Source organism: Marmota monax, unplaced genomic scaffold, assembly GCF_021218885.2.
Source record: "Marmota monax isolate L192 unplaced genomic scaffold, Marmota_monax_Labrador192_F-V1.1 WCK01_AAM20220418_F8-fsc00145, whole genome shotgun sequence".
NCBI classification, from domain to species: Eukaryota; Metazoa; Chordata; class Mammalia; order Rodentia; family Sciuridae; genus Marmota; species Marmota monax.
In genome coordinates, this window is record NW_026695201.1 from 2,602,976 (window position 1) to 2,871,767 (window position 268,792).

Here is a 268,792-nt window from a genome sequence, read left to right on the forward strand (position 1 = left end):
AATTTATTTGCCTCCCTCCCATGAATGTCATTGGCTTCTCATCATCCCAGAATAAAGCCAAGAACTACCATGGTAACCAAGGTCCACCCTACCTTTCCTAAACCTTCCTTCCCAGTCTTGTCAATCATGCTAAGTTCCAGACATGAGTAGCAGATACTCCCTCCAAACCTTCTCTGGGGTTTCCCTGTTTTTGCATAAGGATTCTCTTAAAAGCTCTCTACAATTCCCCCTTTGTGTGGTCAATGCCTACTTGTTTTTCAAGACTAAGTTTTGGTGTCCATTGACCTACAACCACCATCTATGAGGCTGGTTTGTTGACTTAGGAGTGCCTACTCTGTGCTCCAAAAGCATCTTGAGCATCAATATGTAACCTCGACCCTTGTATTTTGTTCTCCTGAGACTAAATTTCTTAAGGGCAGAGTTTATGGCTTTCTTACCTTTGGATTTCTAGAAATTAGTTCAGTGCTGGATGCATAGTAGGTTTTTAAATATCAATTATGACTATTAATGCATAAATCAAGGATAAAGGATGGGCCTTTGCAGACTAATGTGTTGTTCTTACTGAAGAGAAAAATGGGGCCCTCCAATCAGAAGTTATGCAACTTTTCCTAGGAACCATAAAAAGCTGAGATCTGAACCCAGGTCTGTGTTTCAGAAACACTTCAAAGCCCTTGCTCTTTCTTTTTCCTATTTCCAGCTGGTGGTGAGTCATAATAGCACATGTTGCTGTATTTCACATCATAAATTCAAGACATTCAGATCTGACCTTCTAGGAGGAACCTTAAAGTCAGTCAAGTACAGCCATCTTGTCTTATGGAAGATGGCTAAGGCTCCAGGAAGTGGAAGGCAATCCTAGACATCTTGGTGTAGGCCAGGATGAGATAGCAGCCATTGAAAATCGAAAAGAAAAAAGGATCAGACAACTTAATTTTCTACATTAGAAAAAAAAAATGGAATCAAACCAGAGCTAACCTAGGTGCCTTAGGCCCCTCAGAGTTATGGGAGGAGAATGGCCAGGAGAACAAAAGGAATATTTCTCTACCTAAACATTGGGCCTAAAAGGAGAACTTGAACAGAATCCATCATTTCCTTCTGGCCTCACCACAAGGGGCCACATCCAGATGGAGAAAATGGTTAAGAGGGTCTCACATTTACATACATTTGCATATGTTTGCATATCCACACAGGAACATGTAGTTCATTCTCAGGCAATTTTCAAGTAAATGTGATTATTGCCACCTTCGGGTTGTCATGGATAGATTTTGCTCTTCTCACTTTCCCTTCTCACCTGCCCACAGTGCCTGAGCCCTGGTTCTGGATGCAGGAGTGTGTGTGAACGTTGTAGGGAGGGCTCTGCGGGAAGGAACCGGGAACGTGAGCGCCTCCAAGAGGTGACGTGGGCAGCTGCAGCCAGGGCAGCTCCTGCAGCCAAGCTGGAGTCCAAACCTTTGTGGCTGCTGCTCAGTCACATCTGTCCTGTCTGTGCTAAGGAACAACTATGCCAACTGGGTGTCCTCAGCAGACCACCGTGCCTTTTCCTGCGAAGGTGGCAGAGCAACACCAAACACTCTTCTGGCACACTGGACCATGGGTGGACCATGGGCATTATATGAATGTAAGTCAAGGAGTCAAACCTCAGGCTTCTAATCTCTTTGGAATCTTTTCCTTATAACTATATTATCCCAAATCTGCTCACCTTGGAAAATCAGCCCCCCCCCCATTATTCAGCTCCAAATGGGTTCTTCCCAACAGGTTTGTTCCCCACCCCCTCTTTGTTATTGGGGGTTGAACCCAGGGTGCTGTATCTCAGAGCTACATCCGCAGCCCTTCCTCAGCCTCTCCAGTGGGTAGGATCACAGGGGTACACCACTGCACCTAACCCCAACAGCCTTTTAATGATGCAGGGTGTCAAAGTAACCCAAAGGGGAGCTTGAACCATGAAAAGTCAAGGCTGAGTTAGATCAAGTACCAGAATTCGATGAGGTAAGCACTGATTTCCTGGTTCATAAACACTGTTGTCTTGTTGCATCCTCATGTAGCATCCCTAGCCAAAGGCTCTAGATCTTTGGTGTCTCTTTTATAAGGGAACTAAACCCAAGCCCTCATGACCTCATTACCTCCCAAGGGCCCCTCCTCCTAACCCTCATATCGGGAGCTGGAATTTCAACATATAAATTTAGTTGGGACACAGACATCCAGTCTGTAGCAGTCATTGAGAGCAAAGGCGCTGAAGTCTGAGCTCAATTTGCAGCTATATGACTTGGGACAAGTCACAGAATCTCTCTGAGGCTCAGTTTCTACTGAAAGTGGACCAGCAAGTGCCTATTATTTGGAGGATTAAATTGACTCACATGTAAAAACTTTAACACAGTACTTGGCACCAAGTAAGTTTTCAAGGTGTGAGATACAATATAAGAAAGGCATAATTAAGTACCAAAATATGTGATTTAGAGTTGTCCAATTTTAAAAATTAGGGTAAAAATAAAAACCTGGAAAACTCTCTAATCCAATATTTCTCAAAATAATGGTCTGTGGATTGTTGCCAATTTGTGACTTTTTTTTTTAACCAGTCTGCTGTAGCATGTAAAAACAGAAAGCATAAAGGCAGTATACTGGTAGACAATTCTTCTCTGATGTTCAGTTTCCCTTTTTTAAAGAGCTGATGAAAAGCAGGTGGTAAAATTGTTAATCCTACATGAGTCCTCCATTTATTAGAGTTGTTGTTTTGTTCATGAAATTTAAAAATGAGAGTACCACTGCTTTAACAAATTAATGCTCCCTTATACCGCCATTCTCTTGACTCTGTTTGAACTGGGATGCTGGAAATTCTGTGCACTTGAGAACTCAGAGCTAAGCAAACCACTCTAACCCCTCTTTTTTTTTTTTAAAGAGAGAGGGAGAGAGAGAGAATTTTAATATTTATTTTTTCAGTTTTCGGCGGACACAACATCTACTTTTGTATGTGGTGCTGAGGATCGAACCCGGGCCTCACGCATGCCAGGCGATCGCGCTACCACTTGAGCCACATCCCCAGCCCCACTCTAACCCCTCTTGTGCATGACTGTCCTTCAGGTCTTTGAAGAGGGCAACCACGAAGGAGCTTGGTACAGAGGGCACAGCCTTTGGTTTAGAATCGGTTCTGGTTCTGCTAGCATGTTTCTTTCTTCTGCTAAACTTCTGCTAAATTGGCCAGGAACATGTACCGCTGAAAAATGCGTTGGGACCAAGGATCATAATACAAGTGATCTTAATGCATTTTGCCACCTTCTTTTTACTTCACTCTGTGCATGGTAAAGTCACCTGAAAACGTTACACCTATCTAAGCGAGACTGCCTATGTCCTCTAAGACATCTTTACACAGCATGATGTCTCTTCTGTGCCATCAGTTTTTACTCCTCTGAACATGGATGGAGTATGATTAGTCAACACTCCCCACAGAATATTTCACCCAGAATTGAACACAATCTTCAGATCTAGTTGATTATATAAATAAAATGGGATGCAGAACTGGATTGGATGGTTTTTTCAGTCTTGGGTTCAATGACACCCTCTGACTCAGACCACTACTCTATGCATGAATTTCAGTACAAATGGATCTCATTTTCTTTCTGGCTGGCTAACAACCTCCAACCCCACCTCCCCAAATTCCAGGACAGCTAATGTTTTGGAGCAATGAGAAGCTTTGATCTTTTTTAAAATTGGTCTCAAGACTACAGCTATGTTTAATCTACTTTTCCAACTTTAAAACTTTCTCTCTGGAAAAAGTAACAACAAAACAATTTTAACAGGGCTTCCTTTTCTTTGACATCTGTTTCCATATTACTATCTTCATTTTTACTCATTATTTCTTCTTCTTCATTTTACATAGAATAGTCCAATAAAAGCTTTTTGAAACTATCATTCTATCAAAAACCTATGTATTCTGCTCTAACCTGCCACACACTGTCCTGAGAAACATCGAGAAGTAAAAAAGAAACTGAATAGAGGGATTAAGAGTATCAGTTTATTAAGAGAACAGTTTATTTGGATTCAAATTTCAACTCTTGCTACTTACTGGTTTTTTGATCTTGGGCCAGTAACTTACCCACTTTATTTCTTAGAACCTTCATTTGTAAAAAGAAGATAAATATTACACTTACTTTATCATGTTCTTCTGAGGAATCAATGAGTTAATATATGCCAAAGTGTTGAGAACAGCACCTGGTAAAACCCTCAGTAAAAATCAAACATTAATATTAATATTATCATTGTCCTTATAGGGCCGTGTGGACTGCCAAATTTGTTCTGAGTTACGCTCTCCTCTTTATCTTTTGTGCAAGTCTTTATTCAATCTGAGCTCATTGAAGAGCTCTTTATGAATCCCCATGGGTTTTGTTAGCTGCCTTTTTCTTTTTTTTTTATCAGAATAACTCATGATTATTTTATTTGAATTTCATTTCTTAGACGTACCCGTCCCATTATTATTTTGCATCACAGGTCACAAGACCGTAATCCTCTAATCTGAACTTTTATGAATATAATCCCCCAGTGTCTGGGGTACACTGATCTGAATATTTTACTTAATTTATTCATATATTACCTATTTACCAAAAGATATTAAGATGGTTGCTATATTTTATTATCATCAGGGGATATCCTGTCATTTATTATTAGTTTTTTTTTTTTAAACAATAGGGGCACTTTTCTCCCAGTTTCCTAACACATGCACATCTTATCTAGGTCTTCTTTACTGGTCATAATTAAGTCTTAAGAATCAGTTCTCCCTCATTGCTTTTTCTACCTACAGAGAGATAAAGTTGTCAGCAAGACCAGGCAAGAATTCATCAGATGTTCTGCATGAGACTTCCAGCAGATGTCCTGCTAGTTGAAGTCCCTCATCACCACTAGATCTTGCCTCTCTGCCAATTTTTGCAATTCAGAGAAAAGAGATTAGAGAGATATCTGTGTGCCAATTGCACATGAGCATGCCTCATCTCCTCGGTAAGAATGAACTTTCCTATAAGGACATCCTCTTCTAAATACCCTTCGTATATGCCTCAGACTCCATGAGATTATTATTATTATTATTTAAATCAACTGTTATCCAGACTGTAGGATTTTTTGTTGTTGTTGTTTAACATTAAACTGCTTTGAAAGAAGTGTCTGTTAAAGACCTCTTTGGCCTCTGACTCTGTGCATGGTGGGTCAGAGTAGCTGCCACACCCCGACAAAGTGTATTTCTCATTCAGAACCCTGGGGAGAATGTAAAATCCCTGGGCTCCTGGTGGGCTTTTTATTACAAGACTCTGATTGAAGCTAAATCATCACACCTCTGGCTGGCCACTCAACCTCATCTGAGCTGTTGGTTGTTGGTTTGCTAGAGCTATTTTTATGTATTTTCCATTCTGTAGAATGATTCCTGGTGCCTCATCTTTCTTCACATTAGAAAAAGATGGCTATTTGCAGTCCTAATAATAGAGGTTACATTGGATGTAACTTCCCTGAGGGCAAAGGTCTGCCTTCTGATTTACTCCAAACATCAAAGGGGGTTAGTGAAATATAGTAAAGCAATAATTTATTGAGCATCTATTCTGTGTCAGAGAGTAGTGTTAGGATAAAAAAGTACAAAGATGTATAGGACAGTGTAGGTTCTCAAAAAAATTATAGATATGGTGAAAATAGGCAGAAAACAGGTCATTGCAACACAGTGTGGTGAGGTTGGTTTTGCAGATACTGTCTTGCCTATCACAGAACCCAGAGGGGAGGCACCGAGCTCATCCGGAAGGGAGTGGAGGAAATATTGCTTGTCAGGGTAGCTTCTTTCAGTGGTGATGCTGAACTAAATCTTAAAGTTCACTAAGAATGCCCTCTTCTAAATAAATACCATCCCATTTCCCTTTTCTTAGAGTAATAACATTGGGATGCAAAATGAAGCCTTACTTCCCCTCATCAGGAAAATGATCAGTCTTTGGGTTTAAATGGAGAGAGAAAATTGCTTCATTGTCTGTAATCGCTGAATGGCCCAGACAATAACCTGTAAATAGGCTTTTGGGCCAACATCTGGCCAACACTCTTAACACATAAGAGCAGTGGAATCACTTTGTTGGGAAAGGTCTGAGGGAAGAAGAGGGAGGATTTCATGAAGACACGGGAGGGGAAAATCTCAGGGTCCTGTCTGAGTCCCAGAGGCAGCTATTTAGAGAGCTAGGCAGGAGACTGGGACTGGTGGATAAGAGAGCAGGATGCCTGGAAGCATTGGCTGTGGTAAAGGATCACTCCAGTAGAGCCTTCTGGGGATGATCTTCTGAGTGACAGCTAGCCAGTCCACATGTGAACCCCTGACCACTCTTATTCTCTGGCACCTTAGTCATTGTATGCAGTCTGGTTTCTGCCTCACAGATGTTATCAATCATGATTCTCCCCACCCTCTCTCCAGGTGCTGAGGATCAAACCAGGATCTTGCACAAGCTAAGCAAGTTGCTAAACCACTGAGCTACATGCTCACACTTCTTATCAGCAATGCTTAAGTGAATTTTTCTTCTCTCACCATCCAGAGGGTAAAGAGTTCAAAAATCAATTTTCAGGGGGATGGACTGAAGCAACCTGGAGACAGAGGGAAAGGGATATCTCTGTTACCAATCTTTAATAAAAGAGACCAGGGAGAGAGTGTAGAATAAGTTAGGGAGCATGCATTTTTTTTATCTGGTAGGCTGTATGGACGTATCATTAGGATTTTAGCAGAGAAATGAGATGATCAGAGTTTAACTTAATTTACTTTTTTTTTAAAAAAATAAAGGTATTTTAGATAAATCAATTTGGAGATTTTAGAGATAACAGGTTTGAGGGAGCAAATTAGGAAGCTGCTGTATTGAGCCGAATAAGAGGTGAAATGGGTTGAACTAGGAAAGTGATGGGAGGGATGGGGGAAGGGATGGGTCAGAGGAGTACCTAGGTAGTAATATCAGCAGGACGGAATCAGGAGATGGGCAGAGGAAGGAGGTGTAGCAAGCAAGAAGAATGATACTTTAGTTTGTAGCCTGAGTGAAAAGGCATTTTTACAGTACTGGGCATGGGTGGTGCACACCTGTAATCCCAGCTACTGTTGAAGCTAAGGAAGGAAGATCACAAGTTCAAAGCCAGGCTGGGCAACTTAATGAGACCCTCTCTCAAAATTAGAATAAAATGAAATAAAAAGGGTTGAAGATATATCTCAGTGGTGGAACACCCCGAGTTCAATCACCAGGACCCCCCTCCACCCATACACACACAAATGCATTTATTTGCACAGTCATTGCCACACATGGGCATTTGATGAGTACCTAAGAACATGTCACTGTCATGACGATTTTTTTTTTAATGTGGTGCTGGGGATTAAACCCAGGGCTTTGTGCATGTAAGGCAGGCGCTCCAAGAACTGAGCTATATCTCCAGCCCAATTTTTTAATTATTATTATCACTGAGGGTTTTTAAAATGAGAAGTCTAGTCCCAGCTCACTCACAGCGTGATCTTGAGAAAGTCACACCATCTCTTCTACAAAATAAGAGTTTGACCGTATAAACCCTAAAGCTGTTTCTATCTTTGACTTTTCTGGCAAAATATTATAGACCAATACTAGGAACAGAGCATAAAATTTATGACAATGTTTCCACAGGTAGATGCTCTTCAAACTTCAAACAACTAACTTAAAATGAATTTTCGGAGAAGCATCCTAATTTGAGGATTGCCGTTACTCTCTTATATCATTTCCTTATTTTCCCCTCAGGTATAATTTCTGAATATAAGTTTTGCTTGTCCAAAAATTTTTAAGAGAGTATGACATATAATTTGAATTCTCTATAATATCTAGTAAAGTGCTAGGTACATCTTTTTTGCCTCTCAAAGTTTACTTGAGCCATATTATATTCTGTCTTTCTGCAGAGGCTTAATTTTGATCCCCAAACTTCAAGTATGCATTCATTCATTCATTCATTCACTCATGTATTCTTCCCTTCTGCTAACAGAAGTTTATAGCATACATAACAAGTGCAAAATGAACAGACATCAAAAGTTCACTAAGAACTGAACAGTGTAGCAGAGTAGATGGTAATTTTGCAGAGTAGATGGTAAGTTTTTTCAACATTGCCAGGAAGTGAATAATACTCTAAAAGATATAGAGAAAGTGACGTGGCTGTCAAAAGAAGAGATTAATTACTTCCAGTGAAAAGACAGTAGTAAAGACAGATGTCTTTGGGAGATATGATACTAGCTTGTGCTCCACACAGAAACTTGGGTAGCTCTTAGCCCTGTTTGTAGGTCCTCAAGCAGAAAACTTGGAGATGGTTAGCTAGCTGCTGGGGTGAGGTCTAACCTAGCAGGCAGAGTTCTGCTGGAGTGAAGTTCATCAGACCAATCCATGGTCAAACCCAGCTCTTGGCTTCCACAGGGGAAGCACAGTGTGTGGAGAGATCACTAGAATTGAAATTAAAAAGCCTGGAGTCCACTTTCAGCACTGGATTCTTCTTAACTAGGTGACCTTTGCCAATCAATTCAACTCATCCTCCAGTTGCTTCATTGGAAGAGTTTTGGAAATACCTGTTTATCCTTGTGAAAATCAATAGACATGATTTGGCTGTGCAATTTTCTGAAACACCTCAATGTATTAATTCATTTAATTCTCACAGTAACCCCATAAATTAGGTACATGTTTATCTCCTTTCTATAGCAAACTAGACCAGAGTACCAATAACCATCCCAAGTCATGCAGCTTTAAGTAGTGGAGAAAGGATCAAATCCGGGCTTTATGATGCCTGAGGCTGTGCTCTCTGCTTTTTGGCCTCTCTTTCAGCATAACAGCACTTTTAAAACATAACATGGTATTTACTGTGAATAACAATATTGCCCCAGTGAAATACACCATTTGGTTCAGACTCAGGTAAATAGAGGCAGGAACAGTTAAGTAGTAAAAGGTGCACGTTACATAAACCTTAAGAATTGGAACCAGTTCTTTTACAGTGACTTGTTGGTGGGTTGTCCTGCACAGGTGCTATGATTGCAAATTATATAGTTTACATGAACTTTTAGCACTTCAAAGAAACTTGGTGATTCTCTAACTCAGATTTTTCATTGTACTATTAAAGATATACCCCAGAAGCTTAAGTGACTTGACTAAGTTAAACAATTGGCCAAAGTAGGGAACTGAAAACTATTAAATGTTTTTTTTTTTTTATTGTTGTTGTTTGTAGAACTTGGAATTAAAAGGGAGAGGGATGCTTTGAAAAGGTAACACTATAAAGTTTCTGTTGATGGATGAATTGACCTTTTCCTGTCAAGATATATTTCTCAATAATGGAACGACTTCTCTAAGTCAGTGTTAGACACATGCACTCTTGATTTGTAATGCTTCTTGGAGAATAGAACAGAAAACAGAAACTCATCGCTCTATTTGTGTTATGTTACTTGCTCTGTGACATAGGATGTCTAAGAACATATCTTCTCACATTCACAAATTTCTCCAAGAATATAAGGAGAAACTTCCCTGAGTGGATTGTTGATTTTCTGTGTAGTCCTTCAAAGGATACACCTGTTTTTAGATTAGGAAATTTGAGCCACTTACACCCCTTTGAATGCACTTCACCTTGGAGTGTAAGACACTTTTAAAACTTCTACTTATGACTGTGTTCCAAGGTTCTGTTACTTTGGTCTCTGTTAAGTAGTAGAAGCCAATCTGATAAACTAATTTAAGCCGAGTCCCCAGCTGATAATGGCTTTCTGTGTGATTCAGATAAGATGTGTACTTGGGCTTTTGTGAAAAGAATTTAGGGTACTGGGACAGAGCCCCTTTGGAGGTAGAAATTTTTGGAGGGAGCATTAAAATAAAGCAATAATAAGTGGAAAATACTAATGGCATTAGAAAATTATTATTTATGGAATGTTAAATCTGAGTCAGAAATATGGATTTTGAATGGGAATTCTCATAAATGTTCCTTGAGAGAACCAATAAAAATGATCACACTATTTTCTCCTGGTTTTAGATAAGTGCCTTTAAATGCAGGCTGGTCCCACAGGGCTCCAGGATTTATTGTATTATATTTTCCCAAGGCCTCTTGACTTTGGGAGAAAAAAAAAAGAAACAGTGACAGGGCCCGGGCCCACGGCGATGATTTAGTCAGGACACAAGCCTTTGGCTACCGTTCAGTGCCCAAAAGTTCAGGATGTTGGCACAGACACAAGCAGTGTCCATCTGGGCTGGTAAAAGCACCTGATTTCCATGAACATGTGATGAAGCAGGCGCCCGGAGCATCTTCCGACAGCAGGCTGTTGACCACTTCTGCCACGGAGCACATTTCCACTAGCATCCCATAAGCAGAGGGGGAGTCTCTCCTCCCCAGATCACGCCCTGGGACCCACTTGCTTTCCCCTTTCTTCTTTAGCGCTACCCCTCCCCCACAGCTGTTTCAGAGGACACAGTCACTTTACTGTAACATGCAAAGCTCTCCGGATACAGACTATCTCTGGGTGAATAGTTTTAAGTACAGTTTTATTTCTTTAGCTTGGCATTTGCTGACACATAAAGCACATCTTTATCATCATCTCCATCCTGCTTCCCAGTTTTAGCTTTTGTTCTCTGCCCACCCAGACCTGTTTGCAGAGCTTTTTGCTTCCCTGGGTCATTGGGGGAGACAATGTCCTATCTGTTTGTCCTCAGGTCTACACCTCATGGTGAGGCCAAAACCATCCCCCTAATTGCTAGGTTCTAATCTGGTGAGTTCTTGATTTCTACCCCAGGATTTCCCGGAGCAAGTTGATAAGGGACACACATTTGAGAAAGCCTGAGAGGTCTTAATAGGACTTAACTCCCAATTAGACGGGAAAGCTGACCTTGCAAAAGGGAGGGGGCTTGTCTTTGTGACATCCCATTGATCACATCCCATTTATATATTGTTCGAATGAGCAGAATATTATCAAACGGGATTGGAGGGAGAGTTTCAGGACAGGAATACTAAAGATCTGGAACCTATAAGTAATTCACTAATAAATATTCATTGAGGATTTAATAATAGTTTTGAGTGCTAAATGTGTGCCAGTCATCTTGTTGAACACTTGGTGGACTATCTAATGTTCACAATGACTATTTAAGACAGGAATGACAGTTATCCCCATTTAAAGAGAAGGAAATCAAATTTTATGAAAATTTTGTAGCTTACTGAGGTCATCCTGGATTTGAACCCAACTATAAAGCCTAAGTGTTTCACACCAGGTGTGAAGTCAAGAGCTTTGTACTGGGTATTGAAAAAATAAGACAAATAGTGTCTCCACTCTCATGGAGATGATAGTCTAATAGTAGTGATAGACAAATGAATAATTATCATGCATTAATAAAGGCTGTGATAAACTCATTGATTGTTCCTATAGTGGACTATGACTGGTCTTTTTGCTTCTTGACATTTGTAAGCACTGAATCAATTTTCTTAAGGAACTGTATCTTCATACCCAGAAAGACTATAATAACTGAAACCCTCCTCAGTTGGAACATGTTTATGTGCAGAAGAATTGAAAGGACTAAAGAGGTTTACTATAGAAAAGAGTCAAGGCAAATACAGTTGTTATTTTTGAGTAGTGAAGTGGCAAATAATCAGTGACTCAAATGATTCCCCAACATGTGGCCATAGGCCTGCCACCTAGCACACATCAGGGTCTGTACTTGGTGCTGGGAATACTGAATAACCTTAAAAACTCTAAAAAGAAATCTGAAAGGCAAATCTGAGTTTCACTAATTGATTTTCAGACCCTAGGGAAAGATCAATGATCTCTTGGAAAGGAATAAATGGGAAGATGTGGTGGACAAAGAGAAAAGCAACTGAAAGAGAACTTAAATCGAGGGCATATAAAGCAAACAACAAATCAACCAACAAACAGGGCTATTTCTTCTTTAAACTGGTGATTCAGCGAGAGAGGGTTAGAAAGTCTAGGTTTTGGAGATAGTCGGTCCAGGCTCTGACTCCTGCCTCAGTGGCTTTCTACCTGTTGATATTGGGCAAGGCAATTGAACTTTATGAGCAAATATTTCCTCCTTTGTAACCATGCAGATAATAATATACACATCAAAGAAACAAATGCCAGAGGATGTAGTGAATGCTTCCATATGTGGGAAAACGGTAAGTCATTGTGAACTTCATTCACTCTTATTTAGTGTCACAGGGACTTGAATGGAGAAGTCATGTTGAAAATGCCGAGGTACATGAAATAACAGGACCAAAAGGCAGGTGGGAGGAAGGTTATGTATTATTTGGAACATTTTGATTATAAGTGACACAAATATAACTGAATTAGATAAGAAAGAGAGGGGAGAATGAAAGAATGTAATTAATGTAATTACTTGTTATGGTTTAGGTCTGAGGTGTCCCCCATAATGAGACAGTGCAAGATTATTCAGAGGTGAAATGATTAGATGATGAGTGTTATCAACACATCAGTGGATGCGTCCACCCACAGGGATTAACTGGGTGGTGACTGTAGGCAGGTAGAGTGCGGCTGGAGGTGGTGGGTCACTGGGGACTTGACTTCAGGGTCTATATCTTGTCCCTGGTGAATAGTCTCTGCTTCCTCGTTGCTGATTTTTCTCCACCATACCCTCCTATCATGATGTTCTGCCTTACTTTGGGCCCAGAGAAATGGAGTTGGGCATCTAGAGATTGAGACCTCTGAAACTGTGAGCACCAAATACTTTTCCTGTCTATGTTGTTCTTGTCAGGACATTTGGTCACATCAGTGAAAAAGCTGGTGAAAACATTATTCATATAACTTAGTGAGGTAAGGTTGGATCCAGGGGTTCACTTTCTCTTAAATTTTTTCCTTCCTCAGGTAGGCATTCTCTAAGTTTGTGGCAAATATAGTCTGTGGTATCTCTAGGCCTACATGGTTTTTAGTGCAGGACCATTTTGAGTAAAGAAATCTCAAAGATCATATAATCCCCAGAAAACTGTGTCTTTGTTGGGGCTGTCTTCCCACCTCTGAGCTAATCATCCCATCTAGGGTGAGGAAGGCATCTCTGAAGGACCATCATGTATCACATGACCAGCAGGGACCCCATTTCTCCCAAGACTGACTTAAGTAGATAATCTAGTTTAAGCAATCACAAAATTCCTTTCCCTTGAACACAGCTCAGAATTGGGGAGGCACAATTATTAGAAAAAAAAAATATTTTTTTTGCTTTTTCTTTTCTTTTAATTTTCTTTTTTTTTTTTTTTTTTTTTTTTTTAAAGAGAGAGTGAGAGAGATAGAGGTAGAGAGAGAGAGAATTTTTTAATATTTATTTTTTAGTATTTGGCGGACACAACATCTTTGTTTGTATGTGGTGCTGAGGATCGAACCCGGGCCGCACGCATGCCAGGCGAGCACGCTACCGCTTGAGCCACATCCCCAGCCCCTAATTTTCTTTTTTTTAACTAAAAGAGAAATGGATGAAAAATAAAAATGTAGCCACTGATGTCTACAACTGGAAAGGAGGTTGAAATTCGAGATATAGAATGAGTCTTGTTGATACATGTTAGAGGTACCAGTAGAGATAAAGACAAAATTTGTCATGGCTTCTCATCACAAATACATATGCTAATAAACTAAACTTTTGAGATTTTTATTACCATGAAAATGTTTTAGACAATTGTTAGTGTCAGTAACACTTTTTAATTTGGGCCAAGGGACTTTTGCTATAGGTCCCACCAAACAGCCAAAAATCAATTTTTTAAAAAACGCAGAGATGCTTCTATCCTTGGGATCCAGTATCCAGTGCTGACACAAAACACTAACATCTGCTCCAATAACAACTTCCACTCCCCCCGGAGAAATATGTTTTCCCTGTCTCTTGCCCTTTGTCCTCAAAATTAAAAGCATTTATGTCCAAATACAATCAAGTTGGTGGATTGTGGCATTATAAGATGGATATTCCCTACCAGGAGGAGAGGTTTGAACGACAGAAGCTCTAACAGGAAAAAAAACAAATTAATTAACTTGTCAAATTTGTCCTCTCAGATAACATGAATGCAGTGAGCTCTTGTATAAAGGATTATCATTTCCCAGCAGTGTAGACTGTCCATTTTCCGGCTTCTCTTTGCATTCCAATTAGTGGTTCCACAGAGACTCACCAACTAGCACAGGTTGCACATGGCAGATGAGAAATGTTTTACAAAGTTAAACATTCACATTACTCTTAAGCTTAGATATTTGTAGTCAGCATAATATACAAAATTTTCAAAACACATAGCCCTGATACTGTCTATTGACAAATACATAGACATTGACATGTATACCTGTGAATAATTTGATTTTTTTAAAGGTATTTGAGATAGTGTGGGTAAAAATTTAAATATTATATAAAATTTCAACTCAAATTTTGAATTAAAATTTTGATATTTACTAAATATAACTCCTATTTGCCTTTTAATTTGAATAGTTAAGCATTATAAAAGAAAGCTTTCTTAAAAACATAAAAATTATTTTATTCATAAAATATTTTATATTTAAACTGAATTTTTAATAAAAGCATATTCAAATTTTGTACTCTTTGAAAGAAGAAAATTTTAAAATCCCTTAGGCCAATGAGAATGAATATAAGTAAGAATGTAATAGGAAAATTAAAACCCTTGAGCTCCTAAAAAAGCTGTAAAAAATGATAAAGAGAATGAACTATTTAGGACTGTACACAATGAAAATAACAACTTCTGACTAAAAGACCTACATAAAATTTTTAATTAAAACATAAATGATTAATTTCATAACAATTTATGCAGATGATGCATATAACAAGAAAATTAAAACCTGCAATCTAAACAGATAAAAGGAAATGTCTATAACTTCCTATCCTTTACTAAATAAGAATTTACTTATTAATAAAAACAATGAGAATAAAAAAGAGAATTATTCAAATCAAACTTACAATTTGGAAATATGAACTGCAATTTCTTTTGGGCGGTGGGTATCCGGGGTTGAATTCAGGGACACTCGACCACTGAGCCACAACCCCAGCCCTATTTTGTATTTTGTTTAGAGACAGGGTTCTCATTGAGTTGCCTAGTGCTTCACCATTGCTGAGGATAGCTTTGAACTCGAGATCTTCCTGCCTCAGCCTCCTGAGCCACTAGGATCACAGGTGTGTGCCACTGTGCCTGGCTTGAACTGCAATTTTGAACTGCCTGTTTTGTTTTTTTTATTGGTTGTTCAAAAAATTACAAAGCTCATGACATATCATCTTTCATACATTTGATTCAAGTGGGTTATGAACTCCCATTTTTGCCCCCAATACAAGTTGCAGAATCACATCGGTTACACATCCACATGTTTTAAGAGGAAGAAAGCCACATTCCTCAAATGGGCAAATTTTGTGACTTCTTGAGTGTTATTAGATGAAGATATGAGACTATTGTGTTTTTTGGACATTTATATGAATATTTTGAGCAAAACAGCATTAATCCAAATGAATGTATATTTGTCAAAAATTGTTTTGTTTTTTTGCTATATGCATTTAAATTTTTTTTTAGTTGTTGATGGACCTTTATTTTATTGCTTTATTTATATTTGGTGCTGAGACTCAAACCCAGTGCCTCACACTTGCAAGGCAAGTGCTCTACCACTGAGCCACAATCCCCAGCCCCTGCTATATACATTTGCCTAGTTTGAATTGGTCACTTGAAGACATGGCCAGGTGTGTCAGTACATATCACATTCTCTGAAATAATTCAAAGATTATGTACAGTATATCCCGGATCTATTGAAGTTGGAATATTTTGATTAAGGCATATTTAATTTGATCTTTCAACCATAGTTAGGCATCTAGTGGAAATGCCAACCAAATGCTCTTAAAAACAATTAATTTAATTTAAACATGGTAAGAGAAACAAGAGCATATCCTTACATAAACAGTGAATCATAGTTGGTTTCTGAAAATAGAACTAAGTTTAATTTGTATTATTCACAGTCATCTCAAGAAATGTTGGCTTGTGTTACTAACATTAAAAACAACTTGTGAACAACATCACCAACACCATACAAATAGTTCTTTAAAAAATAGTGCTCAAATTTTGAGAGAAATTGTTTTTTTCTAAGTTAAGGAAATTTGCAGGTTAAACATGTAACAAAAATGATACTTCAATAACATAAAAAGTATTTAAGAAAGGACTAAAGAGTTTCCATAACTCCAAAGGCCGAGATTCATATATAAAAATTCGGGTATTAATTTCTTGCTTTTTTGGGGGGGAGGGGAGTACTGGGGATTGAACTCAGGGGTACTCAATCATTGAGCCACATCCCCATTCCTATTTTGTATTTTATTTATAAACAGCATCTCACTGAGTTGCTTAGCACTTCGCTTTTGCTGAGGCTGGCTTTGAACTGGTGATCCTCCAGTCTCAGCCTCCTGAGCTGCTGGGATTATAGGTATGCGACACCACACATACCTATATTAATTTCCATCCAAACTTTTTGTAAGTCCTCTAGAGATAACAATATGTTGTTCAGAGAGAAAGACAACCAGATATTGCCATTCTTCTTTTTTTAAAAAAATAATGTTCTAGCATCGAAGTTTTGAAAGAACTTCAATAATATTATGTAGATCTAAATATTGCTTCTAGAGATAGTAAAGAATTGATATAAGTGATAGCAATTTATATGATAAAATTTTGAAATTTTATAGCATATTCTGTGATTAAAATAATTCATTATAGTGACTCTATTACAACGTTTGAACATGATAAATAGAATTTATGGCTCACTCCCAACTTTAAATATTGCTTTAAACATCTTCTTCTCAGCTTCAGTTGGTTTTGCCTCAGAAAAGCAAATTTTCTACAAATTGAAATTAACAAAAAATATGGGAAGACCACAATCATTCAAGAAAAATAGTCTAATTTGGTATTGCTCCCATTAAGACAAATATTATGTGAAAATATTGACTAAAAGAACATAATTAGCGATTTGTCTGGAATGAAGGCAAGAAAAATAAATTTCTTGGAATAAACACATATTTTAAGAATTATATATCTATTTTATCCTAATCCAAACATAGCCAGTCCATAAAAAGAATACTCAGACATATGAAACAGTAATTTCAGGCATCTTTGGTGTTTTGCCAACTTTTGGTCATATTAAAACCATATCGTTATACATAATTTTTAGTTTTGATCTTATGAAGATATATTTGGCTAGGTAAGATTTTAGAACATATTTTATTTACCATTTTTTCACGTGATTTACAACTTTCACATATTTATACAAATATATTCTGGTTTGTGTTTTTCCCATAGCTCACACGTGTTAGGGTCAATCATGGTTGACACAATCAAGTGTTTATTTGGGGTAACGATTCTTCCAAAAAAATCCTCATCCTATTTCAGAACATGTTGAAAGTCCAAAGCCTGCTCCATGATCTTTGAAATCCTTAGAGGTTTATATTCTCATAGCTGGTTCAGTTTATAGACTGCTTCATAGGCAAGCATACTTCCACATTTATGTGTTCACCTTGGTGTGGAATCCACATTTCTTCTGCTTAAAATTTTCCACATATTATATAAATGTGACTTTATTAAAAGTTTTACAAGGTGCTGGTGTGGGACATGGGATACAGAAGTCATTGCAGAAACAAACGAACATTCGTTACAACTGAGTAAATGTGGTTCTCCTTGCCCTAAATTATTGTAGCTACACTCCCATGAAAAGTGTTTCGAATTTCTAGCTCCTATGTGGAATGTGCAGGTTTCTGACTGTCTTATTGTGTCCGTCTCTCTCCCATCTTTCTGCCCATATTTATTTACCCCTCTCTCTCCCATATTCACGGCTCCCACAAACACAAAAACAAAGCTGTCTCTAGTCCTTACCCCCAAACTTAGGTCCAGGCTCACTTTGGCTGCTCCAAAATTCCATTAAGGTGTTTGACAAAGGAGCAAGTTACTAATTCATGGTACCAAAGACTAGCAGAATTATGAGATTATTTTTTACAAGATTTATCCTCTGCCACTCCTTAGAATTCGGCTAATGTTCTAATTAACTGTATTATTCAATTTGTGCTCTTTTTTTTCACCAGAAATAGTTTCATTATAGTACAAAGAATATAGGCCTGAGACCCATTGGGGCCTAACCATAACAGCATGGCTGCTGGTGGTGGGTGTTGTATCCACTCAGAATCACACAATAACCAGACGAACGACAAGGCTGTGTTTAGCAGGAAATCTCCTTGCACAGAAGATTGACCAAAGATAAAATGGAAGCATGATTGTGGATTTGAAAAACAGTTTTCGTGGACCCGTACATGGGGATTAACCAAACAGGAGGAAGAGTGTTTCCTCAAGTCTTAGGATATCCTTGTCTTGGAGAGCAGTGTCACTTCTTCCCAGGGAACGGCTAGAGATTAGAATTCTGATGAAGAGGGGGGTAGAGTTAATTGACTTAGTTTACCAACTGACTCTCAATGAAGGAACAACTGCCCTCTGCAGATAGTCCCTTTGGGGAACATAGGTCTCCCCCACCCATTCCTACTATCTGCAGGAAAGCTAAAATTTAACTGTGTTCTGTTACGCTTTCCACCTGCAGAAAGACACTTATTTGTCCATGTATTAAAGTGCTTGCTTGTTCTTGCTGCAGAGAAATCTCTGCAGAATTCTTTCTGAAATCTTCTAGTTTCTTCTCACCCTCACGTGCCAGGAGTCAGGGCCTGTTCAGAAGTTCCTGTGGAGCCTCAGCATGACGTAAGTGCAGCTTCCTTCTGAGAAGTTTCTTACTCATTGCTGCTGTTTCAGACCTCAGGGCCCTACAGTCCTGAGAACAACTCATTGGGAAAGAGCATCATCCAAAGGTTAACCAGTCCCTTTCACTTTTCACTATACACACAGCCCTGACCCCTGAGCAACACCTTGTCCTAAGTATTTCCCCCTCCTTTCTTTTTCCTCCTCCTTATCACCTCATCATCTCTAACTTGGATTACTGGCACAGCTCAATAACCAGTCACCATGTGTCCAGGGTTAATCCTCTTCTTCCAGCTGTTAACAGTGCGATATTTCCAAAATGTCAATGGCATCATGTCATTTCCATGGTTGAAAGCCTCCAGTGTCTTCCCTCCACAGGCATCTAGGATAAAGTTCACCCTTACTGACATGATTAAAATGTCTTAATAAGTTGGACCCTGCTTACCTTGAAGACATTATATTTCTATATTTCCAGTGATCATTCCCCCTGGTCACCGCCCTGTGCTCTACACACTTTCTGCTACTCCTACTGTTATGACACAAACGACTTTCTGTTTTCCAGACACCACGGTATCTTTTTAGGATTTTATTTGTATTATCCCTTTGGTAACAAAGACTCATCATGCTTGCTCTGCTGGTAATTTCTTCTTTGACTTAACTTCTCATTTGGTGTATTACTTCCTACCAGAAGCCTTTCTTGATCCCTTAGACTGGATTAAGTTCTTCTGTGTGTATCCATATTACCTCTTAACTTGTCCCTCTTTCTGGGCTGTAAATATGGTGCATTGGGAACTGTATTATTTGCTCCCATTATTCTAAAGCCTTGCCAAATGCCTAGCCAACAGGGAGTCCTCATCAAATCTTTGTTTACTAATTTTTATTGGATATTGACAAATTATAATTACATATGTATATATATTTATGAGACACAAAGTGATGCTATGATAGATGTATACAATACAGAACAATTGAATCAATCTAATTAAAATATCCATCACCTAGAATTTATTGTTCCAACATCTTTCCATTTCCTCTGGTAATCACTATTCAGCTCTCTGTTTGCTACTTTTTTTAACTCCCATATTTAAGTGACATGGGTAGTATTTCTCTGTGTTTGCCCTATTTCATTTAGCATATTGTCTTCTAGGTTATTGATGTTGCTGCCAATGACAATTTCCTTATTTTAAAAGGTTCAGCTGGGCCTGGTGGTTCATGCCTATAATCTCTGGCTCAGGAGGCTGAGGCAGGAGGATCACAAGTTCAAAGCCCGTCTGAGCAATTTAGCAAAGCCCTAAGCAATTTAGGAATACACTGTCTCAAAAAAGTGGGCGGGGCTTGGGATGTAGCTCAGTGGTTAAGCACCCTGGAATCAATTCCTGATACAATAAACAAATAAATTCAGTAGTATTCCATACATCACATTTTCTTTATCCATTCATTGGTTGATTTCATGATGTGGCTATTGTGAATAGTGCTATAATAAACATTGGACGGCAGTGAAACTGTATTTAGAGACAAACCAGATTCTCCACTGGCAGGGCTACAGCCCTCTGCAACAGAGTGTGTTCTCTATGGATAGTAGCTATTCACAGCAGGTGCTGCCCGTTAGCATTAGGGGCTGGTCTTAGCAGACAGGACCTAATTCTTCAGAGATGGTGGAGAGGATATATCCGTGTTGCACCTCTGTGTAGCTGGCTATGCCTGCTAGTATTGCAACGGACCAACGGTTGGCCAGCAACTTCCTTCCAGGTTCTTTTCGCGTGAATTAAATACATGGACAGCAGAGAGTGAGTCTGAAGGGGTAGGATTTATTCAAGTGAGCAGAGAAGCAGAGCTCTTACAAAGTGGGAGGGGACCTGACAGTGGATTGCCAATTAAGTGTACTTGTCCAGAACTTAAATAACTACTGGGAAGAGACATTTATCAGTATCTGTGCTAATCAGGTTTTGGAACAATGCCAAGGCTATTGGTTAGGCCCATGACATTCTGATTGGCTGTGCCCTTTCAGCCCTTAAATTTGAAATTTTCTGTAGCCTTCACTCAAGTCTGTCCTGCTTTCCTTTTCCCATCTCTCTGGGACAAAGGAATTGGCTGGAATGTGTGGAAGATTAATTTTTATGGGGTATACTGTACATTTAGAGAAGCCCCTTTTGGGGACCCCATTGCTATAACTGCCTACCTCTCTTTTACTATCTGTCTACACTATCTATTCAGTATATATATCTCTTCAATATGCCACTTTCAAATTCTCTAGATATATACATGGACTGTGGATTATATGGTAACTATAGTTTTTTGAGGTCATGTTATACTGTTTTCCACAACAGTTGTATTGGTTGACATTCCCACCAACAGTGTACAGGGCCCTTTTCCCCACTTCTTTGCCAACACTTATCTTTCATTATTTTGATAACAGTCATTTCAACAGATGTGAAGTGATATCTTATTGTGGTTTTAATTTGAATTTCCCTAATGATTGGCGAAGTTGAGCAATTTTCTTGTCTCTGTTGACTGTTGTTATGTCTTCTTTTGAGAAATATCTATTAAAGACCTTTGCCCATCTTTAAAACATAGCTATTTGTTTTGTTTTTTTATTTTAGTTCCTTTTATATTTTTGGATATTATTTGGATACTTGCAAATAACAACTCCAATTCTGTAAATTGCCTATTCACCTGTTAATTTGTTTCTTTTTCTGTGCAGTTGAGTTTTGGTTTGATGTAATACCATTTCTCAATTTTTGTTTCTTTGCCTAAGCTTTTGGAAAATTTCTTATCTCTTTTGTTTATTTTTTCTTTCTTTCTTAATCTAACTAATGGTTTGTCAATTTTATATTTTCAAAAAACCAACTCTTGCTGGCTGTGGTGGTACATACCTGTAATCCCAGCTACCAGGGAGGCTAAGCAGGAGGATCTCAAGTTCAAGGCCAGAGTTAACAACTTAGTGAGGCCCTGTCTCAAAATATAAAATAAAAAGGTGTGGATATGTAGCTAAGTGGTAGAATGCTGCTAGACATAATCTCCAGCACCAAGAAAACAAAAACAAATAAACAAAACAACCCTTTGTTTTATTGATTTTTTCCCTATTTTTCTAACTCCATTTCATTGATTTTTGCTCTGGTCTCTGTTATTCCCTTCCCTCTGATAATTTGAAGTTGATTTGTTCTTTTTTCTTCTAGCTTCTTAAAGTATAAATTAAGTTATAGGAGATCTTTCTTCGTTTTTGGTGTAAGCATTTATTGCTATAAATTTTCCTCTCGGAAATGATTTTAATGCATCCTAGAAATTTTGGTATGTTGTTTTTGTTATCATTTAACTCAAGATTTTTTTTTTTAATACCAGGGATTGAACTCAGGGACACTTAACTACTGAACCACATCCCCAGCCTCTTGTTGTATTTTTTTCAGAGACAGGGTCTTGCTGAGTTGCTGAGGGCCTTGCTAAATTGCTGAGGCTGGCTTAGAACTTGTGATCCTCCTGCCTCATGCTCCCAAGTCACTGAGATTAGAGCTGTGTGCCACCATGTCTGATACTCAAGACACTTTTAAAATTTCTTCTTGGACTAATTGGTTGCATGTTGTTTAACTTCCTCATATTTGTCAATTTGTTATTGATTTCTAGTTTCATTCCATTCAAATAAGAAAAGATCATCTATGTAATTTCAATTCATTTAAAGTTGTTCAGACTTGTTTCATTGCCTAATATATGATGCAGCCTGGAGAATGTGCTGTGTGCACTTGAGAAGAAAATGTATGATTTACTTTGTTGTTCGTTTGTTTGCTTTTGGATGGAATATTTGTATATGTCTGTTAAGACAATTTTGTCTCAGGTGCAGTTCAAATCCAGTGTTTTGAAAATTAACTTTCTGTATGGATGATTTGTCCATTAATGAACGTAGATATTGAAATCCTCTTCTATTATTATATTGCAATCTATCTCTCCCTTTAGATCCTTAATTATTTCCCTTATATTTATGTGTTCCAATGTTCAGTGCATACATTTTTTTTCAATTGTTATATCCTCTTCACAAATTGACCCCTTAATATGATATAATGACACTTTGTCTCTTTTTACAGTTTTTTGGCATTAAATCACTTTTGTCTGAATATAGATTTCTTTTGATTTGCATTTGCATGGAATATCATTTTCCATCTTTGTTTTCAGTCTATGCATGTCCTTAAAAGTGAGGTGAGTCTCTTTTAGGCAGCATATAGTTGTGTCTTCTTTTAAATAATGCATTCTGCCACTCTATACCTTTTTGTTAGAGAATTTAATCCAATTACATATGAAGTAAATATTGATAGGTTAGGACTTACTACAAATTTTTGTATTTTTTTTCCTGATTATTTTGCATTTACTTTGTTTCTTCCTTTGTTCTCTTCCTTTGTAATGTGATGTTTTTCATAATGGCATGTCTTGAATCTTTTTTTTTTTACATAAACTATAGAATTTTGCTTTGTGGTTACCATAAGGCATATGTAAAATAGAGTACAAACAATCTGTTTAAATCAGATAACAACTTAACTCTGATTTGACACAATTCTATAATGTCTACTAATACCATCCCTAACATTTTGTTTTTGATGTCAAAATTTACATTATTTTTTGATTTATACCTCTTGACTACTAATTTTAATAGTAGTCACATTACAGATTTGTCTACTAGACATTGTAATAGAGGTAAAGTACATACCACAATTTCAGTCCAGAGTATCCTGGCACATCTCTATATTACTTATATCATTAAGTTTTGAGCTTTTATATGTTTTATGTTACTAATTAATAACTACTATGTTTTAGATATGAGGTGTCCCTCAAAAGCTTATGTGTGAGACAATGCAAGAAAGTCTAGAAGTGAAATGATTGGGTTGAGAATATTAACCTAATCCCTGCATTAATCCACTGGTACAGATTAACCGGGCAGTAACCCAGTTAATGTCTGTACATTTGTGGCCACCACTACTTCTGACTATTTTAGGTATTCTTTGATAGGGGCAAACATTCCCTATTTAGTCTAATCTGTGATTCTAGATGGTCCAGGTGGAATTGACCCTAAGAAGGCAGATATATTGCTTTTGAGTTCTCTAGATAGCTAGGCTGCCTTCTTTTATCTGATTTTAGGTAGGGTTGCTGTCTGGGCTCCACTATAAGGTAAGACCACCGACTGAGCTTTGTTATCAGTCATATCTGCTAAATAGGCACCACAGTTAACCTAGAGTTGAGCCAGCCACAGGATGTATTCCTTGGCCAGGTGGTATTAAGATCTTCAGTTTAACAGGGTTACAGGCTGGAACCTGACGTTAGGCAGAGTTATTGCTTAGAATGGAGAGAACTTGAGTATGGAAAAAATATCTCCTGTTCTTTGCTGAAGTGTGCTGTGATGATTAGCTCTCTCACTAAATGGGGTCTTGAGTAGGCTTTGGGACTGTGTGGAGTACTACCTAAGTTCTCAGGTGTAACAGTACAAGTCTTTACTCTTTGCCAAATTACGCTGTGACAAGCATCTCTCCCCTTTGATAGTGCCTTGGGTTAGGGTCTGAGATTGATCCTGAAAGTTGGCCATCTAGGATGTGAAACCAAGTAGAACTAACCTTTCCTTGTGGGAGTGAGCAGCTCAGTTGTGCACATGGGCTATGCTGTTCACTTGTCCCTCCGATTGGATACCATTACTGGCAGGTACACAGAGCTGCCACAAAGACTTATTCACAATGTGACCACCACCCCCTCGTTTTATTTCTACTCGACTCCGACATCATGTAAAGTGCATGTTAGAAGTCATTACTCCCACTGTGTCAACAACAAAAGAGGTAAACAGAGTGAATGACTTTTTCTGGATTCATAAGTGAACTGAGATTGCTTGACAATCTGCTGTCCCCAAATCTGGAGGGACAGGTAAATCCTGATAAAGACAGATGGACTCATTGCTGGAGGAGCCCTAGAATCATACACTGGAATACTTCAAAGGTGATTCTGAGGAATTGCAGGAAGTTGAGTGAAGACTGTACTGAGAGAAAGAAAGTCCTAGGGGCTGCAGCCTCAGGCAGTGCCTAGGGTTTGTGGGTCTTACCTCCAGGCACCATGCAGGGTTCTTATGGTAAAGGGCTGGGACACTAATTCTCTTGGCTCTGGCAGAAGGAGAAAAGAGTAACTGTTGTGAAATCCAACCTGAGTCTTTTTCCACAGCAAAGTCCTACTCTCCAAAATTAAAAATTTACTTGAACCTCATTCTACCTGGAAGAAGAGCATTTCTTTCACTTTAGACAGCTCTAGTTTTTCTATCTCACCCTGTAATGGGGAGAGAGGATAAAACACACTTGCGAAGGTCAGATCCCAGGAACATAGGGTCACTAAAAGTAAGAAATTTAAGCCAGATTCACCAACACTGACTGTGTGAGACCAGGCTCACAGTTGGCCCAGGTCTGTCCTACCACCAGAAGACACCCACCATTCCAACCAGCAGACCACTGCGGGAACTCAGGCTTGACCCAGATTCACCCACACTGACATACACAGGACCCACCCCAGGGTAGGTCTGAGTTTGCCACCCACCCCCACCTGGGAGCCCAAGCCTAACCCATTCCCTTCTTGGGACACTGCAGACATTACTATATCCTTCCCCAGGCAGTAGCCCCTACATTTTGGACAACAGACAGGGCCTGTTGCAGCTGCACCCCAGAGCAGGCATCCCAAAGACAGTACGAGGCCCACTCTTCCAGCCACATCTCAGTAAGACATTGCATTCATCTTGGGGCACCTCCACTATTATCTTGAGTTACCTCTGCTATTGCCACCACCACCATTAGATGCAGTAGCATACACTGAGGGACACCAGATCTGGAAGCCCAACATCAAGGTGAGATATAGACAATCTGATGGGTACTACAAGAATATAGGGTAGAAACTGTAATATCAGATCCACACAGCAAGAAAGGAAGACACATAGACAACATGAAAAAAACAAGGGAGGAAAGTGCCCCAAACAAACCAGGACACTATAATAACAGAACCCACGGACAGCAAGGTTGATGAAATGTGAGAGAAGGAGTTCAGAAGGTTCATAATTAAAGTGATCTGTGAATTAAAGCATGAAATAAATGAACAAATACAGGCAAAAACAGATCACTCCAACAAAGAGATAAGAGAGCAAATACAAGTAGCGAAAGATTACTTCAAGAAAGAGATAGAGACTCTGAAAAAAAAACAACAGTCAGAAATCCTTGAAATGAAGGAAATAATAAACAAAATAAAAAACTCAATAGAAAGCATAACCAAAAGACTAGATCACTTGGAAGAAAGAACCTCAGATAATGAAGACAAAGTATACAATCTGAAAAATAAAGTGGACCACACAGTGAGGACAGTAAGAAACCATGAACAGAACATCCAAGAATTATGGAATAACTTCAAAAGACCAAATCTAAGCATTATTGGGCTAGAGGAAGCTACAGAGATTCAAACCAAAGCAATGCACAATCTCTTTGATGAAATAATATCAGATAATTTCCCAAGCATGAAGAATGAATTGGAAAACCAAATACAAGAGGCTTACAGGACACCAAATGTACAAAATTACAACCGATCTACACCAAGGCACATTATAATGAAAATTCCTAGCATTCAGAACAAGGATAGAATCTTAAAAGCTGCAGGAGAGAGGAATCAGATCACATAAGGGGGAGACCAGTTTGTGTCTCAGCAGATTTGTCAACCCAGACCCTCAAAGCCAGGAGATCATGGGATAACATGTACCATGCTCTGAAAGAAAATGGATGCCAACCAAGAATCTTATATCCAGCAAAACTAAGCTTTAGATTTGATGATGAAATAAAAACCTTCTTTGATAAACAAAAGTTAAAAGAATTCACAACTAGAAAGCCTACACTACAGAATATCTTCAGCAAAATATTCCATGAAGAGGAAATGAAAATGATGAAAATCAGCAGATGGAGGTATTACACTAAAGGAAAATCTAATCAGAGAGGAAACCAAGTCAAGTTAAATACCAAAAATTAACAAAAGTGGCTGGAAATACAAATTATGTCTCAATAATAACCCTGAATGTTAATGGCCTAAACTCACCAATCAAAAGACATAGACTAGCAGATTGAATTAAAAAAATAAAAAGACCCAACAATATGCTGCCTCCAACAGACTCATCTCATTGGAAAAGACATCCACAGACTGAGGGTGAAAGGTTGGGAAAAATCAGACTACTCACATGGACTGCAGAAGCAAGCAGGGGTTTCCATCCACATATCAAATAAAATAGACTTCAAGCTAAAATTAATCAAAATGGATAAAGAAGGACACTACATACTGCTCAAGGGAACCATACACCAACAAGACTTGACAATTATAATATATAGGCCTCAAACAATGGTGCAGCTATGTTCATCAAACAAACTCTTCTCAAGTTCAAGAGTCAAATAGACCACAACACAATAATTTTAGGTGACTGTAACACACCTCTTTCCCCACTGGATAGATCTTACAAACAAAAGCTGAACAAAGAAACTATAGAACTCAATTATACCATCAATAACTTAATAATACAGTCAATAACTTAGATTTAACTGACATGTATAGAATATTTCATCCTTCAACAAGGGAATATACTTTCTTCTCAGCAGAACATGGATCCTTCTCTAAAATAGACCATATATTATGCCACAAAACAAGCATTAGAAAATATAAAAAAGTAGAGATACTACCCTGCATTCTATCAGAACATAATAGAATGAAACTAGAAATCAATGATAAAATAAGAAATAAAAGGTACTCCAACACCTGGAGTCTAAATAATATGCTACCGAATAAACAATGAGTCGCAGAAGACATCAAGGAGAAGATTGAAACATTTCAGAGGTGAATGAGAAAATGGATACATGTACTGATATCTCTGGGACACTATGAAGGTAGTTCTAAGAGGAAAGTTCATTGTATGGAGTTCATTCCTTTAAAGAAGTAAAGTCAACAAACAAATGACTTAACATTACATCTCAAAGCCCTAGAATAAGAACAAATCAACACCAAAATCAGAAGACAGAAAATAATTAAAATCAGAGCAGAAATCAATGAAATTGAAAGAAAAGAAACAATTGAAAAAATTGACAAAACAAAGAGTTGGTTCTTTGAAAAAATAAACAAAATTGACAGATCCTTAGCCATGTTAATAAAGAGAAAACACAAATCAGTAACATATGTGATAAAAAAAGAAATATCACAACAGACACTACAAAAATGCAGAAGATAATTAGAAATTATTTTGAAAACTTGTACTCCAATAAAATAGAATATATTGAAGGCATTGACAAGTTTCTGGAGTCATATTGAATCAGGATGATATACACAATTTAAACAGATCAATTTCAAGCAATGAAATAGAAGACACTATGAGAAGCCTATCAACCAAGAAAAGCCCAGGGCTGGATGGATACACAGCTGAGATCTACAAGACCTTTAAAGAAGAACTAATATAAATACTCTTCAATTTATTTCAGGAATAGAAAAAAAGGAGCACTTCCAAACTCATTCTATGAGGCCAATATCACCGTGATTCTAAAACCAGACAAAGACACATCAAAGAAAGAAAACTTCAGACCAATATCTCTAATGAATATAGATGCAAAAATTTTCAATAAAATTCTGGCAAATCAAATACAAAAACATATCAAAAAGATAGTACACCAGGATCAAGTGGGGTTCATTCTAGGGATGCAAGGTTGGTTCAACATACAGAAATAATAGATGTAATTCATCACATTAATAGATTTAAAGATGAGAACCATATGATCATCTCAATAGATGTAGAAAAAGCACTCAAGAAAATACAGTACCCTTCATGTTCAAAACACTAGAGAAACTAGGGATAACAGGAACATATCTCAACATCGTAAAAGCTATCTATGCTAAGCCCAAGGCCAACATCATTCTAAATGGAGAAAAATTGAAAGCATTTCCTCTAAAAACTGGAACAAGACAGGGATGACCTCTTTCACCACTTCTATTTAACATAGTTCTTGAAACACTGGCCAGAGCAATTATGCAGGTGAAAGAAGTTAGAGGGATAAGGATAGGAAAGAAGAACTCAAATTAAAACTATTTGCCAACAATATGATTCTATACCTAGAAGACCTAAAAAATTCCACCAGAAAACTTCTAGAACTAGTAAATGAATTCAGCAAAGTAGCAGGATACAAAATCAACACCCATAAATCAAAGGCATTTCTGTATATCAGTGACAAATCATCTGAAATTGAAATGAGGAAAACTACCCCATTCACAATAGCATCAAAAAAATAAAATAAAATACTTGGGAATCAACCTAACAAAAGAGTCGAAAGACCTCTACAGTGAAAACTACAGAATGCAAAAGAAAGAAATTAAAGAAGACCTTAGATAAGATAACACCATACAGTTATCTTATATTTGACAAAGGCGCCAAAAACATACATTGAAAAAAAGAGCCTCTCCAACACTAATCTCAAGAATACATAAAGAAATCAAAAGTCTTCACACCGAAAAAAACAAATAACCCAATCAATAAATGGGCCAAGGAACTGAACAGACATACAAGCAATCAACAAATATATAAAAAATGTTCAACATCTCTAGCAATTAGAGAAATGCAAATCAAAACTGCTCTAAGATTTCATCTCTCCCCAGTCAGAATGGTACTATTATGAAGACAAACAACAATAAGTGTTGGTGAGGATGTGGGGGAAAAGGTACACTCATACATTGCTGATGGGACTGAAAATTGGTGCAGCCAATCTGGAAAGTAGTATGGAGAATCCTTGGAAAACTGGGAATGGAACTACCATTTGACCCAGCTATCCCTCTCCTCTATCTATACCCAAAGGACTTAAAAACAGCATACTACAGGGACACAGCCACATCAATGTTTATAGCAGCACAATTCACAATAGCTAAACTGTGGAGCCAACCTAGATGCCCTTCAGTAGATGAATGGATAAAGAAAATGTGGTATATATACACAATGGAATATTATTCAGCAATAAAAGAGAATAAAGTCATTGCATTTGCAGGTAAATGGATGGAGCTGGAGAAGATAACGCTAAGTGAAGTTAGCCAATCCCCAAAAAACCAAATGCCAAATGATTTCTCTGATTTAATGATGCTGATCCATAATATGCTTCAGGAGAATGGGTAGTGATGGGAGGATTAAATGAACTCTAGATAGGACAAAGGGGAAAAGGGGAGGGAGGGAAAGGGAGGGGACATAGGGATAGGAAAGATGATGAAATGAGATGGTGGTCATTACCCTAAGTATATGTATGAAGACACAAAGGATGTGACTGTACTTTGTGTACAACCAGAGATATGAAAAATTGTGCTCTATTGTGTGATTCATTCTATTGTCAATATAACAAGTTAAAGTTTAAAAACAGAATTAAAAAAAGAAAGAAATTTAATAATAAAATTAGATAATGTTCCCTACCTCCACACCTTTTCACCATATCAACAAAGCTCCTGTATAATAGTGGGTCACACTTGAAAGAATTTTTAAGATGTAAACTGTCTTTGAGGAAAAGTACTTAATAGATGAGACTAAAATAAGGACACTAGAGGAATTTGATATCTCTGGTCCCTGTAGATAGAGAAAATATCAAACACAATACAATTCCTAGCCAGAGCATCATAAAATCTCACATTAAATGCCTATTTACCTGAATTACTCAATACATTGTGTTAAGCTTTTTACAAAAAAACAGACAAACAAACAGAACTACAAAGTATGCCAACAGATAAGAAAACATCCACACTCTGAGAAGACAATGCAAGAATCGGAGAAAGATTCAGATGTAAGACAGGTTTGGGCATTAATAGAAAGAATTCAAAGAATTATGATCAGTGTGTTTAAGCACTCTAAACAGAAAATATAGACAATATTCAAATAAATGGATAATGTAATTGCAGATGGAAACTCTAAGAAGCAACAAGAAACCCTAGAAATAAAAACAAAACAAGACAACAACCAACACACACTGTAACCAAGATGAAGAATATCCTTGATGGTCTCATCAGTAGACTGGACTTGAAAAAAAACAGTGAGGTTGGGTAGTACCTGGTATTGGTTATCAATATGGGTTACCAAAAGCACAAAAATCTTAAAAAAGATTTTAAAAAGTAAAAACAGAACAGAATGTCTAAGAACTATGTGACAGTTTAAAAACATATAATATATGTATAATTGGAGAAGAAAGAGGCAGGTCAGAAAAAAAAATATTTGAAATAATAATAGAGACAATTTTTCAAAAGTAATGTCACCCTCCTAAATAGTGATTTAGTGAGCTCAGAGAACACCGAGAAGGATAAACCAAAAGTCTATTCCCAGATATCATTAAAATTGAGGAAAACCAAAGACAAAGAAAAAAATATTGGAAAAAAATCTGTGAGTTGTGGGGCAACGTGATATGAATCGCACAGACTTCTTATCAGAAAGCAAGAAGAGAGGGAAGGGACATTTCAGGTTTTGAAAGGAAAAAGTCACCTCTCTACAATTCCGAATCCAGGGAAAAATATGCTTTAAAGATGAAGGGGAAATAAAGACTCTTTCAAACAAAAGAAACTGGGGGAATTCATCGCCAAGAGATTAGCCTTGAAAATAATTTTAGACAGAGTTCTTTTAGTACAGAGGAAATTACGGGATTTACATAAAGAAGGGAAGAATGACCCAAGGGAATAATAACCAAAGATAAAATAAAATCTTTTATTTTCCCTTATTTAAAAAATTATCTAAAAGATTACTTTTTAAATAATAATAGTGATAATGTATTTGGGTGACAATAGTATATTACTGAAATAAAGGACAGTAATATCTAAGATGTGGAAAAAAGAAATTGAACATAAGTTACCAAACTACATGTGAAGTGGTATAGCGTTATTTTTCAGGTACAATTAGATTAGTAAAAGTGTAAATTAAAAACTATTGGCAACCATTAAGATTTTTTAAGGAAGATTGAAGCTAGGGCTTAATGGTAGAACACTTACTTAGCATGCATGAGGCCCTGGGTTTGATCCCCAGCACTGCAAAAAGGAAAAAAAATACATTTTTAGAAGAAGCATAATTGATACTCTAAAAGAGGAGATATAATGGGATTTTATATGACTAAAATGCTCAGTTAAAACCAGACAAGGTTGAAAAAATGGGATGACTTTAGATATGGTTCTCACTAGGAAGTTTCTGGTTGTCATCAGGATTCTTGCTGGGAGAGCTGGTGTTCTTGTTAAGGGAGGACCATCAGGAGTGTAAGCAGCTGAATCTGGGTAAGATCAAGCTATGTGAGGCACACACAGATTCTCTAGACACATTTGTCTTATGCAAAACCCCATAATTGCTAATACTATGAGTTCGATTTTTTTTTTCAGAAGTCTCTGTGTGGAACCTTCTAACTTTGACTGATATCGCTCACTTGTTCCGAGAGAGTTATGGAAAGAGTCATGACACAGGAAACATGATCTGAGTCCACTTGGCTCCCCTGTGCATTTTACAGGAAGAAGAAACGCACCTGGGGGGAATTTCACACATACAGGTATGTGTGAAATTCCCCCCAGCCAATCTAAAATCATCAGTTGAATTCTGGATCTTTCATTTGGTGTGTTCCATTCTTTAACCAGTAAAGTTGTTGCTAGAATATTCCAGAAAGGAAATTCTATTAGTTTTCTAAATTTGTCATAACAAATTATTGCAGTACAGAGGCTTAAGACAGTAGAAATTTATTTGCTAATACTTGTGGAGGCTTGAAGGTGCCTATAATATCTTGCTTCTGTGGAAGGCACCAAAGGAGGCTTTTTTTGATGACGACTGGCATCACAACATCAATCTCTACTTTTGCCTTCATACAGCCTTCTCTTTTGGGCCTTCTTTTCTGTTTCTTATATGGACACTTGCCATTAGATTAGGTGCTCATCTAAATTCAGGATATAGCTCATTCTGAGATCCTTGCCTTAATTATACCTGCAAAGAACTACATGCCAAAGAATGCCTATTCTGAAGTTCTGGATGGACCCATCTTTTAGCCAAGCACCATTTAGACCACCATAGTAATCATTCTAAGTTATGGCTCTGACCTAGTACCCAGAGGATTTTTCCTAGTGAAGACTACTGCATTATTTATTATGTATCATATGTCCTAAAAGGAATCATATTTTTACATTCTGGAAGATTCATAGGCTAACCAGATGTCAAATTTCTTTGCTTTTGCTTAGAATTACTTCAATTAAGTTTGATAGCCCTTGTTCAGAAGCCTCTGATTTCTTTCTTAAAAAATGAAAACCGGAGTTGTTTAAGAGAATAATTCATTTGGAATCTCTTTAGCAGGCTCTCAGTAACAAATAGATTTGACAATGTCTGAAGTTTCATAGCTATTTTTTCGTTAAAGTTTGCTGTTATTTGTTTATATTTATAGTATGTAGGGATAATCATATTATCTTTATAATTAATTTTTAAGGAAAAGGTAAAAAAAAGAATTCTTTTGGAAACAAAATCAAAACCTTTAAAGACATGTGATTCTAAGAGGAAATAATAAAAAGAACTCTTTTCTAAAGGTGATAAACTTAAGATCTCAGTCTGATAAGCATGTCATCTATGTTTTACAACCAGTTCTTAATTCCTAACTCTTATCAACATAAACAAACAGAAGGAAATTCCCACTTAAATAAAACCAGCCACCCCAAACAATGGGAGCCACTTTATCTTAACTGTAAACTGGAATGGGAAATGTTTGTCTGATCAGAAATTTCTGTAAGTTTTGTTCTTGCAGATGGGAAGATGTCAGGAGTGGCTAGCCTATATTTACCTCATTTTGATGCTTACTACTACCTCTTTACCCCACAAAACCTAATGAACTCATTTGAAACAAAAAATGGGGTAGGAGTTTCTGGATATTTCAGAGAAACGATCATCTCCAAAAGTTAGTATGCCTCTCTGCCAATGGAAGTTGGTGGCCACAGGAATTTTTGCTTAAGACTTAATTAGGATGAAGAATCAGGAAGACCCTGAAGAATGAATACTCAGTCTAGATAGAGTAAAAAGTCATACTGAGGGTAATCAGTATGACTAAAAAATATTCTTCTAGTTGTAGGTGGACACAATATCTTTATTTATTTGTTTTTACTTGGTGCTAAGGGTCGAACTCAGTCTCTTACACATGCAAGGTAAGCACTCTACCACTGATCTATAGCCCCAGCCCTCAAAGAACATTTTTTATGGGAAGAAAAAAAATTGTAAGCAAAAATAACCAAAATGATTTCTGCACCATAATGAAAGCACAAATAACTGGGATGGGAGCAGACATCATGGACCAGCAATGCCTTCTATTCTGCAGTGAAGTCAGGCATTGGAGGGTCTCAATTTCTGGGTAGAAAATGGCCACAGGTTATAGGAGGGGTCTGGGTTTTTACAGGTCTTAATGAGAGTTAATCATGTAGCAGAAAGTTTAGTGTGACTTAATCACTGGAGACTTGGGCACTCAGTTGTGCAGGTTAAAAATCTAACCCAGGAAAACAGCTACAAAAGCTTGAAATTTATTGTTACTGGGATAAAAAATGTAGATCCCAGAGTTAATTTGTCTGCTTTTCCCTTCAGGACGCAGTGTTACTGAAGAAGGATAAAAGTCCAGAGCTTGGTGCTCACTGCTCATCTTCTTCCACCAGGATTCATTGTTACCAGAGCTTCACTATTTGCTTTTCTCCTTCCGGGACTCAATGGCAATGGGAAAGGGTGAAAATTCAGGGCCCAGAATTGCCTCCTCCCTTCAGGACCCATTGTTACTGGGAAGGGATGAATGTTTTCCTTTGTCCTCTTCCCCTCCCCCCCCCACTGTCCTCCTGTCTCCCTGGGGGCTGTGTGTGTGGGGGGGGATGTTATTTTTCACATCCTTCAACAATATTTTGTGAATGACAGTGGAATAGAAGGTATTATATACAGTCGATAATCCATAGCTATGATCAAAACCACTTAATGATTGAGAAATAATAGACCACCCATCCAAAGTCAAACTAAATGAAACAAAAAGAAAAGAGAAATGGAGGGCCCAGTCCCAAGAGGCCCGTCAGCATTTGAGAGACAGTGGTTTGAAAGCGTGGCGTGTAAAGAATTTTTAAAAGGTATTGCTTGCTAGAAATTGCTTAGAATGGTTGCAGAGGTGGCACCTGAACCAAAGGTCCCCAGCTTTAGCATCGAGGGAGATGTAGAAGAGTGTAGACAGCCAGGGCAAGATGGCGAGTGAAGAGGTCTGGGGCAGCTCACCTTCCATTACCCCTTGTGTTTCTCCACTCTGAGGGTCCCTTTCTGTCTTTCCCAAGGGGAACAAGTGTGGGCACACATGGTTTGAGGATCATTGGCTTCTCCCTCTAATGGTCTTTGACTTTCCCTCCAGAGCTCAGGGAAAATCATCTCAACATTTAGTAAACATTCTGGTTGCCAAATGTCTGCTGATTCTTTCACATACGTAGTGAGGCCAGATGCCAGTTGGGATCTACCTGTCCTTTGATATGTATATAATTACTGAAAATTGGTTTAATCCTACTATTCCTTGTCTAACGGGGGAGTTCAAACCCCCCTATAACTTTTGTAAATTATCTAGAATTTTTATTTTTATGCTTCCTTCTAATTTCAATTTCTTGATTCCACTTCATCTTCATGGCCGTGCTTCCCGGCATATAAAAGGATCCCAGCCCAGTTCCTCTGTTTGCCGCATAGCAGCAGTCAGCCAGATACTTGTTTTAATCACAGACTTCAAGCATGAGGAAAAGATTAACATTAAACAGAGACGAGTGGGGGGAGAGAAAGGGAGAGAGAAGGGAAACTGTATGGAAATGGAAGGAGACCCTCATTGTTACACAAAATTACATATAAGAGTTTGTGAGGGGAAAGGGGGAAAAAAAACAAGGGAGAGAATTAAACAACAGCAGATGGGGTAGAGAGGGAAGATGAGAGGGAAGGGGAGGGGGGATAGTAGGGGATAGGAAAGGTAGCAGAATACAACAGTCATTAATATGGTATTATGTAAAAATGTGGATGTGTAACCGATGTGATTCTGCAACTTGTATTTGGGGCAAAAATGGGAGTTCATAACCCACTTGAATCAAATGTATGAAAGAGGATATGTCATGAGCTTTGTAATGTTTTGAACAACCAATAAAAAAAATGAAAAAAAAATTAATAACAGACTTAGTAGTAGGAGGAGGGGATGAGAAACCTTATTACAGCCCACAATGCAAACCATTTCAACAATTATATCTGATAATTCTTAAAAATCCTTCCATCATCTCCCTTCATTACAATTATCCATTGTCCTACATTTCTCTCTAGGTCAACACCGATGCCTTGTCACCCAGCCTCTCTGTACACGTTCTCCTCTCTTCTCTGTTTGCAGAGGAACACCATCATCCAGGTCATTGTTTTATGTACAGGAGTTTCAAATGTCTTTGCTTATTTATCCTTTTACAAACAATGAACGACCTGGGGTATGCCAACATTGTGATTTTGTTACAGGAAATCCTATTGCTCCAGAAAGAACAAGTGGATGGAGAAATTGCTTTAAAAGGCATTGTTTTCAGGCCATTATGCTTTATTTGCTCTATGTCACACCATAAAATTCTGAGACAAGAGCCTGAGATGAGATCCTAAAGCCAGAATTTTTTCTCATCAGGTAAAATAGGCAGACCAAAATTTGACTTCAGTTCTCTGTACAGGTACCTAACAAAGAGTATATTCAGGTTTTGAATACACGAAAATGACTGCTTAGAATGAGAAAAAAAAAAAAAGGTTTTGCACCAAAGATCTGTTCAAATGAGAGAAGCTATAAGCTCTTCCAGGTTCATCTAAGCCAGGTACACAAACTTGATTATAATAGAGAGAAGCCATCTTCTAAGCTGGACTATCCCCAAGTTCTCAGATGCTCTATTATAGTTATCATGACTGGAGACAGGAACTTTTGAGTTAGTATTGATAAAAACAAATTCCAAGTCAAGTGAGCACAAATATACAGGCAAAGTTTTAATGGGTACAGGAAGTAGGGAGAATAATGTGAAGGGGACAGTCATAACAGAAAAAGTGGTTTAAAAAAAAAGTGCCAGGAACAAATAATGGCCCAGCCTTTTATTGGGCAGCTGGGACAGGAAGGGTGTATAATCCTATGATAATTTATTTAATGAGTTTCATTCTTGTGGAAGATACTCTTGGTATCTCTTGGCATGTCCTTGACCTGGTGTTTGTGGTTGATATGATTGAGAATAGGACGGTAAGAAAAGGCACATTTTATACTTCTTAAGAGTCAGGGTGTAGAAGCACTTTTAACAGAGTTGAGAGTTAAGATTTTCCAGTTAACAGATTATGAATTAAGGCTGGAGAGTTTATCTGCCATTTTGTCCCTTGTTCTGGTTTCTGTCCATCTCACAGAAAACTACCATGTAACTTTGATATGCACTAATTTCAAAAAGATGATAGATTGGAATAGAGGTAACACCAGTGCAAGCTTTCTTCTCATTCTGGTTTTTGCTTCTTATCATTTATTTATTTAGTGCGGTGTTGGGATTGAACTCAGAAATTTACACAGGTGAAGCAAGAACTCAACCATGGGCTAAACTCCCATCCCACAACTGCCCTTACTTTTAAAAACATTGCTTAGTAGAAAATATTCTTGAAAAAATAATAAATAAAGTCTTATTTTTTCTTTTTAAAAATTATAACGAAAATTCAAGATTTATTAAATTCTTAGTAAATGCTAGGCGCTGAGTTAAGAACATTGCCACATTGAGTACTTACAATAACTCTGCTAAAAAAATTCTGGATTTAGGATCTCATCTCAGGATCTTGTGGTATACTCCCTTTATTCTCCATTTTACAGAGAAGGACATGGCAGCTTACAAAGTTTATTTTCCCAAGGGCATAGAGACTGGATTAGCTCCCAACCAAAGCGATGTGTAATGACAGAGGTCAAATGCCGGCCATTATACAATACTGGTTTTTGACTAGCAAGAAACTCGTCATCTCCCTGGGAAACCTATTTTATCTCCAGTTCTCTGCAAGGGAGAGACTTCTTTACATTGATATTAAATTTGTTTATCATTAGACTTGGCTCAATCTATCGGGGCTATAAAGAATAAGGCTATCTCTCTTTCAGTACTACCCCTAAATTTTTTCTTCTATGACCAGTTATTTATTTATTTATTTTTTGATCCCTTACACGCTCCGATCTAGAATGTTAGCTCCACATGGGCAGAGACTTTACGTTTTCTGCTGATTTTCAGTACCTGGTGAGGTGTTTCACTCTGAGAGAAGGAGGATGAAAAAAACTGCACTGCCCAAAACATAATTCCTGCCTGAAGATGATCAGGACACATCAGATAAATTTAAGATAACACATATGCTAAAAAACTGGCCTGTGTATATAAAGGAAGACCAAAGAACTGTTCTGGATGAAAAATGATTAGAGAACCATGGTGATGGCATGTGGTGGAAAAACTGGGAATTTTTGTATTTCTTTCTTTCAAATAACTGGTAAAATGTAAGGGGAAAAAAAGTCTGTACATTGTATTAGACTATTATTTCAATGTTGATTTCCTGATTTTGATAATTGTTGCATAATTATATAAGATAGTGCTTCCCAATTATTTTTTTATATTATCATCTTTCCAAGGAAATAAATTAAATTAGTTAATTACATTCTTTTTTCCATGGAATTAATTTCTCCCTAATAAGAGAAATTAAATACTGAGAAATAAGATTTTATTGGGTAGGGTTGAGCTTTGGAGGGTCATAATAGGCCATTGTGATATTTGAAATTTTCTTGTTCTTAGAACCAGTTTTTATATTCCCTCAAGGTTAGTATTATCCCTATTAAAAATATATGATATAAGAGAATACCTATCCCTGTTCTTAAGAAAGCATGCTGAAGTACATAGGATAGGGATAGACGACCATCATGTCTGCAACTACCTCTAGTGGTGCAAAAAAAATGTATAGAAATTGTGTGTGTGTGTGTGTATGTGTGTGTATGTGTGTGTGTGTGTGTGTATGGGGGTAGAGGGGGAAAAGGAAATGGTCACAGAGAGCTAGAATAAAAGAGAGGAGAGATATAAAGCAAACATGGTAAAATATTAACGTCTGGGAATTCTAGGTGAAAAGTTTATGAGGTATAAGGACACACACATACACCAATGAAAAGAAGAAAGAGCCCAGAAATAAACTCTTGCATATCTGGCTAATTCATTTTCTTGTTAACAAGGGTGCCAAGAGAACGGGGAAAGGAAAATGTCTTCAACAAAAGGAGAAGGGATTACTGGATGTCTACGTAGAAAACATTAAGTTGGATCCTTACATTGGCCATAGTTTGAAAGTCTCCTCTGAAATTCATGGTTGAACCTCCATCCCCAAAGGTATATGTTAGTGGTATATGAGAGGTGGGGTCTTTGAGATCACCCCATAGATTTGTTAGGTAGGAGTTCAGGGACACCAAGAATGGCAGAGCCAAGGTACAAGAAAAATGCAGCTGGAGGAGAAGACAGCAAGATGAGTCATCGTGTCCCCATTTATAAGTCTCCTTGTTACAGAGGTGGAGTCTTCCAAGAAACTGAGGCAGCTCTTGGGAAGACCCACCCTTCAAACCCTAATTCTTGTGATCAGGTCAGAAAGAGTCAGACATGTTGCTCAGAGTGACAGAAACGGGTTTATTGAAGGGACAGGGAAAAGGAAAGGGGATACTCTCAAGGGACAGAGTGGGTCCTCTCAGAGAGGAGAGGGACAATGTGCCTCTCCTATGCTCCAGTTTACTGAGAGTCCTGTCCAGGTCCACCTTTTGACTTTTGACTAACAGCAGGTGACATCAAACTTTCAAGTAACCAATGCCCTGGCCCATGCTGACCAGTTCTAACTGGATTCTTAACCCTGCATTCTTACAGATTTTATTCTTAGGAGGAATTATCCTTATCTCCCTGCATTTCAGGATAAGAGGATCAAAGTCTCCTGGGTTCCTCCCATTGACATTATCTGGGACCTGTATTTTTCCTGCAGATAACAGGTAGTTTTTTGAGGAAGGTGACATCCTGTCCACCTAGGTCTGGCAGAGGTGCAAGTAAATTGCTTCTTAGAAAAGAAAGCATGTGGGGGTTCAGCACAGTGGGCCCATTTTATAGAACTATTGTTTTAACCTCGGGTCTGTCCTCTTACACCATTACTATGACAACTCCCATTGCTGAGAACTTATCACCCATGACCACTCCCGTCACAGGTTCAGTGTTCTAAAATGACAAGTGAGGAGTAAAGTGGACAATATTTTAATCAGGTTTTCTAAAGTAACCAATTTGGGGGAAATTGGACACTATAAGGTACTATACCTTAAGATACTATATAAGGTAACCAATGGGAGCAATTGAGATAGGTCTTCAATTCGGTTCATATAAGGAAGAAAATATCTCACAGTGCAGCATATAAGACATTAATTCCCAGACTTGGGAGCCTCGAGCCTCTCTCCCTCACTCAGTTCACTCAGCTCTACCTGACAGAGTGCTACTTTCACCTTCACCTTCAATAAATCTGTACTTTGCTTGTTACTTCTGTGTGTCTTGCTCAATTTTTGTTTGGGATACTAAGGACCTGGACCCCAGCAGCACTCCCCAGTGATAACAGATTGATGGATTCATGGTTTTAGAGAGAATGACTTTGAATAAAAATGAGCTCTCTAGGACATGCTTGTTCTGTCTTCCCATAGGATGCTGTCTGCCATGCTTGACCCAGTAAGAAGGTCCTTACCAGATGCTGGTGGATGCCTGGATCATGCTCTTGGACTTCCCAGCCTCCAGCTACAAGTTAAACAAATCTCTATTCTTATAAATTACTCAGTCTGTGGTATTCAATTATAGCAATAGAAAACAGACTAAGACAACCATATCCAAAACTTAACTCATAATGGATTAAGAACTCAACTTTAATGGTTAAAAATGTGCAATTATTATTTTTTTTAAAAAAACCTTTATTTATTTATTTTTTTATGTGGTGCTAAAGATTGAACCCAGCGTCTTGCACATGCTAGGTGAGTGCTATACCTCTGAGCCATAACCCCTGCCCCTAAAAATGTACAATTCTTAAAAGACAACATAGGAGAAAATTTTCATGACCTTGGATTTGGCAATCATTTCTTGGTATGCACCCAAAGGACAGGCAACATTATACATTAATTAGACTTCATCAAGATTAAAATCTTTTGTGCATCAAAAGTGAGTGAAAAGAGAGTATACAGAATGGGAAAATATTTTTAAATCATATATCTTAATATTTGGTAGGGATTAAATATATATATATATATATATATATATATATATATATATATATATATATTCTTACAATTAAAAACAAAAGCAATTGGAAGCTGACCTAGGAATTTGAATAGATGATACTCAAAACAAAATACACAAATAACCAATATAAACACACAAGAAGATGTTTAACTTCACTAATCATCAGGGATATGCAAATCAAAACCAAGAATTGAATAACACTTCACACCCATTTAAGAGTAGTTATTATATTAACAACAACAAATAAATGTTGATGAGAATGTGGAAGAACCCTTGTGAATTAGTTGTAGGTAAAATGGTGCAGAGACTGTGAAAAATTGTTTGGTGATTCTTCAAAACAGTAAACAGAAGCCAGGCACCATGGTGTGTACCTGGAGTCCCAGAAACTCAGGAGGCTGAGGGAAGAGGATTTAAGTTCAAGGACTCCTGTTCTATACAGCAACCCTTTTTTCATATGGAGTTTCTCTTCTTCCTAAGGGTCTGCACACATGGACTAAGGCAAGGGTATATTAGAGTGGCTTGAGAGTGCCCTCTCTATACCCAATAGATAGGCTACTGCTCAATATTATGCAGATATAAAAGAGTTTATAGCATTGGTCTGGGTGCTGTAGAATGAGAGGCATAAGATTTCCCTAGAATCAAGACACATAATTTGTTTAGAGAAAAATTATCCTAATAAGTTTATACTGACCATATGTTAATGTCAGATTATCTCTGTGTAGACCTTACTGTATATTGGATTTTACACAGAATTTACAATTACATGTTATCTTATTTCCATGTGATAGAGGAATTAAAGGTCTTACATGGTAAATTCTTCTCCTTAACTTACTTGTCTGGTTCTATTGGTTCTATCAACTCAATTCCAGGAACATAAAGAAAAGGTTCATTTGTTGAGTACAATGAACAAAGCATGTGGAGCGCCATCTATTTTTCTCTCGTGCTTGGTCACTGGGTAATTCACCCTCAAGTCCGGAAAATCCCCATGGAGAGTTGAATGCAGCTAAGGACGAATGAATTTGTGCTAATTATTTCAGTTCAGGTATGAGTTGGTTCTTATTCATTCCTCTCCAGGTAAGAAGTAGAAAACTTGAATGGACTGATATAAATACTACTTTTGTGCATGCCATACCCTCTCCAGTCCCCCCTAGTGGTCAGCTATTCATAAAATCCTAACTCCATTAACTCCATTGACTCAGTGTCCCTAAAGCTGTCTCATATGCTGACACTCAGTTCTCAACAACTTACTCCCATTCAGGGCAGAGATAGGGATTAATTATTATGCCCTCATTGCTGAATTTTGTTTAGGAGGTAAGTAGCCAGGATGTCCAACAGTTCACATTGATTTATAATTTACTAAACCCAAACATTACCTTCTGAATGACGTGTATCCAGTGAGATCAGCTTTTCCTAAAATGATATAATCACAGTAATGATTTTTGAGGGGCATGGGGTGCCAAGAAAAGAGAGAGAGAGAGAGAGAGAGAGAGAGAGAGAGAGACCACAAAGCAGTATTTATTCTCCTATTTTACAAAGGTAACACACAGATATGAAATAAATCACTCAAAGTCACAGTGTCAGTCAGTGTCAGGGTTGGACATAAAATGCAAGTAATAAAAGGATCTGCAATTATCGTCTCTACTTGAGAAATTTAAAGTGTACAAATGATGTTTTGATAAACGTGTACAAGTTATGGGCTGAGAAGCCAGAAAGCCTACAGGATCCCAGTTGTGGGATTTGGTGGCCTGCCCACTTAAGAAAGAGACAAATGATGAAAAAAAAAAAAAAAACCAACCAAGTTTTGTGAGGGTCCTAAAGTAGTGGTTAAAATTGATAGAAACAAAAGCCAGGTCATGTACGTATGTAGATTCTAGCTAGGATGGTAAGCTGGAGAATATTTAAAATTTTCTTGGCATCTTTCCTCAGCATGAAGTAGTTTTTATTCTCAGCATGAGGAAATAAGGGATGCAAAAATGCAGTTATCAGGAAGACACTTTTAATGTTAAAGGGGCTCTGTTTCATATATAGTGAATTAATTTCTGTAGGTAAACAATTTAACATATTCATGATCTTCCACGTTTTCCCTTTTTGTATGTGTTATGTAAGAGCACATAAAATCTATTCTCTTTGCAAATTTTCAGTAAACATCATACTAATTATAGTCCTTCTGTTGCATGTCAGATCTCTAGACTTAATTTATCCTATATAACTGCAATTTGAAACTCTTTTGACTTACATATCATCATTCCCTTCCCTTCTTCCTTCCCCAGTAACCACCATTCTTCTTTCTTTGTATGTATTAAACTTTGTCTTAAGATTACAAATGAGATCATGCAGTATTTTTCTTTCTGTATCAATTTTATTTTACTTTGCATAATGTGTCACAAGTTAATCTATACTGCCAGATATGGTAGTATCTCCTTGTTTTAAGGCTGAGTAATATATATATATATATATATATATATATATATATATTATATAACAATTATATAATATATATATATATATATATAAAAATATATATATTTATATATATATTTATATAATTATATATATATATAATTTATATATATATTTATATATATATTTATATAATTTATATATATATATATAAATATATATATATATATATATATATAACAATTTATTTATTTATTTATCTGTTAACAGATCATCTAGACTTTTTGCATATCTCGACAATTGTGAATAATGTTGCATTGAACATGAGATGCAGAAATTTCTCTCAGGTATTGATTTCATTTCCCTTGGGTGTATATCCAGAAAAGGGATTGCTAGATGATAGATAGTTCTATTTTCTTTCTTTCTTCTTTTTTTTTAGTACTTAGGATTGAACTCAGGGACACTCAACCACTGAGCCATGTCCCCAGCCCTATTTTGTGTTTTATTTAGAGACAGGGTATCACTGAATTGCTTAGCACCTTGCTAAGTTGTTGATGCTGACTTTGAACTCATGATCCTCCTGCCTTAGCCTCCTGAGCCACTGGGATTACAGGTGTAGGTCAGTGAGCCCGGCCAGATAGTTAATTGTTTTAGGAAATTCCACCATTTCCCGTAATGTATATCTAATTTGTAGTCCACCAACTGTGCACAAGGGCTCCCTTTTCTTTACAACTTCACCATACTTGTTCTCCTTTTTGTTGTTAACAGTCATCTTAATAGGTGAAAAGTCATGTCTCCTTGTGTAGTCATCTCTGATGATTAGTGATCTTGAGCACATTTTTATATACCAGTTTTTATGTCATCTTTGGAAACAATGTCTATTCAAATCCTTTGCACAGTTTTTAATGAGGTTGCTTGTTTTCTTACTATCAAGTTTCATGTATATTTTGGATATTAGACTTTTGTCAGATATATGGTTTGCAAATATTTTCTTTTAGCTGATAGTCTACTTTTTTTATTTTGCTGATTTTATTCTTTGCTGGCAGAAGCTTTTTATCTTTTTAGTTTGTTGTAAGCCCACTTGCTTAGTTTTGCTTTTATTGCCTGTCAGGGCAATATCCAAAAAGAAAAAGAGAAAAAATAATTGCTTAGGCCAATATTAAAGGGCTTTCCCCTGATGCCTCCCCTGCCCCCATCTAGGAGTTCAGTGGTGTCGAGTCTGGCTCTGACCTTCAGATCTTTAATCAACTTCGAGTTTATTTTTGTGTATGGTGTAAGATAAGGGTCTAGTTTATCCTTCTGCATGTGGTTTTCCAGTATTCCAAACATCAATCAGAAGATTCTTAAGAACCTTCCTCACCTGAAGATGAAGCCAGGTCTTGTTGTTTATCTCCCTAAGTCATAAATGGAATTTTAAAAATTATTTTTCTATGTTACTAATTGTTCCTCTGTAGAGTTTGTCCTTTGATCAGGACTCACATTTCAAAGAAAGCCAGAAAATGTGTGGTTTTTTTTTTCTGAGAACTCTACAATGAGAGGGGAAAGGAGCTTATTTCTGAACAAGTTTAAAGTTTTTATTTTTTTAATTATTAACGTTTTTATAACAGTTTAAATATTTAGCCTCATCATTGATCTCATACAATATTTATGGCAACTCTATGAGGTAGCTGGGTTTTGTCTTGTTTTGAGAAAAAAGGATAAAGAAGGTTTATTGCTTTGCTAGCGAGGGAGAAACAGAAGGGACTCTTGTCCCAGAGGCTGGATTGTGCCCATCTGCAGGAGCAGGGGGCTTTTAAGGAGGTAACTCAAAGGCTACATTCCACATGTTCTCTGCCTGGAATTGAAATGCACTTGTAAATTCAGGAGATAGTCAGTTCTGAGATCTTCTGGTACCATCCCCAAAGTCTGGATCACTTTGTTCCTTTGGTGGGTGTGTGCGTATGGACAGCTAAATCTGTCTAAAATGGGGAAGAAAGGGAATCCTGTTTCCCCTGAAATTAGGAAAGGTTAGAGGGAAACAACTATTATTTTTTAGGTTATAACAACATAGTTGGCACCCTAAGTATATGTGACTAGATATAAGTACACACCTGAGAACTATATCTGAGTCTGGCTAAGTGTTAGGTAAAAAAAAAAAGGTTATAAAATGAAAGTTTATCTAGGTTTACTGGCAAGTTAACCAGTAACTGCTCTCTTTTATACATGGTATCGGCCACACTGTCATTGGAAGACCTGTCATACCTGTTGTTTTTGACTAAGTCTACTTCTGATCATGAGCACTGTTTCCTAAATGTGTAAGAGATTGAAGGTAGCCAGGGTTTTATAATTCTCATTTTACAAACGAGGAAACAGGTTCATGGAAGTGTGTAACTTCCTGAAGGTCACGTATTTAGAAAGGGCCTAACCAAGGCTGTGTCCCCTGCAGTATCCTCCCCCACCCCCGTCCGTCTCTCTGTCTCTCTCTTTTTTGCTGAACTAAGGTTGGAACCCAGGGACATTCTACCACGGAGCTACATCCTCAGTTGTGTTAGTTAGCTTTTCATCCCTGTGACCAAGATATCTGACAAGAACAACTTTGAGAAGGACAAGTTTATGTTGGGCTCATGGTTTCAGAGGTTTAGTCTGTGGTCAGCCAATACCACTGCTCTGGCCTGCAGTGAACAGAGAATCATGGTGGAGGGTCACGGCAGAGAAGAGCAACTCAGTTCATGGCAGCCAAGAATCAGAGAGCACCCTCAGTGCCAGGGACAATATAGAAACCCCAATGGCTTACCTCCAGTGGCTCTTATTTTTCCACTGCCCTTCTCCATCCCCACTGTGTGCCTCTCTCTCCATAAATAATCTACAGTGTACCTCCACCCTGGTTTTCAGGGTTGGGAGCCTTCCCTTGATTAAACTGAGTCCCCCCTGAGCTTCCAAATGAAAATTGAGAGATGAGGGGACTCAGGCCCTAGAGCAGTCCTAGTGGTGAGGCATACTCACCATCTGGCTCTTACACTCTTCTTTGAAGGACGAAGTCTTGGTCCTGGTGACAAGGGTCAAGTTCAGATGATTTGTTCAGATGAAATGAATAATTTTTTTTTCTCTTTTTCTTCCCATTTTTATTGGTGTATTGTAATATTGTGTAATGGTGGGATTTGTTGTTATGTTTCAGCACACACATATAACAATATGACTTGGCCGACGACATTCTCAGCCATCCCCACCAGCACCTGACCCTTTCCTCTACTCTGTTGACCTCCCTGCGGTTTCCACGAGGGTTTTTTTCTCCCTGGGCACTTGTTTCAGGATGTGTGACTGCTCCATTTCCCATCTCCCAGTTTTTCTTGAGGGAGCAGCCTTCCATGTCCAGCCAGGAAATGGATTCTGTGTCTTTATCAAGGTTCAGCCTCTCTCATACTTCTGGTCTGTGTTTCCAGTTCTTGGGACAAAGTGAATATGAGAAGAACTGGGCTCTCACCAGAAAACTGCCATCCGTCACTGTGTAGATGGGCTATGGGCCTTGAAGTGGAGGCAAGCAGTAGGCTGTTTCTTTTTGTTTGGTTTTCTTTCTTTCTTTTCTCTTGTTTTATATTTATTTTTTTATTCAATACTGGAGATTGAACCCAGGGGTGCTTAACCACTACCCAGCTACATCTCCTGCCCTTTTTGTTTGTTTGTTTGTTTGTTGTTGTTGTTTTGAGACAGGGTCTTGCTAAATTTCATAACACCATACTGAGGCTAGCCTTGAACTTGAGATCCTCCTGCCTTGGCCTCCCAAGCCACTAGGATTACAAGCCTGTGCCACCATGCCCAGCCAGAAGGTTGTTTGCTGACCTTATTTATTCCTTTACAATGGATCCTTCTGGAGGCCTCTAAGTGGGTGTCAGTTGAGCAGGTCTGTTAGTGGAGATCAGAAGCGCTTATTCAGGATTCAACCACTCGGGGAGTTTATTATCGCAAAATGAGGTGCTGCTTTTAACCATTTTTTACAAGGCTTTTATTCTAAGTCATATTATTTGTTTCATATATATCCATAACAAGTTGTTGGTTAAACTTATGGAACAGAAGAGGCACTCATATCGAAATGTGATAAGGAACAAAAAATGATCATTCAGAAACTCGCATGAAGATGACCTTTAAAATTAAAGGTAATGCTTATGAAGTTTAAATCTACAAAACTGTAGAGAAAGTTACAAAATTAGAAATTAGATGCCATGTATTTATCACATCACTTTTCTCATAACTTTTTCTTATCTCTTGTTTATAGATAGTAACCTTTGTGGATATCTTAGAAATTCACTCCTTTCTCTTTCCTTATTTCCTGCTTCCTCTGGGTTCCATATATTGAGTGTATGTGGATTTTTTAAAATTTGAATATCTGTAATTTAATATATACATATACATACACATATATGTTAAATACATACACACATACATATATATATAAAGAGAAAGTATTATTTTAGGTTTTTACATGCTTCCTATTTTTGGAAACTTATTCATATTTATTTCAGAAATATTCTAATATAGTAAATATTCTATAGTACATCAAAATGTCTTTAAGACTTAAACCCTTCAAAAGTAAACACTTGGAAACTAACTATATTATTTAAGAATTATTTTTAGTCTCTAAATATCAGAAACAAAAATCAAAACGATGAAAGAAATGTTTGTATGTTTCTGATGCAGCAAAAAGTAGTGAAATTTCAATTTTTAATTTAATGCATTTTTATACCCAAGCTAAATGTGATATATAAAACATCATTTTTAATCTGTCCATAGTTATGTTTTCTTTCATAATTAATTTAAAGTTAGTTTAGTAATATGAAACACTATATTTGTCTTTTTAGATTTATTATCATTAGGTGCTAGGGATTGAACCCTGGGGTTCTTTCCCACTGAGCTAAATCCTAAGAACTTCGTTATCTTTCATTTTGAGACAAGTAACCCCATTTCTGACTCATATGCTAAATTGCGCAGGCTGGCCTTGAACTTGTAAACCTCTTTCCTCAGCCTCCCAAATTGCTAGGATTACAGGTGCCCACCACTATGCCTGGCGTTAAATATGTAATATGAATATTATTAAGATCCATAAAACTAAGTTACAAAGTAACATTTAATTGTATATACTGGCACAGTAACATATTTGATGGCAATAACTTATTTATTTTGTATTGTGCAAAAATATGCTGTAAAAAGTTATTTTCAGAATTCTGGGGAGTCTTGTTATATGGTGCAATGGGCGTGATTTCAGAGTTACAAGAGAGAAAAATGGAAGATTGATTAGATCAATCTAAAATTATATAAACAAGACACGGATCTTAACATGTTTGAATTCCAGTAACCCCATTTCTGACTCATGCTATTATTGTCCAACAACTAGCTCACTTGCTGCTAATCATCTAGTTGGAGACCAAAAGAATCACTAAGCTCAAATCTCCAACCCACAGACTCATCAACTAAATAAATGTTTGTTGTTTTAAAAGCTGAGTTTAAATGTGGTTTGTTACAGAGCATAATTAAGTAAAAATAGACTGCCACAACTATAGTGGCTTTTGTTGTTTGCAACTGAGAGCCTTAATTCATACAATTTACTTTACTTTTCATTAACCTGGGAACTATGGAGCAATTAGTTCCATAGACAGCTTTAAACTTCTTATATATAAGTTTAATCACAGTGATAGGTGCAGGAGATTTATCTGTGGGGAAAAAAAACACACCTGACCTATATGTTCTTGGATTTTAAAGTCATAATGTGTGGTGAAAAAAGGCAAAATCAATAAAGCAACTTTCAACAGATTTTTATTGAAGACAAAGAAACAAATGGTAAGATAAAACATAATTAGATTTATAAATCATGGATTTAGGTCATACAAATTAGATTATTCCTAGAATCTAAACATTAATCCATGCCCTCTTGAGATGAACTCAATATATCCAAATTCGTGGATACCTTACTTGAGCCCCCAGTTTCCTGATGGTGTCCTGAATCCAGATAAAGGGCATAATCTTAAAGCCTAACATCCATAGAGAACTTGGCAACATTATTGTTGTGACTACAATAATTAGATCTCTACTCTGCCACAAACAAAGGGGTTTCCATCCCACAACCCTGTTGAATTCCATTGCCACCTGAATCAGTGAATGTCTTCTCCTGGTTATAAACCAGCCCTTAATCAAAGGGTGGAAAGTGGTCTCTCCATCAGGTCCACAAGTATGCTCACTTCAGTCTTCACACTTATAATGAGTATAAGTCAGTTTTTTCGTTCCTACAACAAAATACCTGAGATAATAAAGCTAAAAAAGAGGACAGGTTTAATTTGGCTCATAGTTTCAGTTTATGACCAGAGACTCCATTACTTTTCAATACCTCATGGCAGAGAGCACATGGTGGGGTAAACTGCTTTATTCATGTTTGTTGGGAAGAATGAAGAGAGAGGAAGTGACTGACATCCTGCAGTTCCCTTCAAGGGCATACCGCAATAACAAAACTTCCTCCTAGACCCCACCTCTTAAAGATTTCCACCACCACCTTCCAAGGATGCTAAGCTGGGGGACAAGACATGATGGACATTTAAGATCTGGACTATGGGAGGCTGATGTGACGTTCTTAACACATAAGAACATCAAGAGGACATAGAGCCTCATGGGGTCAGGGGTGGGTAGTGGAGAGATGAACAGGACAGTTCAGAAGGAAATAGGATAATGCAAAAAGAAAGCAAAATCACAACAGCTCTAAAGAGAAACAGACAAGTTTTAGCCATTATCTTTGTTCAGTTGATGTTGACCATTTATAACTTTGCTTTTTGTTGCTGGGCACAATAGGAACAGCCAAATCATGAGAATGCTGTGCTATTCTTCCCACTACCCCTGGAGCCCAAGGAAGGCATGATGGAGAAACTCCTTCCAGGGGCCCTGCTTCTATCCGTTCTCTCAGGAGATGCGACACAGTCAGGTCCTCCGCCTGACTCAGAAGTGCCTCCGAGGCCCAGGGTATTCAGGGTACAAGATGTTTTTCTGTTGTTGCTGCTGTTGTCAGGGGGGTGTGAAAGAAAGATGGTGTGTAAGTTACCTTTTGCTGCCTGTGAATTTACCTTTAGACCCAGCAGCTTGAGACAGAAAGCACTTATTATCTCATGTTTTTTTTCTGTGGAGCAGAAAACGGAGAGTGGATTAGTGGTGATCCTGATGAGAGGTCTCTGGTGAGTTTGCAGTCCATCGGTCAGGGCTTGAGCCTCCTCTGAAGGCTTCACTAGGGGAGGATCTTGCAGGGTGCAGTCCGGGTTCAGATCTTTTCAGGAGGTGGAGTTGAGGGTCTCAGTTCCTCCTTGTCTATTGGTCCAAGGCCCCCTTTTCATTCCTTGCGCCCCCTGGGCGATCCTTTAGAGCAGCCCACATGATGGATGCCCAGGTCTACTCCAATAGTGAGTGATCTGACACGTGGAGAGAAAGTGCCTAAATGCAAAAGCGCCAGCCTTTTCATAACCTAATCTTAGAAATCACGTACCTCACTCCTGCTGTTCCTTATTCATTACAGTGAGTCAGCCCATACCTGATGAGAGGAGAATTATTTTAGGACATATTTTTAAAACCTCCACTGATGCTAATGAAACAGGATATGCATGGCAAAAGGAGAGTCCCTGGGTTGGAGAAAGGAGAACCAGCCCAGCCTGTTACATGGGAGTACCACTGCCCCTCACCCAAGAGAATAAGAAGGAGCGTGTGATTCCTGCTAGAAAAAGGAGAAGTAGGTACAGGGGTGGGTTTTGACGCTCGGATCCTTTTCAATGATTGCTATGGTTTGAATATATGCAGCCCCCTCCACAAGGCACACATAGGAGATAATGCAAGATGATCAAATCAGGAAAGCTATACTCCAATTGGTGAATGAACTCACTTGAAAGGATTAATGGGTGGTGACTATAGAATGTAGCATGTGGCTAGAGGAAGTTCATCCTTGGGGGCATCCCTTTGTGGTTGATATTTTGTCCCTGGTAAATGGACCTCTTTCTGCTTCCTGGAAGCCATGTGCTGAGCTGATTTCCTCCACCACGCCCTTCTGCCGTGTGATGTTTGGCCTCCCCCCGGGCCTACGGTTATGGAGTCAGCCAGCCATGCACTGAATCTCTGAAACCAGGAGCCAAAATAAACTTTTCTTCCCCTAAGTTGTTCTTGTCAGGTCTTTTGATCAAAGCAATGCAAAGCAAAAATAAGCATTTAGCCTGAGTAATGTGAGAGGAAACAGGAACTCTTAGAAGTAGCTTAGACTTTAAATCAGAGAACCCGTTCCTCCCTCACGCCTGAATGGCCTTTGTGAAATTATTGAACTCTGAGTCTCAGTGTCTTCATCTCTACAATGGCAAATAGAAATGATATCTACGCAATAAAGAATTGTTACGAAGGGTGGGTGAGAGCATTTAAAGGCAACATATACTTTGGGATGTGTAGGTATTATAAAAATATTAGTTTTGTATTAGCTGTAATAAAGCTTTAGTATTTCAACACCTTTTTTTTTTTACCCCTTTCTATTACTGCCTCTATGTATAACCTTATCTTCTCAAGTTTGAGACATTCGTTTCTCTATGGTATTACCATCAGTCATAAGTTATTCAAAATCTCATTCTCTGGCTAACCAGGCTATTTTTTTTTCTCCAGGTTTATATACTGATGATAAGTAAGAAACAGATATGAGTGGTGGGAACATGAGGTTAAAGGGATGATTCTATAATCTGGGCCAACTGCCTCCCACACGCTTTCTTTTAAGAAGCAATTTACCTGGCAGCCCTGCCTAGCTTGAGTCAATAGGATATGTAACATTCCTCAGCAAACAACCTGTTAGCTGTAAAAGAAATGCAGGCCTGAAAGGGTTATCCCTCCCTGCCTGTAAGAATATAAGTTACCCTGAAGGGGAAGGGGTTTTGTGGCCTTTACACAGATCAGATTTGAGAACTCAGGAAGATAGGATCATTAGAAGCAAACCCCCTAACAATCTGTAAGAGCAAATTTCAATTGTAACAGGTCATCATGAGCCAAAGTGACCCAGAGTGAGTGTGGATCTTTAGCATGTCATTGTAATAGTAAATGTCCCCTCCATGGGGCAAGAGCATGCACACTAGGGACTTGAAAGTCTGAAGCAATCCTGCTGTCAGTCAAAAATCAAGAGGTGGACCTGGGCAAGACTGAGACCCCAATAAAACTGGAAGGCAGGAGTGGTGAGCCACCCTTCTCTCTAAGATGCCCTACTCTCCGCTTCCATTTCCCTATCTCCTCTAATAAACTCAGGCCTCCTGTTTTAGCAACGTGTCAGAAGTCTTTCCGGTGTGATCACAGGAACCAGTGACCAAGGACTGTTACAGATGCCTTGGGTCTGCAGTGGGCCCTTGCTCTGTAGCACTGACAAAGCTGCATATCACAAACAGGGAAAGAATTAAATCAAGGGTATAAATGCATGATTTCCTCTCCTCTTCTCCCGGTTCCCACTGGACCGACAGAAATTGGGAATTTTCATTCTTTCTGTGTCCTTCTGTGTCACTCTCTTTCTTTCTCTTATCTATGATCTCTTCATAGCTTCCTAAGTGTTCTGTTCCGATTGTTTGTCTAACGTTACCGTTACCATTCCTTAAAAATCTTCAGTATCTAAGGAAATAGGAATTCAAGACTTTTTTTCCATTTCCTCTTATGAAGCAAAACTAACTCGATTCAAGATTTCCTATTACTTCTAGGCTCTTTGTCCCTTGATTCAGTTAGTCACTATTTTCTAATTTATTTTCCAGACCATAGTCTTTGTTAAATTTATTTTTCCAAGAAAGAAAAGAATAATCATTTTTATGATAATTATACTCTTTTGATGAGTCAATGATAAGTAATTCCATGATCCTGGTGTTGCAGCTATGAGAAATTGTGGAAAACTGACCCTGAACTGACCCACAAGAATTGCCCAGGGAAATGGACAGGGTGTCAAGGGCATCACTAAGGTTGGGCCACATGGTTTGCATGCTATCGTATTCCTCAGACTTTGTCCTAACCGCAAATGTTGGTCCATCACAGCCAAATGAAGTTTCGCGATGAGCCACCACAGTTATATGTAACCCCAACCACACGTGTCCCTTGGGAGAAATCTCAGAGCCTCATCAGTGGTAAAAGAATATGGAGTGTGGCATGCTTTATCCATTATGCTCAGTGAGTCAGCAAGTCATCGGCGGGTCCTTTTCTGTGACTAGTGTTTTCACTGTTATCCAGATGAAATCCGTAACAAAGAAGGGTAGGCTTGATATAGGATATCTTTAATCTCCTTTTCTGACAGCCCAGCTGAACCAAAAACCCGCCTTTTAACACTGACAGTTTGCTTACACTAACAGAAACAATGCACTTGCAGGAACTCCATAAACTTCAGCATGCCACATCAAGACTGTCAGGAGGCCGCCCAGGGCTCACAATGAGAGCAAATCACACAAGTGAGTCGACAGAGTTTTGCTTCATTGTGTTTTCTCCACAGATATGAGAGGAAAGGTGTTTGTTTTCCCTCAAGAATCAGCTACTGCCTCTGTGTCCCTGATCCCCCAGGTGAAGAAGCCCTGCGGGGACTTCACTCTGTGTCTGAAATCCTTCAGCGCCTTCACCTGTCCTTATAGTCTCTTCTCCTTCAACACTGGGGACCAGGACCATGAGCTTCTTCTCTTTGTTGACAGAATAGAAGAGTTCACACTGTCTGTTGGGAATGCGGAGGCCACTCTCCAGGCCCACCAAAGTCCCCTATTCCCCAATCCATTTGCGCATGAGCTGGGAGCTCGCCTCTGGGATTGGCTGAGCTCTGGGTGGACAGAAAGCCCACGGGTAGGAAAGGTTTGAGAAAGGGGTATTCTCTGGGGGCTGAGGCAAAGATTATCCTGGGACAAGAGCAGGATTCCTTTGGGGGACATTTTGATGCAAAACAATCCTTTGTTGGAGAGATATGGGAGGTGTCTTTGGGGGACCCTATACTCCCCCTCAATGGGATGTGTGACTGGTGTCACCAGGGCAATATCCTGAACTGCCAGGCCCTGATTCATGAAGATAGTGAGGATGTGGTGACTAAGCCTAAGGTGTGGCCCATAAGCCTCATTCTTTCCAGTATGATTTGTGTCACATCTCTTTGAAATTAAATCTATTGATTTTTTTTTTCCTGGGGTAAACTACATTAAAAAAAAAAAAACCACGAAGTCTAGCTAGGCCTTCAATATATATTATTTATTGTTGCAAAAATTACTTTGGATGGTGCTGTAATTTTCTGCAGCATCATATCATAGGAACTCAGGGGAACCAACTGCTTTCAGTACCAGGTACCAATCTCATAGAATCCTCTATAGCTACAGGAGGTCCCATGGGGGCTCTGTGCTCTCCAATTCAGCAACCTAATAATATAATGTCTCACGCCAAGTGTCGTGGAGCACACCTGTAATCCCAGCCGCTTGGGAGTCTGAGGAGGGAGAATTGTAAGTTCAAGACCACCCTGGCGACTTAGCAAGACCCTGTTTCATAATAAAAAAAAATTTTAAAAAGACCAGGGCTATAGTTTTTGGTAGAGTGCCACTGGGTTTGATGCCCAGTACTGCCCAAAATAAAAATAAAACATGAATTTTAAAAACGTGATGCATCTACTAGGCAAAACTTTTAGGAATTGGCTAGTTTAGTGAGCAGAACCTCCAAAGAGAGGTTCTCAAAAGGGGCTTTCTGAAAGCAAGATGTTGAAAGTGTCTTCCTGGTACATACCCCAGAAAAGACTTCGGGATGTCCTTAGGGAAACCCAGGGAAAAGCAAAGATAAACCACCCTGGGGGGATCTCGCTTCACACTCACTCTCAAGTTGCTCTCTTGGAAGTAGCTGTTCTGAGGAAGCAAATATTCTATTCTCTTAGGTTCTATAAACATGCAGATTTCCCTTCTTTGCACTCCTACCATAGAGACTCCCAGGCCTTTTGTTTGACAAGCAGTGTCAAACACATTTTCTATGGGGACACTAAGAAAGTCATGCAGGTGACAGATACAGACTGATTTTTTTTCCCCCTACATATGCTCTTTATAAAGTAGAAGACATTTGTAAAATTCTGGGGTTGTTTTTTTTTTTAATTCAGATCAAATAATTCTAAAATTGTAAAACTTTCTCACAAATCAAGATGACCTTCCCCTTTAGGAGATGATGACCAGAGGAGCTTAGAAATTTAAGAAATTAGAATTTCTTGTTTAGAAAAGTCTTTAAATTTAGACTTTAAACTAGACACTCAATGATTCTCAGAAGAGATCATCAAGGAAAAGGATGACCAGGGAGAAGGTAAAGGTGAGACATGGACCCCAGGTCATGTTCTACCTAGATAAGAATAAAAATCATGGGCTGATTTCCAGATCTGCAGTAACAACAGTTAGTTGAAAGGGGGCATTAATAAGTTCAACTTCAAAAAAGATCTCTAGATATCCCTATAGTTGTGAATACAGTGTAATATATTTGTTAACCCACAGAAAGCACATCGTGGGGTGAAATTCAGAGGCCAGATGTGACCAAGTTGTTTCCTAACATGGAACATACTGGTGATCCAGACTCATTGAGAGAATTGTTCTAATGTGAGTCTCAACAAAATTGGGGGGAAAAAATGCTATGGGTCTTCAAGGCAAGTGAGAATGTTTTGAGCTGACAGTGTTTCTTCTGGAATGTCAGAATCTGTTACTCCTGTCACTGCCCAAAGGAAAAAGTGATAAGTAGGAAAGGCAGTTTTGACTGTCTCCAATGCGTTCTGTAGGCCAACTACATCTTCTTTGAAGATTTTTGAGCTCAGTGTTTATCTGACATTAAGGTTGATCTTTCCACCCCTCACTTCAAATAGGCATTATGTGGACCACTTTTATGTCATCAACAAACTTTCAATAATCAGCTTCCCATCTCCTGAGCAATATCTGACCATGCTGGTAACCCATAAGATTAATACAGGGTATAGGGTGATAAGCAGTTTGGTGGTAGAGCATTTGCCTAGCATGCACAAGGCACTGGGTTCAATCACCAGCACAACTAAAATAATAAAAATTTTTTAAAAATTTATAAAATCAAGACTCAGGTTAGGGGAACTTTTGATTCTTTAAAAAAAAATTTTTTTTAGTTGTAGATGGGAACAATACCTTTATTTTATTTATTTATTTATTTTTATGTGGTGCCGAGGATCAAACCCAGGGCCTCACACGTGCTAGGCAAGTGCTCCACCACTGAACTACAGCCTCAGCCCTAAACTTTTGATTCTTTAAAGCACCCTTAACCACAAAATTTTGCAACTTTTTCTGGGTAAAAGATGAATGATAGAATCAAATTACAGGGGCGTTACAAAATGTCCAAGCCAGGCACCGTGGTGCATACCTATAATCCCAGCAGTTTAGGAGGCTGAGGCAGGCGGATCACAAATTCAAAGCCAGGAGGATCACAAATTCAAAGCCAGGCTCAGCAAAAGTGAGGTGCTAAGCAATTCAGTGAGATCCTGGCTCTAAGTAAAATACAAAATAGGGCTGGGGATGTGGCTCAAAGGCCAAGCACCTCTGAGTTCAATCCCCAGTACCCATTTCCCCCCCAAAATGCCCAGACTATGATAGATTATACCATAGTCCTCTCTTATTGTGGGAAATACATTCCAAGACCCCAAGTGGATACCTAAGATTGAGGGTAGTACTGAACCCCACATATACAGTTTTTCCTGTTTATACATCTCTATGATAAAGTTTAATTTATAGATTAGGCAAAATAAGAGATTAACAATAATAACTAATGATAGAATAATAATAACAATATATTATAATAAATGTTGTGCAACTATGGTCTTATTCTCTCTCTCAAGATATTACATTATATTATTATTTTATTACATTGTATTATTATATTAATGTGTGGGTAACATGTACAACATAGATACAGTGAACAAATATTTGATCCATGTCTCAAGTGGGATGGAGCAGGATTGTACTAGATCTCATCACCATTCCGAGCATAGAATGATGCAGTGCAGAGTTTAAAACTTATGAATTCTTCATTTCTTGAATTTTCCATTTAATATCTTGAGACCACAGTTTACCGTGAGTAACTGAAACTACAGATAAGGGGGTACGTCAAACTGCCAAAGAGCCTAGGCAGGAGGTTTTTTGCCAATAGCCCGGCGAAGGGCATCCTTGACCTCTTTATTCCTTAAAGTATACACCACCGGATTGAGGAGTGGAGTAAAAACGGTGTAGGTCACAGAGATCAGCTGGTCCTGATCCCTGGTGTTCTCTGACTTGGGCTTGAGGTAGGCGATGGAGGCACAGCCGTAGTGGATGATGACCACCGTGAGGTGGGAGGCACATGTTGCAAAAGCTTTCTTCCGTCCTTCAGCAGAGGCCATCTTGAGGATAGCAGAAATGATGAGAATGTAAGAGATGAAGACCAAACCCATGGGCACCACAATAACCAGTGAACTGATGATAAAATTAAGTATGTCATGTAGGGTGGTGGCAGCACAGGAGAGTTTCATAACCGGGCGGATGTCACAGAAATAATGGGCCACCTCTCTATCACAAAAAGGCAGCCTGAATACAGATGAAATCTGAACTACAGCCACAAGCAGCCCTATGCTGCAGGCTCCCCATACCAGCTGGGCACATACTCTCTTGTTCATGATGACCGTGTACCTCAAGGGATTGCAGATGGCTACATAGCGGTCATACCCCATGGCTGTGAGCAGAAAGCAGTTGTTGATGGCCAAAGTGATAAAAAAGAACATCTGGGTGGCACAGCCAGCCAAGGAGATGGGCTGGTTTAGACCTCTGAGGCTGGAGAGCATGCGTGGTATGATGACCAATGTGTACACAGTCTCCGAAGTGGAAAGCATACTAAGAAAGAAGTACATAGGTGTGTGAAGGTGACGATCGATGCTGATAATTGTCACAATGATGACATTTCCAGCCAAGGTTAAGAGGTACAAACTAAGAAACACCACAAAGAGGGTAAGCTGGTGTTCATGGAAGCTGGAGAAACCCTGGAAAACAAACTCACTCACCACTGTGCAGTTTTCCTTCTTCATTGAACCAATCCCAGATCCAAAAGATGGAGACTTAGGTCCATCAGCCCTAATTCCTCAGCGCCCACTGCTTTGAACTGGAGAACCCGAGGAGGAGGAGGTGTTAGGGATTCAAGTTAGTGGGGACAACTGTTCATCCGGGAAACTGTTCCAGTAAAGAATAGAAAACACAATCAGGAAACAATTTCATGTGTGATGATTTATGCACAAAGTTGTGGAAAAATAAATAGGGATGCGACAGAGCGGAAGGAAAGGTACCTGGGGCCAATTTGGTAAAGATCTCCTGGTGAGTAGGAACACAAGTGTTAGGAGAAAACCACGTTAATGAAATAGAAAAATGCATAATTAGACTTGAAAAATAATTTTCTTATAACTTCAGATTTTGTTATTAAAGTTTGTTTAAACTAGAGCTTTGATCATCTTCTCAAAGAACTTTCCTCGGGGCTGTCTAATGCTCTCTGTTCCAGCGTAACACCTGTGTGTGCCTTCTGCCTGTTCCTCTTCTCTGTATTTTTTGTGAACCCTTTTTACAAGTCATTCAACTTCTTCAAATCTGACTGTTCTCCACACTTTTTTAGGACAAGAAGTGTCCCCCTCTTGATTCAATATTTCATCCCTTCCTCAGAAAGTCTCCTCAGTATTAAATAGAACTAAATAGAATAGATTTTCTTTTTTTTTTTAAATCATTTTTCTTTCTTTTTTTAATTACTTGGGCCATCAATAAGCTCCTTATAGTGTTTCTAAGTATTGCCCCCAAACTTGGGCATTTCCACACTTTTTCAAGCCTATGTTTACATGCAAACTTTTACACATTGACTGCCTTGTTACTAGACTAGATTATCTTTTCTAATTTCTTCAAAATTATAAATGGGGTAACTTTGGGGAAAACCAAACATTTCCACCTTTATTCTCCTAGAGGTTATTGGGGATCAAAGACATTTTATTTCCAAAAGAGTTTAACAAAAGTAATAAGTAGTTCCCTATGACACTTCTTAGTTTTTTATGAATTATTTTTCCATATAATATGCAACAGCCTAACAACCTATATATTAGGTAATTATTATTCCCATATTATAGACAGGAAAATTTTAACATCTAGAATCAGGTCCTTTTCCAAAATAACTCAATATTTTAATTCTAAGGTGAGGGTGATTTCTCGTACAGAAAAACTACCACAGAAGCATCATAAAACAGATGTGAGAGAAGATGCTTTTTTTTTTCTTTTTGGTGGGGGGAGAACTAAGACATCTTTTCTACTCTGGGGATAAAAATTACATTGAAAATTTGGGAAAACTGGAAATTTGTAGAATGTATTATCTAGATAACTTGATATTAGTATATTAATGGCAATATATGCCCATTTTCTTTGGTTTAATATTTCCATTTCACATTATTTATTTTAAGGAAGTGCTCAAAGGTATGTATCATTATGTGTATATGAAGAAATTTTCATGATATTATTTATAGTAGCAAAGACCAGAAACAATGTAAATCAATAAGGGAATGATTAAATTCATTATGACATATTCATCTGGTGGGAATTATGCAGCTATTATAAATCTTAGAAGTGCTGACATGAAAAGATATGGTTGATAGACAGATGATAAGCTACAGTTTTGTGAAAATAAAAAGAAAAGCAACCAAGAAAGGAAGGAAAGAACAATGAAAGGAAACACATTCAATGACACAAATGCCATTAAAAACATAAAAATAACAAAAAGCTAAAAATAGGGTTTTTTTCTGGATAATTTATAGAGAATCTGAAATTATTTTCCCCATACTTTCTATATAATCCAGATTTTTGTACTTAGTTATTCTCTTATAAAAACAAGATCACTAAATGCCTTTCCAAAATGGAAATACATCACGAGGTTTCATGGAGAATTAAAGAGAAAAAGTGAAAATAGTGGACTAATTTACCTTGAAGAAGAGAAGATTGACAATACAATGCATGGCCAATTTAAAGTCCCTAACCAGGCATTTGATAAAAACTTGAGTATCCAAGGGCTGAATCCAGAGGAAATTAACTTCAATTTTTAAAGTTTGTAGTTATTTAAAAAAAAACACACACAACAACAATTTTGTGAACAGCACTGGGATTAGAAAGTGGTAAACTATTTATCATGGGTACAAAATTTAAAGAAACACCAAAAAAACGAAACAAACAAACAAACAAACAAAAACCTCAGCAATCCAAATGAATAGCATTTTAAGGTTTTAAGGCAGTATTTAAAAACCAAAAATTAATGCAAAAATTTATGATTAACTAAATGTCATAAGACAGGATCAATTCTATTACCACCAAAGAGAGGAATGAAGGCAGACTTTGGGATTTTCTCACTAAAGGTTTTGAAGAAGAGATAAATCTAAAATTGTTTCAAAATATCAAGGAAAGTATAAAGCCAAATATGTGGTTAGCTTTCCCTGGAGATGCGGGGACAGGAGAGCACTTAACCATTCCTGTGGAACTGGAATTGCTCATGTATTATGCAATAAGGTGGAACAAACGTTTATGAACTGGAAAGTCAGTCCTACCCATACTGAGAACAGTGAAGAAATATATTAGGCTGTCGAAGAGAAGAGATCAAATTGAGCTGTGCTTTCCTGCACTTCACCGTTTCTCTCACCATTCCTCAGGAACAGAACTCAAGATGAAGAGACCCTTGGAGGGATGGAAAGACCATGGTAGCCAAACAGGATGTGCTGGCTTCCTTCTGAGGAACCCGAGTCAAGCAACATTGTACTCCAATGCCTGTTCCCTTAGATTCCGGTTATTTGGGCAAAACTATTTCTCCACCTTTGAAAGAATTAAAAAAATTTTCCTTCTAGAGAATTTTTTTTTTTTTACTGGATCTCACAACCAATTCTGAGAAAGAGGTTAATCTTATTCATTTCGTTGAGTCTTTCCAATTGGAAGCTGAAAAAACTCATGGGCTCTGCTGGCTACTTTTGAGTCCATCAAATACAACTGAATCATAGGGCCCCAGAGTGGGGAGGCAACTTAAAAGGCACAGCACCCCCCACATTCTGCTTTAGCATCTCCAGTTATTGGAAATTTATTATCTTATAAGTTAGCATCCATTTTTTGTCAGAAACTAAGTTTACTTTAAAAAATAAAACTAGTTTTTTAAAAAATATAAAAATATTCATGATAAGGGCTCTTTGTACAGGAAGCTGTAAACAGAAAGGTTAGTTTTTGTCTCCATATATCCTGGTCTACAGGTAACCATGATGGGTCAAACTATTCTACATATAACCATGCACATTTTCGTATCATTTTAATTTTACACAGATGGGATTAGGTGGCACATACCAACTCATATCTACTTTTTTCATTGAAGATTACATCCTAAGGACTTTACATTACAATATTGCAGATCTATCTCACTCTTCTCATTTCCAGTCATGCAGACTATTCCATTATATAGACTCACATAGATCTATTGTCATTAATTCTATTCCTTATTAATTCTTAGAAATGTTTACTTTCTATTGATTCAACCCCTGCATCTTGCAACCTACCACCTCCCACATCACCCCACATACCATTTCCTCTTCACATGATATTATTTCATATATAGAAGACTATTTTCACGTCACTGTTAAATTTCACGTCCTTGAATCCATGACTACAGCAAGATGAACATGACAGAACATTAACGGGCATGAGAGTCAATATAACCAACTAAAGACTGAAAACCATAGAGGGAAAAGAGTAAAAATTTGAAAAATGCCCATGATATTCAATTTTCATTTACTCCTGCCAATAACCACTCATTACTTCTGACCTTGGTAATAGGAAGAAGAAGACACTTTCCAGACTGTGATCTTTAAATGGCATTAAAGGGGCTGAGTTATTCACAAGGCACTGGTAAAAAAAAAAAAAAAAAAAAAACACAACCTTGTGTTCAAGAGGTGTTTACAATGGAAGTGAAACCCCACAAAGTGAGGACAAGTCAGCTCTGCCCAGTATCAAAAGAACCTCAAAACATTCCCATGTTCATTGAGACTCCGGGCATTGGTTTTGCCTGGGAAGTGGCCCAGGGAGAACAACGAAGTCTCTCAAACTACAGATTTCAGGAGATTTTAATGTTTATTTTCTCCAAAAAGGAGCAAATCCCTCTGTGCAAATTTCCCAGGACCATCCATTGGAGAATTCCTCTGGGTTACCGAGAGTTAAGGGTGTGGATCCTGAGAGCTATCTCGAGGGCTTCATTAGGAAGTTGGTAGCTGACTGAGGAGATGCTTTCATTTGTTTACTGATCTGGGGTATGGTTTGGGTTTCAGATACTAACACTGCACTGTATTCTAGTTAGGTAAACCACAAGAATACTGGGTAAACTTATGGAGGGAAGACCCTAAAGTTGAGATTCTCAACATTAACAAGCACCCTGCTTTTTGAAATTTATTCAAATAAATAGATCAGGGCAAGAAGAGGATTATAGTCAATTTCCTCATCTCATTGATAAACACCTGAGCTTGACTGTCCCCTTTATAGACATCTATCACCCACACTTGGACAGGGCAGAAGACACTGACAATATTATTGCCTTGTTGCTCCCTTTGGTTACTCTCTGATCTTACTGGAGAGAGAGAGAGAATGAAACAGCAGTGGATCTCCAAGAATTCAGTTTCTGTGTCAGCCTGACCATCCCCACCAGGATGCTCTCTGTACCTTTGGGAGGAGTGTGAGGAGCCATTTCAACTCTGTCTTGTAAAGGGGGATTTGCCATGAAGACCTTTGGTCCAGACTAAGAGCTTTACTTCTGAAATAACCCTATTCCTACTCTGATTTCCACAATAATGAACATTCATCATAGAAAATACAGGAAAGGTTATATAGGACCATATACTTCACCTATAACCCCTAACTCAGAAATCAGCAGCGCTAGCATTTTGGTGAATAGTTTAAAAATCTTTTTTTCTATGCATTCATCTATGTGTATCTGCTTATAAGCACATAAATTTATGTTTATGGAAAACCTGGGCTGGTTATTATTTTTGTAGCTGCTTTGGTTTGAAGGTATCCCTCAAAGCACATGTGTTGAAAACTTAATCTCCATATTTATATTTAGAGGTGAGACTTTTGAGAATTAATGTTAGATTAGATCATGGTGAAATCAGTCCTTTGTAAAAAAAGGAAAGGAGATCTGGGATAGCATGTCAGTTCTCTCTCCATCTGTCTCTGCCATGTTACTAAGTAAGAAGGTCTTCGCCAAGTATTGGCAATGCTCTGGGGGTCAGCCTCCAGAGCCATGAACTAAATAAATCTTTATTCTTTCTAGATTATCTGTAATAGTTTGGTAGTTTGTTATAGCAATAAAAAAATGAGCTTAAAACAGTAATCCCCCTTCTTTACAAGATTATGCTATACAAAATTCTTTATGTTCAGTTTAGTTTTTCTCTTAATATATTGTGAGCCATTCCCATATCAAGAAGCTTTTTTTTCTACATTATAATTTTAAATAACTGCCTTGCCTTCTATTATAAGAATGCTCTTTCTTGTTTGAGTAAAGATTCAATTGAGCACCACTCACTACAATAAATTATTAAGTCTTTAAAGTCTCTTTTCCTTTAGACCAGGGTGTGTCAACAGTGATACTGTTGACACATTCTGGGGCTGATACTTCTTTGTTGTGTGTATAGGTGGATGAGGATAGACACCATCAGTGGGTGGAGACTGTCTTGTGTATTGCAAGGTGTTCAGTAAGATATGTGACGATACTCAATAGGTTTTGAATGCCAGTAGCATCCTTCCTCCTTTCCCCACTGCCTTAGAGGAAATAGAAAATGTCTTTAAATATTACCAAATTCCCCTGAAGAGTATTCCACCACTACCACCACCACCCCTTTTTAAAAATTTCATTGACCTGTTAAAAACCAAATCAAAGCCTCATTTTTGGTTGTCATTTTGCCTTGTATCATTACATTTGCTCTATCCCTATATTTCTTATAAATTACAAATTAATCCCAAAGGCTTAATTAGATTTAGGTTAAACTTATTAAAATATATCAAAGTACATATACTATCAACTATATTGTAATATATTAAACCATTAGCTATGTTAACTGTGCATAAAATACACACAGTCACATGTTGTATGATAATGTTTTGGCCCCAGACAAAATGTTGGTCCCATAAGATTGTGTTGCCTAGGATCTCTCAGCCATCTTAATTTGTATGAGTATTCGATGATGTTTGCACAATGACAAAAATCATCTAATGACACATCTTTCAGAATGTATTCCTGTCATTAGGCAATGTATAACTGTAAATAAAATTTGACATATATATCAATTATAAATATTAAAACCAAGCATGTGGGGCTGGGGCTGTAGCTCAGTGGTAGAGTGCCTGGGTTCAATCCTCAGTACCACATAAAAACCAATAAATAGGGCTGGGGACGTGGCTTAAGCGGTAGCGCGCTCGCCTGGCATGCGTGCGGCCCGGGTTCGATCCTCAGCACCACATACAAACAAAGATGTTGTGTCCGCCGATAACTAAAAAATAAATATTAAAAAAATTCTCTCTCTCTCTCTCTCTTCCTCTCTCACTCTCTTTTAAAAAAAATCAATAAATAACTACAACCAAAAAATATTTTTTAAAAAATTAAAAAACAATAAAACCAAGCATGTTGGCAGATTTAACAAATAAAAGTACAGAATGCCTAGTTAATTTGAATTTTTGAATGTTAATAAATGATAATTGATAAGTGTATCCCAAATATTGAATGATATACTTATCAAATATTATGAATTATTTATCTGAACTTCAAATTTAATCAGACATCCTGTATTTTATCTGGCAGCCTTAATTAGGAGGTACACATTATCTGATTGTCCTACTCTAAGCAAAGCTAATTTAAAAACATTACCTTGTACCCCATAAATACAACAATTATTGTTTGTTAATTTCAAAAATAAAATTTAAGTATTCACATAAAAGCTTATCCGTGTTTCAGCTAGATCCTTATTCAAATTGATCTCATCAAATATTTATTATTTAATCTATTTGATAACCTTTGTCAAAATCAATTTTTGTTAGGGGGTTCCAAAATAGTGCTTCTATAATTATTTAATGGAATTCTTTGGTACAGAAGATTCATCAATTAGGTCTCAGGGCCATAAGCTAGGAATGAGTAGAAGTGGAATTCAAAGCTTAGTCTTTTAATTCTGAATCTAGTCAGAATAGACTAATGAATCTAGTCCCACACTATTATACTCAGTGAAATAAAATTGTTCACCTTTGATATATTAATGATACATGACTACAAGTCATCATAATCCCAGCAAGTGGATGTTAGCAGGAATATCCTTTGGAGAGTAGGAGGACCTGCAAACTGCAGCTAATTTATAAGTATTCCCTAAGCAGAAAAAATAAAGACTCTATAAATAAGGGTTATTTCTAGATGGTACCCAGAATAGAAAAAAAATGATGCCCAATTAAAGAATCTATGATTTCCTTTCATTCTGGCCACAAATTCCAAGTAAAACATTTCCAGATAACCTTTATAGCCAAGTTCATAGTCATGGGTGTGCCCTATAGAATGAAATTGCTTGGAGTTTCTAGAAGGATTTGAGTTTTTATTCACAAAAACATTGGGAAGGGTAGAGCAAATAAATGTCCTCTTTTGTCACACAACTAGGCGGAAGAGCACCTACAGATTGGAATTTGAGAGCACAAGGAAGTTCATCTTCCTTTTTATTTATTGACTTTTTTGTGCAATTATTTAAGTTTATAGTGAAATATCCTGTGGTTAGAAGAGTGGAAAGTGGATCACAAAGTCATATCTTTCACATATTTTACCTACTCTGAAGAGGAATGGCAGGTCATCAGTCATAAAGGAAGTATTCTATGTTATTAATTACCATTGCCATTAACTAAATAATATGTCCTGGGGGCTGTTTTTCCTAAGCACAGAGGCAAAGACAAGATTGGTGATTCTCACAAAGGATAAACAATTGACGGTAAAGAGCTGTCCAGCATTCCCTAGAGCGTGTGTGTGTGTGTGTGTGTGTGTGTGTGTGTGTGTGCAGGTAAGAAAGGGAAGAATCATTGGTTAGATTATAATATCTTGATAGAATACTCAACAAGTTAATTGCTCATTTACCCCTCTAATGAGTATCTATTGAAAGTCTAAACATGACATTCACTGTTCTAAGCACAAAGTAAAGAACAATGAATCAAACATACATAGTCACTGACTTTATGAGTTGGTCATGAGAGGCCAGATAGCAAAAGATGGCATTTTCCCAAAGTGCCATGGTGCACACCTGTAACCCAAGCCACTCAGGAGGCTGAGGTGGGAGGACTGAAAATTTGAAGGCAGCCTGAGAAACTTAGTGAGACCCTGTCTCAAAATAAAAATATTCATAGAACTGGGGATGTACCTCAGTGATAAAGTGCCCCTGGCTCAATCCCCAGCACTAAAAAAAAAAAAAAAAAGAGGAAGAAGAAAAAGAGATACAATTTTTATATATGGTGATACATGCTATTATAAGATAAGAATGAAGTAATCTGGGGGATAACTAACCTTCTGGTATGAATTTTGATCTATTAATTGCTTATTCAGCAGTAAGTAAAAGTCATATAGAGATGACTGGTCTGGTATATTCACCACTAAAAATGAATGTATCAGCATCCTGAGTTATTCTGAGTGTGGTTAATGCCTCAGACACTGGTCAGCTCCAGTCAGTTGACCATTGAGATCTGGGGCTTGCATGGCAGATACAGACAGACCCTGATCAGAGAGTTCACACCAAAACTTTTCTAACGACCAAGTTCATTGGCTGTTCTTGTTTCTTTTCCTACTACTGATAACTGATGCATTCAAAGCAACGATATCACTTTCCATCTTGAAACTCTCCTTAGTCTTGATTGTATGGCAATGCCATTTCCTAATGTTTTTTCTAGGGAAGAGCTTACCAAGGGTGGTCATTTAGCAAATAGTGTGATTTGCAGTGGGAACAGTGGCTGTCATTTAACCTGATGATTCAATGCATTTGGGATTGTCAAGAGAGCTTTCTTCGTGCTATCATTTCAGTACATAATTAGCCTAAACATGTAAATTAGCCACCACTCACTCTGGAACATGAGTCTGATTTAATTCCCTCCTGTTACTATCTGGTATAGTTTGCTCATTGATTTTTCCACATTTTTTTGTCCTTCTTCCCACATCGGACTATATAGTTCTTAAGAGCACTTGGTCCTTTGTCCTTTCCTCAGTCCTAAATCTTCAACCAAAGTGGCAGCAAAAACAACCAATACCACTACCATGACAATGGGAACCTCATAATTTAGTTCTGCATTTGCCACTGAAAAATCGCTTAGATATATGACTCACACAGACCACACTGTGGGGTTCAGGTTTCTCAGTCCCCCAAAGGAAGGGATTTAAATTGATCGTATCCAAGGGCCCTTTCTGTTTTAACATTTTATGGTATTTTTCTACACTTGAGGACTAAAGACAGAAAGTTATGATTAGGAAAATGGAAATAACACCTCCCCTCCCCCCCCACACACGTCATTTCTAATCAATGTCCCATCATTGCCTCAATTCTGCCACCTTGCCACTATTCTGCTTTCAATCTTCAACTTCCATTTTTTTCAAATCTATCAGTGCCTCCTGCTGCTTTTTCTTCTTACCTCTGCCAGCTACGAGACACAGGCACAGGAGGCAAGGTTTCTATACATCCTGAACTGTCAACCGGGCAAGCCAGATGGGAGAAGGAGGGAGTCATCGACCAGGCTGCAGGGGCCACTGCTCTTTGGGAATCACCACAGGATCATACTGTTCAGGTAACTAGCTTCTGTCCTCCTGAACCTGACTCCTAATTGCCAGACAACGCTGAGAGGCCTAGGTCTGCCGTGGACCTAAGGCACGTGCAGCCCAAACTTCTCATTTCATAGACACAACTGTTCTGAAGGGAATATCCACTTATAAGATATAAACATTAAATCATTAACACTTTCATTTCATAAAACACATTTTAACCATGCCCCCAATATCTTCTCAAAAAAATCTCTATCCCACATGACTATAGATACATGTATATCCATGCCTGTCTATATGCATGTGCATGTGTGTGAGTATACACATAATGCTCATATCTATGAAAAGCTCTCTGTTTCAAACAAATTGTGTTTCTAGTTTCATTTGATTGCCTATATATTATATATACATATATACACACATACATATATATTATTATGTATATTATATATATTAATACATATATATTATTAGATATATATTATTATGTATATATTATATATATGTATTATTTTGTGTGTGTGTGTGTGTGTGTATATGTATGTATGTTTCCTAGCCAAAATAGTTTGCTAACTATGCATCACCTTTCAAATACAAGCTTGATACTTGATACTTTGTCAAGTTCTACCATACCCTTACTATCTGGCTCCTATATACCTTCTCAATCTCAACTTTCCAATTTATGTACCCTGTGTTCACTATGCTTTAGTTTCACTAGTGTTCTCTCGATTTCTAGAATTTTCCAAAGACTCTCTTGTTATGGGGACTACCCAGATTTTGTCTTTACCCATCCTCATGCTTTAACTTCCTCTTTAAGTGTCATTTTCATCAAAAGACCACCCTGTCTAAAATATATTACCCTTCCACTTCTGTATGGAAACATTATTTACTTTTTTACAAACTTTAGTTACAAGCTGTTATTATTTGCTTCCTTATTTATTGTCTATCTTCTTCAACAGAAGGCTCACACAAAGGAAAATATTTTGTCTATTTTTTTTTGATCATTAATAAATAGCAAATATCAAAGAGCCTGGCACATATACACCATATATATATATTTCTTGTGCTGATATTAAACTTATGTTAGGTTTAATGGTAGCAAGGGTCTCGGGTCTGTATCTATATTTAAGCCATTTTATCACTGGCCATGATAATTCAACTTCAAAACTGTTTGAAAAATATGTTGTAAAAATGGCACTAATGAAATTCAAGGCTTAGTTTGTTCATTTTGGGAAGTCAGTATATACTTTTAGCCAAAACTTTATCAACAGTGCTAACTTTAATAAGGCAGTGCTTCATAATTCTGTATAGTTCTCTTTTTCTCTTAAGATTAGCATCCTGACACTATTGAACTACATAGCAAATTAGTACAAATCCAGTTTAGGAATTGAGGCTATCAAAATTATTTATTTCATATTTACTATTATACATTCCTTCTAATTAACTGTTGCCCCTTGAGTCATATGAAGAGAGGATTTTCTTCCTGGATCTTTCTGTAGCATGACTCTGGTATTTGCTGTAATAAAGAAGCCTGTTTTCTCTAGGCAGCCTATTCTATGATGGGCTTTGTGTTGGTTTATTCTCCAATTTTATTGACTTGAACAACCTGAAATTCACATTCACAGTGCAACAAGATTCTTTGACAGCTACTGGATGTAGTTGTGAATTGTAAACAAAAAAATGCAAATGTAGGCACTGAAATCAAGTAGCAGTTTTTGATTGTGAAGTGGTCATCTGAATAATCTATAATATTTATGCTAATTAATTTATTTTATCACAATAAAATTACATATTTTCTCATTAAAATGTTTGCAACTCTTTGTGAGAAACACTGGCTTATAGGAATGGCCATCAAAATGTCCTAAATTTTTTGGTATTGCACCATGTTAGACCATGAGTTCTAATTTTTGATTAGACCCTCGATATTCATTTGTTTTTTTTAAACCTCTAATAATCTGCAGATATTGCCTGTTTTGCAGGAGGGAAAGAAAACTTTGATGAATAAAACTGGGAACTAGGTTCAGGGCCTCATCCTTCCCTTCTCTGGCCCTTTTTTCTATTTTCAAAATCTAGACCAAAGGGTTTTAATCCTATCATAATCCGTTTGATGTCCTACATTTTATAGAGCTTTCTTTGTTACCCTGATAGATTATGAACTGACCTAGCCGAGACGAAATTATGGTAAAGATAAGGTTAATGAAATTTAGACTTCATGTCTCCTCTATTGCAAGGGCCCCTCCAAGATCCCGGGTGAGCCCAGTATATTTGTAAAATTTACGAAAGTAAGATATTTGTCTTAGTCAAATTTCTGTAACTGTAAAAAAAAAAAAATGCCTGAGATAATCAGCTTTGGAAAGATTTATTTGGCTCACAGTTTTGGGGATTGTAGTTCATAATTGTAGTCCTGTTGCCTCCTGGCCTAGGATGGGGCAACAAATCATGATAGAAGTGTGTGGCAGAGGAAGCTGCTTACCTCATGGTGGTTAGAACATAAAAAAAAAAGAAAAGGAAGAGGAAGGGCAGGATCCCAACATCCCCTCCAATGGCACAGTGCCAATGACATGAGACCTCTCAGGGCCCCACCTCTTGAAGTCTCTACTACCTCCTAGTAGCCCCAAAGGCTGCGGAAACAAGCCTTTAACATAAGGGTCTTTAGGGGATACTCACCCAAACTGTAGCAGTATTTTAGTCACATTTGGGTAAAAACACTAGTTTTTCCTACTAAGACTTTTCTCCATTACATTTCCTTTATTGATGGCCTGAGAACAGCTGTAGGCAGCTTTGGGCTCTAGCTAAGGAGGATTTAAGTTTAGTTCAACTCCTATTCAGTGCAATAGATGCATGTGGTTCTCAGTCACTTCCAGGTATATTAATATACCACAAGCCATTCTAGTGTAGGCATGGGTTTCAGGAAAGCTCCTTCATCAAAGAGCCAGTGCCTGGTTCACAACACAAAGGTGGACAATGCAAGGTCGTGTTGTAATGTGAACACTCTCTCCATTGCCCGGCACTGGGGATCCGTGGGCAGAGAAGGAGAACCAAGGCTGAAATATCTGGAGCCAGAGCTCATCTTATCAAAAAATTTTCCAATTACCAGATGTGTGTGAAGTTGTTAGCAGAATATTTGGTGTGTTTCCATGTCTAATGAAAATGAAAATTTTCTTCTATTAGAAATCTACCCAATAAGGCAGAATACAAAATTAGACACACACTGGAATGGTTTTGCCTTTTGTGATGAGGATTAAGCACTGTAGAATTCATCAGAATGCCTGCATTTGTGAGGCACAGACCTTTAGCACTACTACAGTGACACTATTGTATATGAAACCGCATTTTCTATTTGCTCTAGCTACCAATAGTAGAAAATGCTGATTGATGATGCTAGAAAAATGAATTATTTTGTAGTTTGTCTATAAAAATGGTAATACAATATTTCTGTCTGATAAAAGGAGACCAAATAGTATGTAGCAAAGATATGTAGAAAAATAAAAATATTATAGTGGGATGTCTAAGCAGAAAATTGTCATTTTTTTCTAGATTTTATAATTTTCATGATTTTTTTTTTTTGCCAGCTTTTATACCTTGTAACTTGTTGGGATTTATTTTCTTTTTCTAAATATTCATTCTAGTACCTAAGATTGTATCCATAATTTTTCTATATGATTTCTTAAGAAGTGTCCACTAAGTTTGTATAAGTTTCAGATCCCTGAAACTGGCTCCATCTCCACGTTACCTACACACGAATGTGTTTTTAAAATAAGCACAATTCCCCCATTCTACTATAAAGGAGTAGTAAAATAAGAAAACTTTATAATAAGAAAAACTGTCCAGGATGAATAAGTGCCACCAAAGCAGCCTGATGTGGGGGTGACGGGAACATCATGAGCTGGATAGATATTATTTATCTGATCTTCTGAAACAGTGAACAATTCAAGGATTTTGTTGCAGGAAAAGCAAAGAATAATCTTCCCTCGATGTACGTGATAGTTTATTTCCTGCGAAACCTGGTATATATGAAAATCATTTGTCAAAGTCAGGTACAAGGCTCAAATAATTATAAGACATCCAAGTGGACATTCAAAAGATGTGCAGAAGCAGGGGGGTTCGTGAATAAGCAAGGCTGCCCGGCTACTTCAGGGCTTTGGGATTGCTTACTATTGCTAAAAATGTCTCCCGCGTACCTATCATTGAGACAAACAACCCCCCAACACACACACACACACACACACACACAAAAGACTACGTGCAGGCAATAACACTCTCAGGAAATATGAAGATCAGAAAGATTCAGAACAACTCCCCACTTCTCCCCATTTCCTCAGCCCCAACTCTGACCCTTTTTTCTCCCCCCAAAAACATACCAGTCATGGTCCTGTCTAGCCAGGGTCCTGAAAAATAAGGGCTTCACCAGTTACCTATTAAAATGCAAATGTTCCAGGCTGGGCTAAGACCTCTTGTCCTTATCTGCTAATGGCCTAAAGGGATTCCTTTAAAAGAAAGTTGTTTCCATTTTTCAACTGTGTAATTCTGTAAGGAAGCATAAAATAAACCTAGCCTACACTACATTTGCCCGAGGACTGACTGCAAAAGTAGAATTTTCTGTCTAGAACCATGCCTGGAAATGATCTTCCAGCTCTCTACCTACACCTTGAAGGCCTATGTTTGTGAGGAGGGCTCTGTCTCCATCCCTGGCAGGAGGATCCGGAAGGAGTCTCTTTGTCTGCTATTCCCAAGTCTAACCAAAGCCCTTACATAATACTCACTGTATCAGTAATGTATACAGGATGGCCCATCTGTCCTGTTCTAAGCACTTCACTATGTTAACTTAACACTCACAAGCATCCTTAAGACAGGTACTAGTAATACCTCCATTTTATGACCTGGAATCTTTGTAAATTTTGCATTTAATGTCTTTGAAATATGCATGACTAATACTTTACTTATTTCTTTTAACTTAAAAAAAACAATATGATATTCTGGCATTAAAAAAATAAAAACTTGATTATCCCCTATGGCCTAGACCTTTCAAAAACAAAAACAAAAAAACTTTCCTTACCATCAGGTCCCTTGAGAATATTCCTCCGCAGGCTTATCCTGATGGAAAGATTAGCTCACTTACTGTCTGTATCTATTCGAAGACAAAGGAAAGTATGAAGTGCTTTGGGTCTTGGATGGAACATGGTGTGTATAGGTATAAGGCAAAAATCACAGTCAATTTGCTTGATCTCACTTTATGGTTGATACTACTCCCTTAATTACAAGATAGCGCAAAGAGGTCTCATTTGCAAAGTCTGAGTGGCTTATTATATAGCCCAAAGAAAGCAGCTTGATTTCACAGATGGTCACACTTACATCACACCTACATACAGTAAAATAGATTATGATATAAAATAGATTATGCTCAGACAGTGGTCAGTGCTGAGAAATTTCAGGGAACCTACAGATGGACTTTTTTTTTCTGTATTTTGTAGTTTAGTCGGGGGTACCCAAGAAGTATGACACTAGATAGAAAACATTTTCCTAATCTATTGAGTTTTCACGTCCATTCAGAAAAGGACCACGTATCTGACCCTTTTTAATCTCTTGGCCTCCTATGACAGGTTCCAATTGGCATATCTGGTAGGACTTCCCTATAAACAGTCCATAGTATTGTAGCTTCAGTTATATCAATCTGTAATCTCAAAATAGTAAGGCCACCTTTAGATTTGAAGGATACAGCATTATTTTGTTACAAAAAATCAAGTGCTTGAAATATATCTTATAGTTACTCTCCATGCAAATACTGAATGTGTGTAAAATTCCACCTGGTTCTCCCTTCCACGTGAGAGAGAACTTAGTCTCTAAAAATGGAAGGGAAAGGATCATTGCTGGCATTATTTCTTGAAGTCTCATTTTTTCTTTTTCTGGAGGAAGAATGTCTATCTGTACCCAAGGATGCAGCTTGTATAATCCCTGTCTTCATCTCTGTCTGAGTGACATTTACTTTGGGAGTCCCAGGAGTTTCCATTTATTTCTTTCAGATTTATTTCTTTTGGACCCAAAGTGAGTAACCATTCAGGTCAAGACAAGAAGTAAAAAGTATTAAGCCACTGACTTTAATGTGAAAATCCACCAGGCCGTTAGCACCTGCTATTGAGCGCTCTCTCCTGGCAGACTCCTGTTCAAGGTGATGGAAAGAAGAGGACCAAGCTCACACCCTCCTGGCCCTAAAATTCCAGAGGAAAAAGGCAAAGATTTTTCTCTCTTCTCTCTTATTTCTAGAAATATTTGTGAAAAGAAAACAATTAATGTGCCACTAGCACCAACAATACTGTGTGGCTGAGGGTTGAGAAGTCATCCCCTGAATTGAGGAAAGGAATTCATAGAACAGGACGATAGACTGATTAGATCAATGATTTCCTACGTGGATTACGGACTCCTGAGAATCCAACGTGTTTTTGAGTATTATGAATTCACATGCACTTCAATCACGATGTATAGATTAAATTAATAAAATCTCCTCCCCCCTCCTTTCTTTATCTCATTTATCTGTCTCTCTGGTCATGAGTTTGAGCTCTTTTAACCAGACTGCCTGATTTCAACTCCTAACTCTTCACTTCACTACATATCTTTTAATAAGGTACTTAATTTCTTTATGATTTAGTTTTTCTCCTTCCTAACCACAGAGTTGGTAGAAGGAACAAAGGAGAGAAGAGATATTACATACTTAGCCTTGTTCTTGGTCTTTAGAAAGAGATCAATATCTATTAGGTACACATACACTATGAGTAGACATCTTTCACTTTTCATATCCAATATTAATGGACTTTGGTTTTATAGAAAATAGGAAAAAAACAGCAGATGGACCCTTCTTCTTTCTAATTTTGGAGGGCACAAAGGCCAACCCACTTGTATAGGCTGATCCCTGATCCCTCCTCTGACAGCCATGTTCCAAAACACAAAAGTCCCTGTCAAAAGCCTCTCACTTAGAAAGCAGCTATGAGGACGTCTCACAGTCCACAGGCCCTGGAGTTCCCATGTGGCCATTTTAATTTTATTTCTCCATTGTTATAAACTGAAATATAGATAAAGACTTCTGAGAATCAGTAACTGGTCAAAATTGGGGCACAATGATGTTGTTCTGTATTGAGTACATGTGTACCCTCATTCAAAAGCCTGTAGCAAGAAACGAGATTAAGAGATGCTCTGCTGATTTCATGGAGCACATGTTCTTGATGTAGACAAGAAGTCAGAAGCTCACTCCCCTCAGTGAAAATAAAATTTGGAGGACATTTTTTTTAATGCATATATAGGATAAAAAAACAGCAGGTGCATCAACTGGTTCTGCCAAGGTACTATGGAACTCCTGTTTAGTCTTAGTGTTCATGTGTTCCTTCTGAATTCTTGTTTTGTTCCTTTGGCTTGAGAAATAAGTTTGAAACCAAATAGGAGAAGGGGACATTCTGTATATGGCAGGAGTTTATACTTTGGGAAACAGAGTAGGGCTTATTCTTTCTCAGGTTCACGTTGTGGATCTTTCTTTAGGGTTGGGCAGGTGAGTGTTTTTAAAGCTTTAATGAACTGCTTTTGCTGAGCCTGTTAAGATCTTGCTGTTACTGCTTCCAAAACACTTCAGGGCTGATACTCTTCAAACTAGAACTAGTACCTCTAACTGAGCTCAATCCAGCACCAACTAGGGAGGAGATTCCTGGACAATGTGCAGACTTCAGAGAGAGCCTTTAAATAGGCTGAGTCGCAGAACAGTAACTCTCTCGGAAGGACATTTTTATTGTAAGTCCACTGTACTAAGAAAAAGGAAACCTAAAATCCCTGGAAAAATTCTTATCAAAGTGGTAATGCAGGACCTGTCCAAAACAAATATCACCCTTTGAGGACACCCCAAACCTCTATCTTTCTCAGTTCCCCTTCGTCTCTTTCCATCAAACTTTCCATTTTGTATTCTTTCCTGATCCTGCTCTTTTCTTTTTTTCAGTTGTGGATGGACACAATAATTTTATTTTATTTGTTTTTATTTTTATGTGGTGCCAGGGATCAAACACATGCTAGGCAAGCGCTCTACCATTGAGCCACAACCCCAGCCCCTTATTTTATATTTTGAGGTAGAGTCTGGCTAAGTTGCCCACGCTGGCTTCACACTCATCAAGACTAGCCTCAAACTTGTGATTCTCCTGCCTCAGTCTCTTGAGTTTGAGTCTCCAGGTATGTACCACTGCACCAGGCTCTTGTTCTTTTTTTTTTTTTTTAGCCTTTTATTTTTTATTTTTTTTAAATATTTTTTCTTTAGTTGTAAATGAACACAATGATTTTATTTTATTTGTTTATTTATATGCGGTGCTGAAGATCGAACCCAGTGCCTCACATGTGCAAGGCAGGCGCTCTACCACTGAGCCCCAGCCCCAGCCCCCTGCTCTGTTCTTCATAACTACAGAGAGGACTGAGATTACTTAGATAAATTCAATGGGCATAAGATACTGATTATCAACAAGGTATCAAAAAAGGTTTCTGATTGTCCTTAACCCAGTCAAAATTTGTATTTGTCCTGAGTCCCAGTCAAAATTTGTATCTATCCTGAGTCCTTACTAAGTAATAATAAGAAAGATGTATTTATTAAACATCTTTTTCATGCCCGAAGCTATGCAACATATTTTATATCCTTATTATCTCATTAAATCTCATAATAAAGCCATAATCTAGATACCAGTGTTGTCCCTATTTTACAATTAAATGTCAGTTACGTAAACGCCAGGAGCATTTGAATTCGGCTCTCGAAACACCCACCACTTGTACTTTTCAAAATAACTTTCTGCTCTGTTTCAGATCTTGTCACTAAAACACTGCAAGTCCTGCACCAGGGACACCAATCTTTCTTATCTGACACTTTCTATTTATGAATATTTTTAGCCCCGTTTTCTCTCATTTCACAGAAAGCTGAAAGTTTTGCATAGATCTCTATGCGACTAAAGTGACTTTGCATTTAATTCAAAGACTTAATTCTACACTCTCTCAGGCAGCTCAGGTCATGAGAGAATGGTGCCTCATTGACTTCAGCTGTGGATACTATTTCTCTTCAGAATTTTGGCAAATATCAAATTAATATTATATGCAAAAAAACTCCTTTGTAAATGGCAATTCACTGTAGATATTTATGGCATTATCTCCAATATTATCAATCCCAAATCCAAGAAGAAATTGACCAGCAATGACCTGAAGCTGAAATGCCAAAAAATTGGTCAGAGGTGTCATGAAAAGGAAAAGAACTGATGTATATTTAAAGGAAAAATGGTGTGCATGCTGGATGATGATAAAATTAAAAATTGACCAAGCCTAGGAAAGAAAAGAAAATGCTCACATCCCTATAAGAGATGGTTAACATCTTCTTCCCTGTGTTATAGGCTACATCAGGAACTCAGTAGAGAATTCTATGAAAATATCTCTAGTTTGACTTGTCAGTTAGTAGATCATCAGTGAATCAGATGAAAATTTGTGGATTAGTAGACAAAAGATCATCAGGAAATTAAGTAACAAGATGAACCCCAAAAGAATTTCAGCAATTACTGGCCAAACTCTGGAACATGCTCAAGCAGTATATTCTAATGATTTAGAGTTTGACTCTGGGGTTAGATTTTTATGTGTTTGAACCCCAAATTAGTCATTTCCTGAGTGATGGCCTAAAACAAGTTGCTAAAGCTTTCTAAGAGCCACTTTTCCTATCTATACAATGTAGAGAGCAGAAGTTCCTAACTCATAGATTTTTGTGAGAAATAGATGAAATCTCAGATGTGTTTAGATAGTGCCTGGCATATATTAAGTATGCAGTAATTGTTGTTTGATTCTGTTCTCCCCTGCACCTCACTTACCTAAGTTGCAAACTAGTTATGTATTGATTGAGAGTTTCAGGAAGCCCAGTGACCCTATCTATGGCCCTCTCCCACCAGATTCTAAGTGTGCTTATGGAGACTTGATGGGGAGCAGAATAAAGGGGTGAGTATAAAATCGCCCAGTTCAGAACAACCCTGAATATTATCTCTGGAGAAAGAGACCAGCCCAGGCATCATTGATGAGTTAACTAGATATGATACAGAAAACATTTCCTTCTCCTTTTTAGTTTCAAGCCTATTTCTGAGCACATAGTTCTTACCAGCCCAGCCGGCACCTGGGGGCACAGAGGAGATGCCTGCTGCCATGGGAGGGTGTGCCCCACTATGCATAGGGTTGCTGCTTTTCTGTAAGTAGAGGTTCAGTTACCCCACCTGGAGGGGCCCAAATGGATCTAGGAGGTAGTGGGGTGGCGGTGGGGGGGATTTTGATTAGTTTGGTGGTGACTTGTTCAAGGACATGTATAAACCATGAGACATTTCCCAGGACTCTGTAGTGGAGTCGAACTGGAAAGGATGGGAAACTGGGCTGAGTAACACCTGAGGGGAAACCAAATTAAGAGTCGAGTTCCTTGCAATTGCTCTAGCATCTCCCAGACAACAAGATTCCTAGCAAAGGAAGAGAAAAATTCCTTCTCCATCCACATGGCTCAGATTCCTGAGCTGTTTAGCTCTCCATGGATATAGATCTCATCCCCACACCCAGATCCCTGTACTGTGGAGTCCCAGAAGACTGGAGAGAGATGCTAACTTCTCCTTTTCTGGACTTTTGCAGCTCTGGCCGGCACGCTAACAGGTGAGTCCTCTGTCCTGTCCCTCAGCATTCCAGTGTGTCTGGTACCACTCTCCCCTCAGCCTTTGCCTTCATCCCTTCACTTTGGCTAATGCATGGGAACCTGCCACTCTTTGGCCCACCAACTTCCCATTTCTACATTGTATTTTCCTTCTTCTCCCTCCCGTAAAATAAAATTCCTTATTTTCTCAAGTCATCTTCTCTGTTTAAGCCAAAATCCATATCAGCTGCACATCGACGTGTCTCAGCCTCTTTTTTAATCCTTTTGACATACACGCATTCAATTTTACATGATTATTATTATTGTTACTTTTTTTTAATAATTGAGAATGCTGAAAATCAGAGAAGGTGACTTTCCAGAGGTTACACAGCCAACGGAGGAATGGATTCCAAGTCTTCTGGGTCCATGTCCACTTCTTTGACTGTGTCACTCTTTTGTCAATACCATTTAGCCAATTCCTTAGCCTCTGTTCAAATTTGTACCACACCCCTTTGCTCCTAGAAGCGAAGAATGTCTGTCTTGGAGACTCTCACTATCTTCCAGAATTGACCTATTTTTTGTACTCTATATATACTAGCAATTAAATAGCCATAAAAAGTTAGAGCTTAGAAGGACCCTATATTTCATCTACTCTAATATATTTATATATACATGTATGTGAGTGTGTGTGTGTGCGTGTGTACCATATATATATATATTTGATACTGGGGATTGAACCCAGGGGTGCTCAACCACTGAGGCACATCCCCAGCCCATTTTGTTTTTATTTTGAAACAGAGTCTCACTTAGTTGCTTAGGGCCTCGTTAGGTTGCTGAGGCTGGCTTTCAACTTGTGATCCTCCCGCCTCAGCCTCCTGAACCACTGGGATTATAGGTGTGCACCACCATGCCTGACTCTAATGTTTATCCATCCATTATTCCTGCATTCATTCACTCAATAAATATCTAATGAACACTGACTATGTAGCAACCATTGTGCTGAGCAATGGTTGAGTATGAAAGATATTATCTCTCCCTGAAAAGAGATTGCAATTTTCATTTGTAGATACTGAAATTCAATTTAAGAGAATTAGAGTGAGTTATCCCAAGTCATATAGTAAATTAGCTTGTTTGCTTGTTGTTTTTAAATCTCTTGTGTCCTGTCTCCCTGGGATCTCTATACTGTTTCCTCCATTTTTTAAGCACTTCTCCTAGAAATCAGGACAGAGTCTTACCACCAATAATACAAGGATATACTGACAATTGATTGACTATTGACATGTGTGTGTTTTGAGCCTGGATAGTTTTCAATTTTTTTTCTTTCTGTATTTCTTTCCATAATTTTATCTTCTTGAAGGCAATCGAAAATCTATTCTGACCTTGAACCCCCCATGGAATAGAATTTTTAGAGGAGAGAATGTGACTCTCGAATGTAAAGAGAATAATTCCACTGAAAATAGCCACACTGTGTGGACCCATAATGGCACCATTTCGGAAGTGACAGCTTCAAAATGGAGCATCGTGGATGCCACCTATCAACACAGTGGGATATACACATGTCATGGCCGAAATTTTTACAAGAGTAAACCTGTGTACTTGGAAGTGATCAGTGGTAAGTTCTGGGGTTTTGGGAATAGATATCTCTCACGTGAAGAATGAAGTTGTGGAGAAGGGACCCATGGCTTCTCCTTCAATAGTGCTCCATTTCTCTTCTTCTACTCCCATTCCTTCCACCCACCCTTCTGCCCTCTTTCAATATTCTGATCACCTCACAATATTATTCTTCTACTTTATTTTCCACTGTCTTTAGTTCTTAGACACAGAAAAATTATAATTGGTCAAATGGTGTGATGGATATATGAACATTGCAAAGAACTATGCATGTGGAATAGGATCAAAAAGTCTGATTTAAAGATTTTCCCTGAATAATGCATGTGCCATTATTTGAATATCAGATTCATTATGAACGGTATCTGGGTATGTTCCTCATGTCTTCAATTGTTACTCAAAAATAACTCTTAGGTTTGCTTCATCTTTGTCTCTACTGCCAAAAATTAGCACAACATATGTAGATATATGGGGGCTAATTAGTAAATGTTTAATGAATAAACTAATTATTTCATTTGGATAGATAAGTTATTGTTACACTTTTTTATTTTTCTCTGAAGTGAAAATTTCTAACATACATATACAAATTCCAAATACAAACTAAAACAGTGTGGAATAGCTATTTCCTTGTAGTTGGTTGTAGAGAAGTGGGCTGTGGATGTAGGTCAGTGGTAGAGTACTTGCCTAACATGTGTAAGGTCCTGGATTCAATCCTCAGATCTTAAGAAAAAAAAAAGATTCTAAATAAGTCCTCAAAGATTTATCCTAAATAAAATATGCTTGTACAGGTTAGCCATATTCCCATTTCAAATTCTTTCGCTTTTAAATTCTTACCATGACATTAGTCATCGAACCTGATTCTTGTCTTTTACTGACTCATTGTTGACAAATATTTTTGGTCAAGAAGTGCCCACTAACTTCTAGGCACTGTCAGGCACTGGGGATAGAAAATTAACCAGAAATGGTGCCTGACCTTCCAAAACAGAGCCAAATGGGGGAAGGGACGTTAAATATAGAATTATGTAAATAATTAATTAAAATTGTTATATATGGTTTAAGGAAGTTTTGAGGCCAACTCTGTTAGCAACAGAACTGGGAAGCCTCTGTGAGTTCAGAGAGAACAAAATAGAGTCTCCTAAGCTGCAAATGTCCTGGGAAGAGTATGTTTAATTTCCCTTTTCTGTCTGAAATTGCCTATAATAGATCTGAAGGGATTCTGGGTTTCAGTCCTTCCATGTATGGGCTCAGCAGGAAGGTATGACACTTTACAGCTCCAGTCTGACTTTTCAGGAGGAAAATGTTGAGAAAACAGTCTGTAAGCATTATTTTGTGATTACTTTTATTGATCTTACAAACCAAGAAATGGGTTAATGATAATCCATGGTTTCTGACACACACTCTACGCAGGACCCCTATTCTCTCTCTCCTTCTCTCTAAATCTCTTCCCCGCATCCTAATTCCCTTTCTTCCTTCCCTCTATTCACTGTTAAATAAATGAGATAATGAATGCTTTTCAGACTGGATGCTCCTTCAGGCCTCTGCTGAGGAGGTGTTGGAAGGGGAGTCGCTCTTCCTCAGGTGCCATGGTTGGAGAAACTGGAAGATCAAAAAGGTGATCTACTACAAGGACGACATGGCTCTCAAGTACTCCTACGAGAACCAAGTGTTCTCCATTACAAATGCCTCACTTAACGACAGTGGCAGCTATTTCTGTAAGGGCCTACTTCAGAAGCAGCCCTGTGTCTCTGAGCCCCTTCGAATTACAGTAATAAAAGGTGAGTTGGTAAGGGAAAAAGAAATAGTCCACAGCAGGGAAAGAAGAGAAGACATCTGAGCCTAAAGTCTTTGCAGCTTTTAGAATGGGATCAGCTGTGGTAGGTAAGAAAGGCTCCTAGATTTACCATGAGGAGACGTAAGACATAGCACGCATCGAAGTCATAGATTCCTTAGTTGTTAAATGATAGTAACTGCCCGCACTATGGGATTCGAAAGAATAATACGATAATGTTTGTTTAAAAGATTTCATAAAAAAAGTCTTTGTAACTTGGAATTTGATGTTTATGCTTTTTTTTCTTGGAATAATCATAATTATGTCTAAAAAATGCATGATGCCAAAAGTTGGAGTTAAACTCTGATGGCAGTTCCCTGTTTAAAAGAGAGCTATCTAATGGCCATGCAACTACTCCAAATCTTTATTTTATCCAGAGGTCGTGCAAGAAATGATGGGTTATTGATTCAGAAATAAGGTGGACTTAACAGGTTATGAAGATTATTCTGATCTCAAATTCATTTGTTGCTCCTGAGGAAAGAACTTATGTTTAAGATTGAGATTTTTAAATATTTCAAATTTCAAAGAGAGCTCTAGGTTGAAGGAACAAACAAAAGATGTGAAGACATGGAAGAGTTGATCCTAGCTTACAAGGTCTAGGAAATGAAGCCAACCAGTTAGTAAGCTGTGTGCCTGTATTCTGGGGATGAGGGACTGGGCTGGATGGACACAGAGCTGGCAGGTGGGCTACCTCCATGGCCTGTAAGAGAAACAGCCCTTTCCAGACTTCATATACCAGGAAGGAACTGAAATATTCTCCTTGCAAGGTGGAAATTAGATTTTTTTCTCCTTGGCATGTTCATAATTATGTCTGTAAAACATGAGGCTAAAGGTCAGGTTAAGCCCTTATGGCAGTTCTCTGCTAACTTGAGAGCAAAGTGTTGTCCAATTGTCCCAGGACTTCCAAGATCTTCATGTGTAAGTTGAGGGGTGGGTCTAGACTCCACTAGAATCACTTGAGGAATTTCAAGAGAGATTGTTGTCCCTGTCTTATCTTTTAACATTCTGGTAGAATTGATTTTGGATGGGGTCTGGTCATCAGTATTTTTAAAAGTTCTTTCAGGTGTTGATAATGTCTAGCTAGCATTGAGAAACACTGGTCTAGGTGACCTCCAAATCATTTCTAGCTATAATATTTTGCAGCTTTCAAATTCTAGAATAATCACAAAATCAGTGTTGTGTAAATAAAATCACAGAGTTCTGAAATAGTAGAGTTGGAAGGCAGTATGACTACTCCAATAGCTCAATTTTACCCAGTAATCATGCAAGAAACAATAGTCTATTGATTAAGAAACAAGGCACCAGTGAAACCTGGTTTTGATTTGTCTACTTTCTGCTTTCAAATCATATATGGATGCTGGTCATGTCAGATCCAGGAAAGAGGCCATTTTTCCTATGACTTTCCCATTAGTCACACTGGCTAGAAGAACGGTGAGATGGGGATTATTAGCAAATACTTAGCCCTCCTTAATGTTCCAGGGAGTATATCCTGTGGAACTCAATCCCCCAAGTGTTTTCTCTCTGTTCCTTATTATCATATCACACTAAAGATGGGGGGCCATGGTTGACCCTTCTCTTAAGGAAGTGAAGCTCTGGCACAAATTTTGCCAAGTTCTAACACAAATTTTGTCTCTTGTTGCATCTCTGTTCTACGCTAGCATACCGAACCAAGTACATGTGGCTGCAAATTATTGTCCCCTTGTTGGTGGCGACTCTGTTTGCTGTGGACACAGGACTGTTTTTCTTGACGGAGCAGCAGTTTAAATCTCTCTTGAAGATTAAGGAAACTGAAAAAGTCAACAAACCTAGGAAGTCGCTTCCTAAGCCAGATCCTGAAAAGAGCTGATGTCATTTCTTAAGGGAGAATTGGCAACAGCAATATTTTACTGCAACAGCAATTGCTTCTCCATTGTCAGACACAACTCAGGATGTACATAGAAGCCTATGTTTGAGGATTTGCAGAATTATTTCATTAAACCGACTGTACCTGGTTAAGTGGCATGTAATAGTTAAGTGCTCAATAAATATTATTTGAATAATTGAATAATGGGTATACTCATTTTTAGCATTTGTGAAAGAGAAGCACAATTTGAATAAAATAACTATGAAGCTAGGTAACATGAGGCTTCTAGGGATCCTTGTTCATTTGCTCATTTATTTTCATCTAGAAGCAAGAACCATGAAAATATAGATTTAAAAAAGTTCTCTCTTGACCATTGTAAGTATGAGCAAGGATTTAGAATATGCTGCTGTGATTGACGCTCCTCCCCTCCGTCGATTCTTTCACGGGCTCTTCCATGTATCTAAATTCTTGTTTCAGACCTGTTTCTATCCCCTCTTTCTTCCCATTTTCTTTTTCATGTTAACACTTATTATTTTTCCAAAAGGAATGTGAAACAGAATTAGGACTTGAACATTATGTGGATTTACAAAATAGGCCATTTGCAAGGAGGTCTTCTTACTTTAATGCATAAAATATTTTCTCGCAATGCCAGAGGAGTATGTTAGACAGATGACTAGAAGAATTCATCCCAAATTCTCCCTTGCACTGTCCTCTGTCACCTCTGATCTTTTACCAAATGGGTCTAGGAAAAAGCATGGAACAACATTTGTTCTCTCACAGGAGGCCACCACACATCATCATGAGCTCCCAGTTAGGAGTTGGTTTTCTGAAAATCATGGCAGCCATTCTTCTGCTTGTGGCCAATGAAAGATAAATTCTATGGGCTGCCTCCAGGATGGAGATTCAGGTGAAAGATCCCCCAAGTCAGTGTGTTGGAGAACTGAGGCCTTGAACAAAAACTGTGTCCTTCCCTCTCCTCATTAAGTGGGAAATGAAGGGAGCAGGTGCCTCTCTTTGAACCTATAGGTGAAGCTTCCTGTTGTGGTAGGCAGAGGCACCTGATAGCCCAGGTTCCAGTGTCACCTCAGAAATTGAAGATATTCTCCAGCCTTGGTTTATCAGACTAGCTCTGTGCAGTTACTTACCAAGTTCATGTCCCCATTGGTACTTCTTCAACCTCCACAATAGTCACACCCCAAACCCTTAACCCTACAAATGCACCCAGGATCTCTTCAGCTTCACTTCAGTTACATCCCCTACAGAACCCACAACCTTCTCTTTTTCAAATTGGAGAGACATAGGCCCACTTTTAGTCTTTCCCATTGTTGATTTTCAGCACAGTCCTCAAAGCAGCAGAGGTCTCACTGGGAAGTAGAGGCCCTGGGCTGCAAAGAAAATGAAATTGCTCATGAAGAATTTTGGAGAGACAAAAATAAAATGACTCCTTGTGGATTCTGAGAAAAAATCAGATTTTTATTTTTAACCAGTTTCCAAGAACATAATACTGCACTGCTGACAACTAAATTGAGTCCCTATAAATATAGCTCAATAAACATGATGCAATCATTTTATAAATATCCAAATACAGGAGCCACTGACCTCTGCCTTCACTAGGATATAGAATGGCTAAAAATCTGAGCTCTCACCTTATGTCAGTGGCTGATTCAGAAATGAGATCCTAAAATGTTGCAAATTGGCAACCCCAGGAAACAGACTCTGAGACACAGATTTAAATGCAGCAAGTTTATTAGACTATGCTCTTAGCAGCTATACCTTTGTGGGAATGAAGGAAGCAGGATGCAAAAATAGGAGAAGTTGAGATGTCAGGTGAGCACAGCAAAACTCTCAGACAATTTTGTGGATAAGAACCCCTTGGAGTTAGGAGAGCTCTTCTTAATTGTCTCAGGAAATGCAATAGTTTGAACCAGGCAAATTACTGGTGGCAATATACCCCAAAAGGTTAGTGTGAATTTGTAGGAGAGAGCTCCTTTGCAAAGATAGTTCCTGAGGAGGGACTCACCAAGATCCCTCAATCCATGGTTCTCTCATCACCTGGAGGGACAAGGCATGTGTGGGATGTGTCGGTCCTGAGGGGTGTGTGTGATCCAGGCGGCATGCCACATTATCCACCAAATTCAACTTCAGAAAGAAGACAGACTCAATAGGTTTGACCAGATTAAACAGAATTACTAAGCAACATTTTTGAATTCTGTTTTGATTAACCTCACAGGAATGAGTTACTCTATCATTTCTGGAAATCTGGACACAAAAGCAAAGATTATCTTTTATCCTCAGTCAGATTTCACATGCTAGTGTTTTTGTGCAGAGAGACATATGTTCATTTGAGTTAAAGGATGGGTTCATCTCCATCGACTTGCCCCATTCTCAGCTCTCAGAAGATCTGAAAACACTTTCACAAGTGATAGGTAGCCTCTGCAGGGTCATGCTACAAGATCAGGTGGATTCTGGATGCTACAGGAAGAGTGCTTTAAACTCAGGGTATGTTTCCTTGCCATTAGCACTTATACTGTGCTAGCCTGCAAACATTCAGTGCACTGTGAAGCCCAGAATGGAGAGGAAAGACCAGACACAGGATACTTTCTTGCACCAGTGCATCTCACTTTCACCTTCTGTGACACAGGATACTTTCTTGCACCAGTGCATCTCACTTTCACCGTCTGTGACTTGAAATGCTGTTTCGAACTTGGGTTTAAAGTTCAGAGTATTCAAGAAGAGACTCCTGAAAAATTAACTGCATCAGGTTTAAGAGATTCCTGTAAAAATTTTTTAAGCCAATGTTAAGATTTCGGTCCATTAATAAATATTTTCCATCGTTGTAGTTAAAGTGCTTGTGTTTTTAATACTGTTTCAGAGAGCTTAGTTCTACCCTGCAAAAGGAACACTACCTTTGCTTGGCTTCTTCTGACCTCTATCCTCTTTATTCCTGTGTTGAAAGGAAGAAAAATGTTAAGATTTTCAGCATGGCCTTTTTTTTTTTTTTTTTTTTTTACTGCAAGCTTTCTCATCCGGGCACCTCAGGACTAGGAATAACCGCCATCTATGTCATCTGTAGCGGACAGTTTTATCACTCCTTATTCCCAGGTCAGATAAGGCAGATGTGTCTGCAGCCTTTGAAGACTTCCTAGGTTGTGATGGAATGTTAGCAAGCAGCAAAAAGAGAAGAAAGTCTTCAACAATGTATGTGCATGTGTGTTTCCTCATTTACTTTTTAGGATGACTGCCCAGGTTACTCTGACACCCTTAACAACATGCAAAAACAACAAAGAATTCTTTCTTGACGTGGTTTGCAAACCTTTTATTCATCAGCTTTTTAGGACCCTGCAGGACTAACTGGAATTGTGTAAGTAACTGAAACTATTCTCAGGATGTGTGTTGCTATGTGCAAGTGTGCATGGGCACACCTGGGTATGAGTGACATGGGTATGTAAATCCTCCTACTCTATTTTTTATAGATATGCCAAGTCATTTTCTCATTCCTATAAAGCAGGATGTGGAAAAGCAAGACTACCCCAAGAGGAAGCCCCCAATTTTAGCACCCACTTCAACTTAGTTCACTCTTTTTGATCCCATATGTATGGATATTTATGAAATAGAATAAAAATTAATACATTATACACTAAAAAGACAAAAAAAAAGTCTTCACAATCTGTCCTGATTAAGGAGAGAGGGGCTTTCTCCCCAAGGCTCTTCGCAAAGCATCTTTGACTTCCTTGTTCCTCAGGCTGTACACCACAGGGTTCAGCAGAGGCGTGATGACGGTGTATGTCACTGAGATGAGTCTGTCCTGCCCCAGGGAACTCTGGGACTTGGGCTTGAGGTAGACGACGGAGGCACAGCCATAGTGGATGATGACCACTGTAAGGTGGGAGGCACAGGTGGCGAAGGCCTTCTTCCTACCATCTGCAGAAGCAATCTTGAGAATGGTGGAGATGATGAGGACGTAGGAGATGAAGACCAGGCCCATGGGTAGGACAAGGACACAGACACTGACAGCCAAGTTGACAATCTCATTGAGAGTGGTATCTGCACAGGCCAGCTTCAGGAGGGGTCTCACGTCACAGAAGAAGTGGGAAATAACAAAGCCATCACAGAAGGGCAGGCCAAACACAGACATCACCTGGACAATGGCCATGCCCAGACCAATTCCCAGTGACCCAGATGACAACCGGACACAGGCCCTCTTACCCATGATGACTGAATACCTCAGGGGGTTGCAGATGGCCACGTATCGGTCATACCCCATGGCCGTGAGGAGGAAGCAATTGTTGATGCCAAAGGTGAGATAGAAGAAGAGCTGGGTGGCACAGCCTTGGATGTCTATGGTCTGGTGAGGATTCAGGAGGCCAGAAAGCATACGGGGAATGATGGCCACCGTGTAGCAGGTCTCAGAGACAGACAGCATGCTCAGGAAGAAGTACATGGGCGTGTGGAGGTGACGGTCCAGCCGAATAATGGTCACGATAATCACGTTGCCAGACAAAGTCAGCAGGTACAAGGTTAGAAAAACAACGAAGAAGACAAGCCTGTGCCTCCACCCAAAGCTGGAGAAGCCTTCAAAGACAAATTCAGTCACAAAAGTGGAGTTTGGCTTTGGCATTGGGAAAAGCCTAAGAAAGAGCTAGGTAAAGGAAATAAAGATGTGATAAGTGAACCTCGAAAGAGAGTTGGCTGGGCCCAGGACAAAAGTGTGTTCAGCCTCCGAGCAAAGCCTCAAACCCCAGGGGCCATCAGTGTTCACCTACTGGCCAACTGCTCAGTGTACCTCATTGCCCACTTTCTTCTTTGTTACTCTAGAGGGTTTTCCCCTAGTTCCTTGGGATTAAGGGCAGAGATGGAGGCGAGAGGGAAAGTAGATAAATTAAATACAATTGAATCAAATTAAAAAGGGATTTGTAGCAATAGCTACCTTATTTCAATTTCTTGACTATACATCCAGAAGCTGGATTGCTGGGTTATATGACAGTCCTATTTTTAAGTATTCGAGGAACTTCCCTACTGCGTTCCACAGTGGCTGCATCATTTTACATTCCCACCAATGTTGTAAAAGGATTCCAGTATATACACATCTTTTCTAACATTTGTTTTCTATTGAGAATAGTCTTAGGGAGTTTTTAAAAAATATTATCCATGCTAATTGTTGGGAGGTGATATTGTGGTTTCAGTTAGCAATTCCCAGAGATTAGTGGTGTTAATCAGCTTTTCAAATACCCAAGTTGCAATCCGAACATCAAAGAGATATTTGTATGCCCATGTTGATTGCTACTCTGTGTGCACAATAGTCAACTTACAGAAACAAGTTGTCCAGAGACAAATTAATGAATTGTGAATGAATTAGCTAATGAATAAAAATGTTGTGTCTTTTCAACAGCATCCACTGCAACATTCACTGCCATGTGCCCTGCAAGGTCCCCACAATGACATCACTTTCCGAGAGCCCAAATCTAGTCCTGGCTTTCACCTTCCTAAGCCCTGTACCTACATCCCCTGTGATCCTGGAAGATTAGGAAAGGGAGCATTTTGACTGGCTAGTCTTCCCAGAGACCCTGCAACAAATATCCTCTAAGACCATGAAAAATCATTTCATAAGGCACTGTAGAAATGTAACTTATCTCCTTGAATTCTAAACCAAAGAGGGAAAGGGAATGGAATGAACCCGAGGATGACTCTTCAAATAGGAAACAGACTTTCCTAGTGTGACAGCAAAGATAAATTCATTTAACCAGACAAAGTCCAGAGGCCCACGGTTTTACTCCAATTCTCCATATTCCAAGCTATGTTGGGGACAGAAATGAATTGGCCCATCTGCATTTTGCCTTACCCCAAGCGAATCTAGCACAGGAGAATGTAGTTGGGCAGCTTTCACCCTGATCCTCAACCAGGTTTAACCATTCAGAAGGCTGAGAATGACTTCCCTTCCCTTTTCCGACCCCCAATGGGAGTCCCTCCTGAAACTCTGCTCTCTGTCCCCTTCTCTCTATACTGTTACCAACACCCAACTTTTGATGACCATCATCAAACCCTCTGATAATGTGATGGTCCCCTAACTCACACTTCTCACTTCAGGTACCTTGCTACTGAAGTACTCTTGTCATTGTAATCTTTCAAAAAAAAAAAAAATCTATTCATGCAGCAACCCTGAGTAAGTTTCTTCAATAGCTCTTCAAAATTTTAAGCACAATATTAAACTCATTTCTAAATTGATTATAGTAATAAAACACTGAGTTGCCAAGAGAATTAAATTGGTTAATGTATTTAAAGAATTTGACCTGGTGCTTGACATGTTGGAAATCCTTATAAAATAATAAATTTTATGAGTGGTTATTCCTTTTTATTTTTCATAAATGAGCCAGTTTAAATTTGTAATAGGAGCAGAATAGGAGTGGAGTGAGGGGATTCATTTTAACACTCCTAGATTGTAAACAATCCTTTGATTACCTGAGCCTTGGTTTTTTTTAAATTTCATCATTTACCTTCCACTCTCGCATAGGGATTTTTTTCATGCCTTTTAAAAAACCTCTCTGAAGTGCATTGATTGGATTCATATACTGTTGCTCACACTTTCTTTGTAACACAGCTATGGATTAGGAAGAATGCAATTTTCAGTTTTGTCTCTAATCCCCTTCTGGATAACAGCCAATATTTTTACTTCTCCGGTGGATCAGAATAGCCCATCCAACTAATATACATAGGAAGGACCTAAAGCGATATCCAGATCACTTGCTATCTTGTAATTCAGAGTATATTAATGGTAAGTCACAGTTTCCATTACATTTGTATACTTTTAAATTCATGCACAGAATTCTTATAACATGATTTCTCTTCACTAGAAGACTGGTGAATCTTCGCTAGAAGATTCCTTGTGGCTAGAAGACCTCACACCTACTTGTGGCCTGGAGTATTTCTGACTCCCTCTACTGCCAGACCATTAGTCATCTCTAAGTTCCCAATATCTCTGAAACTCCAGCAGCACCAATATCTGAGAATCCAGTAAACAGATTAGTCAATAAAGGGGTGCAAAGTGAGGGTGCTACAATCCAAGCATTAGAAAGAGAAGGATTACTCATCTGGGATCTAGGAAATATAGGTGAGAAGTAAAAGATAAGAGGAAGAAAATGTAGGGAATATACAAATGGACAGAAATCACACCTTTCAGATACTATCTTTGATTTTGGCGATTTTATTGCCTTTCCTATCTTTCAAATAAAAGTGACACAAGGCTGATCCTTGACCCAATCCTCAATGAATATACTGTTTATTATTTTCCCCAGAGAATAAAACTTATCCTGTTGTTTTTCTGAATGTTTAAAATCCACTGTGCAGTGAGCACAGTGGTACATACCTGTAATCTTAGTGACTTGGGAGACTGAGGCAGAAAGATCGCAAGTTCAAGGTCAGTCTTCAGGAAGTTAGTGAGAATCTGTCTCAAATTAAAAATAAAAAGGACTGGGAATCTAATTCAGTGGAAGAATACCCTTGGTCAATCCCTAGGACTGCAAACAAAGAACTCCCCGCCCTCCACCAAAAACATTTTAAAAAAATACACAGAACTTGCGATGTAGTTTTTATTTGCTTAAACCAATATTTGGCTTGATTTTACTAATCAAAATCATTTCTTCCAGTGTGTCACTGTGTTCCCTAGTCACAAAGTACTGTGCTAGTTGTAAGAAAAGAAAGACTGCCAAGATGGTGCTTGGTCTCATGGGGCTTAGACTCTTGAACAATTTTTAGTGTAAGACCCAATTTAAGGCCTTTCAAGTGTTTCATGTTCCTCTTCTCTACATTACACTATTCACCACATTTCCAAACTCTTCCCCAGGAGACATCATGTTTTCCTTCTATAAATTGTCACTGCTCTGTGACAACTGAGTTTATACTTTAGTAAACATTCCCCATCCTGGTACATAAGGAAGTGATACTCACCAGGGAGCCTGCTTTTGGGGTCTTGTAGAGAGTTGTGCTCATGTCTGAGTTACATCTACCATTCCGGAAATCTGACTGCTTGAAATAATGGATTATGCAGATTTTTACTAGGGTGATAAAATGTTGCCAAAATTTTTGTCAGTGTCCTTCATAAAACTATTTAAAACTCAGTCCTTACATAGCTTTAGAACACTTTGTGGAGTTATGCTGTTTTATGGAATAGTTTTTTCCTTACTAGCCTTACTGAGCAGAGCTATGGTTTTAGAAAAATCCCCCCTTTTGCTGGCCAATCTCTAGGCACCACCCAAAATGTCACAACTAAAAACAACTGTTTAAGAGAGGAAGGAAATGAAGTCTATCTTAGTCTTCCTGTGTCTGAGACGAATGTGAAGGACAGAAAATGTCACATTCAGTTCCTCCAGATTTTCATAGCCCCACCCACGGAAAGAAGCTTGTCTTTGGGTCACAAAGCAGTAGCTCTGATTGGGGGTTCTTAATAAGGTACTGATCTTCTGTTCCAAATGCTGGGTCTCTCTCTCCAAAAAGCAGTTACTACTCCCAAGTGATTCAATGGCAGAAACCTCAATCCAAACAGCAGAGCGCCAGGAGACCTCATTACCAAGGCAGCTCATTTCCCAATCCTGAGAACACCACTTAGGAGAATGGAATTGGCTAAGCTATTAGGAACAATTTGTGGGGTGAACAGGCTCATCTTCGCTCTAAGATGGTCCTGTTAGGACCCAGGTCATGTTTTTTGCCCACTGCTCCTGTGCCAAGGGAGGGGGGGCTTAAGGTCTTATGGACGGACTCTTCATATTGAGACAAGAGGAGTGGCAATTGCCCAGTGGGTTTAAGCATGATTTCCTGCTGCTGGGTCCATAAAGGGCTGACCTCCAGGTGCTTTGACACTGGAAGTCAGTTTAAAGTCTCTGGGTAGATTCATCAGTTCTCCTCTCTAAATTCTATTGTATGAGTTTTTATACTTTTAAACTGATATTTCTCATTTTTCTTTGATTTCTAAATAAATACCTTACATTTATTTTGGAGCCTTGAGCTCAGTTTGTCTCCGGACCTCAGCCTTGGTAGGCCATCCTCCATAAACAAAATCCACCTCATTACCTATAGCTCAAACAAATTGCAATCTGTCCTGAGTCTCGATGTATGTAAAAGTTGGACTCAATCATCACGCTTTTTAATCATTTATTAGTATTGATCTTCCTGTTTTCCTAACTCAGTTATGGCACATCTGGGTAGACTCTGTCATTCATCTGCTGTTCTCTCAGTGTGCCTACAGCTGGTCATTCTAAACAATAATTGCTATACATATTCCATATTATTATATGGTAGGTACAAAGCTACCATATTATTATATAGTAGGTACAAAGTATGTGGAATGTACATACATATACTCATTCATTTTATCCCAACAATAAACTTGAGGCAGTATAATTACACTTGTTTTTCAGAAGACAAAACAGGTACAACAGATGTTATGTTATTTTCCATGGGACAGTGAGATGAAGAATGGGAAAACAGGATGAAACGCAGGACCCTCATCTGCACAAGTTGTGCTGTATCGGTGAGATTGAAAGCAGCTTGAAATGGTGTTCAACGGTTGTCCTGCTAATGGTAGCAAACTGTGACGGTGCCTTGGTAAATGGTAAAAAATACAAACAACAACAAAAATCCGACCAGTGACATGATTTTCCCTGGATTTAATTTCATATTTGCTGCGAACTTCATGAGTGTTTAGATGGAAACTTTTTTTATCTGTGCCTTTTTAAAATTCTTTTGGGAGTGATGCTATGATAATTTGTGGTGGTAGTGAGAAGGAGGAGGAGGATTTGCTAGATTTTGTGTCACATGATGTCATCTCCCAATAATGCGGTGAACTAGATATATATGTGTCTCTCCATTTTACAAACTAACAAACCAAGGCTGTATGAGAAATTAAGCAAGTCCTTACCAGAGTTCTTTCCATCCTGCTACTCTTCATACTATAAACCCAAAGAAGGGAATTAGTTCTCCTCCATTCCTACAATGGTACTATAGTGCCTACAAGAAGTGAATTTGTCTACAAAGGCAGGAAGTAGTTGAGAGGCCCAGATTCCAGAGGGAGTATCCAGAAATGTTAGGCTGATATTCATTGCTTTGTGTTTTCCTTGAGGAAGTATAATTTGTTCTTTGTAGTTTTTTGGTCAAAAGAACTAACAAACTGAGCAGATCAGCTAGCATTCTCCATATGCTTAGGGATACATCCTACTCAAAGAGATAAATTAGAAATAAATTAATCCTCACAGAGACTGAAACTCACTTCAAATTAGTTTAGTCTCTAGTTAGATAAATATGATCTTGTCCCTAATCTAACTACCTGCCAGGAAGTAAAATAAAATCTTCACTGAGGAAGATAATATAATCTAGGGCCTCAATTTGTCTTTATGATTTTTTTTTTTATTTAGAACAGGGATACGCAACCTACAGCCCATCAGCTCGTGAGCCCACCACCTGTCTCTGTACAGCCTGAAAGCTGTAGAATGGCTTTTACATTTTTAAATGTTTTTAAATGATTAAAAGCAAATCAAAAGAAGATAGCATTTTGTGACATGTAAAAATTTTATGAAATTCAAAAATTTTGGTTCCAAATCTCAAACTTTCTTTTTAAACATAACCCCATTTCTTCACTTATAAATTATACATGGCTGCTTTCATACTACTATGACAAGATTTAATAATTATAACAGAGATGATCTAGAGATGATCTAAAAAAATCTAAATTATTGATTTTCTGCTTATTTTCAGAAACAGTTAAGGACTCCTGATATAGTTTTCAAGATGCAATAATTATGCACTAGGCATACAAGAGAAAAGACCAAAGGGTTAAAAAAATCAAGAAATGATTTTTTAAAACACTAAATAGAAATAGACTCATAAAACATAATGAATTCATAAGATACAACTAAGGTGATTGTAATAGTAGTAGATTCTTCCTAAGATGACCCACAGCTATATATTGTTCCCTTCCCTTGAATGTGGCAAGAACTGTGACTTACCTCTATCCAACAGAAGATGGATCATCACACTTCTTACATTATGTTACACAAGTCCAGCTCAGCAACTGAAGCTAAGTTGTATTCTTATGTAGCAAGAGGGATTCAAGATACCTCCTCACTGCCTTTGAAGAAGTCGCCTTAAGAAGAAGCCTTAAGAGGCTTGTGCAAAAAAAAATGTAAGCAACTTCTAGTAACTGAGAGCAATTATGGTTGCCAGCAAGAAAAAGGAAACAAACTCAGTCCTGAAATCACAGGGAACTCAATTCTCTCAACAACGATGTAAGTTTGGAAGTGGGTGCCAAGCTGCAGGAAGGAACACACTCCTCTGACAATTTTATTACAGGTATGTGAGAATCTGAGCAGAGGACCCAGTTAAGCCACACCCAGACACCTGCCCAAAAAATTGTGAGATAATAAATACATGTTGCTTTAAGCTCCTGATCTCATAGTATTTGTTATGCACCATCAGAAAACTACTGTAATCATTATTATGTTGAGAAAATAGATGTGGAAGATCTGGAATAAATGCAGAGAATTTTAAAACATTAAATAAAATTAACACCAGAAGTAAAAAGTATAATAACTAGAACTTATGAATTTAATAGAATATTTTAATAACACATTAGAAACCATTGGAATAAAATTTGCTGAATTAGAAGACATGTGGGTGGAAACTATCCAGATTGAAGCATAATGTGATATGTATAAAAGAGCACCAGAAGCATATAGAACCCCTGTGGAAAGATGTAAGTATATGTGTAATTAGAGTACCAGATTGATAGGAGAGTTAGCATGTTCAGAAGTAATGTGTGAACAAATTATAGCCATGCATTTACAAGTCTGAAATTTTTGAATTTCAACCAAGATATAGATAGATTTAATAATCACTCTGAATTACAAGCCAGATAAACACACACACACATACACACACACACTCACACACACACACACAATGCATGTACACATCTCTAGGAAAACAGCAAAAAATGATAAAAAATGTCTTAAAAGAAAAGATAGAGGAAAAAGATACATTATTTCCATGGAATAAAAATAAGGTCATTAGTTTGTCTTTTAATAGCAATCATGGAGAACAGCAATCAATGGAATGACATCTTCAAAGAGCTTAAAGGAAATAACTGCCATACTAGAGTTCTATGCTCAGGGAAAATGATCTTTAAGAAGGAAAACAGAGTAAGAATGGCTTTGTGTGTGTGTGTGTGTGTGAGTGTGTGTGTGTGTGTGTAATAGAGAGAGAGAGAGAGAGAGAGAGAGAGAGAAAGAGAGAGAGAATGTATCACCAGCAGACATGAATTAAGAGAAATATGAATAGGATATTGTTAAGTAGAAGGAAAATGTATGCTTAGTGGAAATGGAAATAAAAATATATTAAGAGTAACATAAAAGAACATCATAAGGAAGTATAAATTAATACTACACATGAATATAACTAATACTCTATAGATAAAAATACTTATAGAATTAAAATATACAGTGATTATATTTGCACATAATATAAATAAGTAATATTTATATATCCATAAGACTATATAATATAAAGATATCTAATATATGATGTAAGTATATCAATATATACTATATATAGTGTTAATATATCAAATATATAAGTATATATTTACATGATATAAATATACATAAATTTATATACAGTAATGGATACAAATTAAGGTTTTATATAAACATACATTGAACATAGTTTTCCTTAACTCTATGAACATATTTATAAAATGTATTTTCATTTCTCGGTTTGCTAAATCCAATATAAGGGCCCATTCAGAACCAGATTTCTACTGATTGCTTTTTCCCCTGTACTTTGGGCACAATTTTCTGTTTCTTTACATGAAGTATTTGGTTAAAAACTGGAATATTCTGCAGCAACTCTGGATTTTGTTATATATTCTTGAATGTTGTTGTTGTTGTTTTTAGTTTCTTCAACTTAAAAGCAGAAGCTGCTGTATGTGAATGCTTATGTGTTCTCAGATTATTATTGTTGTTGATAATGATATCATGGACATTCTTTAGCCTGGCTTCCCAGGGCTTTTCCCTAGTTTAGCAGTTAGCCAATGGTCTGGGCAGAGATTGTGCCCAAACACCTAGAGCCTGAAACTCGCCATCCTCTTTTGAAGGTGGCAGGTCATGGCATTCAAAGTCCCAGCCATTTCTCAGGTCTCCGTTTGCTGTCACCTTTAGCAGTCATATTACAGGTCTCCTTCGTGTACTCACTGTTTCTCTGCATCCAAGGATGGGTGACTTCAGCCCATCGATGGCTCTCTTATTTTCCAGGATCTTCCAGTTAAATTTATGACTTATTTTCTCCTTGCCCAGAACAAGACCATACATCAGTTAGCAGAGCTGCGGTTTTCCCCTCATTTATCCCTAAATATGTTGGTCACACTGAGCTAACAAATCTGCCAGTTTTCAGTCCACATCCACCCAAAATATAGACTGACCCCTGGGAGAGTAGAACTGTATTTTTGTACAGCCAACACCAAGCAGTTAGAACTAAAGGTCCTACCCGCTGTACTGTGGGGATGAAGAGGACGATGGGAGCTTCCCCACACAAGATGGCTGCAGACTCTTGCTTCTAACCTGAAGCTGTAGCTAATTTTTGAGCATAAATGTTTCTTAGTTTGTTATTTGCCTGCGGTCAACTTCCAGTATCTTAAATAGCTGCTTAGGATAATCTAATTCAATTTTACTGTTGTTTTTCTTTTGCAAAAGGAAGCTGTTAACTTCTTGTTGTTGTCATTACTAGAAGTTATGTCTGCTCCACCCTCTTTCATTGCCTCCTAATCCACAATTAGAATCAGATCCCAAAATATCCCCAATACATAGCATTAGGGACCCAGACCATGTGCATAGTAATTGATTCTGACTTTGTTGGGCATAATGTTCAGATGGGCAGCATGAACTGATGTGTGTACTTAACCAGAGCTTCCAATTTCAATGTATCTGCTCAAGGAGATTAGAGTAGTTCTTATAGTTTGCTTAGTTGATTAACTGGAATGTGGACTCAACAGTGGTAAAGTTAATAGTGACTGTTCCCTACAGATTGTGGTTGAATATGTGAGATGTTGCATTGAATGGCTCCCTGATTTCAATAGGGAGAATGAGATCCCAGTGAACCAAGAACCAAATGGCATCATGTATCTTTCAGATGTCAAGAGTAGGTGTGATTAATGAAATGGCTAGCAGTGATAATTAGAATTATTTGTTTGCAGAGGTCTTTGGTGGTTTTTAATCGATCATGGTATTCTTAAGACTAAAACAGGAAGGAAAATAGATATTTATAATAATATTAATATGTTTTAACAATTTCTAGGTTGTTAAACATAATCCTAACTTGAGTTATCATAATAAAGAATTATGACCCCTCACCCAATTCCCACACTAAAGGCAGTTAGACTTCCTTGAATAGCCATATCCCCTTGAGGATGCCTTCCTTGACACTGAGGTAAAGATGTTTTATAAGTATTGTAATTTTTTAATAATCTTCCCTGAAGTAATCTGCATACATTCATGAGGGTGACTGATTATAAAGGATACACACACACACACATTGGGATTATTAGTGATACTTATGCCTGGATACCAAACGCAGCTCACAATGAAGGATCATAAAGGTCAAATAAAAAATGGAATTTTGACCTGATTTTAGGTTAGAGTGGGCCTGGGGATTCCCAAACACATCTTGGTTTATTTCCCAATTTCCAAATGTATTGTTTGAGATAGACACACATCGGCTACTTCAGCCCATTTCCAGAGTAACCTGTGATATTGTCAGTTCCAATCAAGACCAAGAACAAGAGAAGGCTCTGAAGTTAATACAGAATACATGTAAACACCTCTACCATTAGAGGCTTATGAACCAGGAGATCCGTGGTAAAGTCCCTCTGAGTACATCTCCACCATTAAAGGCTTATGAACCAGTAGATCCAGTTGACTTAATGGTAGAGTGTACTCAGAGTTCCTTTTTATAATGATTGATATAAAATCATTATATCATGTATAATATATGTTTGTGGCATTTTCAAGGGTCTGTTCTCGTGGAGGTATGGTGACTCCTTTATTCAAGGGCTCTAGTTGGCCCACAAAGTGAAAAGCTATGATGACTCTCTGTTATCTTGAATTGAATCAGCATTCAAAAAGCTGCAATAAGATCATGATGCAGAAAACCTTCAGGTTTCTGCAAAAAGCCAGCCTTTTTTTCTTTAGATAAACATTTTCTGAGGATTGACTTTTGAGTCACTGATGATCCTAGTAAGGACAGGTCTCTTGACGTGATAGGTACACTAAGATGCCTATCACGAATTGGTTTTATGTTCCAACAAGCCAAAGTTGTCTCCGCATCTACTATCCTAGTTCCAGCTCCCATTATGTTTCCACCAGGAATATAATGTAACCCCTTAATTGGATTTTTTGCTTCCAAACTTGCTCTCCTCCAATTCATTTTCCACAGTTCAATTAGACCTTTTGAAATGCACATCTGATCAAGCTATTCACTTCCTTAAAAGCTTTGTTGGCTCCACATCAGCCTCACAATAAGCTAGAAGTTGTACAAAGTCCTCGTTTCTTTTCACCTTCTTACATGATCTCTCCCTCAAATTCTCTGTGCACAATTTGGCTTTCTTCCACTTTTTGGAATGGGTTGTTACCAGTAGTTCATTAAGTCTTTCACTCCTGTTTTATTCTCTACCTTAAATTTTCTTTCCTAACTATACCTGGTTGACCCACATTTATCTTAAACATTCCAGCTCAAACATCATTCTTTAGAAAAATATTTAAAGACTAATAGAAAAACTTTTCTTCTGTTATTTGCTCTCATACCACCCTGGCTTTTTCCTTGTAGTGTTCATTTTTACTTGTAATAATGTATTTGTGAGATTATTTGTTTGAAATATACCTGGTGGAGTAGGCTGTGCACTGCACAAGGACACCTAATCAAGGAGAGCATAGTCAACAAAATTCAGCCCAGAGCCTACTTGACAAGCCATAAATCTTGGTACAGAGCTCCATCTGGTTATAGAAGGGTAAGCCATTTTACATAAATGCATTGTCTGTTTAGCAAGCGGCATGTACATGGGCTGAATCTATCCAGAAGAGGCTCCCTTTTCAAATTTGCATGAAGATACAGTGGATCAGCGACAGCTCTGTATGTGTCTCTCCTCTCCGATCTGTGAGAGCAAACACCATGGCTGAATTCATCATGATTGTATCCCCAACACTCAGCATACTGCCTGGCACATGAGAAGATGTTCTTTAACATTTGTTGATTCAATAAATGAAGGACTGATTCTCAGACATAGAAAAATAGAAAATGATTTTTTATTTAGTGTGTTTCTTCTGGATTCTTTTTTTCTTCTGGATTTTTAACAAAACATATTTCTACAAATCAGTCACCAAAGGCAAAGAGTTTTGTTCTATTAATTGCCCAGATTTCTAATGAGGCCCCTAGGGTAGAGCCTCAAACTCTCTGGTGACTCCTGTGCCTGGGACTGATGCTTGAGGGGAGGTCCTTGGTGTCCTAGAGAGAGTGGATCTGCTCCTCTTTGGGGAGTAAATAGACAGAGTGCCTGGATGTAGGGTTTCCCGGGGTTTCAACACTGCAGGAAGACGCTGAGGCCAGAAGAGTCTAAGTTCTAGCCTTGAATCAGCCACTATGAGCTTCCTCTGACACTCAGGAAATGCTGAACGTCTAGGCTTGAGGTTTTCAATTTCTCCCACATGGGCCTCTTGGAGAGAGTCCATCTCAGTTCTTCTTTTTATCTTTTCAAGTTCAGATGCACCAGCTCCTAAGAGAATTTCTCTTACTTCCTTTGCCAAGTTCGCAAGAAGTAAGTGGTTGTCGGTAGAAACAAAGGGGAGGAGAGCTACTTGAAAATTTTCTGATTTTTCTTCCTTTTCCCTTTCTGGTTTTCTAAGGGTATTCTCGACATTCGAGTTTCATACTTTCCCTGCACCTTGCACAATGGCTGATTGAGATCTCATGCCTGTAAAGTAAAATGCAGAATATAACATTCTCACATTTTCCTTTTTAAACAAAGGAAGGATCTGCTGTAAGTTTTGGGGAAGACAGTAAATAGGGCAGACTTGACAATCCCAGAACTGTCATCCACTCCTGATATCCCTGGGATCTTTTGAGTCAACAAGGCTGAGAACTGGGCATTGCTCATACAGCTATTCTTTCCTCCTCTAAGTTGAACACCTTGCCTGAATATTCATTCAGTAGGATTTCGATTCAATAGGCATACATAGGATTTGTAGTCAGAGAGACCTCTTTCACATCTGGTCTTGCCAATTAATAGAAATGTGAATCTGACAGGTAGCCTATCCTACTGAGTCTCAAGTTCTCCATCCATAAAATAGGAGTATTTTATTTCCTTGCAGAGCAATTACTTAACTTTAAATTATGTAGCCTGTCTAAAGAGGATAGAATATAGTATACTTTAACCAAATGTTAGTATCTGCATTTTGTTTTCTAAAAACCTCAGCCTTTTGAGTCTTAGGGCTAACGTCACGGGGTTCCATCAGTTTTTGATGTCTATAGGCTATTTTGACTTTACCTTATTTATTTTATAAGCCTAGCTAGGTGACTTGTCCTGACCTTTTTTTCAGAAATGTAACATAGAGCATCAGGATCATAACTTCCTCATACACAGACACACACAAAAAGCAAGCAAGCAAACAAACAGAGAAACCACCATTCTTTCCTGAGCCCCACCCTTCCTTTCCACCAGATGAACTCTTCTGTTTTTTTAATGTCTTCCTAAATTCCAGCCTTTATTCACCTCCTTGTATTGGTGTTACATCGATGAGGACCTCAGCTGAAATAGAAAGAATTTCTTCTTCCAGTATTGAGATTTTTCAATGAAAAGGACTCAGGTTTAGGGTCAAGATAAGTGGTTTTCTAAGTTAGATCTGTCATGAACTATATGTGTGATATTAGACTACTCTTTAATCCTTTATGAAATTGTTTCTTCACGTTTCCACCATAGTTATTTTGAGTGGTATATGAATTGTTACTTTGAAGAATAAAGGAAGCTGTTATTTGCAAAAAAAAAAAAATTCACATAACATTCTATTGTCTTTCCTGGAAAAGGAGCTGTTATACTAAGACTCAGATGGAGGATTAGAAACGAACTCAAGATAAGTCACGTATATCCCTTCTTAATGATAATGGCATGAGGACATTGAGTTCATCTATACATCTTTTCCTGGACTGTCCTTTTATGTCTGTTTTCCCTAGCAGCCTCTCATCCTCTGCAACTTAAGGAGCTCTGTAGATTTTATCCTTTCCTGTTTATCTGTATGACAGTTTTCCTCTCTTTTCCTTGGGTGCTTCATATGCTCCATATGCCCGCAATGTCCCTAAAAAAAGAAACCACATCCTCTACTTCTCACTGCCTGGCATCTTTGAAGTCTAGATTCTCACTTAAGTTCTTTGTCCTGGTATCTGTGTGCCCAAGTGTTTCTGAGGGTATCTGGCAGAGGTATGGGTCTCCTCTTTTAGACTAGAAGGACTTCATTCATGGATTCCTTTAACACCCACTTATCAAAAGGCTAACAGGCAAAAATTGGGCTGGGCTCTGGGGATGCAGCACTGTGAGTGTGAGCTCTACCATCAAACAAACAAAGTCAGCTAACAAATAATTTCAATTGAATATGACAAGGGCTATCAAAAAATGAATCCAACAGAACCAAGATGAGAAGGACATAGATAAGGAAAGATAGTATTGAGGATAGCCTCAAAGGAGAGAGAGAGAGAGAAAAAAAATCGAACCTGTTCTCCACCCCACTTCATAAGCAATATATATTCATTATTTTCCAGAACTCTATTTTCTTTCAGTGGTGTGATTGCTTCTTCCTATGCTGATACCACACTTTCTGAATTACTGTAGCCTTTTAATGTAGCCTTATAATAAGTAATGGCATTTGAAAGGCAAATTCTCTCCTTTTGTTTCTCTTCTTTTAAAGAGGGTTTCAGCATTCCTGAAACATAGAACCTCCTCCTAAATTTTAGCACCATCAATCTAACAAACAAATAATCAAAAAACAACCCATTTGGGATTCTGATCAAAGTGCATTGAATCACAGATCAATTTTGGATTCACTGAAATCTTCAAACTATTATCTTCAAATTCAGAAACATAATAATTTATTTCAGTCTTTTTTAGTGATCTTCATTATGATTTCGTAATGGCAACTTTGTAATTTGAAGCTATTACAAGTGATAATTCCTTTAATTTGCTATGTTTGTTGAAGTACATATATGCAATGGATTTTTATGTATAAGTTTTGTGCTAAAGGGTTGCTAAACTCTTAATAATTCTGATAATTTACCAATAGTTTCTTTTGAATTTTCTATGAATACTATCTTTAAAGAACGTCAGTTTTATTTTTTTCCTTCTCTTTTCTTATATATACATTTTTTCTGTCTCTTGCCATACTGGGCTGGCTAGAATATTCAATACAAGATTGAAGTGAAGTGGATGAAGCATTAACCCTTATCTTGTCCTTAATCTTAAACAGAATCCTTCAATATCTTACCATTCAGTATGATGTTAGCTGTAGAATTGCTGTATACCAGCTTTATGAGCTTAAAGAGAATCTTTTATTCTCCATTTTCCAACCGTTCTTCTTAAAGTAGACATTGAATTTTTAAAAAGCTTTTTTGAACAGCTTTTGAAATAATCATATGGCTTTTTTTCTTTAAATGGTTTATTTGAATAAATATATAACTGGGCTGTTTTAATTTTAAACAATCTTCCATTCTGAAATAAAACCTGTCTTGTGCCTTTTTTATACATTGCTAGATTTGATTCGAAAATATTTTGTTCAAGAATTTAACATCTGTTATTTGTGAATGGGATTGGTCAAAGTTTGATATCAAGATAATTCTAGCTTCATAAAATGAAGTGGAGAATAATTTTTCTTTTACCTAAAATAGTTTGTGTAATATTGGAATTAGTTTACTCTTGAATGTTTCATAACAATTTTGGTAAAATTGTCTTGGCCCAGAGGTTTATTTCTAGTTTTAAACAACAGTCTTTTATTTCTTTAAATACTTAAAGGGATTTTCAGGTTTTCTAATTCTTGATTAAATATTGGTAGGGAATATTTTTCTATAAATATGTCTATTTCATTACAAAAAAATTATATTGAGATAAAGTTGTTTTTAACAGTATTTTTCATCTTTTTTTCTAAAATTTCTGTGATTTTATCCTTTTATTAACTCATAATATAGTTTATAGCTTCTGGGGTTTTTGTTTTTTTTTTTTGGTCAATTTCGCTTGTAGTTAAACTTAAGTTCATAAATTTTTACCTTTTGTAGGTAACTGCACAGAGGTAAAAGAGTTTCTTTTCCAATTTCTATTTTATCGTTGTTTACACTAATTAACATCTGTTTTTCTCATTATTATTTTTTCTTCTACTTTCTTTATGGTCTTGTTTTAATAACATCTAGGATGGATGCTCAACTTATTAATTTTAAGCCTTGTCTTTTCCAACAAGCAAGCATTTTAAACTAAAAATTTACCTGTAATAATGTTCAAGATGCATTGTGTATGATTTGGTATGTGATCTTTTATTAGTTTGAGATATTTACCGATTACCAATTTAAGTCCCTCTTTTGACAATAGGTTACCAAACATTTACACCTTCCCAAGTTACCATGTGTTTTGACATTTCTAACTTAATCACATTATGGTCTAAGGAGGTGGTTACCTTTTAAGAGTATCTAGTTTTAAGAAATTATTGAGACCAACTTCATGGGCCATAAGTGATCATGTTTTTAAAAGACCCAGGTGGACTTGAAAAGAATGTTGTATATCTAACTTTTAAATAATGTTGCTCAAATTTTGTGTATCTTTATTTCCAGTCCAAGAGTCTGGTCTGCCATGTTCCTGAGGAAGGAACTTGATCCCTCCAGTTTTGTTTTGTTTTGGGGAGGGGGTTACTGGGGATTGAACTCAGGGGCACTTGACCACTGAGCCACTACCCCAGCCCTTTTTGTATTTTATCTAGAGACAGGATCTCTGAGTCGCTTAGCATCTTGCTTTTTGCTGAGGCTGGCTTTGAACTTGCGATCCTCCTGCCTCAGCCTCCCAAGCCGCTGGGATTACAGGCAGGTGCCAGCACTCCCAGTGATCCATCCAGGTTTGAAATGGGTATTTGCTATATTGCATCTTTGCTCTGTGCATGTACCTGAGGTCAGGGCAGCCTCTGATGTTAACAACTGGTACTGACTTTCTCTTTATGTTTCAGACCTGATATCCTCAATGAGGAGAGCCAACCGCACAGAGGTAAAAGAGTTTCTTTTCCAAGGTTTTTCCAGTTTCCAAGAACACCAGCTCACCCTCTTTGTGGTCTTTTTTGCCCTCTACATGCTGACTCTGGCTGGCAATGTCATCATTGTGACCATGATCCGTATGGACCACCACCTCCACACCCCCATGTACTTCTTCTTAAGTGTCCTCTCCACTTCGGAGACCTTCTACTCCCTGGTCATCATCCCACGCATGCTTTCCAGCCTGGTGGGCCCGAACCAGCCCATCTCTCTGGAGGGCTGTGCAGCTCAGCTCTTCTTCTTCCTTGGTTTTGCCATCACCAACTGTCTGCTGCTGGCAGTCATGGGGTACGATCGCTACGTGGCCATCTGCAACCCACTTCGCTACCCCATCGTCATGCACTGGAGGGTCTGTGCCACGCTGGCATCTTCGGTCTGCACCACAGGCTTCTTGCTTTCCCTGGTTCAGACGGTGGCCATTTTCAGACTGCCCTTCTGCAGCTCACTGATTGAGCATTTCTTCTGTGATGTCCGGCCTGTCTTGGACCTGGCCTGTGCTACCCCAGTCATCAACGATATACTGACCTTAATCATCAGCCTTCTGGCCATCACAGCCCCTGCCACCTTCCTGTTCGTCTCCTACGTTCTCATTATTTCCACCATTCTCAAGATGGCCTCGGCTGAGGGCAGGAAGAAGGCCTTCGCCACGTGTGCCTCGCACCTGACGGTGGTCATCGTCCACTACGGCTGTGCCTCCATCGCTTACTTCAAGCCCAAGTCAGAGAACACCAGGGATCAGGACCAGCTGGTGTCGGTGACCTACACTGTCATCACCCCTTTACTAAACCCAGTTGTGTACAGTCTGCGGAACAAAGAAGTCCAGGATGCTCTGCGCAGGGTGGTGGGCAGGAAATCCCTTTCCTGAGATGATCATCCCTTTCCATATAATCAGGGATGTTTTCCAGAGGGAGTCTTATAGGTACTGCTACAGAGCCAGGGTTTCCTGTGATTAGTGACGTCTCAAACATCCCACCAGTGACCGGGTGAAAGTGAAGCTGAGAATTACCTTCTAATAATTCTCACTTCCTCAACTTCTTTGTTAACATAATAAAAACACAGGTCACTGGGCAAATCTGTTCTCAGATAGCCATTGGCCCTACTCCAGAAGATAATTACAAGGTCAAAGTATGATCCAATGTTCTTTTCAAGCTTAAATTTAAAAGGATTTTTTTTTTTTTTTTTGGTACTGGGGATTGAACTCAGGGGCACTTGACTACTGATCCACATCCCCAGCCCTATTTTATATTTTATTTAGAGACAGGGTCTCACTGAGTTGCTCAGCACCTGGGATTACAAGCATGTACCACCCCACCCCAGTGGGACCAGTCCATTTTGCTGAAATATAAGCCACATTAAAAATACTATACAACAGAGCTACTTTTAACAGTAATTTGATGCTTGAACAAGTGATTATTCGGAAGGATATGGGTAGAAATCTAATTGCCTTGTGTTTTAATAAGATAAGCAACGAAAAAAAAATACAGATAGCTTTTAAGAAATGTGTTTGGAACAAGCTAAAAACTTTCTAGAGAGAATCTATTTCCCAGCAACCCACTGTACATTTCTATCAGCCAGCTGTGGAACTCAAATGAAGGGGAACCAGGGGATGGGGGTAGGGAGGGGAGGGAAGTTGATGGAGAGGACTTATAATCAGCATATGACAGTCACGGGATGCTGGCCAAAGCTCAAGTGACTTGGTCTGATTCTTTGGGGCTTCTAGCTGAAGAGACGCAATATGAAGAAGAAGGTCTTGTGAGTCTGGATTTAAAAAAAAAAAATGCCTTCCTCATGGACAAGATCAACAGGTCCAGGAAGGAAGGAGAAACTGTCAGGGAGAACACTGCTGAAAGACGCTATGAAATTGGCTAAAAAGAAGGAAAAATGACAAACATCCAAATTGTACCTTTTAATGATAGGAGAGTAAGAGAAACGGAAGGCAGAAGGACAAGGTCACCGCTGAGCGGAGGAAAAATGATTCAGAAAAAGTTCTTCAGATTAGATCCTCTCCTTCCCTTAAGCCAAGCCATAAAGGCAAAGGAAGAGAATTAAATGGAAATATGAAAGAGTCAATGTAACACACCTTTCTAAAAAATTCCATAATTTCATGACTCCTAAAAAACTGAACAAAGTAAATAGTGAGGGATTTTGACATGAAAACCTCCCAAAATTAAATCAACTTAGTTAGAAATGGAATAATAGGAGATTACTTACTGTTCCTCAGCTCCAAAGAAAAATAAAGAAAAAAGAATGAGGGTAAATTTCAGGTTCAATTTGTAAGACCAAATAGATGGTAAGTAAAAACTATGGTGATTACCAGTTTTAAATATTGATAAAAATCAGAAATTTATAAAAAGTTGCACAAGAAATATGAGTATATATATTCTCTTCATAAAATATTTTCAAAATAGAAATAGCAAATAAAATGCAAAAGCTAATTATTAATTTTATAGGCTGTGTATGCAGATGCATAAAATCTAAGAAAGTTTCACCATTTTGTCTACTACGGTAATTCTGAGTTCCTAATTCACTTGATAGAGAAAAAGTCATCTGGACTTCTTTATGTAAACTCAGTCAATTAATGGTTAATAAGTCAGATCACGAGTAAAAACACTAACACAAAGGTTCTACTCCTCTCCTTCCTTCTACTTTTCCCCACTAATCTTGGAATGAAGCCAGTTCTGTCACGCCATCTTGTTTTCTTACTCGGGATGTAGAAGAAATTGGTTCATAGTAATTCCTGCCTCCCCGTGTTGGATCCTGTGGAGCTACATGACCACCAATGGCCACCCTTAATGCCATCTATCAAGAGGACTCTGGCATTTCCATGTACTTTGATCAGTGTGGTCCTTGAACTTTACATCTTCCTGGTGACCGTCAGACCCCTTGGGTCCACTGGTACTCTGTCAGCTACTTCTCAAGGCACCTGGGCATTCAGTGACACACTTGGTCTTATCATGTCACAAGATTCCATGTGATTTCACTGAACCTCACACCGGGTGGCTTCACTCATGTACTTCGGATCCACTAGGCCTCACACCCCCTCTGCTTTTATCAAGTCCTTTTCCTTCTTCCCCACATCAGGGTGGGATCGAGAGTGGGCCCTCCACGATATCCAACCAACTATGAGGCTGTCTCCTCCAAGGTCTGAAAGCCGTTGTTTTATTTTGGCAGGAAAACTTCAATTCTTCCCAACTCTATAGTTTACATTATACATTTCATATATAGATTACAGTTAGCACTGAGGCTTTTGATATTCAAAATCATTCTTTGTAAATGAGAAGAGGCTTTCCTCTCTAGAAAAGTTCACTCACCTTAAAAAAACTATTTCAGCTTTCAATACAAATGTTTCAGTTATTATTTCTCTTTTAAAAAAGGTCTTTTTGAAATTCAATTGGCTTTTAAAAAATTCTGGATTCTTTTGAATCTATCCTTCCTCTGGGGCAAATGAATGTCCCCTGGGACACTGTGGAACGATAATAATAATTTTTTAAAAAGGGGGAATGTTGGATTACTATCCACAATTTTTCTTTGTAGAATATGTTTTTGTGGAAATTCAGAAAACATTGACTTGTTATTTGAGACCTTCAAGAAAAAAAAAAACTCTCTGTCATAAATTCATTTCCCCAGATAGAAAATTCCATTTTTAAAAGTACAGCACCCCAGTAATGAGGAAGTGCCCATCAGGATGGAGTTCTGACCTCCCTCAATTAGATGTCACATCTGTCACCAGCATCTCCATCCTACATGAAAGGTAAAGGTTTCCCTCCTCCTGGGACAGGTGCTTTTCCTCTCTTGCACTCACTGGCTCAGCTCCTCAGAATGGCCAGTAGAGCCATTGGGTAGAAGGAGAATCCTATGTTGCTTAAAGATTGAAGAAGGAAGCAAAAGTCCTGGTTAAAAGGTGCCCAGAGGCCTCCCTAAAGTGCCTTCCTTGGACTAGTTCTATAAGCTCCCTCTGCACACTGGTCTCACTCCATATGTACAGGCAAATTAATTCCTGTGCCTCTTGAAAGGGTAACTGATTTTTAGGTCTTGTGCCCCTGAATCTGTACAATCGGAATATCTTCATTTTCCCCAAGGGCTTAGTTTAGAAACCCAAATAAAAAACAGGAACATTTAAGGTAAACTGGCCATTGGTTCCCAGCTCTTCTATAAAGTGGACATTGTAAGTACATTAGCAAACTTAGAGATTTCATTTGTCCCCTCCTTCTATCTATGAAATATTTTCTTTGTATTCAAACAATTTAAAACACTCTTCTAGAGCTTTTAATTTGTGTGTGTGTGTGTGTGTGTGTGTGTGTGTGTGTGTGGTACTGGGGATTGAACACTAGAGGGCTTTACCTCTGAACTAGTTCCCAACCCTTTTTTATTTGTTTATTTTGAGACGGGGTATTCCCAAGTTGCAGAGGCTGGCCTCAACTTACAATCTTCCTGCCTCCCAAGTAGCTGGGATCACAGGTGTGATCCACCATGCTCAGCACTTTTACATTTTTAAATGTAGATTTATCTCAGTTAAGTTTTCATTGTTGGTTGACCCTATTTGCCTCAAAATATGAGTATTTCTCAGAACTCAACCCTTTTCTGAAGATGGCATTTTTTTTCTTCTGTGATTTTTAAAAAAAATATTTGTTTCCACTTCAAATTAAAATGCTGGTAATATCATATGTGATATTCTCCTGGGAATTTTGATCTATTCATAGAGTATCTATTCTGTCACATTTAAATATCTATTCCACGTGTCAAGAACATTAATTATCATAATTTTTAATGTTTCATCATCTAATAGAGTTAGTTGTCTGTCATTATTCCTCTTCAGGATATTTTTGGATTTGTTGTTGTTATTGTTAACATTTTTCATATAATTTTTAGAAGCAACTTGTCTAATTTGCTCCCTTTTGCAACACAGTTCATACCTGCAGGCAAACCAGATTCCAGTGGTAGTTTATCGAAATCCCATTGCATTTATAAATTAATTCACGGAAAATTGACATCTAAATGAGTTTTGAGTCTCCTTCTATTGGTTTCAGTCTCCTTTTGTATCAAGAATTTTTGTATCCTTCTGGGAAATTTTAAACATTATGTTTTTTTACATTTAAGTCTACGATCTATTTTCAATTAGCTTGTGTAAAGTGTGAGTTTTAGGTCAAGATTTTATTTTTCTCTTGTAGAAGTTCAGTTGCTTTAGGCCAGTATTTTATACAGTTTGTCATCCTTTGAATGGATCAAGAAAATGTGGTATAGATACACAATGGAGTTTTATTCAGCCATAAAGAAAAATGAAATTATGTCATTTGCAGGAAAACGGTTGGAACTCGAGAACATTATATTCAGTGAAATAAGCCAAACTCAGGAGGTCAAGGGTCATATGTTCTCTGTCATACTCAGAAAGTACAGAGGAAAAAGAAAAGAAAGATGGAGGTGGATCTCATGAAAATCAAAGGGAGAAAGTTCTTGGGAATGATATTGGCCAAATTATATTATTGCATTGTATATTGTGTGCATGTATGAATATGTAACATCAAATCCAGTCAGTACATACAACTATAATGCCCCAATTAAAAATGTGGAATTAAAAAAAAAGATTGTCATACTTCATTAATCTGATTGCACCTTTGTCAAGTGTCACTTGAGCATTTGTGTGTGTGTGTGTGTGTGGATCCATTTCTGGGTTTTCTATTTTGTTCCAGTGATCTAGATGTCTATTGTTTCATCAGTTCTACTCTGTCTTAAGTAATATAGCTATGTAGTAAGGTATAAGTGAAGAAATTCCTCTTACTTTACTTTTCTTTATTCTTCTTTGTCAAAACTATTTTAGTTATTCTAAGATCTATGTTTTTCTAGAAATTTTAGAATAAGCTTATCTATGTCTTTTAAAAACATTCGCTAGAATTTGGATAGGAATCGCATTAAAGCTACGAATCAATTTGAAAATAATTGACACCTTTATTATTTTGCATCTTCCAGTTCATTAATATATTATTTGTTCTCCTTAGGGCTTTTATTTTTTCACCAGCATTTTATAATTTTCAGCACATAAACATTGGACACATTTTGTTAAGTGTACACCTAAGGTTTTATTTTCTTTAGCAGAATCTTATATAATACTGTTTTAATTTCAGTTTTCTCATGTTCATTGTTAATAAATGGAAATGCAATTGATTTCTTATCTTGTTACTGTAGTTATGACCTTGCTTAATTCATTTATTCTAGGAATTTGTCTCTATTTGCAGATAATATGATTACCTACATGGAAAAAATTTGAAGGTATCTGCAAACAGGCACAGTTTTTTCCCCTAATTTGTGCCTTTTATTGCCTTTGATTGCCTTATCTAAGTGTCTGGAATTTTTAGTACTATATTAAACATGTACGTTGCTATCTATAGGCTTTGGGGATATGATTTTTATCAAACAGTTAATTAATATATAATCTTAACTAGATGAGCTATTGTTATAAATGGGTATTGGTTTTTGTCAAATATTTTCCCAATGACAGTTATGTAATTATATTGTCTCATTTAACCTGTTCATAGGGTGAATATTCTTATTTTATTTTAAATATTTATTAAGCTTTGCATTTCCATAAAAAACAATTTGCTCAAGGTATATAACTCTTTTTATACATTGTTGCATTTGTAATACTTTTTGTAGATATTTTGTTGAAGATTTTTTCATCTAAGTCAAGAGAGATATGGGTCTATAATTTGTTTGATCTACCTTTGTCTATTTTGAATATCAGTGTAATACTGGCTTCTTAAAGTGTCAATAGGTTTTCTCTTTTCTTATATTTTCTAGAAGAGATTTTAAACTTGTTATTTCTTCCTTAAATATTCGGTGAAACTATCTGGCCTTAGATATTTCTTTTTCAGGAGCTTTTAAATTATAAATTAGATTTTTAAACAGTTATAGGACTACTCTGATCATCTATCTAATAAGTACACAGTTATTCAGTTTATCTGGTTGAGTTTTGGTGGTTTGAATTCTTTTAACATTAGTTCATTTTTTTCAAGTTGTTGAATTTACAAGCATAAAGTTGTCATGTTATTTCCATATTATCTTTTTAATAACTACCTAATCTGTAGGGTATTTCCAATTTCATTTCTGATGATTTTTCTCTTTTTATTATTGTCAGTCTTATTAGACTTATCGATTTTATTGAGCTTTTGGGAAGAACTTGCTTCATTACATTGACTTTTTCTATATTTTCTTATTTTTTTTTTTAGTTTCTTTGAGTTTTACTCTGATCTTTATTATTTTTCTCTTTTTGCTTGCTTGGATTTATTTTTCTACTGTATTCCTAATTTCTAAAGGTAGGAGCTTAGATTACTGATTTGAGATATTTACTAATAGTATACTCACTCAGTGATATGAATTTCTTTTAGCATGATTTTAGGTGTATTTATATATTATAATATATATATATATATTGTATGTTCATTTTCAATTCTTTCCTATGTATTTTTTAATTTTTTGAGATTTTGTTCTGAACCCATGGATTTTTTCCACATTTTTTTTATGGCGCATTATAGTTGTAGACAACGATGGAATTCGTTCCGCATGTGTACATGCACACTGACCTGTGGATTTTTTAAAAAGTGTATTGCTGGGTTTTCATGGGTTTAAAGGTCTCCCTGTTGTCTTGTTCTTGGTTTATAATTTGTGTCCTGGACTTTTTGTCAATCTGTTAGAAGACTGGATTCTATTTAAGTCTTTTATTTTAGCAGTGTTTCACCCGGTTTTCCTGGCCTACTTTTGTGAGCCGTGGCTCCAGTAACTGTTTGATTTTCGCAGCACTTTCGCTGTGGTTTTGGTCTGCTTTGTTTTTCTGGTGCTGTTGGGACTCCCAGTGTCCCCTGCTGGTACTGCCTCAGGGGATAAATAGATTGCTGGGGTGCTGACTGGAGGCGAGTCTCAGCTTCAAGGGACAAAGGTGCTTCTTGGCCAGGTGCTCATTAGGATCATATGCCCTCTGCCTCTAGAGGATGATGCGACTTACCAGGGTCCAGCATTTGAGCTAGTTTCCCACCCCCACCATGGCCCAGTGTCTCTGGACAGGGGAGAGAAGCGTCAGTTCCATGGGGTAAATAGGCCTCTAGAGCAGGGTTTGTTGGTGAGGTCTCTCTTGCCAGTCCCACCCCATTGCACAGCTGTTTCTGGTAAAGGAGGAGAATTCCAGCAAAGGAGCGTCCTGGGTGAGGGATATTCCTCGATCTAGTTAATGACACTCTCTCAGAAATCCACTTGCTCAAATGGGTTTTCTCACTCCCTTCTCCACCCTTGAACCTATCAATGCGTAATTAAGCAAAAAGGGAACCAAATGATGTAAGCACCACTAGCACCAGAGTATAAAGCAAAATAAGGTTATATGAGCATAATCTTCAAAAAAGTGTCAACGTGTGAAAAATTCCCCCAAATCTCATTAATCTCCAACTTAGGTTCTGCATAAGTGGATGGATTATATCACAAGGATGGCAGATTATAAAAAGGAGCAGGGGACGCCCAAGTGATCATGGAACAATAGGTGCTTCCTGGTTAAAGCAGTATTGTTAGAAAAAGGGAGCATCAAGATCTCAAAGCCAGTATCAGCTTATTGTTCCACTGAAGAAAGTTAGAACCTCTTATCTTTTTTCCCAAACTACTAAAAGAAGAGAGAGAATGAATATTGGCGGGGGGGGGGGGGGGGGGGGTGGTGTGCATCTAGACTGGTACCTCTTGACAAAGTGTTGTCAGCTCACAAAATGTATTGTGAAATGACTCATTTCCTACCATTTCTGCTAAGACTCCTTGTCATGAAATAACTTTCTTCTTCTCTACTCCGAATGTTTACTTTTGTTCTTTTCCAATCAATGCTTTACATCACAAAGTTATCTCTTAAATATGAAGTCAAATCAAGCCTCTCCCCTAATTAATACTGTCTAGTGGATTCTCCTTGTACTTGGAATAAAGCCTGATTTCCTCACAATGGCTTGTAGAGACCTACTAGTTCTCACCATTCAAGCCGTTAAAACTGAACTCATCTCTGATAACTCACCCGCTCCCGGTCAGCTTACCAGGTTTATGCCAATGTAGCATCTTCATGTTTGTTAATCCTTCCATTGAGAGAGATTTCCAGATTCTCATTCATTCACTCACTCCCATTCGTTGTTTATCATTTAAGCTTCAACTGAAAAGAGAAGTAATCCTTAGAGATTCCTTTCCTGACCACCTCCATTTATTGGTAGTCTCCATTAGAAGACATAGTTTTATGGGTTTTATAGCACTTAATCACAATCTGAAACAAAAGGTAAGTTAAAAACAAGGGATGTAAATTAGTATACTAGGCAAAATACTAAAAAAATAAAGGTATGAATTTACATAAAAAATAAAGGCAATGTTAGAACATATAAAAGAAGGTAAGCATTTCTTTCAAACATTAACTTTGGATAGAAATCTTCCATTTTGTAAAGACTTAAGATGGTGAATTTCCCTAAATTTCTATGAATACAATGAGAAGCCATTCTTCCACAGCAGAATAATGTGGCAGAAATCTAGCATATGGTAGAATAATGTATTAGCATTATAAGATATTCTTACTATTCTGAACATGGTGTTGAGACAGTGAGCTAATTATTGGGATTTAAAAAGTCATATTCTGGTTCGTTTTAAGGATAACCCATTTCATTTCTTATAAAAATTAAATTTCAGATGAATCAAATGTAGAGGCATAAGAAGTATAGAAGACACCATGGGTGCTTTTAAAAAATAATCTTGGAGTTAGGAAGGTCCTTTCAAGCATTAATCAAAATGCAAAAGCAATAAAGTCTGATATCAAGAGATAAATGCATAAATATAATACAGACAAAATATCAAATCCACAAACCAGTAAAAATGATAAACATTAAAAAATATCTGCAACATGTATAATAATAGGCATATTTTCTTATCATAGAATTCTTATTATGAGAAAGAACAAAATAATAGTTTTAAAAATGAGCAAGATATGTAAATGGACATTCACAGCAAATGATGTACAAAGGCGAATAAGCATATAAAAAGATATACAGCTTCATTCATAATTAAAGGAATAAAATTTCAAAGAAAAATAACACACCATTTTTACCTATCAGTTCGTCAGGTTTTTAAAGAGGTAGTGATGCTTGAGATTGATGGAAGTAGGATGGGGAAGCATCAAACAGTGTCGGAGAGTATTTAAAGGATACATTCTATTTTGGTTTCAGTTTGGCAGTAACTATTATGTTTTCAAATGAATGAATGGCTGACCAATGAATTTTACTTTCAAGAATGTATCCTATAGACACATGCTCCCAGAAGAGCACAATTATATATGAACGATGATTCTCTTTACTACTAATAAATGCCAAACTACAAACATCCTGAACAGTCATTGAAACTTAGGTAGGCCAGATAAATTAAGTTCTATCACACGCACTAATATGATAAATTTTCATGTACTGATTTGTGAATCCATCCAGAAAGTACTGTTATGTGGAAAAGCAAGTAGGATAACAGTATAGAGAGTGCAATGTGAATTACAGAATACGAGGGCGAACACGCACGCCCGAGTAGTTACCCATACAGACGTATGCATGGAATATTTCTAAATTCTGTTTAGTGAGTTGTCTTTTTAAATAGCCGGGGTTAGTAACTTAGTTTGTTTTGTCTTTGTTTTCACCGAAAGAGCCTACAAGTAATTATACCACAATAGCAATGAGGGAACCTGACACCCAGATCTTGCTTTCTAAATACCATCTCTGCTAAAAGGTGCTAGAACTTCTTGGAAAAACGGCTGAGTCTAGGGCCAGGACAGGAAAAGTACAAGAGGAACCTGGAATTCTTGTTGGTATGGAATATAAACAAATGCTCAAACCATAAGAAGCCATGTCAAAAGAATGTAGGAGACAGACGGAAGCAATGCCCGCTGCCCAATTCTGTGGTGAATTGTGCATCAACATACATAATATTCATAAGTATCGACATTAACTAAATCTACTAGCATCTAAACATCTCTTCTTTATAGCTGAATGCCAACCTATTGGAGGAATGATAAAGACTGAAAGTTATCAAAGAGTCCCAAAACTAGAGGGTAAAAGTTTGATGATGAATGGAATATCAATCTCACTATCTCATCCTACAAATTACGTATATACAAAGGAAATCTCTCTCACCCTATTCTCCTTCCTCTACTCTACAGGGCTTCCTTCCATTTATGAATTGTTTTTTTTTTTTTTTAAATTGAGCTTCATAGATATACATAAAGGTGGAATCCACTATGGTATATTCATATACATAGATAGCTTAATTTTTTTCAATTTCATTCTGCATTTCTTTCCTTTTCCCATCTCCTCCCTCAACTCCATGATCTTCCCTCTATGTTCATGGGATCTTTGCCCACCCATTTTCTTCCCCTCGCTTTGCTCTAGCTTCTGCATATGAGAGAAAACAGTTGAACTGTGACTTTTTGAGTCTGGCTTATTTCATTTAGCATGATGGATGCTCTCCAATTCCATCCATCTACCAGCAAATGCCATAATTTTATTTCTCACATTTCTCATTGTGACTGAGTAAAACTTCATTTGTGTTTATACATCACATTTTCTTAATCCATTCATTTATTGACAGCCACAGAGGCTGGTTCCATAACTTGACTCTTATGAATTGTGCTTCTATAAACATTGATGTGCCTGGCTATTTTGGGTCTTTTGTTATTTCATTGATCTCTATAGTGATACAGATTTCAGTTCTTTTGCATAAAGACCAAGGATTGAGCTAGCCGGATCATATTGTTGTTCTAGTCCTAGTCTTGTAAGGAATCTCCATACTTCTTTCTAAACTAGTTTTACTAATTTATAGTCCCACCAAAAGTGCATAAGTGTGCCTTTTCCCCCATATCCTCACCCGCATTTATTATTATTTGTATTCTTGATGATTACCATTATAATCAGAGTGAGATTGCATTTCCCTAATTGTTAGGAATATGGAACATTTTAAAATTTATTTGTTGGCCATTTGCATCTCTTTTTTTGAGAAATGGCTGTTCAGTTAGTTTGCTCATTTAATGATCGGATTATTTGTCAGTTTGTTTTTTAGTGTGTATGTTAAGTTTTTGAGTTCTTTGTACATTCTGGATATTAATCCCATGTTGAAAGAGTAGCTAGCAACAATTTTCTCCCATTTTGTAGGCTCTATTCATGCTCTTGTTTCTTTTCCTGTGCAGAGGCTTTTGAATTTTATGCCATACCATTTATTGATTCTTGATTTTATTTTTTGTGCTTTTGGAGTCTTGTTAAGGAAGTCAGTGCCTGGGCCAATATGTTGGAGTGTTGAGTTTATCTTTTCTTCTAGCAATTGCAAACTATCTGTTCTAAATCCTAGGTCTTTAATCCACATCGAGCTGACTTTTGTGCAGGGTGAGAAATAGGAATCTAGTTTCATTCTTTAATATCTATCTATACGTATATATCTATATATGGATATGTAGTTTTTTTAGCACCGTTTGTCAAAAATGCTATCTTCTCTCCAAGGCATTTTTGTCAAGTATCAGATGACTGTAACTATGTGGGTTTGCCTCTGTGTCTTCTGTTCTGTTACTCTTCACATCTCTTTTGATGCCAACACCATGCTGTTTTGGTTATTATAGCTCTATGTTATAATTTGAGATTAGGGATTGTAATGCCATCAGCATTGCCCTTTTTGCTCAGCATTGCTTTGGCTATTTTGGGTCTTTTGTTATTTCAAATGAATGTTAGTAGTTTTCTAGTTCTGTGAAGAATGTCACTGGCATTTTGATATATTGGATCTATATAACACTTTTGGTATTTGGCCATTTTGACAATATTAAATCTACCTATCCAAGAACATGGGAGGTCTTTCCATCTTCTCACATCTTCTTCAACTTCTTCCCTCTGTGTTCTGTAGTTTTCATTGTAGAGATCCATCCTTTTCTTGGTTAGATTTATTCCCAAGTCTCTCTTTCTCCCCCTTTCTCTCTTCTTTTGAAGATTATTGTGACTGGGATAATTTTCTTAAGTTCTTTCTCAGCAGATTCATTATTGGAGTACAGGAAAACTGTTTTGATACATCAATGTTGTCTTAATCAGCGTTTTCACTGATGTGAACAAAAGACATGACAAGAACAATTTTAAAGGAAGAAAAGTTTACTTGGGGGCTCATGATTACAGAGGTCTCAGTACCTAGACAACTGGCCATTCCTCAGGGCTTGAGGCAAGGCATCGTGCCCAGAATGTGTAGCACTGGAAAGCAGCTGGGGACATGGCACCTAAAGTAGAAAGAAGGGGAGTTCTACTCAAGAGAACAAAATCTATACCCCAAAGGCACAACCCCAGGGTCCACTTCCTCTAGCCACACCCTACCTGCCTAGAGTTACCATTTAGTTAATTCCTAACAATGGATTAATGCACTGATTGGGTTTAGGCTGTCATAACCCAATCATTTTATCTCTAAACTTTCTTACATTGTCTCACACGTGAGCTTTTTGGGTTCACTTCACATCTAAACCATAACAAATGTTCAGCTTTTATCTTGCTACATTGCTGAATTTGTTTATTAGGTCTGGAAGTCTCCTAGTGAAATCTTTTGGGTCTTCCAGACATGGGATTATGTCATTCATAAATAGCTAATTTGACATCTTCTCCTATTTGTATTCCTTTAATTTCCTGTCTAGAGTTTTAAAAAACTATGTTGAATAGGAGTGGTGAGAGAGGACATCTTTGACTTGTTTCTGATTTTAGAGGAACTATTTTCAGTTTTTCTCCATTTATTATGATATTAGCTTTGGGTTTGTCATATATCGACTTTATAATGTTGAGGGTTTTATCCCTATTTTCTCCAGAATTTTTTAAATGAATGAGTGTTCGATTTTGTCAATGGCCTTTTCTACATCAATTGAGATGGTCATCTGATGCTTGTCCTTAATTCTATTTATGTGACGAATTATATTTGTTGATGTATACATGTTGAACCAAACTTGCATCCCTGGGATGAAACCCACTTGATCATGGTACAGTATCTTTTTAATGTATAAAATATTAAGATTTAAATAAATTGAGAGCCCTTATCAATTTATCCCAAGTGAGATTTTAATTTAAAGATTTTAATTTTTTTTCTAAAATTAGTAAAAAAGTGAACTTTCAACTACTATAAAATAAAACAAGGTAAAACTGGGTTTGGTAGCACATACCTGTAATCTGAGCACTCCAGTAGGCTGTGGCAGAAGGCTTGCAAGTTCTCAGCCAGTTTTGCTTGGTAACTTGGTGAGACTCTGTCTCAAAAGAAAAATAATAATAATAATAATAATAAAATAAAAAGGACTGGGGATGTAGTTCAGTGATAGGATGCCCGTGGGTTCAATCCCTAGTACAAAAATAAATAAATAAACAAAGTAAGGAAAGTTTGTCTCCTTGCTAATTAAGATTCATTATAAAATCATGGCCATTAAGGCAGTGTGATTTTGGTACAGGGAGTTAAATTAACCAGTGACATAGAATAGAAAGTGTTCAAACTGATATACAATTGTAGATCAGTGGGAAAGGACAGGCTCCTTAGGAAAAAGTGCTGAGCCATATCCCCAACCTGTTTTGTTACTTTGAGATCTTTGAGATAGTCTTTTTTTTTTTTGGTACTGAGGATTGAACTTAGGAGCACTTAACCACTGAGGCATGTCCCCAGACCTATTTTGTATTTTAATTAGAGACAGGGTCTCACTGAATTGCTTAGGGGATTGCTAAGTTATTAAGGTTGGCTTTGAACTCGTGATCCTCCTGCCTCAGCCTCCCAAACCGCTGGGATTATAGGCACTGTGCCAGGAGAGACAAAGTCTTGCTAAGTTGCTTAGGACTGCACTAAATTGCTGAGGCTGGCCTCAAACTTAAAATCCCCTACCTTAGCCTTTTGCATTGCTAGGATTACAGGTATATGCCACCATGGTCAGCTGAAAACCTTAATATTTAATCAACAAAGTGGTACATGAATAGGGAACTGTCAATCATACTTCCACCCCCCAAACACTGCAGGTTATAGTGCACATGAAGATATTCCTGAGCTGTGAACCACAAGAAATTGGGATATTAACTCTGTCAATGATAATTTAATTAAAATATTTGAGTGTTCTAAAGAAACTCCAGTTTGGCTAGTATTTTATTTTCTTATGCCTCTGAAACATATAGAGATAAGAGCAAATGTTATTAACATTTTTATTTTTGCCATAAACATTTTTCCTTTTATAATTTTCTAAACTTAACAGTCACTACAAATTCTGTAGAGAAAGAAGAATAGGGAATACAAAAAAAAAAGGAAGAGCCCCAGGGACATTTTTCAAGTTTATCATGATATGAATTCAGGTGCTTGATTTTTCTTTTTTTTTTTTTTTTTTTTTTGGCCAAGTGTGAGAGAATTAACTTGGAGGAGAACTGGCAGGATCTAGTGAGGAGATAGGTATAAAAGGAAAATTGGAATAAAATTGGAAACCTATATTGAGGAAGAAAAAACTGATCTCCTGAAGACCATTGTGTTTATAATCATTTGCCTGAGGGTCCTGAGCATGAAGTCCTGGCTCAGTCTGGATATTCAGTGCCTTCTGAAGTTACTATTGCCTTTTGAGTTGGGATCTCCTACCTTTTTTGTTTTGTTTTGTTTTGGTACTAGGGAATTTATTGCAGGGGCACGTAACTACTGAGCCCCATCCCCAGCCCTTTTTCATTTTGTAAAAAACCTCCTTTAGTTGTTAAGGGTAGCCTTGAACTTGCATGAATCTCCCACTTCTGATTGCTACAGGACAAAAAAAAAAAAGAAAAAAAGTAAGAAAGGAAAAAGCCAGAATTGACTATTTAATTAAAGGAGAAAGGAACCAACTAACGAAACAAAAGAGCTTCTAGCACAGAGCAGGGAGAGTTGTGGCATGGTTTCCTGGAATCCACAACAGTGATTCTTAGCTGGAGCTCACTTGGGCTTTGTAACCATGGTTTTCCAAGGCTCCACGGTATAAAAATAGAATATTTATTTAAAAAATAAAACCCGACGACTAAGCCACTGCTGTTCCTACTTACAGTGAAACTGCCTCAAGACTCCCAGAGCACAAACCCATGTAATCTGGTGAATGTGCCCCTCATGTAACAAGGTCCCCTGACACAGGCTGTTGGCTTCCTAGTCCCAGGGTGACTTGGTAGGTGCACAGTGAATAGCACCTAGAGACCCTGGAAACTGATCCTCAGAGAGCCTTTCTTGGGTGTCAAAAGCTCTTCTGACAACCAGAGAGAGTATATGTAGTGAACAGAGAGCCCCCTGTATCTTTCCTTCCACCCCCATCCTTTTGGAAGTGGAATGAACACATTCAGCTGACTTTTCTTCACCACCCGGGTTTGTGAATATTTACGATCCATGGGCCACCTCTCTGACCTCTACCTCTATTTTTCTGCTGACTCACAGATTCCCAGGGAAAGAAGTACGTGAGATACGGAGAAAGATGTCAGTGGTTAACAGGGGGTTCCATGTGAGGAATAAAATACATGTATGACTTTTGTTGTTATGAAAGGGTCAAATTATATTAAGCTAGAAAGGATACTGGTGTATGTGAATATTTGTTCTTCTTTTTTTCTTTATTTGTTACTTACCAAGATCTCCTGTTAATCCCAATAATTCATGGCTTCCCAGGATTAAAGAGTATCTCAACTGATATGGTAATAAACAATGCAACTCTGCTACATACAAGCTTTGCTCCCTTGTCTATATTCTTGTCGTCAGACAATTCATAGTTCACAGAGAAAGTTTATAAAGCTTCATAAAGCATGTTTACAGATACTAACCACACATCAGGGTCAAACAACTTTTCCTATCAAGAAATGGTGTCTGGCGTCTAACATAAAATTTATTTTTTGCAACCCCATCTAATTTCCTCTGAATTGCTCTGCGGTGTTGAAGCACAACTGTATGCTGCTGATTCCTTGTAAATACCTTTTTTGTAGATTTTGTTTATGGAAAGTGATGTATTTCTGAAAATAGATAAATATAATTTTGAAAGTGCAAAATAAGCTTACCTTTGAAATCTACCCAATAGTAAACCACTTTGTAATGTGATTTATTTGCCTTACTTCTGGCAAAATGCACTTTTGAAGCAACTCCATCCTATTACTGAATTTGGGTTTTTGACAACTAACCAATGATATAATTGTATGCTGGTTAGAAACAGGGTAAAGGCTACTGGAAAAGTTGCACTATCTTTTCCAATTATGTTAATAATGGTATGCTTTCCTTTGGTTACAATGTTATAATTCCAATGTTAAAAATGTAACCCAATTATTTCATCATTTGTTGCTGTCATAGGCACAGCATCAGGAAAAATGAGATAGAGGTTAAAAACATTTTTGCCTTCTGTTCTTTGGAAAAAAAATTCACTGTGATGCTCCAGCATTTTTGCTTCATGATGGGTAGTTTGTGTGATGGAGCAATGATGTGTAATGTTTGTGTCCTACATTGTAGTGGCCACTCTGTGGCCATAGGATTGGAAATACACAGCCCTGTCTAGCTGTACTGGGGAAAATTTTGTATTTACACTGTAGTTTTTGTGGAGTGGGAGGAACAATCACAAGGGATCAGGAGACATGAGTTCTCATCTTGGTTTAGTTCTTTGACACCAATGTGTCCATGGGCAATTCCCTAAACAGAGATGACTTCAGTTCCTGTGTCTGAAGAAAAATTAATCCTTATCTTCCTTGTTTATTAACATTTGGGTGTTAACAAAATTAAATAATGTCCATGAATACGTTTTATAACTGTGAAGATACTGTCAGGTGCTTATAATGCTAAAAAGTCAGAAGACAGTTCTATGCTACCTGAATGTGCACAGACATGTAGATCTGAGAGAGAGGAGAGGGGTAAGGAGAAAAAAAATTAAAGAACACTTAGCTTTGGCTTTGAAAACTGAGTGGTATCTAGGGAAGAGGAATGTAGGACAGAGTTGAGAAGAGCAGTCAAAAGATTGGAATGCAAAAGCAGTTTCTCTGTCAGAGTAGAAAAAACTCTACCCAAACCCTAGAAATTCAAGAATTAGTGTGTTCCTACAGAGCCCGGAATTTAGGATGACACCTGTGAACTTGAATGTATTCCATCTTTAAGTTCAAATGTAGGTATACTTAACAGCATAAAATTCTTCTATCAACAATTCTATGATGGTACCATCACTACATCCACGTAAAGATGAGGAAACTGGTCTTAGAGATGCTCAGTCCTTGCCCAAGATAACCTAGCACATGAGAGAAGAAGGAAATGAGTTTATAACAGTTGCCTCTGAGGGCCACGTACTTTTGTCTTACTGAGAAAAAAAAAAAAAGATAACAAGTCTCCAGTCTCCACTCCCCAAAGAAATAAGTAAGAATGTGAATATAAATAAGCAGAAACCTGTGTTGAATTAACCATGGAGTTTACTCAGCCTACTATTGACAGAGACCACCCACCCAGGATCTTTATATTATTTTTCTCTTTCTTAGGTACCATACAGGACTCAATGAAGAGAGAGAATCGCACTTTGGTGAGTGAGTTTATTTTTCAAGGGTTCTCCAGCTTCCGTGAACACCAGCTCACACTCTTTGTCATATTCCTTGCACTGTACATATTAACCCTGGCAGGCAATGTCATCATCGTGACCATAATCAGCCTGGATCGTCATCTCCACTCCCCCATGTACTTCTTCCTCAGTATGCTGTCGGCTTCGGAGACAGTGTACACACTTGTCATTATACCAAAGATGCTCTGTGACCTCACAGGTGCCGGTCAGCCCATCTCCCTGGCTGGCTGTGCCTCTCAAATGTTCTTTTTCGTCACTTTGGCCATTAACAACTGCTTCCTGCTCACAGCCATGGGGTATGACCGCTATGTGGCCATCTGCAACCCCCTGAGATACACGATTATCATGAGCAAGAGGGTGTGCTTCCAGTTGGTGTGGGGGGCCTGCAGCATTGGCCTAATTGTAGCAATGACACAGGTGTCAGCTGTGTTCCGACTGCCCTTCTGTGCCACCAAGGTGGCCCACTTCTTCTGTGACATCCGACCCGTGATGAAGCTCTCCTGCATCGACACCACTGTCAATGAGATCCTGACTTTGGTCATCAGTGTGCTGGTGATCCTGATTCCTATGGGCTTGGTTTTCATTTCCTACATCCTCATCATCTCTGCCATACTCAAGATTGCCTCTGCTGAGGGCAGGAAGAAGGCCTTCGCCACCTGTGCCTCCCACCTTACAGTGGTCATCGTCCACTATGGCTGTGCCTCCATCGCCTACCTCAAGCCCAAGTCAGAGAACACCAGGGATGAGGACCAGCTGATCTCTGTGACCTACACTGTCATCACCCCGCTCCTGAACCCTGTGGTCTACACCCTGAGAAATAAAGAGGTCAAGGATGCTCTGTGTAGGGCTATTGGCCGAACACTCTCCTGACAGGATGGATCCATTTCAAATAGCGTCTTGCAAGATTCTCTAGACAGGAAAAGTGGGGCAGTGCCCACAGTTACTAGAGTTAAGATTCTGGAGACCATGAAGCAGTGGTTTGTTGAGAGGAGGAGAGAACAAAGGCATTAGAAATTCAGACACTTGAGAACAAAGGCAGCTCTCCAAAGCCCAAACAAACCTGCAGCTCACATGAACAAGGATAGAGAGCTCACTGGCATTGGGGAGTGGATGGCTGTCTGGACAGCCAGAGACTGAATGAAATCAGAGCTGCAGATAGAATTAACGAGGGGAGACTGATCTAAGGCAGGGGCAAAGTTTTAAATATATAACACTTTTTGGGGGGAGGGGGGACATAGAGTTTCTCCTTATCCATTTGGAGACATGCAGATTTAAAAGCTAACTAAAGTCACTTTTTTTTTTTCACGGACAATTCTAGTTCTTTTGCATCATAGATGTCATAAATCAAGTGGATTACACAGACAAGCATCTATAAAACTCAGCAGCATAAAGTTTGGATCTTTTTCCTATACGTTCCAGGTTGGCCAAATAGGAAAACAGGTATCTGTGTTTTCAGGATCATATAAAAGAAATATTTTTAGAATGTGATTAAAACCCCTTGGCAATCTGGTTAAAGAGGTAGCAACAGTGATCATATCTTCATTTATATTGTGAGAATGTGCAAATATTGTTGGTGATACTCTATGTAAGGAATTATTTCTGGGGGAGGAGAGAGAGCGTAGACCAGTTTTAGATCTTTGGGCCTTCAGAGATCCTGGAAGAATGAACAGAATTTACTGGTGAACACATGTCATGCATATAATTATAGTGAATATCTCACATAATATATACTTTTTATGTACCAGGAATTGAATCCAGGGGCACTTAAGCACTGAGCCACATCCCCAGTCCTTTTTAAATTTTATTTAGAGATGGGATCTCACTGATTTGCTTCTGGCCTTGCTAAATTGCTGAATCTAGCTTTGAACTCTCTATCTTCCTGCCTTAGCTGGCTGAGCCACTGGGATTACAGGCGTGTGATACCACACTTGGCTCACGTGATATCCTTTTGGATGACAGTGTGAAATGAGCAGTGAATGGGACCCTGGAGTCAGCTGAAGGGACTATTCCGCCCACTTGTACCAGGTGATGTGTTTTCACAGGACAGATCCTCCTTTATGTTAATTTCAAAAGCTAATATTACATCTAAATATTTAAATTTTTCAAATAACTCACTAAGGTTTATTCTTACATAGATTCAATTACATATTTGGGGGAGTTTCTGGTGAAATCTAAGAGAACCCCAAATAGGAGTTACCCTATACTTTCCAATGGTTGCTTTTACTTTTACTCAATAAAAAATACATTTCATTTTTATTTTCCGGTAGCCTTAAAAATGCTGCCCTATACCTTCAACCTTCTGGATAATAAGTCTAGGTCTGCAAACATTGCTACTTAATGTGTTAGGTAGCAATTTTTAGTTAGCAGAAGTGAGTAGAAATAACATAAACACTGCAATAAAAAGATTTAATTTTGGACTCTACTTCTTATTCACCATATATATTTCAACAAATCTTTAAATTTCTCTGAGCCTCAGTTTCTTTATCTGTGAAACCTATATCCAGAGTTTCTTGTCAAACACAAAAGTCCTTTGGAAATGAAAAAAAAAAAGGATAAATATCCTTTATTCTTGTTAGAGTGAGAAAATAGCTATATTCCCCATAAACTCATCTTCCCTTATCTGCAAAATGGGGTTACCAATCCCCACTCTGTTCTCCCCACTGAACTGTGGTATGAATCAACTCCACTACAATAAACACAGCAGGCACAGCTGTGGAAACTGCAGGAAGTATTCAGAATGATGATGTATTATTACTGCTATCATCATTAGTATTAGCTATCATAATCCACACACTCTTATCTCCCCGAATTTTTCTAGCCATTTTATATTATTTTACTGATCTCTTTTAACTCTTACCTTCCTCTTGTGTACTCTTTAGTCCTAATTGTTGTTCCATTTTGTCATTAAGTCTGTAAATCATATGTTTTTGGTCTCTCACAAAAGAATATTTATTTCCCAAACCTTTCATTTCTGTTTTGTTAGCAATCCCAGTAGTTAATGCCCGATTTCCTGCTCCACATCAAGCACTTTCACCTTTGTATTTCAGCGAATTTCAAACTCTTTACCATGACTCATGGCCCCCAGTACAAAATGCATGTTATAGCAACCAGATGCATACATATACATCCGTGTCTGTGTACACACCTACAAACCAAAGCACAACAGTCACAGGACAGGAGTTAACTTGTGCAGTACATTCTCATGTTTTTCACTCAAGTCTGTTCTGTTTTCTTCTATTTCATTTTATTTAAAAGTTTTTTCTTTTGTTTTTGTTTTCTATGAATAGAGACACATCTACTATACATTTTGACTAATCACTCAATGGTTGGGAGTTAAAAATCTGTTTTCAACTGAAGTCAATGCCGAAGCCCGGTATCAAACGACTTTATTTCTGGGATACTACAATAAAATTTAAAATGTTATTTTAGAAAATTGGAGTTTTATTATTAAACTCATCATGCTGAAACAGTGGACATTTTAGAAGAGGGACATTTAGACATTATTTTCAGCTTCTAAATCATTCCAGCAGTCACTAAAACACACGTTTGCATTGTTAGGTAGATGCTCATTTTTCAACTGAGAAACGGAGCTTGGTGGAGAAACAAAATATCTTGGGGGAAATATTTCATTATTCCTCAGCATTTTCTTCTTTGCTTCATATTCTTTATTACATGTAGATTAAAAAGAATTCACACTGGATATTGTCCTGTATGATTTGGGAAGTAAAATTAAAATCAGATTGTAAATTCATCTATAAAAGTTGTGAGGGTTCATTGCTTAAATGAAATTAAGAAATCAAAATAACACAGTACTTGAAAAAAAATTTTAATTTCTAAATGCTTTACAAAGATTTTTTCCCCAAACCTATCCAATAGCCAACATACTCTTATTATTTAATATTAATATGAAATATTAATTTATTTCCTATTTAACTACTTAAAATTCTTAAATTTGTCCAAAAAGTTAACACATCTAACAATTATATTAAATTATTCTTGAACTTTACTCTTACACTGGTAAATACAATGCGTATTTAAATTGATAAAATTTCAACATACAAAGACAAAGCTAATTGAGACACAGATAGAATAACTAATTGCATTTGAAAATGTATATTCAAGTATTATTGTAAATCCATATAACTTGTTTATTCATTATTAATGTTGTTAGATTGATTAAAGTCAATAACTACTTTAAAAGATGGGAGGAATAAAAGGGTATCAGTTAAACTCCCAATAACACTTAGAGCTCTCAATCAGAGAATGAAGAATTCTCCCCTATGGAACTTGGCATTTTGAGAGAAAAGACTTACAAGACTGGACAGTTTAGTGCCCTATTTTGGGAAAAAAGCAAGATAATCCTAATAAAACTAGCTTTATCATATTACCAAGATTTATCACTCTAGTAAAAAAAAAAAAAAGCCCACACTCTACACCCCCAGCCACACACGTGTGTATGCACACACACACACACACACACAGCTTCTAAAGAACTTGATGGAGAGTCACTCTTAGCTATGATTCAAGTTACAGGGATCACCAAAAATTCGAAGTCACTAACATAAAAAGAAATATCAATATAATAAAAAATAACAAAGGGAAAAGAAACACAGAAGAATCAGATATAGTGCAGGGTGTATATTAAAGTGTCAAAAGATACACATTTCATATTTTCAGAAGGATGTCAAGATAATATCTGTGAAATAAAAGTGGAGTGCTATATAAAAGCCAAGTTCTGAGAAGTGGGAGGATATTTTACAAATTAAAAATGCATTAGCAGAGACAGAGTGAGGTGAAGGTGGAAGATTCAGCAGCGCCAGAACCTGTCTCTCCATCTAAACAACGGAATCTGCCTGATGTGATCTCTCTGGAACCCTAGAGTCTATTGAAGGCTTGCAACTTTCAGGGGAAGCCATGACTGTAAACTGCAGTTGATTCCCATCAATATCAGCACAGTAGGAGCTAGCCATTCCTCTCTGACAGCCACCAGAAGACAGCTACGCACATGTTCCTGGGAGAAATCGCACATAGCTTTCAGAAGCCGGGGTGACCCTGCCCTCCATATACGAAGGTTCTGTGCTCTGATGGCTTATTGCTGCTTGTGCTCATACACATGCAGACGAAGAAGTGAACAGCCATTATTGCCTCCTCCCTCTCCTGTGGCTGCAAGGGCCCCATCTTCCAGCTGACATGGTTTTCAGAGGATTTAAAGGGACAACACTCCTTTACCCCTTTTATTGATATTTTTCCCTCTTTTTTTGGAAACCCAGACATTGAAGACTTGAGTATTGAAAAGCAGCTGCATATACAAGGAAAATTAGAAAATTACCATGCTTTCCCAAGGAAAGATGCAGACTCAGAAAACACCTGAGAAAACCTTAATTTTAAGGTCTGAACTTTGGCATAGAACCTACAATATACAAATAATTAAATAAATAGATAAAGATGACAAAAAGCAGAAAACTGGGAAAGGAAGAGAATCTGATTTCCAGAGTTATGATAGTTAGATCCATGTTCAGTGAATCAAATCAAAGGCATACAAAGAAATGGAATCGTACGTTCCAATCCAAGGGAAAAAAATAAATAAATTCATTGTCCTTGAAAGGGATAGAATAGCAGATTTTTCAGAGTAAGACATTAAGACAATGAACTTAAAGAAGCCTCCCCCTTCAAAAAAAAAAACGTGAATGCACAAAAAAGCCAAGAAAACATGAAATATTAATGAAAAGAGAGAAAAAAGTAAAAAGAAATCTTGGAGCTAAAAAGTAAAATAACTGAAAGGAAAAATTCATTGGAGATATTCAAAGCCAGATACGAGCAGGCAGAGGAATCTGCAAACTTGAAGAGAAAACTACTGAGTCTGAAGAATAGAATGAAAAAGGTTAAGAAAGGTGAACAAAACCTAAAGGAGCATGGAACACCATCAAGTAGACCAACATACGCATTGTGAGAGCTCCAGAAGGAGAAGAAATAGAGAAAAGGTCAAGAGAATATTTTAGTAATAATGACTGAATTTTTCCCAAACTTTATTAAAGATATGAGTATACACATCAGGAAGTTCAACAAGTTTCTAGTAAAGTGAACTCAAAGATACGCACATGAAGACACAATATCATCAAAGTTTCAAAAGACAAACACAGAAAATATTGCAAGCAGCCAGGAAAAATGTACTTTCTTGTAGTCTTCTCTTAAAAACAGTTTCGGGTATGCCCTCGTTGACCCACCTCCTTCATCCACACCCTACCCACCTACAGTCACCATCCTGTTGATCTTAATCTAATCATTTCACCTCTGAACATTCTTGCATCATTTTGCACATAAGCTTTTGGGTAATGCCTCATACCTGAACCATGACAGCAGTCAAGGATTGTCTGAAAAATCTTTTTTTTTTCTTTTGTTATTAGACCTGGGTGCTTTCACACTGAGCTAGTTTGCTAGCCTCAAACTTGTGATCTTCTACCTCAACCTTTCAAGTTGCCAGAATTATAATAGGCATGTGCCACCATGCCTGGCTGGTCTAAATTTCTCAAATGGAAGATTCAAAAAATAATTCAGATGTTTTAAATTGCATGCTGTTCTGAGTAGTGTGATAAAATCTTATACCATCCTGTTCCTTCTCACCTGGGACATAAACCATCTCTTTATCCAGTACATCTATGCTAGATATACTACCCATATGTTAGTCACAATTTTAGTCCATTTTGTGTTGCTATTACAGAATACCTGAGGTTGGATACTTTATAAATAAAAGAGGTTTATTTATCTCACAGTTTTGGACAGTGAATGTCTATGATTGGGTGGACCTATCTGTTCATCCTCTGGTGAGTGCTCTCTTGATTACATCACAACATAGCAGAGGAATAGGAAGGGAACTGGCCATATTTAGGAGAGGCCAAGCATATATAGTGACCTTGCTTTATAACAACTCTCCCAAGAATTAACTTGTTCAGTGAGACCAGCATTGATCCCTTCTGAGGACTGTGCCCCTGGCTCCACCTCTTAAAGTTTCTGTCTCAACATTTTGCCACACTGGAGACCAAGCTTCCAGTCCATGGACCTTTGGAAGATACACTCAAACTGTATCCAAACCATAGCAGTCATTTAGCATCCATCTCCACTGCCAGATCAACTGAAGCATATCACAGCCTGTGTTCATTTAGTAATTGTCTTAAAGCACAAAAGCAGTGATTCTGGCCATTAGAATATATTTTTTTAAAAAAGCTAAAAAGTGCTTTCTGTATGTGAAAAATTAAAAGTTTTGGACTTAATAAGAACCTGAAGTTGCTAAAATCTTTTATTTATTAAATTGTGAGGATGGTAAAAGAAATCTATGTTACTCTTGTTGTCATATATCAAAGTGCAAAAGTTACTAGGCAATGAGTGATAATACTTAGTTAAAATGGGAAAAGTTAAATTTATGTATGCATATATTAGAGAAGACATAGCCGATAGAGGGTTTGGTATGACCTACAACTTCAGATGTTTTCTGGGGATCTTGCAATGGACCACCTGCAGATAAGGGGGACTATTAGATAAGTTATCCTCAGTAAGATTATCATCATATTTCTTATCAGAAACTGGAGGTCAGAAGGCAGTGGATTAATACAGTCAGTGATAAATGGAAAACAACAACAGATAACTTATAATTCTATAGGCAGCAAAGGTATCTCTCCAAAGAAAGGGGAGAATTAAGTTATTCCCAAATAATCAGAAACTGGCAGAACTGAAGATATCAAAATAGACATTTCCACAATAATAGAGACTTTAATACTCCACTCTCAATAATGGATAAAACAACCTGACAAAAGATAAGTAAGGAAATAGATTATTACTTGAACAACATAATAAGCCAACTAAATCTAAGAGACATATGCAGAACACTCTACCCAAAAGCAACAGCATACATCTTTTTCATCAAGTGGAAATGGGACATTTTCTAGAGTTAGATGCTATTAGCCCACAAATTAGGTCTCAAAAGATTTTAAAAGATAGATATCATAGAACATATCTTTTCTGAACACAGTGGATAAAGTTAAAAATCAATAACAAAGTAAAACTGGAAAATTCACACATTTTGTGGAAATTAAAGAACACATTCTTAAACAACCAATGAATCAAAAGAGAAATAGCAGTGAAAATTAGAAAATACTTAGAGATAATGGAAAATGGAAGAAAAAAACAACATAACAATGCTGAGGGGAAATTGATACCTATCAACATTTCCATTAAAAAATAATTACAAAAGATATCAACCAATAACCTAACTTTATCACTTACGGAAACTAGAAAAGAAGAACAAATTGAACCCAAAACTAACAGAGGGAAGACAATAGTAAAGATTAGAAGAAGAAAAAGAATGCAACAGAAAAAAAAAATAGAGAAAACCAGTGAAACAAAAATTTGGTTCTTTGAAAACAACTAACAAGTTTGACACACTTAGGTGGACTTGGAAAAACAGATGGAAGATTTAAATTACTAAAATCAGAAAGGAAATTGGGGATATTACTCCTGATTTTACAGGAATAAAAAGGATGACGGGTACTATGAAGAATCGTATGCCAACACAGTATGTAATCCAGATGAAATGGATGAATTCCTTCAAACACACAACCTAGCAAAACTAAATTAGGAATAAATAGCAAATCTTTATACACCTATATAACAGTAAGGATACTGAAGTAGTAATCAAAGACCTCCAAACAAAGAAAAGCTCTATACTTGAGACTAGACTGGTAAATTTCAAGAACTGACACCAATCCTTCACAGACATTCCAAACAATTTTTTTTTGAAGAGGAGAGATTTTTCTAAATTCCTTGTATGAATTTCTGATAGCAAAGACAGACACAGACACTACAAAAAGCAAGATATAGAACAATGTCCCTTGACAGCATTGGTACAAAAATGCTCAATAAAGTACTATAAAACTGAATTAGTACCACATTCAAAGGATTGCAAACCATGACCTAGTGGAACTTGTTTCTGGAATGCAAGAATGGTTCAATATGAAAATTTCATCAGTAAAATACACTTTTTTTGAAGGGGGTTACTGGAGATTGAACTCAGGGGCACTCAACCACTGATCCACATTCCCAGACTGATTTTTTGTATTTTATTTAGACACAGGGTCTCACTTAGTTGCTTAGCGCCTCCCTTTTGCTGAGGCTTGCTTTGAACTCACAGTCTTCCTGCCTCAGCCTCTTGAGCCACAGAATACACTTTTAATTAGAGAATTAAGACCACGTATATTCAGGTTTATTATTTAAATGCTTATACTAGTTCTCATCATTTTTTTGTTTTTTTCCTTCTAATTGTTTTAAATAATTAATGTTCATTTCTTTCCCTCTTGTGTACCTTAGAAGGTTAGTGGATTTCTGAATCAATAATGTTTAATTCCACCCTAAGTTCATGTATGAAGACACAAATGGTGTAAATATACTTTGTGTACAACCAGAGATATGAAAAATTGTGCTCTGTATGTGTAATATGAACTGTAATGCATTCTGCTGTCATTATAACAAATTAGAATAAAAAATAAATTAATAATCTTTAATTCCTTCACAATTGTCATTTTTAAATCTACTCTTCTAATGAGATATCTGTTCTTTCCCACCCTCTCTCCACTGTGTTGATCTTGCATTCCCTTCTGAGTGTTGAATCCCATTAATTATCTTCTGTTTATTGGTCATGAATTACGTTAGCTTATTATGCTTACCTGGAAAGTTCTTTATTTCTTCTTTGATTCCAAATGATAACTTTTCTGGATAAAATAATAATCTACATTGGCAGTTATTTTCTTTCAGGGCTTGAAATACACCCATTCATTCTCTCCGAGCCTTTAGAGTTTCTGCTGAGAAATATACTGGTTTTCTGATGGAGTTGCCTTTACATGTGACTTGGTGTCTCTTTCTTATGGTTTTTAGTATTTTTCTTTCTTTATTCTATACTTGTGGCAGTAACTATAATGTGTCATGGACAGGTTTTCTTCCGGTTATGTCTATTTGGGTTCATAAAAGCCTCCTATACCTGGATGTTCATATTTTTCCAAATATTGGCAAATCTTTTAATATTTCTCTGATTATGTTTTCCAAGTCTTTAGCCTTTAGCCTTTAGCTCTTTACCCTTGTGTTAAACATACATTTGATCTTTTAATGGTATCCCACACATCTTGTATGTTCTACTCACTCTTATATTTTCTTTATTACTGACTAAATGCGTTAGTTCATCAACCTTGTTTATAGCCCCTAATATTCTTTCTTCTGCTTGATTAATCTACTGATGAGGTTTTCACCTGAGGTTTTTACTTGACTAATTATGGTTTTCATTTTTTAAAAATCTACTTTTTTTCAGGATATTTATCTGTTTTGAACTGATCTTTTATTCTACATTGCCTTCCTTAATTCATTCATCTGTTTATTTGTATCCTCTTCGAATTCGCTGATCATTTTTGAAATTATTCTTTTGAATTATTTGTCTGGCATTTCATCCATTTCAGTATCTTTGGAATCAATTACTAGAGAATGATGAACTTTTGGAGATGTCATGTTGCCTAGTTTTTTCATATTTCTTGGGTTTCTATGCTGAAATTTTCTGTTGTTAGATTTTCCACTTTTATGTGAAGGTCTCCTTAGGGAATAGCCTTCTCTCGACATTGTGCCTTGGCATATTGATTTGTGGTGTAATGTGGAGTTTAATCACAATTTAACTTTATAATGCAATTTCCCTATGGCTTCCTTGGCTATGATTAGTGGGTTTTGACACAGCATATGTTGTGTTCCAAACTTTCTCTGTGGGTCTTACAAGAGTGGGGTCCCTCTGGTAGTTCAGGCAGCTGTATTGTAGATAAAAGAGTATATGGGGTACATTCTCTGTGGTTAGTCTCCATTCTTGTCAGCAATATGTGGTCTGAAACAGTATGGGGGTGACCTATGCCAGATTTGCATATAGTTGTAGTGTCCACAACTTTTGTATTATTTCTCTCTGTTGTTACTATAAGGATGAATGTCCAGGAGGTGTTTCAGACCACCACCACGCCCCAAGCTGGGTTACTTGTGACTAGGTTGTTGACATGGGATTTTATCTCTCCTAATCTTTATTTTTTAATTTGTTCTAATTAGTTATATGTGATAGTAGAATGCACTTTGACACATCATACATAAATGGAATACAACTTATCACTCTTCTAGTTGTACATGATGTAGAATCGCATCAGTTGTACAATCATAAATGCACATAGGGTAATCATGTCCAGTTTATTCTACTTGCCTTCCTACTCCCATATCCCCTCCCCTCCCTTCGCTCCCCTCTGTCTAACTCCAAGTACATCTATTTTCCCTAGCCCCCACCCCCATATTGTGAATTAGCATCCACATATCAGAGAATATATTTGGCCTTTGGTTTTTTGGGGATTGGCTTATTTTACTTAGAATGATATGCTTCAGCTCTATTCATTTACTTGCAAATGCCATAATTTCATTTTTCTTTAAAGCGAGTAACATTTCATTGTGTATATATACCACAGTTTCTTTATTCATTCATCGGTTGAAGGGCATCTAGGTTGGTTCCATAGTTTGGTTATTGTGAATTGTGCTGCTATAAACATTGATGTGGCATCATCACTGTGGTATGTGGATTTTTAAGTCCTTTGGGTATAGACCGAGGAGTGGGAGAGCTGGGTCAAATGGTAGTTCCATTTCAAGTTTTCTGAGGAATATTCATACTGATGATATAAAATCAATACTCAGAAATTAAATGTGTTCCTATACCATAGCCTCAAAAACATTAAAATATTTGGGAATCAACTAACAAAAGAGGTGAAAGACCTCTACAATGAAAATTACAGAATACTAAAGAAAGAATTTGAAGATGTTTCTATCTTCTAAGGTAGAAGATAGAAAGATCTCCTGTGCTCTTGTATAAGCAGAATTAACATTGTCAAAATGGCCATACTACCAAAAGCATTATACAGATTCAATGCAATTCCCATTAAAATCCTAATGGCATTCTTCATAGAACTAGAAAAAGCAATTGTGAGGTTTATTTGGAAAAACAAGAGACCCAGAACAGCCAAAGCAATCTATCAAGAAGAGTGAAGCAGGAGGCATCACAATACCAGACCTACAACTAACTATACTAGAGAGCCATAGTAACCAACAAGGCATGATACTGGCACCAAAACAGACACATACAGAATAGAAGATACAGAGACAAACCTACATAAATACAGTTATTTCATACTAAACAGAGGTGCCAAAACATTAATTGGAGAAGAGATAGCCTCTTCAACAAATGTTGCTGGGAAAACTATAGCAAAATAAAATTAAATCTCTCTCACCCAATACAAAACTCAACTCAAAGTGGATTGAAGACTTAGGTACTAGAACAGAGACCCAGCGCATAATAGAAGAAAAAAATAGGCCCAAATCTTCACTTAGAAACTGATTTCTTTAAGAAGACTCTTAAAGCACAAGACGTAAAATCAAGAATCAATAAATGGGATGGACTCAAATTAAAAAGCTTCTTCTCAGCAAAGGAAGTAATCAACATGAAGAAAGAGCTTACAGAATAAGAGAAAATCTTTACCACATGCAACTTAGATAGAGCATTGATCTCCAGTATATATATATATATATATATATATATATATATATATATATATCACTCAAAAGCTAAAAAAACTAAAAAAAAAAAAACCAAATAACCCAATCAATAAATGGGCTAAGGAACTGAACAGACATTTCACAGAAGAAGAAATACAATTGATCAACAAATATGTGGAAAAAAATTCTCAACATCTCTTGCATAAGAAAAATGCCAACCAAAACTACTCTAAGATTTCCATCTCACTGCAGTCAGAATGGCAATTATCAAGAATACAAGCAATAATAAATGCTGGTGAGGATGTGGGGAGAAAGGTACACTCTCCTGATCTTTAAATAGAAGTTTCCATCAAGGTTCAAGCTGGGCTGGGTCATGGATGGCATAAGGTGTGTTCCTCTTATCTGGACTGGGAATGTGGCTCGGTGGCAGAGTATCCACCACAATATGTTCAAACCTCAGTACCAGGCTCAATCTCCAGTATCAGAAAGAAAGACAAGAACAAACAACAGTAACAATGACAAATAAAGGCAAACCAGTGCATAAACAAAGTAAAAACTGAATAAAAACTACAATTACCACAGCATAAAAGAAAAATGAGGGGTACTTAACTAGGTCTTGAGGTCAGAGAACACTATAAAGAAGGTATTATCTAATACAATAAGAGAAAGGTAAATAAGGGATGCATGTGCCTCCAAGGTCATCAGCTTAGAGGGTCTAGAATTTATCAGATCCAGATTAATCCGGAAGAGAATAACTTCAGCTCAGGGGTCAAATATGGAGGCTTTGGAGCAAAAGACCCACAACTGATTTTTACTTCACTTTGAACAAGCTTCAAACCACTCTGTAATATACTTTCTTCGTCTCTAAGATTATTAACATTAGTATTTACCTCACAAGAATGTTTCAGGATCAAAATGTAGCAATCATGGAGCAAAGTGACTGACCCATAGTAACGTATCAAAATATGCTGGCCATGATCGTCATCGTCATCACTAGGGAAGACCATGTCTTGTTTAGGGGATAAAGAGTGATTCTGAATGGGTCTGTGGCTGTGGGGCTTGTTAACAACTCCACAAAGTCTCAGTCCTTTCGACCTGCTGTGAAAAAGAGAGACCTAGTTGTGACCTTGGAGTTGAAAAGTGCTTCAGCGTGTGGGATTTTCCAAAATACAAACAATGAATTTGATTGAATAGAATGTCATCCTGTACTTCCTGGAATTGTGTGTGCTGTGAGTTGAGTGAGCCTATATTTGTTCTGTTCATCCCATGCATGATTTTATTGAAGTGAATCACATCCCTTCTCTGCTCCTGCCTCTGCAGACTTCACAATCTCTTCTTATCAGGCTACTTGCACATGGGAGCCTTTGCCACTCTCACTAGAACATTCCCCCAGCTCTGCTTTGAACCTGCTCTTGTAGCAAAGAGGAATTTATGTACACAGCGTGAATTTGACCAAGGATTTGCATGAGAGATCTCACTATTGTTTTTGCGGCTCCCTCATTAAAGCGTATCCTTAAAAAAAATTGTTTAGACTTAGTATGTTAACTTCAAACCCCACTTTCTTTTTCATTAATAATGCAGAACACTTTAAGGACACTCTATGTCTTCTTTTTCTGATGCATAATTCTGCCTTTTATCATGGAAACTCGCCTGCCTTTTCCTGCCAACTGCAAAAGAGATCCCAACCATTTATTTCCATTGACTTCGTATTTGCACAAAATTTGAAGAATCTATACATTTCCATCGAAACACATAAGAATTTATCTTTATACTCATTGCTTATCTCTAATCTATCCATGATAGATAAAGGTTTTTCAGTTTTTAATAACTCAAATGTGGGAGACAGAGTTTTCCATTTTTTTTGAAACTGAGAATATACTTTTCCTTTTACAGCAAGTGAGTCAAATAGCTCTCTTGAAGGTTAAGTCTCTTTTATAAAAGTTATAGAGCTTTTCTTCTTTTAGTGATGTTCAATGCTTCGACATTATACTGTAGATACCAATATTTACCCCCACCCACAGCCACACGCAGCATGTCTTCCTTCCCTTTTAGCTTTTATTATACATATTTGAACTGATTGTGACAATTCTCCTTGGGTCTCTTACCTAGCTATATGTTTTGGAAGAGAGGCACTAACCACCTTTGTTCCGATGATTATTTCAAGGATATTTTGTTGGAAAAAGCCTTGGAGGACAGAGACGGCATCTCCCTCTGGAGTAAAGAGCAGGTGGTTTGTAGTACATCATGTAGATTCAGGTTCTGTGAGTGCAAGGTTCCACATTCCTATTGCAACTCACACTAAGGGGAATACAACTCTCAATTCAAGTAAAAGAGTGGAGATTTACATTTTCCAAAGAAATTTGCAAGGTGAAGAAGAAACAATGTACAGAAAATAGGAGAATTTGGAAAAAAAAGCTGGAACCTCCCCACCCCTACCCTTCACCTCCAATCCCCTTTTCCTTTGATTCCCATAATCCTGATAAGAAAGTTTGCAGCCAACCAAGACAACATTAGAGAAATTCTCCCTGGGGAAATAAAGACTACTGAGAGAATATGCCCATAGGCACTGACGTCTTAGTACTTCACAAGGAAAACTACTTGTCACTTTATTGTCCTGTATACATACCCAGAACTTCCAGTTATTAGAGCTTCTTTCTTAGATACAATAGGGAAGCCAAGGTGGTTTCTACCATAGAAGACCCACCAGAAAAATAAATACTAAAAAAAAAGAAAAGAAAATTGAAAATAAAGACAGACAATGCATTTAAAAAGAAAGTTTTAAAAAAGTGTAAACACTGCTGGTGGAACTGCAAATTGGTGCAGCCAATATGAAAGCAGTATGGAGATTTCTTGGAAAATTCGGAATGGAACCACCATTTGACCCAGCTGTCCCTCTCCTCTGTCTATACCCAAAGGACTTAAAAACAACATACTACAGGGACACAGCCACATCAATGTTTATAGCAGCACAATTCACAATAGCTAAACTGTGGAACCAACCTAGATGCCCTTCAATAGAAGAATAGATAAAAAAATGTGATATATATATACACAAAGGAATATTACTCAGCAATAAAAGAGAATAAAATCATGGCATTTGCAGATAAACGGATGGAGTTAGAGAAGATAATGCTAAGTGAAGTTAGCCAATCCCAAAAAACCAAATGCCGAATATTTTCTTTGATATAAGGAGGTTGATTTATAGTGGGATAGGAAGAGGAACCATGTAAGGAATAGACAAACTCTAGATAGGGCAGAGGGGTTGGAGGGGAAGGGAGTGGGCATGGGGTAATTAATGATGGTGGAATGTGATGATCAGTATTATCCAAAGTACAGGCATGAAGACACAAATTGGTGTGAATATACTTTGTATACAACCAGAGATATGAAAAATCGTGCTCTATATGTATAATAAGAATTGTAATGCATTCCACTGACATATATAAATTTTAAAAAAGAAAATTAAGGAAAGATTGAGTACTAAAAAAAGTGTAAACATGTTTAATACCCTCAAAGAAATGAGAGAAAAGACTGTGTCTATGAAATAAAATCAGGCTTCTGTAAGAATAAAATTCAGAAAACAAGACATTAACAAATTCACAATTTGAAATGCCAGGCACTGTGGCACACACCCGCACTCTCAACGACAAAGGAGACTGAGAGGTAGGAGGATCGCAAGTTTGAGGCCAGCCTCAACAACTTAATGAGGCCCTAAACTTAGTGAGATCCTGTTTCAAAATATCAAATAAAAAAGGCTTGGTATATAGCTTGGTGGTGAAGCCCTCTGGATGTAATCCACAGTACCAAAATTAATTAACTAATTAATGCACAATTTGGAAAATAATTTGGAAGTCTTACAGAGACTGCAGTAAAAAATGAAAATGTTAGAAGATAGGAAACAGAATAGATAATGTGAGGATTCAAAGAATAGATGTAATGTCCAGTAAGCATGTGTTCTAGAATGTGCAAATAGAGACAATAGAGGAGGTATAACATCAATGAAAAGATATTTCAAAATTCTAAAGAATATGAATTTTAAGATTGAGTGATTAGCATATTGAGGGGAAAACAGAAGAAAAGAACATACATTGAAAGCTATCATCATGTGATATGAAAACTCTAGGGATAAAGAAAAATGTTAAAAGCTTTCAAAGAAGAAAGAGACAAAAATACATATTTCTAAGACTAAAGTTTCAAATGAAACTAGACTTTTAAAAATTTACACTAAAAGTTAGAAAACAGGCAATGATTTCCTATGTATGAGGGGAAATTATTTCTATACTATACATCCATCAAACTATTCACAACATAGGTGGACACAAAGAACATGTTTTCAGAGAGGTGACATCCTGTGTTCTTATTCTTAGAAAGTTATTAAAGAGATATGTGGTCAAAATGAGGGATCCAGAAAATAAGTTAACAGGTCAGCGGGTTTGTCAGCTTTCATCACTGTGATAAAATACCTGAGAAAAACAACTTAAAAGAGAAAAGATTTATTTTAATTCATGGTTTCATAGGTTTTGCTCTAAAATCTGCTGAGTCCACTGCTTTGAGCCTTAGATGAGGCACAGCATCATGGCTGGGAGGATATAATGGAGCAAAGATGGCTATCTCATGGCTGCTGCAAAGCAAAGCAGGGGATAGGGGGGGGTAGGGCTAGAGACAAGATATAGCATCCAAGGGCATGCCCCCAATGGCCCACTCCCTTCAACTAGATCTACCACATCCCATCAGTCTGTTAAAATTATAAAACAATCAATGGATTAATCTACCAATAAGGTCAGAGACCTTATGATCTAATTATTTCCTGAAAAGTCCCACCTTCAAACATTGCTCCAGATCCAAACTACAATGGGAAGGGATGATGAAATTCAAGAACACTAGTAAAGAAACGCTCCAGGAATCTCCACACTGCTTTAGCAGTCCTAGAGAGAAACCCAATCCAGATTGGAGAAGGAGAGACAAGGTCTCCAGAATGATAGTCTTAAAACAAAGAGGAACTAGATGACTAGCAGGCTACATAGACATGACTCGGGGCAATTACCTGATGTTTGAAAAAAAAAAAAAGTTTTATAGTCCTAGTGGGAGTCTAAGTGTTGATTAATTATAGATAATTGAAAGCTAATCAAATAAAAACATGCAATTATAAAAATTCAGTAAGAAGAAAAATTGCTCAGGAAGAGTTGTGCACTTCGAGTAAGCTGTGTGGCTCAGTTATGAATAATATTTGCATATCATAATAATGTATGTTCTGAAAATAGATTCAATTTTTACTGAGAGGATGACAGGAGGGGAAGTATGTGGGTGTGTTTGTGTTCATGTGCATGCAAATGAGATTATAAATGAGCTGGGAAGTCAAGAGAGAATGTCTAACATTTAGGAATCAAGAAATACCTTTATATGCATATTATCCATAATGTAGCAGAAATATGAGGGTGCATAACATGAGAAACAGTTAAAAGAGTTGAAAGTGGATGCCTCTAGGTAGCAAGATAGATAAGTAATTTTTAAAATTATATAGCAATTTTCACATTCTTAATTCTACATCTAGATTATTTATCAAAAATATAATTTAAATTGTAAAAAATATGACTGTAAGAAGAACAGAAATGGTGCATGTACAAATTTCTGGACAGAAAATACAAACAAAAAAATCAATCAAATAAAAGTCTGACTAGGAAACAAATAAAAATTGGCATATCATAGTAAACAAGATATAAAATGTGATGACAGTAACATCCAATAATTTATCTAATTATAATAAATATGAATGGATTAAGCTAGCTATTTAAAATGAAGAAGCTCTCAGACTGAATATTAGTAATCTGACAATTTAATTCACTATTTCAAAATGTATACGAAAATAATGTGACACAGAAAAGTTAAAATTAGAGAAATTGAAGTGGTATTAAGGCAAACGCAGGGGGAAAAAAAAGAAAGCTGATATATCACTAATAGCAGAAAAGGTATTATTCAAAGTGAAAACCACTAAGGGACTTATAATATTGATTAAATATTTCACCAGGAAGATTTTCCATTCATAAATTTATAAGGTTCTAACAGCATAGCTTCAAAATGGATTATGCAAAAAATATGATAAAACTACCAGGAGAAATTGGCAAACAATCACAAAAGGAGATATCAAAACATTTCTTTTGGAAACTGACTAATCAAATAATCAAAGGGCCAATAGGGCTTAAATGTGTTATAATGATGATAAACTTGATAATCTACCCTTTATAAAGAAAATGTTTATTTCTTTGATCTCAAGAAGATGCCTCATCATTGATACTGTACACTCATGCACCACACTGCAATAAAGTAAGAAATTCACCAAAAGAAAAAAAGTGACCAAACCCTCCTCCATTATCTTTCTTCATGGATCTAATTATTTATCTAATAAATGTTTACATAGAACCTACTATATGCTAGCCATATTTCTAAGGACTTCGAAGTATTTACTCATCCAATATTTATCACATTTTCAAATATGGAAATTTGGGGCTCAGAAAAATTGGGTAATTTCTCCAAAGTTATATAACTGGTAACTCAGGGTACTCAAGCCCAAGGATCTGAGCTCTTGATTCCCCTATTAAGCTTGTTCTCTTAATATACATATCTAAATAAACTGTAAGTAAATGAAAAAATAAAATTGGCATAGTTTTACATCTTAACAAAAGTTGTACATATCAAAACTAAAAAGGGACATCCAAAGAAGTTTTCAGAAAGAAATATATATATTTACTGAAAAATAATAAATGAAGATTTTAATTCAAGAGGCTTGAAAAATAATAAAATAAACACAGAAAAAAAGTAGCAACCAATAATAATGAGAGAAAAATTAATTAAGATGCAAAAGTAAAGAAAACTACAAGAATAAAAATGTTATTTTTTTAAAATTTAGATTTTTGAGTACATTCGTATAGAAATGAAATTTTCAACACTCATGATCAACAAAAATCAGAGGAACACAACCAACAACAACAACAACAAAAAAGTAAGAAGAAAGGATATAAGAACAGGTACAGATAAAACGTCCATAAAAGCAGCCCTTTAGCTGGGCACAGTGGCTCACGCCTGTAATCCCAGTGGCTTGGGAGGCTGAGGCAGGAGGATTGGGAGTTCAAAGCCAACCTCAGCAATGGCAAGGCGCTAAGCAACTCAGGGAGACCCTGTCTCTAAATAAAATACAAAATAGGGCTGGGGATGTGGCTCAGTGGTTGAGTGCCCCTGAGTTCAATCCCTGGTACCACAAAAAAAAAAAAAGGAAAAAATTAGCCCTTGAGCAACTTTATACCAATCTATTTGAAAAAGTATAAAATGGTGGTCAGCAGATGCATATCACATGTATTTTACATGCGTGTATATAACTACGTATAGATATATAAATATAAATTATATATATGTAATTACATCAGGAAGAAATAGAAAATTTATTAGAATAATAATCCCCAAAATGGAAATGGTAGTAGTGAAAACAACTTAAGAAGCATAGAAGAGGGGGGATAGTAGGGGAAAGGAAAGGTAGCAGAATACAACAGTCACTAATATGCCATTATGTAAAAATGTGAGTGTGTAACCGATGTGATTCTGCAATTTGTATTTGGGGTAAAAATGGGAGTTCATAACCCAATTGAGTCAAATGTATGAAAGATGATATATCATGAGCTTTGTAATGTTTTGAACAACCAATAAAAAAATTAAAAAAAAGAAGCATAGAAGGGTGTGATCCTTCCCCCAGCATTTAAAGAGATTGCTAATTTTGAACCTCAGGTACCAAAAATAGATAAAATGGGAAAAGATAATTATCAGCCAATAATGGATAGATGAAAAAATAGCAAATTGAATTCCACAGTGTATAAAAAGACCAACCAGGGTTAGTCTTAAAAACATATGAAGGCGCCAACATTAGAATGCTCTATTAATGTAATTCACCCCTAACCAATTAAAGAATAAAGAGCATGTAATATATGTCAATGGATGCAGAAAAGGAACTAGCTGAAAGTTTAACAGCTCATTCATGATAAACTTGCAAACAAGCCAGGAATAGAAAGGAGCTTCCTTCATCTGATAAAAGGTATCTGCCAGGGATCTATAACAAGTGCCACAGCTAATGATGAATGAAATGTGAGAAGCATTTAAATGAAAATCCAGGAAAAGAAAAAAAAAATACCTCCTTAACTGCTAGCATTCGATATTATACTTCACCAGCAAATGAAAGAAGTCAAAATAAATAAGAGATGTAAAAATCAGAATGGGGGGGGGGGAAGAACTGTCAGAATGTACAGACGATGTAATCATCAATTTATTTTCTGCTCTTCAGAAAAAAAAAAAAAAAACTCCATTCACTCCAGAGTTTTTCAGTCTTTTTCAGACTAAATCCATCCTATTTCAGAAGAACCTATAATAATAATAATCACGTTTTAAAGAAATAATCAACCATTTTTGCAGTTCATAATTTCCCCATCAGGGTTTTCTTTCCCTTGTTATGGATTTCTACTCCATTCTGTGTCCAATTTCAATTGGTTATATATTTAAATAGGGGGGGGAAATAACTGTGAAAAGGAACCAGTTGATAAATCAGGCCCAAAATTAGTATATGATTTCAAGATCTGGATAAGACCTGCTGCCCACTTTACACCTTCCTTTGGCTGCTCCCTGAAGGGATTGGAAATGGCTGTAATGAGGTCACTACTGGCCCTTCTCAAACTGTGCATTCATCTCTCAGCAGTGGGACTCTGACTCTTCATGGCTTATGAGCCATCGATCCTTCCAATTTCTTGTGGTCAATGTTGGAGGACCTTGAAAGAGAGTACATGGAGTGAACTGAATGTCGACTACGACACCATGTCACCTTCTCTTGACTTGGCTTGTCAAGATACCACAATGAACTGCTTGACTCTCATGTTATCTATTTCTCAGAACACTGGGATTTAGAAAGGGAACTTTTCCTGCTATTTGAGTCTCTAAGAGAAAGTCATAAACAGGGCACCAGAACTCAGAATTACCGAAGAGCCCAAATCCCAGAGGAACCTGGTGGATTTGATAGCTGATTCTCCTCCTAGGTTTGGAAAGCTCTGTCTTGGGTTCACCTCGGGTAAGGCACGCAAGGCTGCATCTGCTGACTGACTCAAGGCTGGGAGAGAAATACTGGGCCTCAGCTTTTCCTAGGTCATACCTGGTCATATCCAGATACAACCAGGTCAGCAGAACTGGCAGGCAGCACAGAGGCAGTATCCCTAGTTTCTGTTACATTCTGTGTCCTCAGCATGTGAGACATGACCAATGAGCATTTGTTGAAGGAATAAATAAATGAAGGAGTCATAATTCTTAGAGTATTCAAGTTGAAGGGACCTCAGAGATAGAATCATTTAGTTCTTGGGACAGAGAGACATTGGAGCGTGAGAGACCTGCCTAAGGAGGCTTCATCCTTACCCATGGTTGGGTTTGAAGGCTCTGTCTATAATGGTAATCAAGAGGCAAGAAGTCTTCTCCATCCCGTGAACAGGGCAAGTGCATGTCCTGATGATGCAAAAGCTTTGTTCCTTTGGGAAACTCAGAATCTCCGGGTTGATGAGTCCCTGTATAATGAGATCCCCAGACATCATGGTGTCTGAATCTTGCTATTGCTGCCTTGGGGACCATCACTATGGCTTGGGGAAGGGACCCAGAGTCCTGGGACAGAGGAGATTGTTCCCCTCTGACAGTCTGCAATCCAGGCTTAAAAAAACAGGACTCTGGGGAGGCACAGGGAGCTCAGTGTTGCTCTCTCTGTTTGTTATTCCTGGATCTCACTAATAGGGGCAAAGAATTAACTGAAAGACCCAGGTGAGTTCTAGTCCATCCCTTTGAAAGACTCTCTGTGTGATGTATAGGCCTTCTGGAAATAGTGGGTTTGAGCCTTGTTCTTCTGATCTGGAAGGAGTCTCAGCCCTGCCCAGTGAGCCGTAAGTCCCTTTCATTGATTTGATGAAGCAAGGATTCTTGTTCTGTAACTAGACATGGCCTTATAACCCCTGTCTCATGGAATATCACTTTTTCTTTTTCTTTTCTTTCCTGAGAATATTGGCAGGTGGGGAAAATGACTGTACTCTTGTACTACAAAAGTTAGAAATCAAAAAACATAAATACTGAAAAAATAATCACATAGAAAAGGTGTAGCCTTAGAGACCCTCAGACAGCTTTCAAATGGCTTAATTGGTCAATTTATCCCAGAATATGATCTTCCTGATGTCACCTTGTCCTGATGTCAATTCCAGGGGAACTGGAAACATCTAGAGCTGTCTCTACACTATCTCATGCCTAATATGTGGGCCTGCAGGCAAGTAGTGGAATACCCAATTTGGGTTAAATGAACCTAATTTTCCCCTCTTTGAATGGAAAGGGCATTTTCTCTGAGCAGAGAAGTCCTCTCAATTTTCTCCATTTCCTGTCCCATACATCAACAAGAAGTCAAGAAGACAGGTCAATGAATGGCTGGCTGATGTATCATTGTTGTGTAAGTGCAGGGTTGAAGGACCCAGACAAAGGGATCATGCAGGAATTCTGTGGGGCTGGAGAGAATGCTGGGAATGACTCACCTATGCCCATCACCATCCAGACCCTTCCCCCAATCCTTAGGATTCTCTCCTTTAAATTGTCTTTCTTTCCCTGCTATCTCCTCATGTCTATAAAGGATAGAAAAGCTTCCTCCAAACTGCAAGTTGCCCCACCAATGTTAGCTGGATGAAGACTACCTTCTACCCCTGAAGTCAGGCTTGGGAGAAAAGTATCAATTTATCGCTCCATGTGAAGCAATGGAAGATAAAACAATGGCCTAAAACATTCAGATTTTGTAATGTCCTTATTAACAGCACACTCCATGCCAGTCTCGGCTAAATGCCTTATATAAGCATATTCACGTGGGATTCTCACATCAGTACAGCCTTCATCTTACAGGTGAGAAAACCGAGGCCTAAACATTTCCAAGGTCACTGTGATGTAGCTGTGGGTTGATTCAATTCCAGACATCCCCACCCCCATCCCTAAATATTCAGAATCTTTTCAGAATTTCAGAGTTGGATGGGAGACAGATGGGGAAAATGAGGACTGGACTTTACATTTGCTAGGGATTAGAGAAATTAATAAGAACAATAATCTATGAACATGAGAAAGAGAGAGAAAGAGTGAGAAACACACACACACACACACACACACACACACACTCACACACACACTCAAGCAGATTCCAGAGCTGTGAAGAGTTGGGGATGAGGAAGACAGGTGAAGAGGGCACAGAAATTTAGTGTATTGTCTTCCTGTGTGAGTACTGAGTTTAGCAATTTACATACAGTAATTCCTATAATCTCCATAGCAACGGTATGGAGTATGTATTTTTATTCTATTTTATAGGTGAGCAAATGGAGACAAATGAATTGAGCAAAGAAAATCAGGCATCTTCCTATTTACATGGGGGTTAAAGCTAGAGATTACCATGAACTTAAATATTTTGTTGTTTTTAATCACTGTTGTCTTACAGTTGCTAGGACTTCAAAGTTTCAGAGCCTTTATTGTGCTTAATGGGAGATTAGAAAGTAGAAGCAGAAACTCCCCTTAACATAGGAAGGAGTCTGAGTGATGTATCATGTACAACCAAAAGAGTACCATCTTAATTAGAATGTTATGCTCCATGTATGTATAATCTGCCAAAATACGCTCTACTGTCATGTATATCTAAAAAGAACACATAATAAAAAAGAAAACAGTCTTGTTTGGTGATTACATGCCATGAATTGTCAAATATAATTAACTCAAATCTTTACATCCAAGTTCCAAAACACCAACTAACCAACCAACCAGCTAACTAACCAATCAACTCCCCCAAAGAAGACTAAATACTCATGCAATTTGAAAGCAATGTCTTAAATAAATTTAAAGGTATGAACTTGAACTTAAATATATTAGAACTTTCTATGTCTAGAAATTGGTGAAGCATGATTCTAATATATTTATGGAACTTAGTCATTAATATGGACAGCTTGTTTGCCCTGTCTAATCTGGTTGTCAACTTTATAAAACTGATTACAAGTGACAAAACAACTCTTTCTGGGGTTAAGTTTTACTCTTTCAACTATTACTTCCAGCATATGTGTAATAGATATAAATTAATGCTAAATTGTTTCACATAATACCACTTGCCCAGGAGTTAAACATCTTTTGACATCACTATTATCCCTCATGGTAGACAAGTCTCTCTAAAATGTGTTTACATATGTCCTGTTGGACCCCGGCCTTCAAAGAACACCAAATAAATTAGAAAAATAATAGATTCATAACCCACTGTCTAGGTCTCTGATTCCAAAACCCATATTTTTCCTTTGTTCTATTCTAATTATTTATTTTAAATGCTAATTTTTCTCTGAAGATAAAATTAGAACTATAGAAAAGAAAAGAGATGAAAACAGAAATCACTTATGTTCTTGAGGTACACAGCCCAATACGTTAGCCAATAATCAGGTGCACTTATAGAGCACTTAAAATATGAATAGTCTGATATGATATTGGCTATAAGTATAAAATGCACACAATATTTCAAAAACTTAGCTTGAAAAGAAGAGTACAAAATATCCTATGAATAGTTTTTACATTGATTACATATTAAAATAATATTTTATACAGATTGGTTTAGAGTATATTGTTAAAATGAATTTCCATTGTTTTTTATTTTTAATGTGGATATTAGAAAATTAGAAATTACATATGTGGCTTGGACCATATTTTTACTGGGCAGTGCTGATGTATAATATGTAGGAAAAGTCTTTCTTCCTATGCATGCAAATAAATTAAAAACTGTGATTGCTTTATTAAAAAAATCTGATGTCTGGAAGCCATAAGAAGGGAAGTAAGATTGAAAAGAGGATAGATTATGGACCAGAGAATGTTCTGGGTCTACACCCTGTGTGCTTCTCAAGAGGGATAAAAAAGCAGTATTTCTTCTCACTGCATTATTACAGACATTAAAACATTTTGAATCTTAACTGTGAGAGGAGGCAGTGTGTTGCATATTGATTTACCAAGTGGAAGCCCTTTGGAACAGAATTGGAGGTGGTCTTTTGCCCGCCAGGAGTGTGCCTCACATATGATTTGTCCCTGATTTGCACTCACTCACTCTTTTTTAAAAAATATTTATTTTTTAGTTTTCAGTGGACACAACATCTTCATTTTATTTTTATGTGGTGTTGAGGATCAAACCCAGTACCCCACGCATGCCAGGCGAGCGTGCTACCACTTGAGCCACATCCCCAGCCCCCTCATGATGAGGGCCACAACCAAGTTAAGATGGCGCCTGGCAGTATGCTAGGAGGAGTGGTTTCTGAGCCATTAAGATGATGAGGATTCCTTAATGACTGACTGCTGTGTCTAGATGATGTCAATTAAGTTAACCTGTGTGTAATTAGTTGGGTATATGTACCTCTGCAGTCCGGCAGAGAAGCGGCTCCTGCTACCTTGGGTGCCCGCTACTTTGAGTTCTCAGTTCCTGCTGAGTTCACTCGCAATAAAGTAGTTCCCGATTCAACCTTCAAGTTGCTTGTCACCTCTCGGTTATTTAACCCAGCCGGACTACGGCACCCTCACTCACACTTTAAATGACTCTCTTTGCAGTGGGTCTCTGATACACGGCTGGTTCAAACCAGAGGAGTTTTGGTGGAGATGCATGACTGTGCACATGCATTCTAGTGCCTTCTCTCATTCACATCTACTTCTAGCTGAGTTAGTCCAGGGTTTCTAGCACTCCTTTTATGTCTTTACTCTTTGCCGCAGTCTGGCTGGGCACAATTCAGGAGCCACTTGTCAAAAGAAACAAACTTTATTTTTAGACCCACACACGCCAAACAAAACAGCTCCTCAGGAAAAACCCTCAGAGCCCAACTGCCACCACTGGCTTCCCACAAGCCTCTCCCACCCCTACTCCTCCTGCTCTTGAGGCCGATTGGCTGGGTGACGTGGGCGGAGCCAAAAAAGTCCCCCAATGAGCAGCTCCGTAGTCTGAAAGGGTGCGGAAACAACCCAATGAGCATCACCGAAGAGGAGCCAATCAGCTAGATGTTGCTGGGGCTGCTGTGAGCCAATCATCAGCTGGCAGTCTGAAAGGGCGGGGAAACAGCTCAATGAGCATCTCCAATGAGCATCACCGCAGAGGAGCCAATCAGCTAGATGTTGCTGGTGACTCTTTCCTTGTCTCTCCACTGTATGTTTACCAGGACCCTGAGAAACTTCAGAGGTCCTTGAGTGCTTGGCCAGTATCTGAATGTTGAGAACTTCTGAAACCCAGAGATACATTCTTTTGGAGTTACTGCACATGGTGACGACCCTGGGCCAGCCTACTACTTCCAACCCAGACTCTCAGTTTTCCAACTTTGTCTCTTTCAGACCCAGATTCTCTCCAATGTCAAGACCCAATTTCACGGTTGTGACAGAGTTTACTTTTGAAGGCTTCTCCATCTTTGGGTGGCATCACAGACTCATCTTCTTTGTGGTCTTTTTGGTCTTATACCTGCTCACTCTTGCCAGTAATGCTGTCATCCTGACAGTCATCTATATCAGTCATCAGCTTCACACACCCATGTACTTCTTCCTGGGTGTGCTGTCCATATCCGAGACCTGTTACACTGTGGCCATCATCCCCCGAATGCTGTCCAGCCTTCTCATGCCCCAACAAACCATCTCCGTTCCGGGCTGTGCCACCCAGCTCTTTTTCTATCTCACTTTTGGTGTCAACAACTGTTTCCTGCTCGCAGCCATGGGGTATGACCAATACGTGGCCATCTGCAGCCCCCTACGGTATTCAGTCATCATGGGCAAAAGGGCGTGTACACACCTGGCAAGTGGATCCTGGACCATTGGCCTGAGCACTGCTGTCATTCAGGTGTCTTCTGTCTTCAGCCTGCCCTTCTGCGATGCCAACATCATTTCCCACTTCTTTTGTGACATCCGGCCCCTAATGAAGCTTGCCTGTGCTGACACCACCATCAAAGAGTTTATCACTTTGCTCATCAGTCTCTGTGTCCTTGTTCTGCCCATGGTCTTAATCTTCATCTCCTACGTCCTGATTGTCACCACCATCCTCAAGATGGCATCAGCCAAGGGCCGGAAAAAGGCTTTTGCCACTTGTGCCTCCCACCTCACAGTAGTTATTGTCCATTATGGCTGTACCTCCTTCATCTACCTGAAACCCAAATCCCAGAATTCCCTGCAGGACAGACTCATCTCTGTGACCTACACCGTCATCACCCCACTGCTGAACCCTGTTGTATACAGCCTGAGGAACAAGGAGGTCAAGGATGCCTTACTCAGAGCTTTGGGAAGAAAACCCCTTTCTTAGGTGCTGATCAGTCTCAATATAGCAATAAAATGAAGAGTTCAGTGAAGAGTCACGGTGAAGGAGCCAGTTGGAAAAGATAGTGTGAGGGTACCCGGTGCCTGTCTGGGAAGCATCTAGGAATGAGCAGGAAAGAGCAAAACAAAGAAGGAAAATAATGAAAGAAGAACTGGAGGGATCTGCCCAGCTGGACAGATGGGTTTGCCAAGCTCCATGAAAATCAAATAAGACAAGGCATACCCATGTATCAAAAATGTTAAACATTATTCCTGTTATTCTCGGCACAAGTCATAGTAAACCAATAGGGAGGGTGGGGGAAATACGTAGCATTTCACAGGAACTTAGGTAAGTGGAACCTGGCCTCTGTGTGAAAATCAGGGCACTGAAATGACAGGTTTATGCGTGACACCTTCAATGCTACACTTCACACTATGATCAACAACAACAAATTCACTCATTATTTACCTTGTGCCTATTACTATGTGTGTAAACCCTAGAATGCTGTCAGGTAAAGGCTCTCCAGTTTACAAACGGGTCGAAGAGGTTTTGTTTTGAGCAGCTTGAGCAAAAACCATAAAAATGTCTTCCAGCATCTTTGAGAATTACAAAAGAAGAGCCCCCGTATTTCACTCCCTGTTCTCATTCCCCAGATACTCTGAGTAGTACAGTGGACTCTGTTGAGGCTTTGCCCAGAGCCCCTTTGCTGGGCTGGGGGCACCCATCCTTCATTGACATGAATGTTAAATGCTAATCGCTCACAGCTGTCTTCTTCTTCGAAGACTTGACCTTGGCTAACAGAGAAGAGGATACCAACCCCACCTCCACCAAGGGCAGCCCATGATGAATGTCTGAATGATTCAGAAGGTACAACAGGCCACTTACCTTGCCTCGAGACGAGACCAATTTTAGCAGTCACTTTGAGAGCCCTCTCTGTTACACCAGGCTCAAGTCAGACTCCAGCTGAGACCCACATCCTTGCTGAGGTCTTCCCTGTCCCACTGTGTTCCTTCTCCCTTTTTTTCTCTGAGACCACTGCCTGGATCAACCCCTTGTACCCAAGTCCTTGTCTCAGGCTCTGCTTCTAGAAAACCCAGTCTCAGCAAGGTGGTATCTGTGTGTACATAGCTGCGGACTCTGGATTCACTCTGAGCGTTCTCTTTACATCTGTTGCACCTTTAACAGTGCCCGGAACATAAATATTTATGAAAAGAAAGAAGGAAAAAAGACGGCTATGGGAAGCTAAAATACAACGAGGACTGGCAGACAGCCCTTCCTTCCTCTTTTACTTCATTATTTTAATACTTTCAGTCTAATTGTTCCACTTTGTGAATCCTGTTTTGGTACCCTGTTTTGGTATGCTTGTTGAAAGTATCTTAGGCAGTAGGCATTATTTTAAGCACTGTATTCATTTAATCCTCACCATAAATCTAAGGGGTAGGTTATTTATTATCCTTATTTTACAGGTGAGAAAACTGAGACCTGAAGAGATAAGTGAATTCCTAAAGGTCACTCAGTTCACAAGTGATAGAATCAGGATTTAAACATAAGCAATGTAATCCCAGAATCTGTAGTTGCATGACAGGCGCACAATGACAATTTTAAACCAGCCTTCTCCTTTACAATAAACAACGAAATCATGCTATTTCATACTTCTAGAAGAAGAGGCCCCCAAACTATGGAGATATATATATATCTCAAATCCTATTAAGAATGTCTTTAGGTACCAGAAATCAGTCTGGACATTTAGAAATTGTATTTCATAGTATTCTTTTATCCCGTGAATATTTTGGTGCATCCTCTCTCCACTCAGGCAAATCACAAAGAAGAAAGGAGAAAAAGGAGTCCGAACTGGATCAAAGGCCACTGGGAATTGATAGGTATGTGTGAGGCACTGGGTTTGATTCCCAATCAATGGGAAATGATAGGGTTCAGGATCTGTCAGAAGACTAACCTATATATACCTATCCTCTAGGTAGATACCTATACCTATCCTCTCTCCCTTTGTTATTGTTTACAGTAACTCTTCCAAGAACTAATAACCTTGGGTAGGATGTACTTGAGCAGTATGATATTGTCTACAGAGCACAGGCTTTGGACCCAGAGAGACATGCGTCCCAACCCTAGATCCTCCATTATACACACATGTCCTAAGAAGAGTGACTTAAATTGCATGGCATTTTTTTTCTAGGTGTACAGTAAGGCTGACAATATCAGCTTCATAGGGTTACTGTGAGGAGCCAGTAATGTCATGAAATAATATTTCCTAGCACATGGGATACAGTGATAGCTGTTAATACCTCCTTCATACCCCCAACTCCCTGCAAACACACACACAAAGGTATTGCTCAAGATCACTCTGAGGTCAATATTAAGTCATGCACTTAAAGGAAGAGCTCCAGTTTATTTATTTATATATATATATATTTGACAGATCTTTATTTTTATTTATTTTTATGTGGTGCTGAGAATCAAACCCAGTGCCTCACACATGCCAGGCAAGTGCACTACCACTGAGCCCCAGCCCCAGCCTCAGCCCCGAGCCACAGTTTTAACAAGGTAGAGTGAGGGAATTCCCTCAGAACTTTGTAAATGGGCTTCTCCTATGGTCCCTGATCCACATTCCATTGAAAGAAAACTCTTCTCTCATGGTCTTCTAAGAAATACTTCCTGGATACACCTGCCGTGTGTTAATAAACCACTCAGCCACCACCTGTCTGCATTTCTCCTCCAGATTCCCATCTCCTATGCTTTGCTCACTACAGCTTACCAAATAACTCTCATATTATTTCTTCTTCCCTACTATCTACGTCAGAGTCACTGCGAGGAGTCCCAGGATTCCTGCGTACATCATTCCTCTTATGCAGATGAATGCATCCTTACAAAAGCATATGCAACTCTTTTCAAATGTAGCTTTAATTCATTTGAAAGCACCAATTACTAAATCCATAACTTTCTTTTTCAGAATTTGGTTTTTTTCTATCAATAGGTATAAAAAGTACAACTGTTATTATACAGCTATTATTGAGTTGAAGGTCCATGAAATATTTTGAAACTGAAAAGGAGTTTTCACATGCAGAAAAGTTGGATACTCCAGCTCTATGCTGCAGGAATAGAATGGGAGGCAGTGCAGAAGGGGACATGACTTTAGGAATGTCAGACCTGTTGTGAGTTCCATTCAGGACCTCGAAAGCCTCCCATTCACAATTCCAAAGTTTTGGGAAGTTTTTAACTGGGATCCTAAGCTAAAAGATATCATGAACAACCACTATAAGACCTACTGGAATCTGGTCCCCAAATAAAGTAATTTGCAGAACCAGGAGAGGTTATATCAGGTTCTTTTAGTTGTTTTGCAATTTTTGTTTCCATAAGCACCAAATCCCAATATATTTACAGTTGATGGCAAGGCTTCTCACACATCGCTCATGCACAATTTGAAATAATACTGCCGACTTCACAGGGTCATTTGGAGGATTGAGACAAACTATATGAGAAAGTGTTCAATAAATTTAGTTGCTGTTGAAGCTAAATACCTTCCTTTTTCATCAGGCACCACATTTTTATATCATCAACCCAGTTCCTCATTTCCAAGATCTTTCCAATTGCCCCAAAGCAATAACATTATAAAGCATTTGGCTGTTTTTCCCAACCCTACTCCTTTCTTGTTGAGATCTCATGGCTACCAATTTCATCTAACGATAGATCATTAATATAGAAATAATTTTTTGATGATCTGTTACAATAGGAAGCTATGTATATTTGCGAATAATCAGGGAGTTGGCATGAATGAGCCTGGTAAGAGTAGTTTATAAAATGATTGGTTCTTTGCTCTCTCTTGATCCACACATTGATTCAGGTACAAGCTCTATTGATTTCTTCAAATGTCTCTCACATCCATCCCTTCTCTCTGGGACGACTACCACCCCTCTAGATCAATCCCAATTATCTCTGTTACATCAGCCGCCTAGCTGGTTTCCCTGCTTCTTCTCACCAATCTCAAATCCATTTGCACGCTGCTGCCAGATCAATCTACCAAATCTCAGTGCTGGCTATGTCTTTTTCAAGGAAGGAAGCAAGATCACTGGATAGATAGCAACAGGGCACAGGGTGACTGTGGTGTAGAAGTTCACTCCCTTAAGAGGCCAACCGCTAAGGAACCTTGAAGTCCAGGAACAGAAGGGATAAGTGAGAATCACTTAAGAGGTTCTTACAAGTGGTAAGACCCAAATACTCTAAAATGCTTTGTAACCTGGTCTCCCTTTACTGATGCCATTATCTTTCCCATAATCAGTCTGAGTCTAATCAAGAACTGACTACAGCCCTCATGTCCGTTTATTATGATTTTCTATTACCTGCAACTAAACTGTGAGTTTCTTAAAGGTTAGTACAGCATCTTTTTCATTTCTGCATGTCCAGCAACTTGGACAGGGTCTGGCATACGCTAATTCCTTAAAGAATGGATGGGCACAGATAAGCACGTCATGTTAAAGAAATTGCTAAGGAAGCGATTAAACTAACAACTCATGGGAGTCTTTAATGGAAAGTTAATTTGGAGCTTTTGTTTTTTTTATTGAGAAACTAGTAGAAGTTTGATAAATGGAGGGGAAAAAAGAGAGAAGGCCAGGTAAAGAGAAAAGTATTAAAAGGCTCATCTCTATTTCCTTACCCCAAAGAGAGAATCTCTGGGTCTAGACTGCACTTTCAATACTGAATGACATTGGAAAGCACAAGCAGTGTGAACGGTTGTTAGAGTCTGTAAACAAGTCAAGATGGCGCCTGGCATTTTGCCAGAGGGAGTGGTTTGAGAAGTAACGCCAGCGAGCCATTAAGTGTGGAGATTTCTTATTGGTTGACTGCTGTATCTAGTTTATGTTAATTAGGATAAGCTGTGTGGAATGTATATATACCCCTCCTGTCCTACAATAAACGGCTCCCACTCCTGCTGTATCAATCTACACAAGTTCCTCGTCACCCCCTGATTATTTTGTGCAGCTGGACTGCGGCAAACGGTCCTCTGTAAGACCATGGCTGTATTTGACTACTTTAATTCCAAAGTTAATTATAATGCATAGAATTCCTGCCTAAAAGTACAAAGGCCTAAACTTCCTGAGATCCAAGACAGTATAGCTGTAGGCTTGAGCTGCATAGATTTGTCACTATGGATTTCCAAGTCCCATCTGAAACAAACGAAACACAAATGTGCTTATTCAAGTGAGTAAAACTCAAACAAATTAGCCAGTTTTCTCAACTGCTTCTTTCCACTTGAAGCAAAAACTTGTAGGGTCTCAAAACACTAACCTGGCAACTGGGTAAATGAGCCTCACACATAATGAGGCCTCCAGGAACCTGCTGCCTGCATTCTCCCAACCCCAGGATGACTCTCAGTGTGTCTTCAGGGAGTGACTCCCAGAAGCCCAATTGCTGATCCTTAGAGAGCATCTTTCCTGGCTTCAAAGACCCTTCCACACAAGAATGCCTGATTCCCTGACCACACTCCTATTAGAGTGTGTTTCTCCCCTGCCTGCCCAGCTCAGCCCCCTTCACAGTCCTCCTGCTCACCTGGCTCTTCCCTGTGCCTTCTCACTGTGACCGAGGGAGCCCAGCATTTCAGTCTTTCCTCCTTGGTCTCCTCCAGCCAGCCGGCTCTCCTTTGTGCTTCAGGACTGGGCAGAGTCATGTAAGTGCTCTTAAGAGAATGGGATGAAATAAAGTTTGTTATTCGTGAGCTGACTTAGGATGTGTTCCTTTCCTTGATTTCCTCTGAAGAAGCAGAGGCTTTCAAAGGTAGAAGATGCTAATCATGTCATGGTAGCCATTCTTCTACCTCAAGACAGACTTCAGTCAGAGCAGATGACCCTCTAACCCAAGCATCTCTCGATAGGAACTCTAGGGGTGTTTGGGATAGGATAATTCTTCCTTGGGAAGGACCACTGCACGTATTGCAGGACATTTAGCATTACCAATTGCCAGTAGCACCCATAACGGTCATCATAACAGTCATAGCTCTCCCCAGCATTCCAGATATCACTGAGAAGGTGGCATACCACCCCACAGCTGGACCACTGCCTAATTTTTGTTCAGAGGCCTCACAGAAGATAAAAATGTCGTTAGTCCATATATTTTAGTGTCAAGTGATTTTTCTCTTTTGAAAAATATTTTCTACTGCAGCTTTACTCTCTTTTAATATTCTTAGTGTAAATGATAAACAGCTGGTCATCAAATCCTGTTAAATAGATTTTTATAAACTTGAAGAAAGTCTCCGTGCCTCCTAACCTTCATCACTGATATGATTTACTTTATGTAAAAAGTCACTTTCTGAATATGCATAAGCAAATCAGAATATAATTTAAATACCCTACAGGAGGTTACTGTTTAAGGAGACAAAAATTTGAAATATTACATAAATTGCACTCATCCCCATCCTTCAACAAAGTGATGTATTCTTATTGTAGCTCTATTTTTTATATATATATTCAGAAACTGCTTTTACTTTAGGTAAGGGATACTTGAATTTGCTGCATCTTTCCCAATAACAATTGTTTACCTCTGCAGAGTAGGTGTATGTCTACTCTCAAAGTTGTATTGGCTGTAAATTTGCTTTCTAGTTTAGGGAAGGTAAAGATGTAGCACAGTTTATAACATACGTGAATCAGGGCTGTGAACTGTCAGCAGACTTCCATCATTCAGACAGCAGTTGGGAGAGGTTGGTGATTGGTTAAGTTTTGTCTTTTTCTTCTTAAAAACAAGATGAGCCTTTCTGCATTTTCTTTGCCTCTACTTCCTAAAGGATGTGGATGTGTAAGAGGGATGACTCATAGTCTCAAAAAAAAAAAAAAAAAAAAAAAAAAAAAACACAACTCTCCGGTCCATCCCTAAATGATTGTTTCCAAGCATCTAATTTTTTTTTTAATTTTTTATTGTTGGTTGTTCAAAACATTACATGTTTCTTGATATATCATATTCCAAGCATCTAATTCATGCATAATCCTGAGTTAGTGTGATGTGAAAAGATGTAAGAGGTATTATAAAGTCTTTGTTTGTGTGAGAAGACACTGCAAGGATGGGGTATAAAATAATCCAAATAAACATGAGAACATCTGAATATCATATAATTTTAGGGAGCACTGGAAATTTGCACTGATCTATGAAGAATGGTGAAGAATTATGTACGTGGAGAAAAGGAGGAAGGCATTCCATATGTGAGGGAGGAAGAGAAGGAGAGAAGTAGGAACGTGCACTTCTACGCCTAGAGAAAAGAGATCACCCAATTCTCAAATGTGTAGGAAATCAAAACAGATGACCACAGAGCAAAAAAAAAAAATGTTTTTTTTCAGTAAATTCAGGGATTAACTTGAATCCCCTATGAAATGTGTCCCCAGATTTATAGCTGAGAACTTAATTCAATCAATTTCAGAAAGGCGCTTAAACTCCTGAAACTATATAACTTTTATTCTTCCACCCTTCAGATTTTGTGACTACTTAATGAAGAGAGAAAACTACTCTATCATCACTGAGTTTACTTTCCAAGCTTTCTCCAGTTTCCATGAGCACCAGATGACCCTTTTTGTGGTGTTCCTTAAACTCTACATCTTCACGCTAGCAGGCAATGTCATCATTGTGACCATCATCCGAATTGACCGCCATCTTCACACACCCATGTACTTCTTTCTAAGCATGCTATCCACCTCAGAGACCGTCTATACATTGGTCATTCTCCCAAGGATGCTATCCAGTCTTGTGGGTATGAGCCAGTCCATATCGTTGGCAGGTTGTGCCACACAGATGTTCTTTTTTGTAACCTTTGGGATCACTAACTGCTTCCTGCTCACAGCCATGGGGTATGACCGCTATGTGGCCATCTGCAACCCCCTGAGATACACAATTATCATGAACAAGAGGGTGTGCTTCCAGCTGGTGGGGGGGGCCTGCAGCATTGGCCTAATTGTAGCAGTAACACAGGTGTCAGCTGTGTTCAGACTGCCCTTCTGTGCCACCAAGGTGGCCCACTTCTTCTGTGACATCCGACCCGTGATGAAGCTCTCCTGCATCGACACCACTGTCAATGAGATCCTGACTTTGGTCATCAGTGTGCTGGTGCTAGTGGTACCTATGGGCCTGGTCTTCATCTCCTATGTTCTCATCATCTCCACCATCCTAAAGATCGCTTCAGCTGAGGGCCGGAAGAAGGCCTTCGCCACCTGTGCCTCCCACCTTACAGTGGTCATTGTCCACTATGGCTGTGCCTCCATCGCCTACCTCAAGCCCAAGTCAGAGAACACCAGGGATGAGGACCAGCTGATCTCTGTGTCCTACACTGTCATCACGCCCCTCCTGAACCCCGTGGTCTACACCCTGAGGAACAAAGAGGTTAGGGATGCTCTGTACAGGGCTATCTGCAGGAAACACTCCTGACAATCTGTGAAGGGTTCTCCTGAGGCTCTTGACATCCACCCGAGGTAGGAATATGAGGGTAAGTGTCACATACACTTGACCTCTAGGGACCTGCTCCTCGAGCAGGAATCAAGAAAAGCAGCAGCATCATGCAAGTGGAAATTTGAAAGCATTTAAATAAAGCCCCTGAATAAAGCATGGACCTGCTGTGGGGATAAATACATAAATAAAGATCAGATCCAAGTGAAGGAAAGGTCAGGAAGGAGGAGGGCTGAGGATTTGGAACTTTTGGGCTCCTTGTGAATCTCCACCTACCAAAGGCGATAGAACAGAACCCAGGCCCACTTTAAATTGTTTCCTCCCGTCTTTTCCTTTCTTCTTAAGCTCATAGGGTTTCTCAAAGTGGAGTTCATGTTGGAACCCATTCATACATGACATATCAAGGAGTAAGTCACAGGGCAGGCAGGGAGGGTGGCCTCAGGATGGCCAAGCCTAGTGTAAATAGATTTCCCATCCTAGCTGCTTTCACTCCTCTCAGATTCTAGCATGGCTTATTAAAGTCAGTGACGAGGGACAGTTTAATTAGAGATTCTAGCCAATCCATATCTCATCAGCGCCATGATGGCCTTTTGAGGGCACATTCCAAGATCCTTCAGAGTCAGCTCAGCTGCCATTATTTCAGAAAGCATATAATGGACAAGGCTGTGCTCTGCATCCTGGGGACATAAAGAGGAAAAGGCCCTATTGTCTGGCTCTAAGAAGCTTAAAGTCCTGTGGCAAAGACACAGGTTTAAAAGCATGATTTCAATACTTTGTTTTAAATGACGCACACAAAAGATTAAAAGACAACCAAGAGAGTGATTGGTTTGGGAGGAAAGAAGGAAGAAAAGGAAGGGGGGTGGGGATGGTGGTGGAGAATAAGACTGTTGGAGATACCAGGACGTGTTGGGAGAGGAGGTTACCTTTGGTCTGAACTGGTTTTAAAACACTGATAAGAGATTGGCTGACAATTATCTGAAGTTGCCGGAAAAGACTTCCAAAGAGAAGAAACAATACAGCCTCGGGTATGAAAGTAAGAGCAGTGTTCAAGGAGTGAAAAATGACTCTGTGTTTTGACTCCAGGGTGTGAGAAGAGGGAATGGAAGTTGATGTGACCAGGAAGGTAGTCTGGGGACAGACTGTGAAGGCTTCGTGAGGATTTTTTTTTTTTTTACTTTTAGAGAGTGAGAATCACCTAAGACTCGGGAAAACTAAGATTATGAGGCCTCTCTCTGGATTCTTGACATCCTTGTTATCCTTACTTAGCTCCACAGAGACACTAAGTCGCTGTGTCCTGCGGAGCTACAGACTACAAACCATGAGAATCGCAGGAAAGATCGGAATGTTCTGAACGTAAACTGAAGCTGAATAAGATCAGAGAGAGCCTGGAGTACAGACTGATCAAAGGGTATTATGTAGGTTTGTGATTTAAGGTGAAGATGAGCACCCAGCAAAAAGAAGGACTTGCTGTCATGTTAGTGGCTCGATTGAACTTCAGACCTTGGGACAGACCGGGACACACCTTTCACTTCCATTCATCAGAAAAGCCTTCAAAACATACAGAGACCTAAAGGACAAATGTGTCCTGCACTCCAGAGCACAACTAAGCTGCCAGACCCTCCTCTCTGAGAATTAACAGAGACAATGGAAAAAAAAAATCAAACCGTACCCTAGGTTCTCTAAGAACATAATAGGTGGCTAAAAGTAACAAAGAGAAGTCATTAACTGGGAAAGAAAAGAAAACCTGAATAATTAAAAACAAAGAACCGAAATTAGAGAGTTTAACCATCATTCAATAAACATTCAGGCAATCTTTACGATATGCCACACACTGCGCTAGACACGGAAAATGTTAAAATAAACCCTGCACTATGCCCTGAATAGAGGAGTTCCCAGTCTTTCAAGGGGGGATAGAGAGAACTATGCAGATCTCACTATAATGCAATGCGATAGAAAATTGACAAAGTATGCTTAATATTTAATGACAAAGATGTAAGCCTTGGGATATTTTTTCCCAATCTATATAAAGCAAAATCTCATCAAGCTGAGAATGGGCTTTGCATGCTGGAGTTCAGTGAAATAAATACCTGTTACCTGAACGATAGGACTGTCTTGATCTTTGTGCAGGGCTGTCTCCTGGGGTCCTGGGCTGTGCGGTTCCTGACAGACATCACTCAGAACATTTTATTACCGTGGACTATTAGAGCATTTATCACTTGTGTTTTTCAGATACCTTGTTTGAACAGATAACTTAACAGTCAGACATTGTAGAATCAAATGCTTTTGACACCTTTTCTCACCCCATGAAGATACTAGCCACAAAACTTTTTCTCATCTGTGCAATAGTTTTAGCCGTTCACAGAATATTTGGCTGGTTTAAATAACTGAGAAGAATTTCACCCTTTCTTGGAATCATTCTGGTCTCTATTCATGACCAGTTTCACTTTCGGGAGCAAATACTTCTCCATACTGTCTGTGGTCCCTTGCCCAAGACACCTGAGAAAGGCAGGAATAAGGTTCTCCATTATACAGATAATAAGATAAAATAAAGAACGAAGGCTGAATTTGAATTTGCACTTTGGCTCTTTCTGTTTACCCAGAGCGTATTATCACCCAAGGGCAACTCATTGTGGGGATAAGTGATGTAAATAATCAAGGGTTAAAAAGAAAATTCAAATTTTCCACGTCCTCAAACTTCCCAGATTAAACAGAAATCTCATCCTGAGACTTTCCCCATAGAGAGAAAACCAGGATCCTCAGTCTAGCCCATGGAGACCTAAGTGGACAAGGGACATCTCCAGCACTGCTCAGGCTGTGAAGTCTAATTCATGCAGAACCAGCTACAATTGTAGGAGCATGAGTTTCCACCTTCTCCATTATCAAAGCAAATCATAGAAAAGCAGTTAGAGTCTCACAAGCACACATGGTCTTTATGAGAAACTGATGTGACTCCATTTTTGAGAAATCAGCCTCTACCTCAGAGCAAAGCTGTCCAAGGAAGGGGCGTGACCCTTGTCCTTGGAAAAACCCACAGAGCACTTCTAGGCACATACCCACCCTGCTGAGTTGCTTATCTACAAATAACAGGAGAGATCTGCTGTGCCAGTTGTCCCTGACTCAGTTAGGCTAGGTGAGGACCCATAGCAACCCCCTAGCAGCCACCAATCAGCATGAGACAGGGAGATACCTGGGATGCCAAATCACCCTCCCAGTAGTTTATGGTGGTTGATAAAGTGTTGGGAAACCATGTAGTTCAGCACGTACCCCCCTCTTGGCTTAAACCAATTGATTCAAATGAATCCTCCTCTTGTACTAACCAATCACCCCTACCCAACTTGTTCCTACCAGTGAATGTGCTAATCAATGTTAAGAGTTGTTTGATTTTCCCACGGTGTGTGATGACTTGCTAAGAGATGCTATGAAGTATGTGAAGTCCCTGCCTTCCCGAAAGAGTGTATAAAACTGCTGCAAACCCTGGGCTCGGGGCCTTTCAGCGTCACCAGTTGCTGTGTGTGTGCGCGGAGGACCGAGCTAGCTCGCAATAAACACCTCTTTGCTGCTTACATCGATCTTGGTCTCTGGTGGTCTTTTGGGGGTCCCGAACTTGAGCATATCATTTATTGGAATAGACTTGAGAGTTCAGTAGACACTAAGTTGTTAGGTTTAGTGTTAGAAGCTGAGCACACAATGGTGAATTGTGCTCATTGTTGAACCACTGGACAGAGAGAAAGAGAGAGATGAATATATAGATTATGCTAATTTTTGTCAGATTGATGAGTGCTAAACTGGAGCTCTAAAGAAGTAATGGGAGCATAGAAGGAAGAAAGATTTGTTTCAACTGATGTATGTAAATTATAAATGAAAGAAATTAAATTCAAGTTCTCAGCCAGTCCCCCAGCCTACCTCTTCTCAATCACATACCAAACCCCACTAGCAGTAGAGGGCGAGATGACATAGTACAGATATTTGAGGTCTCCATGGTGGTCCATAACTTCTCTTTGGAAGAAAACTTCTTGAAACTTAAGCTGTCACCTGAAATTTTAGATAACATGAGCACCTCACTTCCTGATTGCCCGATGGTGTGAGGTCTGAATGTGTCCAGTGCCCTTCCAACATCCCTGCTGAAAACCTCCGTCCCATAAACCATAAACCTGTATCTATGAGACATCTATAAGTCATAGGTAGTCAGAGTTCAACAGCTGAAGATGGTCAGAATTCCTATTTAAACCTAGATAGTCACCCCAAATCCACCTTCTCCTCCCGTTCTTCTTTGCTTGAAAGATGTTTCTTTCATTTACTATGTAGCAACTGAGCTTTATCTCCAACATACCTCCATCCTGAGAAGCCAACCCTTCTTTCTGTAATTTTGTGTTCCTTAAAAATAACAGAAAGTCATGTCCTGATTCAGGCTGTGTTGTTCCATTATTGGACACATTTGTCCTTGGGTGATAATACACTATGGGGAGAGCTGACTTCTCTAGCTGATTCCATAGTGTCCCAGATGGCCTAAGTATAAAGGTTCCCTTTTCCATCTACTTCTGATTTGCCTATATATATTTTTCTTCTTCTATAGCTTCTTCTCCTATTCTAGAGGACTAATGGTTGTCTTTGATCTTTTATAAGAAACTGTCTGCATAGGTGTGGGAGAAATGCTATACCATTTTGGGATGGTCAATGAGCTCCCACATGACTGCTGTCAATCAGCCTCATCAAAGAGGAACAAAAAGGACATCTATCACTTTGATTCTAAATTCTCAGGAAGACCCCTGCATTGCTCAGACAAGATTGATCAGTGTTTCATTGTTAATTTCACTGCACGGTTGTTCCTTTTGACCTAAACCAGCTCTAAACCAGATTTGTCTAGTTTGCAACTTTAGAAAGTATTCACTCCAAGTATGCAAGCAAATCTTTTTATTCTGTAACCGTTGGGAACTTAAAGGTCAAAATTTTCCATGTTTACATTTCTAGGTCTTTAATATTCTTTCTTTATTCAAAGAAGTTGGAGCAATTGAGTGAATGAAGTTTAACTTTAAACACGCGAGGTGGAAAGTAGAGGAAAGTCTTTTAGGATGAGAATAAAATATGACATGGGATGGAAGGGTGGAAGGAAAGCATACTGAAATATTCTTCTGATTTATTTCCCTTGTTTTGCAACTTTTTGATTTAGTATGCCTATACCACAGAACAAGCTAGATCTGAGACTTTCTCCTACTGAACAATTTTAGGTAACTTTCTTATTTCTAATCCAGTAGAAATGAATAGATGCTGTAAGTAGTATTCACTCTATATAAATTATTTTGAAGATTTAATCAGGGGAAAAAGAACTAGAAGTTATCATCCCATCCTTAAACACAAAAAAAGTTAAAAGCCTCAGCAACTTGGGAGGCTGAAATGGGAGGATTGCAATTCTGAGGCCAGCCTGGGTCACTCAGGAAGACACTTTCTGAGACAAGGTGTGGACTTGCTTGAGGCTGCAGTTTTATTGGAACTGCCACAGTTTCATGGGTCTTACATCCAAGAACCCCCACAAGTTCACAACGGTAAAGATTCAGGAAGGATCTCCTCAGGGTTCTTGCAGCAGTGAGGAAAAATTAATCAATGTCAAATATAACCAGATTCTTCTCCAACAAAGTCCCACCTTTCTAGAAAATAACTTTGCTAGAACCTTATCTTAGCCCAGGAGAAGGAAATTTCTCCTATACCCAGTCATTTCCAGCCTTCCCATCTCATCTAGAGACTGGGGTGGGGGGAAGAGATAGTCAACAAGGACTAGGACATCAAATAAATAAATGAGGAATCATGCAGGCAAGAAAAAGAGTAATGACCTGGAGAAAATAACTATCCTACTAGACCAATACACATGAAGGTCACAGCCTGAGACACCGGCCAACAGGAAGACTGAGACATAGGAGGAAGATGGTAGAACACTCCCTCCTCCCATTCCTTCCAGGAAGGAAGGTGGCATGATGCACACACTCTGGAGACCCAAAGTCAAGAGGGGAGACAAAAACAAGGACACCCTGGGTTTTTGAAGTCTCTGACCATATTAACATAAATTGTCATACTAAAGGCCTATTTATGTTACTTTATATTAAGACAACATGTATGGCTTTTAACAAAAAAAAATTGTAAGGAATAAAAGCAAAGAAAAGGAGAGTCTGAGAAGACAAAACAAGCATAAAAACAGCTTCGGCTGTATCACAGATGTTGAAATCATCAGTCAGGGAAATTTAGCAACATTCGAATTTTAAATACATGCTAAGGGCTCTGAAGTAAAATGTAGACAACTTATAAAAAAAGGGTAGGTAATCTCCATAGCAAGATAGGAAGGCTAAGAAATAAGAAGAAACGCTAGAAATTCAAACCAAAGTAACAGAAATAAACAGAGCTTTCCATGAACTCATCATTAAGCTCAACATGGCCAAGAAGGGAGTCATTCTCATCAGGAACTCGCCAAAACTGAAAGCAAAAAGGAAAACAGAGAGAAAAAAAATGAAAGGAACAACCCAGAACATCAAAAACAGAAAAAAGAAAAAGAAAAATGTAGGGGACACTATCAAAAGGTACGGCACACGTGAAATCAGGAAAACAGGAATAAAGAACAGGAGAATGGAGCAGGAGATATTTGAGGAATAACGACCAAGAAATTTCAAAGATTAACGACTGACGTGAAACCACCAATCCAGGAATCTTAGGAAAAAATAGGATAAATGTCCCCACCTAACAAAAACAAAACAAAATAACAAAGAAAACCCAAACCGTACTTAGGTTTATTATATTCCAAGTACAGAGAACAAAGGACAAAGAGAAAATTTACAAAATACACACATAAAATATCACTTTACCTCGAGAGAAGCAGAGATAAGAATTAAAACAGACTTCTTGTTAGGTAATAAAGAAGAAGGTGGAGTGAAATATTTAAAGTGTTCAAAGAAAAAAATCTACCCACCTAGAATTCCATATAGAGCGAAGTTATTCTTCAAATGTGAAAAGGAAATGCTTTCTCCTAAAAAAAAAAAAAAAAAGAATCAAACCAACCATGAAGGAATTTATTGCCAACAGACCTGCCATTGAAGAAATGTTAAAAGATCTTATTCATGAAGAAGGAAAATTATATGGGTCAGAAGCTTGGATCAACATTAAGAAATAAATAGAGAAGAAATAGGTAAACATAAATAAAAGTTTTTATCTTTCTTATTATTAACTAGTCTAAAAGATAATTGTTTTTGAAACAATAATAGTAGCATATACTTGGTCAGTGAAATGCGTAATTGCAATATCAAAAGGAAGAGGAAGGAAGAATCTATGATAAGATATGTGCACTATATCTGAAGCAGAACAGTGTCTTTTGAAAGTGGACTTGGATTAATTTAAAATGTGTATTCAAAACTCCAGGGTAACTACTAATAGTTTTTTAAATAAGAAACAAAAGTATGTTAAAAGAAGTGAAAATTTAAGTATATAAAATGCTTCAAAAGTCACAAAACACACACATAAAAGAAGACGGAAAAAGCAATGAATAGAAAACAGTTAAAATGTGGTAGATATGAACCCAAGTATATCAATTCACTTTAAAAACGATGGGTCTAAACATACCAATTAACAGACAGATTAGCAGAGTGAATAAAAATTGGGACTCACCTACCAATTGTTTATATATTCTATCTGAATAGAAACTCATTTAGACAGCTTAAAAGTAAAAAGATGGAGAAAGACATACCACATTAACAGTAATACAAAAAAAGTTGTAGTGAACCATATAAATTTTAAACAAAGTGGAATTCAGATCTAAGATTATAAAGGATAAAGAAGGGTATTACATAATGATAAAGGTAGAAATTCCATAAGTAGATAAAAATTATTAAATGTGCATATACCTAACAAAGGGTCATCAAAATATATGAGGCAAAACTGTTAGAGCTGAAAGGATAAGAGACAAATCCATTACAGTTGAACACTTCAATGCCTTTGCATCAGTAAATGATAGATTAAGCGGGCAGAATGTCAGTGACATGTAGAGGAAGTGAACAGAACCATCAATCACTTTATCTAATTGACGTTTGTAGACTAATCCATCCAATAACAGGGAAATAAACATTCTTCTCAAGTTTGAGTGGCACATTCACCAAGATAACCTTTCTGAGACACAAACACACATTAACAAATTTAAGAGACTAGAAATCACATATTGTGTGTTCTCTGACCATAATTAAATCAGAAATAAATAACACAAAGATAGCTGAAAAATCCTCAAATATTTGGAAATTTACAAATAATCCGTGGGTTAAAAATATATACAAAAAGAATTTTTTAAATTTATTTGAACTGAATGAAAATGGAAATATAGCTTATCAGAATTTCGGAATGCAGAGAAAACAGTAATTGAAATAAAACTTACAGCCTTAATGGCATAATTAGGAAAAAAGAAATCTAGCTTTATTAATCTAATCCTTGCCTTAGGAAACAAAAGAAGAAAGAACAAATTAAGTCTTAAGCAAGCAGAAGAAAAATAAATAAATATTAGAGCACAAATAAATAAAATTTAAAAGGAAAACAACAGAGAAAATCAACAATTAAAAGCTGATTCTTTGAAAAGATCGATAAAATTAATAAATATCTAAACAGGTTAACCAAGAAGAAGAGGAAAAAAAGAAGTAATTAAAAATGCCATAAATTCAAGAGAGGTCCCCTCTCATAATATTAAAAAAAAATGATGTAATATGAAAAATTCCATGCCCAGAAATCTGGTCACTTAGGTGAATTAGATCAATTCTATGAAAAACACAAAGTACTACAATTTATCCAAGGAGAAATAGATAAGTTTAATACAAGATATATATATATATATATATATATATATATATATATATATATATATGATACATATTATATATTATAGTATATATATACAATATATATTTATTGTATAATATATAACAAATATATTAACATATATTTCATATATAAACATATAGTTTTTGTATAATATATATATAGCATATATATATAAAATACAAGAAGTAAGGTACAACTATCAGATGCTTCCACTGATAAATCCTGCTAAATCATTACTGAAGAAAATATCAGTTCTTCACAATCTTTTCTAGAAAGTACAAGCAGAGAGGACCCTTCCTATGTGTTTCCATGAGGTCAAGATTACCTTAAAACCAAAACCTGACAGTCATTAAAAAACAAGACCACCATATCTCATGAACATTAATCAAAAACATCAACAAAATATGAGCAAATCAAATCCAAGTGTGTGTCCCACAAACAACTGTCAGTTATTTCAGACATTCCAGATCAATTCAAGATTTGAAATTAAGCAAAAGTAATTTATTAAAATAACAAGCTAATGAAGAAAAATCATATGACCAACATCAATTGATACAGGAAAAACATTGACAAGACCCAATATCCATATCTGACTTTGTAAAGTAACATTCTCAGCAAATTAGAAATAGGAAGGAACTTCCTCAACTTGATAAAGAATATTTTAAATATTTTAAAAACCTAACACTTAATATCATGGTGAGAAATTATATGGTTCCTTCCTAAGATCAAGAACTAGGCAAAGATGTCACTTAGCACTCATATTCAATCAAGTCCTAGATTTTGCAAAAAATAAGGAAAAAATAACGGATATACAGATTGGCAATAAGAAAAAATGTTGTCTTTATTCACAAGTGACATGATTGTTTATTTGGTAAACCCCAAAGAATCTACAGAAACACTTCTAGAATGAATAGTTGAGAATGGCAGTGTCAATATACAAAAAAAAAGTCAATTGCTTTCCTGCATACCAATGATAAAAAATTGAAAGCTGATTTTTTTTCTTAAAAAAGCAGTATTTGCAAAAATACCAAAATGATGGAATGGATAATGCTGATATAAACATTAACACTAATATGAGAAATCAAGATGGTTTAAACAAATTGAGAAACATTCCATGTTTCTCAGTGGAATACTCAATTTATAAGATATCAATATAAACTGTATAGTGTTGTGTGTTAGGTTATTCAATATGAATATTTGGTGGGCAAAAATTTTTGAATTATAAGCAAATATAGTAAATTAAAAAAATTCTTCAACCAACAATCATGGGCGAAGAATGCAAGATCAACAAATTCATTGCTTTTTAATTCTCACAATGATTCCATAAAGTGGTGATGATTTATAGTATTTGTATACATCAATGAGTAACTTGTTTCTAACTGCTTGCAATGCTTTCCCTTTGTTTATGGTTTTCAAAAGTTTGATTACAATGAGTCTGGATATAACTTTCTGTTTATTTTCTTTTGGATCATTTCAGCCCCTTGAATATGTACATTTATGTCTCTGGACAACTTTGAGGAGTTTTCAACCATTAATTCTTCTAATACTTTTGACCCCTGTCCTCTCTTTGGTTGTGGGGTCCAGTTACACAATGGTAGCTCTTTCGTGATAGTTCCCCAGGTCCCTGAGGTTCAACTCATCGTGTTTAGTCTATTTTCTCTGTTGTGCATATTGGATAATTTCTATTTTCCAATTCACTGATTATTTCCTTTGTCTCCTTCATTCTAGTGTTGGTCCCATACATTGAAGTTTTTCCAATTCTAAAATTTCCATTTGGTTCTGCCTTTTATCTTCTGTTTTGTGTCTGAAACTTTCTATGTCTCTGCTGAGGCTTCCTGTTCCTCCATTTACTTCAAACATGTTCATAATCACTCATGGATATTTTTATGATGGCTAGTTTAAAATCTTTATCAGGTAATTTAACATTTGTGTAATCTCACTATCAGAATTTATTGATTATCTTTTCATTCACTTTGAGATCTTCCTGTTGTTTGTAAGATGAAGGATTCTTTATTGAAATATGGATATTTTGTATTATGTTGTGAGACTTGACATCTGGTCAAATATGGGTTAGCTGGCTTTGTCTGATGTTGTTAGGGCAGAGGATCTCTTTAGTGAAATATCTGTTCATTTTTAACTTAATCGTTTGTTTTTATACTTTTGAATTTGGAGATTTTAAAATAGATTTGTATATAAGTCTATTTTCAGATGTTATTTTAAAATATTTTATTACGGTATCCTCCTTGTTTTTTTTTTATTCTCTTTATACTTGCTTTAATGAAGCGAAAGTTTGCAATTCTGATGAAGTTCAATTTATCATTTTTTTCTTGTCTATTTGTTTTGTTATTATTTCTGAAATCTGACAAACTTCAGTTCAGGAAGATTTTTTTACTAAAAAATTTTAGGTTTTATATTATATTTGAAAAAGCTATGTTTAGGTACAGGTTCATATTTTTAAACATATGGAATTCTACTTGTTATAGCATCCTGGGTGAGCATATTATTCTTCCTCAACTAAATTATGCACTTCTGTCAAAAATCAATTATATTTGGGTAAAATTGACTATTCTCATTCAGGAATAGTCAATTCTTTTCAAGACACCCCTACCCCCATATCTTTGTATTGCTTCATTTAGTCTTCTTTGGGTTCACTTATTTCTAGGAATTTTAACAATGTTGACTTCTACTATGCCTTGGTAGTTTTCTCAAAAGAGTAGAAAATCTCACCCAAGCCTAATGGCTCTTTGTTATATTATGTAGGAACAGAGACCCATGTGTTATATCTAACATGAAACCAGTTTGTCCCACAGCCTCTCTTCTTGATGTCACAATTTCAAACAAAAGATAAGTTGTCTTTCTCTAATTCATTCCTTCCCTGTAGTAATCCTTTACAGAAATTCTTTCACATACAAATTATTTTTTGCAAATGCATTTCTATGGGCCTCTGACCTTAACAATCTGAACCCCAGTGGAAGCATAACTTAGCCACAAACAGACACCCCATAGTACATTCAGAATATGTTTCCATTTTTCAAATATTTTGCCAATAATGAGCTAACTGGAACCTGAACCAAAGTGAGTGAGTTACCTGGAGTCAATCACAACCTGGAAATATTAAACAGAAAATTCCACAATAAATAGTTCATATGTTTTAAATTTCACACAGCTCCAAGTAACTTGATGAAGTCTTGTGCCATCCTTCTCTGTTTCACATGGGACTTGAGTCCAGTGTATCCATGCTGTATATACTATCCACCCATTAATTACTTAGTAGCCACTTCAGTTGTCAGATCAACTTTTGTGATATTGCTGTGCTTTGTTCAAGTAATCCTTATTTTAGTTGATAATGGTCCCAAAGTTCAAGGATAGTGATTATAATAATTCAAATATGCCCAAAAGAAGCCATAATGTGCTTCCTTTAAGCAAAAAGGTGAAAGTTCTCAACTAATAAGGAAAGAATAAAAATCATAAAATGAGGTTACTAAGATATCTGGTAAGACTGAATCTTGTATCTATGGTCTGAGAAAGCCAGAAGAACAGAATTTTATACTGGAAAAATTAGGATAATATAAAAAATGTATAAGGAAATATATAGGAATGATTAAAAATCCAATTAACAGAACAGTATAGTAAGTACATTTCCTGTAGTAATTGTTTTCTTAATTATCAAAATTATATTTTATGTAAAAAGTCCCATTTTGATTTTTCCCCTTTGAATAGTCTGAGTTTTTTCTATAATATTATGGACATTTTATAAGCATATTTAAAGCATACAAAATATTCCCTCATACATATGTCTAATATTTATTTAGTCATTCACAAGTTTTGATATTTGGATTACCATCTAATTTTTCTTCAGTACATAATGTTTACATAAATATTTGTAGAAAATTATAGCTTTTAACTTTTTAAATAATCCATTTTTATTCATTCTCATGTGAAACAGATTAAATATGAACATCAATTTCAGTTAAATGCAAAATGGTGATGTATTGCTAGATTGTAATATGCCCAGTTCTGCATGTGAAATTCCCACCATGCACAAAAACGGCCCAATGACTTTTTTCTGGGTAATGAATACAACTTGGGAGTTAATCATTTTCCTTCAGTGTATCAACCCCAAATCTCTCTTCTAATAACTGTATTCTCATTCCCTTAAAAAAATTATTCTAATTACTTTCAATCATTTTCTGCCATAAAGTTCAGTGGGTTTTGATTATTTACAGGCATGCCACATAGTGATGAGAGAAGAAAGTGTATCTTTATGATAGGTAAGTATCACATCAGTGAGTCTGTTGTTGTAAGGTATTATTTTAAAACTTTTCAGGTGTTTTCTCCTAGGACTTGATTCTAATGAAATGTGCACACTGAGACTGAGGTCAATAGAATCAAGGCAGACAGTTATAATTATGGGTTAAAAATTTGTTGACCAATAGTTCATAATTTTTTTTTCAACCAGGCAATGTTTTAAAAAGTAACCTGAAAATAACATGACTTCAAAACAAAACTCCAGAGTCTCCTCTACAAAAGAACTGCTTCTCTTCCTTTGCCTTACCAAAGTTCTGCTTTTGCTTTCTTTATCTCTCTTGACCTCCAGATTTCTGGGTACAGATAGGAGTTTGTCCCTTATGTGAAATCGCTGGGCATGAGACACGGGGATGATCTAGCACAAATGTCTCATTTTATAAATGAGGTCACCAAGCCTTACAGATTTTAAAGGACCCTATCCAGTATCATGCAGATAGCTAGTTCCTGTGGCTGATTTAAAATTAACATATTTTCCAAAATACTATACTGCATAATAAAGATGGATAATCAAAAGTTAGCTAAAAATGTGTTTCCCTGGGGAGGCTAAATAATTCAGTGGGAAAAATTGGGATGACTTTAGGTTTTAATCATAAAATTGTTTTGAAATGACAAATGCAAAGTCATGAAGAAGACTGAGCAAGAAGAAGAAGGTAAGTCAGATTCCGGATTCATCCACCCTACTCCAGCCATGTCAATTATCCCTTCAGAGAGGGAGGGAGAGTGAGAGGGGATCTTTCACTCTATCTTACCAGTTGATGTAGATGACCTGGGTTGAGGCCATTTCAAACGTTCTGAATATTTTGACAACCTTATCCTCCTCAGAAATCTTCTAGTGCTGCATATTTACACAGGCAATGTGCTGAAAAGTCTTGTCAGGCCATAAAAATCTTCAGACCACAGATGAAACTCTCAATGTGTTTTCAAAAGTAATGATTAGGTGATTCTTCCCAAACCTAAAGACAACTTCTCCCAGGTGATTTTTACCCTGTCAGTTCAGATAAGTCTTCAAAATGGAAATTTATCATACTAAAAAAAAATGAGAAAAAATAAAAGTGAAATTATTAGGTTCATGTTGTGGGGGGCATTTAACCATACAAATCAATAAAGGTTTATTTTTTTATTTTTTAAATTATTTGATACTAGGGATTAAACTGCAGGGGCACTTTGCCACTGAGTTACATCCCCACCCCACCCCACCCCACCCTTTTTTTTTTTTTTTGATGCATGGTCTTGCTATGCTGCGGAGTTTGCCTAGAATTTGTGATCCTCCTGCCTCAGTTACTAGTATTAAAGGCATGCACCACCATGCTCAAATCAATAAATGCTTAAAACAAAATATCTGTGTGTCCCAGTGTGATCAATGACCAAGTACTGTACTTTTGCACATACCTGTTCACTACTAAAATATGGAAGGAGAAGAATGTTTCTGGAAAGAAGGAAAAGAGGGAGAAGGGAAGAGAGGATAAAGTATTTCAGCTATAGACAAAAAAGGAAAACAGAAAAATATAATCTGATAGTTTGTCGTGTGTTAGGATAAAGTAAGACCGTAAGCCTTATTTTATAAAATGGGAATTTTATCCATGCCTAACCTATAAAAGAAATGAAGCTTGAAGTTCATATGTAGTTAGCAAGCGACGGAGAGACAGACTCAAATGTTACTCCTACAATTCTCCCTCTCTTCATTATCATATTCTTCTTGGATTAATGTAACCCCTTCCTGAGAGATCTCCTTGTTCTTCCTTTCACTCTCCTCCAAACAGTCACTACTCAGCAAACAGCCTTCATGAATGTATATCAGACTGCATCATTGTCCCATGATTGGATCATTCTGGTGGCTTTCCTTGAACTCAAAATAAAATGTCAATATTTTTCCATGTCTACAAAGCCCTGCCTGGCCTGGCCTGTACATCCACGTTCAGTCTCACACTCTATCACTGCCATTTTCACCCACTACCCTCTGGCCATATAACTTCCCTCTACTCCACCAACACAAAGCATAACCCAGGTATGGCCTCTCAATGTGCCACTCCCTCTACCTCCCATGCTTTTCCCTAGACCAGGGGATGGGCAATCATGACCTATAGGCCAAATGGGATGCCCTGACCCCTGACTGTTTAGGTGAATAAAGTTATGTTTTGTTTTTTTGTTTTGGGTACACAGCAACACCTATTGCTTTATATATCGGTTATGGCTGCTTTTGCATACAATGGCAGGGCTGAATGGTTAAGACAGATACAACATGAACTGCAAATCTTAAAGCATGTACTCTCTGGTCTTTTGCAAAAACAGTTTTTCAGTAAAATAGTTTGCCTTTGCTTGTGGCCTGTCTCTACCTTGTTGTTCATACAAGGTTTTCATCTCCATTGCCACCTCCAAAAAGAAGCCTTCTGTGACCACCTGAATCGTATCCTTGGCATAAACCACATCCTCCTATATTATTTTTCTTATAATGTATGTATAACTTATGAATTAATTTATTTGTCTAAGTGTAGTGCACTAAACTGCACCACTGGAGCTCCCAATTTGTTTATTATCTAACTCCCCTCTCTAGAATATGTGTTCCAGGGGAGCATAACATTCTAAGCATAACAACAGCGTCAAGCTACTAGCAGAATAATTTCTTGATTTTTTTTAGCAAAAAAAAATGTTACATGATGGAACTTTTGATGTTTATGACTGCAGAACTCAAGATTTTCCATTATAGTATATACGTGTTGCCCATTCCTGAGAGTACCTATCCCAGAACACCAATTGCCTCAGACTAATCCTTTCTAGCAACAAAAGACTGTCTAGCCACAAGAAAGAACAAAGGATGTTTTGCTCAATTCTGCAGATCTATTTTATAATCAATAGAGAAAGGCAACCGACCCACCCTCAGGAAAACCTTAAAAGTCTGTGGGATGCAGAGTATACACTGGAAGAGTGTATGGTATATCAATGTAATTGGCAGTGCCATGTCACAATCTATTTGTAACAACCAGGCAAAAATCACTTGAGGGGTTTCCATGGGGTGAGAAGTTGTTCTGGGTTAGTTCTAGAAAACACTTCAAGGTACACAGTTTTTTTTTTCTTGTGAGCTCAGCAACTTTGCTTTTCTCTTTAGAGCATCCCCTCCTTCCACTGATGTGATCACGTCTTCCTGTCTATCAATCCTGGTGTATCCAAGATACTCAGTTTAAAGCAGCCATGGTCTGAAAGTTGGTGCCCCCCCCCCCAATTCCTTTGTTCGAACCAAATACTCAATATGATAATAATAGGAGGTGGGCCCTTTAGGAAGTGATTTTTATCAGGAGGCTCCACCCTCACGAATTGGATTAGTGCTCTTATAAAGAAGCTTTAGTGAACCCTCTTGCCTTTTCTGCCATGGGAGTTCATAGAGAGCCACCTGTGGATGTGTTCATCAAATTTTCATCATTGTGACCACAATACCTGACAAGAACAATTTAGAGGAGGCAAACTTCATTTGGAGCTCATGGTTTCAGAGGTTTCAGACCAGGCTGGTCGACCATTGCTCTGGACTTGAGTTGAGGTAGACCACCATGATGGAAGAGCATGGCAAAGGAACATTGTTCAGCTCCAGGCAGCCAAAAAGAGGGGTGAGGATGGGAGAGGGAGGAAGGAATCAGGGACAGATACAGCCACAAAGGCCATGCTCCCAGTGACCTATCTCCTCCAGCTATGCCCCCACTGCCTACAGTTACCACCCAGTAGTCTATTCAAATTATTAATCCATCAAATGGATTAACCCATCAAGTGGATTAATCCTTGGATGAAGTGACAGTTATCATAACCTAATATTTTCACCTGGCTGCATTGCCTAACACATGAGCTTTTCAAGGGACATTCCTAGATCCAAACCATAACAATTAGGAATGAGCCCTCATCAGACACCTAATCTGCTAGCACTTTGATTTTGGATTTCTTGATCTCCAGAAATCTGGGCAATAAGTTTGTTCTTTATAAATTACCCACTGTAAGATATTTTGTTATAGTAGCCCGAGTGTCCATAAGCAAGACATCATTTCCATCTAAAGTTTATTTATCTTAAGGCTCATTTCTTATACATCTTAATCTACTTCTGAAATTTGATGCTAATATACTGATCATGTAAATAAAGAAGGAATAATTCAGCGCATGTGCTGCCCCTCCTTGAAAGTACTCATCCCAGAATGTCAATTTCTTTCATTGGACAGTTATTAAGGAGTAAGAAATTTTGGACCTTTTGAAGAGCTAGATTATTGATATAAGCTCCTGAATGTGTAAGGTGCTATTTAGCAAGTCTTGCTTGGGATCAGACTGGTTATAATTAGTTGGAACATCTGCAATCAATTTATAAAGTTATAAAGTAAGTACAGGGGATTAGATGATATCTCAGTCTCTTCAATTCCAAGAGCCTGTGGCTGTATGACAGCTCTCAGAGACTTCAGGGCAGTAAGGAAGGGTATGGGTTGCAGGTATTGAGGTCACATGGATAGGATTGAGTGTTGTATAGTTCGGGGGAAATAACTCAATTTTTTGAGCCTGTTTCCTGTATATAATACAAAAATAATAATGCTCCCCTTTCCCTGTAGTTATGCAAATTATAGTGCACTAATTGCATATAAAGCACTTAGAGCTGTATTTTACTAACAAATGGACCCTATCTTCATTACTATTTTTCTAGTATGCTCTACTTTTAGTATATTTATGGTAGAATGATACTATTACGTTGGTTATATTTTTTAAAGAAAACATTATCCTAGGAAATGGCATATACTACAGATAAATTTCAGAGAATTGGAAGAGCAGGAAAGAGTTGAGACTATGAGCTGACAGAATCAGCTTTGGTATCAAAATTCAGGGGATTAATTAGCACATTCCACAAATGATCTATAATCTACTTTTTACCTCAAAATTTTTTAAAAAAAAATTATTTTCAGGTGGGACTATTGTTAAGGATCCCTGTGAGGGTCAGTTAGACCTAAGTACAAAAAAATATATATGAATTGGCCTTTGTCTTTGAGCTGATAACTGCTCTCAGTAAAACAAAACAAGATGGAACCTGTCTGTTAGAGCTGAGCTTTAGAAAGGTGCAATCTACAGGTTAGCGGTATCAGCCCAAATGTAGTCAGAGGTGGCTCTCATGTTCTAAGCAGACATGGGACTTGGTAAAGCTCCTTATTATATTTACAAAATCTCTTAGCATGGGAAAAAAAACCTTTACTTTTTAAACTTATCCAATTTATTCTGTGTAATGAAATGAAGAAAATCATATTCCCCCAAATTTCTCTTAGGGAGACTTTATATTTATTCAAAAGAAATGACTTTCTTTGGAGTATGAGACCCTACGGAAATGCTCGAGTAACACAATACAGCAATTAAATTGTTCTGCCTAATGAAGGAATAAGGAGTTTTTAACAAGAGAGAATCTTGTAGTGGGAAAAAGAGGCCAGTGAGACAGGAAGATCATGGGGAGTGGTGGAAAGTAGGAGGAGGAATAGAGAATCCCTATTGATTGAGTGGCAGAGAATGACTCAAGAAAAGACTAGAAATGCCTAATTAGGGGGGTGTTTAGGATGTTTGCTTTGAGTGTGCAACAGAAATCCCTTCCTCTGTTTTCCCTAGGAGATCTCTTAAAAATGCCATTTTTCATTACTTGTGCCTTTATGATGATTTTGCAAACCCAAAGAGGTGCTGAGTTCTGTGTTCAAGTTAGTATACGGAGAAAATAGAATGCTCCAGAGATTGATAACTTAGAGGACAGGGGAAGAGCTAATATCTGAGTCAGACAGTTATATTTCTTTTTGGTTTCTCATAATATTTTTAATGAAGCTTTAAAAATGCTTCATCTATACTATAATCCAAAAATTAAGGCCAGAGGGATAGGAAAATTCAGATTCGGATAGAAAACTTGCAAGGGGAAGACAGAAATTTAGAAGATAGCATTCAGATAGTAGTTCCAGAAATCTAGCTTATTCCTCGGAGAATTTTACCCTGCCCCCCAACCACCGCCCAGTACTAGAGATTGAACCCAGGGCGCTCTATCACTAAGCTATGTACTAAAAGCTATGTACTTTTATTTTTTTATTTTGAGACAGGGTCTCACTAAGTTGCCAAGACTGGCCTCAAATGTGTGATACTCCTACCTCATCCTCCAGAGTAGCTGGCATGACAGGCATGTGCCACGGTGCCTGGTTAGTCTTTCTTTATTGAAGGCCGTGATGTTCAAAAGAATTACAATGGGGACTGTATCTCAGTGGTGAAGCACTTGCCTCACATGTGTGAGGCACCACATAAAAAATAAATAAAATAAAATAAAGGTAACTAAAAATTATTTCTTTAAAAAAGAATTATAGAGGCTGCTTCTTGGACCCTGCTACTATCAGAGCATACACCAAGCACCAAGCGGCCGAATTCCGGCTCCCGGAACTGAGCCCGCGGGGGCTGCTTCTTGGAGCTTACACTTATAGGAGCTTACACCGAGCACGGAGCGGCCGAGTTCCGGCTCCCGGAACTTCCCTGGACCGGGGCTAGGAGCCCGCGGAAACTGTGTCTCGGTCCGGGTCCTGCTGAGGGCAGGTCAGGACTCACCCATTGCTTGGGTTGCCTGGCAAGGGGAACGAAATGCTGCCATTCGCATAGGATACCAACATGGCAGAGATCTGATGTCAGCAGAAAGCGGTGGAGGAGAGATCTTCATCAATACCAGCGGTGACATAAGCAGTTGGTCTCCTGGTAAGGGGGGTGAGGCTCAGTCACCCGAGTCTCCTCAATTTGTCCTCGAGCCAGAGGGAAGGAGCCGGGCCGCCGCCAGCCCCCGGAGCAGGCCCAGCGGCTCGCCAGCGTGGTGACCGCGTGACCCCAATTGGAGAGGGGGCGGAGCGGAGCCGCCACCCACACCCGCCAGGTGGGCAGACCCACGACCCAGTAGTACATGGGCGTGGTAGGAGGGGCAGGGCAGAGCCGCCCTTCGCGCTTGCAAGGTAAACAGACCTGTGACAGCCTGGCGGGTCAGGCCCAGTGGCCTGCCAGTGTGGTACACACGTCACCCCAACTCGAGTAGGGGCAGAGCAGATCCTTATCCCACGCCCGGATCAGGCCCTGCCGGTGTGGTGGTCACGTGACCCCAATTGGAGTGGGGGTGGAGCGGAACCGCCACCCGTGCCCCCAGGGTGAGCAGACCAGTGATCAACCTGCAGATCAGGCCCAGGGGTCCGCAGGCGTGGTAGGAGGGGCAGGGCAGATCCACCGCCCGCGCCTTCAAGGTAGGCAGACCTACAACAGACCGGCGGATCAGGCCCAGGAGCCTGCCGGTGTGGTACAAACACCACCCTAATTGGAGTAGTGACAGAGCAGAGTCGCCTACCTTGCCAGGAACAGACCCAGCATCCTGCAGGCGGGGTAGTCACGACACCCCAATTGGAGTAGGGGCAAAGCAGAGCCTCCACCCGTGCCCGAAAGGTGGGCAGATCTGCGACAGACCAGCGGGACAGGCCCAGTGGCCTGCTGGTATGACAGACACGTCACCCCAATTGGAGTAGGGGCAGAACAGAGCCGCCACCAGCTCCCAGAACAGGCCCAGTGACCTGCCGGCGTGGTAGCCACGACACCCCAATTGGAATAAGGAGAGAGCAGAGCCGCCGCCCGCACCTGCAGGAAAGATACGCAAGCAGTATGAAAAGACAAGGAAAGAAAGGACCACAAGCAATGCAGGTCAACGCAACTTTAGAAGAGGTAACAGCTGCAGCAGATGGAATGTCAGATAAAGAATTCAGGATATACATGCTTCAGATGATCTGGAGTATCAAGGAAGACATTAAACAGCAAAATCAGACAATGAAAGATCACTTCGACAACGAATTACGCAAACAAATCCAGGAAGCAAAGGATCAACTATACAGGGAGATAGAGGTTATAAAAAACAAGCAATCAGAAATCCTAGAAATGCAGGAAGCAATAAACCAACTTAAAAACTCAATGGAGAATACTACCAACAGAGTAGAACACTTAGAAGATAGAACATCAGACAATGAAGACAAAGTATTTCAACTGGAAAAGAACATAGACAGCTCAGCAAGACTGTTAAGAAACCATGAGCAGAACATCCAAGAAATATGGGATAACATTAAGAGACCAAACTTAAGAGTCATTGGGATACAGGAAGGTACAGAGCTCCAAACCAAAGGAATGAGAAGTCTATTCAATGAAATAATACAAGAAAACTTCCCAGACTTGAAGAATGAGACAGAATCCCAAATCCTAGAAGCCTACAGGACGCCGAATGTGCAAAATCATAAGAGATCCACACCTAGACACATTATAATGAAGATGCCCAACATACAGAATAAGGAGAGAATTTTAAAAGCTACAAGAGAAAGGAAGCAGATTACATTTAGGGGCAAGCCAATCAGGATAACAGCTGATCTTTCAACACAGACTCTGAAAGCTAGAAGATCCTGGAATAACATATTTCAAACACTGAAAGATAATGGGTTCCAACCAAGAATTGTGTATCCAGCGAAATTAAGCTTCAGGATGGAGAATGAAATTAAAACCTTCCACGATAAACAAAAGTTTAAAGAATTCGCAGCTAGAAAACCATCTCTTCAAAACATCCTAGCCAAAGTATTACAGGAAGAGGAAATGGAAAATAACAATGAAAACCAACAGTGGGAGGTAGGACAGTAAAGGGGGGGGGAAACAATCAAAGAGGAAAACAAACAATGTTTAGTAACATAAATAAACAAATATGGCTGGAAGAACAACCCATATCTCAATAATAACCCTAAATGTTAATGGCTTAAACTCACCAATTAAGAGACACAGGCTAGTAGAATGGATCACAAAACAAGACCCAACAATATGCTGCCTACAGGAGACGCATTTGATAGGAAAAGACATACATAGGCTGAAGGGGAAAGGTTGGGAAAAATCATATCACTCATATGGACTTCGGAAACAAGCAGGCGTGTCCATACTCATATCAAATAAAATAGATTTCAAGCCAAAGTTAATCAAAAGAGATAAAGAGGGACACTACATACTGCTTAAGGGAACCATACACCAACAAGACATAACAATCATAAATATTTATGCCCCAAACAATGGTGCAGCTATGTTCGTCAAACAAACTCTTCTCAAGTTCAAGAGTCTAATAGACCACCATACAATAATCATGGGAGACTTCAACACACCTCTCTCGCCACTGGACAGATCTTCCAAACAAAAGTTGAATAAGGAAACTATAGAACTCAATAACACTATTAATAACCTAGACCTAATTGACATATATAGAGTATACCACCCAACATCAAGCAGTTACACTTTTTTCTCAGCAGCACATGGATCCTTCTCAAAAATAGATCATATATTATGTCACAGGGCAACTCTTAGACAATATAAAGGAGTAGAGATATTACCATGCATCTTATCTGATCATAATGGAATGAAACTGAAAATCAACGATAAAAGAAGGAAGGAAAAAGCATACATCAATTGGAGAATGAACAATAGGTTACTGAATGATCAATGGGTTATAGAAGACATCAAGGAGGAAATTAAAAAATTCTTAGAGATAAATGAAAACACAGACACAACATATCGGAACCTATGGGACACATTGAAAGCAGTTCTAAGAGGAAAATTCATTGCTTGGAGTTCATTCCTTAAAAAAAGAAAAAAACAACAAATAAATGATCTCATACTTCATCTCAAAATCCTTGAAAAAGAAGAGCAAAACAACAGCAAAAGAAGTAGAAGGCAAGAAATAATTAAAATCAGAGCTGAAATTAATGAAATCGAAACAAAAGAAACAATTGAAAAAATTGACAAAACTAAAAGTTGGTTCTTTGAAAAAATAAACAAAATCGACAGACCCTTAGCGATGCTAGTGAAGAGAAGAAGAGAGAGAACTCAAATTACTAGCATACGGGATGAAAAAGGCAATATCACAACAGACACTTCAGAAATACAGAAGATAATCAAAAACTATTTTGAATCCTTATACTCCAATAAATTAGAAGATAGTGAAGGCATAGATAAATTTCTTAAGTCATATGATCTGCCCAGATTGAGTCAGGAGGATATAGAAAACCTAAACAGACCAATATCAATTGAGGAGATAGAAGAAACCATCAAAAGACTACCAACTAAGAAAAGCCCAGGTCCCGATGGGTATACAGCAGAATTTTACAAAACCTTTAAAGAAGAACTAATACCAATACTTTTCAAGCTACTTCAGGAAATAGAAAAGGAGGGAGAACTTCCAAATTCATTCTATGAGGCCAACATCACCCTGATACCTAAACCAGACAAAGACACTTCAAAGAAAGAAAACTACAGACCAATATCTCTAATGAACCTAGATGCAAAAATCCTCAATAAAATTCTGGCGAATCGGATACAAAAACATATAAAAAAAATTGTACACCATGATCAAGTAGGATTCATCCCTGGGATGCAAGGCTGGTTCAATATACGGAAATCAATAAATGTTATTCACCACATCAATAGACTTAAAAATAAGAACCATATGATCATCTCGATAGATGCGGAAAAAGCATTTGACAAAGTACAGCATCCCTTTATGTTCAAAACTCTAGAAAAACTAGGGATAACAGGAACATACCTCAATATTGTAAAAGCAATCTATGCTAAGCCTCAGGCTAGCATTATTCTGAATGGAGAAAAACTGAAGGCATTCCCTCTAAAATCTGGAACAAGACAGGGATGCCCTCTCTCTCCACTTCTCTTCAACATAGTTCTCGAAACACTGGCCAGAGCAATTAGACAGACGAAAGAAATTAAAGGCATAAAAATAGGAAAAGAAGAAATTAAATTATCACTATTTGCAGATGATATGATTCTATATCTAGCAGACCCAAAAGGCTCTACAAAGAAACTATTAGAGCTAATAAATGAATTCAGCAAAGTGGCAGGATTTAAAATCAACACGCATAAATCAAAGGCATTCCTGTATATCAGCGACAAATCCTCTGAAATGGAAATGAGGACAACCACTCCATTCAAAATATCTTCAAAAAAAATAAAATACTTGGGAATCAACCTAACAAAAGAGGTGAAAGACTTATACAATGAAAACTACAGAACCCTAAAGAGAGAAATAGAAGAAGATCTTAGAAGATGGAAAAATATACCCTGTTCATGGATAGGCAGAACTAACATCATCAAAATGGCGATATTACCAAAAGTTCTCTATAGGTTTAATGCAATGCCAATCAAAATCCCAATGGCATTTCTTGTAGAAATAGAGAAAGCAATCATGAAATTCATATGGAAAAATAAAAGACCCAGAATAGCAAAAACAATGCTAAGCAAGAAGTGTGAATCAGGCGGTATAGCGATACCAGACTTCAAACTATACTACAGAGCAATAGTAACAAAAACAGCATGGTACTGGTACCAAAACAGGCGTGTGGACCAATGGTACAGAATAGAGGACACAGAAACCAATCCACAAAACTACAACTATCTTATATTTGATAAAGGGGCTAAAAGCATGCAATGGAGGAAGGATAGCATCTTCAACAAATGGTGCTGAGAAAACTGGAAATCCATATGCAACAAAATGAAACTGAATCCCTTTCTCTCGCCATGCACAAAAGTGAATTCAAAATGGATCAAGGAACTTGATATCAAATCAGAGACGCACCGTCTGATAGAAGAAAAAGTTGGCTCCGATCTACATATTGTAGGGTCGGGCTCCAAATTCCTCAATAGGACACCCATAGCACAAAAGTTAATAACTAGAATCAACAAATGGGACTTACTCAAACTAAGAAGTTTTTTCTCAGCAAAAGAAACAATAAGAGAGGTAAATAGGGAGCCTACATCCTGGGAACAAATCTTTACTCCTCACACTTCAGATAGAGCCCTAATATCCAGAGTATACAAAGAACTCAAAAAATTAGACAATAAGAGAACAAACAACCCAATCAACAAATGGGCCAAGGACCTGAACAGACACTTCACAGAGGAGGACATACAGTCAATCAACAAGTACATGAAAAAATGCTCAACATCTCTAGCTGTCAGAGAAATGCAAATCAAAACCACCCTAAGATACCATCTCACTCCAGTAAGATTGGCAGCCATTAGGAAGTCAAACAACAACAAGTGCTGGCGAGGATGTGGGGAAAAGGGTACACTTGTACATTGCTGGTGGGACTGCAGATTGGTGCAGCCAATTTGGAAAGCAGTATGGAGATTTCTTGGAAAGCTGGGAATGGAGCCACCATTTGACCCAGCTATTCCCCTTCTTGGTCTATTCCCTAAAGACCTAAAAAGAGCATGCTACAGGGACACTGCTACATCGATGTTCATAGCAGCACAGTTCACAATAGCAAGACTGTGGAACCAACCTAGATGCCCTTCAATAGACGAATGGATAAAAAAAATGTGGCATTTATACACAATGGAGTATTACTCTGCATTAAAAAATGACAAAATCATAGAATTTACAGGGAAATGGATGGCATTAGAGCAGATTATGCTAAGTGAAGCTAGCCAATCCCTAAAAAACAAATGCCAAATGTCTTCTTTGATATAAGGAAAGTAACTAAGAACAGAGTAGGGACGAAGAACAGGAGAAGAAGATTAACATTTAACAGGGATGAGAGGTGGGAGGGAAAGGGAGAGAGAAGGTAAATTGCACGGTAATGGAAGGAGACCCTCAGGGTTATACAGTGGAGGGGGTAGAGAGAGAGGAGGGGAGGGGAGGGGAGAGGTGGGGAGGGGGGAGGGTGGATGATGGGAAAGGCAGCGGAGCACAACAGACACTAGTATGGCAATTTGTAAATCAATGGATGTGTAACTGATGTGAATCTGCAATCTGTGTATGGGGTGAAGGTGGGAGTTCATAACCCACAAGAATCAAAGTGTGGAATATGATATGTCAAGAAATTTGTAATGTTTTGAACAACCCACAATAAAAAATTAAAAAAAATAAAAAATAAAAATAAAAAAGAATTATAGTGAAAAATCACATTTGCAATTTTAACTTTTTTTAGCAGCTACATTTTAAAGATGTAGAAATAGAGAAGTAAAATTAATTTTAATATTTTATTCAACTTAATATTTTTAAATACTATCATTTCACCATGCAATTACTATGTTATTTTTATTAACGAGATATTTTACACTTTTTTGTACCAAGGCTTTGAAATCCAGCATGTGTTTTATGCTTGAAGCAGAAGCTCAATTCATACTAATCACATTTTTAAGTTCTCAATGCAGCCACACCAGATAGTACTGATTTAAATAGTCGATCCTATACGCAGTTGTAACACAGACACATATAGGTAATTTACAACTGAATCCATAGACAAATTGATGATGAATCCATGTTTGGAACATTAATTGCATGGTAATGGAATTCAGAGAATTAATATTCTTGAATTATGAATAAGTAGTTTAATAAAGAGTACCTAGTACTTATTATTATTACATGCAACTACAGAAATAGTTGTCCATATATTTTCACATTTAATGCTTTCAAGAAACACTTGTTGAAAGATATTATTGAAATACAAACAGTGAGTTTGTGCCCAATAAACTTTACCTTTCTAGTTTGCCTTTCTGATGGGCTGAGAACAAGCTAAAATCTGTATTTCCTAGACTCCCTAAAACTAGAGTTCTTAAGGTGATTTAGGTTGAGTCAATCAGGTGTACATTTTGAGGCTGAAAATAAGGCAGACACAGCAAATTTCTCTCTCTCTCTCTCTCTCTCTCTCTCTCTCTCTCTCTCTCTCTGGTCATTTCTATTTGGTAAGCACAGAGACAGGTTTTTCAGCCACAGCATTAAACAGAGATGCCATCATCCAATCTCTGCTTGTGCAAGATTGTAGAGCCCTGGGCATACATGTTGCTGGAGCAGATAGAGAAAATGCAATTTGACTCTAGAGGCAAAGACAATAGTGGTCATATCTTTCTAAGTATATAGACTTTCGAATTTTGTGGATTCTTGAAGATGGTCTTAATGGTGTACACTGTGGAGCAATCTGCATCTTAATTGTCAATAATTCAGTTCTGCAAGATGAATAATGCAGAGCCTGTTCCTCCTTGTTCTTCCTTCTGTTTCTTTCTTTCAATCATTCCACAGGCCATTCCCACAGAACCTCACAGTGATCCATCCTATAGATTATATAGATGCTGCTCAGACAGCCTGAGTTCAAGTACTACAGATAAAAGAAAAAAAATTCTAAACATTCAGAAATTTCTCACTTCAATTTTAGAGGATCAGTGGTCCAACGTGGTATACCATGATATCTCCTCCAAAGTAAACAGCAAATTGCTGTGTCTTGCATCCCCTAACATAAAAAAAAAGGAAACAACAGGTGGCCTTTTTGAATTCTGGAGGCAAGGCAGTAAACACGTAGGTATAATACTCTGGCCTTTATATTACATGAACGACTTTCCATTTTGAATAGGACCTGGAACATAAAGGGCTCTGCTGCAGATTCAGAATGCAGTGCAATCAGCCCTTGGGCTGATTTGATTCAGCAGACCATATTTTATTGGAGGTGTCAAGGGTAGGAAAAGTTGCAGTGTAGATTTTTATGACAGATTCCATGGAGTGATTCACAACACAAGCTTCTAAAGTTCTAGAGTAAAATCCTGCTATGTAAAGCAAGGAATCACACCTTTTTATATAGGAAGCTCCTGACATGTTACTGAGGCCTAGTAGACATAAAAAATATATTTGACAATAATGGGCACCAAGTGACCATGCACCTTGAATTTTTCTTCACGAGTTAGATCCTGTGGGACCATCAAAGTTATAAAGTCATTTAGGTCTAGTAACAATCCATCATCAGATCCAAATTGTGCATCAGAGATTGAACACAAGGAGACCAAAAGGCACAAGCAAGGTGCACAATCACGTAGTCTCAGCCCCATGTCGTCCACTATGGTTGTATCGGCATTACCCTTTCTCTCTTCACTCCAATGATTCCATGGAAGTTCTGCAAAGCCAGCTAGAAAGAAGAAAAGAACCCAAACTAGATTTGTGGATGAGTTGGCTCAATATGTGGGCACAAGTAAAAAAGAGATGATAACTGCATGATAGCCTCACTCAGAGGTGGTCTTCAGAAACAGTGGAGAGGAAAAGTCTCCCCAGTTAGTGAAGCTTTGGTGAGTATACCTGGTTTTTCACTTTGTATTCAATGAGAATTATGCCAACATTAGAACATATGGGCTCATGAGCAGAGCAAATAACCTAACTAGTTAGTCAGGGACCTAAAAAGAAAAAATATTGTCAGATTACCAACAAAGAAGTCTGGGGTAAAGGCATGTGGATGGTTATAGGGAAGAGCACCCGAAGTATGAAGATCTTTGCATCACCCATATGCCCTCTAGGAAAGTTATCAGTCACAGAAGACTCACAAAAAACAAAATAGGCAAAATGACTCACCCAGTTAATAATCAATCTTTTTTTAAAAAAAAAAAAAATAGAAATTGGAGAGGTAGCATTTTACCACTTAGCTAGATCCTAGCCCTTTTTATTCTTTTATCTGGAGACAGGGTCTAGCTAAATTGTTGAGACTGATCAGCCAGCCTTTGTCAGTGGCCACCCCAGTCCTGGTTTAATGGGAGCACATGCCATAGTGGAAAAGTGCAGGCTATTCTTGGCCCCAAGGACGTATGTTACCACTTACCAAGCCTTCTGTAACTACTGCCACCTCTGATTATCCAGAAATGAGCCCCAATACAGCCCTGTTTATCAATGAGACTGTTATGATTTAGAATGTCTCCCAAAAGTTCAGGAAGACATGGTCCCTAATGCAGACATGGGCAGAGGTGGAACTTTTGGAAAGTGATTCCATCATGAGGGCTCCAACCTCATCAATGGATTAATCCACTGGGTATATTGATAATTCAAACAGACTTCTGAGGGGATGTGGAAACTGTAGGCAGGTAAGATATAGTTGGAGGAAGAAGGGCACTGGGGACATGACCCTGGGGGTTACATCTTATCCCTGGCCTGTCTCCCCCACACCTCTGTCTCTCTCAACCCCTCTCTCTGCTTCTTGGGTGCCATGAGCTGAGAAGCTTTTCTGCACCACTCCCTCATGCCACAATGTTCTGCCTCACCTCCGGTCCAAAGCAACGAAACTGGCCAACTATGAACTTCATGAAACTTTTGAAAAGCCGGCCAGAATAAAACCTTCCTCCTTTGTGTTTTTGTGTGTGTTACTAATCTAACACAGAGACTAACCAGTTATTTAGTAGCGAGTTGATTACAATCAACTTTTTTCTTCATGAAAGGCTCAGCAGTTTTTTCTCACAGAAATATAGATTTACTCTAAGTGAGGTTTTTCTTTTTCTGTCTCAAGAGTCTCAACCTTTACCTGGTGAAGTCTCAACACCTATCAGGGGAGTGGTTTTGAAGTTCTAGTTGTTCTAGATCTACTAGCATAGAATACTATTCTATAAAGCATCTGACCATTGGACCCACCTATTTCATTGTCTGGTAATAAAAACAGCAAAAGAGGTGTAGGAATGGACCTATGCCTGTGGATTCACTGATGACATCACATGGAGTACAACCCAGAAACAGCCCATGTGACACAGTACTGAAATGTCCTGCTAAAGATGTAGCTCAGAATTAACACTGTCCAAGTATAGGATGTTTTCCTCCAGAATACAGTATGTGCCCTGGATCAGATACTTCTATGTGGCACTTTGTCCCCAGGGGGAAAAACATATGAAAAAAATCCCACTTGCTGTCATTCCCAAGGACCCCTTGGGAATTTGTGCTTACTGTCTGTTGTATTCTGGGCTGTGCATAATTGAAGGTGATGGTCCCCAAAAGAAGCACATTATAAAGAGGACACATCAAAGGTGAGATTGAATTACATGGTCAGCAGGAAGAGGTAGGGATATTTTACCCAATGGAAGAAGGAAGTAATACGTGTGTTACCCAGTGATCATTGAGATACCTTGGGTAAATCCTTGTCTAACTGTGATGGTGAATGGATAAGTACAGCATTCCCTATCTGCAAAGGAAATGATTATCAGGGACTCAGACATCTCAGAAATGAGGGTGTGGGTGTCATCACAAGTTAGCCATCGAAACCTTCAGAGGTGATAGCTAAGGGCAAGGGTAACTTAGAATGAATAGATGAATCAGGAAATGATTAGTTTCAGTTGTGCACACAAGCCCAGCTGCAATAATGAAGCCTATAGTTTCCCCCCACCACCAACCTCTGTCCTCTAAGTTTTTCTTCAAGGAAAAGCAGCTTAACAGATCTGAGTTTCTGAATGTATATTGAAAATGGATCCATGTGATTTAATGGGTGGATTGTGAGAAACATGAAGATACCCTGCTCATATTCCCCATTCAACAAGTACTTGTTACTTATATGTAAGGAGTGTAGAAAGCTAAGAGTCTTGAGTTGTCAACTCCTTGAGGTCCACCTGGGCTTTTGAGTCAAGGTCACACTCTTGTGTGATTCCCCTCCCCCAGCCAGGCCATGATATCATGTCCCATCCTTTTCCATCAAAACTGGATTTTTTACTAAGAAGTCATTCCTCCAATTCTCCCCATGGGAGTGGCAGGGACTTTGTCATATCTATACCATGAGCAGAAGACCCACTCTCCCTAGCCTCATTTCTCACCTTTCCCTTTCATAGGTGACACATCACAATAAATCATTTGCACTCTTAACTCCAAGTCAGATTCTGTATTCTGAAGAACCCAAATGAAACTGATAATTAGCTTGTTCATGAAGTTTATTCTTTGCCTAAAGAAAGAGCATAAATAAACCCATGCATATAAAAATATAATGTTAAAACATCATTTCTAATGAAAATAACACAAAACAAGAGGATGGTAGGTAATAACAGTGTTGTTATTGATGGACTTGGTGTTTGGATCTGAATTATTCCAAAGGGCTCATGTGTAGAAGGTTTGAACTCCAATGCTTTGGGAAAGTGATTGGATCATGAGAGCTTTGAACTCATCGGTAGATTACTCTGTTGATAGCTGATGGACTATTGGGAGGTGGTGGAGGCTGTGGGAGGTGGGACATAGTTGGAAGAAGTAGGACTGTGGAGACACGAGCTGGAAGGGTACTTCTTGTCCTCGGCCCCTTTCTCTCCCTCTCTGCTTCTTGACTGCCCTGATGTGACAATTGCCTCGCCCACATCCTTCCACCATGATGTTTCTGCCTCGAAGCCAGCTGACCGTGGACTGAAACCTTTAAAACCACGAGGTAAAACAAACCTTTCCTTTTTTTAAGTTGGTTTTCTCAGGGATTCGTCATAGCAACAACAAACTGACTACCACACAGGGCTTATAAAGCTTCTTTAAGAGAGTGGCATGTGAGTACAGACTTGAATACAGCAAAAATATATGAGATATAGGAGTAAATATGTGAAGAGACTAAGAGAGTATATTTTTGTCTTCTCCCATATTCACCACAGTTGCATCTACAAATCACCAAATTTAGTTCTGTTCATTCTAATTCTTTACTTTTCTTGGCTCAGTATCCTACCCAACCAGGAATATCAAGACATTTTGAACATGGATTCCTCCACACTCTTCCCTTAGCCTAAATATATCTCCCTATATCTTTATACCCCCTCTTAGCCTGTGACCCCCTCTTTGGAGAAGAAGAGTCTGCTTTCATGGCCAACACTCATCTTTCCATTTGTAACCGAAGACAAGCAATGTAGTAGTGTTCTCAACTGCCAAGAAAAAAATTATGCATTTCTGCCTCCGGGGAACACTGCCATTTTCACAGAGTATGAATCAGAAACTGCTGATGCTTCATAAAATAAGACAGATGAATCTCAGTGCCATATTGCCAAAGGACATGTTCAGTAGAGTGTTTGTTAATTCATCATTTAGTGAGCACCTGGTTAGGTGCCTGGTGTTAGCAGTGATAATAGAAGGATAGCTAGGACCCCAAATCTTCAGCCAACTGTCTCTGGCTATAGATTCTTAATAGGGCATATTCAGCATAGGTGACAAACTAGGAAAATGTACAAATTTGTCCCCAAATAAAGTACAAAAGTCTTACTTGAGTGGCCAGAGCTGGTTGACTTGTGCAGACGAGACATCCTTCAACCAGTCCAAGGGAAGCTGAGACTTAAGCCTTGAATTGTTAATGAAATTGTCAAAGAAGGGACAAAAAGATGATCTGAAATATAAGGACTTAGGTATTCGTACAGCCCACAGTACATTGATCCAAGGAGCTCACTCCAGGTTTTCATCTGTGTCTTTCTGAGATTGTTGGCCTTTCCTGGTGTAGGGACACTCTGAGGCTATTGCTATTCCAGTCCCAGTGGAAATAAGAGAGAGGAAAAGCAGCAATAATTCCAAAGACCTTTATGACAAAGCATACGCAGCCTCTTTGATCCACCTGTTGAAAGATACACCTGCTTCTCCTCCTCTCGTTTCCCAGGGCCAACCATCAATCATAGCTTCCCAAGAAACCCAAGAACTCCTTTTGTTTTATTTGAAGCTGATAGTTTCTTCTATTGAAAACATTTATCCTGCTTTTCACGACCTGTCACAAAATAAATAGCCACATAATAGATAACTAAGAAATATTATAGATAAAGTCTAGTATTTTCTATGTCCAAGTACATCAGAATTCAAATCTAGCTAGTTCTCTTGCCTTTGTTGTCTGGATAAATGCTGAAGGGCTGTCTCCACACACATGAACCTCTCACGACTTGCAGTTCTGGTTTCTTACACAACTTCATCCCCTATTTCAGAAATTGTGATTTCCTGTCATTGTGGAGACAATAAAACCCTTAGGAGCCATGGTGATGAACTCTTAGAAACTCTTTATCCACTTCACAATTGGATGAATTATCCTCTTTCTCTCATCAAGATCAAGTCTGCTGCTTGTTCAGAACCCAAATCTAGCACTATAAACTTTAAAATAGTTCTTTGAAGAGTATAATAATATACAATTTGAAATGTGTGCTTAGGAACAATGTATGCTCTCATCCTCAAAAAAATGTTTAAAAAAAAACATTGTGAAGTGAACAGAGAAGGAACTATTAACTTAATTTTATAGAAGAGAAATATGGAACACATTTTGGGGAATCTGTTGAAATCCAAATTTTTCTTCACTATAACTGCCTTTCCCCCATTGTGCATTATTTGATCTTCAAAACCGTTTTTCTGTAATGCAATCCTGTCTTTGATCAGAGTTGGTTGAATTAGGAAAATTGATCTGATCCCAATGGGATCATTCTGTGTCCCTCCTTTAGGAACCCAGAACTTGAACAAAAATAGAGGTTTGGGGATTGAAAATATAGAGGAGAAAATGAGAGGAGAGACAGGAAGTGGTTGGAAAAATGAAAAGAAGTTATCCACATGGACAAAAGCGTGACATCAAATTTGAGAGCTTTTGTCAGAAAAAAATAACCATCTGGATAGGAAAAAAACAGAGTTATATAGATTGCAGAGGAAAAATGCAGGCAAAATTTTGAGAAAAAGTGCTTAAACTTCCCAATTCCATTGTCTAATTTCTTCCCAGGACTGGCTACATTCTTGTCCTTGAGCTTTATAGGATGTTGCTATAACTTAACGATTATTTTTTTTTCCCTTTTCCTTGAGCTAAGCCTAATTGGTTTCTGTATTTGCAACCAACATGAAAAAAAAGACTCCAAGTGATTAAATGTATCCAAGATCGAATTGTCTGATAATGAAAACAGAAAAATGCAAACCAAAGCCCAGGTCCCTTGACTTTTATTATGATAGGTTATTGCATCCCTCCATCAAGAGGCAGTGAGAGAGAAAGGCTTGTGCAGAAAAATCAAAAGGAAGAAGACAACCCCCAAATTTAAAATTCCAAGATGACTGTAGTAGGTGGAATAGTGGTCCCCCAAAGATACATCCACACGGAACCTGGGCCTGGGACCTTAATTGGATAAAGAGTGTTTGCAGGTGTAATTAAAGATCTTAAGATGAGACCATCCTGGATTAGCATGGATCTTAAATTCAATGACAAGAGACTTTTAAAGAGAAATGGGGAAGACGTACAAAGGAGAAGTCAATATGGAGACAGAAGCAAAGACTGGAGTGATCCATCTATGAGCCAACAAGCACCAAGAATTGCCAGCAGCCACCAGAAGAAAGGAGAGGCATAGAATGGACCAACCCTGTGGGTATCTTGATTTGGGACTTCTGGCCTTCAGAACTGAGAGAATATGTTTCTGCTACTCTATTGCTGATTTGTGGTAAATTATAGTGGCCACAAGAAACTAATGCCATATTTGCAATATAAATTAATATGAAGGATTTTAAAATTAGAGAATGAGAACTTAAAAATAGTCTGGGTTTTTCCAACTGTAATATCCACATGAGAAAGTTAAGAAGTAGGAGTCACTGGGTTCTGTTTTGATCATTTAACCTTTACTTAACACATAAATTTCAGGTGAGAAACACCTGCTGAGGATAGAAAGAGGAGAAAACATTTGGCCTTAAGGAGCTGAATTGCAGTAATTTGTGAGTCTGTATTCAGGTTGGGCTGTTGAGAACCCAGCCACTGAAAGTAATTATTATTCTTACGTTTATTATTATTTTTAATTTGTTGGGTAAAGATTTATTGAAAAATTAATTGGGTTTTTTTTCTTGCTGTGGTCTCATCAGGGAAGAAATAAAACATCTTCTTTTTCCCTTCCTTGTTAACACCAACAAATATCCTACATTTTCCTAAACTATGCCCATCATCTTAAAAAATGTTTTTTACTCTGGAAGAACTTCAACTGAAGAAGAGAGAGGTAAACAGTGTTTTTCTGCAAAAAAAAAAAAAGCAGAATTATTAAGGCCACCAAATGGAATGGTTTGGAGACAATAACTTCAAAGAAAGAAGTGGGTGTCATGGCTCCGGCCTCTATAATCCCTTAGAAAAGAAACAGGAGAGAATTGGACAGATCTAAAGGACTCCACATCATAGAGATCTGCACACTCTTGCACAACACCCCATAAGGAAAAAGAACTCAGAGAAAAAAGTTGTATGAGTGCCCGTGGAGACCAAATCTTGTAAAATGGAGTAATTATGTATTATTCTGCTGTAGTTATAATCTGTAAGGGCATATTTTTATTTGTGGTTGAATAAATAGACCATGGTGCATGAGCTTTTCTTTCCTTCTCTCTGTATCTCTAAAAAAGAACATGTACCATTTACTTGCAACTAGAGTAACACACGGTTGATTGGTTCATTTGCAACTTTAGTGAAAAAATCCATTTTCTATAATGTATATTTTATAGATAAAATGAACAATATATGCTTTGTATGCTTCCCACGTGATGACAACATCTCACGGTGATTACATAGCACTTGAGAACTTAATGAAGGGTTATGCTAGGAGCAACATGTAACAAGTAGCTCCAGAGAAACTTTTGAATATCTCAGGAGGCTTCTTGCTTTTCCTTAACAAACAGAAATAGAGCCTCTATGCATTCAAATTGCCTTCTTCAGAAAAGGAGTACCATGTGCTTCTAAGTTCATGGGATTATAAAAGTTCTCCAACACTAACCAACAAAAGTCTTCATGTCTCACCTGGCACAGAAATTGAGTGATTTCAAGATTTCAAGTTAATCCCCAAGTCTAGGCATGGAACATCATCACTATCTAAAATTTAAGTGCCCACATTTTCTTGAGTTGCATAAGCTCAAGTTCCCAGTACAACCCCATAGAGGTAAAGGAACTAACACTGAACTGCACTACTCATGGGCTTTGATGAGTGGGAAAATGATGACAGAGTTAATTTGACCTAGAGAAAGAAAGAAAAGTAAATACGGCATTTACTGTCCCAACAGATTTGTGAATTGATTCAAACCTATTGTTATTGCCCGTGGAGAAGCAATGCTTAGAGGAGATCTTGTGTTTATTACTCAAAAATAAAGGTTGAGAAAAATTGTACAATATCTACTAGAGACTCATAGTTAGGGCTTGGATCTAGGAATGCTGCCTGAAAAGCTCATGTGTTATGCAAGGCGTCAAGCTTCACAATCAAAATATTGAACATGAGAGCTGTAACCGCATTGGTGGGTTAATCCATTGGATAGATTAGTAATTCCAATTGACTGTTGGATGGTAACTATAGACAGGTGGATGTAGCTGGAGGAGACAGGTCACTGGGAGTGTGATCTTGGTCTATATCTGTCCCTGGACATTTTCTCTCTTCCCCTACCCTGCCTCTCTTCCTAGGTGCCATGAGCTAAAATCTTTCCTTCACTGCATAAACCTCTGAAACCAAGATCTCAAAATAAACTTTTCCTCCTCTAAGTTGTTTTCCTCAGGTACTTTGCTGACAGCAATGAAAAGCTGATTAACACACTCATCTTTAATCTCCTGTAATGATTTTCCATTATACTTAATAGAAACAAAAAGAGTAAAACTCCACATTATCTGCCCATAGCTTTTAAAAAGTACTCTAGCATTACTCTAGAATTTTTTTTTTTTTGGTTTTAGATCTTCTAAAAGAACACATACTTATTCAACTACCAACTCAGAAATAAAATCCTCAATAATACACAAACCAGTTGGAATTCCCTGTAATTACTTCAAGTTCTCCCAGACTCTCTCTCTTCTCACCAACAGCTCACTGGAGCAGCTTCACATCTTAGGTCTCTGTGTGTTGCAGTGGTGAGCACTGGTCACTCTGATCACAAGCAAAGTCCCTCTGGGGCTTTATGAGTAAAAGCTGGTTCTCTAGCCAGGGCCCTTCTTCTGGTTGCTGAAAACACACCATTGCAGACTTAAAACCATAACATCCCCTATTTCCTTCTATTGCTATTTTCCTCCCCTGTCATCCTAGCAGGTCTCATTTTTATGATTTAGGAATTCTGGAACCTTCGATGGATCTAAGATCTCAAGCTTCCAGACCCAAACCCTACCCCAGCCTTTGGTCAGATTACAAAATGCAGTTTCTTGATAAAATAGCACTTGCCTTGAACACAGAAAATGGATGACAATAAGATACTGAGAAGTCTCTACTGCCTAGCCCTTTAAAAATATTTATTGGGTATTTATTGATCTGTTTGTAAATAAATTTACTGGGCATATTTGTTATAAGCAAAGAACAAAATGGACAAAGTCCTTGCTGTTATTTTCATAGGTAGAGACAGAAAATAAATATTCAACAGACAAATATATGGTATTTCAGATGTGGAGAAAAGACAAATTAAGGCAAAGAAAGTGAAGAGTGCTAAGAGGGGGATTCATATTTTATACAGACTAGTTCAAGAAGGTATTTCAATCAGAACACTTTGCAGCAGAAATTTCAAGGAATGAAGGAGCCAACAATGCAGAATGATCAAAGAACATTCTAGAAGAACCAGAGAATCACTTCAAAGACTTATGGCAGAAGTGTACTTAGCACACTGGAGGAATAGCAAAAAAAGCTGCTGTGGGTGGAACTGAATCTTCTGGAAGCATGGAGGAGTGAATGGAGTAGGGAAGTGGCTCTCAAGTATGGCTGCACCTTAGAATCCCCTGGGGATTTTTTTTTAAACTAATGTCTAGATCCATCTACTTGCTATCATGATTGAACTTGCCTGGAAACTAGAGCCAGGACATCAAAATTATTTAAAAGGCTCCCCAGGAGATTAACCTGCAACAAATTTTATCTAGAAAAACATGGTAGGTTTGCCTCGCTGTGCTTGAGCCCACAGAGGGTCAGTACCTTTAACACAGGGTGAGATCAATACCTGTGGTTGTTCTGTGGCCAGTTCTACTGTTTCCGATGTAAAGCAGGTACAAAGCTATGAGTTTGGTCTTTACTTAGAAATTTGGAATTAGCCTTGGTTAAAGGTTTGCCAGGTGAATGCAAAAGAAAGAGACACAAGTGAATAGAGACTATGCAAGAGAGTTATTTTTATGAGGGACCATGAGTGTAAGCTGGATAAGGAGAGTTTAGGGCAGGAAGGGAGTAGGAACAGTGTTAGGATCAATGAACCCAAGTGTTTTGTGTCATAAAGTCCTTTCCTGGGAGAATGAAGAGTAAGAGAGAGAGAGAGCACTGGAAGGACATTCAGTGGTTGTCATGGAGATTTCAGAGGGGATATAGTTATTGATAATGGAATGATCTAGTGTCTGATCATAGAAGCAGGAGGTTGCAATGGAGTGAAAACAACAATTATTGGGTGATACAACAAAAGAAGGGGCCAGAGTTTGGGAAGGATAGTGGACACGGTTATCAAAATCACTAAGAATTATGTCACCGGCATTCCCTTACTGGTGGTAGTAATCTAGGAGTTAAAATATGCTGGGAGCCATTAGCCAAGTAGGTATGACAATTTCCTTGCCAGCGTACCCCATGTTGCAGTGACATTGAATGTACGTGACCTTGCTCAAGGACCAAGGCAGATTAGGGTGTTCCCGGTTTTAAGATAATCGTGTTTAGGGCGTTCCCAGTTTAGGTTCCAGGTTTAAGGTTTAAGATTATTCCTGCTGGGAATAGGGCGTATCCTGCTGCCTGAGTTCCCCTTGAGTTCTCACGGGATTCAGACAATATATTTTGGGAGACAGAAGCCCAGTGGAGGGGATTTGGGCAGAGAACGTGGATTTCCCCAGAACGTGATTGTAGACGGCTGGTGTGAGTTCGGGAATAGAGTTGCTGTTTGAATCTACAAGCTGTGTGGTGGCTCGTGATTGTGTGCCCAGCCAGACTGCGGCATTTGTGCCCAGCCAGACTGCGGCAAAAATATTCAAGAAATGGAAGAGAATAACTAGGGGTATCTACGAGTGACTACAAAAAAAAAATAAATAAATAAGGTTCAAGCAGTGAGAGCAGGAGCTTCAAAGTTGAAAGGTCTTTGAGAAAGGAGAGAAAACAGACTGCAAACAACAGTGAGGAGCAAAGCGCTCCCCTGGCCTCAAGCCCAGGAGCAAGAGGGGCAACAGGCTACCATTGGAGAAGACTGCAAAGGAAACAGCCTCAGGGGAGAGCTGGGTTTGGTGTGAGCCCAAAGGTGAAGGGAAGGGAAGGAAAGAAGTTAAAGGTATTGGAGATCTTGCTAGCGTGGGACCACAGATACTCTAGAGAAAGTATTGGGGGATTGAGAAGAGTTGGAGAGTAAGTTTTTCCAATAAAGCATTTCAAATAGTGCCTGGTAGAGAGTCAGTGCTCTGGAAGTGTCAGCTCTTACTATCCACAAGTGGTCTTCCATTTCTAAGAGTTCCACATTCACTGATTCAACCAACCATAGATTTAAATACTTGGAAAAATACCAGAAGTTCCAAAATGCAAAACTAGAAGTTGCCATGCACCGAGCACAGCACGCTATGGAGCGCACACAATGAAGGGATGGATGGGAACCCTCCTGCCGTTTCACAGATGTGACAGTCTCCTGCCTTTTCACAGATCCTCAGACTCTTTCCCGCACTCCTTGTTTGAGCATTGTTTGCCTTGAATTTTGTTCCTCTTCTGTGTAGTTAGGTCTATGATGGCTGCATCTGCACTGAACATGTGAAAACTTTATTCTCATCATTATTCCCTAAACAATACAGTGTAAGAACGACATATACAGCATTTACATTGTATTCAATATTATAAGTAATCTAGAGATGATTTAAATATACAGGAAGATGCACATAGGTTATATGCAAATGTATGTCATTGCATAAAAGGGACTTGAGCATCTGAGGATTTTGATATTCACTGGGGTTTTGGAACCAATCCCCTGTGGAAACAAAGGGACAATTGTATTATGGTGATTGATGAGGACAGGGATGTGGACCATTATGAAATTAGTTCCAATGGACTTTGGGGATGATTATACTGATGAATCTGTAATATCTGGGGAAAAGGTAAGAGTACAGATTTTTACAGAAGTCTGTGGAGTTCTGATAAATGAGAGTAAGTACAGGTCCTTAAAAAGGGAATGAAGAACTCAGCTCAACAAAATCCCATGAAGTTAAAAAAAAAAATCTATTAAGAAAAAAGAAAAAGACTTTCACCTGGGCATAGTGGTGCTCAACTGTTACTCCAGTGACTCAGGAGACTGAGACAGGAGGACTGCAACCCAGCCTCAGCAACTTAGCAAGACCCTCAGCATCTTCATAAGATTCTGTTTTAAAATAAAAATAAATAAATAAAAGGACTAGAGTATAAATTGATGGTAAAATAACCCTAGTTTTAATTCCTAGTACCAGGAAAAAAATGAATGAAAAAAGATTCACAGATATCCAAAGGAAGGAAAAGGTGGCATCAGTGGACCTGAAATTTTCAGAAATTCCTGAAATAGAGAAAATAATAGAGCAAAGTGTGTACTGTGTGATGGTTATAACTTTATATTCACTAACTCCGATATTCCTTCCTTCAAAAGATAGGACCTATGTCCCCTCCCCTGGAGTATGGTCTTTTCTTAGTGACTTGCTCTATGTAAATAGAATATACAAAAGTGGTGACATGTAACTTTCAAGGCTGGGTCATAAAGGTGTTTTGACTTCTTCCTTGTTTTCTTGGATCACTTCGAGTTTGGGGGGAATCAACTCCATGTCGTGAGGACACTAAGCAGCCCTATGAAGAGGCATACCTGGTAGGAATGAAGGGCTCTTGATAATGAACAGCTCTAACTCATCAGCCATGCTGGTGAGTCACCTGGAGCCCTCCTTAATCTGTCAGATAAGCCCAGATAAAACCTTGACCTTGGTAAGAGACTGAGCCAGAATCACCCAGCAAAACCACTCCCAATGTCCTGACCTACAGAAACTATAATACATACTAAATATTCACTATTGTTCTGAGATGGTAAGTTTCAGCATCACTAGATGGCTAATGTAATATGTTCAAGGTTTAATGTTGGATTGGATGCACGTATTTTTTAAATAGAATTTTTTACTCACTGTCTTAGCTTCCTTTGGGGGGCATTACTTTTACACCCCTCATAAGCTGGAGACATGCCAGTTTAGGACAGGATGGAGACAGGATTGGAGTAGACATCTTTCTCTTCACCCGCTTACGGAGCCTTGACTGAGAGACGTCTTATCCTGAAGCAAGCCATGTACTAGGCTCAGACAGCAGAAGGTTTATTTTTTTTAGCATCCCTCGGAGCACAGAAAAGAAACAGATTTCTTGGGATAGTAATACACAAAAGCTATACTAAGAGGCAGTCACTCTTGGCAGTATAAAAGGTCTGATTGTCTATAGATGTTTGACCCTGAGGCCGTATCATCCTGCTTCTCTTTTGTTTTGTTTTATCTCTACTAAAATTTATTGAATTTTCTTTTCAAGCTACAAAAGTAGCACCTACTTGTTGCAACAATAAAAACAAAACAACTTCCAGCACATAAAGAAAGAGCCAGCAATTTCCCCCCTTTTCTTCATTCCCAAGGTAATCAATGTTAACAGCATGTTCTGTATCCTTTTACCTCCTTCTATCTGCATTGGCAAATACAAAAATATGTAGTCTCCTTTCTTTCATTTTTTCCTAGACTGCGCCACATGCACTAGTCTGAAATATACATTTTCCTTTAAAATACATTACAGGCATCTCTTCACATGATTACAAATAGATCAAACTGATGGTTTTATGTAGCTGTAGGATATTCTATAGAATGGCTCAAAAATAATTTATTCAACTATTCTGTTAATGGTTGTTTCCAGTGTTTATGATTAAAAAATAGGGCTGGGCTGGAGGTGTAGCTCATTAGTAGATCTAGTATGTGAAAGGTCCTGTGTTGGATCCCCAGCACTGCAGAGAAAAAAATATATATGTATACGTAATATATAATTATGATGTGATTAATAAATATATGCATGTATAAATGGTTCAATAAACATCATTTTGAATATATTTCACACAGTGTTACCAACATGTCTTTACATCTTATTCCTGAGCAGTGTATGAGTCAATGAGTAATTTTTTAAATTTTATAATAATGTTTTAGGTAAGTTAAATGTTTCTAGCCTTTTGCAGTTGTACTACCATTGTATAAGAGTTTCCATTTCCCCATTCTTAATATGGTGGGAGAGATCTAAACTTCAGCAGTTTGAAGTGAAAATGGTATCCCAGTGCTGTTTTGACTTACATCCCTGTTAGACATGGAAGTTTTTTTTCCCCCCACATATTCTGAGATACTGGCCATTCTTTTGGTCTTCACAACATTTACTGAAAGAAACAACAAGAGGGTAGATGTTTTATTTCTTTTTCAATTGAGTTGAATAAATGAACTTAATTATTTAGAGCAATTGTAGGTTAACAGCAAAGTTTAGCATCAAGCACAAAGTTCCCATGTACCCCCTCCACACCCAACACAGTCTCCCCCATGTCAACGTACGTGCCACGTGACAAATCCACAGCATTGTCAGCCAAAGTCTATAGTTTACATGCGTATTCTTCTTTGTGTTCTATAATACCATAAGTTTTTTAAATTCATTTTTTACATACATGACAATAGTGGAATGCATTACACTCATTATTACCCATTTACAGCACAATTTTTCATAACTCTGTATATAAAGTATGTTCACGCCAAGTTATGCCATTATACATGTACTCTTTTTTTGCATTACAATTCTTAATACACATTTATACCATAATTTATCATATCTCTGTTTGTATATAAGGTATGTTGACACCAAATTCAAATCTTCATACATGTATTTTGTATAATGATGACCGTCTCCTTCCACCATCCTTGCTCTTCCCCTTCTCCCTCACTTTCTCTCCCAACCCTCTTCCCTATCTAGAGATAATCTTCCTCCCGTGCTCTCCCTCCCAACTCCACTTTGAGTCACCCCCTCCTTATATCAGAGAAAACATTCCGCATTTGATTTTGGGGGGATTGGCTAACTTTACTTAGCATAATCTTCTCTAACATCATCCATTTACCTGCAAATGCCATGATCTTGTCCTTTTTTAGTGCTAAGTAATGCTGGTGGGACTGCAAATTGGTGCAGCCAATTTGGAAAGCAGTATGGAGATCCCTTGGAAATCTGGGAATGGAACCACCATTTGACCCAGCTATTCCTCTTCTCAGACTATACCCAAAGGACCTAAAAACAGCATACTACAGGGACACAGCCACATCAATGTTTATAGCAGCACAATTCACAGTAGCTGAACTGTGGAGCCAATCTAGATGCCCTTCAGTGGATGAATGGATAAAAAAATGTGGCATTTGTATACCATAAAATTTGACAAATTTATAATATGTATCCACCACTCTAGTAACATATAAAATAGTTTCACTGCCCTCAAAAATCACCTGTGCTTGTTCCCTCCTTCATAACCATTGGGGGGCATTTTAAAAAATATAACTAAACCTACCAACACAGTCTTTTTAAATTAAGTTAGATTCCTTCTGAAATAGGAAGGTAGATGTGGTGGAGATGGCTCCCAGTGGCTGCAGAGGAGCTCTGTGCTGATAGTCTTCAACCAAAACCAAGATAAGTAATACATCCCATGTTACATGCTGCGGAATATCAACATCTGATGATTTTCTAGGGAAACCGAAAAGGAGACAGAAATTTAAACTGTTGGTTTAACTTGAACTGAAGTGTCACTAAGTTCACTCACACTGCAAATTCAGATATGGAGAGAAAATATAAATTCTTTATTTTGTCTATAATCTGCCTTTCAAAAAGAATCTCTCTACTCGTCGGTTAACCATTAATGCATTGCATAGATCAGTTTTGTGATTTGAATGGTTCGTTTAGGTAGTCACCCGTATTTGGAGAAAAAGGTCAGTCCCTCAGATAACCTTCCCAAGGTGGCATCTGGGTGGCAGTCAGAGGGGTGGGGGAGATAGGACTGGATCTCTGTCTCTGTCTCTCTATGTACTTACTCACTGGCTTCTAGGCCTCTCTCATCCGCCAAGAAGGAATTTAACTCAGGACCAATAAGGTCCTTGGCACGCATCATGGAAAAGAAATTTCAGTACATGCCAGTCAGAGGCACAGGGGAGTTTATTTAGGAAAGAAGATATACACTCAAGGGGAAATGTGGGCCATCTCGAGATTAGAGGTACATTTTGAGTATTTTTAGTTCTTTTAAAGAGAACTAGGTGAAGGTGGGTATAGAAAAAAAAAATATATATATATATATGAATTATATCAGTTAGTGATCTCAAGATGGTTGATGGGGGCTGGTCAGTCTCAGAATTCTCAGAATAGAGCGGTCTTCATGATCTGATCAATAGATGGCACTGGAAAGTTCCCTAAATTCTAGGCTTCTCAAAAATATTATAGCTCTCTTAATCAACTTTTGGGGGATTTAATTAACAGTGCATGGGTAAATTTACAGGAATTTGGGAGTAACAGGGCTGGAAGAGAGAGACTGGATTAGGGAGGCAAAGAACTAGAAAAGAATGTAGAAGTTTTGAATTAAAATCTCATTTCCTTGTCATTTCTTTATGTCCCCTTTCTACTTCTTATTTATTCTATCCTACCTCACTCCTGTTGTCTGGCGTTCTGTGATGACACTGTGTGTGTCAAGTTGGCTGTTCCATGGGGCCCTGATATTGGTTTCAAATTGTTCTGTAAAGGCATTTTTAGATGAAATTAACACTTCAATCAGTAGATTTTTGAGTAGAGTCCCCTCCAGAGTGTGGATGGACTCATCCAGTCAGCTGGAGGTCTTAATAGAAAAAGATTGACCTTCCTGAAAGAAGCAAACCAACTTTGGATTCAAATGGCAACTCTTCTCCAGTTCCCAGACCGCTGGCCTACTCTGCAGACTTCAAACTTGCCATTCTTCCCAGCCGTTAGCCAAATTCCTTAAAATAAATTGATGGATAGATAGATGCACAAAAAGATAGACAGGTATTGGTAGTCAGAAAGTGGGGGTCAGCTGCCTCCCTGGACTAAACCTGTTTTCAGTTTTTATCTAGACATGTGGAGATTTTATATACACATATGCACTGCAGTCTGCGGTCTGTAGCTGGAAAACAGATGATCTACTCTTTTGGTTTGAGCCATGTCTGCATGAATCATTAGCCACATTTTCCTGAGCTCAGCTGTACACCCATCTTTGAGTATGTCCAGAATCTTCATCCAAGTCTCTGGCTGGACAATCCTCTCCTGCACTCCATCCTCAGTGTAGGGCTGGTTTTCCTTACCACAAGTCTTCTGGGTTCCCAAGGCTTAGAAATGCCCTATATGTCTGCTTTCTATCTGACTAAACTGCTGCTCCATTATATTATTTAGGCTGGGCTGCCTAATCTTGTCCTGGAGACTCCTGCACCTCAGAAACCTGGGATCTTAAATCAGGTTCCAGATGGGAGTGCCTGTCCTTGACACTGCTCTTACTTTCAAATGCTCCCCTCAGGTACCCCAAATTTAATGTCCCCACATTGAATGCCAGGCTCTCTTCTATTCCTAGAGTGTTCTTTCTATCCCTGGAATGGAAAGGGAGCCAAATCTTTTTATACTTCTTCTGACTTCTCTGTTCTTTATATCGGAAATCAATCCTCAAAGAATAGCTACTAAAGGCAGAAATAAATCCTTCTCTGCACTATGGGAAATTTTTAGGATTTACTATTCCCCAAGGCTGATAGGTCACAAGTGAGATGTGTATGTGGGTGCTTCTAACAGAATTTAGTAAATTTGTTCTTAGCACAATTTGTTCTTTGCAACCTGGTTTGCAAACTTACTCAATTTTGCATCATCCTAGCACATCAGAAGCTGAATATTGTTGAGTCTCTCTCTTTGCATTCCTTCAATAGTATTTATAAGTCTTCTTCCTCATTACCACACTATCCTAGATGGAGACACAGGCCATTGAGATGATGGACGTAGTCCTAGCATATCAAAAGAGAAACAGTTGTATTATGCTCACTCTGTTCTTTTGTGAACAATAACATATAATAACTCACTTAATTCCTGTAGCCCTATGAAGTAGATACTAACACCATTCCCAAGTTGAGGAAACTGAGGCCCATGGAAATCTAAAACCCTGACCAAAGCCACAGTTATAAGCGGCTGAGTCAGAATACAAATGCAGGCAGCCTGGCTGTAACATCTATGCTATTAATCAGTCCTCTAAGCTGCCATTACATTCACTGAATTGTGTTCCCGGAATTTTTGTGTAGCATAGCACTGCTGTGAGAGTCCTAATTCAGAACCATCTGTGCTATCTGAAACTGCAAGCTCATCCCCAAGTGACCACTGTAGGTCCAGCCTGAAAGAATGGTTTTTTTTAGCAACTTCACACTGGTGTGGCTGTCAGGGAAAGTAACATCACAAATAAATGAAAATCTATGCCAGGTTCCTGGACAGAAGGACACAAATCACCTTTATCTTTCATGTATTGTATGAAAGGCATGCAGGTCCCTTACATAAAACGCCCTAATAGAATCAGCCTCTATGACTCAACTACAAAGGCCTACTTTAAACCTGGGGTATATGGTAGTAAACAAGGAGTTTATGGAGCACATGTCAATAAGCTAAATGAGGAAAAGAGAAAAAAAAAGGGAGAAGCAAGAGGAAGAGAGTTGGGGTTTGGGGCAGGATTCTGAGGAAATAATTTAGGCACCTTCATATTTAGTGATTTACCAATACATAACAAATCCAAACACAATTAAAGGAGACTCGTCCACCCAAGAGAGTCTATTATCCTTACAAGTGCCAGATGAAGAGATCTAAGCTTTAAGGAATATTTTATAGAGTACTAGGTCAAGCACAAGAGATGTAACAGGAGATATTAAAGACCTCTTAATGACAAGTTTGAGACTAGAAGTTCTAATATATTTGCTATTGGAATGATAATAAGAAATCTGGAAGATTTACAGTGTAACTATACTTATATGAGACCAAACAAATTGACAAATAATGACCCATACATCATATCTCAAGAGCAGAATAACCCAGGGCAACTTGGTAGAAAGTCAGTAGTTTTCAAAGTTAAGCTTAAAGAGTATGATCAGATACACATGCTAAAAAAAGACAAGGAAAAAAAATGATAAAACAACCGTCACATTATTTGTCCCAATTTAAATTTTCATTTAAAAAGTATGCTTCATCTCTAGAGTCCCAACACTTTTCACAAACAGATGGAGGTATTTAGAGATGTAAACTCTTTAATAGAGCTCTTAGAGATGTGAACTTTTTAATAAAGCTCTCATATGTAGATTATATATTCAGAAGAATTTTGGAGGAGCATCCTAAAACATTCCTTAAGGTGACAAATTGCTTTGGAGAAGCTGGACTGTGTCACCTCTATGAAGATATATAGACACATGTTTCCCAATAAGGGATAAACATGGCTTCTGAAGGTTTCTGTCTCAGAGGTTTGGGTGGTTCATTATTCATTGTAAGTACATTGTCAGAGACTACGCCACAATGCCAGGCTCTCATCAGTTTGATCTGAGCATGCTCCACTGGCAGAAGGACCTCTGGGGAGCAGGAGTATGTTCCGGGGGAATTGTGAGAGCTGCAAAAGATGGGTGTAAATCCCTCAAGTGATGGGTCAGGGACATATGGGAGGGAGCAGGAGGACTGTGAGCAGGCATTCTGAACGAAGACAGAAAGTCCAGCTCATCTGCACGAAGATACAGCTTGTAAGACTTTTATAATGCACTACAACACCAAAAGAGAAGATCAGAATTTTGTGCTCTATCAAGAAAATTAATGAGAAAGGAAAAATGTCATTGGCCAGTTAGAATCTTATCGGATTTAAGAAAAACTTGAAATCTGATTAATGAACAACAGCTTTCAGGACCAAGTCAGCCATCAGGAATACATGAAAGGGGGCCCTTTCAGGTGTGTCTTGAATTACTCCTTCCCTCTTATCCTCACCGGTTCTAAGCCAAATGTCTTGGGGAAAAGTTGGATGGCAGGTACAGTAGGGGCTTCAGAGTTGAGTTCAACATGAAGTGTTGAACTCAACACTGAAGTGTTCCTCCCACAAATAGGAGAATATGATGAAAGAAAAAATATATATATATATATATTTGGAATGGGGATTTAGAAGGGGGATAGATAGAGGGAAATCTTGGTTTCCAAAGCCCAGGCACAAAGTGATAGTTTCCTGTAGAATGAAATTTCAAAACAAAACAAAGCAAAAAAATAGAGGTGACCCCCTCTTTACCCAGTGGGCTGGTAACATGACCTCAACTCTTGCAGACAAGCCTTCCCACAGAATACCCATCATAGTCCACTGACCAAGGTAGGTCATTGCCCATGTCTGGATGAGGAAATGTCATGGATGAGGACAACAAAATCACTTCCAGACTAACTGGGGCCTCTTGTGGAATCATCTCAGGACATATTTTTTATATGTGGGAGAGGCATATGCCAGAGAGAGAGAGAGAGAGAGAGAGAGAGAGAGAGAGAGAGAGAGAAGTACTGTCAAGAAATGGGAAGAATAAGTGTTTGGTGGGCTATGAATAGGGTTCACTGCATTAGTCACATGTGTTCACTCTTAGAGCAGAGTCCCCCAGATAATAATGGATTGAAGAAGACAGAATTTTAGCTTCTCCAGGTAGGAGATCTAGTGCTGTGTGATGGCTCTGCAATCCTTGGGAACCTGGGTACTTCTACTTTTTTTTTCTCTAGTCTCATAATGAGGCCTGATATGAATGTTCCACCCCCATTCATCTTGAGAACTTTCCAGTCAAAACAAAGGGGTAAAGAGGCAACAAACAGCATGCCTCTGCCCTATAAGGGCATGACCTGGCAGTTCACATGTCACTTCCATCTGCATTGACCTAGGGGCCAGAATGTGGTCATTTGGCTACATCTAACTCCAGGAAGCACTGTCTTAATTTAGGGTTTCCAAGTAGATCACTAGAAATCTCTGACATATTCACTAAACTAATGGTAGTTCCCACACACAGTAGGGTGTTTATACCCTAGTGAGCGTGCAAGGTAATTCACTGGACGGAGAAGGAAACTATTTAACATTGCATTTACTTTTACTTCTAATATAATAAAAAATCCTGTTACTAATATGAACTATAATTAACGTGTAAGTTGGCAATGACACCCTTACTTAGTGCCTACATCAGATGGCCCCATGTCATATGTAGTAGGTGGTGTCCTGAGTTTGAATCCACGGCCCAGGGCCATCATAGTGGCAATTTCACTCATTATGCGCCTTCAGCACATTGACTTTCAAGACCAGAAATGTACACTTATCCATCTGTGTGGATTTTAGATGATCTGGTTAGTTTTTATGCCATGAGCCAACACGAAAGAGATGAGATGCTGAAAAAAAAAATCCTACAAATAAATTGCAGACTGCAGAGAATCCTCACGAAGCAAGCATAAGCACAACACCAAAAAATAGAAGTCCTGTCCCTTTTATAGCTAGTGTGATCTCTTTATCAACCACACTGTGAGCTGAAACAATTATAATATACATTTACTTCTACTATTATTAATGATGGACTTTGCCTCAAGGGTACATAGTACTTGAAGATATTAGCTAGTAAAAGTAGTTAATCATCATCATTGATAAGGTATCTTAAAGTGTTGTATATTTCAAATTTTACTCATTTGTCTAAATGTTCCATTTTCTGTGATTTAAAATCCATATATCAGTTCAATAATATAAGCACAACTTAAAAACAAACGAATATATACCCATTTAAGAGATAAGAGAAAAATGTCAAAGAAAATTTTGAGTATTAACCATGTCTGCAGGCCACCACATCCCAATCACCCCAGCCTCCTTTAGAAATATAATGAGGATTTTGTCATAAAATGCCAGCTCCCTTCAGTAAGGAAAATGGTTAGGACATGAGTTGTTGTTTGTTTTGTTTTGTTTTCTAAGAGGAAAAGGAACTGGTATTTAGTAGAAAATAGTGAAGTACAGGTACTAGAAAAAAAAGAACAATAGGAAAAAAATCAATCATGCACCATGAGAATAAATAAAATGATGTTCCAAGTTGAGTGAGTAAAGACATCACAGTTCCTGTGTTGAGATAAATGGTACAAAGAAGAGACCACTCAAAGGGAGGGGATGGGCTGCCTCCACTGGAGAACTGGCTTCGAGTTTGATACTAAACATAAGCAAAGCCCTTTTCCCTTGGAGGGTCTTTGCACATGAGCTCTGCACTGCATGAGCTCAGTGGCACCCCCTGGGGGAAGAGTACTGTGTTACAGTGCTACTCCACTGCAGCCGCTCTGGGAACCCTGCCCAGTACTGTCCCCTAAGCCAGAGCAGAACTGCATCTCTCTCCCAGGGCATCACCAGAACCACAACCCTCCTGAATCCCCCAGAGTTCTTTCCAGGAACAGGGGAAGTTTGCATGAGATATACTGATGCTTTCAGTTTTTACTATCATCAGAATCCTGGTAGACCTCGTGCCACCAGGCCGTTCCACTGGAACCACTAGATTTCTGCTTGCTCCAGGTGCTAAGGCTTCTAAAATTCAAGGGAATTGGGACTCTCTACTTTTCTGAGACAGAGAAGTGAGTCCACCCCGTGGTCTTAGCCTCCCTTAAGGCAAATACACCGACTGAAACATGAGGCATGAAGCTCCTTCCCCACAAGTCAGACAAATGTCAGGAGGAAATTACAATGGAGGAGACATAAAGATAAAATTCAAACTATGACCTGTTCTCTGTACTCTCTCCTGCCACTTGCATGCAGCTAACTATTCAAGTATAATTTCATCTTCTGTCTCAAAAAATGCCATCACTCACCACAACAGCTTTCACATCTTTCTTATATCCTATAAATTCAAAGCATTCAACTTCTCTGCTTAATCATTTGGGCTCTGGAGGGGAGGAACCTATAGAGCCAGAAAAAAAATTGTGTGTGAGTTCCATGATTTTAGTTCAGTGTCCCTCTAGCATAACTGTGGCCCGGCTCCTTCCTTTTGACAAGTTAACTCAAAGTAATCACACTTATTGACAATAAATGCTATTTTTCTTAGAAATAATGGTGAAATCAAATATGAGGAAAAAGACATTCCTCTTAACTCTATGGAATTGTCTGCATTACTGGTGAAATAACTCTATCCATCAGTGATTTCTTGAGAAGAATAATGGCAGCCCTGATGGTTCTAGCTTCTATATAATCTTTTAGTCCCTGGGATTTTTCTTATAAAAGTTCATTCCTTATTTCTATTTCCTGCCCACATCTCTCCTGTTTAGCTTCAACTCCCAAAGAGAAGTTCCCTTCTTGGGAGGTGTGGTTAATCCTTCCTTATTGGAGACCTTCAGGATTTGCATTGGAACAGATCAACCAATCCACCCACAAAGGAGTCTTTAAGGGGATCCTGCTATGACCCTAAAAGACTCCCTAGGGCAGCGAAATGTAACTTTTTTTTTCCAATAATTAGTAAAATTCAGTATTTTTTTTACTTAACGAAATAAATATATTTTTTAAAGAATAATATTAGTCAGAAGTGATGACACATGCTTGTAATCTCAGCAACTCAGGAGGCTAAGATGGGAGAATCACAAGTTCCAAGCCAGCCTGGGCAACTTAGTGAGACCTATCCCAAAACACAAAATTGAAAGAACTAGGGAGGTAGCTCAGTGGTAGAACACCCCTGGATTTAATCCCCCAGTAACACACACACACACACACACACACACACACACACAAGATTATTATCATTCCTGCTTTGTTAAATTTAAAAATATTTTTAGACGGGCACAGTGGCACACGTTTTCAACTGCAGTGACTTGAGAGGCTGAGGCAGGAGGATGATAAGTTCAAAGCCAACCTCAGCAATTCAGCGAGGCCCTGAGCAACATAACAAGACCGTGTCTCAAAATAAAAGAAAACATAAGAAGGGCTGAGGATATGTCTCAGTGTTTAAGCAACTCTGGGTTCAAACCCTGATAGTAAACTAAATACACGCACACACAAATAAGTATATACATATAATTTTTTATACCATGAAACTACCAAGGCACAGCCTCGGGACAGTCCTTTAGTGTTTTACTTAAATAAATTCATCATTCTTTTAAAAATTCACCATATTGCCCTTTTTTTCTTCTTTTCCTCAGCCCTGTAAAACTTGACAAATACCAGCCTTTGTACCAACCACTGAGCTAGAGGAGAGCATCAAAGAACAAGCAGTTTCCAGGAGGGCCTTCCTAGTTATCTATTAAAGGTCACAGAGAGAAAAACGAAGCTGACATGATCATCCGGGCTTGAAGGAGACATTTTTACAGGCTTTTAGTCTATAGAATGCAAACTTTTAAAGACAGGATTGTCTTGCATTTCTTCATATTCTCTAGTATGCACATAGGCACATATGTAAAGGTACCATAATGTTTTTATTTGATTACTTATTATTTGCTATAAGAACTTCTAACTTGACTCTTATCCAGTGCTTAGTATTTATTTGCACAATCATTTTTATTTTATTATGCGACCTTATTTCTTTTAACTCACGCGTAACCCCTTAAAATCTATGATGTTTTCTGTTATATCCCTGGATAGCAGATATGAATCTCAGTCTGTGAAGGTACAAGTACAATAAAAATTTTCCTTTTCTTATTTGGACTTCTTTTTCCCAAGCCCTCATCTAACAGAGCTTTGGGAAATGATAACCTTGTTTTACATGTGTTTCTCTTGTTATTCCTTCAGCTGTTATCAGTTTCCTAGGCTTTTATGAATATTCCAGAGCTTGAATAGAAATGGACCCCTAGGAAATGGGTCATCCATCCACATAGGTTTTCAACCCAAGGATGTCCATTTTCTTTATCAACTTTATGCTTCAGACTCAATAGTTCTCTTTCTTTCCACACCACACCTGGGATATCAAATCGTAGCAGATATTGTCACACTTCTTTCAGAAGCTGATGAAACACACCTCTACAAAAGAATCAGTATGGATATAGAAAAAAATTAAATAAAACTCATTAGCCACGAACCTATAGATATAAATATCCCACAGTCACAGAATTGCAAAACATACATTGTTTTCAACTACATTCAAAGCATTTTCCAAAACTCACCATGGGCTGGGCTATAGAGTAGGTCACACAAAAAAAAAATTCAAAAAATTAAAAATATAGAGTTTATATTCTCTGATTTACAAAGGAACTCAACTAGAAACTGCAATATGCTTTGAAATAAAAATATATATATTTCTTAATGGCCAATAAGTGATAATCTTTGCCAGTTGAGCTTATGGTAATAAAAATAAATACACCATAAAAAGAGGAAAATGGTATAAATAAATAAATAAATGAATAATATTGTTTTTTTCTTTAAATATGGCCCTTATCCTCAAAGGGGTTCTTTGTGTTAGAAGTTGTGTTTATATTTCAAAGCCTTACATTTACCAGTAAAACCAAGTCCTTAACACAAAAACCAATAGGTAAAAAATAAATCCCAATAGAAATTAGGAAATAATATTTTGAATGCCAACAAAAATAGTACATATAAAATTTATCAAATAAAGTCACAGTTGTGATTATAGGGAATTATAAAGCCTTAAATGCATTTGTTAGAAAAGAAGACTGAAATAAATCAATTATGCATTTGTAACTTGGATCCAATTAGGATTTGTAAATCAATAAATTAGAAAATTCATTTAAACCTGAAGAAAATTAAATTGGTGAAATAATAAGATGAATGCAAATATTTTTAAAAATAGCACACAAACAAAATAGAGATCAATAAAGCCCAAAATTTTGTTCTTTAGAAAATTTTTTTTTTTTAATTTTTTTTATTGGTTGTTCAAAACATTATAAAGCTCTTGACATATCATATTTCATACATTAGATTCAAGTTGGTTATGAACTCCCAATTTTACCCCAAATACAGATTGCAGAATCACATCGGTTACACATCCACATTTTTACATAATGCCCTATTAGTAACTGTTGTATTCTGCTACCTTTCCTATCCTCTATCATCCCCCCTCCCTCCCCCCCATCTTCTCTCTCTACCCCATCCACTGTAATTCATATCTCTCCTTGTTTATTTTCCCATTCCCCTCACAACCTCTTATATGTAATTTTGTATAACAATGAGGGTCTCCCTCCATTACCATGCAATTTCCCTTTTCTCTCCCTTTCCATCCCACCTCATGTATCTGTTTAATGTTAATCTTTTCTTCCTGCTCTTCCTCCCTGCTCTGTTCTTAGTTGCTCTCATTATATCAAAGAAGACATTTGGTATTTGTTTTTTAGGGATTGGCTAGCTTCACTAAGCATAATCTGCTCTAGTGCCATCTATTTCCCTGCAAATTCTATGATTTTGTCATTTTTTAGTGCTGCGTAATACTCCATGGTGTATAAATGCCACATTTTTTTATCCATTCATCTATTGAAGGGCATCTGGGTTGGTTCCACAGTCTAGCAATTGTGAATTGTGCTGCTATGAACATCGATGTAGCAGTATCCCTGTAGTACGCTCTTTTAAGGTCTTCAGGGAAAAGTCCAAGAAGGGCAATAGCTGGGTCAAATGGTGGTTCCATTCCCAGCTTTCCCAGGAGTCTCCATACTGTTTTCCAGATTGGCCGCACCAGTTTGCAGTCCCACCAGCAATGTACAAGAGTACCCTTTTCCCCACATCCTCTCCAGCACTTGTTGTTGTTTGACTTCATAATGGCTGCCAATCTTACTGGAGTGAGATGGTATCTTAGGGTGGTTTTGATTTGCATTTCTCTGACTGCTAGAGATGGTGAGCATTTTTTCATGTACTTGTTGATTGATTGTATGTCCTCCTCTGAGAAGTGTCTGTTCAGGTCTTTGGCCCATTTGTTGATTGGGTTATTTGTTTTCTTATTGTTTAATTTTTTGAGTTCTTTGTATACTCTGGATATTAGGGCTCTATCTGAAGTGTGAGGAGTAAAAATTTGTTCCCATGATGTAGGCTCCCTATTTACCTCTTTTATTGTTTCTCTTGCTGAGAGAAAACTTTTCAGTTTAAGTAAGTCCCATTTGTTGATTTTTGTTATCAACTTTTGTGCTATGGGTGTCCTATTAAGGAATTTGGAGCCCGACCCTACAATATGTAGATCGGAGCCAACTTTTTCTTCTATGCTGGGAAAACTGGAAATCCATATGCAACAAAATGAAACTGAATCCCCTCCTCTCGCCATGCACAAAAGTTAAGTCAAAGTGGATCAAGGAGCTAGATATCAAATCAGAGACTCTGCGTCTGATAGAAGAAAAAGTTGGCTCTTTAGAAAAATTAATCAAGTTGATAAGCCCTTACCTGGACAGATCAAGAAATAAAGAAAGCATGCACACACAAAAAATATCTATCATGATCGTATGAATATATGAGAAACCATAAGAAGATATTACAGGTGATTTTATATGAAAAACTTGAAATGTTTTAAATACTATAAACCTAGAAAAGTAGAACTCACAATATCTAATACAAAAATATAGGCAATCTGAACAATCTCATTAAAGAAGTTGAATGCGTACAGTAGTCTCCCCCTTAGTTATACCTTAGTTTTCCATTTTTCAGTTACCTGAGATAGACTGTGGTCCAAAAACAGTAATGGAAAATGCCAGAAATAAACAATTCATATGCTGTAAATTCAGCACCATCCTAAGTAACATGATGAAATCTCTCACCCTCACACTCCCTCTCACCCAGGACATGAATCATCCCTTTGTCTGGAGACTCCATGCTGTGTATATGCTATCTACCTGGGAGGCTCCTAAACAGCCAACCTGGTTATCACATCAATTGTCACAGCATTGCAGTGTCTGTGTTCATGTGAACCTTATTTTACTTGATAATGGCCCGAAAGCACAAGAGTAGTAATGATGGCAATTCAGATATGCCAAACGGTGCTTCCTTTAAGAGAGAAGTTAAAAGTACAACCAAATATTTTGAAAGAGACTGCATTCGCAGAACTAGTTTCACAGTATAGTGTTATAACTGTTCTATGTTAATATTAGTTATTGTCATTAATCTTTTACTGTACTTAATTTATAAATTAAGCTTTATTATAGGTATTTACATGTAGGGGGAAAAAAACTATAAGCTTTGGTACTATTGGAGGTTTCAGGTACTCTCTGGAGGTCTTGAAACCTCTCCCCCCACAGGTAAGGAGGGTTACTGTAAGTTGAAGTCTTTCTACAAAGAACATATGTGGCCCAGATGATCACTGTTCAAATACCAATCTTACAAAAACACCGCTTCAGAGAACAAAAATGAGGGAGCTTTTCCCCATTTATTTGTTAAGGGCATAACCTAACAGCAAAATCTAACAAGGACAGCAGCAGAACTGGAACGTGGCAATGCATCACAATCATGTTGGATTTATTCCAGGAATAAAAATGGGGTTAACACTGTAAAATCAATGCAATTCACCACAATTACAGAAACAAAAGGAAAACCGCACCATCATCTCAAAGGACAGAGAACATGCCTTTCGAGAAATTCAGAATTCATTCATGATGAAACTCTTAGCAAACTAACTGCAGAAAATGCATTGCGGAGCGTAGATTTATTTTGTGGCATCATTTTGGATATTTAAAAGACATTTTGGCTCACTCCTCAATTCTTTACTTCTTGGGGTAATGAAGAGCTGATTGATGAAGAGCTTAATAGCTCTACAGGAAAGCCCTCCGTTTGTTTATTTTTAATATTTTCACAAGCTCAACAAGGCATTTGAAAATTAGCTGACTCCAATAGAAGTATCAAAAATAAAAAGAAGAAACTCTGATAACGATGCCATTCACATGCCAGTCACATTTATTTCCCAGTTTGGGATGGCGCTTGGTGACGTCAAACATTTCATTCTAGATTTCAGAGGGAACTCTTTTCTCCTGTCCTTAAAATATCAGGACTGGAAATATATCTCACAGAGGCACAGACACAGAATCTCAGAGAGCAAATTTAATTCCACAAAGAGCTGATTCCTATGAGACTCATTTTCATGGGAATCCACCTGGACCCCAGGATAGTCTGGGATAAAGAAGCCTCCCCCAAACTCTCCCTGCTGTTCACCTTCCTCACCAGGCCTTCCCCTGACCCAGAGCCTGGTAATGCTGCAGGAGAACTCCGCAGGCTAGCACTTAGGAGAACTGGCGAAGGCTTTGATGATTTTGGAGGCAAAACCAGACCCAGACAAAAGAAGCCTTCAGGTAAGATAGAAATCAACGAAAACTTCAACAACAAATTGTAAAATTTCTGCAGAGGTTTCCCGGCTATACAGCCAAACTCATAGAGTCAATAGTAGATTCTCCAGGGAACAAAAACCCTTTTTTGTGTCTGTCTAAAAGAGAGAAAAGCAGAAAAGTATTTATCCAACAAAATATCAGGTAAGAAAATAAAAACAACAGTTCTTTATATATCTTGGAAATTAATGCCCTATCTAAGATGCAGGTGGCAAAGATTTTCTCTCATTCTGTAGGCTCTCTCTTCATGCACTGGATTATTTCCTTTGCTGTAAAGAAGCTTTTTAGTTTGATGTTATCCCATTTATTGATTTTTTTTTATTATTATTTCTCGCACCTTAGGAGTCTTGTTAAAGAAGTCAGTTCCTAAGTCAATGTGTTGAAGCGTTAGGTCTTCCTTTTCTGCTAGTGTGCATGGTCTCTGGTTCAATGCCTAGGTCTTTGGTCCACTTTGAGTTTTGTGCAGGGTGAGAAATGCGGATTAACTTTTATTGCACTACATATGGATTTCCAGTTTTCCCAGCACTATTTGTTGAAGAGGCTATCTTTTCTCCGAGATATTTTTGGTGCCTCTGACTAATGTGATGTAACTATATTGATGTGGGTTTTTGTTTCTCTGTCTTCTAGTCTGTTCTACTGGTCTTCTTGCCTGTTTGGGTGCCAAAACCATGCCGTTTTTGTTACTATAGCTCTGTAGTATAATTTAAGGTCTGGCACTGGGATGCCTCCTGCTTCACTTTTCTTGCTAAGGATTGGCTATTCTGAGCCTCTTATGTTTTCCAGATGAATTTCAAGACTGCTTTTTCTATTTCTATGAAGAACGTCATTGGAATTCTGATGGGAATGGCACTGAATCTATATAGTACTTTTAGTAGTATGGGCATTTTGACAATATTAATTCTGCCTATCCAAGAACATGGGAATCTTTCCATCTTCTTCAATTTCTCTCTTTAGTGTTCTGTAGTTTACATTATAGAGGTCCTTGACCTCTTTTGTTAGATTGAGTCACAAGTTTTTTTGGTTTTTTGAGGCTATTGTGAATGGGATGGTTTTCTTAATTTCTGTTTCAGCTGATTCATCGTTGGAGTGTAGAAATGCAATTGGATTATGGGTTTTAATTTCATATCCTGCTACTTTGCTGAATTCATTTATGAGTGATAGAAGTTTTCTGGTGGAGTTTTGGGTCTTCTGAATATATAATCATGTGTTTGGAAAACAGAGAGTTTGAGTTCTTTTCCTATTTGTATCCCTTAAATTTTTTTATTTTGATTAATTGTTCTGACTAGAGTTTCGAGGATTATGTTGAATAGAAGCGACAAAAGTGGGCATGCCTGTCTTGTTCCTGTTTTTAGAGGAACTGCTTTCAGTCATTCTCCATTCAGAATGATATTGGCCTTGAGTTTGTGGTAACTTTTACAATGTTAAAAAAAAAAAAAAACCTTAACACCAAAAAAAGAAAAAAATCTAATCAATAAATGAACAAAGGAACTGAACAAACGCTTCTCAAAAGAGAAAATACAAATGGTCGAAAAGTTTATAAATAAATGTACAACATCTCTAGCAATTAGAGAAATGCAAATTAAAACAACACTGAGATTTCATATCACTCTAGTCAGAATGGCAATTATCAAGAATACAAGTAACAATAAATGTTGGCAAGGATTCGAGGAATAAGGCACACTCACACTTTGTTGGTAGGACTGCAAAACTGGTTCAACCACTCTGGAAAGCCATATGGAGATTCCTCAAAAAAGTAGAAATGGAGCCATCATTTGATCCAGCCTTCCAACTTCTGGTATATTTCTAAAGGTTTAAAATCAGAATAGTACAGTGATGCAGCCACATCAATGTTTATAGCATCTCAATTCACAAAAACTAAGTTATGACGACAAACTAGGTGTCCTTCAACAGAGGAATGGATAAAGAAAATGTGGTGTATATACACAATGGACTATTACTCAGCCATAAAGAAGAATGACTCTATGACATTTGTCAGTAAATGGATCTGGAGATCATTATGGTAAGTGAAATAAACCAGTACCCCCAAAAAGCCAAAAATTGAATGTTTTCACTGATGTATGGAAACTAATCTACAATGTGGAGATGGGGGGGGGAATAGAAATTCAGTAGATTGGACAAAGGAGAAGAAAGGGAAGGGAAAAGGGATAGGAAAACCAAATACAGCAGAATGAATCTGACATAATTTTCCTAAGCACATATAGGAATGCACAGTGAGTCCCACCACCATCTACATCCGCAAGAAAGGGGTCCAAATTAGAATAAGATATATTCCATGCTTGTATAATTATATCAAAATAGACTATACTGTCATGTATAACTAAAAAGAACCAATTAAAAAAGAAAAGATGGTGCCCTTCCGTTAGCATTTTCATTCCTTGCTTTGTCACATATTTTTCCGCCCACATCACTACTTCTCCTCCCTGTGTGAGCATAGTGCCAGACGAGTGTCCTCGTGGGCACAGGTGACACCGTATCCCAGGAAGGTGCTAAGTGTCTCACTAGTTAGCAGCAGCTTCTGTCTCAGAACTCGGATCTTGCAGGGTCGACACACACACGGGTGGGAAGCGGAGGGGCTTCCAAGTTCAATGATTTGTTAACCATTTTTCACTTCTGTGCACAGGTGCCAGGAGTCTGAGGTTCTGAAAGGTAGAAAAGGAATGACCTTTGGCTAAGGAATCCATTTTAGTTAATTATTAAAAGCACTGTGACTGCCTGCATCCCCACCTTTGTGACCTAGATTCCAGTAATGAGAAGTCCCAGGATCCTTTGAAAGCCTTCATGTCAGGGAAGGGCCGGGGTAAAGATGACGATGGCCGACAGCTCAGTGCACTAAGCAAGCCAAGGTTGGAGGACCTTGTGTTCTTCCTGAAAGCTTAGCTCTGCTTGTCCTTAGCACTGTCACTGCCAGGTTTTCATTAGCCATGGGAAGGTGTCCCTGACTGTGGCCTTGACAGGCATGCTTGCTTCTTCATCCTGCTTAGAACAGTCCTTCCTCATCTTCCCTCCCTCCATCAGGACCTAAGCATTGCTGAGTGCAGAGGTGGGTATGAAGATACGCACACAACGCAGTCTGATCTCCAGAAGCTTGCAATTTCTCTGCATGGTCACAGTTCACTCTAAATTCTCCTTTGAAGTTTCTGCTGTGATCTCTATTCTTCCTCACAGTCTTTATAGACATGCAGGAACCCAAAGAGGTGTTGTTTTTTTTTTTTTTTTTTTTTTCTTTTCAAAGGGCTAGAGCATCTGAGTCAGAGTCTTTATTTTTTCCCCCTTGCCTGACTCATCCTAGTACCAATGGCTATGACTGACTCATCCATGTGTAAAGGGTGATGCTGAGGTCTTAGAGTACACTGGATGCTCAGGGTGGAAATGGAAATTGGTCTCTTTTTCCCACATCACTGGTGCTGGGTGAGGCTAAAATGACTCTCTTCTCACTATGCTGCGTGCACCCTTTGACTCGTTTTTTTTGTTTGTTTGTTTGCATATTGCCTATCTCACCTCTCTGTATCATCCACCAGGCTTTCCCTGTCTCTTCCATATTTGGGGCCAAACTTATTCTGCAACCTCACTTTCAGCAAACCTCCAACTGTATAGAAATCTAAGGGGTCTTGTCACTCAGAACCCAAAACCCCACACCTTAACCCTCCTTTTCTTGGCTGAGCCTTCTCTGGAAAAAATATGTCCCTACTGCTGCCCCACACCTGGAGCTAAGGATAAACAACACCACAAATAATTTCTGCTTCATGGGGTGCATTATGTGGAGGCTGTGGAAACTGCTGATATTTCATTTAAAAAGCTGTGGAGTGAATATCATGTTAGTGGGGAGAAATGCACTCAGTAAGCTGATGCTTCTGGAAATATTATTCTCTATAATCTTAACTTTAATAGCTTAAATTTAATCAAGTTCTCTTCGGTTGTCAAGTTTAAGATCTTACTATTAATAAACCAACAAAAGTTTCTTGGTGCCTAGCACCAATTTGCATATGGTTAGCGTTCAAAAAATGTCTTAATAGATATTTCCTGAGTGCAACTATGTTTTGATTCTTTTTCAACAAAAACTTTTGACATCTAAAAATAAAATACATCATTATTGGTATAGTTGTGTGACCAAAACCACAATGGTTCTTCCTCTTTTCATGACATCTGAGTTCCTTCCAGTCACAAAAATCTATGATCTTGGTGAAAATTTTCAGAGTAACTGTAGTAGATTCTTGGGAACATTTTTTTTTAATTTCTCAAAATACACAGTAAGAAAGCAAGCAATCCAATTAAAATATGCAAAACTATATCCATACTAAGGATTCTTACCCAGTGATAGAAAGGAGCACACTGTTGATATGTGCAATCACTTAGACAGTTCTACTTATAAGGGGTTTATTCTTCATTATCTGCCTTTTTAAGATGGAAAGATAGATCATTGATTTTTACCTCATTTCTCTAGTCTTCTATAAAAATTTAATGTTATGGGTTATCCCCGAGCTCTGCTTTAGCAGCATCACACAAATCCTGATGTGTTTTGTTTTCATTTTTATTCAATTCAAAATATGTTCCAATTTTCCTTCTGATTTCTTCTTTGACCCATGGGTTATTTAGAAGTATGGTGTTTAATTTTCAAACATTCAGGTATTTTCTACATGCCTTTCTGTTGTTCATTTCTAATTAAATTCTGTGATAGCAATAACAGATACTCTGTGCCGTTTTAATCCTTTTAGATGTATACAGGACTTGTTTTAAATTCTAGAAAATAGTCTGTTTTGGTGAATGCCCCATGAATACCTGAAAAGAATTATGTTCTTCCATTTTAAAATAGTGTTTTTTTTAAAATAAGCTTTTGAAATTATGATAAGTTAGTTGGAACTGTAGCTTCCTTTTATTCATTAATATTTACCTTTTTTCAATATTTCTTCCATAGTTCCTTTTTTTCTCTATTTGTATTGATTGTCTATACAATCAATACAAATAGATTGATTTGTATTGATTGTATAGACAATCAATACAAATCAACCTACATCAAATATAGAAAGAAGAGTTGAAATATTAAATCTAGCACAATATAATTGTGGGCTTGTCTCTTTTTTCTTTTAGTTCTATCAATTGGTCTCATTCATTTTGAAACTCTGAAATTAGGTGTGCAGATATTGAAGATGTGATAGCTTCTTGATGAATTGAGTCTCTCATCACTTTGACTTGTTTAAGCTTTTCATAATTGTTTATCTTTTTTTAAAAAAGTTAATGTATAGTCAAAATAATCCTGAGAAAAGACAAAGTTGACAGACTAACATTTTTCAATTTTTACAAAATAATCAAGAATGTGTACTATGGAGACTGTGTACTATAAGTATAAAGTCTCCAGATCCACAGTAGATTAAGCAAAGGAGAATGGAAGGAAGGGAGGGGGGATAGGAAAGATAGCAGAAAGAAACTAACATAATTTCCCTATGTACATATATGAAAATACCTAAGTAGATTCCACCATCATGTACACTGACAAGAATGGGGTCCTGATTACAATAAGATATATTCCATGCTTGTATAATTATACCATAATATATTCTACTGGCATGAATAACTAAAAAGAACCAATAAAAAATAAGAAAAAAATAGACATGTAGATCAATGCAATAGAATTGAGAGTACGCAAATAAACCCATACACTGTTTTTGTCTTTTTTATTTGTTCTTTGTAGATATACATGACATTAGAGTGCCTTTTGACATATTATGCATACATGGAGTATAACTTATTCTTGTGATTGTATACCACACACCTTTGACAACTGATTTCAACAGAAGTGACTAGACAACTCAATTAGGGAAGGTTAGTCTATTTAATATTTGGAATTTGGGGCAACTGGATATCCACATGCAGAAGAATAAAGTTCCCCTCCCTTCGTACCATAAACAAAAAAATAAATGAAAATAGATCAAAACCTTAAACATAGGAGCTAAAACAAAAATTCTTAGAGAAAACTTAGATGTAAAGCTCTGTGATCTTGGATTAGACAAAGATTTCTTAGATAATGACATCTAACACTCAAGCAAAGAAAAATAAATAAATAAGACAATATCAAGAAAGTGAAAGGGTACATGGGGACAGGAATGATGATGGAATGAGGTGAACATCATTACCCTAGGTACATGTATGACTGATTACACATATGGTGTGATGCTACATCATGTACAACCATAGAATCTAGCCTGCGACACGCGCTGGCTTCATGAAAGAAGGTAGCTCCCGCCTCCAGCCACCTAATGCGGTAGAGAGGTTTACTGAAGAGGAGAGAGAGAGAGAGAGAGAGAGAGAGAGAGAGAGAGAGAGAGAGAGAGAGAGAGACACCAGGGAGTGGACTTTTATTGGGGAACAAAAAATTCTGGGGAAAATCCCATCCAATGAAGATTAAGGAGGGCAGCATCCCAAGGTCAGGGGCGATGATTGGGTCTTGGGGCAGTGGTCAGACATGCCTCTGCACGGACAAGCCCTCGGACCTGGAGAAGGGTGGGGAAGGCTCTGACACAGCTGTGTCTAAGCGCCTCTCACCCAGCCAGGGAGGTAACTCAAATCACATACAAGGATGGCCTCCCACAATAGAAATGTAAAGTTGTGCTGCAAATGTGCACAATGAATCAAGATGCATTCTGCTGTCATATATACATAGTTTAAATAAATTAATTTTTAAAAAGAAAGTGAAAAGACATCTATCTACACAATAGGGAAATATATATATATATATATATATATATATATATATATATTTATAATCTTACTACTCAACAATAATATGACTAATAACCCAATGTAAGTTTCTTTAAAATATCATTTTCATATTAAAATACCTTGGCCCTATTGCTGAAAAACAGTTTACTACATATACATGGATTACTTCTATATTCTTCAGTTTATTAAACTGATTTATATGTGTGTTATTATTTTATAGCCTCACTGACTAGATTAAGTAGTTTTACACCAACGTTAGTATCCTACTTTTTTCCTTTAAAATGTTTTTTTGGTTGCTCCAGGTATTTTACATTTCTATATACATTCCAAATTGGTTTTTCAATTCCTATTTTTAAAAGACTGTTGGCATTTTGATTGAGATTGTTTGAATTTATACACTAACTTAGGGAAAATTGATATCCTACTAATAATCTTCTAATCCATGTGCATAATATTTATATCCAGTTATTCCTGTCTAATTTCTCTCAGCAACATTTCATAGTTTTCTGTGTAGAGGTCTTCATATATTTGTGAAAGTTCACACTCTCTGTTTTTAATGAAATTTAATGTTATGTTACATAGTTTTCAGATTGTTGCTCATATTTAGAAATACAATTGATTTGTATATATTGATCTTTTACTCTAAAAACTTACTAAATTTATTTACTAATCCTAGAATATTATCCATCAATTTTTTTATATACACAACCAAATCTTATGTAAGTAAATAAAATTTATACTTATTATTTTACAATCTTAACCTCTTTAATTTCTGTTTCTTGTCTCATTGCCCTGGTTTGGAACAGTATGGCAATATTGAATGACAAAAGAAGGCACACTTATTTTTCTCCTGTTCTAAGAGAACAAACATTTTCTTTGACTATTAATTATAACAGCTGGCAGTTGAGAAAATTATCTTCAACTAGTATATATCCATGAGTCTTTCATGAATGAGAACTAAATTTTGCCCATTTTTTAATCAATTTTGAGTTAATCACATATGGTGAACTCATTAATTGATTTTCAAACGTTAAACCAATTTTTTTTTAACTTGGAAAAACCTTACTGGTTCATGGCATATGATCTTTTTAAGGTATTGTTGGCTTTTATTACCAGCATGTTGTAAAGGACTTTTGCAACTATGTTTCAAATATTTTCTTAAATCTTTGTTAGAATTTTCCAGTGATGTAATTGAGAGCTGGTGCATTTCTTGTGAGAAATTTTACTTTAATTTAATTTAAACTGCGTGGCTATTCCAACTTTCCATTTCTTCTTGAGTTAAATTTGATCACCTGTGACTTTAAAAGAATTTTTCCACTTTATGTAAGTAGTTTAATTTATTGGCACAAGTTTCTTATCATATTTCTTTCTTAATCTTTTTATATATACAGGATCTATATAGTAAATGGATCTATATAGTAAAATCCCTCTTTAATTGTTTCTTCCTTTTTTCTCTCAGTTCATCTATCTAAAATATTATCAAATGTATTTATTTTTAAAAATTCAATTTCATTGACATTTTGTTCGTTTTTTATTCACTGATTTTCTTCTATCCAATTTGAATTTGATTTTCTGTTTTTAGCCTCTTAACCCAGTAAGTCTCAAGTTTTCAATCTGCAAATATTTCAACTAAATTGACAGAAAAGTGCATTAAAATAGATTGGAAATCATAATGAAAAGCTTATATAGACTATATATTAATTACCAATATATTAACTATGTTTATTATACTCAATTATTATGATTGTTTTATTATTAAATATAATTATATATCATATTTTATATTTAAGTTTTTGTAAATGTTCCACAACTGAGATAAGGGGACAAAATAAATTTTTAGGTAATATGGATTTTTCTTCTATACCAATATTAACGTTCAAAGCTATAAAATTTTCTCTAAGGACTAATTTAAGTGGATTCATCACTGGTGTATAGGAATGCAATCAATTTATCGGTGTTTATTTTATATCCTTCAACTTTGCTGAATTCATTTATTAGTTCAAGAAGTTTTCTGGTGGAATTTTTTGGATCTTCTACATATAGAATCATATCATTGGCAGTTAGTGATAGTTTGAGTTCTTCTCTACCTATTTGTATCCCTTTAATTTCTTTATTCTAATTGCTCTGGCTAGAGTTTCAAGGATGATGCTGAATAAAAGTGGTGAAAGAGAGCATTCTTGTCTTGTTCCAGTTTTTAGAGGGAATGCTTTCAATTTTTCTCTCTTTAGAATGATACTGGCCTTGGGTTTAGCATATAACATTTACGATGTTGAAATATGTTCCTACTGTCCTTAATGGCAATCATCAAGGGTAGTAGCTCAGTGGTACAGTGCTTGCCTAGTACGTGTGAGACCCTGGGTTCAATCCTCATCACCACAGAAAAATAAATAAATAAAATAAAAGGTATTGTGTCCATCTACAACAAGAACAACAACAACAAGAATACAGGCAAATGCAGGCGAGGATGTGGGGGGAAATGTACACTCATACATTGCTGGTGGGAATGCAAATTGGTGCAACCACTATGGAAAGTGATATGGAGATTCCTCAAAAAACTTGGAATGGAACCACCATTTGACCCAGCTATCTCACTCCTTGGTTTATATCCAAAGGACTTAAAATCAACATATTACTGTGATATGGCCACATCACTGTTTATAGCAACTCACAATAACTAAACTATGGAACCAATCTAGGTGCCCTTCAATAGATGAATGAATAAAGAAAATGTAGTATATATATTCGATGGAATATTACTCAGCTTTAATGAAAAATGAAATTATGGCATTTGCCAGTAAATGGATGGAGTTGGAGAATATCATGCTAAGCTAAATAAGCCAATCTCAAAAAACCAAAGGCAAAATATTTTCTTCAATATGCAGATGCTAATTCACAATAAGCAGGGGGTGGGGAGACAGGGAATGACAGAGTTGCTTTAGATTAGATACAGGAGAGTGAAGGGAGGGGAGGGGATATGGGGATAGGAAGAATAGTAGATTGAAACAGACATTATTACCTTATGTTCATATATGACTGCATGACTGGTGTGATTCTCCAACATGTACCATCAGAAAAATGAGAAATCTTACCCCATTTATGTATTATATATCAAAGTGCATAAATGCATTCTACTGTCATGTATAACTAACTAAAACAAATAAAAAATTAATTTTAAAAAAGAACTGCTTTAATTCTGTCACACAGTTTTGATATCTTGTGTTTTCATTTTCATTCAGTTCGAAATATGTTCCAATTATCATTGTGATTTCTTCTTGGAGCTATGGGATATGTAAGAGTGTTGTTTAATATCTAAGTATTTGTGGATTTTCCATGTATATTCTGTTGTTGATTTCTAATTTGATTCTATTTCATTATTTAGAAAATATTTTGGATCACTTTAACCATTTTAAACTTATTGATGTTTGTTTTAAAGTCCAGAAAATGGTCTTTCTTGGTGAATGTTTCATGATCACGTAAAAAGAACATGTATTATATTGTTAAATAAAATGTTCTATAAATGATTTGAAAAAATTTCACATTTTTATAATATTTTCTGTCTACTTGTTGCATAGATTATGTAGAGAGAACTGTCGAAATCTCCAATTATAATTATGGATTTGTGTCTTCTTTCAACTTTGTCAGTTTTTGTATCGTGTTTGAAACTGTTATTTGGTATGTGCAAACTTAGAATACCACATCTTCTTGACAGCTTGAGTGCCCTTTTTATCATTATGAAATGCCTCTCTTATGTTTGGTAAGATTTCTTTAATGAGGCCTAATAGATATGATATTAATATAGTCAGTATAGTATTCTTATTTGTACTATTTGCACAGTATGCAATGCTCCATCCTTTTACTCTGATATTTTCCTTTGCATTTGAAGTATGCTTCATGTAGAAGGAAATAATTGTCTTGCTTTTGTTCTGTCTGATGATCTCTCCATTTTGATTGAAGGGTTCACAGAATTGAGATTTAATGTAATTATTAGTATGGTGAGGCTCAATCTATCATTTTGCTATTTGTTCTATTTGATCCACTTCTTTGTTGTTCCATCTTCTCACCTATCTGCCTCATTTGAATTGTGTGTGTTTTATGATTCTATCTGACCAACAGTATTGGATTAGTAGCGATACCTATTTGTTCAATGTTAAGTGGTTGCTCAGGAGTTTATACTGTTCATCCTTAACTTGTCATCAGAAAACATGATGCCACCTCATATGCAAGGTAAGATTATATAAGGTACTTTCATTCCCTTCTTTTATTTATGTGCTAATCTTTCCTTACATTTTATTTCATTATGGTTGAGACTATACCATGTATCTTTTAAAATGGATTTTTTAAAGTATGCCTTATGCTCACTCATAAATTATTAATTTTTTACTTTCTTCATCCCTGTCTATATATCTATCTGCATTTCTATTTGGTGACACTTCTCTTCCATTTGAAGAACTTTTAGTACTTATTTTGGTACAGGTCTGTTAGCAATAAGTTCCCTTAGCTTTTATTTGAAAAATATTTATTTGGACTTATATTTGAATAATATTTTTTTTCTGAATGTAAAATTCCAGGTGTACAAATTTTATCTTTTAGCACTTTAAAGATATTGTTCCACCGTCTTCTGACTTGTATTATTTTTAATAAGAAGTCTGATTGCTTTTTATAGTTATATGTAGTCCTTCTCATCTGGTAACTTTTAAAATATATTTCTCTTCATCACTGGTTTTAGCAATATGATTTTGATATGTCCTGGTGTGGGGTGGGGTATGTATGTGAAAGTGTGTTTCTCTCACTTGTGTTTCATTGAATTTCTTGTTCTGAGGCTCTAGTGTTTGGATATGGTTTGAGTATGTGCCCTGAAGGTCCTTATGCTGGAAGTTAGATCCCCACCGTGGCAGTGTGGAGAGGTGGAACTTTTAAGAAGACAGGCTTCACGGAAGGTAATTAGGTCATGGGGTACCACCCTTGGAAGGGATTGATGCAGATTTCATGGGAGTCTATTAGTTACCCGCCCCCCAATTTTTTTTTTAATTGTGAGTCTCGCCCTCCCCCAATCTCTTGCTTCCTCTCCTCCCATGGGCTCCTACCATGATTCCATCCACCACACTGTAACGCCATCTGCCATGAGGCCCTCTCCAAGCCCAGGAGGATGCTCCCACCACACTCTTGGACTTCTGTAACTCTAAGTTAAATAAATGCCTTAATATCGTTTCTTAATAAATTATCCACTTTCAGGTATTTTGTTACAATAACAAAGCACATTAGTAAAGTGAATTTTTAATTTCTAACAAATTTTAAAATAGCACTGCCATTGTTTATTCAAATATTTTCCACTCTGTCCCTCTCTATTTTTTTTCCTTAGACCCCAATTACTTTTATGTCATGATCTTTTTCCACAAGTAGCTGAAGTTCAGTTTATTGTTTTCAATTATTTATTGCTTCCTTTTGGGATACTTTCTATCCTTGTGTCTTCAAATTCTGTAATTTCTTCTTCTGCAATTCCTAGCCTATGGTTCATCTTATCCAGAGAAATCTTCATTGCAGTTCTTCTAATTCTATAAGTTACATTTGATCCTTTTAGATCTTCCACTTCTCTCCTAATTACATCCATGTTTTCTCTTAATCTTTGAACATATTTGAAATTGTGTTAACATCCTTGCCTGCTGATTTCATCACCTGCTTCATTTCTGTCTCCTTCTTTGGAGTGATTTTCTCTTGTGACGATAGGTGAAATTTGTGTTAGTCGGCTTTTCTGCACTGTGATCAAAAACCTGACAAGAACAACTTCAAGAGAAGGAAAATCTTATTTGGGGCTTATCATTTTAGAGCATTCAGTCTATTGGGGGCCAACTCCATTGCTTTGGGTCTGAGATGAGGCAGAGCTTCAGGCAGAAGAGTGTGATAGAAGAAAGCCGTCAGCTCATGGTAGCCAGGAAGGGGACGGGGAGTGGAGAGAGAGAGAGAGAGAGAGAAAATGAGCACAGGAAGAGCCAGGGGCCAGGGACAAAACATAATCCCCAAGGATATGTCCCTACCCATGACCTACTTCCTTCATCACGCCCCACCTGTCTACAGCTCCCACTCAGTAATCCATTCCAATTATTAATCCATCAAATAGATTAAGACACTTCTTAGGTGATAGTTGTCATGATGTGATCATTTCACCTCTGAACATTCCTGTATTTCCGCATGAGCTTTTAGGAAGACATCTCATATCCAAACCATAACAACAGTATTCTGTTTATTCTCATATCTAGAAATGCTTTCATGAATGCTGAAGATTTCTAATTTTATGTATGCAGAGTTGAATTTTTTTCTTATGCCTTTAAAGAGTATCAACCTCTGTTGTGTTATCTATTTGGGTTATTAGTGGATCAGTTTGACCCCATTAGGCCTTCTTTCTAAGTCTGATATGGCATACCTCATCAGCCTTTATAATCAGGTTGGAGCAGCCTTACCCCAAAGGTCTAACCTTCCTGAGATCCTGGCTGAGGCCTCAGAGTGTCAGCTCAGCTTCTCTGCTCTAGCTTGGTCAAACGCCAGTGTATCACAGCCAAATGGAAACCTCAGAACCTTTGTTTAGCTGCATCTCCCCATCATTGTGTTCTGCCAGCTTTATGGTCAAATGTGTGCATAGCCTAGTATTTTGTTAAAGACTCTGGGGATGCTTCTGCATGTTTCTAGAGCTCTTATTTTGTGCATATTCCTCTCTTCTTATACCCTTATTCATAATTCTCAGCTACATTGCCAGCTTTGGACTTCAATTTTTGTCTCCTTAGCTCAGCAAAACCTTGTGTTCTGCTTAGACTCCATTTCCCTGTGCTATATTTTACAAAGTGTCTTTAGGGGGGAAAAAAAAGCAATGGTGCAGCTTGATTTTTGTATTTTTCTTCTCTTGAGAATCACAGTCTTTCATTGCTTATTGTCCTAAATATGAAAATAGTCAATTCATATGTTTTCCCATTAAAAATACCTGTTTTTGAAAGGAATGATTAAATAATAGCTATTCCCTCCTGACCAGGAGCAACAGTATATAATTGACTTTGCATCTCTTTTGAATACCATCAATTTATTGCCTTTCAGCTTCAAATTTCCTTTCCTTGCTTACTCTGGAAAGAATGGAGCTGAGCCCTTGACACCTACCCTAATGTTAAGCATTTTTAACACCAACTGCTGTAGAAACATAGCAATATGAGGGACTTCCCCTCCGACTCCCAGCGTAATCCACTGGGCATCTCTCTTGAGGATGGATTGACTTCCCCAACACCAAATTCCTGCAACATGGGCAGCTTCACCAGGATCCAGCTCCTGAAGTGTGGTGCAGTCAATCATACCAGTTTTCTTCAACATCTCTCTTTGTATAGTGGAGCACGTTCACAAGACGCCTTTCTCTGAATAGCTTTCATGAGCACACCGGAAGGTGGGTTTCTGGCAAACTCCAAAGTGTGGATTTTCAGCCAGGTGTGCTGGCATATGTCTGCAATCTCAGTGACTCGGGAGGTTGAGGCAGGAGGAGCTCAAGTTTGAGACCAACCAAGGCAACTTGGTGAGATCTCAATTAAAAAAAAAAAACTGGGAATGTAGCTCAGAGGCAGAATGCTCCTTTATTCAATCCCCAGTAACAAAAACAAAGAGTGAATCCAGAAAGTTCTCCTAGAAGACACACTACAACATTTCTGACATTCAGTGTGTCAATGCTCTACCCTCTCTAATAAGGGCTGGACAGCCTTTGTGTAAGAAGGTTTGCCTTTTCCCTGGATGCTTGTCACGTCTTTAGTGTTCATATTTATTCAATTTTCCTAAATGCACATATACGATTTCTAGAGCAAAGCTGATCTCTTAATATGATCATTGCACAATCAATACCCAGAATAACATTGCAGCATCTCCACATCCAACACCCTGCAGAGTGACAGCATAAAAGCCAATTAGAAAAAATATCCCACACAAGTGGCAAAATTACCCTGTATGCAAGAATTGAAGAAATATGAATGTTTTCCTTTTAAAAATGGGTAAAAGACTATTTGTCTTCCTTGGTTTCTGAGAGCATCTCCTTGGAACAGGATGAAAAGAATCCTTATTCTGGCACTTTGGTACATAAATGAATTTATCTAGAGAGAAGATAAACCCCACATTTATGGCTTTTACATACTAGAAATTTCTTCCTGGCCTCAGGTTTCTCCTGTTTTGAAATTTAAACTCGGGGAGATAATGCTCTAACTTAGGTACTTAGCCCAAAATGTAAAAATGTGGCTCTTGGGGAGATACAAGAAGGCTTACTATACAGAAACAATCAGCTCCACCATTAGGGTAAAATAGCAATAAATTGAATCCTCAGTATATGTAAGAAGATAAAATATTTATAGAGAAAAAATGAAAGCAAGCATTTTGTATTATTATCATGTTCCATTCCATGGGAACACTAAAAAACCCAACGAAGTGTGTTTTCTCACACTATTTTAGCCCTAGGAATAGTTACTGTTACTTGCATCTGCTCTGCCTACATTGTTATAATTACCTTCCCTAATTGCTATCAAATTCCTCATCATTCCAGTCCCTGCTTGTATTTAACAATTCATTCTATTAAACTCTCTATTATAATTACTGTGTGGCTTTTTGTCTCCTAATTGGGCCCTGACTGGCATACAATTCATTCTCACAAAGACTTCTAAGGCACTTGTTATCTTCTGATCCACAGATCCTATTTGTACATATTTCCTCAAGAGAGCTGATAAGTGTGATGTCGTGGGAAGAGTTATGACAAGCCAGATTTTTGTGATCTACATTATGTCAGAGGGAAGCAGAAAGAGCGTAGTCCTAAGGCAAGACTGTGAAAGTAGACTATTGGCTCTACCAGGTAAAAGACACCAACTCTGGTCATCCTTACAACTGATATGGAAACAAAGTCATAACCAAGGGCCAGGTGCCATCATCATTTGCTCCAGTAGAGGTTCTTTATTTGGGGGCAGCCAATGCAGTTAGTGTCATGAGCTGATTAAGTTTATAGTAGGTCACAGGGTTTCTCCAATTTATATTTGACTTTTTCACAGACCAAACTGTAGAAATTAAATGTGTGTAACCCTTCTTTTTCAAGTTTTTCATTGTGTTGTTAATTTCTTCCGTTCTTGCAGTAACGCAGTATTGCTTCTTATTTACAATCCTGGTAAGGAGGTTCCCGCTTTAGGGACTTTCACTTGGTACTTCCTCTCCTAACGGTCCTCATCCTATGGGGCAGTCACTTTGAGGATTCTGCCTGTTGCTGTGTATTCATTGTTGTTGTTGTTGTTGTGTAGATACATACAACAGTAGGCATATTCTGGTTACACATGCAAGAACAGGGGAAATAATCACAAAAGAGGTCCTTGAACCAAATTATCAGACCCGAAGTAACACTTTATCTATCACCTGACTTAAGACAACCTAATGAAGTATCAGAGACTCTTGACTGGTTTCCAGACCTATGATAATTCAGAGACTCAGAGCCTCTGGATTGAAAGGAAGGTCAAGTCTCCTTGAGGAAGTACACTGCATCACAGATGCAAGTACACAGTTGTACATCTTCCACCAAAACTTCCCACCAAGGGACGCATGGCCAGACGCTAAAGCGACTGCACTGAGCAAAGCGAGCTCTCCAGATGCCCACCAGCCTTTCTTCATTTCTGCTCTGTGGATTAACAAATGCTTCACAACATCACAGTCTTTCCAAGAGTTGGAGTGGTACCATTTATTGTTAAACCAAAGCATTTCATAACAGTATCTTTACATTTACCTCTTTCTTCATGCTATCATTGCCATGTATATGACATCTATACACATTATAAATATATGCACATTATGAATTTCAAAATAGCAAGTCATAATACTCTTACCAGGTGATACATTTTTAAAGTAAATTAATAGAATAAAAAATATATTATTTTATATCTACCCTGATATTTACCATTTCCATGATCTTCATTCCTTTCTGTAAATAAATTTAAAGTTTGCATCTGGTGCTATTTCCCTTCAGCCTGAAACATCTTCCATTAACATCTCTAGTGCTGCATAAATATCTCAATTTTTACTTATCTGAAAGTGTCTTTACTTCTTTTCATTCCTAATGATATTTTTGTAGATATAAATGTGTGGTTTAATACCAAGATGTTCAGTTGTCTTCTGGCCTCCATCATTTCTGATTAGAAGTCAAATAAAATTATCATTTTTCTCTGATATTTAATATGTCACTTTAATCTGATGGCTTTCAAGATTTTATCTTTAGTTTTAAGATTTAACTCTGATATACATAAATTTGACGTTCTTTTTATTTATACTACATGATATTTACTGAGATTCTTGAATCTATAAGCTTATATTTTTCACTACTTTGGGAAAATTTCAGCCAATGTGTCTTTAAATGTTTCTGTGGTACATTCTATTCTTCTTGACTGAGATTCTTAAGTTCATGAATATTAGATTTCTTATTTGTTGTAGGAGTCATTGAATCAATGTTCATTTTTTTCCTTTCATTTTTAATCTGTGCTTTAGATTCAATAATTCTTATTGATCTATTTTTAAGTTTGTTAACTTTATTCTGCCAACTCATCTATTGTTAAGCACATTAGTAAATTTTTCATTTCAAATAGTTTAATTTTTAGGTCTAGATTTCTTGATTGAAATTCCACATTTACTCGTGGTAGGTATATTTTCCTGGAAGTCCTTGTACCTATAATACACCAGCCACTCTAAAGTTCCTGAGTCCTAATCAATTACTTATGAGTTGGTTCCTATAGACTGCTTTTCCTTTGGCTATGCGTCACAATTTCCTGTGTGTTGAGCACTTATTGTATGCCAAACACTGCAGGTAAATCACAGAGATTCTGGATTCATAAACCTTCAGGCCTTGAGTCTCTGAGTAAGCTTGGTATCAGGAATCCTCGGTAGAACATGGTGCTGAGACAGCCTGAACCTATTCACTTTGACTTCTCCTATCAATATGTGCAAGGATGAAACTCACCAATCCCAAGACAGGCTATTCTCTTTTCTGGGGTTCTTCAGTACCTTATGTTTAGCATTAATTTAGTATTTGGTTATAATAGGTTGCAAGTAGACTGTTACTCAAAGCGAGGCTCAGGTCTTATTTATCTCTGCATCTCTAGGGCCTAACCCCGTGCCTCACACATCGAGTGGGCATGCATGTTATATATGTTATATGAACCAGCTAAATAATTAAGAGTCAGAAATCACACAATGATAACACAAATTTCATAGAATCTGAAATATGTGGACCATTTAATTAAGAAGAAAGGGTTCTAATATAAACTCAGTTCCAACTTAATACACCAAGTGCCCATGATAAAATATAAAGAATATATTCATGATCATGGATAGACTTTGTTACAAAGACAGGAAAGGAATTATGACATTTCAGAAAAAAAGTCTATCAACACTGATCAAAATAGAGATTTAACATCTGAAAAGTAAAGTTTACTTATTCATCCTAGTTTACTCCCTGAGGAGAATTAATAAATTATGTGTGTACATGGATATGAATGAAGTAACAGAAATCATGGAGTTTAGTCTGAACAGATTTGTAATTGAGGCTCATTTCTATTTTAGTCCTACTTCTCTCTCTAAAGATCTATACAATCTTGGGAAAATTATTTAAACTATTCACTCTTTATGGGTTTATATAAAAATGGGACACTGATACTTTATGGAAGTGCTGGGAGAATCAAATGAGATGATAAATATGAAAGAATTTTGTGAACTTCAAAGAGCTATAGAAATATCAGGGATGAAATGATGCAAATGAAGCACTTTTTACCACGATGCCCATCACATCTAAAACTCCCAAATGTTAGCTCCCTCCCCGCAGAAACACACAGGTATGCATGAGAACACATGCTCACACACACATTCATATATGTGTACACACCTCTTTAAATGCGTCTTCTTAAAAGTTCAGTTCTGTGTGCCTCCTGCCAGCTGTACAGCCTGGGCCCAATTTTATCTCTCCTGCCACTCTCCTCCTCTCTTTTTTTCCCCAGAAACATGTGTCCCCATTAATAAAATATTTTATTCTATTTATCATTGGGAGTATTGCAGCTATTTTCTCCTCTAATCCATCATGGGTTGCAATCAGGAAATGTGAAAAAAAATATCAAGTACAACTTGCTTTTCTCTGAAGAAGCTATAGAGTCATCACTGAGAAAATCAGAAGTTTTAATATCCATAATCGTCTTTTAAATAATTTTTTTCTGAAAGATAAATTTTGAAATAATTCTTGATTTTTATAGGTCTAGCTATCAAGTGGTCAATTTTAAGTCTGTCAAAGTTATTGCCCTGGTTATGGCTTAAAACATTAATCCAGCATTAATACAGTTTCCTTCCAAAGAGGGACTTTAGGGCTGGAGATGTAGCTCAGTGGTAGAGTACTTGCCTGGCATGTTTGAGGCCTTTGGTTCAATCCTCAGCACTTAAAAACGAAACAAACAAACAAAACCAGACTTTTCTTAGTGCAGTTTTAAGTGGCTGATTATCGTAAATATTTGATAAACAGTCAACTGAGTTTTCGGAGCAAGGGAGCAATGTTTAGACAATTCTATAATGGGAGATGGTCATCTCTACTCTGTTATCCTCTGCTAGTTGTCTTTAGATGAAGGAATTCTATAAGGCAGAGGGAATATGATAGGATGTATCCATCAAAAAATAATAAGCCTTGAGAACCTTGGACAAGACCTTATACTTAATAGGTCTTTGCATGTTCATTCATCCAAAGGTAAATTTAGCACCTACTTTTGCCGAGCTAATACTCAACATAATAATAGGCAGACAGAGGTGAATAACCCCCTGCCCTCCCAACACTTCTGGCTTCTTCAGGCTGGTGTGTTTCTACTTAGGCTCTTCCTATTCCCTAGATGACCCTCCCTCACCCGCCCCAGACATCAATCAACCCAACACCACACAAAGTTAATTACACATGAAGTCACTATGAATTTTTTTTCCTGACCTCCTAAGTAGATGTGACTAGTTCTTCTTTAAAAAAAAAATACTCTTGACCCCAAACAACAATTTTGTACATGCACTTAAAGCAAATTTTTGTGTTGCTTCTTTTGACTGTCAATCTCCATTGAACTGTGAATCACATTGAAACAGAGTTTCCACATTACTCATCCTTGGAACCTCAGAACTAGTGGATTGCTTGACATGTCGTGCTTAAGAAATGAACATAGACTGACGCAGGGGGAATAAATAAATTATTACAGGAATTATTTTTCTCCTGATGAACAAATGAGCTGAATAACAACAACAACAAAGTACTAAGTGAATAGATGTATTTGTAATATGCAATGGAGGAAAGAGAAACATGGGTATTGGAAGAAGAAGAAGGAGGAGGAGGAGAAGGAGAAGGAGAAAGAGAAGGAGGAGGAGAAGGAGAAGGAGATGATAAAATCAACAAAGATAATAAAAATAGCCCCACATCAGCCAGCAACACAGATATTATGAATAAATTATAGGAGGCAACACCAAATGACTCACTGTTCCTGACTCATGCTGCTGAGAGGGCCGATGATCACTGAGACCTACCCACTCTTATACTCTTACACACTCTTACACTGTCACTTTCCAGTTATCTCCTCCTGTGAGTCCAAAGACCTGCAAAGTATGTGAACGACTACCACTGGTGGGTTACTCACTCACCTACTCCTACAGGGAGAGGCAGGAATGGTGTTTAAACACCTAGGGAATGAGGAGAAAGAGACGGGAAATGTTAAAAAAAAAAAAAAAAACAAACTTGCCCTCTGATCCCTCAAATTCTCAGCTGGGACCACCCGCATCTTCTCATGTTCTCCAACTTAGTAAAAAAAAATAGCAGTGCCCATGTAGGTAAAAATGGACAGGGTAGTGAGGCCCGGGGGCACGTGCATGTAATCCCAGTGACTCAGAAGGCTGAGGCAGGAGAATTGCAAGTTTGGGGCCAGCCTCATCCCCGTGAGACCTTGTCTCAAAGTGAAAAATAAAAACAGGCTAGGGATGTAGCTCAGTGGTAGGATGCCCCTCGATCCGATCCCCAGTACCACCAAGAGGGGACAAATGGACAGGGTTCAAATGATGCTTCTTTAAGAGAGTTTAAGGAAATGTGGAAACCAAGTCTATGAAGAGAAGTTGCATCTTGTCTCATTTCTATTTGGATTTGAGGGAAGAAATACTTAGACTATAGTGGGGAAAGCACATCCATATTTATATTCAAAATGTAGTGAATACAAAAATAGGAAAAGAAGAACTTAAATTATCACTATTTGCAGATGACATGATTCTATACCTAGCAGACCCAAAAGGGTCTACAAAGAAACTATTAGAGCTAATAAATGAATTCAGCAAAGTGGCAGGATATAAAATCAACATGCATAAATCAAAGGTATTCCTGTATATCAGCGACAAATCCTCTGAAATGGAAATGAGGACAACCACTCCATTCACAATATCTTCAAAAAAAAAATAAAATACTTGGGAATCAACCTAACAAAAGAGGTGAAAGACTTATACAATGAAAACTACAGAACCCTAAAGAGAGAAATAGAAGAAGATCTCAGAAGATGGAAAAATATACCCTGTTCATGGATAGGCAGAACTAACATCATCAAAATGGCGATATTACCAAAAGTTCTCTATAGGTTTAATGCAATCCCAATCAAAATCCCAATGGCATTTCTTGTAGAAATAGAGAAAGCAATCATGAAATTCATATGGAAAAATAAAAGACCCAGAATAGCAAAAACAATGCTAAGCAGGAAGTGTGAATCAGGTGGTATAGCGATACCAGACTTCCAACTATACTACAGAGCAATAGTAACAAAAACAGCATGGTACTGGTACCAAAACAGGCGGGTGGACCAATGGTACAGAATAGAGGACACAGAAACCAATCCACAAAACTACAACTATCTTATATTTGATAAAGGGGCTAAAAGCATGCAATGGAGGAAGGATAGCATCTTCAACAAATGGTGCTGGGAAAACTGGAAATCCATATGCAACAAAATGAAACTGAATCCCTTTCTCTCGCCATGCACAAAAGTGAATTCAAAATGGATCAAGGAGCTTGATATCAAATCAGAGACACGCCGTCTGATAGAAGAAAAAGTTGGCTACGATCTACATACGGTGGGGTCGGGCTCCAAATTCCTCAATAGGACACCCATAGCACAAAAGTTAATAACTAGAATCAACAAATGGGACTTACTCAAACTAAAAAGTTTTTTCTCAGCAAAAGAAACAATAAGAGAGGTAAATAGGGAGCCTACATCATGGGAACAAATCTTTACTCCTCACACTTCAGATAGAGCCCTAATATCTAGAGTATACAAAGAACTCAAAAAATTAAACAATAAGATAACAAATAACCCTATCAACAAATGGGCCAAGGACCTGAACAGACACTTCTCAGAGGGGGACATACAATCAATCAACAAGTACATGAAAAAATGCTCACCATCTCTAGCAGTCAGAGAAATGCAAATCAAAACCACCCTAAGATACCATCTCACTCCAGTAAGATTGGCAGCCATTATGAAGTCAAACAACAAGTGCTGGCGAGGATGTGGGGAAAAGGGTACACTTGTACATTGCTGGTGGGACTGCAAATTGGTGCAGCCAATTTGGAAAGCAGTGTGGAGATTTCTTGGAAAGCTGGAAATGGAACCACCATTTGACCCAGCTATTCCCCTTCTAGGTCTATTCCCCAAAGACCTAAAAAGAGCATGCTACAGGGACACTGCTACATCAATGTTCATAGCAGCACAATTCACAATAGCAAGACTGTGGAATCAACCTAGATGCCCTTCAGTAGATGAATGGATAAAAAAATGTGGCATTTATACACAATGGAGTATTACTCTGCATTAAAAAATGACAAAATCATAGAATTTGCAGGGAAATGGATGGCATTAGAGCAGATTATGCTAAGTGAAGCTAGCCAATCCCTAAAAAACAAATGCCAAATGTCTTCTTTGATATAAGGAGAGTAACTAAGAACAGAGTAGGGACGAAGAGCATGAGAAGAAGATCAACATTAAACTGGGATGGGAGGTGGGAGGGAAAGGGAGAGAAAAGGGAAATTGCATGGAAATGGAAGGAGACCCTCAGGGTTATACAAAATTTCATACAAGAGTAAGTGAGGGGAAAGGGGAAAATAATATAAGGGGGAGAAATGAATGACAGTAGAGGGGGTAGAGAGAAAAGAGGGGAGGGGAGGGGAGGGGGGATAGTAGAGGATAGGAAAGGCAGCAGAATACAACAGACACTAGTATGGCAATATGTAAATCAATGGATGTGTAACTGATGTGATTCTGCAATTTGTATACGGGGTAAAAATGGGAGTTCATAACCCACTTGAATCAAAGTGTGAAATATGACATATCAAGAAATTTGTAATGTTTTGAACAACCAACAATAAAAAATTAAAAAATAAAAATAAAAATAAACCATGACAAAAATGCTCAAAAAAAATGTAGTGAATAATTTCAAAGTGTTCAAAACCCTCTAACACTTAAGTCTTAACACCCCAAGATAACAATGAGCCTCAAATTGAGGCACCTCTTCTAGAAGGATATCAAGAGCTAGTTCAAGGTCATCAGCTATTTTATCACTCAACTGGCCCAGCCTGCCACAAAGGACAATTGCAGAGGACCCTATACATCCAACTTTTGACCTCCTCACATAGGAATCTACAGGACATAGAGAAAAGCACGCATCACCTCAAAGATGCTCAGTCCTACTTCTGAGACTCAGAATAGAAAAATAAAACTGAAAAATAAGGAATGGGAACTGACATGGGGATGGGATAGAAGCAGGTGCCATGAGTGTGTGAAAACTTTTGTTTTCACTTAAGAAAGTACCTGTGTCACTTGAGAAATTATATTTCCATTCTGTCTCAGAGATAAACTCTGGAGGGAATACCACAAAACAAAATGCTCCCACAATCTACCCCATTTGCAATATAAAATAACATAACATGGTTATGTTTACTTTAATATAAACAAGTTCCTGGAGAAGTATAAAGTTTGCACTATTTACTGCATGAATTAAAATTAATGGCATTTAATTTGAACTCTGGAATCAGCACAATCCATACCTAAGACAATGGCATTGCAGGTTCTCTATAAAAATAAAAAATCTTTCAAGTGTCCATAGGTCAAAAGGAGGAGTCTTTATGAAAAGTGTATATGGATTTTAAAATGTAGTTATTGAAAACTGTAGTTATGTTCTTTTCCTGCTTAGCCTCTAGGGAATAGCAGAGATTTTTTGCCTTTACTGCAGAGAAAAAGAAATGCACATAGAAATGGATATTATTAAAGAGCTAATATTGCTGGATAATGAAAGGGATCTTTTCTTTCTTTTCTTTTCTTTTGGAAACTTCTTCATTTTTCAATTAACAAGAATTAAGAAAATATTTTCTAAAATGACTGTTACATAGAGCATTTTTTTTTAACTTTGGACAAGGAAAACTCTTTCTCAAGAAAGAAAGCTCTTTCTCATTTCCCTCTCAAGAGGGAAATGAAAGCTGCTATTTTCCTAAGCCCCCTACCACCTACATTCCAATGACCTGTGCTCCATAGCCCTATACCAGACCAGGTCAAGGATGTGACTGTCAGAGACTTCAGACCGAGTGGGAGCCAAAAGAAGTCTCCAAGTCAAAACCGAATGACTCTCATTCCTGGTAACAAAACATCAGGAGCAGAAACCCTGCTTTCTGCCATCCCCAGAATATTAAGAAGAAAAATACGACTGCTGTCTGACATTATTCTAGCCAGATGCTGTATTTGATGAACATTTGTGCTGCGGCTTATTTGTAAGTAGACACACATAACACTGGGTTGAAGGTCTCCTGACAAAAATGTTTAAATCTGTTAAGAAACGCTTCTGCCCACAGCTCTGCGTACGGCATCCTTGACCTCCTTGTTCCTCAGACTGTACACCACAGGGTTCAGGAGGGGAGTGATGATGGTATAGGTCACAGAGAGAAGAAGGTCTTTTTCTACAGAACTCTCCGACTTGGGCTTGAGGTAGGCTATGGAGGCACAGCCGTAATGGACAATGACCACGGTCAGGTGGGAGGCGCAGGTGGCGAAGGCCTTCTTCCGACCGTCAGCAGTGGCGATTTTAAGAATGGAATAGATGATCAGGATATAGGAGATGGTTATGAGGCCTATGGGCACAAGAATCACAAATGAACTCACACCATAATTAATTATCTCATTGACAGTGGTATCAACACAAGAAAGTTTCATGACTGGGTGAATATCACAGAAGAAATGATCCACCACTGTGCCACAGAAGGGCAAATTAAACATGGCTGTCACCTGAAGAGTCGCCATCATCAGGCCAGTGCCAAAGGACCCACATACCAAACTGGCGCACATTCTTTTGCACATGATGACCGTGTACCTCAGGGGCGCACAGATGGCCACAAAGCGGTCGTAGCCCATTGCTGTGAGAAGGAAGCAATTATTAATTGCTAAAGTGACGAAAAAGAACATTTGAGTCGCACAACCTGGTAAGGAGATGGGCTGGTTATAAAAAACCAGACTGGAAAGCATTCGTGGGACAATGACCAGTGTGTATACCGTCTCTGAACTCGCCAGCGTGCTCAGGAAGAAGTACATGGGAGTGTGGAGGTGACGGTCAACACAGGTGATGGTCACAATGATGATGTTTCCAGCCAGAGTGAAAATGTAGACGGTTAGGAAGACCACAAAGAGGGTTGTTTGATGTTTTCCGAAGCTAGAGAATCCCAAGAAGATGAATTCTGTCACTTCCGTGAGGTTCTTTCTCTGCATTCTGCTCTATCAGGGTCTGAAAGCAATAAAACAAATCATCAAGGGGAAACTTCTCATCAGCAACTGGATTTTAAAACAAAGGACAATGATGGCTAAACTGAGAGAGTGAGCTTTTCCCTCCTTTGTGACCGGCAAGTTCTTGTTTAGGGTCCTTGCACAGAGAGAGAGAAAATGTTTTTATGCTTCTTTCAATGTATACATGTGAACGCTATCCCTGCAGAGCAAACTTTCTGCACAGGGAGATTTCTGAGCACATGATCATCTCACAGACACTTCTGATGTCAGAAAGGGAAGGGAAACAGCGAGGAGAAAGTCAGGTTCTGTTCCAATGCATAACAATATCGAGCACTCAAACCCTCTTAACAAGAACGATTAAAGTGCATGTCAAGGAAGCCATAAAGATAAGTGTTTGGGAACAAAACAATATAGCAGTATGAAGTCTGCAAGCTAGACAGACTTTGCAAAGCGGTTGTTGGATTTGACGATAAGAACCTTTTCCACCGTGTTTAGATTGAATTCTGAATGTAAGAACTTGATTTCGGAGAGGTAATAGGGTCCAGATGTTTCATCAGACCCTCAAAGCAGAACAATGACAAAATGTCTTCTGCAATGATCAGTCCACCAAAATTGATCACTCCAGTCCCATCCAAAAAAAAAAAAAATCTCTTTTATTGATTTCAGTAGTCCTTTTGAATGAGTCAGGAAGACAGGGTTGTGATTGAGAACTGAGAAAATATTGTTTAGTTTTAACTGTAAGACAACTTGAGACATAGACAAGGAAATATAAACTCCACAGTTGAGAGGAGGACAGATTCTGCCAGCAGTTTGGAACCCAACTGACATCTATTTTTAAAAATTTGATGAACGGATAATTTGATCTAATTATAGGAAGCACCACACAGTAATCCCCTTTGTTTGGAAGTGAGCACATATACCTCCCTTTGGGAGGTTGAGGCAAGATGATTCCAAATTCAAGGCCAGACTGGACAGCTTACAGAGACCCCACCTCAAAATTAAAACTGAGAAGGTCTGGGGATGCAGCTCCGTGCCACTGGGACCCTAGGTTCAATCCCCAATGATTTTAAAAAAAAAAAAAAAGTGGGGGAAGCATATATATGTTGTATGGAGACCATGCAGCTGATCCTGCGGCTCTCTACAGTGATGGTTTCATTGATCTCTCCTCATTTTCAGAATAACTGAAATAGGCTTCCCTCCCCCATCCTCCATAATTCTTTCCAAGTTGTCGTGAGCATAATCATGCTCGAGAATCTGTTTGCTCACATGTGGCTGAAGATGTGTCCATTGCTGAAACTGTTAGACCTTGCTTTTTCGTGCCTCTCTGCATCGTTTGATGTTTCTGACCCCTGCCTCCTGGAAACATTCTCTGACCTTGGTCTCCATGATGACACATCTCTTGCCCATTTTTCCAGCACTCATGCAGTTACCTTCCACCAACCTGCTCAGGCCACCCACAGCATGATTACCATCTCCTGTCCTCTGGTTGACCCTTGGCCCTTGCTTTTTCTCTTTCCATAATATCCCTCACATTTTTTTTCCTGTTATTTCTGTTATTGCTCAACTCTCTATTTCCATCACCAATCTTTTCCCCATTTCTCCAACTTACCTCTCTCTTGGCTTTTCTATCTGTGTGTCTTGCCATCATAATGAATTTTATACTTTTGAAAGTGAACTAAACACCAACATTTTTCGGGTTTTGTGACCTCCTCAATGACTTCATCAGAGTTCCAACCAATCAGTAGTTGTCAGTATTTTGGAGCCACATCTACTCAACATCACATTCAGTGGAATTTTTCCTTAAAGTAGATCTCTTTTCTGTCCAAATTTCTAGATCCACAATGACCCACTTCAGATTGGGGAACCCAATTCTCTATTCAGGATAATAAAACATGTTCCCACTCTAAAATGCATATGGCTACACAGAGGATTAAGCAAGCAAACCAGTTTTGAAAAATAAGTACAAAATGAAAAGACTCACCCTAATTCATTGAGAGATTCTAGTAATCAGGACAGTGTGGTATCAGGTGCAGGACAGACAATGAAAGAAAATGTAGAGTCCAAAAACAGAACCAGAATTATATGTTCAATTCATTTTTCCATAAAAATGGAAGGCATCTCAATGGTAGTATTTTCAACAAATGTCGGTAGAACACGTAAACATTCACATGGGGGAAAAAAATCAATCTCAAACTTTACACAAGACAAACACAAAATAACCCGATATGAATCACAGAAATGTATAAGAGAGAAAACTACAAAAGATCTAGATGAAAATAAAGGATGAAATCACTATGACCTTAAAATAAGCAAAGAGTTCTTGGGTAACAAAAAGCATAATTCATAAAGAACAAGATCACAAACTGAACTTTATCAGAACTAAAAGCTTCTACTTTTCAAAAGACATTGTTGAAAAGACAGGTGCATAAATTTTGTCAAAACTCACCTAAATTTTTACTTAAAATTGGCAAATTTTGCTTATTTATATTGCATTCAATTGTATTCGTTGTATCCTAACATATCAAATTGTACTATACCATATTTTATTGTACTGTTTTATATTGTACAACATTAAAGTTAATTTCTAATGAGATTCTTATTTGTCCATGAGTAAGATTTGATTTCTGCAAATCTGTCACTGCGAGACTTACAATTCTTTGAGTGGATTCACTATGGTGTCCTTCACTCCCTGGTACCCACCCAGATTATAAGTCCTCAGTGCTTGGAAGTACATCCTCACCCATCCCAATACATTTCTGGTATACAGCTGCTAAAAATACTATATTCTCATTCTCAGCTTACATAGAAAAAATTTAAATCTATCAAACAAGAATGGGTCTATTTTTAATTTTTAAAATTGTTTTAGAGAAGTATTTCAAGACAGCTCATTGCTTATCAATCACTTCCATGAAATCTACTCATAACAATCCCACCCCTCACTTCCCTGCCTTTCATAAAGCCTGTGCCCAGTGCGGTACTCGCATCTGCTCACACCAAACCACCAGAACAGATTGCACACATCGCTTCCCTTTCCTAACTTCACGGTCAACAATTTCAAGTTGAGAGATTGAAATCTTTTATGAGGAAATAGTTTGTATAAATATGTCAAGATATCCTCAACTCTCATGGATAACGAAAAAGAACAAATTTTAAAAACTGATTAAGAAGAAATAGTTTTATTAACACAAAAGTTAGCAAACACTTAAAAAAATCAAGACTTTTTTTTTCTTTGAGAGAGTTGGTTGTTAAACATTTACCTAAAAACCATTGCCTTTATCCCAGTACCATATACAGTAGATTAGCCTTTATTATCTTGTATCATTGTCTATTTTCTTCTTTGTGTTAGTTCCAATCCCCAAATTGGAATGTAAACTCTATGAAAACAAAATGTGCTAAGACTTCTATATCATCTGAATCCTTCACATAATGCACTCGGAATAGCCCTCAGTAAGTACTAGCTGATGGAAGAGTAGGAAGAATCTGGAATTCCCCATGGTAATGTGATTGAAGCAATTCACCAAGGGGACTGAACTGGCTACCCCTGAAAATAATGGGACCCAAACAATGAAGGATGCTTCTCTACAGTATCCTGGGGTAAATTGCACTGTTTTTCTTCTCGATCCTTCTTTGCATTTTTCCATAGAGACACAGAACAGTGAGAGCTGAAAGCTAACTTGGAAAACAAAGTGTTGCATGAGAGAGAGGAGGGTCAGTCAGTTCCGCTAATTTTGACTTAGTGGTCAATCATTTCAGAACTTAGCAGAGACCAGTTTCTGAGCTGTCCATCAGGGTCAGATCCTTATTAATTGACATTTTCAACTCCTTGTCTCTTTCAGGTGGCAAATGTGTTTAACTGTCCACATTAGAGTACAGCATAGGGTTAAGAGAGAGAGAATTTTAACATTTATTTTTTAGTTTTCGGCGGGCTCAACATCTTTGTTTATATGTGGAGCTGAGGATCGAACCCGGGCCACACGCATGACAGGCTAGTGCACTACCGCTTGAGCCACATCCCCACAGCATAGGGTTAAGCAAAGCATCTTTAAATACCCACATGATCATCCTGGATCCTGTCTTCTTCCAGGTATCTGTAGATTTTAAGCTCATTAGTTCTTGAATCAAGTTCTTGAATCAATTCCCATTCCTAACACCTAACTGTGAAACTGTGAGACACTTATCTTGCCGACCCTCATTCTCATGAATAAATAGGGTAGTAATAGTACAGACCTCCGGAGAATATTGTGAGGATTAAATGAACTAATCCATTCAAAGTGCTTACTTAGCACACATTAGATGCTCAATAATTGGTATCTTTAAAAATCATCTTTCGTGTGACTCTATAACAGGAGAAAGTCATCCAAGATTTTTTGAAAAGTCAACAAAAAACAAACAATAAAAAATAGTGTGAGACAAAGAAAGATGGGAGAGAGAAATAGACACAGAGGTTCAGGTTTTTAGGTTATCCTCCTGGGAAAATAAGAACACTGTAAGAGACTAAAATAAATATTTAGGGCAGCTTGTGTTTGGGTCATGAAGATTGTGTGCCAAATAAAAGAGGAAATAGCAAAGTTTATCAATGAAAAGAGATGGAAAGACACTATTACAGAGTATATTGATACTTATAAGAAATCATATATCTGATAGTTAAATCTGCACGAACCTGTGAGAGAAAGTATTTAAAATCTGCAAATTAGGACCATCTCCTGAAAATTAATGTTACATGTGAATGAATCTTGCAGAAATGAAACCAAAAAAAAAAAAAAAAAACCCATGGCTCTTCTCTAGAGACCTTGAAACATAAGCCAATTCCAAGATGCCAGAGATGGATCAGGTGGCCTTTTTTAAAAACCTGTGATTAGGATAGCTATCTGAAGAATCCAGAGGAAGGAAATCACTTGATCAGAAGATGAATGTGGGAAAGAATCTGCAAGGCTGTTCCTTTAGGACTTGAGCCCAATTGGCATAACTGTGATGTTTCCCTTCTATAAGTCTGGAACCTGGCCCAGGATGGATGCAAGAACACGTAGAACTAGTGTCTGCCTAACTTAAAGATATATAGATATTCTCAATGCCTCCTAAACCTAGTTTGGTAGGATCTAAAAAAAAAAAAAAAACCTCATGCCTCTTCAAGGACATATGATCTTATAATCACACCTCTCCAGACAGGACTGCAGCTTAGAGAGGTGGCACCCGACATACCCACTGGTCCCCTGGCTCTGAAAATTATGCCAATAGGAGAAGGAGAAGCAACTCCTATGAACTCAGAGATCAGGAGGGTACTCCCAGAGGAAAAGCCATGTTGTCTACTTCTGCTCTCCTGAGTCTCCTTTCCTAAAATTTTCCTGAGTATCTCAAGGGAACCAATGGAGTCAGACTCCAAACTGGTGCCAAGGGATTTTATTAAATGTAGGAATTTTTCCATTGTACCTATATGAATATACAACAATGAATCTCACCATTGTGTACATCCACAAAAAAATCAATTTTAAAAGTGGCAAAAAGAACTATATAGGGAAGGAAAGAGTGGATGGTGGGGGGAAGAGGTATTGGGAACTAAATTAGAAAAAAATATATTCCATGCTTTCATAATTATGTCAAAAGGGATTCTACTATCACATATAACTAAAAAGGAGCAATAAAAATAGGAATTTTTAAAATTTCCCTGGCATTTGGTGCTTTGTGATTCTGAAGCCCTTCTCTCAGATGCTTTCTCTTTCCCTTATCCTAGACTTTATTGAAGGAGATGTCATGTATATGGAGCAAGAATTGTCTTTAGAGGATGACAGGTTAGTCTCTAGTATTTCCAAGATAGAGGGTACTAATGGAGTAAGTAAAATTCAGTGTTTCTTAAGGACATCCTATTGTTAATAGATTCAACTTCAGCAAAATATATTTTTCTTAGCAAATCAAAACTTGAATATTGGTAGTTAGACTCCTTCCAAGAGACTTTCCAATGGATATGTCAAGTCCTGGCAGCTAGCGTTCTCTGTCTTTGCACAATTCCCCGTGATTGATGTAGGTGACTTTCCCCAGCATATTTCATAAGGCTCTTGTGAAATTATAGAATGGAAAATTTTTAATTTTTCCATTTGACCTATGTTTCTTGTTCTTTTCTACATGGAAGTTATGAAATGGTATGAAGATTTTTAACATACTTTTAATCCCAGCTTATTCCATTAGCCTAGAATGGTTCACTTTTGATTTAGTATATACATACACACACATGCACATGTGCATGCACATGCAAACACACACACACACACACACACACACACACCATAATCAAGTAGTCATATCAGCTATGGAACCTATATCCATCCAATACATGTAAATGTCCCTAAATCTCCATAACATTGCATTAGAAGTCAGAATATAGGATTCTTGACTCACCCCAAATTCTGTTTCACCTCTTATTTCCAATCCAGCAACCTCATAATTCAGTCTTTTCCTTAGTTCATAGTGACTCTGATCTTTCACATAATCCTTAAGACCTTGGAAGTCATCCAAAACATCAATCTGTGCTTTGCTCATAGGACAGGCTTCTAGCAGCTCTCTTACCTGATAGAGATAATAACATCAATGATTTCTATTCCTCCAACGTTTATTCACATTTTTATTTTAACATGGAAGAGTGGCGAGAATAACACAAGGAACGACTGGATTTCCTTTCCTTGGATTCACCAACTGTTTACATCTTGCTTTCTTCGTCTCTAACTCAAAATCACATTGGAGCAAATTGGAGGCATCGAACCCCTTTATTCTTACACACATCAGTGAGTGTTTCCTAAGAAAAAGGAAATACTAATAAAATTTTAAAGATATTGATTCAACAACCACTATCTCGCCCACACACTGACTGGCCGAAAATAGAAATTAAGACCTAGAGTTTAATTTTCACATCACAGTCTCAATGCTTCCCTCTCTGGAATGGAGGAACCCTACTTCTTCTCTGATTCCTAAAGACTCTATTATTGATTTCCACCCCTGCCCCCAATGCCTTGTGAAATGATGACTTATTCCATAAAAGAAAGATGAGGAGGAGAATTGGGGCCCCTTCCTTATCATTATCCCCTCCCCTTCTCCCACCTAATCAAGAACATTGATTCTAAGGAGGCTACTCTTTTCAGAGTGACGGATCACCCAATATGAATGTCCATTTAGAAACCCTACAAATGTTCATCTCCAATTTTTTCCATGACCTGAATAATTTATCTTACTTTTTGCTGGACCATGGCTCATCCATCTTCCCAGGCAAAATCATGTGCTATTTCTCCTCTATTATTTTATTATTTTTCTCAAACTTAGAGAAAAAAAATAACTCTTGAACCATTTGAGAGTAAATCGCTGACCTACAGAGGTCATTACCATCGAACATTTCGGTATATCTTATGAACGAGAACATTCTCCTATGTGACCACAAAGCAATCATCAAAACCAGGAAATTAACATGAATTCATTCCTATCACCTAAACCTCCGATTCCAGGCAATGTTTTCCAGATGTTAACCTCATTCTTCATAACACAAGAATCCAAGTCAGAATCAAGCTTTGTGTTTATTGGTTTTGTGGTGGTGGTTGTTAATTTCCTCAATCTGGAGAAGTTCTTGAGTTTTTTCTTGTTCTTCATTATCTGGATATATCCAAAGATTACAGCCCAGTTATTTTGTTGAATGTGCTTAGATTTTAGTTTTTTGATGTTTAATCACGATTAGATCCTTGTTTTAGTTTGCTGGCAGGACAGAAGTGGTGCTGTTTTTTCACTATATGCCATTAATAGGCATATGATTTTGAATTATCCTATTTCTAGTGATGTTTAATCATTTTATTGAGAATGTATAAATCAAGATTCACTACCTTAAATCACTCTTTTTCCCTCTTAAATTATTTCATGTTTTGCAGCAAGGTAGTTTGAAACTACGAAAATATCATTTCTTTGGCACACACATTTCTTTTTTCCTTTTTTCTTCCTTATTTATTCATCTGTATCATTACAGATTCATGGTTTGCTGTTTTATTCAATGGATTATAATTACTCTCATTAATGTCAAATTATTCCCAACTTGGCCACTGGGATCCCATTTTAGCTGGCTTTGATGTCCTTTTGACAGATCAAAATCATCACTAATCATCAGGGAAATGCAAATCAAAACTAATGGGATATCACCTTGCAACTGGTAGAATAGCTATTAAAAAATTAACAAGTATTGGTAAGAATGTGAAGAAATTGGAATCCTTGTACACTGATGATGAGAATGTGAAGTAGTGCAGCCACTATGAAAAACACTATTAAGTTTCCTCAAAAAATGAAAAATGGAATTACTATGTGATCAAGCAATCTTTTTTTTGTATGTGTGTGTATGTATATGGTGCTGGGGATTGAACCCAGGGCCTTGTACATGCAAGGCAAGCACTCTACCAACTGAGCTATATCCCCAGCCCTGATCAAGCAGCCTTTCTTCTGGGTATATAGCCAAAAGAATTTAAATCAGGATCTTGAGGAGAGAGTAGCATACCCTTGTTAACAGCAATATTTCTCATAGTAGCCAAGACATGGAAATAAACTCAATGTCCCTCAAGGATGAACGAATAAAGAAAATGTGATACCTACATACAATGGAATATCATTCACCCTTAAAAAAGAAAATCCTGCCACATGTGAAAGATGTGGATAAACCTGAGGAAATTATGCTAAGTAAAATAAAGCAGTCATGACTTCAATCTTATGAGGCTTCTAAAATGGTTATACTCATAGGAAGAGTAAAATGGTGGTGGCCATGGGCTGGGGACAGGAAGAAATGGGGAGTTGATGGTCAACTGCAAGATTAAAATATTCTAGAGATATGCAAGATTAACAAATTTTAGAGATATACTATCCATCATTATGTCCATAGTAAGCAATATTCTATTAGGTACTTAAAATTTTGTCAAGAGGGTAAATCTCATGCTAAGTGTACCATAATTTTTAAAAATAACCACTAACCCAGAAAAATGAGCATACTAAACTGCTTGACTTAGAGTGAAACTTTTCCTTTCTTTTCCCTTAATTATTTCTTTACTTTTAAAAAAAAGTCAACAGAGATTTGCATTACTGCTTATCTAATTCAACAAAATATTTATTAGTCCCTACTTTGAGGCAAAGTACTACGTGCAATAAAGAAGAGAAGGATAAAATATTTCAAGAATTTTTTCAGGTTGTTTAAATAACACCCTTTAACATACAAATAAAAGGGTGCTTGCACATAAATACCGATAGCATGAAAAAAAACACTATAATTACCAGAAAATGTCATGGTAATAACAAGGATTTCAAGCACTTACTCTGCACAAAGCACTGTGCAAAGTTTTTAGTGTGTATTTTCCAACCACTTAAACCCATAAACGAGGGCAGTGGTATTCCTGTTTTATACATAAAAAACAATAGGTTCAGAAAGTCTGAAGGTTTGCCTAAGTTTGCATATTGAGAAAATGAGAGAGCTAGCTCCAGAATCCAGATTCTTCTGATTCCAAAACCTTTGCACTTCGTCACATTCCGAAGAAGGAAGCCTCCCATTTTAGGAGATCTGGAGAGACACAGATGGCTTTTAAGAACCACTGGAGTTTTGAGAAGCAGAGATGTGTCTGAAAGTTCCTTTAGTTATAGAGAAAACAATGGGTCAAAGTACTTAAAAGGAGAGACTCAGGGCAGGTCTAAGGATCCATATGTCAGAGTTTGCACAATTGGGGTTTGTGAAGAAAATGAGAACAAACCAATAGATTGCAAAACATTTGTGACTGGCTTCAGATCCCAGGATAACAAGTCAGCATGTTGTTCAAGATGCAAAAGGAAGCCTAAGGGATCCTCCAGCTCCAAACCTCATTCAGACTCTGAGCTGAATGACAAAATGGGGAAATGCTTTGAGAAAGTGGCAGTTAGGATCTACCCTAATGATTAAAATGGGGGGAGGGGAGGATTATAGGTGGCACTTACTGAATTAAGAAATTCCATTTGAGAAGATCAGAACGTAAAATGAAGAAGAGAGGCTAAAATCCTGGCCAAAAAAAAAAACAGGAAGAAGAGTGGTCAAAAAGAGAGTAATTACTTTGAAATGATGTTTCATGAACACGTGTGGAATGAATGTCAAGGCAGCATCACCAGGCAGAATATGAATGTTGGGTTTCTCCTTAAATGGCTGGGGGTGTAACAGGAAGTCATAGAGGCTGCCTTTGCAAAAAGCCATAACTTTACTCAGATAAACCTGCAGATACCCAAGGGGGACCTAAAAGCAGGACAAAGCTTGGCATCTCTGCCTGCATCTTATACCTGTCTCCTTTATTACCTTCAACTTTGTGCCCTGCTTAACTCTGCACATAGCATATTAATCATTTAAGGGGTATTCATCCAAAAACTGTTAGTTTAAGGTTTTTTAACCCTAAATTTACCTAATTTATCTTGTTCACCTTCAAGACTGAGGCGAGATTTTCAGGAACATGTATAGCATCCCACTCAAACCCCTGGCATGGTACATAAATATTTCCAATTATTACCTCACGTCTTCCTAGATCAGCAGACCCTTGCAAGCAGATCACCCTCAAACCGTGCCCACAAGCGGGAGGACTCACCTCATGAGAGCGGAGTTGTCTCTGGGATCCCAGGTTTGATAGACAAACCTTCTGAGACACAAGTGAAAAGTGCCCACTCTCGTGATAAGGACTTCTCCCAGAGCCACCTCACAGAGCCAGGGCTGAGATAAGGATAAACCAGACCACAGTTTGACAAAGACGGATTGATCATGATCACCTCTACCCACTGAACCAATTCTTCCTCTATTTAAACCTAAAACTCATGTCTGTGCCCCAAAGACAGAGCTAAGGTGCTTTATCTCACTTCAGGCTCTCAAGATGGCCATATTGATGAAAGTTCCTTTCCTGCTTTTCACCTTTACTTGCTTTGTTTGGTGACTGGGGCACGTGGCTATATCTAGTTTGTTGAACCCACAGGCTCCGGCCTTTGAGGTAAGACTCTGAGAAGGCGGGGGGGCCAGGGTGTGATGGGGGGAGGCCTTGTCCTTGAGCCTCTTCAAGGCTCAAGAGGTCTTGCAAGAGCCCTGGGCTATCAAATGAAGGGTCCCCAGGTGAGTGGAACAAGGCCCTCCTGATGTGATCAGCACGACTCCTCATCACACTCTAAATCTAAAGTTCCACAATCACCCTCTTCCCAGCAACAAAATCTGGGTCACAGGTGTGGAGCTCTGGAAGTCTCGATTTCCCAGCCCAGGGCCTCGCCATCCCTTTTCCATCATCAGCTCTGATTGCCAGCACCCGGAGGAATGTCACTCACTCATTATTGAGGCTCTCCATTCCCCATGGTCACCCGAGGTGCTCATAGAGCTGAGTGTCCTGCAGCCTTAGAGCCTAAGTCTCCAAATGACCGAGTTAACGGGTGAGTAGACATAGTCGCTACCATCTGCTACCCTCACTCTGGTCACAGTTTCAGTTCCAGGACAGGGGACAAGCTGCTGATTTGGGTCTCTATTTTCGCAAGCCTCGGAAGACTTTTCTCTAACAGGTCGGGAGGTCAGGAGAATATGAATATGCCTGACAGGGTAGGTGGGTGTGGTCAGGATAGAAGGTGAGAAAGAATGACCAGAAATGACCGAAAACGAAAACAAGATTGCGGGTGATTTTTCTGCTCAAATTTTAGATGACAGTTATCTTACTATAGCGTCTTTCATAAGCATGAGTGGGAAGGTGTTTATTTTTCCTGAAGAATGTAGTACTGCTCACAGGAGCTTGATCACACAGCGGGAGAAACCTCTATATATGGATGTTGGGTTTCACCTTAAATGTAAATAGAGCTTTACTGTGCGCCTTCACGCTTACATTGACCTCTCTGATGGCTACTTTCCATTCTCCTTTAGCACCCAGACCAAGAGCAATGAAGCAATGATTTTTTAAGCCAGAATCGAATGGTGTAAGTTTATCATTTGGTGTAACAAGATTTCCTCTAAGGTCTACGAGAGGTCCCCTGTTTTAGTTAGAATCTCTCCTCAGGCACGGTGGAATTGGGGGTCAATGAGGAGTCTGGTGAGGAAAGGCCCCTCCTTGTGGGGCAGTTCATCCCAAGATTTTCCTGGGGCAGAAACAGGATTCTTACGGGGGTAAGTTTCATGTTACTAGCAGTCTAGCTCAGGGACCCTGCCTGGATCTCGTAAGAAATTGACAAAAGATGAAAAACTTAATAGTGAACTTAATGTAGTTTGATCAAACTGGGGAGAAACAGCTAGATTACTTCTCCCCTTCTAGTCCTCAAAAACAGTGAAAATCTATAGAAACAAAAGCCAGTGATATACATATGTAAATCTAGCTGGGCTGAAGAGAGGCAAAATTAACCAAAGGCATGAAACACACATGCACATTGAGTTATCCTGTGTTAGACAGAAATGAGTAGGGAGTCTCGGCTCCCATCAACCCACCCACCCCCAATCTATATTGTCAATCCAAAGAAGCCGTTCCCAATTTCAGATGGGGTGTGCTCCAAAATTCAGTCTGTTTCAATAGGATCCGGTCCATTGTGAGGGTGATTTGAGGATTTGTACAGGTAGGAGTCTGTGCTGTCTTCAAAAAAGAGAACCAATTTCTACATCAAGGCATCTGCATCAAACCCAATATTCCAGATCAACTGGTGGGCATTAAGCCATGAGATGAAGGGTTCTGTGGTCACCAAGGCCCATGTGTACAGTTGAAGTTCCACTCCAGCAGGACCAAACTACTGGGAAGGAAGTCACTAACAGGAAAGACCAGGTTGGAAGACAAAAACCCTTTGCACCCTGTGGCAATTGCTATTTCCTTTGAATTTCCAATCTACTGAGCTGTTTAACTTACAACAAAAGCATGCCCCTCTCGTTTGTTCAATATTTCTCATTGTCTAAAACATCTCTTCTTCAGGGGGTCCTGCTTCTGGGTTTTACTCTTATTCATCAAACAGAGCACAACCAGACACACAAACAACACTTGACAAGTAGAAGCAGCATTTAGATTTTCCACTTAATGGAATTCACCCTCATTTTACTCACAACTGTTTATTTCCGTGGAATTCAGCTGAAGGATGCCAATTTGGACTTTCGGGTCACAGCTAAACAAACAGAAAGAAGAGTTCAGGAACCGCTCTCCTCCCCCCCCTGTGTGGCACATCCCCAGACCTGTTCTAATAAAGCACAAGCACAGGACCCAGGGAACAGTGGCCTGCATATTGCTGGCTGCAATTAGTCATGCATCAGTCATGTCTGGAACTGCATGGTCCTGTCCGTCAGCTTTGTATCACAATGATCAAAATACTTGACAAGAATAACTTAAAGAAGGAAAAAAATGGTTATCTGGGCTCATGATTTCAGAGGTCCAGTCTATGGTCACCCAGCTTCATCGCTGGAGCCCAATAGGAGGCAGAAGTCAGGGTGGAAGAGCATGGTGGAGAAGAGCTGTTCCCTTCATGGCAGCCAAGGAGACAGAGCATGCCCCCAGGGACCTCGAGCCACATTGCCCCTGCCTACAGTTACCACCTAGTCGCCTCCTACAGCGGTTCTTTGAAATGACTAATCCAACAAATGCATTAATCCACTGATTAGGTTGCCACGCTTAGAATCTAAACACTTTGCCTCTGAGAATTCCTGCGTTTGCCTCACCCATGAGCTCTGGGAGGAAACACAAATCATAACCCTCCACCCCTGGCTCCCAAAAGCTCACGTGCATCTCATGAGGCAAAATGTGTTTAGTCCATCACCCAAAGTCAACAGAGTCCTAAGAGCTCCAGCATCACCAAAAGTTCAAGTCCAAAGTCTCTTCTGAGACTCAAGGTAAACGGTTGGTTTGTGCAGCCCTATAAAAGTCAAAGACAGCTGGGCACGGTGGCGCACGCCTGTAATCCCAGCAGCTTAGGATGTTGAGGCAGGAGGATTGTGAGTTCAAAGCCAGCCTCAGCAAGGTGCTAAGCAACTCAGTGAGACCGTGTCTCTAAATAAAATACCAAATGGGGCTGGTTTGATGGTTGAATGTCTCTGAATTTTACCTAGGGGGCACTCCACCACTCGATCTCTTCCATTGAGATTTCACAGGAAGCCTCCATGACCCCTTAACTCCAGCATCCTGCATTCCTATAGAACCAGCACCACATTGATGATACCAAGGTCTGTCACCAGTTTGAGCATTAGCCATGCCTCTCGGGACCACAGGAGCAGTGACTTTTGAGTGCTTGGGTGACTGAGCATGGTGAACCAAATCTTGGGAAAACAGCTTCCTAGTCACCCCTGTGGGAAACAATGGTCTCTTCTCAAAGGGGTTTGTTTCCCTTTTACAACCTTGAGCTTGCCATGAGTGTGGTCTTGCTGATTCCTGAGTTGACCTCAATGCATCTTTCCTATTGTGTCTGTGCAAAGTACTTAGCTTCTCTTTCGGGACCGTAATCTCTTCAGCAAGCACAACTTCCAGTTTCACATTTTCTTTTCTGGCCAAACTGCAATTTTTTTTAAAAGAACTTTCTCCTCTGTTTTTCATTCCTTGTCCTCACAGTAAACCTAGCTAAAAGCAGCCAGCAATATGCATGCCACTGTCTAAATGCTGTTTACTGACTTGAAATTTTCTTCACCAGATTAATTCGTTCATCACTCTAAAATTCTACCTCACACAGTCTCAGGACATGAGTAAGATAGAGACAAGTTTCTCACCAGAATGTACCACAAATGTCCTCTAGTCCAGTTATCAATAGAGTCCTCATTTTCCTCTGAAATCTCATGGGCACAGTCTGCATTTGCATCAGCATGCTGGTCTTCTGCATGCTCACTGGAATCACCCAGTGAGCACCACTCACACATTTTCAAGTTTCTCTCTCCTTCATCTCCAAACTTTTTCTAAACTCCGCCCACAATCCAGGTCCAAAGGACTCTAAATCACATGGTGAGATGTCATCGTAGCAACAAACTTACTTGTTTCAGTACCAAGTTCTGCATCAGTCAGCTTGTCATTGCTGTGACCAAAATACCCAAGAACAACCACTTAGAGGAGAAAAAGTTTATTTGGAGCTCATGGTTTCAGTTGGGGGTCTTAGAAATTCAGTCCATAGTCAGCTGACCCCAGTACTCTAGGCCAAAGTTAGACAAAACATCATGTCAGAAGGGCATGGCAAAGGAAAGCTATTCCACTCATGGGATCCAGGAAGCAGAGAGAAAGAGGGAAGAGCCAGGGCAACAAGATATAATCCCCCAGGGCACACACCCCCATGACCCCTCCCTTCCAGCCATGCCCTACGTACCATACTAAAGTTATCACCTCGTACTGTAGTCCTTTCAAATTATTAACCTATCAAATAAATAAATCCACAGATTAGGTTATGACTCTTATAATCTAATCATGTCATTCCTGAATAATCCTGCATTGTCCGACAAGTGACCTTTCAGGGGACACCTAATGTCCAAAGCATAACAATGGTCCAAGGCAAATCTTCTTCATGCCTAGTACCCTAGGAATGCTGTATGCTCGTTGATGATCATAACAGTACCCCCAAGTCTCTAAAAATATTATGTCCTCAACAGTAGTCATGTCACCTTTGATTAACACCCATGTAAAGATTCCCAGGCACTTACAAGATAGAAGCCAAACATTATCATAGGATACAGGGGCCTGAAGGATTGATTACCTATTCCAAGTCCTACATATAAAATGTTCAGCCTATGGACTGGCATGTAATAATGTCTATTACAACAAATAATATAATGTTATTAAGAAATAATATATAAACAGCAGTAATATTAGTACGTCAGCCATGTAATCAGTATATTCCTATTTACATTATTTGTTACATCATTCATTTTTGCTCATTTGTTTACTTTTGATTGGTACTTTCTATATAAAGGTGAAAACATCACTTATTCTGTTATTGTTTTTATGTATAGCATGTAGGACACCATTCTAACTTAATGAGAGTAGATTTTTTTATTCTTTTTTATTTTTTAATTAATTTTTAAAAAATTATATATGAAAGCAGAATGCATTACAATTCTTATTACATATACAGAGCACAATTTTTCATATCTCTGGCTGTATACAATGTATATTCACACCAATTCATGTCTTCATACATGTACTTTGGATAATGATGACCACCACCTTCCACCAACATTAATAACCCCATGCCCCCTCCTTTCCCCTCTCACTCCTCTGCCCTATCTAGAGTTCATCTATTCCTCCCATGCTCCCCCTCCCTACCCCATTATGAATCAGCTTCTTTATATCAGAGAAAACATTCAGCCTTTGTTTTTTTTGGGATTGGCTAATGTCACTTAACATTATCTTCTCTAACTACATCCATTTACGTGCAAATTCCATGATTTTATTCTCTTTTATTCCATTGTGTATAAATGCCACATTTTTTAATCCATTCACCCACTGAAGGACATCTAGGTTGGCTCCACAGTTTAGCTACTGTGAATTGTGCTGCTATAAACATTGATGTGGCTGTGTCACTGTAGTATGCTGTTTTTAAGTCCTTTGGGTATAGACCAAGCAGAGGTGGTTCCCTTCACAATTTTCCAAGGAATCTCCATACTGATTTCCATATTGGCTGCACCAATCTGCAGTCCCACCAGCAATGAATGAGTGTGCCTTTTCCCCACATCCTCGCCAACACTTATTGTTGTCTGCCTTCATAATAGCTGTCATTCTGACTGGAGTGAGATGGTATCTTAGAGTAGTTTTGATTTGCATTTCTCTAATTGCTAGCGATGATGAACATTTTTTTCATATATTTGTTGATTGATTGTATATCATCTTCAGAGAAGTGTCTGTTCAGGTCCTTGGCCAATTTATTGATTAGGTAATTTGGTTTTTTTTTTTAATTTTTTGGTGTTTAGCTTTTTTAGTTCATTATATACTCTAAATATTAGTGCTCTAGCTGATTGTGAGGGGTAAAAATTTGCTCCCAAGATGTAGGCTCTTTATTCACTTCAAAGATTGTTTCTTTTGCTGAGAAGAAACTTTTTAGTTTGAGTCCATCCCATTTATTGATTCTTGATTTTAATTCTTATGCTATAGGAGTCTTATTAAGGAAGTTGGGGCCTAATCCCACATGATGGAGATCAGGGCCTACTTTTCTTCTATTAGATGCAGGCTCTCTGATTTTATTCCTAGATCCTTGATCCATTTTGAGCTGAGTTTTGTGCATGGTGAGAGATAGGGGTTTAATTTCATTTTGTTGCATATGGATTTCCAGTTTTACCAGCACTATTTGTTGAAGAGGCTATCTTTTCTCCAGTGCATGTTTTTGACACTTTTGTCTAATATAAGATAATTGTGATTTTGTGGGTTAGTCTCTGTGGCCTCTATTCTGTAACCATTGATCTACCAGTCTGTTTTGGTGCCAATACCATGCTGTTTTTGTTACTATTGCTCTGCAGTTTGGTTTAAGGTCTGGTATAGTGATGCCAACTGCTTCACTCTTCCTGCTAAGGATTGCTTTAGTTATTCTGGGTCTCTTATTTTTCCAAATGAATTTCATGACTATATTTTCTATTTCTATGAGGAATGCCATTGGGATTTTGATTGGAATTGCATTAAATTTGTACAGTGCTTTTGGTGGTATGGTCATCTTCATATTAATTCTGCCTATCCAAGAGCAAGGTAGATCTTTCCATCTTCTAAGGTCTTCTTTGATTTCTTCCTTTAGGGTTCTGTAGTTTTCATTGTATAGAACTTTCACCTCTTTCATTAAGTTGATGCCCAAGTATTTTATTTTATTTTACTTTATTGTAAATGGGGTACTTTTCCTCATTTACCTGTCTGAGGATTTGTCACTGATATACAGAAATGCTTTTGATTTATGGGTGTTGATTTTATATCCTGCTGCTTTGCTGAATTCATTTATGAGTTCTAGAAGTTTGTAATTTGGGGGGTCTTCTAGGTATAGAATCATATCATCAGCAAATAGTGCTAATTTAAGTTCTTCTTTTCCTAGGTGAATCCCTTTAATTTCTTTTGTCTGTCTAATTGTTCTGGCCAGTATTTTGAGAACTATGTTGAATAGAAGTGGTAAAAGAGGGCATCCCTGTCTTGTTCCAGATTTTAGAGGGAATGCCTTCAGTTTTTCTCCATTTAGAATGATGTTGGCATGAGGCTTAGCATAGATAGCCTTTATGATGTTGAGTTATGTTCCTGTTATCCCTAGTTTTTCTAGTGTTTTGAACATAAATCGGTGCTGTATTTTGTCAAATGCTTTTTCTGCATCTATTGAGATGATCATATGATTCTTCTCTTTAAGTCTATTGATGTGATGAATTACATTTATTGATTTACTTATGTTGAACCAACCTTGCATCCCTGGGATGAATCCCACTTGCTCGTGGTGCACGATTTTTTTGATAGGTTTTTGTATTTGATTTGCCAGAATTTTATTGAGAATTTTTGCATCAATAGTCATTAGATATATTGTTCTGAAGTTTTCTTTTTTTGATGTGTCTTTGCCTAGTTTTGGAATCAGGGTGATATTGGCCTCATACAATGAGTTTGGAAGTGCTGCCTCTTTTTCTATTCCTGAAATAAATGGAAGAGCATTGGTATTAGTTCTTCTTCAAAGGTCTTGTAGAACTCGGCTGCTTATCCATCCAGTCCTGGGCTTTTCTTGGTTGGTAAACTTTTGATGGCATCTGCTATGTCATCATTTGAAACTGATCTGTTTACATTTTGTATATCAACCTGATTAAATTTGGGCAAATTATATGACTCTAGAATTTGTCAATGCCTTTGATGTTTTCTATTTTGTTGGAGTACAAGTTTTGAAAATAATATCTAATTCTCATGTATTTCTGTAGTGTCTGATGTGATATTTCCTTTTTCAGCATGTATGTTAGTGATTTGAGTGTTCTCTCTCCTTCTCTTCATTAGCAGAGCTAAGGGTCTATCAATTTTATTTATTTTTTCTAAGAATCAATTTTTTGTTCTGTCAATTTTTTAAATCATTTCTTTTGTTTCAGTTTTGTTGATTTCAGCTCTGATTTTAATTATTTCCTGTCTTCCATTGCTTTTGGTGTTGCTTTGTTCTTCTTTTTCTAGGGCTTTGAGATGTACTGTTAAGTCATCTATTTGTGGACTTTTTCTTCTTTTAAGGAATGAACTCCATGCAATGAACTTTCCTCTTAGAACTGCCTTCATAGTGTCCCAGAGATTTTGATATGTTGTATTTGTGTTCTCAATCACCTCTAAAATTTTTTAATCCCTCGTTGATGTCTTCTGTAACCCATTGTTCATTCAGTACCATATTATTTAGGTGTTGGAGTAGCTTTTATTTCTTATTTTATCATTGATTTCTAATTTCATTCCATTATAATCTGGTAGAATGCAGGGAGTATCTCTACTTTTTTATATTTGCTAAGAGTTGTTTTGCGGCATAGAATATGGTCTATTTTAGAGAAGGACCCATGTGCTGGTGATAAGAAAGTTGTTGAAGGATCACTTGTTGAAGGATGAAATATTCTATATATGTCAGTTAAGTCTAAGTTATTGATTATATTATTGAGTTCTATAGTTTCTTTGCTCAGCTTTTGTTTGGAAGATCTATCCAGTGGTGAAGGAGGTATGTTAAAGTCACCCAAGATTATTTTGTTGTGGTCTATTTGACTCTTGAGCTTGAAAAGAGTTTGTTCAATGACCATAGCTGTGCCATTGTTTGGGGCACATAGATTTATAATTGTCAAGTATTGTTGGTGTATGATTCCCTTGAGCAGTATATAGTGTCCTTCTTTATCCCTTTTAATTAACTTTAACTTGAAATAAATAAAATTGATAGACCCTTAGCTCTGCTAATGAAGAGAAGGAGAGAGAACACTCAAATCACTAACATACATTCTGAAAAAGGAAATATCACAACAGACACTACAGAAATAATGATTTGATATCAGGATGGAAACCCCTGCTTGCTTCCACAGTCCATGTGAGTGGTATAATTTTTCCCAACCCTTTACCTTCAGTCGGTAAATGTCTTTTTTTATGAGATGAATCTCCTGGAGGCAGCATACGTTGGGTCTTTTTTTTTTTTTATCCAATCTGCTAGTTTATGTCTTTTGATTGGTAAGTTTAGGCCATTAACATTCAGGGTTATTTTTGAAACATGACTTGTATTCCCAGCCATGACTTGTATTCCCAGCTATTTTTATTTATTTTTGGTATTTAACGTGACTTGGTTTCACCTCTGATTAGGTTTTCCTTTAGTGTAATCCCTCCCTCTGCTGATTTTCATCCTTATTTTTCATTTCCTCTTCGTGAAATATTTTGCCGAGGATCTTCTGTAGTGCAGGCTTTCTAGTTGTAAATTCTTTTAACTTTTGTTTATCATGGAAGGTTTTTATTTCATCATCAAATCTAAAGATTAGTTTTGCTGGATATAAGATTCTTGGTTTGCATCTAATTTCTTTCAGAGCTTGGTGTCTGTTGTTCCATGATCTCCTGGCTTTGAGGGTCTTGGTTGAAAAATCTGCTGAGATATGAATTGGTCTCCCCAATATATGATCTGTTTTCTCTCTTTTTCAGCTTTTAAGATTCTACCTTTATTCTGTATGCTAGGCATTTTCATTATAATGTGCCTTGGTGTAGATCTGTTGTAATTTTGTGCAATTGGTGTCCTGTAAGCCTCTTGTATTTGTTTTTCCAATTTGTTCTTCAGCTTGGAAAATTTTCTGATATTATCTCATTGAAGAGATTGTGTATTCCTTTGGCTTGAAACTCTGTGCCTTCCTCTATCCCAATAACTCTTAGATTTGGTCTTTTGATGCTGTCCCATAATTCCTGGATGTTCTGTTCATGGTTTCTTACTATCTTAACTGGGTGATCCACTTTATTTTTCAGATTTAATACTTTGACTTCATTATCTGATGTTCTTTCTTCCAAGTGATCTAGTCTGTTGGTTATGCTTTCTATTGGGATTTTTATTTGGTTTATTGTATCCTTCATTTCAAGGATTTCTGACTCTTTTTTCCCCCCAGAGTCTATCTCTTTCTTGAAGTAATCTTTTGCTGCCTGTATTTTCTCTCTTAACTCCTTATTGAAGTGATCAATTTTTGCCTGTATTTGCTCATTTAGGTCATTCTTTAATTCACAGATCATTTTAATTATGAACCTTCTGAACTCCTTCTCTCACATTTCATCAACCTTGCTGTCCATGGGTTCTGTTCTTATAGTATCCTGGTTTGTCTGGGGCACTTTCCTCCCTTGTTTTTTCATGTTGTCTATGTGTCTTCCTTTCTTGCTGTGTGGATCCTGGACCTGGGTCCTGTGCAGGTCAATGAGGGCAGATCTGGTCCAGGCCTGAGCTCCCATGGTAGTCTGCTGGTGGGAAGGGGCGGTCCCTGCCGGAGGCTGGACTGCAGCAGGTGTCTGCAGGTGTCCGGATAGACCTGGGCCTACTGTGAGCCTGGGTCCCATGCAGGTGGGTGTGGGCAGATCTGGGTGAGGCCTGCTCTCCTGCAGTAGTCTCTAGATACCTTTTTTAAAAAAGATTTTCTTTTTATTCTATTTTTAGTAGTGCCTTATAATTATACATAATGGTGAAGTTTGTTGTGACATATTGATATAGGCCCACAACATAATTTGCTCCAGTACATTCCCCAAGTACTTACTTGATTTCCCCTCTTCCCTCCCATTCTTCCCCCTTTCCTCTGCTCTTCTACTCTTTCATTTATTTATGCATATATATTTTTCCAATGATGTATTATAATTTTACATAAAACTTGAATTTATTGTGATATATTCAAATATGCATATGGTATAATTTGATTGAAAGTGGATCAAAGACTTAGAAATTAGATCAGAAGCAGTACAAGTGAGAGGAAAAAAGAGGATCAACACTCCAACATATTGGCACAGGCACTGACTTCCTTAATGAGACCCCAAAAGCATGAGAAATGAAACCAAGAATCGATAAGTAGGATGCATTAAATTAAAAAGCTTCTGTACAACAAAGGAAACAATTAAGAATATGAAAAGATAGCCTATAGAATTGGAGAGAAACCTTTGCAAGTTATTCTTCTGGCAGAGGATTAATACCCAAAATATATAAATAATTTAAAAAAAAAAACCTTAACACTAAAAAAAGGACTTATTAACTCCTTTCCCACAGAAAAGAACAGGTGTGATGGGTTTAGTCCTGGGTAACTATGGCACATAGGCAATTGCCATGGTTTGCTGAGAATAGAGCCCAAGAAGTTCAGAAAGTTAGAATTGAGAATGAATCCAGAGTTTTAACTGAAACAGTTGAAACCAACCAAAGAGAACACTTACAAGAGCAGATGATGTGCATAATACGAATAGGAGACTCCAGAAATGAAGTTGGAGTTGCCTTTTGAGTCTTGAGAGATTTCCTAAATGCTGAAGAGAAACTGTTGCATATCCTTATTGCAGGTCCCCAGCAGGCTCCCCACCAAGTGGTAAGAGAAGAAGTGAATGGACCAAGATATTCAGGAAGGCATTCCTTTGAAATGGGAAAAGCTTAGCTTCTATTTCCATTTCTTGACTTTCCCACATGTCTTCTGTTTATGATACATCTTCCCATAATTTTACATGGGAAGATGTATCATAAACAGAAATATTTTATATAGATCCCTGAATTGATAGTGAATACTAAAAAGAAGAGACACAATCCTGCCTATTCTATTTGACAAATGTAATGGACATAGTGTTTTTACAAACATTAAATTGATGCATTTTAGTTTCTCCTTTAATACTTCTCCCTCTTCAGTTTTCCACACTGAAACTAAGCTCTGTCATACATTTTTTTTCAGGATAAGTACAACTTAGTAAGACAAAAAATTATGGAGCAGACCAAAATTTCCTTCAACAAAACTGTAGAAGGTAACATCAGTGGTCACAAATATCTTGTGCTTACTTCTCTGGCATGTGGAAGAACATACTTCTAAGCTGTATTTTCCCTAGAGCAAAGGGGGACAGTAAAACTCCATGTGCTTGAATGTCTCTTTTCTTTTTCCAAAAGAACTTAGCCAAGTCAAGGAAATAATAAGAGCAAGTCTGGGTTGAAATGTCCAAATACATATTATCTTGAAAGATACCCACTTTCTTTTATACACACTGGAAACTTCAACAAGTTAGTGTTGTCCATAAAAAGCTAATTTCTTGTAGGTACATCAGGACAATTACTCCTTGGGATGCTGATCACGTGAGCAAACTAATGCCAGTCATGTCACTGCTTCTGATGCCTAACAAATAAAACCCCTTTCTGAGTGGAGATGGTTGTGGAACTGAGAGCACTATAACAGGATAAGTATCACTTATCCATCCAGCCATAACTGAACACAACACCATGAAGGAAAGGAGGCACTGCTCGGTGAAGTATCATGAGAGATGAAGAAGCCATGTGTTTAACCTATCACCACCAAACTCTTCTTGGAGCAGTCACTGATCTCTTGTAAATTTTCCCCAAACAATCAAATATCCCATCCTATCTTTGGGCACTTTTTAAATTACTTTATTGCAACTTACCCCACTACCCTGACACAACTAGGCTGTGGATGAGACATAAGCCCTCCCACAGTAAATCAAGACCCTGAAAAGGAACTGAACAGACGCTTCACAGAAGAAGAAATACAATTGGTCAACAAATATATATATATATATATATATATATATATATATATATATATATATATGAAAAAATGTTCAAAATCATTAGCAATTAGAGAAATGCAAATTAAAACTACACTGAGACTTCATCTCACTCGAGTCAAAATGGCGATTATCAAAAATACAGGTAACAATAAATATTGGCAAGGATGTGGGGGAAAAGGTACACTCATACATTGCTGGTGGGACTGCAAATTGGTGCAACCCTTATGGAAAGCAGTATGGACAGTCCTTAGAAAACTTGGAATGGAACCACCGTTTGACCCAGCTATCCCATTCCTTGGCTTATACCTAAAGGACCTAAAAGCAACATAGTATAGTGACACAGACATATCAATATTTACAGCAGCTCAATTCACAATAGCAAAGCTATGGAACCAACCTAGGCATCCTTCAACAGATGAATGTAAAAAGAAAATGTGGAAGACTGCCCACACCAGCCCATGCAGGATCCAAGATCTCAACTACTGGGCAAGGTCAAGCCCAGTGGCCCAGACCCACCCACATAGGCTTCTGCAGGGCCCAGGCATACAGCTGGCTGGGTACACCCCTTTCCAGGCAGGGCAGACACTCATGACAGCCTAGCCTCTGGTGTAGAACTGCCCCTTCTGACCAGCACACTACCATGAGAGCCAAGATCCAGCCCAGACGGCCCACACCAGCCCACACAGGATCCAGGATCTCAGTAGGCCTGGTTCACCCCTCCCCCAGTGGGGCAGATACCATTAGAGCCTAGCCTTTGGCACAGGACTGCCCCTTCCTACCAGCAGACTACCACAGGAGGTCAAGCCCAGTGGCCTAGATCCACCCACTCCAACTTATGCAGGTCCCAGACCCAGGATGGAGTAGCATCCATTGAGGTACACCAGCAAGGTCTGGAAGCCCAACATCAAAGTAAGGTACAGACAATCTGCACAGGTACTACAAGAATATAGGGAAGAAACTGTAATATCTCAGATCCACACTGCAAGAAAGGAAGACACATAGACAACATGAAAAAACAAGGGAAGAATGCGCCCCCAAACTAACCAGGACCCTGTAATAACAGAACCCATGGATAGCGAAGTTGATGAAATATCAGAGAAGGAGTTCAGAAGGTTCATAATTAAAATGATCTGTGAATTAAAGCATGACCTAAATGAGCAAATACAGGCAAAAATTGATCACTCCAATAAGGAGATAAGAAAGCAAATACAGGTAGGTAAATATTACTTCAAGAGAGACATAGAGACCCTGAAAAAAACAAAACAGTCAGAAATTCTTGAAATGAAGGATACAATAAACCAAATAAAAAAACTCAACAGAAAGCATAACCAACAGACTGGATCACTTGGAAGAAAAAACGTCAGATAATGAAGACAAAGTATACAATCTGGAAAATAAAGTGGATCACACAGTGAAGATAGTAAGAAACCATGAACAGAACATCAGGAATTATGGGACAGCATAAAAAGACCAAATATAAGAGTTACTGGAATAGAAGAAGGTACAGAGTTTCAAACCAAAGGAATGTACAATCTCTTCAATGAGATAATATCAGAAAATTTCCCAAGCATAAAGAATGAATTAGAACACCAAGTACAAGAGGCTTACAGGACACAAAATGCACAAAATTTCAACAGATCTACACCAAGTCACATTATAATGAAAATGTCTAACATACAGAATAAGGATAGAGTCTTAAAAGCTGCAAGAGAGAGGAATCCAGTCACATATGGGGGAGACCAATTTGTATCTCAATAGATTATTCAACCCAGACTCTCAAAGCCAGGAGATCATGGAACAACATATACCAAGCTCTGAAAGAAAAAACAAGGAGGGAAAGTGCCCCAAACAAACCAGGATATATAATAACAGAACCTACGGACAGCAAAGTTGATGAAGATGAACTTCAGAGTTGATGATGCCAACCACTTCAAAGTTGATGATGCCAGCCAAGAATCTTATATCCAGCAAAACTAAGCTTTAGATTTGATGATGAAATAAAAACCTTCCATGATAAACAAAAGCT

At 38.0% G+C, this 268,792-nt stretch overlaps 6 protein-coding genes, 1 long non-coding RNA gene and 1 pseudogene across 7 annotated transcripts; 5 read left to right on the plus strand and 3 right to left on the minus strand.

The window, feature by feature from the left end:
* Positions 1-50,280: 50,280 nt before the first annotated feature.
* LOC124082494 (mucosal pentraxin-like) lies at positions 50,281-54,524 on the plus strand (annotated as a pseudogene).
* A 2,996-nt stretch (positions 54,525-57,520) lies between these two features.
* LOC124082626 (olfactory receptor 10J1-like) lies at positions 57,521-58,453 on the minus strand. Its single transcript, XM_046429099.1, has one exon. It carries the CDS (start codon positions 58,451-58,453, stop codon positions 57,521-57,523), a length of 933 nt encoding a protein of 310 aa, XP_046285055.1.
* A 19,874-nt stretch (positions 58,454-78,327) lies between these two features.
* Fcer1a (Fc epsilon receptor Ia) lies at positions 78,328-84,354 on the plus strand. The gene is made up of 5 exons (XM_046428991.2): positions 78,328-78,448; positions 78,874-78,894; positions 80,229-80,483; positions 81,997-82,254; positions 83,966-84,354. The coding sequence occupies exons 1-5, from the start codon at positions 78,394-78,396 to the stop codon at positions 84,151-84,153; spliced, it is 777 nt and encodes a 258-aa protein (XP_046284947.1). The 5' UTR covers positions 78,328-78,393; the 3' UTR covers positions 84,154-84,354.
* Positions 84,355-87,451: 3,097 nt separating this feature from the next.
* LOC124082629 (olfactory receptor 10J3-like) lies at positions 87,452-243,121 on the minus strand. Its single transcript, XM_046429103.1, has 3 exons — positions 242,617-243,121; positions 223,797-223,801; positions 87,452-88,759 (listed from the first exon to the last, which is right to left on the minus strand). Exons 1-3 carry the CDS (start codon positions 243,119-243,121, stop codon positions 87,827-87,829), a joined length of 1,443 nt encoding a protein of 480 aa, XP_046285059.1. The 3' UTR covers positions 87,452-87,826.
* Positions 105,437-106,369, plus strand: LOC124082631 (olfactory receptor 10J1-like). Its single transcript, XM_046429104.1, has one exon. It carries the CDS (start codon positions 105,437-105,439, stop codon positions 106,367-106,369), a length of 933 nt encoding a protein of 310 aa, XP_046285060.1.
* On the plus strand, positions 124,016-124,945 carry LOC124082632 (olfactory receptor 10J1-like). The gene has a single exon (XM_046429105.1). It carries the CDS (start codon positions 124,016-124,018, stop codon positions 124,943-124,945), a length of 930 nt encoding a protein of 309 aa, XP_046285061.1.
* On the plus strand, positions 151,098-160,439 carry LOC124082628 (olfactory receptor 10J1-like). The gene is made up of 2 exons (XM_046429102.1): positions 151,098-151,600; positions 159,509-160,439. Exons 1-2 carry the CDS (start codon positions 151,098-151,100, stop codon positions 160,437-160,439), a joined length of 1,434 nt encoding a protein of 477 aa, XP_046285058.1.
* LOC124082633 (uncharacterized) lies at positions 202,677-206,305 on the minus strand. Its single transcript, XR_006848446.2, has 2 exons — positions 206,165-206,305; positions 202,677-204,014 (listed from the first exon to the last, which is right to left on the minus strand). It is a non-coding gene; the product is annotated as an uncharacterized LOC124082633 (long non-coding RNA).
* Positions 243,122-268,792: the final 25,671 nt, after the last annotated feature.

Bases quoted from the DNA above. Each gene is read 5' to 3' on its own strand.
- LOC124082626 (XM_046429099.1), bottom strand. From the start codon at position 58,453: ATGAAGAAGGAAAACTGCACAGTGGTGAGTGAGTTTGTTTTCCAGGGT.
- Fcer1a (XM_046428991.2), top strand. From the start codon at position 78,394: ATGCCTGCTGCCATGGGAGGGTGTGCCCCACTATGCATAGGGTTGCTG. The intron at 78,449-78,873 runs GTAAGTAGAGGT...GGACTTTTGCAG, and splicing joins CATAGGGTTGCTGCTTTTCT to CTCTGGCCGGCACGCTAACA. The intron at 82,255-83,965 runs GTGAGTTGGTAA...GTTCTACGCTAG, and splicing joins TCGAATTACAGTAATAAAAG to CATACCGAACCAAGTACATG.
- LOC124082628 (XM_046429102.1), top strand. From the start codon at position 151,098: ATGTCAAGACCCAATTTCACGGTTGTGACAGAGTTTACTTTTGAAGGC. The intron at 151,601-159,508 runs CTTCTGCGATGC...TTGTGACTACTT, and splicing joins TCTTCTGTCTTCAGCCTGCC to AATGAAGAGAGAAAACTACT.
- LOC124082631 (XM_046429104.1), top strand. From the start codon at position 105,437: ATGAGGAGAGCCAACCGCACAGAGGTAAAAGAGTTTCTTTTCCAAGGT.
- LOC124082632 (XM_046429105.1), top strand. From the start codon at position 124,016: ATGAAGAGAGAGAATCGCACTTTGGTGAGTGAGTTTATTTTTCAAGGG.
- LOC124082629 (XM_046429103.1), bottom strand. From the start codon at position 243,121: ATGCAGAGAAAGAACCTCACGGAAGTGACAGAATTCATCTTCTTGGGA.